Source organism: Spea bombifrons, chromosome 1, assembly GCF_027358695.1.
Source record: "Spea bombifrons isolate aSpeBom1 chromosome 1, aSpeBom1.2.pri, whole genome shotgun sequence".
NCBI classification, from domain to species: domain Eukaryota; kingdom Metazoa; phylum Chordata; class Amphibia; order Anura; family Pelobatidae; genus Spea; species Spea bombifrons.
In genome coordinates, this window is record NC_071087.1 from 48,153,149 (window position 1) to 48,441,506 (window position 288,358).

At 39.5% G+C, this 288,358-nt stretch overlaps 4 protein-coding genes across 4 annotated transcripts; 2 read left to right on the plus strand and 2 right to left on the minus strand.

Moving 5' to 3' along the window:
* The first annotated feature begins 3,513 nt into the window (after positions 1 to 3,513).
* On the plus strand, positions 3,514 to 28,500 carry SLC39A8 (solute carrier family 39 member 8). Its single transcript, XM_053461548.1, has 8 exons — positions 3,514 to 3,879; positions 18,347 to 18,515; positions 22,732 to 22,901; positions 23,009 to 23,131; positions 24,290 to 24,451; positions 25,776 to 25,983; positions 27,049 to 27,233; positions 27,771 to 28,500. Exons 1-8 carry the CDS (start codon positions 3,643 to 3,645, stop codon positions 27,918 to 27,920), a joined length of 1,404 nt encoding a protein of 467 aa, XP_053317523.1. The 5' UTR covers positions 3,514 to 3,642; the 3' UTR covers positions 27,921 to 28,500.
* A 19,840-nt stretch (positions 28,501 to 48,340) lies between these two features.
* On the plus strand, positions 48,341 to 65,388 carry LOC128486882 (NACHT, LRR and PYD domains-containing protein 3-like). Its single transcript, XM_053461561.1, has 7 exons — positions 48,341 to 48,512; positions 53,075 to 53,349; positions 54,288 to 55,983; positions 57,213 to 57,299; positions 63,389 to 63,472; positions 64,716 to 64,799; positions 64,915 to 65,388. Exons 1-7 carry the CDS (start codon positions 48,448 to 48,450, stop codon positions 65,270 to 65,272), a joined length of 2,649 nt encoding a protein of 882 aa, XP_053317536.1. The 5' UTR covers positions 48,341 to 48,447; the 3' UTR covers positions 65,273 to 65,388.
* A 7,426-nt stretch (positions 65,389 to 72,814) lies between these two features.
* On the minus strand, positions 72,815 to 106,670 carry LOC128486755 (B-cell scaffold protein with ankyrin repeats-like). The gene is made up of 9 exons (XM_053461555.1): positions 106,481 to 106,670; positions 92,483 to 92,722; positions 92,012 to 92,272; positions 91,143 to 91,394; positions 84,319 to 84,366; positions 80,125 to 80,300; positions 79,938 to 80,001; positions 75,571 to 75,600; positions 72,815 to 72,969 (listed from the first exon to the last, which is right to left on the minus strand). Exons 1-9 carry the CDS (start codon positions 106,668 to 106,670, stop codon positions 72,815 to 72,817), a joined length of 1,416 nt encoding a protein of 471 aa, XP_053317530.1.
* Positions 106,671 to 107,788: 1,118 nt separating this feature from the next.
* Positions 107,789 to 220,006, minus strand: LOC128486915 (B-cell scaffold protein with ankyrin repeats-like). The gene is made up of 10 exons (XM_053461566.1): positions 219,926 to 220,006; positions 194,645 to 195,040; positions 191,726 to 191,862; positions 191,247 to 191,391; positions 186,120 to 186,262; positions 176,350 to 176,461; positions 161,938 to 162,134; positions 117,630 to 117,717; positions 116,673 to 116,882; positions 107,789 to 107,847 (listed from the first exon to the last, which is right to left on the minus strand). Exons 1-10 carry the CDS (start codon positions 219,948 to 219,950, stop codon positions 107,789 to 107,791), a joined length of 1,512 nt encoding a protein of 503 aa, XP_053317541.1. The 5' UTR covers positions 219,951 to 220,006.
* Positions 220,007 to 288,358: the final 68,352 nt, after the last annotated feature.

Sequence of the window (288,358 nt, forward strand, 5' to 3'; positions counted from 1 at the left end):
GTATGCACTTCTTTTTTTAAAGTGATTTTTATTTTGCAATAATATTTTACGATTCAGTAGAGGAATACATTTGACCCTTATGATTGCTGGCTGTGCACTTTCACAGTATTACAATTTTTCTATATAAAATAGTAAATCTGTGTTTAGTAAATTTTGTAAAGACACGTATAAATATCTATATCTATCTATATCTCTCTATCTATCTGCATAACCTTTTGTGATATAACAACAGTAGTACTTTCATTAACAAGATAACTATTAATTATCAGTGGCATCGGACATCAAAAATCACCTCCTTTGCCTTTTAAAAGTATCATAAAACAAAACACATCGAAATAATCAAAGTTTACACAAACAGAGGATAAGATTCTAGTTAAAAATGTTTGTTCTTGCTCCGTCAATCCACTCTCTGAATTCATACAATAATTTCAAGGCACAAGCCCTCTCTTTGTATAATTCTGAGAATATACCTGTTATGAGTTATTTACCATAAAATCTTGCGTATAATACGCACACTTTATCCCTTTTTTCGAGAGTCCTGGAAAGGGTAGTGTATATATTATACCCGGTCACACAACAATGAAAAGAAAAGCCTTACTTTTAAACCATGGTTGCAATGCTGCAACGTCTCACTCTCGAGACTGGTTGATAGTTGCGAGCACAGACGGTGGCAAAGCCATCTCCATCGGCGTTCCCCAATCCCAGCACGCCTGAGCGCCAAGATATGACGTCATTTCCCAGCGGTCAGACGCAGTCAGAGTTTGAGGACCATGAATGAGTAGGAGACCAGACCTGTTACTAGCTGCTAGCCCTCAATGTATGAGTCTCCTCCTGAGCCTACAAAGGTAGGAAAACTGGGAGGGGGCCTTAAATGTAGATGAGTGTGTGATGCATGGAATGAGTTTGTATAAGTAAGTGTACATGTATATGTGGGTATATGTAAATGTGTGTCTGTTTATTATTTATTTATTATTCATGTTTTATTAGACGCGAGTACTTCATTTGTTCCTACACAATTATGTGTAAAGCTGTACCTGCGTATTACACACAGGGTTGGATTACACCCAAGATTTCATGGTATGTGTAAATATCTCTAATTATAGTAATTACAGCATGTGAAGAACTTTCCTTTTTTAACAAAGCTTTGCTCCATATTCTCTAACTAACATTCTATGCAAGCACAGATATTGTCCCTTATCCCTAGTTTCTTGGTTTTACAGAGAAGGGGAGAGATGACAAGAGAAGTAATTACCCCTTTGGGCTACTCTGATTTAACGATTTTGTGCCACTACCTACGTATTTTAATTGCAATTCCACGTATAGCCACCAGGGCATCTAGATTAACAATGGCTTTGAAAGCATTCACATATGCACTGGATCCTTTTTTTCTCCTCCTCCTTCCATGTGTCTCATTCTGTAAGTGTGTGTTGGATAGCACTAATAAAGCATTAAGTGTCTTGTCTACCAAATGTACTCTTAATTGTTTTGTACTTTATTATGCATTATTCAAAAAGCACTTACATGAGGTTGAAACTGTAACTACCCCCTATACCGTGGTCTAATGATTCTTGCCACTGATTGACTGCTTGAGGCAGCCAATTAGTGACAAGTAAACACTCCCAATGAAATTAATGGGAGAACTTTCCATACATGCACCTGAGGGTCTGAACAGTGTTTAAGCCAACTGGTAGTATGTATCTCACACACATATAGATGTGTACGGCCGAACACAATTCCTGCACAGAAAATAGATTCGGGTGGGAAAAATGGCAAATGCATATAGGGAATCCCCCATTCATTTACAATGGGAACACCATAAAAAAATTAAACCGGCTACAGAACTATGCATTAAAGTTCCATTTAACTGGCAATGTTGGAGTCAACATGGAAGGTACTTATTGGCAGCCTCCCCTTTCAAAACTACGCTCCTCTAGTTTATGCTTATGTCCTGCTTGTTTCAACCTTGTGAAGTGAAAATATACATAAGCCCAACTCATTGTTTTTTGAGTGTGGGGCACCAAAATGTTTGCTCCAACCGCTGTCTAATTTCACATTTGCCATCCAAGTACTCAAACTCAGCAACTGAACACAAGGACGGGAACTAAACAAAAACTTTGGAGAGGTTTTCCTTACTACCTGACTACGGGTTAACCCTTGTTCTGATTACCCAAAACAGTAAAATTGTGGTTACAATGTAACTCGAACAGGCAAGACTCGTCAAATTTTGCTAGTCTTAAGAATGTGCTGAGGACAGGAGAACTAGACAGGTTTTATATTTTCCTTGCCACTTGTTTCAGACAATGGTATAACACATACTGTAATCCCTACGTCAGCAATACTTTTCATTCCCAGTAATTTTTACGAGATCACTTTTGTAGGGTGTTCAATGAAAAGTAACAACCACGTGACTTACCCTATCTCTTTATCTAGCTGTGCAGAGTAACAGACGGGACAGCAGAGGCAAAGGAGGAGGTGAGACAAGATAACCATACATATGCACACTCACAGACACGCATTATTCGGTGTAGACAATTCTGTTTTTGGCTTGTCATCTTGGAATCACCAGTATATTCATTTACACGCACTCTCCCAATATCATACTTACCATACAAATGTCATTGTTATTATTTTAGATGTACATTTAATCAGACTTGGCTTCATGCCCATCATTTTGTTTATTATGTCTGTTGCCTAACAATACAAAATTTCCCTAAAAACTGTGTATTTATACTTGAGTTTACATTATAGACAAGAATATTATCCAGCTTTGGAACTGTATTTGGAGTCATGATAAATACAAAGTATGTTACATTATAAGACAACTTTAGGGTGGGAAATGGTGCATGATGATTTTCAGATGAAAATCAGATGATTTGAAATAATATGGAATCCTTAACATTATATTTCACACACTTCTAATCTTACAGATTCTTCACCCATACAGGTGCTGTACCATTATTAATCTGACTTGATGTCCATATTATTTGTATAGGAAAGTGAGGTTGGTAGAAGAGGGCAAGACTGACCCACAAGTGTTATTTACTAAGGTCGAAGTGTTAAACTAGAGAAAAGGAGCATCTTGTCCTGGTAGTGCTGGGTTTAGCAATGACCTGAAGACTGGTGATCCCTCTTGGAAATAGGGAGAGATAATAATATTGAGATATAAGAAATTACCATAATGCATTAATTACCATCAATTACAAAAATGGAGCAGCTATGGTTGTGGATTCTGTTATGGTTGCCTTTCCTAATCTTAGCCTTTTATTTACTTATCTTATCTGTAGCACTTGCATTGACCCTAAATACATGTCTAAGAAAACACATTTTAGGTGCAGATTAAATGCATGTTATCTCTCCCAGGCTCTGAGGAACACACAGCTCTGGCATCAGAAGAACTCTCAGAGCCACAGAGACCAACTGGGAGAGAAGAGATACCGACAGGCAGCGCATTGTCAGACGGGACAATCGGGCCAGGGGACTATCTAGGCTGCGCTACCAGTGAATTGACATTACATCACTAGATACTTCTGTGTAATTCCACGGACTTTCTGTGTGCTCAGTAACCAGTGTAACCAGCTCCGACCTCCCACCGGCTGTAGTTTAGCGTATCCCCGCTACACGTCTAGTACTGTCCCGTCCAACATGAGTCCTCCGGGGTACGCTGTTGCTCCCAGGCTGTGCTGTGCGCTGCTTGTGGCCGTGTGGTTCGTGTCTCCGGAGGCTGAGACCCGAGACACGGCAGAAGTGGAGCAGCGCTTCACCGAAGCCGTGCTGCGGCAATTCGGAGTGGATGGGAAGCTGAGTTTAAATAATGTCACCGAGATAATGGACGCCTGTGACACCCGCAACGAGATCCGGCAACATCTGGCTCTGAACGAGGTAAGGACCCCATATGCCAAAAATTACAGCCCCCCACCAAGTTGGGTGTTATGGTTAAAATATTTTTGTGAAATGTGATTGTTATTGCTTTTGTGGGAAAACATTATTAGTTGTTTTTTGGGGGAAAGGGAGGTGAATTTCTGATCAATTATAATCCACCGATTGGCTGAGGATAATGGGAGTTGTATACAAACAAAGTTTGATGTTTGGTATTAGTCTTAAAAGGAACTACATGTCCCATGATGCTTAGCTAACATATGCTTGTGGTTAACATTAAAGGGGTATTTTCATAAAAGCTGGAGAGCTCCCTGTTGGCAACCCCTTTATTAAGCCTGATGATGGCACAATTTCCATGTGGATCTGCATTATTTGGCAGTTTATTTTTATTCATCGACCCCAATGAAAACCACATAAACATATTTTTAAAATAATTAGCGGGCACGACAGGCTTGTTTTAGACATGATCCTACTCCTCTAATTGATTGAGTAGCAGATCAGAGTTTTCTGATCTGCCCAAAATTTGGCCCAAAATCAATGTTTCATCTGCTTCAGCACACAAACATCTGCATATTGAGAATAGTACCTTGGGGCCATGGGCGTAGGAACCCCTAAAAATCTGGGGGGGGACAGCATTTTCCCCCATCAGATCCCCACTTTCTCCCCATCTCTCACACTATCTACCCCCTCTCACACTTTCTTACTATCTACCCCCTCCCTTCTCACACTATCTACCCCCTCCCTACCCTCCCTTCTCACACTATCTACCCTCCCTTCTCACACTATCTACCCTCTCCCTACCCCCTTCTCACTAGCTACCCTCTCCCTACCCTCCCTTCTCACTAGCTACCCTCTCCCTATCGCCCCCTTCTCACTAGCTACCCCCTCCCTACCCGCCCTTCTCACACTATCTGCCCCCTCCCTTCTCACACTATCTACCCTCTCCCTACCCCCTTCTCACTAGCTACCCTCTCCCTACCCTCCCTTCTCACTAGCTACCCTCTCCCTATCGCCCCCTTCTCACTAGCTACCCTCTCACTACCCCCCTTCACACTAGCTACACTCTCCCTACCCCCCTTCTCACCAGCTACCCTCTCCCTACCCCCCCTTCTCACTAGCTACCCTCTCCCTACCCCCCTTCTCACTGTCTACCCCAGGGGTGTCCAAGTTTTTTCTGCAGTGGGCCACTTCATCAGAATTGTATATGTGCGAGGGCCGCACTAATTTTTCACTGTGAGAAAATATGGCCTTTAATAAAATATGCAGATTAAAGTAAAGTAAATGACACAAAACCTTTACTTTTCCTCTTACTGATTTCTGGGCCTAGAAAGTTTTGTGACTACAAATTCAGGACTCAGGATAATTAAAAATGAAATAGTTCTATTTATGCTAGGGATGCTCCACAATGAAAATTCTGGACCAAAACATTCACGGTTCACTAAGCCAAAACCGAAAATGACCCCCCACCTTTAAAAATAATAATAAAAACTCACATTTTTAATAAAAGTAGGTAACACACCACAATTGGACAAAAAAATAGCAATATGACTTGGCATGATAGTCATATTAGCATATTAGTCATGTTAGCAATCACACTCCTATCATACCCAGGCAGCCAGTACATGCTGGTACAGGGTGGCTGTAAGTGATGTGCAGACCCCATATTGCTGGCAGCATCAATATACAAGGGGGGCAGCTAGCTAGGTTTCAGCATGTACTGGCTGACTTGGCATGATAGGAGTGTAATTGCTAACAGCAATCACAGTCCCATCATGCCTAGGTTCCAGCACTTACACATCCAACCAGTAAATGCTGGAACCTAGGCATGATGGGACTGTGATTGCTGTCAACCATCATGCCTAGGTTCCAGCACTTACACATCCATGCTATCACACACACACTCATTCATTCATATACTCATTCATTCACAGATTCATTCCCTCAATCACGCATACTCAATCAAACACCCTCCCCACCCCCTTACCTGCACTGCAGCTCCTCGATGCCGCTCAACAGACTTCAGCAGGGGGAGCGGCCTCCCTCTGCGTTCTCTGGTACTGCACAGAGGAAGCAGGATGTGATGTCATGTGAACTGCTGGGTTCCGCTTCCTCTGTGCAGTACAGAAGACCCTCCCACAGGTAAGTAGCAGGGCTCGAGGTGCGGACAGCGTAAAATCGGTTGCCCTGGCTGCCGATCTTACACGGGCCGCACCTCGAGGTCTCGCGGGCCGCATTTGCGGCGTTTCTATTGGGGGGGGTTCCTACGGCCCTGGGGGGAATTTCTTCATTATCGGTCCCCCCCGCATGAGTTACAGCGGTTCCTACGCCCATGCTTGGGGCCATAAACTAAATGGGGTCCAAAGTAGCTGCCCCTTTTGCACTACATTAAAGAAGGCCGTTATATTCTATTCTTGTTGAATAGACATATTTTGTTGATATTTTGTGAGTTGGGGAATCTGACTTATTTTTGAATGGTGAGCAGGCCCAGAGTGGCCATCTGGCAGTTGCAGTGTGCAGCCACCAGCTGGATATTTCTGGTCACATGCTGAGAGAGCATAAAAGGTCCTACGGATCACAGAATCTTTTAAAAGCAGCCGGGGATTTATAAAATCATAGTTATTGTGTATTTATTTTAAGGCTATTGACCAAGAAAAGGTGATGGACCACAGTTTCTCAGGGCAGAATCTGGGGAATATATATCAGAATATATTTTTAGCTTCGTAGCATTCACTGCAGTAATACATCTTACATATTAATGCGACCTAGCGATATGTTATACAAAAAGTTAACTTTAGATCACCTTTCTTCTTAATTGAAACAGTGAGACTAACCGGATGTTTACACAGAATTTGACTCTGCAAGTCTGCCATTAGCAACTAAATTATACAGAATTAAAGATTGTCGCTATTGGAATGTCAGGGTAATACCTGTTTAATCCTATGTTGTGCTATGGGAACTAAGTTTAAGCTTTACATATTTTTCTTTATTTGATTATTTTTAAATCTTACCACCCCTTGCATTGTTCTTTCTCTTATTCTACCTTCAACTTCTCCCACCCTTACATCTCTCTACTGTCTCTAGCCAATTATATTTTTGTTAAAATGTAATTTATTTGACTCTGTCTGAAGATCTGAAGATCCTCATCTAAGCACACCTTATGAAAACAGGGACAAGCCAAGAGTTAGTGGCATCTGGGTGCAGTATTTCTTCAAGGGCTCCTATAACTAACAGCCACTCACATTACCACTGTACAGTTACACACACATTCTTTCTCCCTCCCAGGTGCCACTAACCCTAGGCTCACCCCTTACAGTCCAACACCATATGCTGACACACAAGCTCAAGATAACATCATCCTCTGACACCCACACACATATGCTAGCACCATACGCTTATACATCATACCGTAACCGATACACACATGCTAACATTATATGCTCATAAACATTAACACTTTACAGTAACACACACACGCACACATGCTAACACCATACACTCATGCTCAGACATGATAACACCAATATCAATATACATACTCTAACGCTACATGTGGATATACACACACTCAAGCTAATGTCATACAGTAACACTGACAACATTGTATGCAAACACATGCTGACACCACACTCTTATATACATGCACACACTACCCAACAACATACACTAACACACACCCAATGACTCTAACACTATAGATATATAGATAAACATAGTGTGTGTGTGTATATATATATGTGTGTGTGTATAGTATTAGAGTCAGTTTGTGTATTATGTATAAAAACAAACACACACTGCTGTCTCTGGACTCAAAGAATGCCAGGGGCCACTGCGAGACATAAGGTTGAGCAGGGCCGGCCCAAGACAAAATGCCGCCTGGGGCGAAGTTTAAAATGCCGTCCCTCCCCCTATTATCTACCCTTCCTCTCCCTGCCGCCCCCCCATTATCTACCCTTCCTCTCCCTGCCGCCCCCCCCATTATCTGCCCTTCCTCTCCCTGCCGCCCCCCCATTATCTACCCTTCCTCTCCCCCCCCGGACTTACCTTTCAGCAGTCCTGCGGTGAGTCTCCCTGCTCGGTCTCGGTGCCGGCTTGTAATGCTGAGCCCCGGAAATGACGTCATCTTCTGGCGCTCAACATTACAAGTCGGCACCGAGACTGAGCTAGAGGGCTCACAGAGGAGAGAGTGAGGGGCGCCGAGTGGGTACTGACAACTTGGTAAGCGAAAACCACTCGGCGTCCTCTCTCTTCTCGGCTTTAAAAATAAAAAATAAAAAGGGCTTGCGGCGGCAAAGTGCCGCCTGGAGCGGTTGCCCCACTCTGCTCCATTGTCGGGCCGGCCCTGAGGTTGGGACCCCCAAGCCCTTTCTACACACACACTAACATACTAACATACTTACACAGTAAAATATTTACACACATTAACATAGTTACACACACAGTATTAATCAAACATACTTACACATACTAACGCACATATGAACTAACAAACACACAGTAAAATACTGAAATACTTATACACACATACTAACATATACACACTAACATGCTTACACACACATACAGTAACATACCTACATATACAGTATCATACTTATTATACTTGCACACACGTACTAACACACACACACATGCAGTGTCTTATACAGACTAGCATTCTTACTTAACACAAACAACCTACCTTTGTTGTCTCAGAAGGTGGAAGGCCAGCTCCCTCAAGGTCCTCACATGGTATGTCTGAGTGCTGAAAATTGCATTATATTCCACTTTTTGACTCATGTCAGGCCTGAGGAAGCACAACCCGGTGCTTGAGGCCCTCAGGGCCCGGTACAATAGTACAGGTCATCCCTCCCTAATAGCAGCCCTTTTTAGGGTGTGTAAACACACTCTATATGCCTGCGCATGTACAGCTACAGGGAAAAGAAAAAATGTCGGTGCGCTAAGCTAGTCACAGGCTCAAATAATACAAATGTGTAATACGAGGCCTACCAAACAGGTGTAAGCATGCTGCAAGAAACAGTGTATTGGCTGCACAATGTATACAAGAAACAAAAACTGTCTGCGCTTCTTACCCTAATAAAGTTGGCAACGAATATATAAACATAATATAAATGAGAGGTTTTGGTTATATGAATTGGCCAAAGCATAATTAAGCTCACCCGCCACGTCAAGGCACACTCTCAATAGGGTGAGAACCTACTCTCACCTCCTACATAGTGGGCACACAAAGCAGTTTATACTGCTACCAAAACCTTATTGATGTGTTGGGGGAGGTGCAATTAAACCTCCTCCCTATTAACCCCTGGACAGCAAGCTGCAACCAGACTGATGAGGAGCCAACAACCTCAAATATGTGCAAACAGGGAAAAGAAAAAATGTCGGTGCGCTAAGCTAGTCACAGGCTCAAATAATACAAATGTGTAATACGAGGCCTACCAAACAGGTGTAAGCATGCTGCAAGAAACAGTGTATTGGCTGCACAATGTATACTGTGCCCACTATGTAGGAGGTGAGAGTAGGTTCTCACCCTATTGAGAGTGTGCCTTGACGTGGCGGGTGAGCTTAATTATGCTTTGGCCAATTCATATAACCAAAACCTCTCATTTATATTATGTTTATATATTCGTTGCTAACTTTATTAGGGTAAGAAGCGCAGACAGTTTTTGTTTCTTGTATACATTGTGCAGCCAATACACTGTTTCTTGCAGCATGCTTACACCTGTTTGGTAGGCCTCGTATTACACATTTGTATTATTTGAGCCTGTGACTAGCTTAGCGCACCGACATTTTTTCTTTTCCCTGTTTGCACATATTTGAGGTTGTTGGCTCCTCATCAGTCTGGTTGCAGCTTGCTGTCCAGGGGTTAATAGGGAGGAGGTTTAATTGCACCTCCCCCAACACATTAATAAGGTTTTGGTAGCAGTATAAACTGCTTTGTGTGCCCACTATGTAGGAGGTGAGAGTAGGTTCTCACCCTATTGAGAGTGTGCCTTGACGTGGCGGGTGAGCTTAATTATGCTTTGGCCAATTCATATAACCAAAACCTCTCATTTATATTATGTTTATATATTCGTTGCCAACTTTATTAGGGTAAGAAGCGCAGACAGTTTTTGTTTCTTGTATACATTGTGCAGCCAATACACTGTTTCTTGCAGCATGCTTACACCTGTTTGGTAGGCCTCGTATTACACATTTGTATTATTTGAGCCTGTGACTAGCTTAGCGCACCGACATTTTTTCTTTTCCCTGTTTGCACATATTTGAGGTTGTTGGCTCCTCATCAGTCTGGTTGCAGCTTGCTGTCCAGGGGTTAATAGGGAGGAGGTTTAATTGCACCTCCCCCAACACATTAATAAGGTTTTGGTAGCAGTATAAACTGCTTTGTGTGCCCACTATGTAGGAGGTGAGAGTAGGTTCTCACCCTATTGAGAGTGTGCCTTGACGTGGCGGGTGAGCTTAATTATGCTTTGGCCAATTCATATAACCAAAACCTCTCATTTATATTATGTTTATATATTCGTTGCCAACTTTATTAGGGTAAGAAGCGCAGACAGTTTTTGTTTCTTGTATGCATGTACAGCTACTGCAACATAATCGAGGAGTAAAATAATTAAATAACCAATTAAGACAATGAGAAATGTTTGCTGTTCCCTAACAGCAAACATTGGTTGCCAGACAATATTCTTCTTTTGAGTAGGCTATTCATACCCTAAATATTAAATGGAAAGTGTCTTTTGATATCAGAATTCTAAATTTTCATACTTCAGGACTCTGATCCTTCAGTCCATGTTTTCTCTCCTGACGTAACACATCTGGAGCAGCTCAGTGTATTTAGTGGGTTTGAGCCTTTTACGTTATGTTTAAGACTCTTAATCCTTTTGCTCCCCTGTGGACGTACCTGTACGTCCTCAAAATGTGTTCCAAGCTGCCAATTTGGATGTACAGGTACGTCCTTAAGAAAACACAGCTTCATAACCACAGTTCCAGGAATTGCTTTATTAGCTGCATGCCTCATCCATCCATTTTGATGTGGTGGAGAGAGACAATATGCCTGTTACATTGTGTTCCTTGTGGAACACTGTGAATGTTGTATCAGCATAGCTTCATACCCTCTGATATCCCTTAGTTGTATTTCCTTAACCTTATTTCTCCCCTTGATCCCTTTCCCTTCTCTACAAATTACATTTTCTTTTATCCCATTTATTTTATAGTCTTTGAACGGAATTAGGCTAGGTTAGTTAGAACGTTATGGTCCCAGACACCCGGAGCCTCCCCTTTGCGGTATGTGGACAGGAAGTCCCGTTGACATCAGTAAGCGGTCACTCTGACCTCCCCTGTCATGTACAATGCGTATGCACTGTGTAAAAAAACTGACACTGAGAACAGGCTTTCTTTCTTAGAATTTCCACTCCATGTGTTGAAAAATAGCTTCTTTCAGCAGTCCCAAAATCAACAAAATATGGAAGATGAAAATGTCATCTGTCTTAACTGACAGGTATTTTCCTTCCATAATCCCCCCAACTGTGTCAAACAAAGGTGTCACAGAAAAGGTGCAGAGTCTGCTTTAGAAAGGGGGTGATGAAAGACTCTAGGTACCACTGCCCTTCCTGTCCCTCTCTACCAAGGCTCTGCATCAACATTTGTTTAAAAAATTTAACCATTAGATTTTTTTAAAAATCTGTTCTTTTTTATCTGGTGGGGTCCAGCAGCAAAGCCATACGGTTAGAAAAAGAAGGGGAAATGTAAGGGTACTTTGAATTGACACACAACTTACACAAAAATCCTAAGCAACTGTCGAACTTGGTGCCCTGTAACTTCAACAAAACAAAAACCCTATGTATGTGGGATATTTCTGTAATCTGGAGATGCAGCTGAACACGCTTGGTCTGATTCCTCTGCAAGAGCACATAACCTGTGCAAAAAAATCCTAAATCCAAATGCTCCTAGTGAAATACCCTAGGGCGAATATTTTTGGCCTGTGTCCATTTTTTTTTTGCATAAAACCAACTTGCAGACCTCAAAGTGTCAATATTACATGTTGGTGCCTATCTCTGATGTACTGCGGTGTTGTGTTCACCTTCCAGTAGATAAAACAAAACACACACGCAAACATACACTGTACTCACACTTATATGCATACTCACACACGCACACATACATGCACTTACATACATCACACAGCTTGGAAGATACAGTTTATTTTGGCAAGACATATGCATAATATGCATTATGGTTAACCCTTCTTTCCCCATTTATTTAAGAAGAGCAGCAGCAAATGGGTTCTATCTGAGAAGCCACCAAACATCTTGCACCCATCCTGTTTATCCAACCTCATGTTACATGACCACGCTCTGTTCCTGCCTGGGGGCAATTCTGGGACCCCCTCCCCCAGTGAGTCGCACCCAGTGGCTTTCTCTTTACCTCTCCATTTTCTTAACATCTCTCATCATTCTCTCTATCTCTCTCCTTGTTCCCCATTTCTTACCTTGCTTAACTTCTGCCATGCTAGTACAAGGTAAAGCAGATAAACTTGTTTGTGAAAAAAGTAGAGCTGAAACAACGAATCGATAAAATCGATAATAATCGATAACGGAAATCATCGATAACGATTTCCGTTATCGATTAATCGAGTGATCAATTCGTTGTTGGAGCACTCGGCTCCTTTTACTTACCTCCGCGAGCGTTCCCCGCTTCTGCTACATGCTCTGCCGTCTCCGCCTTCTAGCTACGTGACGGATGTGACGCGTTCCGGAGGTAAGTATTCTGCACAGATCGCACAGAGCGAATCGCTCTGTGCGAATGGAGCCACTCGCACAGAGCGATTCGCACAGAGCGGTTCGCTCTGGGCGAGTGGCTCCATTCGCACAGAGCGATTCGCTCTGTGCGAGTGGCTCCATTCGCACAGAGCGGTTCGCTCTGTGCGAGTGGCTCCATTCGCACAGAGCGGTTCGCTCTGTGCGAGTGGCTCCATTCGCACAGAGCGGTTCGCTCTGTGCGAGTGGCTCCATTCGCACAGAGCGGTTCGCTCTGTGCGAGTGGCTCCATTCGCACAGAGCGGTTCGCTCTGTGCGAGTGGCTCCATTCGCACAGAGCGGTTCGCTCTGTGCGAGTGGCTCCATTCGCACAGAGCGGTTCGTGAGTGTGGGTGCAGGGCAGAGTGGGGGTGGGGGTGCAGGGCAGAGTGGGGGTGGGGGTGCAGGGCAGAGTGGGGGTGGGGGGTGCAGGGCAGGAGACTGGGTGCAGGGCAGAGTGGGGGTGGGGATGCAGGGTGTGAGTGTGGGTGCAGAGCAGAGTGGGAGACTGGGTGCAGGGCAGAGTGGGGGTGGGGATGCAGGGCAGGGTGTGAGTGTGGGTGCAGGGCAGAGTGGGTGCAGGGCAGAGTGTGAGTGTGGGGGCAGGGCAGAATGTGGGGGCAGGGCTGGGTGCAGGGCAGAGTTAGAGACTGGGTGCAGGGGCACAGTGCAAAGTGCTGGGTGCAAAGTGCCAGTGCTGGGTGCAAAGTGCCAGGGCTGGGTGCAAAGTGCAAAGTGCTGGTGCAAAGTGCTGAATGCTGGGTGCAAAGTGCTGGATGCAAAGTGCCAGGGCTGGGGCAAAGTGCTGGGTGCAAAGTGCTGGGTGCAAAGTGCCAGGGCTGGGTGCAAAGTGCTGGGTGCAAAGTGCTGGGTGCAAAGTGCAAAGTGCTGGGGCAAAGTTTCTTGAACAGTAATAGTCCACCTCTTTTCAGAATGTTTGGGGTTATTTTGTTTCATAAATATTGTGTTTGGGTTCTTGTACTTTGAAAATATTGTTTTTTATTACATCATAACAAAATAAGAATGTTAATGTAAATTTTAAGTTGTTTTTTAACATCCAGTTCATTAAATTCTTTTAAATAAACGAAAAATTTGCATATTGTTTTTTTTATCCGATTAATCGATTAATCGAAAAAATAATCGGCCGATTAATCGATTATTAAAATAATCGTTAGTTGCAGCCCTAGAAAAAAGTGCAGAAAATCATTGCTACGGCTAACTTTGGCAGTGATTGCTGACCTAATTGCTGCATGAAAAGTGTCCTCCTAGTAAAATACCCTGGGGTGTCTTATTAAAAAATAAATACTTTGGTTGGTGTTTTATGGGTTCGTGTTTTGATATTCCTGTTACAAACCCACCCAAAAAAGCTTTGAAACAGCAATGTACACCTCCTAATATTTGCCCTATACTTGTCAGAAATGTATGGAAATTCTTCACAAATTAGGTATTTTCAAAATCAAGACACTTGTATGTGGTAATAATGGCAAGAAAACCCCTTTAGGGTCTATATTGAAATTTTATGTGTGACTTTCTGATCTATTGATTATATGTTTATCTAACTAAGTAAAGGATTTATAAGAATAATACTGATTTATTTAAAACAATTGTTAAAACTCCTAAAACCTTAGGAGAGGCATCAGGGGAGGAAACAGGGAGAGAGGTTCCAAAAAAAATGACTGTCCTTTCCAAATCAGGACGTAGGTGCAGTGGCTCTAGGGCGAAAGTTCTACATTCTAGAATACATGTACAGCTAAGTGCTATAGACAGCAACATACATTATTTTATCTACTGAACAAAGTATTTAACATGGTGCAAACTTAGAAATAATGCATAACAGTATGTCAAGAATGGAGTGTGCAGTTCTCTGCATGTTGTCCACTTTGATATAGGACTTCTTATTAAAATTCATTGCAACTGTGTGGAATTGGAATTAAGTGGAAATGTATTTATGCTTTTTGTGACTCATTTGAGAGCTAAATACCATTTTCTGGATCTTTGGTAAATAACTCATGTTGATTAGTTAAAATAGCTTGGAATGCCATTTTCTTAAGAGACAAACAGTCTAAGGCATAACAAAGCATTTCTTTATACCCGACTACCTCTCATCTGAAGCTAGCATTTTTAAATTGCAAAAACAATTTTCTTGCACAAAGCAGACTTGTTCATCCCCTGTTTCAATAAGATCAAGGTCCTTTATTCAAAATAAACAGAGCTGAGTTTAAATACTGAAGTATGTGCCGCAATATTACATTTCACCCCCAATCAGTAAGTGGTAATATCATTTGAGACGTAAGGAGACACTCCACCCATCAAACACACTTTAACGTGCACGACAGCTGAGTGCCTTCTTTAAATGAATGTTTCACCTGTGAAAATGCATGGGAGAATTCATGAGAATCCTTGCTATGCATTTGATCACTTTCCCAGTTCCCCAACTATCTGCTTTGTAGGAGATGCGTTCAGCTGCCACTCAGATCCAGCACTGGCTTGCACAAGAGCTCCACAGGGCTAAACAGGACCCCCCACCCACGTGTGTATGTGTCGAAAGTGTTTGCAATGATTAAATGTTTTAGTGGTAAATAGGCGGGTCACTAGGCTGCCCCTTTAATGCACTGCCATATCTGCCAAATGTTAAAAAAACCAGGACTTTAACAGTAATGTAGGTTAGCACTGACTAGGTACACAAGACGTTAACTATTATAAGTGGAAATTCTATCATTAGAGGGATATGTTTACATTTTTTTCCTGGAAACACGAGAAGAGATGCCTATATCTACCTCCTTGTCCCTTTACACTGTGGACACCTAGCACAGTACACCCAGCCTAGGCCACCCAGTTCAGAGGGATGCCAGCAGATCACAATATTGGGTGATCATGTTTCCAAGTGGAGCGAGGCTCAATGTTCCTTCAGGTTGGACTATGGCATTGGTGGCTTTGGCTACTGCCCATATTTCACCAGTATCACTTTTTATACATAACTCCTACTGAGTCTTTAGAAGCATTGACCTTCACTTGACCATTTAATGTTGCTGCAGTGATGTTCTGCATATGAAAATTCGAATATTTCAAATTTAAGGTTTGACCGTATCACCCTGAGCAGAATACATGGGCATAGGGTATCTGAGACATTTTCAGGTCCTGGCACAATTAATAGAGTTGCATAATGATTAACTACCCACCCAAACATAAATAAAAGCACTGACCTTTTAAATGGATGAAAATTGGCCAAAGGATTTATTTAACATAACTTAACTTTACAAGTCTTGCGAAACACTATAAATATCTGCAGGCTGGATTAATTAACCCTTTAATTCACATAAATGTGTCGACAGAACATACTAAATAACTTTTAAATAACTTTAATTAAAACAATGGCTTTTTAATAACTCATCTACACCGACCACAACATTCATGAAACTTCTGATCACGTAGACTAGATGCTCTATTCTGATTTAGATCTGAGGATTAATAGTCTCTTTTCACCCCAAACCAATCTAGATTATTTCACATGTCCAACGAGGCACATCTTGTTTCAAGTGGTTATAGCTGTGACCAGGAAATGGGACTTTTATGTGATATTGTAACCTATTAATACCGATTTACATAACAGAGTAAGGCATTTAGAAGAGGAATAACGTGTTTTATTTGCACAATTGTATTGCTGTAAAATAAAAGGTATTCTCATTGGATTTTCCACTCACGGTTGCTCTTTGTGTTAGTGGTTAATGAAAACAAGACTGGTTAAAAAGAGATCATCTAATCATTGTGACTTTAGCTTTCTTCTCTATCTTTTAATACTGTTGACATTAAACGTATATCCCTGGGATTTTCTATGGCAGCCTTAAGCTACATTGCAAAGAACATTTTTTGGAATAGGTCATAATTATCAAATATAGTATTGTTTACTGAAGGTGACGAGGAACATAACTTACTAGAATCTGTTCTTAGATGTTCATGTTACTCTATCTTTCCTATGAATATATATAAAAAAATGTACAGTATGTTCCCATGAGTGGAAGGGAACATTTTCCTTGTCTATTAAGTAATTTTAACGTTCTTTCTGCTAAGTGAAACCTGCTATCTGTTAAATAGTTGCAGTCATCATTTGTTTGTTAGGAGTCATCCATTCCTATCTTTTGTGGGGCGGCACTTCGGAGAACTCTGTTATCTCATCCAACGCACAAGAACACTTTCAAAACACTTGTTTTCAGTCAATAGATAGGTTTGCTACATGGTAAAAAGGCAGCACTCCTTAAATATAGACAGTTTCTAGGCAGGTTCCTGTAATAGGCCAACATCTTTGCTTGGATTGGGCCTTTCATTTTGTTTAGTATAAAATACCATGATTTCCTGGTTTTGGCTTCAATATCATGATCCATGATCAATGTGTATACTAGAATAAACATGTGTGGTGGATCATGGATTGGAGTCATTGCTGATTATTCATGGTTAGGCAAAAGTTGCAGTATGCACCACCAACTACACATTAAGATGGTGGGATGGATTTTATTTTATTCTTCATCCTTGTGTTTCCCGTACAGGACCTTCCTGCCATTAATTAAAGCAAAAACAGTAATAAGTCAATCAAATCAGTGGAGAGCAGAGAAGGTTCAGGTCTAGAGTGAGGAACTCTTGCCAAGCACCCCAAGAGTCCAGTTAAAACCCAGAGACTCAATATGAAATAATTGAACTTTCCAGCCATGAATGACTTAAGAACCAGCTGAAGAATAGTTTGAAAAAGAAAAGTGCTGTCGTGAAAAGTAATATTAAAATAGGAACGATCACAACATTCATTCTATTATTGTTATCTGCTATGCTATATGTGAAAGCTGTAACAACATATGTATTGCATTACTTATTGTCTTATTATTTGTGATAATGGCTTTACAGATGTACTGTTTGGTTATAAGCAATGGACAGCAATGAAGAAACATGCTAAAACAATGCAGGGAATATTCCATTGCATTTTGCACAGGAAACACATGACACGATGTATAAAGGATGTCATTGTGACAAATACAGGCAAAACTATTTTATGATGTTATTTCTGCCTAAAGAATATTCACATCAGTGATCTGGTGCCAGGACCAGCCCACTCTTGTAGACGAGAATGCAGTAGGATCAAGTAACGCAAAGTTACATGACCTACGTTAAAAGTGAAGCTGTTCGCACAATGATAGAGTATGTTTCAGTGTAGGCGTGTGTTACAGTAAGTATGTACAGTATGCTTTAGTGTATGTTAATATGTGTGTATATGTCATAGTGAGTGTGTGTAAGTGTGTGTACTATTTTGTTACTGGGGGAAGCAAAGGGCCGTGGGGCCACTCGGTTATACGTACACGGAAAAGGTGCCAACCCTCCCCTGCCCGGTAAATTAAGTAAATTTACCTTTTTTTAGAGCTAGCTTTTATGCTTTAAGATTAGAACAATGTCTCACTCTGGGTCACTGCACACGATACTGTTTATTCATTGTATTCCTATGTGCTGTGTGAAACTTCAGGTCAATTCCACGTATAGGATGAAAAGTAACACGACTGATGCCATAATTTATGCAACTGAGGTTTTCTTTCTTCATGCCGATAATTGTTTACCATACATGCAAATGTATATTTGTTGGTTTTGTCTATATATATATGATCGATTTTGACGATAAATCATTTGTATATGGTTTCATTTCACAGTGCTTATCCGGTGAGGAGATCTTTTCTATGTATGGTCTTCAAAATGAAAGTCACATTACAAATGATAGCTTTCGGAGTATTTGTCCTGCCATGTTATACCAAATATTTACTCACCCGTGTATACCTGGCGAATCTGATCCCAGCAATAAAAGACCAAGTCCTGCCGAAGGTAAGGACCACTCTTATAAGAGTGTGATTACTATGTTGCATTAGAGATAATATTAACATTATTGTTGACAACGTGTAAAATGACCAATAACATGAACACGCATAAGACATATGGTACTGGTACAGATGAAGTGTTGTATGGAGTTTTATTGGAGTTGAGACAAAGTAACGTTTGGGGATAAAATCATATTCAATTGAGAATTAATAGGATATGCAGGGCCGGCCTTAGGGGTGTGCGACCTGTGTGGCCGCACAGGGCACCATGGCAACAGGGGCGACTGCCCGGGACTTAAATTAAAACATCGGGGGGTATTTTTGTTTGTTTTTTTAAAACTTTATTTAACATTCTCCATGGATGGTAAATAAAGTTAAAACAAAAAAACCCGTGGTTTTAATTTAAGTCCCGGGCAGGGGCACCAAGCGGTCGCTCGTGAAGTTTTCAGCAACCGCTCGGCGCCCCTCACTCTCCGTGACTCCGACGCACTGCCGGCTTTTCATGCTGAGCGTCGGAATTATTCTGGCGCTCAGCTGTGAAGCGTGCACCGCCGCAGAGTGGGAAGACGGACGCTCCCACCTCAGGACCCCGGCAACAAGGTAAGGATAGGGAGAGGGGGTAGATAGTGAGAAGGGGCAGGAGGGGGCAGTGAGAAGGGGCAGGGGGGTAGATAGTGAAAAGGGGCAGAGGGGGGAAGGCAGTGAGAAGGGGGGGGATTTTTTTCCTTTCTTTTTTGGGGGGATGGGGGGCGCCAGAGGAGTAGTCCGCACAGGGCGCCAGAACACTTATGCCGGCTCTGAGGATATGTATATGGATCAGCAAATAGAATCTGAATCCACAGATGTGAGGATGTGACTAGATCTGAGGCAAGTTATACCTATGTGAAACTTACTGATCTAGATACAGAGTAGGCTGTGTCCAGCCCCACTAGCCTTTCCTTTCTGGTACAAAATGCTTTTCACAGATGCAGTTTGTCACCAAACCGAGAGAAGCTCTTGGACAACTCAGTAGCCATATTTAGGGATTTTATTTTTATGGCAGCAGCATGTGCTGCTACAAGAGAAAGGGAGTGACGCTGTAATTTTTTGAAGCCGGGTGCCCTGTAAAGCTGATCATTGCTACAGTTGGAGAAACCAGGCAAGTCATCCAATTCAAGTGGAAAATGTTCTGTTGCCAAATGCTTTGAAAAGCATAAAATGAGTACGGTGATCAGTTGAGTCTCCTATTGACTAACTGAACCAGAGCCATGTTACTGTCTGCAGAATATAAAGATAGATCCAAACGAAAGGGAGAGAAAACATTCAGAGAAAGAGGAAGAGGAAGACAATGGAATAAATACTCTAGATAAGAGAGGGATTAAGGGTCAGGAGGAGAAGGGGTTTGGCTGGAACAGGAGGAAAAATGAGGATAAAATAGAAGAACCGGAGAGTAAAAAGAACTAATAAAAATAACGCGGAAATGATGAAAAATTGAGGTTTAATCTTCAGTGGGGTACTCCCAGTGTCTTTTTCTTGGTCAGTACTTGTCTTAAACTATGCCAAGGTCAGAAACCATGATAAAGAAAACAAAAGGTTTAATGCAGCAAAAAAAGTATTGCAGAGGTAAATGCCATGTTTGCATGTTATGTATGTTCAATATTTTTTATTTCTATTCATTGGTGTGTTTAGGGGTCACAAGCCTTTTGTTTTTTTAAGCCTGTGATTAAATCTTGACTGGATCATGGCATATGTGCAAAGAGTCGCGTACAAGCCAAGCGCTACTGTTTTTATTTTACAGTACTGTAACTTAAAGGCTGAATTGCTCCAATAAAAAGTATGTTTGCAGCTTGAGTTACAGTCAAGTTCTTGGCATCAACTACACTTTGTGAGTGAAATCTGTCATTAATGTAGAATCCTTGCTGATGGCAGCATAGTTTGGTTTTATTGTATGCATCATAACATGACAATTTCATGTTTACAGGCCAGTTAACAACCATTTGTACCGAACGCTTTGTGCATATTGGATCCCATATTAAACACTTTTAATCTAAGATAAGGCAAGCTAAAAAGGTTAAAACAAAAAATAATTGTCAAAAGAGCAGCTTATAATAAGGAAAGTAATAATTATAAAAAAAAGTGACATATTTTAACCTTTTTATTAAAAAATATCAAAGTAATGCCAACCACCCAGGTGAACATGGAATGTGACGAGGTTTGCATATAAGCACGTTTTTTTCTACTCATTAACAAGTTTAGAATAATTTAATGCACTGCTAGATAATTCAAGTTAGGCATATGTTGTCACCTAGTTGTTATTTTATATGTTTCTGGCAATTTTCCTGGCTCCTAAAAATCAGTCTGCCTCACATTTAAAGAAATACAGTTAAATACTAACTAAGATTGTATGTACGCTTATTAATGATAATTAGAATACATTTTTTAAAATCAGCTCTTTTTTGATATTTTCATTATTTTATGTTTTTATGACAAATGGTTCAATATGCTCAGAACCCGCCTTACTATGCAGATGACAACAGGTCACTATATATATATATATATATATATATATATATATATATATATATGAGCTGTTGTATAAGACATTTGTGGTACTTATTAATTTACTGTTAGTTAGTTAGTTTTGCTATTTCTTCCAGAGAAAATGAGCATTTCACAAGGGCAACTCGCACCATTTCTTAATGGGTTTTCACAAATATTGTACAGTTAAAAAAAAAAAAAAAAAACAGTTCTATTTTTTTTTTTTACCATATAATGCTTTTCGAAAGCTGCTTATTAGCCATTTGTATGTGTTCTAGCTTTCTTATTTTAGCCCAATCTGCTAGACAAACACCCTGACTTTATTAGCATTTTCATAAAGAATCAGCTCAATGTGGTGTTTGGAGTGTCCCCCAAAATATCTCATGACTGGCAGCATTGAAAGCCCCAGGTTGCACTCACAGGATAGAGGCAGTTTATAGGAACAAAAGGAGAAGAAACCTGGTTTTTCTGAATGCTACCCTAAATTACTGTATATAGTACTAAATTTAATGCACAAAGAAAATATAATATTTTTTCCTTAGAAATTAAGTGCTACTCTGCATTGTGTGCAGAGTAACTGATTCCTTTCTGTTACTTTATACATTACCATGTACTGGTTAGTAATATGCAAAAAATATATATATATTCTTGAAAACATGGCCCATGTGGTCATCACAGCCACAGGACACACACCATTTCTAACATTCAAATCTTGTCTCTGGCCTCTGCATGAAAACCAACAAGTTTAAAAAAAAATTATAAGTGAGTATAAATTTATAATAATAAACTCAGTAAGGTTTCCAGTGTATACAGGGCCTAAATTATTGGGGGGAAAAAAAGGAATTCCTTTAAGATATTCCATGTGAAGAACACATTTGTCACAGTATGCCTAAGGTAACCAAGCAAAGTGCAAACTCTGCAAAGCTGCAATGTCTTCCCTGTAAGCCACATAAAGTACGAGAGGAATACTGCCAAGTTGCAATTTCTCCTCATGTACGTTTCGTACATGAGGAGAAATTGCAACTTGGCAGTATTCCTCCGGAACTTTATATGGCTTACCAAGAACAAACTGCAGTTTTGCTGAGTCTTCGTTCCTCGTCCTTTTTCTGTAATAGTCTAACCATAAATTAACTGTTGTTACATGACAGTAAAATAAAACATATTTGCATGAAAAGAAATATAGGTTTTATGTTAACAATAATAAAATGTGCGATAATTCTAGTAAAAAAAATCTTTTGGCATTGATAGACAATAAAATGTATCCTTGACAGTCTCATGTTCTTTACAGTAAAGTGGACGTGACCTAAATATGGCACATTCAACTTATGATGACTCTTGTGTTCTATGACATGAACACGCTACATTTCTCCAATGTGTCAAAGGTCTTTGGATCAGTGATGTGAGCCTAAACAGGTGCTTGTTGATGGCTTTCCAAGACAAGATTTTTTTAATTTGAAAGTTTGTGTTCATGAATTAGGTGTATCGACTTTTCATTACCTGGACATAAATCACTCCACGGTAATGCTTAGTTATTTTTATTAAACCTGACACTCTTAATGTTATGTTGTCTGAGCTGTGATACTCCTTTACTTGCTTGGTCATTTCAAATATTGCATTTTGTTACACATGAAATAGTCTATGTAATTTCGATAACCTTTCTGAATAGTGTATAGTGTATAACTAAATGAATTTCTGTCTCTTTGCAGTGTGGGGGTACAGCTTCCTAACTGTAAGCATCATCAATTTGACCTCACTGCTTGGACTATTCATAACACCATTGATAAACAAGCCATATTTTCAAAAGATATTAACATATTTTGTTGGTTTGGCCATTGGAACATTGTTTTCAAATGCGATTTTTCAACTTATTCCTGAGGTAAGAGTTTGGTTGCTGTTTGATATTAGAATGGCAGTATAGTTTGTGTCTTTTAAACCATTCTTACTGTGTTGATTTCCAACTAACACTTGTGAGTTCCAATACAGGCATTTGGATTTGATCCAAAGGTGGACAACTATGTTCCCAAAGCAGTGGCCATTTTTGGAGGTTTCTATGTTTTGCTGTTTGTTGAGAGAGTGCTGAAAATGATTCTGAAGATCTATGGAGAGGTAAGATTTCAGATCAGGAATAATGAAAATGCATGAGCCAGACTCACATGAGTTAAGGCTGGATTAAAAACAATATTATCAATTACTACACTAGCCCGGGTGTATGATCATTTAGATCGAATTAAAAAACAGTGGATCTCATGCATTAAGTGTTGTGTGTTATGGACATAATGGGTGTCCAGCGAACAATTTATCCACATCAAGAGTGTTAAGAGTTTGCCATCTAGTAGATTAGGGACCATGTGGCATAAAACACATAAGGCTGGCAGACCATTTTGCTTTTACATGTGTGCTGAAGAGCAACTTTATTGAATGAAGTCTCAATAAAGGAATTTTTTTATAATTATATACCAAGTTTAGCTGGCTCTCTTCTTTTGGTTTGTTAAGTAAATGGGGTAACTTTCTTCATATTTACATATCTCTTTAGTTGAAAATTAAGGTTTATTCATTATATTTGTAAATGTACTCAGACAATATTTAAGATGATAAGATGTTGGCAGCCAATCTACTGGTGCTCATTGGTTCAGCTACAAAAGAGATCTCTGATCCCCCTTACTATCCTCTATAGTACTGTATCCAGTGCCATGCATCCAAAAGAAGTAGTAGATGATGTCATGCCACTGCCCTGTGTCAGGCCTATCACAGTAGTAACTGTTTGCTACCAAATACTATTAAAACATTAAGTTCATCAGATACTGAAGCCCCCTGTGACAAACCCAAAGATATAGAAGCGGAAGGCACAAAAGCTACGCAGTGCTTTATTTTAAGACTGGTCCTGTTAAACAGGTGTGACACTAGTGTGTGTTATTATTTAATAGTCTATAGCCAGTGAGAGATGGGTCTTTTTTGTTGAAGCAGCAAGCCCACTGATCCTCCCTATTTTTTCACAAACATCTCCAACTGTATGTTAAGTGTCTCCAGATAAATTGAAAGGGGGTCAATAAGGAACTTTATCTTGAGATAAACAGAACCTTGTGTAGAGATTAGGAGGTTAAATACAACAATGGAATTCTGTTAATTTGCAATCTCAAATCACTCTGGCCCTATTGTAGCAGGGTGGCATCCTTTGTAGGCTCTGTATAGGGAATATAAGTGATTTGAATCCAGGATTAAGGCGATATTTCAATTTAATAATACTTGTATTGGTTTTCATTTCAGGGTGTTCACAATCACTTAGAAATTGGTCCCCCTCATCATGAAGCCCACAAAGAACCTGAAACAAGTAAAATTGCGAACGGAACAACAGTATTGGTAAATTCAGCAGTAACAGAGGTTAATGGAGCTCAACACAATGATCAAATTAGTGTGGTTTCAATTAAGGTGCAGTATTCCATTTTCATTTAATTCATAATTACATACAAGTCTATGTTTTGACTAGAACCAGGTCACATGATTTAATCCACAGCTTAGGTGCCACTTTTGCTTGCTGATTTCTTTTTGTTCATTGTGGTCTGATGCATTCTTACGAGCACGCATACATTGATCAGCCATAACATAATGACCATAATGACCACTGACATGGCACCTGTCAGTGGGTGGAATGTATTACACAGCAAGTAAACAGTTCGTCCTCAAAAATGATGTGTTAGAAGCAGAAAAAAGGGGCAACCGTAGGAATCTGAGCGACTTTGACAAGGGCCAAATTGTGATGGCTAGACGACTGGGTCAGAGCATCTCCAAAACTGCAGCTCTTGTGAGGTGTGCACAGTCTGCAGTGGTCAGTACCTATCAAAAGTGGTCCAAGGAAGGAAAAGGAGTGAACCAGGGACAGGGTCATGGGTGACCAAGGCTCAGTGATGTAAGTGGGGGGCAAAGGCTGTCCCGTGTGGTCATATCCAACAGACGGGTTACTGTAGCTCAAATTGTTGAAAAAGCTGGTTCTGATAGAAAGGTGTCAGAATATACAGTGCATCTCATTTTGTTGCGTATGAGGCAGCGTAGCTGCAGACCAGTCAGGGCGCCCATGCTGACCCCTGTCCACTGCCGAAAAAGCCTACAATGGACACATGAATATAAGAACAGAGCAATAGAAGAAGGTGGCCTGCTCTGATGAATAGTGTTTTCTTTTACATCATGTGGATTGCCAAGTGCATGTGCATCGCTTACCTGAAGATCACATGGCACCAGGATGCACTATGGGAAGAAGGCAAGGCGGCAGAAGCAGTGTGATGATTTGGCAATGTTCTGCTGTGAAAATCTAATGACGCAATAAAAGTATCAATAATATCTGTGTATAAGGAAAGTCAGATATTAACTCACTATTTTTAGAGCAGCTTACTACTTGTTTGTGTTGCTCCTAGACCCTTTGGTCACTATTATTGCTAATAGTATGACCAATTAGATAAGAGATGAACCAGCAATTAAAATGTAGTATTTTTAATTCATTATAAAAAAGTTAAAATTCTTACATAATAGTTTGTATTTGCAGTCCCGCATAACTATCAATATTCTGGTCAAAAAAGTTAAATCGCATCCAAAGGGATAATTGTCGGAAAAAGACAATTTCATACTAGAAGTTATTCTCAGGCAACAATCCACATTGATTTGTATTTTCTAATAAAATTTGACTTAATAATATATATATATATATAACAAGTTCAGCTGTATAGCTGCTCACTCAATGAACCGTATTTTACTTGTACAGGAGTCAGATGAGTCATCTCGCTGCTGCAAGTCATGCAGGTGGACACCCCTGAAAAAGATCGGAACTTTGGCTTGGATGATTACATTGAGTGACGGCCTGCACAACTTCATTGATGGGCTTGCTATCGGGGCTTCATTTACCCTATCCCCTTTGCAAGGACTAAGTACATCAGTTGCAATCCTCTGTGAAGAATTTCCCCATGAGTTTGGTAAGTTGTAGTAACATAGCAAATCAGCACTTGTCTTCATCATTAATGTCCTTATCATTAATTACATTTTTTTTGCTATAAATTGGTATATTGTCTACATCATCTGTGTGAGGGGCACCAACATACTGTTAGTAATAGTGTAGATGTGATCTTGTGCCGCAGCTGCCCCTAAAAGAGCCTCCCTGTGCCGCAGCTACCCCTAAAACAGCCTGCCTGTGCCACCTCTTGCCCCTAAAACAGCCTGCCTGTGCCACCTCTTGCCCCTAAAACAGCCTGCCTGTGCCACCTTTGCCGCTAAAACAGCCTGGTTGCGCCCCCTCTGCCCCTCTAAACAGCCTGCCTCCCACATTTCCGCCCCTAAACACTTCAGTGGGGACAGGCAGGCTGTTTAGGGGGGGGGCAGAGTTGGCACTGGCAGGCTGTTTCAGGGACAGAGGTGGCAGAACCAGGCTGCTTTACCTCCTTTGCCTGAAGCAACCTGCCTCTGCCCCTCTAAACAGCCTGCATGTCCCATTTCTACCCCTAAACACTTACTCAATTCATTCACTCTGCCGCACCCCCTTACCTCTCTTGCTCTCTAACTGGTCCGGGAGCAGGCCGATCATCACCGGGCTGCTCAAACGGGTGGTGCAGCGATGGCCGCCTAACGCGGGCCTGCAGCTCACTGCAGCACTCACAGTTCGCGGGCGCCACAGCAGTGAGCTGCAGGCTCACGTTAGGCTGCCGTTGCGGCACCCCCCTGATGAGCGGCACCCGGGACAGAAGAGGCTCTGGCAACCAGTTTATAGATTTCTAGGATGACTTGTTACAGTGATAACTAGAGTAGGCCAGCTTCCCTATGCATGTCTCTACCGTTTTTAATGTAAGCCAGTAATTTAATGAAGAATAATAATTTATTATTCTTTTATTTTCTTATATTTTTATCACTCGTGCCAAGTCATTGTCCTCTTTAGAGCCACAGGTGTCACAGTCAAAAGGAGCCACTGTTGGGGGCCAGATGCATATTGTGAATTGTCAGATAAATGCACAATCCAAATATTGAATAACAATCTTCTTGTGTTTCAGGTGACTTTGCAATCTTGCTTAATGCTGGAATGAGTATTCCCCAAGCTTTGTTCTTCAATTTCACATCTGCATGCTCATGTTACATTGGCTTAATTTTTGGGATTCTAGTAGGCAACAACTTTGAGCCGGATATTATATTTGCTTTGGCCGGAGGCATGTTCCTATATATTGCATTGGCAGATATGGTAAGATCACCTTTAATTAGTACATAGCGTTGGTGAGGACACCCTTTTGTTGCAACTAGATGATATTAGTCAAGTTAAACCAATTTTGAGATATTTTGGAAATAATGTAATTCCCTTTTACTACTTCTAAAAATATGTGTAACATTTCATTAACAATACCTATACTATGATATAGACGCTGTAATCATTTTCAGTTTGCTGGAAATATTAAATATTCCACTAATAACATAATTTGCAAGATCAGAAATACTGATGCCAGCTACAGCAGATTTAAGTAGTCCCGCCAGCTGCATAAACCCAGAATATCATGCTGACCCAGGAATTCACTGGAATTTGCTAGGTTACTTGCCCCTACCTGATTAGGCAGAATAGCTGGGCTAAATGGCTCTTTCCTACAGACCAACTTGATCCCTCTGTTTTAGTTTGTTACCTAGATCTTTCCAGCTACCATCTTCAACAATTAACATTTTGTTTTTCTAAAAATGAAATACATAGCAGTATCAATGCAATAGCTAAAGAACAACTTTTCTCTTTCAGTTTCCAGAGATGAACGACATGCTGAAACACAAAATTAAAGGAAGGAAGTCAGACTTAATCTATTTCAGTATTCAGAACGCTGGCCTGCTCTCTGGATTTGTTATCATACTGATGATAACACTCTATGCTGGAGAAATCAAGATAAATTAAGAAGAGCTTCCAGGAAGAATTATCTACAATTATGAAACACATAGACTCCTTAAAGTTATATAGACTTTTCACTTTCTGTTTCTTAAATACTCAAGAATCAAATGATTTATTTTTTTATAAACACTTGAATTTAAAGACTTTGAGAATCGGATTCAAGGAGTGAACAAAGAACTGTTGCGATTAGAGAATTTTTTGGAACTATTTATATGTTTTTTATTGGGGGCACCAGGCATTACCTGTACAGTGTTATAGTGAGCCAACGGTGTTACAATATGTGATACATATACGAGCAGTTGTTGCCCACTGCATTCCTTGTGATTTTGGAACCGTCAAAGAATGAGCTCACATCCAGATCACACTGAAATTGATAAAGACTTCTGCATCTAGAGTGTGTCAATGAATGTTTAATTTTGTTTCATGTCTTTTTTACTATTTGTATTTCTTGATTGCACTTGAAAGTTAATTGAAATAATGGAATATATGGAATCAGGAAGCACTCTTTCTCTGTGTACAACTATGGAAGCATAAAACATTAAACAAGATACATGCTAGTGTTTCATGGCTTCTCAGATGGAACCCATTTGATGCTGCCACTGCTCTTTTCTTCCTTAAAATATGATAAAAGAAGGGTTAAACATAATGCAGATTATTGTTCAGATTGCTCCATTTATCCCCCAAGACATGTAAGCGTGTGTACGTGTGTGTGTACACATATACGTATATGTGTTAGTGTGTATGCATGGGTATATGCTTGTGTGTGTGTGTTATGTTTTCTGGGAAGGTGAAAATAGTGGCAGTAAAAATGCTGTGTTTGCACTTTGAGGTCTGTAACTTGGGTTCATGCAGAAAATAGGATCTGCAGATCTTGGACTGTCCTGTTAATCTGTTGGAATTATTTGCTGCGATTTTAACCTATTTTGCAGTACAAAATGCTAAAGCCTTAGAAAGTTAAAGTATTTATTACTCATTCATCTCATTAATTAAATACAATTTCACTTGGTTTATAGTAAAGAGAGATTAGATACGGGAATAGCCATCGTAGGCTACATTTACTGAGAGGTTTACAAAATGGATGAATATTTTAATCCTGCACTAGGGCAGTCCAGATAATGCCAGAATAAACCATGTCATCACCTTGATTGCCTGAAATCAACTACTAGGAAGATGAAAATGGGGATTGTTGAGAATGGATGTTAGTTTTATAAATCACAAGCCTGGAGCTACAGTTAGGTCTGAAAATATTTGGACACTGACACGGTTTCATAATTTTGGCTCTGTATGCCAGCACAATGGACTTGAAATGAAACCACCATGCAATTGAAGGGCAGACTTTCAGCTTTAATTCAAGAGGTTGAACAAAAATATTTTATGAAAAGTTTAGGAATTCCAACCATTTTCATACACAGTCCCCTTATTTCAGGGGCTCAGATGTAAATAACTGCAATAACTGCTTGAAGTCTGGAACACATTGGGCATCACAAAATGCTGGGTTTGCTCCTTTGTTATGCTTTCTCCAGTATTTTACTGCATCTGTCTTTAGTTGTTTGTAGGTCTTTCTGCTTTACGTTTTGTATTCAGCAAGTACATGCTTTGATCAGCAATTGGAGAATATTCAACTTCTTTCCCTTAAAAAACTCCTGGGTTGCGTTGGCAGTATGTTTTGGGTTATTGTCCATCTGTAAAGTAAAGCATTGTTCAATCGACTTTATAGCCCTAAACACTTTCTCTGGTGCTTCTGTCTTCTGTCACATCATCAATAAACAATAGCGACCCAGTGTCATTGGAAGCCATGCATGCCCATGCCATCACACCGTCTCCTCCATATTTTACAGATGATGAGCCGTTACAAGCCTTCTCCATCATTTTTTTATCCCATCCTTCTGGTAAAGGTTGATCTTAGTTTCATCTGTCCAAAGAATGCTCTCCCGGACTGGCCTAGCTTTTTAGATGTTTTTTGGCAAACTCTAATCTGGCCTTTCTATTCTTGAGGCACCATATGGTGAACCCTCTGTATTTGCTCTTGTGAAGTCTTCTCTTTATTACTTGGATAATGATATGCCTTACTCCTGGAGAGTGTTCTTCACTTAGCTGAATGTTTTTCTTTACCATAGAAAGGATGCTACGATCATTGGGTCTACTTTGTCCTGGAGAATAGGAAACCTATGCACTGCCCACTAGCTAGGTGACACTAGAGGTGGACTGAGCAGGGAGCGGGTAAACAGGCTGATGAAGGGACGCCAAGTGTCAGGATTCCACCCTGTCAGCCTGGACTCTCAATTTTGATTATTTTATTTGATAGGCGTCATATCCATTGCAGCCTCTTGAGGTAACCTGTCAGATCACAGCACTGTGTATACTAGGGGTGTTCAAGTTTTTTCTGCAGTGGGCCACTTCATCAGAAATGTATGTGTGCGTGGGCTTCATAATGCATATTAATGCAGGGTTCATTTGGCGATAATGAAAAAAGCAGTGGAAAAGTTTTTTTGATCAACTTTTATATGTCATTCTATAAATACTAAATTACTTAGACAGTAAAACAAAAACAGTCTACAAACCATTTAAAACAAGTTTAGCCAAATAAAACTGCACAAGGCTGGAGCACACTGTGGGTACAAGCTGGATTTAAACTGGTTGATGCACACTGGAGGGAGGGCCGGATTAAGAGAATCACGGGCCTGGGGATTTTGGCGCCCTTTTTCAGAAATAAATAAAATAGAATCTTATCTCCTCGGCATCGATGTGTGCTGGATAAAGATGACTTCAGTGCTCGGCAGAAAATTCAAGATAGAATCTTATGTGATGGGATTGGGAGTAATCAGTACATTAAAAAAGTCATCATATAGGGGATGCCTGATGCTACAATTTAGTGCCACTAATCCTTTTTAATAAAATATGCAGATTGAAATAGAGTAAATAACACAAAACCTTTACTTTTCCCCTCACTGATTTCTGGGCCAAGAAAGTTTTGTCCTCTGAAGTGACTACAAATTCAGGAGAGCAACAATTCTTTTTTTCAGATCCTCAGTGAGTTCTTTGCCATGAGGTGCCATGTTGAACTTCCAGTGACCAGTATGAGAGAGTGTGAGAGCGATAACACCAAGTTTAACACACCTGTTCCCCATTCATACCTGAGACCTTGTAACACTAATGAGTCACATGACACCGGGGAGGGGAAATGGCTAATTGGGTGTACTTACTTCTGTTGCCAAGGTTTAGACATTAACCCCTTAAGGACAATAGGGGTTATTACTAATAGTATATTGTGGGACAATGGCTATTTTAACATTTTTCAGTGTTGCTGTTTAGCTGTGATTTTCTTCTTTCTCATTTCATGCTCCCACACATATTATATATTGTTTTTTCTGGACAAACAGGGCTTTCTTTAGATACCATTAATTTTATCATATCATCTAATTTACTATAAAAAAAATGATAAAATATGGGGATTTTTTGTTAAAAATTACTTTTTCTCACTTTTTAAACAAAAAACTTTTACTCATCTGCATAAACAAATGAAAAAAACCTGCTAAATAGATTCTACTATTTGTCCTGAGTTTAGAAATACCCAATGTTTTTATGTTTTTTTTCTTTTTTCTGTATGTTATGGGGCAATAAGTACAGGTAGCGTTTTGCTATTTCAAAACCTTTTTTTCCAAATCTGGTAATTCTTCCCCCCATGTGCCATTTCGGGTATCTTTGAAGCCGGCCAATGCAATTTACCCCATCAAATCATATATTTTTTAAAACTACACACCCCAAGGTATTTGAAATGCTGGTATTTTAACCCTTTCCATGCACTAATCTTCATGTAACATCTTCTGAGCGCAGTGATACCGCCCATGCATGGGTTTGTAGGGTTATTTGGGAGATAAAAGGCCGCCTTTGTGAGGTGTGTATTTTTTTGCCATTTAGACATCTGATCCTACTGCCCCCATGTCCCATATTTGGGACATCTTTGAACCCGGCCAATTCAATTTACCCCATCCACTCATGCATTTTTTAATACGAGACACCCTATGGGCATTTGTAATGCCAATATTTTAACTCTTTCCATGCTGGAATTTTTGTAAAGATAAAGAATTTTAGGACTTGCTTATTATTTTTTTTTATTTTTTTTTGGTGACAGTGGGGATTTTTACATGTTACCATATTATTTTTATTTTTTTTATTTTTACTAATCACTCATTAGTGAGCTGGGCTCCATTGACCTTGCATGGTTGGATGCAGTACCTGCATTCAACCTGCAGGAGGAGCTCGAGAGTTCTCAAGAGGGTCTGGAACTCATATCTATTGTTGATGCCATCCTGTGAATGACGGCAACGTCATTTACAGGATGGCACTTGTGGTTGCTCCTCGGAGCAATCACAAGGCGATCGGGGCAGGGGGGTAGTGTTACTGACATGCCTCGATATCGAGGGATGTCAGCAACACCGTTTATGCTTTGGAAGCGATTCCGATCGGAATCGCTTAGGAAGCGATTCTTCCGGGGAGGGCTTTCCTCCCAGGATCCACGGTCAGCCTCACTTGTGGCGAAATAGCGGCGATGCAGCTATTTAACGGCAGCCCGTACATGTACGGGCATTGTCGTTATCTCGTTGCACGGCAACCCCGTACATGTACGTGGATTGTCGTTAAGGGGTTAATGGCTGTGTGTTGAGTTATATTTGAGGGGACAGCAAATTCATGAAAAGATATAATAAAATATTTACAAAAATGTGAGGGGTGTACTCACTTTTGTGAGATACTGTACATGGTCTAATGGCCAGGTCAGACCAAGTCATAATTTTTTGGACTGGTGGTCCAAGATTAAGAACGTTTTTCTTGTTGCTGGCAAGAGGAAGAAAAAAAGAGATTTTTAATACCCAGGAAAGCACTTGGAGGAAGGAGAGAAGTGCTCTTGCTTCTTTTTTAAACAAAAATCTAAAAAGAGAGACCTAATTTTAGTATTTTACATGTGCCTCTGGTTTTAAGCCGTGGACAGACGACGTTCGATTCCTAGCCGTTGACAGAAGGCTTTCCAGAAGCGAGACGTGAATTGGACCCCTCTATCAGAGATAATATAACAAGGTATTCCATGAAGGCAAAAAAACGAATTGATGAAGAGCTCAGCAGCTGTATAGAAGCAGTGGGTACTCCGGATGTGGGAACAAAGTGTGCCATCTTGGTGAGCCTATCAACCACCACCGTGATGGTGTTACATAGTGATGGATGAAGTCCACCGTAATATCAGCACAGCGCTGGTCGGGGATGGACAAGGGTTGTAGCAGTCCTAGCGGGTTTTGTGGAGGTCCCCTTAGAACAGGCGCAGGTATCGCAGGACTGTACATGCCGGCGTACAGCGTGTCACATGCCTGGTCACCAATAGGTTAGTTGAACCAAATCTGTGGTTTGTTGGACACCACTATTCCCTGCTAATGGATGGTCGTGTACAGAGTGGAGAACAGCAGTCCTGACTTTGGGGGGCACAAAAAGGAGATCATCCTTGTACAGGAGTTCACGTTCTGAACGCAAAAAAGGAAGGCCAGTCCCATAGAGCTGGGAGAGAGCATCTGTCTTTCCATTCTGAGCACCCGGACGGTAGGTAATGTGGAGTTGGAAACGTGTGAAGTACAGAGCCCATCTGGCCTGTCTGGGACACAACTGGTGCACTGTCCGTAGGTACTCTAGATTCCGGTGATCAGTGAACACAGTGATAGGGTGGATGGCTCCTTCCAGTAGATGTCACCATTCTTGTAACGCCAATAGGATCGCTAGCAGCTCCCGATCCCCAACGCTATAGTTCCGTTCAGCAGGGCTGAGGCATTTGGAGAAAAAGGAGACAGGGTGGATGAAGCTCTTTTCTCCATGTCGCTGTGAAAGGACGGCACCCACTGCTATTTTCAAAGTATCCACTTCCAGGAAGTAGGCTTTGAGTGGATCAGGAGGGACAAGAACGGGAGCTTCTGTGAATCTGTATTTCAGGTCATCAAAGGCCTGTTGAGCTTGTGGTGTCCATGCAAAGCGTGTGTCCTTCTTGGTCAAACAAGTGATGGATTGGACTATACGTGAAAAGCCTTTAATGAAGCGCCTGTAGAAGTTGGCAAATCCTAGGAAATGTTGGACTGTTTTGATGGAATTCAGTACAGGCCACTGTAATATAGTCGATATCTTTCTGGGATCCATCTCTATTTTTCCCGGTGTGATGACGTAACCCAAGAACTCAACCGGCGTGGTCTCGAATCTCCAACTTCGCGTATAGCTGGTGTTGTTGAAGACGGGTTAGCATTTGAACCATATGTTGACGGTGTTCTGCCAAAGAGGACGAATAGACCAGGATGTCATCCAAGTAGACAACCACGAACCTGTTTAGCATGTCACTGAACACGTCATTCAAAAAATGTTGAAAGGTGGCTGGAGAGTTCCATAACCTGAAAGGCATCACTCTATACTCAAAGTGGCCATAACGGGTCCAGAACTCCGTCTTCCACTAATCACCCTTGCGGATTCTTACGGGGTTGCAGGACCCGTGGGCAGATGTCGTGGGAGGCCGCGGTGGTGCGGCGTGTGGTGGACACCGCGGGAAGAACCAGAGGTCGAGGATGTGGCCCACTCCGTGACAGAGCGGCGGCACGCGGTGGATGCCGCAGGTAAAGATCGAGGGGAAGGATCGGGAGCCTGATACCTAAAAGCTGACAATGGAAGGGAGAATTTTAATCATCAAGACAATACTCTTACCAATTATGTTGTATTTAGGAGTGGTATTCCCCCCTTCTGACTTGTACACAAAGAAACTTATGCATGTTTGTTTTATGTTTTTTTGGAAACTAAAAAGAGAGAAAGCGTGCAAACACCTTTGCTTCTTTTTTATGCTTCACCGCTGGTCATATTTTTAGTCTCTTAACTCTGCTGCTTCACCAAAGCAGTCATTTTAAGGAAAGCAATACAATTTTCTCACCTCCAAGATTTTAGCCTGGATATTTTATCAAATCCAAAGAAGTTGAATGCTGCACAATACTCTCATAGAGTCCAGAAGAGAGATCTTGCATGGCAGGTAGTGCATGAATGTTTGCCAGAAGAGGTAAATTTTGCCCATATTTTATACTTTTATAGTAAATGATATGTTACAATCAAAATAATGACCTCTAAAGAAAGCCTTTCTTGTCCTGAAAAAAACAATATATAACTTGTGTGGGTTCAGTAAATAAGAAATTACGTCTAACCACAAGCACAGTGGAATAGGTCACCAGCATATATTTGAAAGGCATTAAGCATTTATATATGATTCACTGCAGGTATTGTTCAGTTCATTAACAAATAACTGCAGCTTAAAACTATTTTTTCTTTTTGCATTGCATAGTCATCAAACTTCAGTGTGATTTGTTTCTGGTTGCATGGATTACCATAATTTACCCAATAGCTCTGCCATACTGAAATTATAAACTGGTTTAGAGCACGAACTGATAATGCCCCTATTAGCATAGCTACTATTGCTAAGCGTAACTGCCTATACAACCCAGAATAATATTCAGATTTACAGTGTGATAGTATCTATCTTTCCATATGCCTTCCAATACACCTTTATTAACAGAATCATGATGTTATTTCATACATAATACTAAAATTTTAAAAAAATTGGGTAGTTGCTGCTTGGTTTGATTGTATTAAATACATTTTGTTGCTCATTGTAGTAGTAAAAAATGCACCTTAAACACAAAAGTATGTGACAAGTGCACACTCTAGTGGCCACCAGTGATATTACACTTAGTTAAAGCTAGACTTCAGTTTCATGTACCACTAAGCATCAGGGCCGCCATTAGGGAATACGACCCTTACTGGTGTACCAGGTGAGCCAAGCAGGCTCTACTCCCTCAAGAACAAGGTTACCCTGCTTGGCTGCAGAGACGCAATGAGGCTGGCCCTGAGAATGCAGAGTAAACAGGTGCCTAGTAACCAAGGTGCTTAGCAACAGGGCCGGCCCAAGACTTAATGCCGCCTGGGGCGAAGTTTAAAATGCCGCCCCCCCCCTGACGCCGGGGGGCAGCATTTTAAACTTCGCCGACACCATTATCTACCCTAACCCCCCCCCGGTACTTACCTTTAAACAGTCCTGCGGCGAGTCTCCTTGCTCTGCCACGGTGCCGGCTTGTAATGCTGAGCGCCGTAAATTGACGTCACCTACGGCGCTCAGCATTACAAGCCGGCACCGTGGCAGAGCACGGAGACTCGCCGCAGAGGAGAGAGAGAGGGGCGCCGAGCGGGTAAGCGAAAACCACTCGGCACCCCTCTCTCTCCTCCGCTTAAAAAAAAAGTGCTTGGGGCGGCAAAGTGCTGCCCCTTCAAAAGTGCCGCCTGGGGCAATTGCCCCAGTCGGCTCCATTGTAGGGCCGGCCCTGCTTAGCAAGGTCACATAACATGCATTATGTGACCCTGCAGTGGTAGAGAAGCAGCTACACTGCATTGCACATCATGAGTGCAAGCTGCAGTGGAGATAGGTCTCCGGGAGGTGAGAGTCGGAGGAGGAGTACTGTGTATACTGTACAGTGGTGTTAAAGTTTCCCATTGTACAGTGCTACGTAATTTGATGGCGCTATATAAAACAATACATAATAATAATAATAAGTGTATGTTTGTGTATGGTTTTAGTGTGAGGGTGTGTTAGTATTTGTGTTGGTGTCAGTGTATGGTGTTATCATCACTTTGTGTGTCAGCATATGGCATTGTCAATGTCAGAGGTGAGCCTAGTGTTAGTGAATAACTCAAATCCCTAAGCTCGTACTTACTCTAATAAAGTGTGCTTATGGAGGATCATAAGGCAGGGGGTGTTATGGAACAGGGGTTCAGCAATAGGCCAGACAATGGGATAGACATGGGTAGGCACAGTAGCGTACCTAAATGGGGGTCCGCCAGGCTGCCACCCATCAGGGGGGTGCCGCGAAGGCCACCTAACACGGGCCTGCAGCTCACTGCTGTGGCGCCCATGCATGAGGAAACTCTTTCTCTGCCCAAGGGGAGCAGGAACCCGGGGGGGGGGTCCTCATACAGTTCGCAGGCACCACAGAAGTGAGCTGCAGACCCACGTTAGGCGGCCGTCGGGTCACATAGATGTCTGCGCTGCCCCCGGTGATGCTCGGCCAGCCCCTGCACCAGTGAAATCTTCAAGAGAGGTAAGGGGGTTCAGGAGAGTGAATGGTTGAATGAATGAAGCAAGTAAGTGTTTAGGGGCAGAAATGGGACAGGCAGGTTGCTTCAGGGGCAAAAGTGGCACAGGCAGGCTGCTTCAGGGGGGCTGCGGTATGGGCAGTCTGCTTCAGGGGCAGCTATTATAGGTACACGAAACAAAGCAAGAACTCTGTAAAGCATACCCTGTAAATACAAGTATATGTCACACTATATAACAGTGTATTTCTTAGTACCCCAATTTTTCATGGCTATATTGTATTCTTGCTTTGTTTTGTGCAGTTATTGGGCATTATTATTCTAACTGCAATCCGGGAATCAGAATTGTTATGTCTGTTATGTATTTTATTTACCTTGTGTACTCCTCTATTTTTGTATATTTTTTGTGCTATTTGTTAAAGGTACAACCAGGGAATTTTGTTTGACATGCTTTTGTAAGAGCAATGCAGGAAGCTTACGAAACAATATTATTTAGATCATGTGGTATAAATTATAAACTTCTATATACACAGGAAGGACAGTTCCTCAATTTATTTGCCTTTGTTTTATGCCACATGCTGCAAATGTTGTTCTTTAGAATCAGGTTAGACACTCTGGCAATGCTGTCCAGTTTTTCTCATTTTCTAGAGAACTGAGTGAAAGCAATAAAACATGTCTGCTGCAATATTCCCGCTTGAAGACTTTGGGGCACTGCCAATGTATTTTTACTGTGTTTTATTTGTTATTCTTCCACATATAATGTAAAGTATGGTTTTATAAAACGTTCTTTACACTTGTCTCTAAACCTGAAACCTGTCAGCCCTGATTATGACACTGTATCTATTGAATAGAAGAAACTAGCAAGGGACTGCCTGAGAGGGAGCATCTTTAACCCCTACAATCCCAGGGGTTTTTGGTACCTCAAGTTCCAGAGCAATTTTGCCATTTTTGCGATTATTCTCCTTTCCTGTGAATAGTGTACCCATGTAAACTATATATATTGTTTTTTTCAAGGAGAGATAGAGCTTTCTTTTGATACCATAGTTGGATGATTAGCTGAAAATTTAGAAATGAGAAATTTAGTAAAAACTAGCGCCAATTAAAAAAAAAACCTAATATTTTTTACATTTTCCCTCTGAATCCTCACAAAATTAGGTAAAGTGATGGAAAATTCCCTCCAAGTTTATCAATTCAGGTGTCCTGATTTCAGAAATACCTAATTTATATAGATGTTCCATACTCTCCCAGCACCAGGGAGCATACTATAAGGTGTACATTTTTTGTATAATTTTTATGCCTATGGCTTAACGGGTTTGGGGGTTGTGAACGGGGGCAGGAGGGTTATACTGGCTAGATCTTATACTAGGGCAATGGGATGTACGTTTTTTAAAATTTTTTATGATTATTATCTTTTTTTTTTTTTTTTTACACAAAAATGGTTAGAGGTCCTCTTAGGGACCTCCTGAACATGCCAGTTAAATGGCTAACCGTTTTTTTTCTGCTTTTCTGTTTCAGGACGGGAGGGGGAGTGAGAGACATGGTTTCTCACTCCCCTCCCCGCGATCCCCCTGCACCGATCACACTGTGATCTCTATGCAGGTCCTCACAGACGTGCATAGAGTTCGCAGTCTCCCGGGGATATCCTGTCCTCCGATGAACTTCCGGGTTACATCAGCAGTGACGCAACCCGGAAGGGAATGCCTGATCGCGCGATCGCGCAGTTTGAAATGTTACATCAGATCGGACAGCCTGATCTCCCGTGCAGCGGCAGGGATGTGTCCCTGACACTGCAAGAAGGGCTGGATGTACCGGTACGTCCATAGGGGTTTCTTAAGAGGCGTTTTTTGGACGTCCCGGTACGTCCATAGGGGATTGAAGGGGTTAAGGTGCTTTTCCCCCATGTGCACCTAAAATGGAGTCCAGATGGCCTAGCATCTAATTTTCTCTATTGAGAAAAAAGGATGGTGGTCTGGGCCACCTGCAATGCCGGGAAAGTCTGGGCCAGGGACATAGGGGATTAGGTTTATTACTCACATTTCTGCTTTTTTACCCAGGCATCCTATCATGAGTGAGTTAGGAGCACCGGAGGGCGACTGGAACCAGAGAAGTCTCAAACTACACCAAATGCTCTTGTTAGTGGTAATGTGGCCCTCCCTCCTTCCAAGGTTGCCAGCAAACAGCCTCTATAGTTTGGCTTGGGCCAAAACTAGGCAATCACTTTGTGGTTCCGCCTGGCAATGGCTGAGTGCAAGCATCAGAGCCAGTCACACACAAACAATTACACATGGTCACACATACACACCCATTCTCTCTCTCACACACACACACACATACACTTTGATGGTCACACATACACATGTATATTTGCACACCTACACTTACACATACATACTCACACTATCATTTACACAGACATGCTCATACACACCTAAACATGCACATCCATGCTTACACATACGCATGTGTGCTCACACACCAACATTGACACATAAATGCTCACCCACCAACATTTACACATAAATACTCACACACTATCATTTACACATACATGCTCATACACACCTAAACATGTACATCCATGCTCACACACCAACATTTACACTTTTGCTCATACACACTTACCCACACTCACCATGATAACATAAAACACTTACACAAACACACATCCGTATTCACACAAACACGTACACATCTATGTTCAACCACACATTTTCATGCTCCCACACCCAAATATACATTCATGCTCACATACACGCATGCAGACCCACTCTCACACACACTTACACATCCATGAGTATAAGGACTATTACTGTTCTCTAATGAGGTCCCTGAAAGGTATGTTAGAATACAGCTGGTGTTGTTGTGTGTGTGGTGTTATAGAATGTTTAAAAGTACTTTTAAACGAGATACCCTATCTTATAGGAAAGCTGACCCTATTTTTTGTATTTATTTTTTGTATTTGTTTTAATAAATGTATCTATGTTTCTAAACCACTGTACACGGTTCTAATGATTGGATACTTTTAAACATTCTATAACACCACACACAACAACACCAGCTGTATTCTAACATACCATTCAGGGACCTCATTAGAGAACAGTAATAGTCCTTATACTCATTTGCTTTAGGTTGTAAAGGGTACACAACGTCATCTCAATACCAGTTCTCATTTGGTCCTACCCTCTATATTGTCGAGCTACCTATTCTGTTTACACATACACATCCATGATCACACACAAACACTTACACGTACATGGTCACACATACACATCCATGCTTACATACCAAGATTTACACATCCATACTCACACACACTTACATATTAATGGTCACACTCCAATACATCCATGCTCAAACATACACTTCCAAGCTCCCACATACACCTTCATACATACACATCCATGCTCACATACCAACATTTATACATCCATGCTCTCACATACATACACATCCATACATGCATACTCCTACAATATCTTATCAACTTATTTGCCTTATTTGATGCTCCAAATTGCAAATTTTTTTGGTAATATATATCACTTTAACTTACTTAAACTCTTTTCAATAACACATAAAAGAAGAGATGTGTTAATATAAAACAGCAAAAGCTAAATAAAAGGATACTCATGTAGGTACTGAAACAGCTTCGATAAACACATATTTTTAGCATTCTTTGAATATGTTTGACAATAATCAGTGAGAAGTGCTTCTCAGATTACACTTCCCTATTTATTCCTAAAAACAACCTTTACCCTGCTCTTATAGTGATATCCATCTACAGTGCTGTGAAAAGTATTTGAGGCTTTACGTTGCTGTGAGTTAATTTAGACTCACTCTTTGTTTTAATTCGGCCACATCTGAGGAACACGATCCATCTCAATAGGATTAAAGTCAGCACTTTGAGCATTCCACTCCAAAACCTTAATTTTGTTTTCTTTTGAGCAAATCAGAGGTGAACTTGCTTGCATGCTTTGGATTGTTGTCCTGCTGCATAACCCAACTGCGCTTGAGCGTTAGGTCATGAACTGATAGTCAGACATTCTCCTTCAGCACGAGACCATCACACTGCCACCAACGTGTTTAACTGTTGGAATGATGTTCTTATTGTGGAATGATGTGTTAGCTTTAGGCCAGATGTCTTCAAAACACATTATAAAGTCTTGTGGGTCTTTGTTTTGAAAGGGCCCTTACGACCTGGACCGTGCGGTTGCTGGCCAGAAAGGGCCCTTGTAAACAATTTTGAACCGGCACAGGGAGAGCTTAGGGAGGTTATGTTACGTCACAGCAGTGAAATTTGTTTAATTTTTCAAGTGGAAAATCAACTGGGAAGTATGTATTGGTATATTGTGTACATCTTCTGATTTGTGGCTTGCTTCTGATGAATAGTGTGGGTGTTCAAATAACTTTTTGAGCAGTGTGAATACCATTTAAGAAGCTGCCTTGGGCATCATGCATGTGAGTAACATGTGATGTGTTTACTAGCCAGTAGTGATTGTCTCTACTCATCTTTTATGGTGCTACTGGTTTGCAATTAATGATGTAATTTTACAGTAGCCATTGTAACATCAATGACTCATGCATCATCTTTAGAGAGAATGTATGGAAAGCATATGTAATGCACTCTATTAGAATCCCCAAGAAGCAGAAGTGACTGATGAGTGGGGGCAGATCTTGACTTTGCAAGTCATTATGAGCTTTGAGCAGCAGAAGCTGATAGAAATGATGTCAAAATGTGTATTAATCAGCTACATATATTGGAAAATAAACTTTTTAAGCCTTAGAAATGTGATATCTTTATTTAGGCCCATACTGCAATAATATAGTTGTCTGCAATATTCTGGCTTCTTGGAGTACTTGGAGCCAAAGGGTGGAGCCACGGTGCACACCACTTTGGAAAAACTCTCCCCCGTTGCTCCAATTGGGGGGAGAGGGTGTATGCGGCAGCTCCATCCTCATCCTTTTTAGGATGCGCTCTGGGAGGCCTGGATAACAGAGGTGATGCCGGGGAGAAGCAGACACAGAAAGACATAAGAAAAAGAAATGGCAAGACAAGAAGCGCAGCTGCAGGAAAAGAGACAGGGACACAGAAGGGGTTGGCAGAGAAGGTAGGGATACTTTGAGAGAGCAAGAGTGAGAGTGTAAATAAGAGTGAGAGAAAGTGAGGGGGCATGATTCAGAGTGAGTGAAAGCAAGAGTGAGAGTGTGAGAGTGTGTAAGTAAGAGTGAGTAAGCAAAAAAGCAACAAAATAAAAAAGAAAATGATGATGGAAGATGGGAGTTATACTGTACCACCATCTGTGTCTGGATCATTATATAATAATAGGAGGCATGCAGTATCATTGTGTGTGCCTGTATCATTATATAATGATAGGAGTCATAATGTACTACCATCTGTGTCTGGATTACTGTATAGTGATAGGGATTATTCTGTATCCCCATCACTATATAATTATGTGAGTTATGTTGTACCACCAACTATGTCTGACTCACTGTGTGATAATGGGAGTTGTGTTGTACCACTGTCAGGCTCAGTATATAATGATGGGAGTTATGCTGTACCATGCTCAATGTCTGGCTTGCTATATAATAATATCACTGCTGTACCACTATCGTCTGACAAGCTTCTTAGGGAAAAATATGGTACTAACAAGCTCCTTAGGGAAAAAGATGGACTAACAAGCTGTTTGGGGTTCAAAAGATGGCACAGACAAGCTGTTCAAAGATCACACTAGTAGGTTTTTTAGGAACACATATGGTAATGAAAATCTGTTTGGGGGCAAAGCTGGAACTGGGGGATGTGGGTGACATGTCGCGTGGCAAAGTTGGGGACTCCAAAGAGGTGGAGGGGTTGCTATAGTAAATGGGTGTAGTTATTGTTATATTTGTTAAGGTGGAGGAGTTGATCCCAAACCCACCTGGGACTGTCAGAAAATAAATTATTGTACCCAGGTATCAGTGACCCTAGGCTGTCAGATGGCCACCTGCCTTAAAGTGTTTAGGACGTCTGTCATTTCAAGTTTGACCCTGCCTTTATTGCACATATTTATACATAGGGTATTACAATATGTAAATTACATTTTCATACAGATAGGCAGATTATATATATATATATATATATTTATATATATATATATATATATATACAGTTGTGTGAAATAAAAAGTACACCCTCTTTATTATTTATTTTGGCTTTATTTTTGTTGATTAAATCATGACACGGTATAATATGTCATGCGTTGTTCATCTGAGGTTGTATTTACCTAATTTTAAGAGGGTGTATTTTCTTTTTCACACATATACCATATTTGCTCGATTATAAGACGAGGTTTTTTTCAGAGCAAATGCTCTGAAAAATACCCCTCGTCTTATAATCGGGGTTGTCTTATAATCAGACTTCAAAGTCTGACTATGAGACGACTAAGATCCAGATCCCCCACAGCTGCAGGGGATCTGGATCCTCCTGTCTCAACCCCCCCGCCCCACTTACCAGTACTTCAGAGTCCCCGGTGTGCAGCTGGGGCAGCGTGTAGATGTCTACGCTATTCGCGTAGACAACTTCCGCTGCAGCCGGAAGGAGGTGTGGCTAGCAGCAGGGGTTGTCTGCGTGCATCGCGCAAACCTTCCCCGGCTGTCAAAGATCAGAGTTCCCTGCACCGGTGCGGCGCCGGCGCGGGGAACTCTGATCTCTGACAGCCGGGGAATGCCTGCGCGATGCACGCAGACAACCCCCGCTGCTAGCCACGCCTCCTTCCGGCTGTAGCGTGAGTCTACACGCTGCCCAAGCTACATGACAGGAGACTCAGAAGTACCGGTAAGTGGGCCGGGGGGGAGTGTTAAATGGGGGGCATAAGGCATTTCTGGAGGCAGGGTACTCTGTGAAATGCCTTTTAACCCCCTTAATGCCACTCTGCCTCCAGAAATGCCTTTTTAACACCTTTATACGCCACTCTGCCTCCTGAAATGCCTTAAACCTCCCTATATGCCACTCTTCCCCATAATATGCCTTTTAACCCTCTAAGTGCCAGAGTGGCATATAGGGTTAAAAGGCATATCATGGGGCACAGTGGCATATAGGGTTAAAAGGCATATCATGGGACACAGTGGCATTTAGAGGGTTAAAAGGCATATCATGGGGCACAGTGGCATATAGGGGGTATAAGGCATTTCTGGGGCAGATGTGCATAACCGGGGGGCAGGTTGGAAAATAGAAAGAAATAAAACCAAAATATTTTTCTCAATCATAGCTTTTATTAAAAAAATAGTTTAAATGAATTAACATTTACTGGTAAAACTTTTTTCCTATAGGGTCATCTTATATTCAGGCTTTTTCTTTTTTTCCTAAATTAATATTAAGCTTTGGGGGGTTGTCTTATAATCAGGGTCGTCTTATAATCGAGCAAATACGGTATATATTGTGACGGACCCTGTAGAGACGGATGGTCTCTGTCGTCAATAGTTCCAGCAATCTCCTATGGTCCCCTCGGTATACTCCAGACTTCCAGTAACCAGGTAGTTACACTCCACGATGAAGTGTCCCTTGTCCCCAAATCACAGACACAGACACGGTCTTAGACTTGAACAAGTAAGAATCACAGTAAGAAACACCAAACACCAACTTTATACATGAGACCATGAGGTGAACAATACATAAATACATCACTTTAACTGGCACCAATCAGGAGAGGGCTAGAACAGGGAGCAACCAATCACAGTGCAGGGAGTGTGGTCAGGGGCGGCCCACGTCCCTTTAACTTAGGGACCAATCAAAAGGGGAGCTACCCTCCCTACCATATATGGATATCTGGGTGTGTGGCTGTAGTGACCAATAGGAAAGGTGCCTAACTAGCAGACCGCTACAACCTTGCCACAGATGCTCCTGTGACACATATATATATATATATATATATATATATACCGTATTTGCTCAATTATAAGACAAATGCTCTGAAAAATACCCCTCGTCTTATAATCGGTGTCGTCTTATAATCAGACCTCAAATAGGTCTGACTATGAGACGACTAAGATCCAGATCCCCCGCAGAGCTGCAGGGGACCTGGATCCTCCTGTCCCCCCCCCCGCCCCACTTACCGGTGCTTCTGAGTCCCCGGTGTGTAGCCGGGGTAGCGTGTAGATGTCTACACCATTCGCGTAGAGCTCTACACGCTGCCCCGGCTACATGACAGGGGACTCAGAAGCTCCGGTAAGTTTGGGGGGGGCAGGGGAAGGGAGTGTTAAATGGGGGGCATAAGGCATTTCTGTAGGCAGAGTGCTCTGTGAAATGCCTTTTAACCCCCTTAATGCCGCTCTGCCTCCAGAAATGCCTTTTTAACCCTCTATACGCCACTGAAATGCCTTAAACCTCCCTATATGCCACTCTACCCCATAATATGCCTTTTAACCCTCTAAATGCCAGAGTGGCATATAGGGGTATAAGGCATTTCTGGAGGCAGAGTGGCACATAGGGGGTCAAAAGGCATATCATGGGGCACAGTGGCATATAGGGTTAAAAGGCATATCATGGGGCACAGTGGCATATAGGGTTAAAAGGCATATCATGGGACACAGTGGCATTTAGAGGGTTAAAAGGCATATCATGGGGCACAGTGGCATATAGGGGGTATAAGGCATTTCTGGGGCAGATGTGCATAACTGGGGGGGGGGTAGGTTGGAAAATAGAAGGAAATAAAACCAAAATATTTTCTCAATCATAGCTTTTATTAACCCCTTAAGGACAATAGGGGTTTTTACTCGTAGTATATTGTGGGACAATGGCTATTTTAACATTTTTCAGTATTGCTGTTTAGCTGTGATTTTCTTCTTTCTCATTTCGTGCTCCCACACATATTATATATTGTTTTTTTCAGGACAAACAGGGCTTTCTTTAGATACCATTAATTTTATCATATCATCTAATTTACTATAAAAAAAATGATAAAATATGGGGATTTTTTGTTAAAAAATTACTTTTTCTCACTTTTTAAACCAAAAACTTTTACTCATCTGCAAAAACGAATGAAAAAACCTGCTAAATAGATTCTACTATTTGTCCTGAGTTTAGAAATACCCAATGTTTTTATGTTTTTTTGCTTTTTTCTGCACGTTATGGGGCAATAAGTACAGGTAGCGTTTTGCTATTTCAAAACCTTTTTTTCCAAATCTGGTAATTCTTCCCCCCATGTGCCATTTCGGGTATCTTTGAAGCCGGCCAATGCAATTTACCCCATCAAGTCATATATTTTTAAAAACTAGACACCCCAAGGTATTTCACATGCTGGTAATTTAACCCTTTCCATGCACTAATTTTACCACCAGCCTTTGTGAAACTTTATGGTAGTACATTTTTTTGTATTTTTTTCACACACGTTGTACTTCAGGTATAAATTTATCGCTCCTGGTATATGTCCCTGTCAAACAACACCCCAATATGTGTTCAGTAACATCTCCCGAGCGCAGTGATACCCCACATGCATGGGTTTGTTGGGTTATTTGGGAGGTAAAAGGCCGCCTTTGTGAGGTGTGTATTTTTTGGCCATTTAGACATCTGATCCTACTGCCCCCATGTCCCATATCTGGGACACCTTTGAACTCGGCCAATTCAATTTATCCCATCCACTCATGCATTTTTTAATACGAGACACCCTATGGGCATTTGTAATGCCAATATTTTAACTCTTTCCATGCTGGAATTTTTGTAAAGATAAAGAATTTTAGGACTTGCTTATTAATTTTTTTTTATTTTTTTTTTGGTGACAGTGGGGATTTTTATATGTTACCATATTATTTTTATTTTTTTTAAACATTTTTTTAATTTTTTTTTTTACATTTTTTTTTTAATTTTTTTTACTAATCACTCATTAGTGAGCTGGGCTCCATTGACCTTGCATGGTTGGATGCAGTACCTGCATTCAACCTGCAGGAGGAGCTCGAGAGTTCACAAGAGGGTCTGGATAGACCCTCTATGAACTCATATTTATTGTTGATGCCATCCTGTGAATGACGGCAACGTCATTTACAGGATGGCACTTGTGGTTGCTCTTCGGAGCAATCACAAGGTGATCGGGGTAGGGGGGTAGTGTTGCTGACATGCCTCGATATCGAGGCATGTCAGTAACACCATTTATGCTTAGGAAGCGATTCCGATCGCTTCCTAAGCTGTTTTAGCCGGGCGCCGCCGCGATCTTTGATGATCGGTGCGGCGGCGGCCATTTTTCTTCCGGGGAGGGCTGCAGAGGGCTGCCCTCCCCGGATCCACGGTCAGCCTCACTTGTGAGGCTTCCGTGGATGCTGCAAAGCCGCCGATCGCGGCGAAAACGCCGCGATCGCGGCGATGCAGCTATTTAACGGCAGCCCGTACATGTACGGGCATTGTCGTTAACCCGTTGCACGGCAACCCCGTACATGTACGGGGATTGTCGTTAAGGGGTTAAAAAAATAGTTTACATGAATTAACATTTACTGGTAAAACTTTTATTCAGGCTTTTTCTTTTTTTCATAAATTAATATTCAGATTTGGGGGTCATCTTATAATCAGGGTCGTCTTATAATCGAGGAAATACGATATATATATCGCGGTAGGGTCACTTGAAACACGGTCAGAAGCTTGTGATTTAGATGCAGTTTATTATGAACAGCAACAGAAAAACAAAGTCTCTTTGCACTTTAAGGGTATGCTTCCCAAAAACAAACAAATTATTTGGACACCAAATAATAGAAAACACACAAATAAATAGGCCTACTCCTTTCAGGAGGCTAACTCACAGTAGCTCCATTAGTACCAGTTACTGAACCAGCTACTCTGGGTACCAGTAATAATAAAGCCACATACGAATACTGTCCTTTTTGGAGTACAAGTGTCTTTCACCACTCCTTGGTTTGTAGAGGCAGACCATTAACTTGTAGGTCTCTAAACACTCTATGCCAGTGCAGTTCCCTCCATGCCCCCTCTCTGCTCTTTTAAAACATACAACACAGGTCTGAGCTAATTATCCAGGAGAAGGTGTGTTAGCAGAGGGTAAAAGCTTAACCATTTAATAGCCAGGATACAGGGCTGATATACACATGGCCCTGGATTCTGTCACTATATATATATATATATATACTGTTTGTACAATGATATTTTCTGAGTGGGTAGCTGTGAGCTGTCTAATGGAAATGCCACAATAGGGTGTGTCTGCTGGAAAGCGGCATGTGACAGATACGACATGAAAAGAGGATATAAAGTGACAAGAAAAAATAAAGTGCGGCACACATGGAAAGTAACACAACCAGTCTCTCTGCTGCGCTTAACCAGACAACAAGTTCCTGGAGAGACTGCAGGGGCAGCCGGTACAACTTCATAAAGCCAGTATCTAAGGAGGAAGAGAAGTATTGTTCAACGCTGAACTCACACCAAATGGGTGAGGAGCTGGTTGCTTGTGACGAGAAAGGCACAGCTCCACAGAACTGGCAACTTCCCAGGTAGCCTGGCGGCTTCATTTTGTATACTGCAATATTTGCTTTGTGGCGTCTGTCTTTCAATTGCCTTAGCTCTGGTGAAGATTTGTGTTAACCTTGCAAAAAGCAGTGTTTCTAAACTAACAATACTGAATATGATAAAATAACTGAGATTTGAATTAATCAGCGTACTGGTTTTTAATTTATTTTTAGGGGAAAGTAAGGGTTTTAGTTACATATTTAAGGCTTTCTTTCCTGGCAAATAATAATTTTAACCTTTTCAATATCAAAGTTGTTTAAGCATTAACTATAGAGCCAGTGTCATATGTGTTGTGTTAACAGTGTGTTAACACTTCAGTGATCTGTAAAAGAAGATCTGTATCTCTGCAAGAAGATATAAGCCTGGGTGTCTCTGCAGGATGTTTTCCAGGGTGGAAGGGGCAAATATCCTCCCAATGCTTCCTCTCGCCTACCCCCAATACCTCCTAACCTCATCCCCATTGTCTGCTTTTGTTGGCTCAGGAGAGAAGGTTTCATGGTGGGAGGAAAATGCAATAGCGTACCTAAACTGGGGCGGTCTGCACTGTGTGAGGAAACTTTTTCCCCGCCTAGGGGGAGCAGGAACCTAGGAGGGGAAAGAGTTTTCTCACACAGTGCGTCGGCGCCACAGCAGTGAGCTGCAGGCTTGCGTTAAGCGGCCTAGACGTCTGTGCGGCCCCAGTGATGATCAGCCGGCCCCTGGACCAGTGAAATCTGCAAAAGAGGTAAGGGGGTGGGGGAGACTGATTGAATGAAGTGAGTAGGTGTTTAGGGGCAAAAATGGGACAGGCAGGCTGTTTAGAGGGGCAGAGGTGCACGGGCAGGTTGATTAAGGGGCAAAGGAGGAAAAACAGCCTGGTTGTGCCACCTCTGCCCCCTAAACAGCCTGCCTGTTGCATTTCTGTCCCCTCCTGAAGCAGCCTGCTTGTCAGTAAGTGTTTAGGGGCAGAAATGGGACAGGCAGACTGTTTAGAGGGGCATAAGTGGCACAGGCAGGCTGCTTCAGGGGCAGAGGTGGCACACGGAGGCTGCTTCAGGTGCAGAGGTGGCACAGGCAGGCTGCTTCAGGGGCAGAGGTGGCACAGGCTGGCGGCTTTAGGGGCAGAGGTGGCACAAGCAAGCTGTTTTAGGGGCAGAGGTGGCACCGGGAGGCTGTTTTAGAGGCAGTGGTGGCAGGGGAGGCTGTTTTAGGGGGCAGCAGTGGCATGGGCAGGCTGATTCAGGGGCAGCAGTGGCACTGGCAGGCTGCTTCATTATCAGCGTTGGCACGGGCAGGCTGCTTCATTATCAGCGTTAGCACGGGCAGGCTGCTACATTATCAGCGTTGGCACGGGCAGGCTGCTACATTATCAGCGTTGGCACGGGCAGGCTGCTTCAGGTTCAGCGGTAACACAGGTAGGCTGTTTTAGGTGCATCTGTGGCATGGGGAAGCTGTTTTAGGGGAAGAGACCTACCACGTCAAAGTCTGGCTTACCCTATAGTGATAGGGGTTATGCTGCACAACCGTCAATGTCAGGCTTAGTTTATAGTGATATAGTTATAGCTATACAGTTTATAGTTATGCTGTACCATATCTGTTCAGGAAATGTTATTTATTTAAACTTTAACTTTATTAATAAGTTAATAATTCATTTTTACAGATTTCTATTTTTTTCCAGTTGACATAGAGTTTACAAATTTGTGGTACGGGCAGGCGGCTGCAGGGGCAGAGTTGGCACAGACAGGATGCTTCAGGGGCAGAGGTAGCGCAAGGAGGCTGCTTCAGGGGCAGAGGTGGCACAGGCAGGCTGCTTCAGGGGCAGAGGTGGCACAGGTAAGCTGTTTTAGTGGCAGAGGTGGCACGGGAAGGCTGTTTTAGTGGCAGAGGTGGCACGGGAAGGCTGTTTTAGGGGCAGAGGTGGCACGAGCAGGCTGCTTCAGAGGCAGCAGTAGCACAGGCAGGCTGCTTTAGGGGCAGCGGTGGCACAGGCAGGCTGCTTCAGGAGCAGTGATGGCACAGGCAGACTGCTTCATTGTCAGCGGTGGCACAGGCAGGTTGCTTTAGGGGCAGCGGTGGCACATACAGGCTGTTTTAGGGGCAGTGGTGGTACAGGCAGGCTGTTTTAGGGGCAGCGGTGGCACATGCAGGTTGTATTAGGGGCAGCTGTGGCATGGGGAAGCTGTTTTAAGGGCAGAGGCCTACCACGTCAAAGTCTGGCTTACCATATAGTGATAGGGGTTATGCTACACTACTGTCAATGTCTGTCTCAGTTTATAGTGTTATAGTTATAGCTATACAGTTTATAGTTATGCTGTACCATATCTGTTCAGTAAATGTTATTTATTTAAACTTTATTTATAAGTTAATAATTCATTTTTTCAGATTTCAATTTTTTTCCAGTTGACAGAGTTTACAAATTTGTGAAATAAATATTGTTGCCAACATTCCTTTTTTTGTGTGTGTGGGGGGCACAGACAAGATCTGCCCCGGCTGCTAAATACTCTAGGTTACGCCCCTGGGAAAATGTTAGTTACCCATTAGTAGAAAAAATTATATGATTATGGTAGCAGTAGTAGTACCTGCGCAACAGGAGAACTTTAGTTTACAATGGCTGGGGTGGTAAATATTAGTTACAACTACCCCAGTCTACAAAGTCAGTGGCTGACTGTATATCATGGGAGCTGAAGTCAACAACAAAAATGTTAGTGTGTAGAGTAGGCACTCAAACCTGGTCTATAACTACAATTCCCATGAAGGTAAGCAAGCAATGTGGGTCCTGAATATTATTGGAGATTCAGTAAACAAAAGTTAGTCTTTGCACTGTAAACTTAGTGCACCCCACAAAAGAATCAGCCAACCAAATGCAGCTGCAGTACCAGCCCAATTGTTAAGTACTCTCTTTCCAGGATATGCCCAGGTTGCATCTACAGGATTTACCCAGCACTCCGATTGCGCCCACAGTGGTCTCCTCTGAATCTCAGGTCTCCAGTTCCACACTCAGTCTGGCTCATGTGCACTTTATTCATTCTATACCCTTTAGACACGAAAGAGTAACAGTAATGGATAGACTGGCAAAATACACACATATACTCTACACTTACAAATTCCTGCCCATAAAGAAACATGTCTTTCCATACACACATCTGTATGCAAACATTCAAACTTGCCCTTGCACATAAACATCCTGGCTTACACACATCTCTCATTATCTCTCCTCATCATTTCTTCCCTTTCTGCCCATATCCCCCCTTTATCTCTCCCCGTTCTCTTTATTGCTTCCCCCATGTGTGATCCTCCCATTTTTCGCTCCCTTTTCTTTTTGTCTCCCTTTCTTTTTGATCGCCACCACTCATTATCTTTCCTCCTCTTTGTTTTGATCGCCTTTCTTTTTGATCACTCCTACTCTTTCTATTTACCTCACATTTTCCCTATTTCTCACCTTTCTGTATATCTCAAATACTCTTTCTTTTTAGCTCTCCCTTTTCTTCCTAAATCTCCCTTTTCTCTTTTATCTCCCCCACTTTTCTTTGATACCCCTTTTATTATCTTTTCTCTTTTCTTTAGCTCACATCTTCCATATCTCTGTATCTCCTCCTTTTCTCCCTATATCTTAGGGACATCTCAGGGATATCCCACATTTCATTATCTTTCCCCATCTCTCTTCTTTCCGCTCATCTCTTATCTCTCTTCTTTATCTTTATCTCTCCCCTTTGTCTCAATCTCTCCTCCTTCTCATTATTTTGCCCCAGCTCTTCTCCTATTCATTATCTCTCCAACTTTTCTCAATCTCTCATCTTTCTCATTCTCTCACCTTTTCTTGCAATCTAGTTTATGTCTCATTTTCTCTCTGCTTGATTCACCCGTTCTCTCTATCTCGCAATCTTCTATCTCTCCCCTTTCTCCCTACTGCTTGCTAGCTCTCCTCTTCCTTACTATCTATCTCTTCTGTTCACTTACGTTTCTTAAGTCCTGTAGTGCGAGAGCGAGGTCTGTTCATACAGACCTTTGTCTCGCTGCTCCGTCTCGGCACTGAAGCTTCATGCACTAAGTCATATGATGTCATATTCTTTTGATCAGCATTAATAGCCAGCGAACGAGGGAGTAGGGAGACAGAGGTCTATATAAACAAACCTTGGAGATCTCTCCAACCGCCCTGCTCCTCCAGCACCGCAGGCTCAAATAGCTATACTTATGCGCTAAGCTAATAACCATTAGTTAATTTGTAATTGTATTATTTCCTTTGGAAAATGTTCTATAGCAAAAGTTTATTCATCTCTGCCAACTGTGTCACATGATAGTTAAGTGTTCCCAGTAATTTTTTTAAATAAATATTTTTTTTCTGGCAAAGGTTTGGGGATACAGCAGTATATTAGGAATGCTATTTCCAATACTACATTTAGTTACAAAAGTGTTAAATTAGGCTGAGTAGGTGGGGCACCAGCATTGAACCTTGAGAGAAAAGGATAACATGTCAGATTTACTAAGGTTAACCTACTAAATAGTTCAATTTTTTGTGGAACAGGATCTTTTGGTTAAAAATAAAACCATGTTATTCTTTATTCTTTAGTGAATCTTTCTTACTATTCTTACAAAAACACCGTGTGCAACTGGTAGAAGATCTGGGAGACTGTATTGATTGCATTGCTGAAAGAGGACTGCAAGAAAACTTTTTATCCAAAGATGATTATGAAGAGATTGTGTATGAACGAGGTCCTAGAAATCAAGTGAGAAAATTGCTGGATATTATTTGCTGCCTTGGGGAAGAACATGCGAGGTTCTTTTGTACCATCTCCAAGCAAATTAAAAGCACAAACTCAAAAAAGCAAGTTACTAAAAATAATGGTAAGTATCTGCCTAAAAGAATTGAGATTAATTTAGTAACATAGTTATTTGAGATGAAAAAAGACGACTCATTTCCTTTTAACATTCAAAAATTCATAAATTTCAACCATGCTGGGGATCCAGAAGATGGCAAAAACCACACATTGAAACAATTTCAATTTTTTGTTCAAAGGTCAGTCAACAACTATAACTAATTGTTTACCTTATAACTTTTATATCCCTGTGTATTATTTTTACACATCCACATATGGTCTTCCAAGTTAGTTTTAGACACCACTATATTACTGGGCCACTTGCCTGAACCCCATCCACAAGTTACCAGACAACCCTGTAAATACATCAAAAGGGTCATGAGTGTATATAGTGTGAGATATTACTGTGCTGTGTCACAGATGTTAAGATACAATAAGAATAAGAAATTTAACCAGATCCTAATTTTAGGTACAACGCTAAAGTTTGAAAGCATTTGGAAATGAAAAATTGATTTGCAGAAATTTGCGTAATGATCTAATTATATGCCAGACTCTTGTAAAAAAGTAAAGCTTGGATTCATGCTTGTAACATTTAAACTGTCTTCAATCTTTCATTTGCTGAGAGCTGATTTTGTGTAATAAATGATTTGGAGAGCGCCTGCAAAATGTATTGGAAAAATGTCCTTTTGTCATTAAGAATGTGTAATCCATTTATTGTTTTATGCTTGACTTTTTAACTGCAAGTTATTCTGAAGGTTGTGCTAGAAAAGATACATACTTACTCTCCTTGTGCTAAACACGAAGGGTACTGGTCACTGATCATCTCAGCGGTAATTAGAGGCCATACAGTAGCTTAATTATTACGTATTGAGACTCCTGGAATATGGGAACAGTCATATGTAAAATTAAATGATTGTGATAGTGTTGATAATGGTCATATAGTAATCATTTATTTCCTCATTTCAGAATATCCAAAGCTGATACAGAAGCACAAAGATGTCCTCCTAAGACGAAATGAATACATTAAATATTATAATTCTAGACATGGGGAGAAATACTGCTTCTCAGATCACTTTGTTAATCTTCTGCTTGTCAATGGACATTATACTCTTGAAATTAAGAAAAATGAATTGCTGACATTTGGACAACAACGAATTCATCTCCAGAACAAAAAAGAAACAAAACTTGACTTAAGATCAGACCAACTCTTGCAAAAACTACATGAAAGATGTGCTCCAAAGAGAATCCTTGTTAGTGGCGTAGCAGGAATTGGAAAATCTGTCTTTGTTCAAAAAATCTTATATGATTTTGCTAACAAAAAGGCTTATAGTAAATTTGATTTTGCATTAAATCTCACTTTCAGGGACCTCAATTTAATTAACAAGCCAACTACCTTGCGTGAAATAATTTGCAAAAAACATGGACATTTATCTCAGATCTTAGATGAAATTTTCAATAATAGCGAAAAGCTCCTTATGATCTTTGATGGATTCGATGAATTCAGATTTTGCAGTCAAGTTGATTTAGACCAATATGTATTTGATCCAGATGAAAGAGCAGAGCTTCCACAAATATTCAGCAGCTTACTGAAGGGTGAACTTCTCCCTGAAGCATCCATTGTAGTCACCAGTAGGCCAACTGTCCTCAGCCACATCCCTGTGGACTGTATTGACCGCTTTGTTGTAATTACTGGCTTCTCTGGCTTAGAGATAGAAGATTACTTCCAAAAATTTTATAGAGACAATGTGAAGGGAACTGAAACATTTGGATATGTCAGCGAAAATCATTTTTTGTTTACCTTGTGTTACATACCAGCCTTCTGTTGGATAGTCTGCAGTGTACTGAACGAAAGTTCTGCGCTTCACATTGAACAGCCAAAAACAATGACCGACATATATTGCCACTACCTTGTGGTATTATTGAAATATCATACACGTCAAGTAGATAGCACTAAACATGAAGCCATGTTGAATGCAATTATTGGTTTGGGTCAGCTTGCTTACAACTCTCTTTTACAACATAAAACACTGTTTTATGGGCATGACTCCGAAATTATTAACGAACTGCCAAATGATATTGTAAATAGTTTTCTTGATAACACATTTGTCCAGGAGCTGGACTGTACAGAGAATGTGCTTTCATTCACACACCTTACCATCCAGGAATTCTTTGCTGCTTTTTATTATGCTTATGAAGTCAACCTCTCCTATGATATCATGGATACAAAAGTACAAGAGAAACTTAACATTGGTTCCGGTCACTTGGATTTATTTATTAGATTTCTTTCTGGGTTACTGTCTGTTCGAAACCAAAGTATATTTCAGAAACATCTAAGACTTAATGGGAGCGAGAAAGTGGAGAGTTATACCCTCTGGTTAATTGAATGTCTCAACAAGAGCTGCGAAAAGGGGTATTTTATTCTGAACCTTTTGCACTGTTTTTTTGAACAGCAAAGGAGTTGTTTGGTTCGTAGAATAAAACCTGCTGTGTTACGTCTTAATATGAGTGACAGTATATTCTCACCCATTGACCTGGATGTGCTGACCTATTTTTTGGGCCATGTTGATATGGATATTGAAGAACTTGACTTGACAGCCACGCATGTGAATGCACACTACTTGACGGAGCTTCTACCCTATCTAAATCGGTGTAAACAATTGTGGTTAGTAGTTGATTTCAAGGTTGCTAATATATTTTGTGTCTTGTTAAATTGTGCTACCTAAACAGGAGTGAGCCTGGGATCACTGGCGCCAGGGTGCAGGATTTCATGGTGCCCCTATTGGTAGGCGTGGCAATAAAAGTGATCCCGCCATTCTGTAATGTTCCACCCCTTCTCTTCCTACCCCTTCCTGTTAATGCCCCTCCTCTTCCCTACTATGCCCATCCCTTCCTATTAATGCTATATCCCATGATAATCTCTGTCAACAGCAAACGTGCCAAAGCATTAGAAGCTGTATACATTCAAGGGATACAGTAAAAATAAATTGATGCTTACAATTTAAATAAAATAAATCTAATAAAATGATTGAAAACATAAAATAGAAGGCCACAATATGTTTACTCTATTGAAGATTTCTGAGGCCTACTTGTCAAAATGTAAGGAGGCTATAATAGCAATATTTATTTGTCCGACATCCTTGCATTCTTCCATCGTGAGAGAGTAGTAGAGAAGTGGAACAGCCTCTCAGCAGAAGTGGTAGAGGCTAATACAGTGAGGGAATTTAAACATGCATGGCATAGGCTTATGGCTCCTTAAGACAAGATCAACGACTGATTTAGGTTTGAGTCTTTACAGCAGACTAGATGGCCGAATGGCTCTTATCTGCTAGCAGGTTCTAGGTTTCTGCTGTGTAAATGTTCTAAGCAGGTGTGAAAAAATGTAAGGCTGCTGTATCTTTCAGAAATGTGTCCTTTGATGAGTCAAACTTCACTATCTAAATGTATGATGGACAAATTTGGGTTTGGGGGATGCCGGAGAGTGCTACCTACTGGAATGCATTGTGCCTACTGTAGAGTTTGATGGGGGAGGGATAATCATTAGTGCTAGTGAAGGGTAATGTTAATGCTACAGCATACAAACACATTTTAGACAATTGTATGCTTCCAAATTTGTGACACCAGTTTGGAGGAGGCCCTTTCTTGTTTCAGCATGACTGTGTCCCAGTGTGCAAAGCAATATCCATAAAGACATGTTTTGACGATTTTGATGTGGAGGAACTCAAGTAGCCTACACATAACCCTGACCTTAATCCTGTTGAATAGCTTTGGGATGAATAGGAACATCAAAGTCATGGATAGTTTTTTGACAGGAAACAATAAGCTTCACTTTGACAGACAAAGTTGTAGGATTCAGTTTTACTATAAAAATGCCTATGCTATTTTGTCTTTTAGGGTTGGAGAGAATAATTTGGACTTAGAAGCAATAAAAGTCATCTGTAAAGTCCTGGCATCTCCTGATTGTAAGATGAAACAGCTGGGGTAAGATCTTATTTTTTTTACAGACAATTAACACCACCAGGTTTTGTGATCCTGTAAGTTAATGTAATGTTGCGTTGAAGTCTGTGTGGACCTCTTCTGGAAGAAGAGTTGAACTGGCCACACATAATGTATTGTTAACGTTTGAAGATTTCTTGAAGGTCACCTCACTGAATTCATTATCTGCTAAATAAAAAAGCCAGTGGACATAGTGGAGGGAATGATAATTCTCACATATTAAAAATCTCTTCTTAAACGACCGTTTGGGGTATAAATAGTTTTACTTGAGGGTACCAATCATCCCTGTTTGAGAGTATGAAGAATTTTCACCTTGACTGCCTTTACAGCTGTAACTCTAGAAAAACATACTGTCTATGACTACATACTGGACAGGAGAAATATATTCCAAATTTACTTAAAGTCTGACCATGACTTTTCTTTATGCTCGTTGCAAAACTTAAACGTAATTGCCTTTGTCTCAAAACAAGAGAAACTCACCATATGATGGTGCCAAATCGTCATGGTAACCTTGCTACTGTAAATGACAGTATCGCCGGCCACAGGTTCGATATCATTTAGATTACATGACATTTGCAGCAATGCATGATATGTACTGACAGCCATATGTTTTTTAGCCTAAAGGGCTAATCTCGGTATAATGCCAGTAAAATTGCCTCAAGGACGTAAGGACAAAATGGCAGTAAAATTGCTTCTAAGGTGTGACACTGGCTGTCAATCAATGCATTTTATTTTTAAGGTAAGTGGCCATTTTGCCATTAATTTATCTACTAAAGCTGTAATTAAGCTCTACAGTTTGAAACCAATGAGATTATGTATTGGATTAGTCACTTTATTACCGAAGTCTGTCTAATTATAGAGATTACGCCGTGCCACCTTAGCTCTTCTTGCAGGAGAAGCTCACCATGGCTGGCTATTCATAATTTGCACTGAAATAAGTGAGTTAAAGTGTTTCACCTACGGAAGTCCTGGTTTAGTAACTTAAGTAAACTTTTAAATTGGAAATAATTCACTCATAATTTGTACAAGGATCAGTAAAGCAACCCGAAGAAGCAGCAGGGTTTTTCTTTTAAAGAATTGGTTAACTATTATTTATATGGCAGAAAGCAAACATGGTCTTCATTTCCCTTTGGAATTCTTCTCTATATTTATATATACACTCAGGGGACTAACATGTCCCACAATGCTACCCTTTTCCCCCAAGCAATTGTGAGTGCCATCTTTGCCCCTAAAAGAGCTTATCAGTGCCATCATAGCTCCCAAACAGAATGTCTGTGCCATTGTTGCCCCAAACAATGTGTCTGTGCCATAATTGTCCCATACAACAAGTGTGTGCCCCTCAAACAGGTTTTCTGTGTCATCTTTGCCTTCATGTTCTTCAGTCAGAAAACCAGGTATGGTCTACTTACAAAAACTGCCACACTTTCTGCCTGTCTATTGTTATGTTAGTACTAGTAGTCAAGGTTTAATGGAGATAATTGCACCATTTTGAGTGTTAAGTGTTGAGCTTAACAGGGAGTCCACAAGCACTAGGAATATACCTTAGTGACTGATAATGCCTGTACTACACCCAGAACCAAAGGTCATCTAAGTTTTGTATTTGTTTCCTCGTTTTTGAAAGATTATATGATTCACACCTGAAGTCCCATGAAAAAGGAAAAGCATGTTTATTTAAACTTGAAATACTGTGATATGGAGTAATATTATTCTATAGGTGCCTATGATAACAGCTTGAAATGTTTCTCGTTGTATCATTCCATTGTTGATTTATTGTACCTATACGGTACATGAATGGTACACTTTATACTGTATGTTTTTACTGTGTTAGTATAGACAGTTTGGAAATTAATTGTAAATGAGTGAGGTTTTAAAACTATATCTGATCAGAGGCTCTGCATATAATAATATCTGTTATTAAAGACCTTCAGTATTTTAGAAGGTCTGTAATGTTTTTTTTTTCTGATAAGAAATATATACAGTATAAAGTTATGCACATACTCCACTGGGTGGCATATAGTGCCTTTATATTTAATTCAATCCCTTTTCCACTTACCAATATGTCGGTAGATAATTTAAATAATTTAAAATTATTTATGTATTTAATTTTATAACAGTGCAGAGGTTTTCTAACTGCCCCTCCAAAAAATATGAATTGTATGCTTTTATTGTTTAGATTGTTATTGATTTTATGCTTCCGAAATCCTATCATTCAACATAAGAGGGACAGCAATAGGTATAGGACAATATCCACTGAGCTATAGTATACACATGATTCATATGTAAAAGTTCTCTAGCTTTTCTTTTACTGCTTAGTTCTACTACTAAGTCAAACATTGATTGTATTCACTAGTATCTTCATGAAATAAATTGAACAGATTTGCCATTTTATTCTTTTGTGTTAAAAATTCAATAACAAAACTTTTATAAAGTAGAAACTGCATGTGGAGGAGACTGTGTGTGCTGATACCTGGTCTTTACCACACTTGTGGCTGGAAAACAGTGTGTTGATAACTGGACTGTAGCACACCAGTGGCTTCCAGACTATGTGTTTCTAAATGGACTTTTTCATCCCTGCGGCTGTTAATAGCTAGATTCCGATTATTCTTTATTTCGACAATATTGATTAGTCCAACCCAATTCCATGGGATAATGGCCAACTATGATACTAGGAGCAATGGGGGTTCTACATAAACCCTGTTGTGTGGCAGTTCTAAATGTAGTCTAATCACCATAGCAATCATGTTCTGTTTTTTGCTGATTGCTCCACCTTTACCACTTTCCACCTTTATATATAAAGCTCTATGTGCTTACAAATCTCTTATCTATAAATAATATATTGTTCAAATGTGCTTTAAAACACATGGTTTTTTTTTACATTGTATGAACAAGAAAATGTATGACGTTTTGCTATGGGGCTGGTATAATGACACAATGCTATGGGGCTAGTAAGCGATTATTTTCAGGGCTGTTTATTCCCAGTCCATCCCTGATCGTCAGTGGCCACTCTACAATATATAGGGGGAGCACATAAGATACCACAGTCAAAACTAGGGGGTGCAAGGAATATTCCAGGGAGGGCAGTTGCCCCCTGTAATGACGCCTATGCTGATCGTCCATAACAAATATGATGGAAATACCTGGTAGCCCTCCAGATTTGACCTTGAGTCTAAAGTTAGGCTCTGCTTCCTTGGATCTCCACTTCACTCTGCTCTATCTCTGGGGAAGGAGAACGTTCTTTATCCATGTCCGCTCTCCGCCAAATTTCCTCCAATGCTCAACCAATTTAATACAATCACGCAATTAACCACGCCCCTGGCATGGGTAGTCCATCCTCAATCGTGGCTAGCCTTGCCAGCTCACAGAGCCATGCTTGCCAGGCAGTCTGTCCCCTGAAATTCCCAGGTGTGGTTATGTAATCAACATTTGAGCGGTTCATCTGAACCAAAATTTCCTCAGAGCTTTCTGTTATTTTGATGTTGTATTGTATGTAAATCACCCTGCACTGCGTTGCAGTACTAACTAATGCAGGTAAATAGGTTTATCCTTTTTGGATTAATGCAATAATTTTAGGGCATTTGTATCTGAATTAAGTTGTTATGCAAGTGGTTTTTTGTTATATCTATTGCGGTCTATTGACTACAGAATTCTGACAGAAGACCTGTAAATTTAGCTATAAGGTTAATATGGTTTTTCACCTTTTGAAATGCACCACTGCTCTTAGTCTGACATTCTTTTTAAATGTCAACTAATTTAACAAGAGAATTGGTTTCTGAACTGTGAATAGCTAGACAGCCATTCTGCTTGTGTCATTTCAGAAATCCCAGAAATTGAATTAAAGGTAGAATGTGTTTTTCCTATTGGATGGTGTTCTGTAATTACATAATACATATGAAACAGGGAAGACGTATGACATAATAGTGTGGGCACTGGTTATTTAACATAAAATGCTCTAGTGTAGCACAGGAGAATTTAATAATGTTACTGTAATAATTGTGTACTTTTCATAGACAGAACAAAAAAGTACCCTAGAAAAAATGTTTGCATAGGCATTTGTACAGGGTCTGCATCACCATGGCAACACAGTTGGATAAGTGTTGAATACAAATATACAGAGGAACACATTTTATCACATTTTTATTTTTCCGTAATTATTCCTTAAATCCACACATTGTACTGCACTGTAAAATACAATAACTGTTGTGTGTGTATATATAATTATATATATATATATATATGTATATATGTATATTTATATTAAAAACATACATTGCAATGAAAGCCCTTCTGTATTACCGTGGTTCCAATCATCTAACAACCATCCAAGCTAATTTGTGGTTCTTTTGAACCAATGTGCATAAAGTAATTTGCAAGAATGAAAAACTCAATTTTTGTGTAGCCTTTTACTTAACGATTCTGACTGCATACAGGGGCGGGCTGGCTCAGGGGGCAAGAACCGTTCCAAAAGCACTTTTAACAGGCCACTCACTGGAGTCATGTAACATGATATTACATGACCCTGGTGTTAAAGCTCGGCCATAAGGAAGAGCTCTGGGCAAGGTACTATATTTTTAGCCATCCCATAAACTGAAAGCCATGTAAGACTGCAATACATATCCCTGACAAATGCTATTTTCCCGAAACCGATTTTAAGTGCTTTAACAATGGAACAAAGTCATGTCTGCCCAAAGGTACAAACTTTTACTGTAGTGGGTTGTGGCGGGATTAATACCTTTGCAGTTTCTATGCTTTACATTTTGGAGGTCAGTTTTCAAAGATATCAATGTGGAAACATCTTTGATTACTTATATATTTAATTTGCTAACCATTTTAACTGGAAGTGATTACCATATGTAAAACATCTTAGTTCTAGTTAAGTAATATGTATGGCCAATGGAGAAAACTAATGTTTAAAGTAAACATATTTACATTGAACCTAAAATGTTAGAATATGGGTAGTGGTCCATTCTACTTTAATCCATGCCTCCCAAAAGTTGCAGTTTTCATAGGGAAGTCCTAATTTTCAGACACTGTCTCACTGTTCCAGGTAGCCACTCTTATGTGGGTAATGGAGAACACTGGCTGGTTTGGGAGATCCTTTGGCCCTGCTCCTCACCACCTCTTACCACGCCTAGGGCCTTCCTAGACCAAGTGGCACCCCAGGCAAGAATATACTCTTGCCCCCCACATTATTTACATAGATAGCAGCTGATTCAGGTAGGCAGGGTACATCATACCCAGGCACAGGAAATAATTGCTCTGCCGCCTACTTCTGGCATGTCACTCTGTGCATCGCCTTCATATACTCTAACACTACATGCAACCACACATGCTCAGTCTAACACCAGACACTGACACTCAAACAATTTGCACTAACACACACAGTCTATAACACTGCATGTGGACACTAACACTACATACGGACATCTCCCCACACACACTCACTCTAACACTGTACACTGACACCCCCATACACACTCATTGTAACATTGTACACTTACACACCACGCGTTCCACCACTGTACACTCACACTCTCAGTCTAACACTGTACACTGGTACCACGTCACAACACAGACACCCTCTCTCTCCCCTTTCTAATTATCTATCCATTTTGTCATTATCTCGTCTCTTTTTCTTTATCTTGCTTCTCATCTTTTTCTCTCCCCACCTTTCTTCTTTCTTATCATCTCCTCTTTCTCATCACCTCTCTGCTTACTTTCTCTCCTCCTCCTCATCTCTCTTACATTACACTCTCTCATTTTCCTTCCTCTTTTCATTGGGATTTTGTGGTCTGTTCCTACAGAACTCTGTTTCAGATGTCATATCCAGGGTCTCAGCATCAATTGCCCACAGGTAGTAACTGACCTTGCACTCCCTTCACTTTGAGTAGGTTAGAAGGAGATCCAGGTAGCTGGCAAATGGTCTCTTGTGATGCCTCCTTAAACACATGCTTTTATTAGTAGACAAAATAAAGATAGTTTTAAATGTGATTACACTGATATTTGTAATTATTATTATTATTATTAATATTATTTTAATAATCTAATATAAACATATGTAATACTTCCCATTAAAGCCTTGGATGGACTGAACTAGAAGACAATGGATTTTTAATGATCTATAGAGCACTCAAGTACAACCAGAGCTTGGAAGGATTATGGTAAGTAAAGGAGACTCAACCACTTTGTTTGTTTTTTACTTTTGACTGTATTTCTTTTTTCCTTCCTGAAAATTTGCCTTTATGTAATGATTTTCAAATACGGGCTTGACCACCATCAAAGATGTTACCATGAATAAAACATGGGTAATGTTTAAATGTAATATATTCGTCTATTTAAAGAATAGAATTACATGTTACGCTTCTAAATATTCTCTTTGTACTTTTCAAACCTGCTTCTAATGTGATGCAGATTGCTCACATCTTACGAAAGCAATAACGCTATGAAAACATATACATGCATTATTGATGAAAGGAGACTTGAAACGTCTTTTTTTTTTTTTTGTACCAACAAAATCTCTTGAGTCTTCCCTGTATAAAACAATTTATAATCAAATCTATTTTGTGTGTGGGGTGCAAAGGAAAATGATGAATACATTTACCTGTTGTTTTGGTAAGAGTTCCATTGTGACAATGTCTTTGTCACATTTTAAGTCTGACACAATCAATATGTAAAGAGACACCAAACCGTGTACACAATCACTTATATGAAAAGCTCAATTGAAGAACTGTGCAATCAAAATAGGACCATATGAAGCTTTGGTCTTCAAACTGAATACAATTGATTTTACCTACCAATTAATCGGGCATTTAACTGTCTCTTAAATAAAGAACTATACTGAGCCAGCTGCAAGCTTTATGAATTCATTAACTTAAGTGGGGGGGGGGCAGGGAATATCTGTTAGGGCAACCTATAACCTTATAGTCTATGTACAGCACAACGGGAATCTGCTGGCACTATATAAATTAATGTAATGCATGCAAAGATTAGAATTCTTGCATTAGCATGCAGAAAATGTAATGTAAACAAGGAATACGGGATGCAAAAATAAGATTTTACTAAATCATTTAAATAAACTGAAGTCCCCACATTTTGCCTGTTCTGTTCCTCTGTGAAGCCCACTTACAAGTCTAATAAGACCTTTACATGGAGTGTTAATGTAGGCATCATCTAAATAAATAAGCAAGATTACTTATTAAGCGCTGCTTTTCATTCATAATTGGTTTTCTGCAAAGGCAATAATGTATTTTAATAATGATGCATTTTATTGTGTATTATAATTAGCTATGTTACCTTATGGAGTAGATGCAATATTTATGATAACATAAGCTTAGACCTGAGCTATTAAAATATAAAAGTATATCAGAGTCCACTGTTAAAAAATGATTTCAACTTCTTATCCAGGGTTGAAGGGAATTGCATCAGCTACACTGCTGTGGAGGAGTTTTCAGAAATACCCTCATTCAACTCAACTTTAAAGTATGCAGTGTAAGTATGAGTTAATGTCTTTGCTGCAGTGAATAAGATTAATATTTAAACAGAATTGGCCATGTTGACTATATAATGTATGGTTCAATTCAATTATTTATATTTTGTTTTGCAGGCTTCTAGGGAATGAGCTAAAACCAGATGATTTAACAGCACTTGCGACAAAACCTCACAGAAGAGTCATTGTTGCCCAGATCGATAATGACTTTGGCCAGGAGTTTTGGAAGGGGTGGTGGGATTGGATATTCCAAAGATGCAAAATGTGTAATGATGAAAAAATTGTTGCATTTCTCACAAAGGTGTACAGAGGACTTGGCCTTTGCCTAGGGAAAAACACTGGATGGATGGGTGAATGGTATATAGAATTAGATAATTTCCTGCAGGAAAGAATAATGAACTGCTCAATTAACAACATTAAGAAGAGGATAGAGACTCTTAAGCAGATGTTTTTAGAACAATCAACAAACCTGTAAAACAGATGATCCAGATGATCAGTAAAGAACCTAAATACAGACATTTTCAATGTTTATTATTTTTTTATTATTATCATCTTTTACTTATACAGCACCAAATATTTACACAGCATTTCTTATATACATTCAAAATGGCTGACAAAACTAGAAGTGACATGATAAGACAAGATAAATAGGACCATGCTAGCAAGCTTACACTGCAATGTTCATCTAACTAAAACTTGAGTTTCAATGAAAACCTATCAGACAGGTAATTGAAGGTGTTACGTTGCTAGGGGCCAGTGACATTCATCTTCAAAAGAGGCTCGGGTCAGATCTGGAAGCAACTCTGCAGAGTGAGATTATGATCAGATCAAGCCAAAATAATAATATGGTTAGGACATAATCCAAGATCTAGGCAAAAACAGCTGAATCAGGGTAATGTTACAATCCATTTTCAAGGTTGAAGGTGTTCTACAAGGGCAAATAGGCACATTGTCGATCTCAATATTAAATGGTTCTGCCTTTTATTTCACAATGAACTCTAAAGCTCTATAAACTCTTCCATGACCAATAATTGCCCTCCTACAGACTAAATGTGTTTCTTGTAATACATAAGTGATATTTAGGATGCTAATTGTAAGCAGTATAAAACATCAGTTGACGTCTCTATGGTAACAGAAACTAAAGTACATTATAAGGATCTCAGACCCATCTCTGATAATAACCTTGTTATCAACACTACTGGTTGACACATATCACCTACTATGTACTTTTGTAATTTTAATTTCTGTTGATATAGTTTAATGCTGATGTAACTTTAATGCTATTGTTTTATATTAGTCTGACCCATATGTTGATTTACATGGTAGTATGTACATTTTGTGTATTCTTTACTGTGTATTATAATGTTGTGTTAGAGGATCAGTATCTTTATGCATCAACTGTGTGTGATATTTACTATCTATCTATATACTGTAAATATATATATTTTACATGTATTATTTTTATTTGTAAATAAAGTATTTTAAAAAAAAATTGATATAGATGTAGCTTGAATTTTTTGTAGATCACTTACGATGTTTGTCTTGTTGCTAGGTGAGTCAACATTGGATCAAGGTATTCAAGCTGATGTAGAGCTAGCTAAAAAGCCCCCATCCTTTTAGTAGCTGGGGTGGCTACCATTATTCTTTAGACATGTTTGGCTTGTCTTAAACAGGGCTTGATATGCTATATCTGGGGTCCTGTCTCACCCCATAGTGGCTTATGTGACGCCAGGGAGACTCGCTCTATGCCCGCCTGTTGAGTGTAGTGGTCTATTAGAGTAGACATTAAGAATATTCCATTCATGTTCATGGCGTTTGCGTAATTTGAAATATAAGGTTGCTTTCATTAAATTTACTTAGGCTGTATACCTGAATTAAAGGTTCTAAGAGTTTGCAAACAGCATATGAATGATGTGTATCCTTGCTCAAAGAAAAGTAGTTTAATGTTAAATAATAAATAAATATTAAAATGTCTGTAATAAACCTGGTATATCAAAAAATAACAGCATGATTTAGCAATCAAGGACTGGAGTTGTGCAAACCTGTAATAGGGAGTAAAGAGGTTAATATCAGCCAAAATAGGAAGCTTTTTAGAACACATTACTGTATTTGATAGCTTTTAAAGCAGGCAATGCCAAATACAAGGAATATTTAGGGAGATGGGGCAAAAATATCTGGTCCCATGTACCTCAAGCAAACCTCATAATACATATACCAAATAAAGCTTTGTGATTGTGCTTATGCATTAAGCAATATATATTAATTAAAAACTATAGCATATAGTATTTATACCATGCTTAAAACTAGTGCTTTTCTTGTTAAGAAAAATAGGTGCTGGTATAGATGTTTCTTTTAAAAAAAAAAATTGTGAAAATCCCATCTCTTCCTGGCCAGTGCTCCACTTAATTTGTGATGACATCTTAATAAAGATAATAACCATAATTATGACCTTCTCAGTTATTTTACTTAATATAATCAGTTTAAGGAATAATATACTAGCTCCCCGGCAGTTCAGCCTCAGCGTAATTTGAAATATAAGACATTACTTTCATTACATTTACTATAAAGAATCACCTTCAATTTGTGCAGGTTATATGAGAGAAGTAATGCAAGTATGAGGAGCAAGAGGAGAGATGGTATGAATTATTTCCTAATCTAAATATATAGCAAAATATTTTTCAAAATTGTCTGATATTAACTTATTTTTTCTCTTTTATAAATAAACACAATTGTGGTTTTGTGGTTGTCTTTTATACCTGTGTTTTAGTGAAAAAAAAGTACCTATCTCTAAAATTAGAATTGAACAATACTTAGGCATGTGTGGAAGTTATATTTACATGGAAAAAGGGGCATATTCTGGTCTAATTCCTTGGATGCTATGCAGTTCTATTTTTCTGTAAGCACAAAGGATATTATGGTTGTGAAGCCACTGTTAAAATGCATATGTATTATGGGCTACAGTAAGAGCCATAGCTACAAAACAGACAAACAAAATCTCAAGACGAGAAAGGACCGGAGGTGGTCCGAAACGTTGGCCGTGCTGATTGAAATAAACTAGTGTTTAATGAACTTTGCTACAAAGACCCGTGAGTGCCCATTTTTCTTTGGTTACATGTATATATACCGTATTTGCTCGATTATAAGACGACCCCCCAAAATCTGAATATTAACTTAGGAAAAAAAGAAAAAGCCTGAATATAAGACGATATGTTAATTCATGTAAACTATTTTTTTAATAAAAGCTATGATTCAGAAAAATGTTTTTTTTTGTTTTAATTTCCTTGTATTTTCCAACCTGTCCCTCAGTTACGCACATCTGCCCCCAGGCTTGGCACACCAATATGGCACTGTGGCCCATGATATGCCTTTTAACCCTCTATATGCCACTGTGCCCCATGGTATGCCTTTTGACCCACTATGTGCCACTCTGCCTCCAGAAATGCCTTATACCCCTATATCCCATTCTGGCATTTAGGGGGTTAAAATGCATATTATGGGGCAGAGTGGCATATAGGGAGGTATAAGGCATTCCAGGAGGCAGAGTGGCATTAAGGGAGTTAAAAGGCATTGTATAGAGCACTCTGCCTCCAGAAATGCCTTATACCCCTATATGCCACTCTGGCATTTAGGGGGTTAAAAGGCATATTATGGGGCAGAGTGGCATATAGGGAGGTATAAGGCATTTCAGGAGGCAGAGTGCTCTATTAAATGCCCCCTTAACGCCACTCTGCCTCCTGAAATGCCTTATACCTCCCTATATGCCACTCTGCCCCATAATATGCCTTTTAACCCCCTAAGTGCCAGAGTGGCATATAGGGGTATAAGGCATTCCAGAAATGCCCTATGCCCCCATTTAACACACACACACACACACACACACTTACCGGTGCTTCCAATTTCCTGCTGTATTGCCGGGGCAGCAGGTTGACGTCTCCTTCCGCTGCAGCCGGGAGGAGGTGGCGTTGGCAGCGGGGGTTTGTCTGCGGCCGTCGCGAATACCTTCCCCGGCTATCAGAGTTCCCCGCACCGGTACGGCACCGGTGCGGGGAACTCTGACAGTCGGGGAAGGTATGCGCCGCGGACGCAGACAACCCCCGCTGCTAGCCACACCTCCTTCCGGCTGCAGCAGACGTTGTCTACGCGGACCGCGTAGACGTCAACCCGCTGCCCCGGTAATACAGCAGGAAGCACTGGTAAGTGTGTGTGTGGGGGGGGGGAAGGAGGATCCAGGTATCCTGCAGCGGTGCGGGGGATCTGGATCTTAGTCTCATAATCAGACCTCTATTTGAGGTCTGATTAGAAGACGACCCCGATTAGAAGACGAGGGGTATTTTTCAGAGCATTTGCTCTGAAAAAAACCTTGTCTTATAATCGAGCAAATACGGTATATCCACTCTACTATACCTAAATGGCAAAAAGATATAAAGGTACCACTGAGTTCTTTTACACCCCGTAAAGTTCTTCTTTTACAAGCTACATAAGAGTAAAAAAAGTCAGTTGTTGTATCTGTACTGTGAGATATAGATTTTCTCCTACTGCAAGTTTTTCTCTTTTTCGGTTCTGTTTAAAGCACAAGTAAAAAAAAAATGTTTACAAAAGTTAGAGCATTTTCATGCAAGCAAACCCCCAGGCTTGTACAATCTATAATCTAGACACAAAATAAGAAGCACAGTAAGATACAGTTTTATTGTAGTAATCACTCATATTACTATTTATTTGAGATGCCTCTAGCAAGCACCTTTGGTGGGCTTATACGTGCTGTTCTAAAAAATGTTCTAAATAATAAGAAATAAGGGATACAACCAGTACCTAGATGAACATAGAAGCATCCTAAGGGGTAAACTGGGAATAAACCCAGCATCAGATATAACATTAACATTATTGTGGAATCCTAACCCCTTAAATGTTGTTTTTTTGCCCCCCCTTAATAAATACCCCAGCACTGTACATGCCCCTCAACTGTCCCCATTTGGGCGGGACAGTCCCGATTTTGGGTCTCTGTCCCGCCTATCCCTACCTTTGACCGCTTTTGCAGGGGCAGAGGTAGGGTGAGACGAGAGCCGTTCTCACCTCAGGTGCAGCTGCGGGGGGGGGGGCACACAGCCGCCCGATGAGGAGCTGCAGCCTGCAGGACTAGTTGCGAGATCATGATTTCCCTCTAGTCGGCTCAACATTAGGGAGAGCGAGGTCTGTCACTTCAGACTGCTCAATACGCACCGGCAAATAATGCCGATATGACATCATTCCTGCGCTCTGCAGCAATAGCCTGTGCGTAGTAATGAGGGAGCAGTAAAGCGAGGTCTGAAGTGACAGGCCTCGTGCCCCCACCACAGGATGAAGGATGGAGGATGAAGAATGAAGGATGGTGGAAGAGGTAAGAAGAAAGGGGTGTAATGGCAGTGTATATGAATGTATGTGTTTGTAAGCTTGTGTGTGTGTATGGACAGGTGTGTGTAAGAGCAGTATAGGTATTTGTAAGCTGTGTGTAAGGGCAGTATATGTGTATATGTGTGTAAGCACAATGCACATGTATAAGTGTGTGTAAAGGCAGTTGTGTGTAAGGGCAGTGTATGTGTATATGTGTGTGTAAGGACAGTGTATGTGTATATGTGTGTTTATGAGCAGGTGTGTGTAAGGGCAGTGTATGTGTATATGTGTGTGTGTAAGGGCACTGTACGTATATATGTTTTTCTTGGAATTTTTCTTTAGTGGGGCTGCCAGGGAGAATAAACTGTCATTTTGTCATAATCATCACGTCTACTTTTAGCATTTCCCAATTGTTTCATTCCAGACCGATTCAATTTGCATATTTACAGTTTAATTACAGTTATTTGGTTTTAAACGTGAAAAGTAATAAGTTAAATTACTTATTCATAAGTAATCTTGTGCTGTTTAGATCAAATTATGTGAATAAGACCCCACTCAAATCCAATGTACAAGGGGTGTGAATTCAATTTTTGGCTTGATTTTGTTCACAAATTTAATTGGACAATATTTCTTATCTTTTCATCCATAATGTTTATTTCATGACTCCTTGTAATATACTCAATATAGATTAAGGATGTGTATAGAAAACCAAAAAATAAGATAACATTGAATACAATAATAAAAAATAACTGAAGAATTCTTAAGTAAGCAATCTGTGATGTTCCAGAATCCATTTCAGATTTATCTGTATTCCAAAAAGATTGAACTTTCCAAACACAACAGAATTGTGTAAACAGTTCACAATTTAGAACGGACATGAACAACAGAGATGAATAGTTATACCACAGAAATTTAAAAAGATTTGAAGAAATATGTCACTCAGTACATTTGTCTTCGTTTGTTCTGTGTACTTTGTTGAGCTTGTTCTGAAGGCTTGTTAGGCTGATTGTGCCATGTCACTCTGCAATCATTAATTTGACATTAATAAAATAGTTGAATGGTCGGTCAGATAGAACGATGCATATAGTCTTACAAAATGGGTTCGGGGGTTTCTAGCACTCTAGGGGAAATATGTCCCTTGGACCCACCTTGTATCTTCAGTTGCTTGTGGTTCAGATTAAACCAAATAGTGACCTGCAAAATTGTACCTTCAACTCCTGTAAATGTCTATACTTGTTTGGAACACTTGTGTTAGACTGCACTAAGAAAGGCCAAAAATCTCGATGTGTATTGTGAGGTAGGTCTGGGATCGCCCCTCGCTGAGGTCAAGGGACAAGCGCTGTCTTCATTCAAACCAGGCACACAGCAGTAAATTCATGCAATCTGACACAGGGTCAGGTTTATTAGAAAGTTTGCAGGGACAAAAGAAATATAACAGTAACAAAAGAAACACCTTGCCTGTCCGGCACTTACTATACATAGGATGTCCCTCACTACCAGCTGGAGAGCTTCTCTCTGTCAACTTAACATAACATAATATAATATAATATGTCCAGCAACCTTTACTCACAGGTCTCTTCCACAGACAGGCTTTCTGTGTCCTCAGTCAGAGAGAGCTACCTGCCCTCCTGGCTTCCCTTTTATATCCACCCTCTAATTCACTTAATTAATCACCTAGCAGGTGGAAGTCTCAGGTGTTACTCCACATAGGAAAGGAATCTAGGAGAAACATACCTCCCTTCCACCACCAATCCTACATGACTGTCACAGTATAGTTAGCAGAATTTAGTGTACAAAATTCAAGGTTGCTGTATGTAAGGAGTCAGCCGGTGAGAAAGCCCTGCTTCTGAGTAAAAGATTTTAAAGGGTTAAAAAAGCGTAAGCGATCTCCAGGGCCCATTAAAACATAAATAGGAGAAACAATAACATAACAGGAATCTTGTGTAAATTCAATTAGTATAATGGCAAAGAGAGAACATGCTGAACAGGTTTAGACCTAGTCAGGGATAGCGTTACGTTTGTTTTACCGCTATAGTCTGAATGTGTATGTTACATTTAAAAAAAATCTCAACACTTACCTTTGTAACTCAATTGCTAAAAGTTGGCATAGGCTACTTTCCATTTGGTGATTTTCCTTGTAGTCCACCATGTTTCTTTATCGGTTGATATAGGACTGGTGGAGACTGGAACAGAAGAAAAAAATGGATATGGTATGCTATATAGTTAATCTTAATGTAAGGATCAATGGCTCCTCCCAGTTTTTGGATGATTGGAAGACTGACAGGAAGGGGCTTAGCAGAGGGTTTTTATATAGAAACTGTGCAAGGAATCAGGAGGGGGGAGGAGAAGGGATTTTGTTCTAAAAAAAAAAAAAGAATAGAAAGAATAAAATGCTTCATTTTTTCTAAAAATAATAAATCAATAAATAGAATTAATTAGTAATAATAATGTAAAGGTTTCCATTTCTAAATATATTTTTTATTATACGGTGCAAATATATTAAATAGTCATGGGGTGAGTTAATTTACAAACCTCTCAGTCATGTCCAGAAGTAGGACTAACATACATTTGTAAAGTACAGCTCCCCAACAAGTGATCTCCAACAAGTGCTTCACAAAGCACATGTGATTTATGATGCTTGTAATTCCAATTACATACAACAGCTCCTAAAAGTACTTATAATACAGGACAACAATAGAACAATATAAAACAGACAGTAAATATTACTTGCCTCAGGTTTCAATGGTCTTTGGTATATACTATTGTCAAATGCTGCAAGGCGAGTCCTTTGTGGTGGTGGCCGCACTAAAACATAGTTCAAATATTATGTGTTGTTTAGTTATACAGCGATCTTTCAGTTAATTAAAATCATTAATTCTTATGATACAGAAAATATCACCTTATCACATATAGAAAAATAAGCACCACAGGCATGTTTTATATGAGTCTTAAAGTGAAACTCTATAAAAGAGCTCCAAGCACAACCCTCATTGTTTGGTTACACCAGCTGCCCTATGGTTGTGTCCTGCTGTCCTCCAGTCCCTTTTTCCTGTATCCTGTTCCTATAGCGCTTCGTTACTGTGTGACTCCTGGACCATCACTTTTAGTGTTTGCACTGCTACATCAAAACAGGCCAAATACAATGTCATTATGGTCATTAAATTATATTAAAACAAAGACACAGATATAGAGGCATGGAGAAAAAAAGGCCACAATTTCAACTGAATACAGCTACAATTTATTTTAAGATTAACAAACTGTAAACTACTTATCAAACTTGTTAGCTTGAATCTGCTAAATGACGAGATCTGGATGAATGGCTGAGGTCCCTGAGAGTACTGACATAGACGTAGCACTGGTGGGCATAATGCTTGCAGCTCGCTAGAGACAACTAAGATCTGCACTGATGCCAGCCCTCAGTGACCCCCAGACAACACAGATCATCTTGACCTGAAACAAAAGCAGATTCTTGTGGCAGATTTATCCATAGTGGTCTGAAGCCAGTGAAGCTCTACCTTTTATAACCTCTCATGGTTACTGCTCACAAGTCCCTCATCTTCCTATGTCCAATTCCTCCTTCCCAATCCACACAGCCCTGATGTCTGGGCACTGTGTATGTTAATTATATTCCATGTCCAGTCTAGTTGCCCCTTCATGAATGCTAAATCATGGCTTGCTATCCAACTCCAGAGCCCAAACACATCTACCCTATCTATGGCTCTGTATTTTAATGAACTTCCATAGACTAAGCAGACATGCTGATGCCAACTCTTGGGCTGTTATACAAAACATACAGCCAAGCTTTAACTACTTACATTTACCTGGAAATTTCTTAGGATAGATAACATCAGCCCTTTTTAATGCAAATTACTGGCCTGTTCTCAGCTCAAACGCCGATCCTACCTAACCTGAACCCTACACGGTCATTCCTAGGGTGCACCGGTGCAGACTTTTATTGAGGCATACCAAGTAAGCTATTCCGCAAGGTCTCAAGCCTTGTTACTAATAACTGGCTATATATATTTACATATATATATTAACTGGCCATTCATACAGCCATTACATCAATTCTTAATTCCAGGGATGTTCTTTAAATGTACCACATAATGTAATGCTCTGGTTAAAACTGTATTGATTTAACTACAACTCAGTAAATGCTTTTAAAATGGTACCATTAAGAAGTTCCAATTTACTGAGACATTGAAAAATCTGCAAATTTTATACATGGAAGGAATAACCCATCAAATAAGAACAGAATGATCTGCTGTTTTAAAGTATTTGGGCATTTCACTAAACCATTTCACGTCACTACCTATAATTCAATATGGATTACATGTTATTCCTGCAGAGCTATGTGTTTCTGTTCCATTAATAAGCATGCCAAAATGTCCAGCAGTAATCCCTTTGTGACTCTCCACCGGTTAAAAAAGAAATGTGTCTTAGATAAGCCTTAGCATTAAATGCTGTTAATTTTCAGCTCACTGATGGGATGGCCCTTATAACATCCATAAAAACAGTGACAGAAAATCTGTAGTTCAATATTTTTCACCATTGCACACCTTGACAGTCAAATTTGTATCCCATTAGAAACAGTAGCTTAACACCATCATGACAATGACCAAAGCTTTTTTTGAGATTTTCATTGTATATATAATTTTATATATAATATACGATTATATATATTTTAAGAACACATAAGACATTGTTTTAATCCCATTTATATGTATACTCCACAATGAATATCTAATTACGGTATATGAAATAAAAAAATAAAAAACATAAACAAGTGTTTGTAACGATTTATTCCGCATCTTAGATGTGGCTGCTCAGCCCCCTGTTTCCAAATGTATTTTCAGCTGCATCTCCCATGTACAGTTATAACTCATATATATAATCTTATTTTATAAGGTAAGGGTATATTTTTGTAACATTTCCTTTTTTTCATTTGTTAATGTTTTACTTGCAAAGTTATGGTTTTTTGACTGGGATCTTGGAACCCAGACAGTGCCCCAGATAATATAAAGGCAAAACCACAGGGGTCTGTATATTTATTTATTTTTTATTTGCTATTACACTTGTTCGGTCAGCACAGAGCCAGCAATCACGTCTTCTAACGGCCTGTTTTTTATTGGCAGGGAAATATTCCACCCAGTGCAAAACCCTATTTTGTCTTAATGATTGTGCGAGTCACTTCTTAACGGATGTCATAGTATATCCTAAGGTTGTTAAAGGGTTAAGCATACCATCAATATTGCATAATGTCTGTGCTTTTAGTAGAACAACATTAAAACGTGTTAAGAAATCTAAGCCGCGTGCTACATGTGTATTAAGATTTTACTAACTCTAGTTTACTTTATAGATAAGGCTTATTTCTTATGACTGCATTCATTTGTGTGATATACTCACCGTTTGGCTGATGAACAATAGTAATTTTGTCTAAAGATAAAAACAAAGTGTTAGATGGATTGGTTTGAGTTGGGTTGAATTTTTGTCTGTCAAGATACAAAATACCATACATCAATCTGTATCATGTATGCAACATACTATTGTTCTTTTCAAGGCATTATATACAACATAACTAGAACATAAAGCAAGTACTTCAGTTCAGTGGCTGAACTACCTCGATAAAATAATACCTTTATTAATTAATAACAGTACACAGTCATGAACCTCCGTTGCGTCCCACTATACATATATATATATATATATATATATATATATATATACCGTATATATATATACACAACCCATGGAGAATGGAAAAATATTCTTCTAAGCTTAAATGATAAGATGACCAGACTTCTTAAGCCAACGGGAAGGACAATTGTTTGTAATTATATAAATAAACATAACCATCAACATTCTGTCTTGGCCCCATTTTGCATAATTGTGTGCTATGCTGTGCCCACATAACTTAAACCAGACAGCTGGCAATTACATTTCAACTGAAACTCTGTTACTGACATATTTTTTAAGGCAAATCTGTCATACAATATAATAAAAATATGTCTGTTGCCCATAGTGTATCATAAAATAAAACATTTAACAAAAATATGTTCTCTATGGCACTCAAAGGCACCATCCAGACGGAGGTGCTTACAGCCACAGCTACTCACACTTTGCTAGGTGTTGTTCAGCCAACGGGCTTTGTGTATACAGAGCATAAACTGGGAAAGCTTTTGAACAGAAGCTGATTGACTACAATGCCATATGGTGCGACTTTTGGAACAATGCAAAAGGTAAAATAGTCCCGGCATTTCTCATTTTTGTGATTGTCTTTGCACATAAGTACATTTTAACATTTGTTATATATATTTTATGTATTTGTTGCATTTTCTTAAAACACAGCAGTTACATGTTAACATTGTGTGACAAACCCTGTAGCATGAGGGCCATAAATGTCACAGTTAGGGGTCTTAACCCCTTAAGGACAATAGGGGTTTTTACTCGTAGTATATTGTGGGACAATGGCTATTTTAACATTTTTCGGTGTTCCTGTTTAGCTGTGATTTTCTTCTTTCTCATTTCGTGCTCCCACACATATTATATATTGTTTTTTTCAGGACAAACAGGGCTTTCTTTAGATACCATTAATTTTATCATATCATCTAATTTACTATAAAAAAAATGATAAAATATGGGGATTTTTTGTTAAAAAATTACTTTTTCTCACTTTTTAAACAAAAAACTTTTACTCATCTGCAAAAACGAATGAAAAAACCTGCTAAATAGATTCTACTATTTGTCCTGAGTTTAGAAATACCCAATGTTTTTATGTTTTTTTGCTTTTTTCTGCACGTTATGGGGCAATAAGTACAGGTAGCGTTTTGCTATTTCAAAACCTTTTTTTCCAAATCTGGTAATTCTTCCCCCCATGTGCCATTTCGGGTATCTTTGAAGCCGGCCAATGCAATTTACCCCATCAAGTCATATATTTTTAAAAACTAGACACCCCAAGGTATTTCACATGCTGGTAATTTAACCCTTTCCATGCACTAATTTTACCACCAGCCTTTGTGAAACTTTATGGTAGTAAATTTTTTTGTATTTTTTTCCACACACGTTGTACTTCAGGTATAAATTTATCGCTCCTGGTATATGTCCGTGTCAAACAACACCCCAATATGTGTTCAGTAACATCTCCTGAGCGCAGTGATACCCCACATGCATGGGTTTGTTGGGTTATTTGGGAGGTAAAAGGCCGCCTTTGTGAGGTGTGTATTTTTTGGCCATTTAGACATCTGATCCTACTGCCCCCATGTCCCATATTTGGGACACCTTTGAACCCGGCCAATTCAATTTATCCCATCCACTCATGCATTTTTTAATACGAGACAGCCTATGGGCATTTGTAATGCCAATATTTTAACTCTTTCCATGCTGGAATTTTTGTAAAGATAAAGAATTTTAGGACTTGCTTATTAATTTTTTTTTTTTTTTTTTGGTGACAGTGGGGATTTTTATATGTTACCATATTATTTTTATTTTTTTAAACATTTTTTTTAAATTTTTTTAATTTTTTTTTTATTTTTTATTTTTTTACTAATCACTCATTAGTGAGCTGGGCTCCATTGACCTTGCATGGTTGGATGCAGTACCTGCATTCAACCTGCAGGGGGAGCTCGAGAGTTCACAAGAGGGTCTGGATAGACCCTCTGAACTCAGATCTATTGTTAATGCCATCCTGTGAATGACGGCAACGTCATTCACAGGATGGCACTTGTGGTTGCTCTTCGGAGCAATCACAAGGTGATCGGGGGTCGGGGGCTAGTGTTGCTGATATGCCTCGATATCGAGGCATATCAGTAACACCATTTATGCTTAGGAAGCGATTCAGATCGCTTCCTAAGCTGTTTTAGCCGGGCGCCGCCGCGATCTTTCATGATCGGTGCGGCGGCGGCCATTTTTCTTCCGGGGAGGGCTGCCCTCCCCGGATCCACGGTCAGCCTCACTTGGGAGGCTTCCGTGGATGCTGCAAAGCCGCCGATCGCGGCGAAAACGCCGCGATCGCGGCGATGCAGCTGTTTAACGGCAGCCCGTACATGTACGGGCATTGTCGTTAACCCGTTGCACGGCAACCCCGTACATGTACGTGGATTGTCGTTAAGGGGTTAAGCAAAGTCCTCTAGGACAATCAGAGTCAGGAGCACCAACTTGTAGCAAAAACAGTGCTTTATTATTAACTGCTCAAACCCCAAAACCAAATCATAAAAAGAAAAACCTAGCTCCCAATTGGAGCACTCTCTAATTAAACTATGCTGGCCCAGACTGACCAGCCTAATTACCCACTAACGCAACCTCCCAGCCAGACCCAGCTAAGCCAGTCTCTGGAAAACCTCCCCCAGACAACACACAAGAGGTCCAGGCAGGTATTGCCTCACTTGGCTCAGGGATGGTCTTGTTCAGGGCCTATCCTTGCCCTGGGAGCGCAGTGAACTTCCTCTTCCCCCAACCGTCTCTCTGATCATCAAGCTCCAGGGCTTTTAATGCCCAGCACCTGTGCCTGGTGCAGGTCCCATAGGAATCCCATACCAGATCCTGCAGACCTCTAACCTTTTGGAAAAGCCGGCATGGATTTTCCACTGAACGGTGGAACGGAGCATTGGCCCACCCTGCTCTCCAATTGCTCCGCCCCAGGGACCCATATGTATGATCTGCATAGCAGCTGTACCTAAATGCCATGCTAATCATCTCCCTGGGGTCAACAGCCTCACAATTGATACTGATTGTTAATGTATAGGGTTAGCCTAAAGGATCATTAATCAGTGGTCACCAAAAAAATGTTAAAAATTAAATATATTGTGAAATTATATTGTAAAATTAATCCCTTGTGACATTTTTATGCCAGTGACATTGATTGGTCAGACTAATCAACAATGACCTATAGTGTCACCAATAAGTGATGAGGTTGAAATAATTATGTATTAAATTATGTATACACACTTACTGCCACACAGATCCCCGCTCCTAACTACAGAGTACATCTTCCTGTAGCTGCGGGTTAATAGTTGGGGAAACTGAGACATTAACTTTGACCCTTGCCTTTTCCTTACAAGCCTTACCGATTGATCTCCTGAGGAAGCCAACATGGCGAAACGCGTCGAAGGATCAAATTGGACTTTATTATACCCTACCTTTCGGTGGTTTTTATATACACACGCCTGCATTTGCACTTTCGTGCATGAACCAACTGTGAGTGCATTTTTACCGGTAAATCCGATTTTTACCTTAAGATATTGCACCATTTCAGTTTGTTTTATAGATTCTACACGAAGATTATTAAAGAATTTATCATACTCCATTCTGATGGGTCTGAATCATCTATTTCTCTTGTGAGTGCAACACATCACTTTCATTTAATATTGATCAAACACTCTACACTATATTGTATTGTTTTTTTCCCTTCATATGTACCTGCGCCCCATATATTTTTGGTTTGTCTAAGCAGAGAGCCATACAGCTTCCACAAAAAAGCAGATGCCCGTAATTGAGTCTGGCTGTGTCTCTGCAAATACTCGTACTGCAGGAGAGGGGCCCCCACCTGACCTCCCTCATCGCCCACCACAAGTACTGTATACGGTGCATGCCAATACAGAAATTGCAGTATTGCATGCAAACCACAAGTGGAAATTGCCCCATTGTTATCGTCGATTGATTTTACATAAAAAAATCCATAAATGTTTTCCATGACTACAGTGAGTTAGGTACACCTTCTGGTTAGGCAAAATGCCAATTTATTTGTACAATCTATTTTGATTTTCACTTGATCTTACCATAAAGTTTTTCATCTTCAAGTTTATCACCAATAATACTGTCACGCAGCTGCTGTAGCTTCTTCTAAATTTCAGAAAAAAGTTGGGTTATGGAGTTGATCAAATATATTTTGCTTTAGGTCTGCTTGTGGAACCTAATTACAACTGAACATTTCTACATGAAATGCAAGCAATTTTAGCATTTTACCTGCTGAAGGAGGTCTAAGCCACTCTTTTCATTTTGCCATTGGTGAAACTTCTGAAGTGCTTCGTCCATGGTGATAATGCCCTGCTTTACCTTTTCTTGGAGCAATATGAGCTCATCTTGACCAGCAGGTACATACTGTTGAAGGGAACCTTGACTTTCATCACTGGCAATCGGCGCTGATTAAAAAACATATATTAATGAGGCTACTCCTGATACCTAAAGCGATATTCCTCAACTAAACACACCTCCCAACTTCTATACCAATCGGGACATCAGGGGCAGAGCTTGGAAGGTAAAATGTTAGTCTAACTGACGGTGCTTCTAAACATGTGCACAATTCTGTCCCAGACACCAGAGAATGAAATCAGTACTGTGGGATTGCAGTCTCTAATTCCGCTGTCAAGATCTACCTCTGTCCCGAAAAGCAGGGCAAAAGTAGAGCTCGGCTGCACAGCAGGATAGAGCGGCAAAATTGGGACAGTTAGGAGGCATGCATAAACAATGGAGGGTGCATTTCCTTACAAATAGCAAGTTGGCATGTTTCACTACCTTATAACGTTACTATAATGGGTCTGAATTTAAAAATATTAATAAATATTTTGAGCCAGATGAATATTTACAAAAAATCTGCCTTGATCAATAGAACCCTGTAGATCCAGAAAAGGTATCTAACCCCTATAATGGTTTAGTGAATTTTGTAGACTTGCATCTACAGTGTGTCAACAATTATTGTTGATATTTAATTTTGTTTTGTGCAGAAATCTTTTTGATGTACAGGTCATCTGTCTCTAGTAATAATGTCTGCTCATGTTACTCCACGGCCTCACAAGAGACTCTTTTGAAGAATAACCAATCTTACTGCCAGGAAACAAAAAAGGAAGAGAACACAGATTGTCCATCTAAAGAAAGACTGAAGTAAGTTAATGACCCATTGCCCCATGGAAATGGCGTCACAACGGTTCTGCTTTTCCATCTGTCATATTTATCTTTACAGGAATATTATGCTCCAGGTAATATATAATCTCATATCTTTCAGGGAAACGTGAGTGTAGAATGTCATAAGATTTGAGACTCCACTTGCTTCATTTAAAAACTGACACATTTTTTTTCTGCAGGATTTTTATCGAGTGTGCTTTATAAATCCTTACTAATAAAGAGATTTCTCAGAAAGAGTGCTACTCGCAAAAAAAAAAGCTTCAGACTGCTTATCCTGATTGCATTCTGTCTTTTCCCCGAAAATGCTATACAAAGAATTCTGCGACACAGTGAAGAGGATGTTGGATGCGCTTAACGCCAGCATAGAGGGGGAGAATCTATGATTTAAAAGAACATTTCACCCATACAATTCCTAGCCAATGGGCTAGATTAAAAGTTACCATTTATGGTTTTTAACAAGCCTTTGCTTATGAAGGCTGTATTGGGTTTGCAGTGTGCCCAATTGTGCTATATATTTTCTTCTCTTTTTGTTTTTCTCGGGATGCTGTAACAAATATTTAAAAAGGGACCTGTTGTCTTCACACCCTGTAGTGTAATTGAATAATTAAAACTACCTATAGGTTATAGATTTTAATAGTAATTGTTATGATTACATTTAGTTTAAAATGAAGGGGCTATTTACAGCAAGAGAGATCTGTGGCAGAATTAGAATACAAGTGTGTTGTGAATAAATGCTTGACCTGGAGATCTTTCCCTTCACCTTACCCAGTCTATCAGAACAAAATGGGTAAATGTTGAGGAACAATTATAGACATTCTGAAGACCATGGGAAAAAATACTGCTCCCAGCCGCATGCAATATGATGAGGTTTCAAAACATTTACAGTATATTTATTATTTAATTTAATTTTAGAATGTAGAGATTAGTATTTACATTTTTAGTGCCTAGTAAAAATAATATTAACTAACTGACACATTTTGTTAATGTGCTAATTATATTTTGTTAAATGATAAATAGTCTATCTGTATTTTTAAAACTCTGTTATTTAAAGATGCATAATGAATCTAAATTTAAACAATTAAAGTGAGCAAAGGTTAAGCAACAGCAAATGAAAAAATGCAAAATGAAACTCTCAGGAGCGAGGCTGTGAGCGTTAGACAGGAGTGTAGGGCCAAGAGGGCCAGATAGACCAAATGCAGTAAACCAGAGGGTACAGCACACACAGGGTCAAGCGGGGTCAGCTAGTGACCATGCAAGTGTATGGATGAATGATATCTTTACCAAGAAAGACACCGTAGCTTGGAACACACAGGCACTGAGGGGAGAGCAGGGGTTACAGAGGGTAAGAGGCTGAAGCTCCATCGCCACATGGCTAGTCACTTCATTTCTGTTAAAGGATCAGAGCTGAACCACCAATCACCAGAAGAAAAGACATGCCTCCCGCCAGCAGAAGACACGTGATGCTGCTGAATGCAGCATGCACAAGGCCGGGGAGGGGGGTTGCAGCCTACTCCACAAGTGCCCTGCCAACAGATCAGGCAACTGGAAGTACATGACGAGTAACAAAAACCGTGGTACAAGTCTAGGTCAGGTCACCAAAAATCAAAGTCAATGCCCGGTGCCAGGGATAAACACTGAAGGTCAGGAATCTGCACATCCTGGGTCAAAAGTGCAAGGCAAAATGAAAAACATTAATAGCCAAACCAATTAGCGATCACATGCAACGTGGAAGTGACCACATGGGTAATGTACAGCACCACAGGGCACACATGAGGATGATAATACTTGGGAGCGGAAGACCATGAGAGGTAATGTAGATTGGGCCAGAATAACTGTGCCAAGACCACTAAAGCAGACAAGCGTGACAAGTGAGTGCACAGAAAGCGCAAGCAGTTTATCATTTTTTTTTCAATAGCAAATCAAAATATCTGAACCTAGTGGTTTTTAAGGATCCCTGACAGAACTCCTGGCATTCTATATGGAATTAATGTTGCGCCGTATAAACAGCTTTTCAAAAGGAATTTAAAGAGAAATAAAGAAAAACTCCTGTTAAATATTTTATCCTAAAGTACGTCCCAATGCCAACTTAGTGTGTTCACTGTAGTGGTGTGAATATTTCTGCAAACCACTCTGCATGTCTATCAGTCCCATATTAATAATGCACCTACAGTACATGTCTTTCCACTTTAAGTGCCTTTCATTCTACTGACAGGATCTTTTAGCCAGAGTTAGAAAAACAGAACCATAGAATGTAACAGCAGATAAGAACCATCCAGCCCATCTAATCTGCCAGCGATTCTCCATTTCTGATAAAAGTGAAGATGTAGATTTATATCTGCAGCAATTTTAACTTTTCTGTTTCAGTAAGCAAAAATCATAATCATAATATACAGTGATTTATACATCTGGGCCCATGTCCTATTTGGGACCTATTTGAAGCCGGTCAATTTAATTTACCACATCAAACCATAACTTTTTACCCCACGGTATTTAAAGTGCTGATATTTTAACACTTTCTATGCCAGAATTTTTGGGAAGACACAGTGCCATTTTTTGGTTTATAAAACAAGCATTTAATTTTGTTTTATTTTTATTTATTTATTTAACATTGTTTGGACCTGTTTTTATAAATTGTCTTGGTGACATCACTGAAGCATTATTTTTAAATGTTACTATTTTTACATTTTAATTTTCTTTCATATTTTACATGCCATAATGACTAGAAAGCTGTGCTGTGTTAACTGTAGTACCTTACAGTTGGGGTCTCCGACCCCATGATGCCCCAGGCATGTCAATTGTCATTAAAAGGGATGCATACATTTATTTACTATGTAATTATCATTTGTTGTGCAGCCTGGTTATTGTCTAATACACTTATAATTTTGATGATCAGAGACCAGTATTTATTGTAAACCCATATGTATTTTGATGTTTATTTGGTGATTTATTCATAAAAAATGTATTTATAGCCATCAATTACCTTCACTTTTAATTTATTAATATTTTATTTGGTTACTACAGTCTTTTTCATTATATATAATATCCATGTGTCAGATGTGGATGTGAGGGCGCAAGATCATTTTTTCAATTCATATATTTTGAAAAAACAATGCATTGAAAATACATTACATATTGATTTTAAGGATGCAAGATATAACAACTATGTTGCTATGAGCAAACATCAAGAAAATAAAACAGTATAGCAGTAAACCACATGTTGTGAATAACATTTTTCTCTTTTAGCATTGCACCATTTACCTGAATGTTCTACTATGCCATACACCTTTCTCTCTTGTTGCTGGAACACTGAAAATTAAAATAAAAAAAAAAATTAAAAAAAAGAAAGAAAAAACCCTTTAAGTTATTGCAATATACAAACAGGGTAATCAGCATGTTTCCTCTGGGGTTATGGAGGCACAGGGTGGTAGATGAAATGACACCGCTGCTGGATACATGCAGTCACATAATTACACTTTTGCAGGATACCAAAGGAGGGGATCTAAGACTTGGGAGGCACCGTCACCAGTCCACTAAACATTTCACTGGTTTGTCCAATGTCCAGTTTGGAAAGGTTCCAAAGAAACACAACAGTATTAAGAACCACAAAGCACTTCCCATATCTAATAAATAATGAACATGGAATTCACCACCATCACCCTGGAACTTATCTTTCTGTAATGGCTGTGAGACAGCATATCGGGCCACTGTGTTTGGACCTGCTGTATATCCCACTGCACATTTGTTTCCTGTTACATGTTCCACTGCACATTAACCCACACTCCGCTAGTGTCTCCTCCTTATCCACTTTGGTGTCAGTCTCTACTTGTCTCCTTTCATCTTTACCCCCCATAACTACTTGAGCAAGGCCCCCCTTCTCCCATGCATCCTATTTTGGTTCACCCACCTCTCATCAAATCCTGACTCACAGTGGTGAGTGGCAATTACGTGGAAAGTATAAGTTAGGGATCTAATAACCATTATTTGTTCTACCTCGGTATAACGCAAATGGAGAAGGTGATCTTTGTATATTGGTTTACAAGGAAACAGTGCATGTATATGCGCACTAGATGTGTTATTTGAATTGGTGCATTGAGTTGAATTGTGAAATAATTTGATGGTGCCATCTTCATTTTCTGCAAAAGTCTACATTTTAGAAAGGTCGTTGAATAGAGTCCTGTGAATCTAAATGCTCCAAGAGTGCTCTTCTAATTTAGTATTCACCAAGCACCATTTTCCTTGCTGAGTTCCCATTATTTACAATACATAACATTTTTACAAATCTATAACTCACTGGGTCATCATGCCTGGCGTGATCATACTGAAAATAAGCACTGAACATCAATCCCATATAGCTTACTGAGCTGTTCCACAATGTACAAAATGGACTTAACATTTAAATAATTTCTATGCAGTGGATATTGAGAACAATTTAAATTCAATTTTTAACTGGAATTTTTTACAGATGCAATGCCATTTACTGATAAATGCAGAATAAATGAGTTCGTGGAATATGCTGCGATACCAATTCTCTGTACAGAGCAAGGGATTATGTTTCCTGACTGTGTTGGTGAGTTAGGAAAGCCTGGATATTGGACCAAATTTGCTTTAGTTTTATATGAATACAATTCCCTATTTGCCCAGTTATTTAGAAGCACTCTTGCAGTTGTGGCTTTATATCTCCTTGTGAGGAAAAGTACCCCTGAATTATACATTCTTGTTCTATACATAAGGGTACTAAAGTTAGTTATAAATAAAACATAGCTTCCGTTTTCATATTCTAAATGACTATTGTTTTCCCTCTAGCCTCAAAAACAAATGTTACTGTTCACATACTGCACATACCCAAAATAAGAACATTTTTAGTATATACTGTAATATGTGTGAAAAACAAAGTGTACCCTCTTTGAATTACATGTTTTTATGTGTCAGTATCTAATAACAATCATCTATTCCTTAGCAGGTCCAAAATATATACAACCTCAAATGAACACATGACATATTACAACATGAAAAGCCAAAATGGAGAAGCCATGTGTGAAAAACTGTGTGACCACCTCTATAAAAGCCGAAGTTTTAGCAGTTTGGTGGTCGGGCGCAAATTCACCCCATGGTCAGACAAAGAGATACATGTCAGAATTTACAGGCCTCCTTCAGCATGTTAAATGTTAAAGAACATGGCAGCACTTCTTAGGTTTGCAGAGTTACGTCTGAACAAACCACAAGACTTCTGGAACAATGGACACACGAGACCATAGTGGAGATATTTGTCCATAAAGCATAGTCCCATGTTTGGCAAAAACCAAACATATCATATCAACACAAACCCCTCATTCCAACTATCAAGCACAGGGTGGAGGGGTGATGATTTAGGCTCGACTTGCAGCCACAGGACTTGGGAACCTTGCAGTCATTGAGTCAACCATGAACTCCTGAAGCTTGGCTGAAACTGTGTCACGCAACAGGACAATGATCCCAAGAACATCAGCAAATCTACAGCAGAATAGCTGTAAAAGAAAATAATCAAGGTGATGCAACGGCCCAGTCAAAGTCCAGACATCAACCCGATTGACATGCTGTGTCGGGACCTTAAGAGGGCTGTGCATAAACAAAAAACAATTTAATTGAAGCAACGTTGGAAAGGAAAGTGGGCCACAATTCCTCCAAAAAGATGCGAGAGACTGATAAAGTCATAAAAAAATACATCAGTTATTGCTGCTAAAGGCGGTTCTACAAGTTATTGAATCATACGGTGTACTTCATACAGCTGAGGTTGTATTTGCCTAATTTTTAGACTTGCCTAATCAACAGGTATATATATATATATATATATATTGTGGCAAGGAAATGGAGTCTGTGTATATCAGTAGCAGGTTGGAACGCTCAATATTCCCAGCATGAGGGGGTTAATTGCAGGAGGTCAGCAGGTGGAACCAATTAACCTGCACCGAGGTGTTTAAAGGGCAGTCGTTAGAGGCATTAGTTGTCTGGTAACAGGGAGAGAGGCAGCCCAGCCAGAGGCCCTCAGACTTTATAAAAAAAGGTACAGTCCACACCAACTGTGTTGTGCTGCTACTACTTTGATGACTGGGACAGTGACTTATCTGGCAATATATTCAGAATACATATAGTGTACCTGCACTGAATCTACATGGTTACAAAAAATGCCTGATATCCTGTGAAGTTTAGAAATTTAGCTGACAATTACACAATTAAAAATGTGAGCCAATGAGTCTTGTACGCAATTGGTTGATGCCAGAGGAGGCCCATGCAGGCGACCAATAGAGTCGTTCTCACGGCCTTTTCACTCCTGACGGCGAACCTACGGATTTCCACTCCCGTTAACCCCTGTGATGCTACCTAGATAAGGTAGGCTAGATGAGGAAGGGACCAGGGAGATTAGTAAACGAAGACGAACACAAAGATTCTTAGTGTTGTGTGTCTTCGTATACGTTTTGCTGCTGCCATGTTCATACAATACAAATGAACAAGTCTACTAACTACCCCTGGTCTACATCTCTAACAACTTGTTACTTGTAGAAGAGAAGTATCTCCAATGATAGGAATCTCCCAAATCATAGACAATTCTGTGGATGGTAGTAGACTTTTCATATTGTTCACTGGAGCAGATACAAAAGTGGCACATCACCAGTTGGAGCCGCTCTTCATTCCCCAATTTTTCAAAATGTTGTTGAAAATTAATTGCCAGGTTTACTAAAGAACATATTTCCCTCTAAAACTTATGGATGTTTTCCTGTGACTTGCAGCATAGGTTTTACATCCAAAAGATCCTGTGAGATGTTATATTAGTCTCTTTTAAAAGCAACATGTAGTGTGAAAGATCTGTTGCTGAGACATCCATGTGTTCTGCTCCCGATCTATACTCTCTAATTAGCAGCTGAGATATTATGTACCCAGCTATGTGTCCTCAAGAGAACACACACAGATGGTTTTCTCTCGTAACAAGGCGAAACATCACTGAGAAAAAAAACACAACTGTGTTTCCTGCGCCTGCTGCTTTATCTCCAGTGGTCTTTCATCTTCACATGTCAGAAATTGTACTGTCGAATATCTGCATCTCTGACATACTTTTTGCTAAAAATCATAATCAACCCCTCCCTTTCTCATTTTGTAATCTGCAGTTTAATAAATAATATTAATTATTAAAATACATAATTATTGCTCCTAATTAATAGGATGACAACAGCAAACACAGATGGCATTGGGGAAATTGTACCAAGAAAACCTGGGCCACCATCAGAAATTTTCGGGCACAGTACATGCTTAATGCATGCGCCCCATGCCTCTCTTATCACGCTGCCTATGTCAATTCCCCTGTCCCACACATTGCTCCACCCATCATTCTTCCTTAAGATCCTCCCATAAGCACACAGGGGCAAGCCTAGGATCAGTTGCACCTGGGTGTAGTATTTCTTCAAGGCCCCCTATAACTAATACACATACATACTAACACAAAAACTCACTTTAACATCCACTCATTTTACCACTGTACACTTACATACACACATTCTTTCTCCGGTTCTACCTTTCCCTCTCCTAGGTGCCACTAATCCTAGGCTCACCCCTGACACTCCAACTCCATATGCTGATACCCAAACACACATGCTAACACCAAATACTAACATACACTTACAAACCATACTGTAACAGCACATACATACTAACATCAAATGCTCACCTTACACACACGTCCACTAACACCCAAAAACTCATGCACAGGCATGCTAGCCTCCTACACCAACACTGCATGCAGATATACACACTCACACTAATGACATACAGTAACCACACAATGTCAAGGGGTGGTATTGAAGGGGAAAAAAAGCTTTCCACTGCCAACTGTATCGCTGCATGGCTTTTTTTTTATCAAGTGCCCCACTATAAAAAAAAAGCACATGACCATGGACACATGACCATTACACCCATATGAGCTAGTTGGAAATTTCATTCCAAAATTAAGAGCATTAATATTTAGTTGGCCCTCCTTTGCAGCTGTAACAGCCTTCAGCATTTGTGAGGCACTGTGTTGGACAAGCAGGCATGGGTCACAAACGGCATTCCAATTACCCCAAAGGTGTTCAGTTGGGTTAAGTTAGGAATCTGTGCAGGCTACTTGAGTTCCTCCACACCAAACTCAACAACCCTTGTCTTTATGGGCCTTGCTTTGTGCAAAGGGGGACAGTTATGCCGAGAAAGGAAAGAGCCTTCCTCAAGCTGATACCACAAAGTTGGAAGTATACAGTTGGTGTCTAAAATGTCTTTGTATGCTGTAGCATTACCATTTCTCTTCACTGGAACTAAAAGAAGCCACGCTGTCACTCATTATATTTTGTAATGTATGTAAAGTGCCTACATAAAAGCTGATTAAAGGTATATCAGTAAAGGATGCTGTTACTCTTACTGGGTGTGAGCGATCCTCTTTGTGGAACTCATCATTTTATTCCTATAATGAAAGCCATTGATTTCTAAATGCATGCAATATCATTTCCGCATTTAATCTAATACAGTTCACTTGGCCAATAAAGGTGTTGTCTTCTGTTATTAACACTTTTTATGAATGTTTTTTTCTGATTGCAAACCAACACAACATTATACAATTAAATATCAATCCATAGGAGTATGCAATAACTGAAAATGTTAAATATTTCACTTTAAAAAAAATATACCGTATATTCCGGCGTATAAGACGACTTTTTAACCCCAGAAAATCTTCTTAAAAGTTGGGGGTCGTCTTATACGCCGGGTACTAACCGAGTACCGAATACTTACCCAGCCGGAGAGTCCCACGAAGCCACGAATCTCTAGGGGAGGGGCGAGTGGAGAAGCCGCCTCCCCTGGGCCGGTCTTCAGGGCCACGCCGAGGTAGGTGCAAGATCGTGATCCCCCCAACTAGCCCTGATCAGCGGGCGCCCTCTAACTAGCCCGACATTAGGGAGCTCGAGGTCTGGCACTTCAGACCTCGGATTCCCTGCTCCCTAATCACTACGTGCCGGCTATTGATGCCGAGCGCGGTGATAACGTCATGTCCCGGCGCTCGGTATCAATTGCCGGCGCGTAGTGATGAGGGAGCAGTAAACAGAGGTCTGACATGACAGACCTCGCGCTCCCACGACTGGATGGAAGAAAGAAGATAGAAGATGAGAAAGGTAAGAGATGGGGAGAAAGGGGTGTGAGTGCAGTGTATGTATGTTGGTGTGAGATGGTCAGTGTGTTTGTAAGCTGGTGTATATATATATATATATATATATATATACGGTATATATATGTGTGTGTGTGTGTGTATATATATATACACATGTGTGTGTGTATATATATATATATATATACATGTGTGTGTGTGTGTGTATATATATATATATATATATATATACATGTGTGTGCGTGTCTGTATATATATATATATATATGTATATACGTGTGTGTGTAAAGGCAGGGGTGTGTGGTGAGGGCAGTGTATAAATGTGTATGTATTGACAGGTGTATGTTAGTATGTGTAGATATATATATGTGTGTGTGTGTGTGTGTAAGGGCAGTGTATGTATGTATATGTCTGTATAACAACCAGCCAATCACCGGTAAGGTACATCGCTTGCCGTGATTGGCTGGTTGTTGTACGCTGGGTAGAGGGGTAGTCTTATACGGCGAGTATAGTCCAAACTCTATATTTGAACTGGAAAAGTTGGGGGTCGTCTTATACGCCCAGTCGTCTTATACGCCGGAATATACGGTATATATATTTTGCATCTTTTACCGAGAGGTTTGGTATGATATAAAAATCCAGACTTCTGGAAGCATAAAGCCCCTTGGGTTGTCCCATGAATAAGCACCATTGCATGAAGTGAATCTCCCCCCCAAAAAAGTTTTATTCTTACTATTCAAGATTTGGCAAGGAATATAGTCTTCTTTCTACCATGGTAGATATTAGCATTATCAATGCTTTGTTAAAACTTAAATATTGTGCTTTTTTGTCTTAAAGATTAACAAAGTCTACATATCTGCTTGATAAAGTGATATCCCTTCTTCTAATAACCAATAAGCTTCTAACAACTTAGATCTTGCTTTACCTTGAGAGATGTAGGAACCATGTTTTACTGTAGCTGATCCTCCTGGTCGAGGAGCAGGGGCTGGAGCTCGATGGACGATGAAGGAGTTTGTGCCTCTTTTGGTTTTTGGGTCGTCTGTTTCCAAAGGAAACTCCATGTACATACTGTCATCACTGTAAGCTAAGCTATAAGGGTCTTCTTCTCCACTGTAAGTACATTCATCAGTGCCGTCATCCCAATATATATTTTCATAATTGGCATCTTCCCCTGCAGCTGGAATATATTATAGACTTTGTTTTTAAATATTTAGTTTGTAGCTAAATTATTTATTGCTTTCTGTTAATGGTTCAGAACACTTTGCCGCCCCAGCGCCTTTTTTTTTCTTTAAGTGGAGGAGAGAGAGGGGCGCCGAGTGGTTTTCGCTTATCAAGTTGTCAGTACCCGCTCGGCGCCCCTCTCTCTCCTCTGCGAGCCCTCTAGCTTGGTCTCGGTGCCGGCTTGTAATGCTGAGCGCCGGAATATGACGTAATTGAAGGAGAAATGGAGGGGCAAGTCGGGACTTGACTAAGTGGTGCTTCTCCTGTAATTCTCTATAGGCTATATTACAGTATACAATACCAGTTCAAGGGAACATATTTAGTCCTCCCAGTTAACCAGGAACAGTTGCTGGTTATGATATAATTATTTTGAGTTGAGCTTTCTTTGATTCTTAAAATGAGACTTTCACTGCTACATCAAATGATTTGTTAACAAGTTGATATGACTCCAAATTATGTTTTTCAGACATCCCTATTACAGTAAGCAACACAGGCTTTCCATTGTTTTTTTGAGTAAGAAATATTGTATTCAGCCAGAATTAGGGATATATATTCTCTAATCGTTATATTTACCTTGGCCAATGTCAGAGATTGTTCTTCCTAGTTCAAAATTGTATGATGGTGATGGTTCTGGTTCTGGGGAGTAATAAGCAGGACAAGGAGGTTGTTGTACTGGTATATGTTTACTTTGAAACTCTATATACATATCATCATGGGTCACAGCAAGTAAAGGTGGATCATCATAATTTTCATTTTCTTCCTTTGGACACTTTGCCTGTTCATCCCATGATATGTTTTCGTTATCGCTTTCTGGGTTATCAGTTTCTTGGTTACCTTTGAATAAAGGTTACAAATATATTATTGTTAGCACATGTTCGTTATGCACACAAGAACAAAGAATTCATGTATTGGAAATATAATCATGCACTTTCATTTCGTTCTTAATTTGGAATTTAGATCATCACTGCTTCATGCAAATTTGGTATCAAGGTGGAAATCCACAAAGCTCGGGACACTCTTTATTTTTTAAAATCATTTTATTACCTGGATCAAAATAGGATGCAGTACTTTGATGTCCAGAGGTTAAAGATGGTTCTGGAACTTTAGGATGATGTGCAGTAGAAGCTCTATGTTTAATGGAAGTGTGAAATACTATGTACACATCATCTTCAGTAGAAGCAACTATAACAGGCTCTTCATAATCTTCATTTTTATGCCCTTCCTCTTGATGCGGGGAATCTTGGTTCCATATTAGGTTTTCAGGATCACACTCTTCTTGGTTATCTGTTATAAAAAAATACTGAAATTACATGACAACTTTAAGAGTTTTGTTTCTTTAAACTTACCTTCAGAAACCATAAAACGTTGCTGAATAGTTCATTCTAACTAAACTGGACGCTTCTGCAAGTGTCAGGATCACAGCTTTCTCAAAATTCACGAATAATGCCAGAAAAGGACAATTGTCAAAAACTCAAAACTTTATTCACTTTAAAAATGTAAATGTCAAAGATAAATACATTCCTTGTTTTTCCGCAAGATATGCTTTAATTTGGTGAAAAAAATTCACTTATAGACAATAATTTGGTATAAATTGGCAATATTCTGAATATGGATTTTGGAAATACTGTTTTGTACATTGATTAACCCCTAAATGACAGTTTACTTGTAGTACACTTTGGGATAAAGGCTGTTTTAAAATGTTAGCAGTGTTGCTGTTTAGCTGTAATTTAGTGCAACCTCACACATTATATATTGGTTTTTTTTCTGAGATATCGTTTTTTCTAGATAGTTATTTTTATCATATTATCTAATTTACTATTAAAATATAAAATATTGTGAATTTGTGTTTAAAAAATGACTTTTTTCTGACTTTTATTAGAAAAATCTTTTAACTCATCTGCTAATGAAAAAACCTGCTAAATAAATTGTTTTTAAGGTTTTTGTTTGCAAATTATAGGGTAATAAGTACAAGTAGCATATTTCTATTTTTTTAAAAAAAACTTCAAATATGGTCATATCGCTCCATGTCCTATTTGGGACATCTTTGAAGCCGACTGGTATGAATATACAGCTCAGGGTATGTGTTACTGTCAAACAACAGCCCAATATGTGTTCATCAACATCTCCTGCGTACAGTAATACCCACAATTTATGGGTTTGTCAGGTTATTTGGGAGGTAAAGCAGATTTCAACATCTGGACAGTCTGTTCCCATTTTTTTAGGACATCTTTGAGCCTGGTCGATTCTATTTTTTTTTCTAAAATAAGACACCCTATGGGTATTCAAAATGTCAGTATTTTAACTCTTTCCATGCAGCAATTTTTGTGAAGATATAGCATTAATTTTAGGACTCGCTCATATATAGATAGATAGATAGATAGATAGATAGATAGATAGATAGATAGATAGCTATAGATATATTTTTTTACTTTTTTGAAAAGGGTGTTTGAACTGGATAGTTCACATGATGGTAATATCAGTGGGGAATTTTTTTTACGTTACCACATTTTTAAAACTATTTTTTTAAACACCTTAAGGACAATGGGTGGTCCCTAAACCCATTGAAAACAATGCATTTTGAGCCCGTACATGTACGGGCTTTGTCATTAAGGGGTTAAGTGAGATGGGCTCCCTTAATTTGCATGGTTAAATGCAGTATGCATGACAGACTCTGTGAACTTGTTAGCTTTTCAGTTGGTGCAGTCATCTTGTGGCGCTTGTGGTTGCTCTTAGGAGCAATCACAAGGCGATCGGATTAGGGGGATATTCAGGCATGTCGGTAACACCGATGACGCTTAGGAAGTGTTGATTGTTTCGGCTGTAGAGGTCTGACTGGTTGGCACCAGAGCAGTTTTTGTGTTTTTGCTTTGCAACCCCACAAATTATATTTTTTCAGGACCAGTAAGGCTTTATTTTGAAAGATAATATATATATATATATATATATATATATATATATATATATATATATATATATATATAACAAATATCTAAAAATCTAAAAATGTGGAAAAGTTTTGGAAAAAAACAAAAAATTTTCACCTATAAAAACTACACATAGCCAGTGGAAATAAAAAAAAACCCACAATGTATTTAAGTGTTTGTCCTGATTTTGGAAAGACCTCATATGTCTGGTATTTTCATTTATTTTGGCAGTAACATGGTTAGGTATGAATGACGTGCATTACTGTTTCTACAAAACCAAGATTTAAAAAAAAAATGTGATGGGAGTTGGGCTGCAAAAGCGGTCAGAAAAAAGAAAAAACTACTGTGTATAATATAAAGTGTATATTTTTGAAAGTTGACACCCAAAGTATTTTACTAGTCACATTTAAACTCTTTTATTTAACCATTTTAGCACCAATCTTTTGTGGGTTAATGAAACAACTTGTGATTATATTGGCATGCCCAATGCAGCTAATTCCACACCAGTTGGTGTAACAACAAGCTGACAAGTGATCAAGTAATAATTGTGTATTATTCTTTTATTATTTTGTATTAATAATTTGTGTGGGGCTGACCCTGCATGATCAATCAAAGCCTCCTGGGGGCTCATTGTTGCTGTTCTGCTCACAGATCCGGCATTAAAGGGGTTAATGTTGCACTATCCCTCTCATTGAGCGATCGGGTAGCAGGTGAGTGTTGGGGGGGGGATTCTAAGTATGGGGACCCAAGAAACAGACAGCCCCCTTCCCTGAAGCTGCCCATGTCAGCTGGGAATGTGAACGCAGATAAAATAGCGATTGCGAATTGAGCCTGTATGAGCGCTTCTGTAGGTGGAGCATACAGTACCGCAGCAGCAGTGCCCCAGCAATTGCCACAATTGTACCATGTACGTGACAGGTCCTATAAGGACACTTTAGCATGACGTACCTGGTAGTCTGGTCGTCGTGTAGTGGTTAAGGGGAGGGGTTAGTGATATGGCCACACCCAGCTGGGGTCCTCAACATTTTTTTTGCACCCAGGCATAAGTGACTCTAGGCATGACCCTAGAGAAAGGCATGTTGTGTGCAGAAAGAAGAGAGTAGTTAGGTAAGTATATAATGTTAAGAACAAATTTAGGGGAGCAGTGTTAAGAGGATTTGAAATTTAGTTCTGGGGTGACATAGAGCCACTGGAGGTACTGGCAACGCGGGGAAGAAGATGAGGAACAATGCAATAAGTCTTATTAGTATTAAATAAACAGGGGAAGGCTCAGCACTTAAAGTTTGTGAGGTGTTTTAATGTCCACATGCAAACACTGTTTGTGTGTGAACATTAAAACACCTCACAACTTGAAGTGCTGATCCTTTCCCTGTTTATTTGTTATTAAGGGTCCTGGTGGAGCCCGGCTCGTGTACCTCTATTATTGCCATAAGAAATTAGTATGGCAGAGGTGTTCAGAATAGATTGGAGTAATGAAAAAACAACTAGTAGTGATTTGATAACACAAAGAAATAAATTAGTATTTTAGAAAAGGATGAACCTGAGAGCTCTTGCAGGTGAAGGGAACTGGATTTGACGAATGACTGGATAGAGGAATAACCACAATCTGTCTTGGGAAAGCTGAAACGTTGTGTGAATATATAATCTATTTTTAAAAACAATAAGCCTAACATATTCAGCTCATTATGTGGATACATTAACTGCTTGGAAAAAAATCCTTTTAAAATACTTGAAAGTGTGGTTTTTTGAGGTCCAAACCACTATGAATTGCACACCCCCTTCAAACCTCAGAGATGACAAATGTTATGCAAAAAAGAAAAGAAACATTGTTTTTTTGCATTTAAGAAAACACATTATTTACTCAATCTATTCCATTCCTAAACCCTCTACTGCCCTTTTGGCAGAATCAAACACTATTTTCTTCTCTCAACAACAGAAGTGCTACCAGTAATAGCTGTCAATCCAACAGTCCAGGTTTAAGAATTACCCAATTGTACCCCAGTTTGGATACAGATAAAGGTACAAGAAAAAATAACACCCTCACGTGTCTGAAGTGGAAAATAATAATATATAAATATACTCCCCACAGGTTCTGCAGCTCCCAAAACAACACTCCTCACAAGTGTATCACAACAATATATCGAACAAGGGGCGCAAGGACATGTGGAGAAAAAAAAAATAACAATACAATAGTGTAGCAAGTTCAAACAATATATCTGTGTGGTGTATATATAATGCACTCACAAGAGTAACTGGTAATAGAGGCTCATCAGGTAGCAACTGATCTTGGCAGATCCTGAAATGTAGATGAAAAACCGCCAATAGTGCAGTATAGTAAAAGATATATTTAATAAGAAAAAAACTGGATAAACTCACAAGTCAGTTGGCACAACAGAAATGTTATGCTAAAAGCGCAATATAGAAACAAGCATCCAGCAGAATACAGGATATCCGTATGGAAAAAGATCTCTACGCGTTTCACCAAACTAGTTGGCTTCTTCAGGAGAAAAATACGAATAATATATAATACAAATGCATTAAAAAGCATAAAAATAAAGCAAAGCTGCAGTCTATATGTCCTAGTCCGTTGGTTCCGTTTTTAAATGTTCCCGGCAACGTTCTGGCCCACTCGCGTCTTCAAACGATTACGTCATCACGTCCACGTATCGGCGTGATCACGTAGCTCCCATCGTCTTTTCCCAGCATCGTCTGCGGCGACATTTCGCCGCGATCGCGTCTTCACACGTACTATACCGTTCCCTCACCATTCTGTCCTTCCGAAAAGTGTTTAATAAAGATGATTCAAACAACAAAGTAAAAAAAGTTTTCATTTATCTTTCGGACTTTTTCTTTGAGGGATTCCGGTCATCTCGGGCACAGGTATCAACACATAACATCCCGGACAAGGACAGAGATAAAAAATGAATGAAATGAATAAATGAATGGACATGTTGAAACGAAACAAAATAAACATATTGAGACAAAACAAAATAAATGTATTAAGGCCAATATATAAGGACCCAGAGAATGGTAAGTGTAAAGGTATATGCATAACATAAAAGAAGAATAAAATAAGAGAAAAAAATGAAGATAAAAAAGGTAGGAACAATCGAAGGTATAGAGAGAGAGGATGCATTAAATGGTGAATTGGATAAAGATATAATAAAAATGTGAATAATGATATATTAAAATATGTAAAAGATGTATTAGTAAATATAAGACTATATACAAATAGTATGTAAATGAATGGTATACTAAAAAATATAAAATGAATAAAATATGAAATAAAAATGTGTTAATAAATATAAAACCACAAATAAAAATAAAAATAAATATAAAATAAAATAAAAATTAAATTAAATAAAAATGAAAATAAAAATAAATATGAGAAATAAATAAATATAAATAGAAATAATAATATATCAAAAAACCTAACCTAGCCCTACTATTAACCCTAACTCTAAAACTATCCTAAACCCTAATCCTAACCCTAATTCTAACCCTAACACTAACAAGAATAGCTAACCCTAACCCTAACACTAACCCTAACGTTAACCCTAACACTAACCCTAATCTCAACCCTAACCCTAACCCTAGCACTAAATAAAAAAAAAAAAAAAAAAAAAAAAAAAAAAAAAAAAAAAAATAAAAAAAAAAAAAATATAATATATAATATTAATATAAATATAGAGGTAATGTAATGTAAAATATGTATAAAGATGTAAAAATATATATATAAAAAAATATATATACAATAATTTAAATGAATGTTAATATATCCAATTCAACATTTAAACCTTCCTTCTTATAAGTTTGAAATTTATATATCCACTCAGTCTCTCTTTTACTTAACATTTCTTTAATATCTCCACCTCTCCAATGGGGAGATACCATGTCTATTCCTACCATCTTAAAATCAGGTAGGGAGAACTTATCACAATTAACACAGTGTTTGGGAACACTGTGTTTAAGATTTTTATTTCTTATTCCCCCCAAATGTTCCAAACCCCTTATTTTTAATTCTCTTGAAGTGCGGCCTATATATTGAATGCCGCACTTGCATTCTAAAAGGTAAATTACATTTTTTGTTGTACAATGAATAAAGTGTCTAATTTCATATTCTTTTTTTGTAATGGTACATTTAAAAGTGGTAATCTTTTTATTTTGTAGATTACATGTTTTACAGAATTTACATACCCCACATCGGTGGAAACCTAAAGGCTTTTGTGCTAAAAAATGCTCTTCCGTTTGGATTCTCGGAAGAGCACTAGGTGCCACTATATTTTTCAGATTATTCAATTTTTTATATATAATTCTTGGTTCTTCCGGTAAGTGGTTTTGTAAAATGTTATCTCCCTGTAATATGGGCCAACATTTTTTGATGGCTCTCTTAATCTGTGCCGCTCTATCATTGTATTGAGTAAAAAAAGCAAAATTAAAATCCATATTTCCTTGTGATTTTTCTTTATTTAGTAACAAATCTCCTCTCTTTGTATTTTTAACTTGTATAAAGCTGTCTGTTAACAATTTTTCAGGAAAATTTCTTTCTTCGAATTTCTTAATTAAATGTTGGCTTTGTAACATAAAATCTTTATCTTGTGTACAATTCCTGCGAATCCTCGCCAATTGACCTTTCGGAATGTTTTTAAGCCATTGCGGATGATGACGGCTAGAAAAGTCAATGAAGCCGTTTCCGTCAGTTGGTTTGAAGAAAGTTTTAATATCTATTTTTTCATTTATTACACCCATTAAAGTGAGATCCAAGAAATCTATTTGATTTTTATTTATATTAGAAGTAAATTTTAAATTATAATCATTTTTATTAATATGTACTAGAAACTTATCCAAATCTTCCATTGGTCCATTCCAGATGATTAAGACATCATCAATGTAGCGTTTCCAGAGGACCAGATTTGCACCAAACGGGTTATTAGTCCAGATGTTGTTGGACTCCCAATCTGCCACATATAGATTGGCATAGCTTGGTGCAAATCTGGTCCCCATGGCCGTTCCACATTTTTGCAAATAAAATTGTTTGTCAAATAAAAAATAATTATGAGTGAGAATAAAACGAATGCACTCCAAAATAAATTGACTTTGTTTATGGTCCATTTTTTCATCTGTGTCAAAGACCCTTTCAATTGCTTTTATCCCTTGTTCATGTGGGATTACAGTATACAAAGAGGCTACATCCACCGTAGCCCAGATGTATTCATCTGACCAGATAATATTTTCCACGATGTTTAGTATGTGTATAGTGTCCTTCACATACGAAGGAACAGATGTTACAAATTTCTGTAAAAAATAATCTACATATTGTGACACATTATTAGTCAGGGAATCAATCCCACTAATTATTGGACGACCAGGAGGATTTTTAGGGTCTTTATGGACTTTCGGTAAAAAATAAAATATAGCAATTTTTGGAAACTTAATGTTTAGAAAATCAAACTCCTTCTTATTTAAAATATTATTATTCTTGCCTTCCAATAATAATTTATATAATTCATTTTGAAAAACTTTTGTAGGGTTGTCTTTCAATTTTTCATATGTACTCTCATCGTTCAATAATCTATGTGATTCATTCATATAATAGGTTCGATCTAATATAACTGTAGCCCCCCCTTTATCGGCAGCTTTGATGACAATTTGTTTATTTTCTTTTAAAGTCTTTAGACTTTCTTGTTCCTTCCTTGTAAGGTTATGTCGTCTCTTATTGTCATTCTCAAATTTGCTGAACTCTTTAAGGAGCATATCAGAAAAAACTTCCAAATGCTCACCTTTACTGTGTTGGGGAAAAAAAGTAGATTTAGGTTTAAACCCAGTATGAATAAAAGGATCTATCCTATCGTTACAATCAATGCAATCATTGTCTTTCTTCAGAAAAAACTTTTTTATAGTTAATTTTCTGACATATTTTTGAACATCTATAAACAGGTTAAAATTGTTTGGACCCCTATTTGGGGCAAACTTTAAACCTTTATTTAACAAAGACAATTCTGCTGGGTTTAAATGATGTACTGATAAGTTCATTATTTCATTTTTAGGGGTACTCTCAGGTCTTAATAATTTTCCCTTTCCTCTATGTCCTCTTGGTATCTTAGAGTTTTTCTTTTCTTTACTGGGGAGCAAGTTGTCGTTGGAAATTTCAATTCGTGGTCTACGTGTGAATGGTGTGTTTGATCCCTCAATATAGGCCTTCTTTTTTGGAATGGCTCCCTGGATAAAAAATCCTTATTAAATTCGTTGGGAGCCTGAGACCTATTTCTTGTCATAATAGGTGATCGGATAGGCGAGGAATCTGATTTTCTCTTTGGGGTTTTAATATTTTCTCTTGGTTCTCTAGTATGTTGACTTGGCTCTTTTGGTTCTCTCGTGTATTGACTATATGGTCTGTAATTTCTATATTGTCGTTCTGTGTGATTCCCCCCAGAAATTCTAAATGTAGAATTCTGGGAATATTGCCCATTGTTTCTATTCTGATAATATGGGCGTTGTTTATGTGTATAATTTGTTTCGTTTCTATTATGATAGTTAGCATGTCTTTGTATTCCTCTTAAAGAGTCATTTTTATCTCTATATAATTTATTACTTTTTGTTTTTATTATGGTTTCTTCCATTTTCTGTATTTTAGTTGTTAGGTTCTTGTTTCTGGCTTCTATTTCTGAGGGTTCAAATCGTTGTTCTATGAGTTCCTCTGTTTGTTTAATTTCTTCCTCTATGGAACTTAAATTCTCTTTTTGATATAAAACCAAGGCTCTCATTAATTCCGTAGAACATTGGTCTAAAATACTGTTCCACTTTTTCATGAACATTTCATTATCTGTTCCGAATGCAGGACTTTTTTGCAATCTCAAGCCTCTAGGTATTAGGTTGTTTCCTATGTAGTGCTCTAAAAAGGTGACCTCCCACCATTTTTTAAGTTCTTTTTCCGCTAATTTTTCTAATTTATTAAATAAATTAGGTGATGTGTAATTTTCATTATTTTGAGTAAATAGAAGATTCATTTTTTGAAATCTGGAATCTCTAATCTTAGTGTAAAAACTATTAGCCGAAGCCATATCAAAACGTGAAAAAGGTGAAAAAAGTGAGGAAATAAAGTGATAATGGTACAAGAAAAAATAACACCCTCACGTGTCTGAAGTGGAAAATAATAATATATAAATATACTCCCCACAGGTTCTGCAGCTCCCAAAACAACACTCCTCACAAGTGTATCACAACAATATATCGAACAAGGGGCGCAAGGACATGTGGAGAAAAAAAAAAATAACAATACAATAGTGTAGCAAGTTCAAACAATATATCTGTGTGGTGTATATATAATGCACTCACAAGAGTAACTGGTAATAGAGGCTCATCAGGTAGCAACTGATCTTGGCAGATCCTGAAATGTAGATGAAAAACCGCCAATAGTGCAGTATAGTAAAAGATATATTTAATAAGAAAAAAACTGGATAAACTCACAAGTCAGTTGGCACAACAGAAATGTTATGCTAAAAGCGCAATATAGAAACAAGCATCCAGCAGAATACAGGATATCCGTATGGAAAAAGATCTCTACGCGTTTCACCAAACTAGTTGGCTTCTTCAGGAGAAAAATACGAATAATATATAATACAAATGCATTAAAAAGCATAAAAATAAAGCAAAGCTGCAGTCTATATGTCCTAGTCCGTTGGTTCCGTTTTTAAATGTTCCCGGCAACGTTCTGGCCCACTCGCGTCTTCAAACGATTACGTCATCACGTCCACGTATCGGCGTGATCACGTAGCTCCCATCGTCTTTTCCCAGCATCGTCTGCGGCGACATTTCGCCGCGATCGCGTCTTCACACGTACTATACCGTTCCCTCACCATTCTGTCCTTCCGAAAAGTGTTTAATAAAGATGATTCAAACAACAAAGTAAAAAAAGTTTTCATTTATCTTTCGGACTTTTTCTTTGAGGGATTCCGGTCATCTCGGGCACAGGTATCAACACATAACATCCCGGACAAGGACAGAGATAAAAAATGAATGAAATGAATAAATGAATGGACATGTTGAAACGAAACAAAATAAACATATTGAGACAAAACAAAATAAATGTATTAAGGCCAATATATAAGGACCCAGAGAATGGTAAGTGTAAAGGTATATGCATAACATAAAAGAAGAATAAAATAAGAGAAAAAAATGAAGATAAAAAAGGTAGGAACAATCGAAGGTATAGAGAGAGAGGATGCATTAAATGGTGAATTGGATAAAGATATAATAAAAATGTGAATAATGATATATTAAAATATGTAAAAGATGTATTAGTAAATATAAGACTATATACAAATAGTATGTAAATGAATGGTATACTAAAAAATATAAAATGAATAAAATATGAAATAAAAATGTGTTAATAAATATAAAACCACAAATAAAAATAAAAATAAATATAAAATAAAATAAAAATTAAATTAAATAAAAATGAAAATAAAAATAAATATGAGAAATAAATAAATATAAATAGAAATAATAATATATCAAAAAACCTAACCTAGCCCTACTATTAACCCTAACTCTAAAACTATCCTAAACCCTAATCCTAACCCTAATTCTAACCCTAACACTAACAAGAATAGCTAACCCTAACCCTAACACTAACCCTAACGTTAACCCTAACACTAACCCTAATCTCAACCCTAACCCTAACCCTAGCACTAAATAAAAAAAAAAAAAAAAAAAAAAAAAAAAAAAAAAAAATATAATATATAATATTAATATAAATATAGAGGTAATGTAATGTAAAATATGTATAAAGATGTAAAAATATATATATAAAAAAATATATATACAATAATTTAAATGAATGAACGCTACATTGATGATGTCTTAATCATCTGGAATGGACCAATGGAAGATTTGGATAAGTTTCTAGTACATATTAATAAAAATGATTATAATTTAAAATTTACTTCTAATATAAATAAAAATCAAATAGATTTCTTGGATCTCACTTTAATGGGTGTAATAAATGAAAAAATAGATATTAAAACTTTCTTCAAACCAACTGACGGAAACGGCTTCATTGACTTTTCTAGCCGTCATCATCCGCAATGGCTTAAAAACATTCCGAAAGGTCAATTGGCGAGGATTCGCAGGAATTGTACACAAGATAAAGATTTTATGTTACAAAGCCAACATTTAATTAAGAAATTCGAAGAAAGAAATTTTCCTGAAAAATTGTTAACAGACAGCTTTATACAAGTTAAAAATACAAAGAGAGGAGATTTGTTACTAAATAAAGAAAAATCACAAGGAAATATGGATTTTAATTTTGCTTTTTTTACTCAATACAATGATAGAGCGGCACAGATTAAGAGAGCCATCAAAAAATGTTGGCCCATATTACAGGGAGATAACATTTTACAAAACCACTTACCGGAAGAACCAAGAATTATATATAAAAAATTGAATAATCTGAAAAATATAGTGGCACCTAGTGCTCTTCCGAGAATCCAAACGGAAGAGCATTTTTTAGCACAAAAGCCTTTAGGTTTCCACCGATGTGGGGTATGTAAATTCTGTAAAACATGTAATCTACAAAATAAAAAGATTACCACTTTTAAATGTACCATTACAAAAAAAGAATATGAAATTAGACACTTTATTCATTGTACAACAAAAAATGTAATTTACCTTTTAGAATGCAAGTGCGGCATTCAATATATAGGCCGCACTTCAAGAGAATTAAAAATAAGGGGTTTGGAACATTTGGGGGGAATAAGAAATAAAAATCTTAAACACAGTGTTCCCAAACACTGTGTTAATTGTGATAAGTTCTCCCTACCTGATTTTAAGATGGTAGGAATAGACATGGTATCTCCCCATTGGAGAGGTGGAGATATTAAAGAAATGTTAAGTAAAAGAGAGACTGAGTGGATATATAAATTTCAAACTTATAAGAAGGAAGGTTTAAATGTTGAATTGGATATATTAACATTCATTTAAATTATTGTATATATATTTTTTTATATATATATTTTTACATCTTTATACATATTTTACATTACATTACCTCTATATTTATATTAATATTATATATTATATTTTTTTTTTTTTTTTTTTTTTTTTTTTTTTTTTTTTTTTTTTTTTTTTTATTTAGTGCTAGGGTTAGGGTTAGGGTTGAGATTAGGGTTAGTGTTAGGGTTAACGTTAGGGTTAGTGTTAGGGTTAGGGTTAGCTATTCTTGTTAGTGTTAGGGTTAGAATTAGGGTTAGGATTAGGGTTTAGGATAGTTTTAGAGTTAGGGTTAATAGTAGGGCTAGGTTAGGTTTTTTGATATATTATTATTTCTATTTATATTTATTTATTTCTCATATTTATTTTTATTTTCATTTTTATTTAATTTAATTTTTATTTTATTTTATATTTATTTTTATTTTTATTTGTGGTTTTATATTTATTAACACATTTTTATTTCATATTTTATTCATTTTATATTTTTTAGTATACCATTCATTTACATACTATTTGTATATAGTCTTATATTTACTAATACATCTTTTACATATTTTAATATATCATTATTCACATTTTTATTATATCTTTATCCAATTCACCATTTAATGCATCCTCTCTCTCTATACCTTCGATTGTTCCTACCTTTTTTATCTTCATTTTTTTCTCTTATTTTATTCTTCTTTTATGTTATGCATATACCTTTACACTTACCATTCTCTGGGTCCTTATATATTGGCCTTAATACATTTATTTTGTTTTGTCTCAATATGTTTATTTTGTTTCGTTTCAACATGTCCATTCATTTATTCATTTCATTCATTTTTTATCTCTGTCCTTGTCCGGGATGTTATGTGTTGATACCTGTGCCCGAGATGACCGGAATCCCTCAAAGAAAAAGTCCGAAAGATAAATGAAAACTTTTTTTACTTTGTTGTTTGAATCATCTTTATTAAACACTTTTCGGAAGGACAGAATGGTGAGGGAACGGTATAGTACGTGTGAAGACGCGATCGCGGCGAAATGTCGCCGCAGACGATGCTGGGAAAAGACGATGGGAGCTACGTGATCACGCCGATACGTGGACGTGATGACGTAATCGTTTGAAGACGCGAGTGGGCCAGAACGTTGCCGGGAACATTTAAAAACGGAACCAACGGACTAGGACATATAGACTGCAGCTTTGCTTTATTTTTATGCTTTTTAATGCATTTGTATTATATATTATTCGTATTTTTCTCCTGAAGAAGCCAACTAGTTTGGTGAAACGCGTAGAGATCTTTTTCCATACGGATATCCTGTATTCTGCTGGATGCTTGTTTCTATATTGCGCTTTTAGCATAACATTTCTGTTGTGCCAACTGACTTGTGAGTTTATCCAGTTTTTTTCTTATTAAATATATCTTTTACTATACTGCACTATTGGCGGTTTTTCATCTACATTTCAGGATCTGCCAAGATCAGTTGCTACCTGATGAGCCTCTATTACCAGTTACTCTTGTGAGTGCATTATATATACACCACACAGATATATTGTTTGAACTTGCTACACTATTGTATTGTTATTTTTTTTTTTCTCCACATGTCCTTGCGCCCCTTGTTCGATATATTGGATACAGATAAAACCAGAAACTTTAGTGGTCCTAGAACTGTTTTGTAACCTATGGGCTAGAGTTTAAGGGAGCATCCAAACATGACATACATATTGCACCCAACCAACCAATAAATTAAAATCCATTAGTGGCCTTTGCCCCCACATACCTACATCAATGACAGACAAGTTCACTGTCTTGACACACCTTTCCCATGTCTCTGCTCCTCTACCTTCCTGCCCATCATGCAATCTAACAAGAAACTCATACCATTTTACCATCCATCATTTAGCTGCTTTCTCCTAGCCCTGTCATGTAGCCCGGCACTTCTACTTCATTTTGTGCTGCCTTGACCTTGTCCCCAATGTCTTTAATCAACTATTTTAAGACATGACAAGGTACTCATAACATTTAATCTTAGGGTCATCAACCATGTATATAAAGCCCAAGCTTTGCCTTGCTGTAATACCAAATCATAAATGGGGCATGAGTTTGTATCCACATTCAACAAATTTCAACTAATGTAAAATTTATACCTTGTGCACAGTTTATCATTGTTCTATCCTCCATCCCATCAACGTACTTTAGTGGCAAATCATCAGTTAAAGTGTTGTACTTGTTCTGATTTTCTTCTTCATCATTGTCAATCAAGAGTGGTATAACTGTATTCTCTTGGACATACTTAGAACTGTGAACATATTCATTTTCCATACTTGCCCATTCCATCTTTATTGGACTTGTCAATAAGGCTGCAACTAACGATTATTTTCATAATCAATTAGTTGGCAGATTATTTTTTCGATTAATCGCATAAAAAATGTAAATTGTTCATTTATTTAAAATAATTTAATAAAGTAACGTAGGACGTAAAAAACAAACAGCAGAATAAAAAAAACTTTGATAAAAATGCATTTCTTGTATTTAGTTCCCAACCTGCCCCCCCCAGTTATGCACATTTGAGCCCAGGCTTGCCACACTGCCTGCCAGATATGCCACATACCCCCCAGACATGCCACACTGCCTCCCAGACATGCCACGCTGCCCTCCGCACATATGCCTTATATACCCTATATGCGATATATACCCCATATGCCTTATACCCCCAGATATGTCACTCTGTCCTCCCAAGGTATGCCGTATACCCCCCTGATATGACATAGTGCCCTCATAGATTTGCAGACTCGTTCACAGACACAATACTTTTATAAATAAATACAGGGTTAATCTTCACTGCCACCAGGATTTAGATTCCCCTCAGTTTGCCCCCTTTACCTCTAACTGCACCTTAAATTAACCTTATTAAATTAATTAAATTAACCCTCAGTCCTCAGCATTAAATAAACCCTGAAGAGAAGACCCCATTAACCATAACTGCCCCTAAATTAACCCTAAACACCCCATTAACTATAAACGCCCCTAAATTAACCCTGAAGACCCCATCAACCACAACTGCCCCTAAATTAACCCTAAACACCCCATCAACCACAATTAACCCTAAACACCCCACTAACTATAACTGCCCCTAAATTCACTCTAAACTTTCAGCAGCCCAAATATACATTTTATATGCACTTTGGCCCCCCCTTTCTTTCTGCCTGTCCCTCCCTGCAGGAAGTGAGTGGGCCAATCGGCAGTGACTGCAGGGAGGAACTGTAAGTAGGAGCTGCAGCTGTGAGTCAGACTAAACTGATTATAAAACGAGCGATACTTTTCAGAGCATTTGCTCTGAAAAAACCCTTATTTTATAATCGATAAAAATCGATTCAACTAATCGATAATGAAATTCATTGGCAACGATTTTCATTATCGATTATTATCAATTTTATCGATTAGTTGTTGCAGCCCTACTTGTCAATATTAACCCAAAGCGGATCAGCATCTGTGTCTGTGATGTACTTCTCACCTTTGAGAGGAAGAAAACAATGTGGATAAGAATTTGCAAGTACAACTACCAAGATACATACAGTAAAATCTATAGCTTAGAACGCATTTCATGGTTTTGTTTAAAAAGAAGATTTACATAGACAGGCAATACATTTGCCCAATGAGTCATCAAAAGGATACGGCTGAGAAGAAACAGGTTTCATATTCATATCAGGATATCTTATTTTTCAGAAGTGTTAAGATGAACTAGTTTTAAAGAAAAGAACACTTAGAAATCTGATATTTATATTGTCCTAAAGGGTATTTTACATGGATTTCCTGCAGTTTCCTATATTATCTTCACAGCAAACGAAAAGGAAATGGTCAGAGGCATGTCTCAGAGGAATGACGTTACCAGCACTGATTAGGAGACCTATTGATAGCTATTTACATAATTGTTTAAGCCATTGAATTGTAAAGACATGTGTGGCTATTTTTATACACATTATTGGGTTTTTTATGGAAGGTAGAACACTTTTTGTTCACTCATATCCAGCAAACATTCCAGTCTCCTAGAAAGAAAATGTTATCAGGAAGAAAGGGCAGAGGGACCTGAGTCTCAGAGAAGCAGGCACAACTGCTGGCCATCAGTTCCAAAATTTACCTCACATGCTGCTCCAGTGGCCGAAAACCAGCTGCTGGCCATGCTTCATTGCTCTCTTGCTATACTGCCAGCATGTAATGTTGATCAGCACGATATGACATATCCCGACGCTCAGCAGTGAGGTCTGAGGCACCGCCAGTTACAGAGAGAGATCAATGAACTCCCCAATAGGCCCTGTTCTTCCAGCAGGGGGCAGATCAGCCTGCAATGGAGGCAACTCCAAGCTATCACCCCCTAGGCTGGCACCTACATTGCCTATAGGTAACCTTGTCATCAGGTGGCTGCTGTCCTTAAAGTCAAAAGGCCGTCTTCTCATCGCCAGCCGGCCCTACAAAGATATGTTGTCCCTGCTAAGGAAGGACATTTGGGAGGTATGTTTTAGTTTTCTCTTACTAATTGTGAAGTTTAATTTTCCACTTAAAAAAAAGAGAAGAAACAAGAATTATAGAAGTGTCTCTTTACAAAATTCAACAGCCAACATGCTAAAGTGACCTTTATTTAATTAAATACATCACGATATTATTATTATTATTATTTATTTATATAGCACCAACAGTTTACACAGCGCTTAATACATTACATATATTCAAGGGGTATGAAAAGACAAGAATTGACAGACTAAGACAAACCGATACATTAGGTGGAGAGATAATTGAGAACTTTTAATGATCTGATGAGTTCATGTCAACCTCAAAAGTTAAAATTAAAATGAAGTTAAAATGAATATTTTGCAAAACTTTCTACTTATTGAAGTAGAGCGATATTTCATTCTTATGTAATTTTTGTAAATATTTCATCAGTTGCCGGTCTTTTATCCATTATTACAAATGTTTTAAAAATTCTTAGTAGAAGAATAGCTAGAGAAATTGATCCATTGTTCCATTAAAAGGAATCCCTGCTTGCAAGGTAATTGATTTCTTCTTGTTCCAATACACTGCTATGCCAAGGGAACAGAGTGAGGGATTTACACAATAATTACTATATGCAATTAATTAGAGATGAAATTTAGATGTTTACATTCACATGTTAATAAAACAATATGTTTTACTTCCTGAATACAGAGCACAAAAATAGAAATCTATTAAATCATCACCATGATGTTAAATGGGAATGTGGCTGTAAAAGGGTTAAAGAAAAGAAAAATAGCCGTCAGGTTTATTCGCTCCTCTCCTCACAGGGCCCAGAGCGACTATACCTTAAACCCAAACCAGTCTACCCTGTGACCCCAAAACTTTATTTGCTGCCACCGCCACATTCTGCTTAAGGTTTAAAACATACCTAAGAAGGCTTTGGTTACCCCATGACCTACTCAAACTCTATAAAAAACAAATCTGGTCAAAAAACGGGAAGGCTTTCAAAGTAGAATAACAGTAACATTATAACTCTCCGAACGCTATGAGACAGAACAAATTAATTTATGTTTAATCTAAGCATAAAAGGTCACAGTGCTAGGTGTTAGAAATCGATCGTCAAAATATGTTCAATAATGGAAACTGAAGTTGTTTCCCTCAAGTTTCCATTCTTATAGGAATTCTCCTTTCTTAGCCTCTAGAAGACAGGCAGGGGAGTCTGTAGCCCAGACACTTATGACAATCCTAACGAGCTGGGTCATAAACCCTGGCAGTAAACTCCTGTCTGACATTTAAATGTCATATTTTGTTGTTGTGGTACCTTGATGATCACGTCCCCCATGTTATTATAAATGTACAGGTGCCAAACACACCCTATCCCTGTCAGCTAGGTCACCCACAGCCATTTCTTTGGTCCCATCAAATCATACGTTTAAAGATGCTAGGTGCTGCGTCTCCTGAGTGATCCCAGTGTCTGGTATCCTGTAAGACTTCATGGCACCCAAGACAGGACATGTGGCATCCTTTAAAGATGCCCTGCTTAGATGATCTTCTTGTTCCACTAACTTTATGGTGGATTCTGGCCAAGATTCCAGATAGCATTTATGGCAGGATGTGACCCAAGAAGAAACTACATTTTTTTTTCTTCATGCAAGATGCCTTAAAGATAGACATTTTGTATGACAAATATTATTATTATTATTATTATGACATTAAATACAAATAATTTAAGGAAGATTAGGTAAGCAACCTGGACTCCTATTGATTTTAACCACAGGATAAAATAACACCTTAGTCAATCTTACTAATGAAAATAAGAGCGTGTAAAATTAAAAAGAAATATAAAAATAGTAAGACCACAACATAAATCAAGGTGGTGTACATCTTTAAAAACTGGAAATTAAAAATAGGTAAAAAGGTTTATTTGAAAACACTGCAGAGATCCAGTGAGTAAACATCTTTTGTGATTGTATATTCTCGCTAATTCTGTGTCCTTAGGGGGCACTGTGATGCCATCAACAATTAAAATGATTTCTAGCAAAAGAGTGAATTAAAATTCTGAAATACATACAGTTTTACAAACCCCTAATCAATATCTGAAGAAGTGGCTGGTTGGCAGTATCGTGAAATGACTCATTATATTTTTTTTCCTCTAAGGCTAGGTTTCCATTTGGTTTTTTTTTGCTAAAAACGCCCATAAAAACGCCAATAGCGCCACCTGGCGTTTTTTTAGTGGAAAAACGCAGCAGCCAGATGTTAGCTGTTCTTCAATAGGAAATCGCAAAATGCCATTTCCACTTGGCGTTTTTCTGTCTGGCGTTTTTTCAGTCCTCTTTGGCGTTTTTCTGCTTTTTTGGGCTCTGTGGCAGTTTTTCAAAATCGCAGCATGTTCACACTCTGGCGTTTTTTGCAAGGAAATCATGGCGTTTTTCTCCAATAGAAGTCTATGGGAGAGAAAAAACGCCATGAAAAAGCCATGTGGGTTTATTGTCTTGGCGTTTTTTATGGCGTTTTTTCCACAGTTACAATGCAGAGGATGGACCCAGTATCTGTGTGTCCTACGAGAAATAGGCTGAAAACAAACAGTTTCACACAAAACAAAGTCCTGGACTGGTTCATATTGAATTTTACACCATTTGGAACAAACATGCCATTACAAACAAACATACCCGACGCATCAACTGGATCCTGCGTGCCAAAAGCAACAGCAAACAATTTGCACCATCATTTTGGGGCCAATCTTCCCAGAGGAGCAGACATTCGAAATAATAATTTGTAATGCCTTACAAACCACAGAAAAGAGACAAAAGGGTCTACCAAGTAAATGACATCAGGAGAGGGCAGATACTTGCCATTTATCCTAATCCCTTTTAGCTGGGTGAAACTTCTAACTTGTAAAGGCTGGAAAAACTGCCTAAGGTCAAAAAAAGCAATTTCCACAGAAAGGCTAAAACGCCAGAAAAAACTGCAGAAAAAACGCCAAAACGCAGGTAAATGCAGTGGCAGTTTTCTTGGCAGTTTTCCTGGCGTTTTTCATCAAGAAAAAAACGCCGGACAAAAACCCAAGTGGAAACCTAGCCTAAAGAAAAAATTGGCTTTTCAGACTAAACGAAGATCTCCTTGATTCTTTTAATCTGTAGAGATCCATATGGAATGCACAGTCATTTTCATATATGTTTTTTATGTTTTGGTCTACAGAAATCCACTCTACTTGATAAAGGCAAAACTCTGTATTAAGTTCCAGCTGGAGTATGACTAAAATGGAGTTAGTCATAAATGTAGCCCTGAGACAAAATAACTGACGTAGGCGCATTTATATACTCTTGTGCATCAGAGGCCTCAGTGGATCGAGGATCTAATGCACCCAAAGGGTATTTTCACCTGGTGTGAGGGAAATCATAGCACAGGGTAAGTGACTCCCATAAAATAACACTTATATATTTTTATATACTTATTTCTAAGGGGGACCTAGGTGGACTCTATGACCAACCCCTTTTAGGTTTTAAAAAAATGCATTTATTTTTTAATGTTATTAATCTGGTTTTGGTCTGTGTTAAGAGGAGTGTGGAGTCACATGTTATATGTAATATACGTAATATAAGTAAATATGTTCCTGCCTGTGCCCACATGGTAAAGTCACCACTAGTGCTCGGTGTGAGTTCTGGAAGAGGGTCTAATGGGGCCTCCCTGTGGGCATGTGCATATTGCTTTTTTAATTATTTATTTAAAAGATAATGCAATTAACAGAAAATGTTCTGTAATATCTGGCAATCCTACAAACCAAAAGGAGAGCTGAAGTATATGTAAACATAATAATAAATAACATATAAACTTTTTGTTTACCCAGTTGTTGCTGCCTGCATAATGTCCGTCCTAAGATAATTTTGAGTCCATCGTATATGTCAGGTCAGGGGCTGTCCGAGTCTGGATGTTTCAGTTCTTGATTTTCAAGAAGAGTCAGATGGGCGTGGAAGGTGGAGACACTGATGTTCGGTAGGTCGGTAGGACTCCTACCACTGAGTGGCTGATTTAGACAATCAGCCAATCAGTGATGTTGATTAATTATCTAAAGGTAACCACTTTCATTGTTATTACATGTTTAATGAGTGCATATTATTTACAAGGCATTTTAATATGCACTATTTTTTATGAGGATTTTGGGTCAGTAAGGAAAAACAAACTACTGTCACGTCACTCAGTGTAATTCTCATGAAGAATTAGAATACTGTTACATTTATGTCAAGGCATATAAATACCTATATCATTGATGTTATCAAAGGAATCTATGGTAGTTGCTGGTAGTAGGAATATATTACTCTCCAGATACATATGTAAACGGTATCAGGTACTAAGGAAAAAAGAAGAAGTCTTAATAAAGACAGCAAGAGAAGTTGGATTAAAGAAATCTCTTGTTGTGTTCCAAATGGGTCAGATTTTGTTCAGGTGGTTTTATTTTGGTGTCCGCCAGTAGCCAATGTGAGATTGTCCGGTGTTGGCATATTCAATATTGCACCCAACCCTGGTGTAGCCAGAGGTGCATGAATAGGCTGTGAGGTAAAAGGGGGTGGGACCTGGGTCCGGAGTAACTTGGTTGAAGCATCCAAAATCTTCCATTTTATTTCTTTCTTCCCCTCTTTCCCTTTTTACTATGGTCTTTCTAGATTCACCAGCAGACCCGTGGCTGAGCAGGTCAGAGCTGGTGGTCTTCCGAGTAACCCCCAGGAGTTCAAGAGAAAGGTAGTGGATTGACTTTCTGCACGTAGAGCTACATATGGTTTGCCTGCTTGTGAGGATTCTCCCGCTAAACGGGTGTACTCCAAGTGTGGAAATACACATAGGAACCACAGTTCCCATATTTTTGTGTGGGTGCTCGTGCAGTTCAGAATGTTGTGAGTTATATTTTCCATTCCTTCTACCAATATGAGTTCCTCCTTGAGATGAAGGAGTATAGGGGGTCTGGTAATTTCCCAATGCCTAGATCTCGTGGTCTGATTTGGAGTGGCCACTGCATTTCAAGACTCCCAAAAAGTTAATGGTAGCTTTCCCCCATTCCTGTTCTAAATATTCGACAGTTTTAGGAAGAGATATATTAATTTACAAAAAAAAATCTTGGCTGCCGCTATGTGGTGTAACCAAGATATTTAAAATTTAGTCCAAGTTTGAATCTCTTGGTTAATGAAAAAACAAGTTTTGATAATGTTGACTTTCAACACTTGAAATAAACACTTAATAAAATGATTTGTTAGAAGTAGATCTGTCAATTCTACTTTTAATAAATTTGTAGATGTTAGCCCATGGGAAATATTCTAAAAATATGAACTTTAGAACTACCAGGTTATATTGGATACACAATATCCAATGTACCACAGCAAGATTAAAAACGAATCATTTGTTTAGACATATCTCTTTTAATAAAAAAGCCTTGGTTATACAAAGTCTCTGGGCTATGAAGGTCGTTATTTCGAGGAAATGGCACTAACAGGACACAATAAATATAGAGAATGTTTAAAATCAAATAAAATATCAATGCCTAATGGAGAGCTCATACATTTTATGATAAGAGGGTTTTTACCCTGTTGAGAAAACAGGAGAAAAATATAGTTAAAATGATACCATTTATTGACTAACTGAGAGTTTAATTGCAAGCTTTCAAGACCAAGTTGTTAGGTCCCTTCCTCAGGCATTAATCAATTTATAAAATTGTACTTTCCAGGATCCCACACCTTCACAACCCATTTGGGTATTGCATAAACAATATATGCACAAAATACTGCTGCATTCAATATTTATCCTATATTGCTTGTTTGTTTATTTTGCAAAAAAATGTGTATTGGCATCAACTAAAAATTGGGATTGTCAATTATTCAGAGAATTTTACATTGCATGTGTAACAACAGAAATAATGGGTTATTTATGGGTTATAATACATTTCCCTACAAACGGAATGTGTTTATTAAGGAAGCAAATCTAAGCACAGAATACTGTGGAGTTCCAAGAAAAGTTAACATTCCGGTGGTGAATCACATTGATCGAGTATTATCTTATCAAGAGAAGGCATTCAAACAAAACCAAAACAAAAAATAACAAATTGGTTTTTCAAGACCAGTTAATTAAGTTTTAAGCATTTGTCAGGAAAAAAAATCAAAGCATTTCACAGTTTGAATGCTCCAGGCACCACATCTTCCAGATTTCAAAATCCATCCATAAATAGATTTTAAAGACAATAAATTTACTTTGCAATGAATTGGTTTTTTTAATGGGAAACCCAATGAGAACAAAAGTTTTTGAACATTGAATACTATCTGCAGGGTATTCATGTAGTACATAAATAACACTTATTTACTTTAAGGAGTTTAGGCAATTGCTTAGGGAATGCTTATTATTATTAACAAGACCCCATGAAAGGGTGGAAGAGAGAGATATAAGCCAGTGAGAAATAGATTTGTAATGATGTTATAATTATCATAATATTAGTTAATAATCTATAGGACATATATATTGTGCTCATTGGGTAACACATTCAACTGTTCTAAGGAAAGGCTACTAAAATCCTAAAGCCATCCAAGTAAAGTATTAACAGATGTGTTTGGCTTTTCAATGATAATTTGCTGAGTTCTTTTATGCTTCATTAATAGTTTCCATTTTTGACTAAGCATTCTACTATTTACTTGGGCATAGCAACATAAAACCTTGTTGTGTTTGTTAGGCAGAATAGAAAATGTTAAGAACATTTAGAATGTAGAAACATATCTGTGATCTTCTCGTGGCTGTTCCCATGAAGGTGGAGCCATATGTCCCCCTTCCTTCCCAGAGAGATTGGAGGTTGCCCTAGAGGGAGTGGAGGTCCAGTAATCAGCCTTGATTCCTAGAGCCTCTGAGCCAATCCAGGAATGTTTATAGATAATGCAACACAGAAACAGAACCAAATCCACTATAACCGACTCCCCGGTATGTGTTGTCCGGGCAGCGGGGACGTCTACGCGATTCACATAGGCAACTTCCGCTGCAGCCAGAAGGAGGTGCGGTTAGCAGCGTGGGTTGTCTGCGTCCCTCGTGTATACACCCTCCGACTGTCAGAGAGAATTCCCCGCAGCAGTGCGGGGAACTCTCCTCTCTGATAGACGGGGAAGGTCTGCGTGATGGACGCAGACAACCCCTGCTGCTAACCGCACCTTATTTCCGGCTGCAGCGGAAGTTGCCAACACGAATCGCATAGACGTCTACCCGCTGCCCGGACAACACACCGGGGAGTCAGAAGCACCGGTAAGTTGGGGGGGAGTTACCAGACAGGAGGATCCAGGTCCCCAGCAATGGGGGATCTGGATCTTAGTCTCATAGTCAGACCTCTATTTGAGGTCTGATTATAAGACGAGGGGTATTTTTCAGAGCATTTGCTCTGAAAAAAACCTTGTCTTATAATCGAGCAAATACGATAATTTATATAGATTTTCCATACTTTCCCAGCACTTATAGGGAACATACTATAAAGGTGTACATTATTTGTAGAATTTTTATGCTTATGGCTTAACAGGTTTGGGGTTATGAACAGGGGCATGAGGGTTATACTGGGTAGATGTTGTGTTAGGGCAATGGGATGTAAGGTTTTTTTTATTATCTTTTTTTATATTTTTCTTATTTTATTTTTTGTATTTTTTTATATATATATATATTTATTTTTTTAAAAAAAGGTTAGAGGTCCTCTTAGGGACCTCTTGAACATGTTATTAATGCCAGTGATGTCACAATTACATCAGTTAGCTCACTTAATTGTTTTTTTAATTACTTATTGTATTATTTTAGTTATTATTAAAGTTATTAAACATAGTCTAGATACTGCCTTAAAAATCTTACCTTGCACAACATCAGGCAGATCCTCATTTTTCAAGAAAAATACTGGGTTTCCAACATACTTAGAAATTTGTTCTAGGTGTTCATCGGAACCATTATGATGTAAGTGTTGTAGCTCATGTTTATCTTTTATGTCTCCAACAGGATTTCCTTGTGAAACGTCTTTACTTCCATTAATGAGGTTTTCCTGGGGTCTGTCTTCACAAAACCCCTCTAGATATTATGAAGAAGAAGATTACTATACATAATTTGAAGCTGGTTAAAGATACATTATATCAATAAATCTCACCGGCAATACCTTTAAAAACAAATCTGCAGCCCCTAATAATGCAAGTAAGACTGAGCGGCCTGGTGCCAGCTAAAGCTTAAGCCTTGCTGATGCAGCTCAAACCAAGATTTGAAATTGTCCAGAAGTGAAGAAGATGGCAATCCTGGACAAACACATTTAAGTGTGAATTTTCCTTGATACATCAATCCTAAAAGAAATATCAGGGAAAATCATGTGTAACTATTTACAATATGTGAAATTATCCAGACTATGGTAGCAAATAAAAATACACAGAATATGGCATGGTGGTACCTCTTATGCAGCTAAAAGTGAAAATTCACTTAACGAAAGCACCATCTGCTACTTGGATAGTATTTTTTATTTTCAAAGTAGAGACTAACTATCTTGAAGTTGACTACTAGCTTACATCTTAAAATACCTACTCTAACTCTGATGTTAAATCTATCTCATATGTTATTGTACCTCTTTTGACCAACATGTAAACATGATTCAGATTGTGATATAATACACTAACCAGGGCTCTAGTTACTATTTTAAGGTACATTGAAAGAACATGTAAATGCATGATATGTAGATAGATAGATAGATAGATAGATAGATAGATAGATAGATAGATAGATAGATAGATAGATAGATAGATAATGCATAGGATACAAAGTATAATTTAGTACCAACACATGGTCCCATGCCCACATAAACATCTTGAGGTTGTTCTTCCAAGTTTTCCACCTGTATATCATCCTCAGTGCCTTTTAATCTCTGTTAAAATAAAGACAAATATTATATCGTCTGACAGTATACAACATCTGTCATCCTTATGTTGTAATTAAAAACATAATTATTCATAGTAACTAACATAGTAAATATACATTGATTTTGTATGGTAATATACAATAAAAAAAATATTAAAATTGTATACAAAGATATTAAGAATACAATATTAATGAAGTTATGGTGAATTTATGAAATTAAATAAAAAACACATAATATAGTAATACCGTTATAATAATAAGTGTTATTGTTTTTTGTTTTTTTTTTCCTGCAGACCTTTCAAGCACCATTGATAATACTGACATATTTAAACGACCAGTAATCACAAAGGTCTAAACTAATTTAAACTGTTCTCTACAAGACCTCCCTAGTCATTCATACAGCTGGAGTACATGTGAGATAACCTGGCCTATGGGGCTAAGGCTCATAAAGTTTCCTCTAGTCAAAAGGATTAGTAAAATCTCAGATTCTATCTTCAAAACAAAGTTGGCAGCTGCTTTGGACAGTTATATCCTATAAATCTTCATCTTAGTTGAAGGCACAGCAATTGGTTGGTAAACTTTTGCAGAAAACTTTAGAGGAGCATGCGATGAATTTATAGTATGCAAAGAGTTTGGAACATTTTATTGTTAAGGCGCCGTTGTACATCTTTCTGCTATTCAAAGTGCTTTCTGTGTTTATAATAATTGTTTTTAACTTTAACAATCTGTGTCCATTCCCGACTCCTTGTCAGACTGCATTATTTAGAACATCCATTTTTCGTTTGTAATATTTGGATAAATCATTGCTTTTTTCACAGAAGAATGTCATGTTATAACTCCTCAATCATTGTTCCATGTTATTGCATTTTAGTAATTTTTTTTAATATTAAAATTAGGAGGTAAAATATTTTCTGGATTTTAACTTTTAGAAAAAGAAGTAGACTTCAATTCCACTGAAAAAGTCTGGCAGAGAAGATTACTCTAAACTGAATGTCGCAAGCCAAATGGCGCCAAAGAGAATGGCTAAGGCAGACAGCCGCCTGCAGCTGGACTACAGCAACATCCCAACTCCCAAGGCTGATCCTGCCCCTGCACATGGACTCCCACCTGACCCTGCACCCAGTGTTTCCGTACTCTTGGTACAAATCAGACTTTTTTGGATGTTCAAACTTTTGCATTACCTAATACTCTAGAAAAGAGGTCTCCAAAAGGTAGCTTTTGGTGTGGCTAGACCTACCAATACGGTATAAGAAGGGACATCCCATTCTCCAGATCCCTAAAGATTTTAGCAATGGTAGACATGTAGTTGTGTCAAAAGACATTATTTCCACAACTTGTAACATATATGTAACTTCAGTTACATGCCCTTGATGTTTGGTTAGTCAATTTAGACCATAACTGAACCGACCACTCTACTTCTTAGTATATAGACCAAATCATACATTTAAAAATAACAGTACCATAAGATGTGGAGTCCCCTTAGGTAAATCTGACTCTAACTCAAACTAATGAATTACATAGCATTCTTTTTTTTTAAACAACTTGAATAATACATATATTTGCTTCTACTTAAAATAAAAAAAGGGTCTGGAAATGCTTTTCACAGTGTCTCTATCCTACTTTAACAAAATAGTGTTGCAACTAATGGGATAAATATCCACTATTTCCATGACCAATTAAGCAAGTGCTCAATAATGCTGTGTGATTAGCTACATGAACATGAGTAAGTGCATTTGCTAATAACGTGTTAATTGTAAAGCCGTAAAACGTTATTGCTATGGAATTGTGTTGCCACTGTGCTTCATTCATGTGGCTAGTTACTCCAAAACCTCTATAAATGAATCTCTTAGAGGCATACTATGCTCTCTAATTTAATAAAATTGTACAGTGTTAAACCATTTGAGGGCAATTTGCAGGTGCTACCTTTGCCGCCAGCGAATATTCTGCAGCTGTCTTTGCTCAGCTATGGAGATATGCGGGATTTCATTGTAACAGCAGACACATAGAGCTATATAGAGCATATTGTATTATGCAGCTCAGGCTATTGCGTGCGATCAACATTATTTTTCCTGCATAAGGAATTGGGAGCCACGTTATTATTTGCTGCTTATTTTTGCTTTAATTTGCCTTTTCTTACAGTTAAACTAAGCACCAAAGGCACAAAATATGGAAAAATAAACATGTATTATCATAATTTGCTGTACTGTTTTGTAATAACCTTGATTATAGTTCTCTGCTCAAAAAAAGGGAAATGGCTATGATCGCTGTTGAAGAATAGCTTGTCAGATAACAAGTGCAAGTTCCTCAAAACAATCTAGTGAGTGCAACTATCGGACTGTATAGCCATCTATCAATTCATCAATGAAAGGATTATTTACCGAAAGCAGCAAAAGCTCCGAAGATAATGGGGGCACGACAGATGCATATGTGATTTCTAGTTGTGGGTTTGTCGCTTTCCTAAATGTTTTAATTAACAGTCCAGTATACATAATAAAATTCAATAATGAGGCTTGCAAAAATATGTAAAGAAAAACAATACAGTAAAGGCAACTCGGTAAGGACCCACTACACAACACTGCTCAACATTTATGCAACCAGAAGTATTGTATTTAATACCCATAAGGAGAGTAAAAAGATCTCCAAATCTATTATTCTAAGGGTCTATTAACTAAAAAATGTAGATGCAAGTTGACAGCTGAGTTGTGTGAGTTATATCTAAAAAAAGTCCATCTCTCATAATTTGGAATGCCAACTCCACCCCCAGCTCAACAGATACCAAACCCAAGTCAAGCTGTATTGGGAAATATTGTAACTCTAGTATAAAGGTCTCAACCACGAACTCATTTAACAAACTTAACCGACAACTAACTGTGCAGCACAGCAACTTGACAGAATTTCATGTGAGACTTCATAATAGTTTACTCAAGTTGTCTCAGCTCTACCTCATGAACAGACAAGTTGTTATTCAACTTGACTTAGTCATGAGCTGTCAAATGTGATGAGGGGTCTATTCACAAGGTCCAGCTGTAGATTAAGTTAAATGGTCAACTTGACCTTGCTACAACTCGACAAGCAACTTGAGTTGTTTTGTGTACACTGGTGGAAAGTCCAGTTAAACTTGAATTCTATAGCAGTTGTTGATTTTTTATCTTGCAGCAGTCAAGTGTGAAGTTGATTTAGCAATTGTGAACAAACAGACTGACACCCAAAAATTCAATACGACTACTGACGCATGTGCACTGGTTAGTAAACGGACACAATGACCTTTGGTGGATAGACCCCTGACCTAAAAACTAAACGTGTAAACAAAGGGTATGAACTTAATAATGCTAAAAGTTGTATAAAGTATCAGCAACTAATTTGTGCTACTAAGTTATTTTAAAAACTGTGGGGTCACATTTGTGTCAAAATTTAAATGCATTTCATGTACCATGTGACGAACCCTGTCTGATCTTCACTGTTATTATTATTATTATATTTATGTGTACCCGGTTTGAATGTGGCTGCAGCTCCAGCCTTCAAAGAGACAATCCTATAATCTGGCTGGAGCTCTTAATCAGCCAACACAGCCCTGTCTGCCCAGACGGCACCCGCACTACAGGGGGGATAACACAGGTGGGGGAACCCATTGTATCCCTTAATCCCCTCACCTGATACATCCCCTGTATACCGATGGGATTTGTGAGGGGATGTGGCTGATGGGATTTGTGATGGGATGTGGCTGATAGGATTGGGGGTTGGGTTCGGTGCACAGTGAATGGAGATTGTATATAAGTTCTGTGTGTTTGTAATAAAGAGAGTTCTGTTTTAACCTCAAAGCATGAAGTTCTGTCTCATGATTGAGGGGAGTGCTGGTCTGTGACTGCTTTCTTCGGACAGCCACAGCGTGTTCGCTTACTGGGAGAGGGAAGGAGCTGACGGGCGGATGTGTCCAGTCTGGGGCACAGGACGATCCGTCACATTTAATGTCACGGAGCTGGCTAGTCCGACCGACTACCTCCGCTGTCTTGTGCTCCCTTAGCCTGGGACAACACACTTTCCCCGGTTCCCCAGTCACTAGCCGAGACTCAGTGTAGGGTAAAACCAAACGAAGACTGATTTATTTCTCACACACAGAGCTGGATATATCCAGCAAAACACATATTTACATAAAACAAGATATTGGGACACAAACAACCCCCTTAATCTGCCTCCCAGAGACAACAGGGGCAGTAAAGGGATTAACAATACAATAGGTGGGGGAGACTGATTTATACATTAGACTAAAACAATGGTGGTCACTCCCTGGTGGCAGATCCTGGCTGTCTGCTGGAGATAATCCCCTCAGCCAGTGATGAGATGATACTGCTGGGGGTAGCCACAGAAGTCTTTAGAAACCCAGGGCCCATAGTCAATAGGGAGGAGGCTGGCAGTCAGGCTTCTCCAGTGGCCCCAGTGATGGAGGCTTCCGTCACATACCACATATACATTAAGCACCTACTTTTCTTCATGCAACCTCCAGAATGTGGTTTTTCATAGAACTTTTTTTTTCATATCATATCATGTATGATAACATACAGGGATACATTATACACAATGTCCATAGTAAAATGTAATGGCTCATGAATGCCAGACTCATCGGTTTCTCTGTTGTTTAGCTCAGATTTCCATGTCAATTTGTTTGCTTATTATAGTCTACGTATAGCTGACTTATTATCATCCATGCACCCTATCCCTGTACAGAAGATGTTGTAGTTATGTTACTGAGTTCTATTTTTTGACCGTACATCTATTACAGTTGGTCTGTTACTTTAGTGAGTCTTCATTGAGCTGACTTACTGTCCCAAAAAATTTTGTCTACAGAAATTATTTGCTATGTGAACTGGGTTAAATGCACATAGGTTCATTTCAGAGAGATAAATACACTGGGATGTAGATAAAGTACACTATTGTTAGTGTTACATAATTATATAAGCTCCAAGGTCGTCGTTAGCAAACCAGAATAATCAAATAATCGAATATTTGTACTGCGTGACCATGTGATGGGTTATGGTACCCTACATTATAAAGAAATGAGAGGCTGTAAAACTGACCAGCTATAGCACAGAATGAAAAAGTAATCATTTTGTTGTTATCGTTTAGTTTCGAAAAGTGAAAAACGACAGAATTTCACTGGAAAAAATGAATCTGAATGATATCTACAATGAGCCAGAATAGCTTCAAAAATGTTATATTTAGCCCCGTGCTGTGCAACTCTTAGTAAAACATAAGATGGTGCCAGAGAGCTTAATTAAAAACATCACTTTTCAGTAAGATACTACTACAATATTATTAAATCATGTAGAATCTATCATTCTAATAAGAGAAAGGGAATATTCCTCACAACATTATCATACATGTGACTCCTTCCATACTTCATATCATAAATTCAATTATAGCCATGAAGAGGAAACCACCCATTTTAACTTGATAGTGTTTGTAAAGTTCTGCAGGAAACTGCAGGATGTAATTATAAGTAGAATGTTTTATAAACAGACAATAATCCAAAATATCCTTTATCAAGCTCTCAGGTGGAACTTAAATGGAATAGGTTATTCCACAGTACATTAAAGCGTTTCTATGGGAAGTGTTAAGGTATGCCAAGTTTACTATAAACTGCATTTTCAGACAAATCAATCCACAAAAGTTTGATTACATGATGGATCTTAAGTTTATTCTGCAGTCTAAATAATTCAGTGGCACCCCTGGCTGTACATGCATAAAACGTGAAGTCTTATTACCATAACAACTAATCAAATGGTCATTTAATTTGGACCATCAAATTGGTTATTTTGATCATCAAATCTCATCTAAACCTCCAAATAGACAAATAAATACATATCTAGTACCTAGATATGTGTAACTGTGAACCAGGGCGTACCATGTCTTTCTCCAGGGACACTGGAGTTGTAGAACCACTTGATTCCACTCTTAGTCACAACCTCTGAGGGACCAGTGGTATGGAAGTGGATGAAGAGATCAAAAGAAACATAGATAGATAGATAGATAGATAGATAGATAGATAGATAGCAGGGGCGGGCTGGGCCGGGGGGCAGGGGGACTGGCCGTCGTGCCGGTGCATCCCTACTATGTACTATGCCAGTCACTAAAGTGGTAAGCCTACACCACATCAATGTTTGGCTTAGTATATAGTGATTGGGGTTGTCAGTGTCTGGCTCAATGTATAGACACACATTGACGGTGGTGCTGCGTAATCCCTAAGTATATAATGATAACAATTATGCTGTACCCCTGTCAATGTTTGCCTAATCATAGAAACTATGCAGTTTTAAAGTGTGTGTGGGGGGGTGCCACGTACAGGATCTGCCACAGGTGCCAAATACTCTAGGTATGCCCCTGTGTCGTGCGGCAGTCGGGCCCAATGGCCATGCCTCAGCTCTTCGTCCCACGTCTTAAAAGGGGTGGGATGAAGAGCTGAGGCACGGCCATTGGGCGGCGTGGTGCGTGCACGCCGGCCGTTTTCATTTCATTATGCGCCGGTGGAGTGACTGCCACACGACGGCCGCTTTCAATGTCGCTCGCAGTCGCTTTGGTGGCGCAATGGGCCACTTTACTAGACTTGCCCCCCAGGCCTTAGGCTGCCAGCCCTCCCCTGATACATAGACACAATTTTATATAGGATATACACAGACACATATGTATTTAAATCACTCAGCAAGAGTTACTCAAAATGTTTAATCACAGAATTTCTATATTTCTATAAATTTCAGACAAAATCTGTTGCATTCAAACATTAGCTTTATATAAAACAATACATTTACATATTATGTTTTGTTCTTCTGCTAAATGATTCAGTAAAAGGGCAGCGTCTTGTCTGCTAATGGTTATTGAACAGTCTCAGACTGATTCATTCCTCCTCCTTGTCTTGGATGCTGATGCTTGATTTCATTCCTGCAGATGACTAAGCTTATTCTAGAGGTTTTTTTTTTCTGCAGTACGTCGGAAAGATTGGAAATGAGGAGAAAAAATAAATATATAAAGAATAAGGCCCATAAGTAAATTAAAGAGATCTTTGAAAAACGTAAACTCCTTTTTCATCAAAATGGTTTTATAAAAGACATCCGGAAATTTTTGTTTAATGTGAACATCTGCCACCTAAGAGGATTTTGGGAATCGCATCCAGATAAAAAAAAAATAGTGTATGCAATCCAAATTATCAATATGACATGAAAAATCTGTATAATTTGCATATTTAAATTACATAAAGTTGTATATGATGCATATCTAGGAAACTTTTACTTTTTGAAACTGAAAAAACATAATAATGCTAAAATACATGTCGTTGGTAATGATAAATATCTACTAATTCAGATTTCAATCGTAACAAACTAATCATTATGCCACATCATTATCATTCCACTACATAAGAAATAGCACTCAACTGGTTCTACAAAATCGTGAAAAATCAATTTGTATTCCTAGTTTTGTGCCTGACTACAGGAAACCCTAGAAATGGTATTAGCTGAAAAATGATTAAAAGCCTATGGATTCAAATACAATTATTATTATTATTAATATTATTATTATTATTATTATTATTTTACCCAGAGCATCTTACAATACATTTATTCAAGGGGCATCACAAAACAAGAATTGACAAACTTATACATTAGGTAAATGGGTCATGTTATTAAATATGTAAGACAAGGTAAATATAACAGAATAAAAATAGTCTGTTGACCACTTAATAGGTGTGTGGGGTGGGATTGTATGTCCTCATATTAATACACATTTAACAGCCTTAGGGTGTATTATTATCAGAACCTAAGATGCCACCCCCCACAACCCACAGGCTGATCACCAGCACTGAGATCAGCAATGCAGGTCTATACAGCCCAGCTTGCAAATAACTGAGAACCAAATTGAAAAGAGGGAGAACTAAAAATAAAAAAAATCCTAAAATAGAAATAAAACTAAAATTAAACATCATGACTACATATGGAGTATAATCTGGTTAAAAGAGAGCTCCCTGAGATATATAAAGTGGTTTTCTCTATGTCAGACATTTATATTTTTCTTGCAAAATATAATGAATATTTTCTAATAATTTCTGCCTTACGCACTTCATGATGTGAATATACATCATAAGTTTAAGTATGCTCTGTGAAATGTTCATTTTAGTGATCAGAAGGTAATATTTGCGTTTTTGGAAGCAGAAGCCCCCAAAACAGATGATATTATTTACACATCCTGCATGAGAGTAGTGAAAACAATACCTTAAAATGTAAATTGATTGAGATGCTTGTATACTTTTTTTTTTTTTTTTTACACTGGAAGTTGTCATAGAAACAACCAATACTGTGGGAGGTAGGTCTCTGAGACAGCCAAGAATTCTCTTAAGACACTGTTAGGAAAAAAGCAATGGTAAAATGATTTTGTTCGTTCAATTTCATAGTACAGCTCAGGGTAAGAAAGGGTTTGTTTTAAAGAGAAACAGTTACCTTCACAGCTTTTAATTGTAAAATTAATTTGCTAAGGCTATCTATTGCTTGTGCGATAATATTGAGGTATTTGCTTCGAACGTTAAAAACTATTTAACCTTAAAACTAAATATCTGTGTCAAAAGATGGAGCAGATGTCAATTTTGAAGTATAATGCTTATGGGTTTATAAATATATTTATTCTTCAATTAATAATTATTTTGGGACTATTTTGGGACTGTTCAGCTCTGACCAGTGGTGTCCTGGGGGGGGTCTGCCCCCAATGCCACTCATCAGGGAGTGCTACACTGGCACAGACTTCAGGCCAGGGGTGTAACAGTCATGGTCATGTTACCACTCTGGCCCTCTAAAGCCACCAGGTGCGGTTAATATCTTCAGCTAGAGGAATTGAGAGTGTAGAGGTCATCTGACCGGAGGATGATCTCTCACACCCTCTCCCTGCATGCTGTATCTGACTAATCCAGTGGGCAGGAATTGACATCACATTCATTACTTCAATGCTGAATCAGTCTGCACACAGTACAGGGAAAAAAGATATATCATTCATGCAGGTAAGCGGTGTAACCAGGGGCATAGAAAAGCTGTTTGGGGCAAAGATTGCACATGTAGACTGTTTGGGATCAATGGCAAGCTATTTGGGGGCAAAGGTTGCACATAGAAGCTGTTTGGGAGCACTGACAATCTGTTTGGTGTCAAAGGTGGCACAGGCAAGCTGTGTAGGTGCAAAGATGGAACAGACAAGCTGTTTGGGGTACCAACAAGCTATTTGGGGAAAATATGGCACACATAAGATGTTTGGGTACACAGATGGTACTGATAAGCTGTTTGGGGCCAAAGCAGTGTTGCTTAGGGAAGGTGGGGGGCTCTGGGCAAATTTGGCAGCAGGTGGTTTCTAGTTACACCGGTGCCTCCAGCCTTAAAACACTCTTTGCAGACTTGCAGGTCTGTGTGTATTCAATGCAGAGCACTGAGCTGCTTCTTTATGGATACTCTGAGCTGACCCTATGGAGTGGTGAGTGCTGGCACAGTGTGTCCTTCAAGTGCACATTACATTTTTGTGGTCGTTTTTATATTTTAAAGTGGAGGGGTGCCAAATACTCTAGCAGCTCTGGTGCTGACAACTCTCATAAGCAGGGACACTTAAATCATTTGTATATATTCAGTAAAAGCGGATCTGTCACATTTCCCATATCCTACATGTTGTTTACAATCTTGTTTACAGATTAAAACAAGCAATTTGTATTTAATTCCACATAACGCCATCTTTAGCTTCCTGCTCTGGTGACCTACATGATTATCCCCCGTTAAGTTATTGCTCTTTAGTTAAGCTGCTTGTTGTTCTTCAAACAGCTTTTCTAAGTTTAAAAGAAGATTTCCTCCCTTACTCTTTATGCCAAAACCCACGCCTTGCAGTATGAATCCTAAATAAAAATGTGTTTTCAAGGCCGGGTACACTATTGTGCAGATAGTGTGTTTGTATAAAGTTGCATACATTTTTATTTATTCTCTAATCTTATTCTCTTGTTTTTAGAGTACGTATTTACTTTTTACATCTGGAAACATGTCCTTAAGTCGTATAGAGTTCTTTGTGGCATATACTTATATCGATTTAGAGCTGTCCATTTTTGTTGACAAAAATTAGATCTTACCATGTGGTGTATATTTTATATTTTAAAAATCATAGTAACAATTTAGTGTTGCTTTAATTATGAATTTTCATTTGAACATTTTTACAAGGTTCATCGTGGAAGTGCAGATCAACAGTTTTTCTGCATTACTAATGTTAAAACATTTGCCTAAAGTCCTAGAGAAGAGATTTATGTAAGAAATCGGCCCTTCAAACTGTTCTAATTAAGGTTTTTCTACCTCATTTAGTAGCTAGGAGGAACTTTAGCAGTGCTCGTTGGGTACTGGAAAATATTCTTACAGAAAGAAATCTCATTAAGTGCAAATCTTTCAGTAAAGAAACTAACTGATCAAAAGCTTCTGTTCACTTTTCTTATGGTGCTGTCTGATTCATGGGCAATAGGTTATATCACTGTGAAAATAAAAAAAGCAATTATTAGCAAAAATGTAGCAAAGAACACATTTTGATCTTTAAAAAAAGAATCCATTAAACTATTTTATGTTATGACATAACATAATAAGTGTGAATTTACAAATCATTGTAAAGAATTGAAGCGGATCGTCATACCCGACCCCAAATAGCTCTTTATGGAGGCAGGAGGGTGGTGTATTAGTGTTAAAGGGGCAGGATAAGCCTCATGTAGGAGTGGGGCTAGCCTTCAAAACAAAAGGGGAGTGGGTGTGAAAGATCAGGTAGGGAGCATATAGGGTCATATACCATTCCTCTGCCAAAGATTAAATTACACTGACCAGTAGGGCAACAAATAAGCTCTTCTTTACAAAACCTATGGACAAAAAGCAGAAAATTCCTAGATTAAGAGTCACAAATCTCCAAAACATTGTAGTTGAATAATGTTTTAGTTATTTTTAACCACAGATACATTGAATTTTAACCACACTAATCTGTTTGGTGGTTATTTTGTCTGAAACCAAAAAAAGGCTCTTCCACTGTGAAGATCCTGGCGGCTGTTTCACATGCTTTGCGGTTATGGCAAGTTTGTTACATCTTTACACTGCTGATGGTTGAATATCCATGCATTGGTATCATATATACATATATATTGCCTCCTGGGACTGTTTACTTGTTTAGTCAAGTGACTGTTGTGGTATATTATATCAGTAGTTTAACCCCATGTGGAGTCCATTCTTTACATGTTACATTTTCAGAATCATTAGTACTAAGCAGTGGGGTGCTCAGTGGAAAAGTTATATTATACATTGAATTGTAAGACTCCTGAAAGCATTTTTTTTACCTAATGTATTCTAGACCTCCCTGTTTAGGAGGAATAGTCCCTCTTTAAAAGTGCCTCTTTCAAAGCGCTATGTCTGTCTTTGCTTATACAATGCCTATTTATTTTCCTGAAGCTCAAAACTTTTTATGGTTATGAGTGTTCTAAGAATACATATACATATAATCAAATATGTAGCTATTAATATGTTCTATACACACCACCTGAAATAAAGGTGCTTCTCTTTTACTATTTGAAATGTTGAGAGATGTGGTATTCCATTATTGTAGATTTGCCCTCCTTTCAGCCAAACAAGTGGTACTTCATTGTCATGTGTTAACTGACCACTGTTGGCCAATTCCTGGCATGTGGCACTGTTAGGCCCACTATGTGTGTTTACCTTTTTACGGTAATGGATTTCCAAAGTAGACACAGCTATGTTTTCTCGTAAACTATTGAACAATCACGACTGATTGTAATCACCAAAAATTTGCTTGATATTTTGAATGTTTTCTATTCTGTTTTGATCTACTGTGTGACAAGATGGCTGACCTCTAATGCATGAGAGAAAATGAAACCAACACCACCACATTGGTGGCTGTATCCTTTATTATCATGTAGGTCAAAGAATGTATCCTTTTGACAGCTAGTTGAAACTTTAAAATAGAGTCTGAGATCATGCGGCCAGAAGGGGAAGGAACCATGAAACAGTATAAACAATGGTAAACAGCCTTTTAAAACACTAAGGGAAATACATAGAACTCATAAAAAAAGAAATAAAAAACACAAGAGAAACGGATAAACATGAAATAACATGAAATAAAACCATAAAACACATTTTAATTTGGTTGAAACCTTAGTAATACCAAACAAGGAAGAGCTTCTGTTTTGTTGACTAATATGTTTGCTGAACATTGATTTAAAGCTTCCCTATCAAAATCTAAATGTTGTTATGTTAACCATTAAGTCATATTTTAATTCTTGTAAAGAAGTATTTCTTCTATGTCTCAATCAATATCAGAAGCAATATATTGAAAATAAATAGCAAATGATAATCCTGGGCAATCTGTATTATTTGAACTGCCTACATTTTGGAACTGAAGAAGTAGACCTTCATTAGGGCCTATGGGCCGTATTAATGTAAAAAAAAACTTAAGCTAGTCTATACTAAAAATTAAAAGCATTGATAGTTACGGCAATATCACACAGTTATATGACAGTGATACATCTCCATGTTCAAGAATGTTGTGCATGACCATTCATGGGTATACATTAACTGGGTAGACAGTAAGGGCATTCTGGACATATAAATATCTTTTTATGTTATGTCACAACACTGACTCATAAAATAACTTCAACAATGAAATAATACCCATTAGGCAGTAACAAAAAAAACATTATTGGCCTTCCAGCCCACCAAATTTAAAGACTAGGTCAGCAATATTGGAATGGGATGAAACCATTTTAATGAAGAATCGTGTTGATTTGTGTGGAACTATTATTTATAAACTGAATACGAAGACTTTTTTTGATATGGATACTAGAATATAGCACTAATGAAACTGATTGGTCAGTAATTTGGATTTCAGAAAATATCTCTCTGTTTATTATTGTGTTCTATACTGTATTTTGGCTTTCATTAGTTACAATTAGAATTAGTCAGTCTTAAGCATCTGTACACTTAATGTTTCCAACTTGAAGCTGACACGCAACATATGTAGTATTAATACTAACGGAGAAACATACTATAAAATTATGTACAATAAAAATTCAAGTGCGCTAAAGAAAAATATAACACAACAGGAATTTAGAAACTGAGATCTTATTCTTAATCAGCTCAATGCATTGTTATAAATTGAGACATAAGTCTTTGTCCTTTCGTAGTGTAGTCTTACGTCTAATTAGTCAAATCACTGTAGTTTCTTTATTGATCTAAAACCGAATGTCAATTAGTTGTCTGCAATTGCTAGATACATATCTCACTAAGCTGGACTGCTAACAATTTTATTGATTTCATTAAGATATATATCACGTTAAAATGTTATTTTGAAACTGTAGTCTCAATTCACATCAATAAGATTAAATTAGATCAGCGAAAGGGATATATTAAAATGTTTTATTACCATAAATCGTAGCCCTAAATAAAAAAAAATCACAGGAATTAATTCAAGATTAAATCAGTATATAAAGTATTATAAAAACTCAAAAGACAGCAACGAGGTGCATTCAATCTATGTATAGTTGATTGTAGCAAAAGCAATGGGAAAAGTTATTATAGCCAAAATAAACCCAAGAGAAAACTCTTTAGTCCAAGTTCATACTTTTTATTGTGCTAACATACAAAAAGATGTAAAATTGGATGGAATAGGAATGCAGACTCCAAATCCCTAAATTATATCAGACCTAAAGAAGAACAGGGGCAAACCTCCAATCCCTTTCCAAAAATCTCACATTCAGAATATGTGACATAAAAAGTCTAAAGAATACTATTATATTAATGCTTTTTCAATGTATGGGTTCATAATAATGAACCTTAAAGTCTGGAGAATCACCCCTAAACAAGTATTTGCTTGTAACTAGTGTTATTGCCACTTACATTTTCAGAATTCTGCGGTAATAAACAGTTCATACTTGTTTATTTGCATCATTTCCTTTTTTATATGGAAAAGAAGCACTGAAACTTGATAATACATACATTAAAGAAGAATTATTCTATGTAGCATTAATTGTAATTCTCAGAGTATTAATAAGAAAGAAAATGTGTTTGCTGTAAATGGAAAGGAAAAGATGCAAATCCATATTACAGAAAATAGGGAATTTAGAACTGAGTTATATATACTCTATTCCCTAGAAAGATCTAGCAACAAAAATCTTCACGCTTCAAAATGTAAGTATTCAAACGAATTTAATTGATTAGATCAATTTATTAAATTTACCTACACAGATATATTTTTTGATTGGGTAAATGATACTATTTGTTTTACACTACCAATGTCTGTGCCTAGCGGAATTGGAGATGCGCAATATTGGTGTCAGGAACCACTTTTTTGCTGCCTGAACCATGGCTTTTTCATACCTGTGCAGTTTACATCTGCTACCACTAGTGGCCACCATCCGCCCTCTGGAGCACTCAGAACTCAGGTGTGCCTTGTTACCTGGGTTGAGCTCTAGTGAATACATCCAGCTGGGCCTTGTTACCTGGATTGCCCTGCCTTTATGAACCTGCCCTGCCCTTCAGTCAGGGCCTTTGTATTGAAGTCTATGGACCTTCCTGCTGTGGCTCTGCACCTGTACTGTTCCTGGTTCCCTGCTATTGTGTCCTTCCAAGTGGACTCCCTGCTATTGTGTCCTTCCAAGTGGACTCCCTGCTATTGTGTCCTTCCAAGTGGACTCCCTGCTATTGTGTCCTTCCAAGTGGACTCCCTGCTATTGTGTCCTTCCAAGTGGACTCCCTGCTATTGTGTCCTTCCAAGTGGACTCCCTGCTATTGTGTCCTTCCAAGTGGACTCCCTGCTATTGTGTCCTTCCAAGTGGACTCCCTGCTATTGTGTCCTTCCAAGTGGACTCCCTGCTATTGTGTCCTTCCAAGTGGACTCCCTGCTATTGTGTCCTTCCAAGTGGACTCCCTGCTTTTGTGTCCTTCCAAGTGGACTCCCTGCTATTGTGTCCTTCCAAGTGGACTCCCTGCTTTTGTGTCCTTCCAAGTGGACTCCCTGCTATAGTGTCCTTCCAAGTGGACTCCCTGCTATTGTGTCCTTCCAAGCGGGCTGTGTGCCTTTCGTACCCTTCCAAGCGGGCTGTGTGCCTTACGTACCCTTCCAAGCGGGCTGTGTGCCTTTCGTACCCTTCCAAGCGGGCTGTGTGCCTTTCGTACCCTTCCAAGCGGGCTGTGTGCCTTTCGTACCCTTCCAAGCGGGCTGTGTGCCTTTCGTACCCTTCCAAGCGGGCTGTGTGCCTTTCGTACCCTTCCAAGCGGGCTGTGTGCCTTTTGTGCCCTTCCAAGCGGGCTCTCTGTCTGTCGTGCCCTTCCAAGCGGGCTCCCTGCCAAAAGACTTATTACCTGTATTTTATTTTGCCATACGTCCGGTTACTTGCTTAGACTATATTACCCTTATTTGCTGGTTCTGTTATATACATAAAATACACTGCATTACCTGGATTTCTGTTGGTGCTGTCTTTGTTTGCATAATCATGCACCCTGGGTTACATACTGAACCCCAAGTAACCCCTGCGCATGGGCTCCTACCCGACCTGATCACCCGAGTCCTGACAGAATACAAAGGCCATTACAAGGAGTCAGCGGGGTTACTTTCAGTAATCAAAGTGATAGGAGAATGCTTGCTTGAACTGTGCAAATCATTAATGCATATCTGGGACTCCAACTCCAATCACTCTCATGAAGACCATTCACCTACACCTGCTACAGCACCTGAGAAATCCAAGAAGCCTGTTACCAGAATGAAAAAGGAATCTCCTAGGAAATCTAGGAAACGTGAACCCCTTACCGCAACCGAATTGCAACAAAGGCGTGATGATGAGGCTTGCTTTTACTGTGGCAAAAAGGGACACTGGATCACCCAATGTCCTCTGAAACCTCCTAAACCCTCTGTACCAATTGAACAGTCTTTGTCACAATTACAGAGCTCTCCTAAAAGGGGAAGTAGCTTTATTCCCCAGGATAGTGAACCCATGGAGTATATACCAACCCCTGTGATTCCTAATGCTTATCAAACTCCAGTGGATGTCCAGCTGAAGCCTGATGATGATTGTTCTGTGATGGAATGCAGCGGCTGTGATCCTACAGTCTGTGGCAGTGTGGGTTGCTCCCATATAGATGAACTTCCTATTGCTTTCTGTTCAGCTGTGATTGCAACTCCTATCACTACTACCTCAGCAAAGTTTGATACACCAGAGACTACCATAGCCCCTAATATCTCCTCTGGACTGATGGCAAAGATACATGACCCTATTCCATCTCTGAGGAAGAAGGGGCCTTCCATCAGTGCTTCCCATACCACGTCTGCCACTCCAGTTTTGAACCAGTGCAGTTCTGGTACTACCCCCCGGCCCCCAGAGGTGCCTTGGGTACAGGGCAGCTTCGTGACCCCTGGTGCATGGACAGCCAAGAAAGAGGGAGTACGGAACAGTGCCATCATGTCTATGTATCCAGCATCCAATACCACTATGTCTTACAACTGCACTGCAGATGACCTTTCCTCAGACTGTGTCATTGCCTCTAACGGAACTGTAGTAAGAAAGGAAGACCTGGAGATCATTGAACAAGCTTTACCGAAAAAGACAAAGAAGAAGAAGAAATCACATTAAGTACACCCTTCTGCTCAGTTTATTAAAGTTGTACAGATTTTGTTCAGACTGTTCGCGTTCAGTGACCGCTCCTTGGGGAGGGGGTACTGTCAGGAACCACTTTTTTGCTGCCTGAACCATGGCTTTTTCATACCTGTGCAGTTTACATCTGCTACCACTAGTGGCCACCATCCGCCCTCTGGAGCACTCAGAACTCAGGTGTGCCTTGTTACCTGGGTTGAGCTCTAGTGAATACATCCAGCTGGGCCTTGTTACCTGGATTGCCCTGCCTTTATGAACCTGCCCTGCCCTTCAGTCAGGGCCTTTGTATTGAAGTCTATGGACCTTCCTGCTGTGGCTCTGCACCTGTACTGTTCCTGGTTCCCTGCTATTGTGTCCTTCCAAGTGGACTCCCTGCTATTGTGTCCTTCCAAGTGGACTCCCTGCTATTGTGTCCTTCCAAGTGGACTCCCTGCTATTGTGTCCTTCCAAGTGGACTCCCTGCTATTGTGTCCTTCCAAGTGGACTCCCTGCTATTGTGTCCTTCCAAGTGGACTCCCTGCTATTGTGTCCTTCCAAGTGGACTCCCTGCTATTGTGTCCTTCCAAGTGGACTCCCTGCTATTGTGTCCTTCCAAGTGGACTCCCTGCTATTGTGTCCTTCCAAGTGGACTCCCTGCTATTGTGTCCTTCCAAGTGGACTCCCTGCTTTTGTGTCCTTCCAAGTGGACTCCCTGCTATTGTGTCCTTCCAAGTGGACTCCCTGCTTTTGTGTCCTTCCAAGTGGACTCCCTGCTATAGTGTCCTTCCAAGTGGACTCCCTGCTATTGTGTCCTTCCAAGCGGGCTGTGTGCCTTTCGTACCCTTCCAAGCGGGCTGTGTGCCTTACGTACCCTTCCAAGCGGGCTGTGTGCCTTTCGTACCCTTCCAAGCGGGCTGTGTGCCTTTCGTACCCTTCCAAGCGGGCTGTGTGCCTTTCGTACCCTTCCAAGCGGGCTGTGTGCCTTTCGTACCCTTCCAAGCGGGCTGTGTGCCTTTCGTACCCTTCCAAGCGGGCTGTGTGCCTTTTGTGCCCTTCCAAGCGGGCTCTCTGTCTGTCGTGCCCTTCCAAGCGGGCTCCCTGCCAAAAGACTTATTACCTGTATTTTATTTTGCCATACGTCCGGTTACTTGCTTAGACTATATTACCCTTATTTGCTGGTTCTGTTATATACATAAAATACACTGCATTACCTGGATTTCTGTTGGTGCTGTCTTTGTTTGCATAATCATGCACCCTGGGTTACATACTGAACCCCAAGTAACCCCTGCGCATGGGCTCCTACCCGACCTGATCACCCGAGTCCTGACAATTGGATACCTGTGGACTTACTATTTTACCTTAACGGCGGTGGATCATTTGCTTTATATGTGAGGTATTATATTTATTAAAATGTTTCGTATACATATTTGGCATACATCCATTAATCCCTGTGATATGACTACAATCATTGGTGAATATGCAAGTGCATAATAACTAGGGCACTCGTGAAATCTTTGAGCTGAGATAATATTACACGTTTGTATTTTCTGTTTTTCATTTCATATTGCTGAATACCAATTAACAAGAGGCCTCTTTCATCTCAAGAAGTATTTAAGGTAAAACAATTTTGTTTTTAGATTTCGCACTGAAGCACACTTTAGTACATTTTGTCTTTATTCTGGTTTATCATTATTGTGTGTATTGAGGGAAGACACACATTCTAATTGTTGCTGCTAGGTGTATAGTGAGGCGCTGAGATATAATAATATTTTTCCTTACTACTCTGGGTCAGGCCTGAAGCATCTCTCAACCTAAAAAAACATTGCTGGGTGCACCACTAACAAGGAATAATGAAGCAAATACTGAGAACAGGTATTATGCATGGCTGCTCAAAAGGAATACATACACGCGCGTTTCTGATAAACAATAAAATGTAGGATTTGACAAAATCGACAGATACTCATTAATTAGATTGAGTCTTACACAGGCAGTCATGAACAGATCAATAGAGGAAAATATTACCAGTTAGCCAATAACGTATGTACAATGGACACATTGTGGGTCATATAAAAAAGTGATTCTTGTACAAAATTTGAAATGTGGTCTCATCAGCATAGTCACCAATGAAATGATGCTGATGACCCATTCCACTGGTTGCTATAGTGAACATTTTTCAAATTTTGAAACATAATCATTGAACAGTTCTGGATTTGCAGCAGAGAAAGGTCTTGTGTTATCTTTAACCCCTTAATGACAAAGCCCGTACATGTACGGGCTCAGAATGCATTGTTTTCAATGGGTTTAGGGACCGCCCATTGGCCTTAAGGGGTTAAAAATGTATAGAGAAAACAACAACTAACAGTTTTGTTGTTTTGATCTGCTTCATTCTATTTAACATCCTTGACAATTTTATGTTTCAGATAGCTGAAACCAAATCTTCTCAAAATTATAGATCTTAACCAATGTTTCCAATATGCAATTAACTAACCACACAATTATAGATGTTTTCAACACCTAAATATAATTACTTTAAAGATTTTTTCGGCTCAGTTATTTTTCTTTAACACAAAATGTCAAAAAAAAACACCTTTGCATACTGACATTGCTCCTCTCTCTAGATTTCTTGATTAATAATACAGAACAAATTTTGCTAATTTCCAATGTAATTGTTCATTTTTAATCCTGATCACTTTTTGTAAGATGAAAAGAAATGCATGAATCTAGATCAGATTCCGCATGCAATTATCACAAGACTCACTTAGCATTCTGGCAGCCACGTCACTGTCTGTGTGCACTGGACTTTAATTACTCTTTTAAAGCTATTACATTATTTAAGTTAATTGAAAAACTACTTTCAACATAAATGAAATACATTTTGTATAAACAGACTGTGCAGCCTTGATAATGACATTTGCATTTTAACACAGTTTATGGAGTAATTGATAAAAAAAAAATTGTCAAGTATTTGCAGCTGTGTTGAAATAGGGAGAAAATGATGTCAGATATGGGACAATGATAGTTACTGAATAAAGAAGTTGCTATTGTTTTGGAGCTTTCCTTAAACCAGCTACTACTGCACTTTATTATAGAAAGTTAGATTGCGTTTAATTATGGTGACAGCCTGCAAATTCTTTATCTGGTCCTTATCAATACAAAACCAAATAGTAAGTCTCAGTATTTGTATTTATACAATGCATAATGTAAAATCTTGGCTCTAATGCTTCCTATATAGAATACACATACTTAATTAATTTGCCATTAAACCCTTCACAACTATATCTATGCACATGCCAAAAAGATAGGGTGTTCTGTTGATGAAATAACTCATGATTTCATGACTTCATCCATGTTATGCTGCCCATATATTGTGGGTAAGATGCGCATTACATTAATGAAATGTAACGTTTCCATTGCCCACATTACGAACGCATTACAAAAGGATCCAAATAATAGAAATATTCTTAAAACAAAGCAAATACATGGCATATCATAATACATTGCATTACTTTCATAGGTATAATCATCAAAAACACAGTTGACAGTAGTGGCGTACAACATTAGTGCATTCAATGCCAGTGAGTTCATATCTTTCGGCAGTAAAATTATTTATTTCATAAAATCCTAAAGCTACAACACTATTCCAAGATTTACATTAACAGTTGCTCTTGTAAAATCTGCTATCTGAAATGAATTACCATGAAACACACTTTAAAGTCAGTTCCAGCTAAATATGCTGATGCTTCATCTTTTTTTGAAAAATGAACTTCAGTGTCTTAGATAATTTGGAATATTTCCATAAGTAGTTGCGACAAGATCCACAGCTAGAAAGCTAGATATATATATATATATATATATATATATATATATATATATACATATATACTTTGTTGAAGCACCTTTTGATTTTATTACAGCAATCAGTCTTTTTGGGTAGGAGTCTATTAGCATGGCACATCTTGACATGGCAATATTTGCCCAGTCTTCTTTGCAAAAGCGCTCCAAATCTGTCAGATTGCGAGGACATCTCCTGTGCATAGGAGATCACCCCACAGATGTTCAATTGGATTCAGGTCTGAGCTCTGGCTGGGACATTCCAAAACGCTAATTTCTTCTGGTGAAGCCATGCTTTTGTGGATTTGGATGTGTGCTTTTGGTCGTTGTTGCCATGCTGAAAGGTGAACTTCATCTTCATCTTCAGCTTCCTAAAATTGCCTGGAATTGGAACAGTTTATAATTCCCTCCACCCTGACTAAGGCCCCAGCTAAAGAAAAACAGTCCCAAAGCATTATGCTGCCGCCATCATGCTTCACTGTGGGTATGGTGTTCTTTGGGTGATGTGCAGTGTTGTTTCTGCGCCAAACAAACCTTTTGGAATTATGGCCAAAAAGTTCTACCTTAGTTTCATCAGACCATAACACATTTTCCCACGTGCTTTTGGGGGACTTGATGTTTGTTTTTGCAAACTTCAGCCGGGCTTGGATGTTTTTCTTTGTGAGAAAAGGATTCCATCTTGCCACCCTACCCCATAGCCCATTTAGATGAAGAATACCGGAGATTGTTGTCACCAATTCCTGTGGTTCCTTTAATCTTGCATTAGGCCTCTTGTAAGCCTCAGTGTCCGGTTTTCTTCTCGTCTTTTCAGCAATTTTGGAGGGACGTCCAGTTCTTGGTAATGTCTCTGTTGTGCCATATTTTCTCCACTTGATGATGACTGTCTTCACTGTGTTCCATGGTGTATCTAATGCTTTGGAAATTCTTTTGTACCCTTCTCCTGACTGATATCTTTCAACAATGAGATCGCTCTGATGCTTTGGAAGCTCTCTGCAGACCATAGCTTTTGCTCTGAGATGCAACTAAGAAAATATCAGGTAAATCCTACTAGAACTGCTGAACTTACTCAGAGTCACCTTAAATGATGAGGTTAATTCTGAACAGAACCATAGCCCCAGTTATAAGAGGGTGTGCACACTTATGCAACCAGGTTATTGTGAGTTTTTTTTTTAATTTCCCCCCTCAAAGATGTCAGTTTGTTTTGCAATTGAATTGTTCAAGTTATAGGTCCCATTAAAGGTGGAAAAAGTTCTGACACGATTTATCTTAGTCTCATTCTTTAACATCACAAGAACCTGACATTTTAACAGGTGTGTGTAGCAGCATATTTACCTTGGGTGCTGCTTTAAGCCTGACCCAGGGCAACTCCCCCATCCATCCCCTCTCCTGCCACCTTCCTCACCATCTTAGTAGTGTATCCCATTGAGACAGTGCACTTGGCACTGCTCTCCATAATACAAATGAACCTGTTAGAAAGATAAGAAAATCATTATGATTCTTAAATGTTTGCTTTTTGGCACTATTGCAAACTGTTTTGCCATTATTTGATGAGGTAAAGTGGGACGGGACTGTGTATAGGAGGGTACATGTAGCCAAAGATCAGGGGGTGATCTCATTGATGGTTATGGCTGTGATTAATGGGCCCAACAACCTGTGAGGTGTTTCACATTCTGGCCAATCAGCCTTTAAAAAGGGACATGCATAAGATATATGTGTGCTGGTGCCATTTTAACTTGTGAGTAGCAGTTACAGACTGATGAGAGTTGGAGTTTGAAACACTCCATGACAGTGTTGAGGATGAGATTGATACTCATCTATCATGCAAGTTGTGTCGTAAAGAAATGAAGTGTTAGGACTTCTTGCCAATTCTAGTATGAACCAACACATACACCCCAGTGAAGCTTTGCTTCAGGAGGAACTGGCTGCATTGGTGCCAACAGAAACCTACAATAGTCATCACTACCAGCAGCTAAAGCAAAGGGTGTGCTGAGGCCTCAGCCTTCTATCAGAGTGTGACTGGTTCCCAGAGACAGGTGAGGCAGGGACACCCACTGCACCAGACCACTCTAGAACACTTTTGATCTTTCCATTCAAGGCATGTCAAAGCAGCAGTCAAACAAACTGAGATGGCTGCTTGGTCAGCCTATTCCTGTCAGAGGTGCCCTTCAGGGAAGAGAGAGGTTGGTGGTTGGCTATATACTGTATATTTATAAATGGGTGTGCATGTTTGTATATTTGTTTGTAAATTATAAAGCTCAGAAACAAAGTTAAAATAGTATTCTCTGTAAATGTTTCTGGAGTGGTTTCATTTCGTGTACACACTATATTCACACTATATTCTTATCATGTATGAGCTGTTGAGTAAGAACAGCTAAGGTTGATCTGACAGCTAAATGTGAATGCCTGTGTTTTGAACCTTAATATTTCTTCAACTGTTTTTACTGATCCAAATTGTATTTGACATTTCCTGTCAAACTTTGTAGGTCTCTTTACTGGGTTCTGATTGTTTCTCTATCTGAAGTGATGTTTAGTGTTTCACATGTCAAATATGAGTGTCCCTAAGTCACTTTAACAATAATCTGGTGATATAAATATATATTTTAAACATACACTATTTTAACTTTCTGGAAAATAATTCTAATTATGGAAATACTTTCTGTCTGCTACTACAATTGTTTAGCATTTTTGTTTAAATACATTCTGTTGAAAATTGTAGTGGGCAAGCAATAGTAATGAGCCCATAATTTGTGTAAACCTCCAGTTACCATGGATGCAGACTTCCAGATCATACATTACACACTGCAAGACTGGCCTTCCCAGAATTTACTCTATTACTGACATTACTTTCAGCCAATAGCTAGTGAATGGTCTTTCTCAGTCTGCTTTGTAGGGTTTTGTAGGGATAAGTAAGAGCTGAGTGAGAAGTGTGGCTACAGGTGGAAGTAACAGTGGGTATAAGTTGTATCTGCCTAAAGACAAGCTCTTCATCTTCCCTGTATACCAGCTGCTGAAGATTCAACAAGATCCACAGGAGCTGATACGAGAACCAGACTGGTGGTGGTTTAGAAACTAAACTATTTTGAACCGGCACGGGGAGACAGGAGCATATCGGGGTCACTTGACCCTGCGGGGAAACCGAGGCTGCCCACACAGTGTCTGAGCAGCCGGAGAGGAAGCTGCGGGGGTGAGTGGTAGGTGGGATATGAATGTGCACATGTAAATTTCTATACATGTATGTATGTGAGCATGGAAGTGTACTTTTGATCTCAAGAATAGTCCCAGTCCAAGCCAAAGGTCGGGAACCAGAATCTCATGATCAGTGGGGTACCAATGGACTAACACTAGAACAAGGTCAAAGTCCAAAGCCAAAGGTCAAACGCAGAACATGGATCATATGGAGCAAGTCACAAGCACAGTATAAGGCCAGGAACACAATGTTCTAGCACTGAGGCTTGGAGCATTCCCAGTTTATATAGGCCCTTGATGACTAGAATGAGGGACAGATGTGTGAGTACAGTGAAAGTAAGCCACGTTGGTAACTAAAATGTTTAAAAAAAAATTGAGCTTGTCAATAGTACTCTTGCCTTGTGTGCTATGCGGTATAGGACCGGCCCTTTGTACAGATGTGCCCCTCTAACCACAAACCCTAATATAAAAGTGTCTTTGTCCATCAGAAATGTTGGGTGGTTTGTGGTCGGGATATCTCACATGTTTCAGTCCTACAGTAAATACAGTAAATATAAAGGGGAAACTTCCAGGTTAGTAAATACAACCAACAGGCACAACTAGGAAAAACTGTGTTTGCCTACGCTACCAAATGATGAGAAGTGGAAGCTGGAGTGAAGCCAGCTAAAATAATACCCCTGCTTAAGAGAAACCCCCCACAAATATATTAATAATAATTGTAACCCTTAGGGTAGAAGGAATTATTTTAAGTTCACAAATTGAAAAGTACTCCTAGATTATTTTGACTCAACTCCCTAAACAATAAAATGTCAATACAGAATTACAGAAAACTGTACTTACTTCACCGATACAGTATACTTTAGGAACATACAAACTACTCCATTATTATGATCTTACTAATTTTCTATGCCATGTTCTGATTTTGCAATAATGATGTTTATTCAATAATATCTGAGGATAGTTTATACTGTAGTTTAACACAGGAAAAATTAAAGTTACAGAGGCAGCAAAATCTTTGTGGCATAGAAAGAGGGGGAAAACAAAACAAGATGTCTGAGTAAGAGAGGTTAAGATTTGAGAAGAGGACAGGCCAAGGTCTGCATATGAGGGCATATATCAGGTGTATCTGGCAATGACGGGTGAGAGGACTGCTATGAAGAGCTTTGTAGGTGGGAGTTAGTATGTAAAACTGAATCATAAAGTGTACAGGCCGCCAGTGAAAATATTAAACAGAGAGGTGTTAGTAAAGCAATAAATAATGAAAATATACCTGGTATGGAAGTTTGACTTAGATATATAGATTACATATAAAGCAGATTGGAGGAGAGAGAAATGTGGAGAAATATGTCAAAATGTTTAAATATAGGTGGCCCCTTTATTTAACAGTGACACCTGTCGTGTGGGAGAAATCCTTAGCAACATTGCAAAGGGTATCCAAAAAATGCAGTTTTATTTTTGCCACATAATTTAGAAGAGGTTAATAAAAATATGATTATATGAAATGTACATTTAGATAATTGGGTCAGTCTGGTGTGGAAGAACTTGACTGGCCCGCACAGAGTCCTGATCTCAACCCCATCGAACTGGAATGGAGATTGCGAGCTGGGCCTTCTCATCCAACATCAGTACCTGACCTCACAAATGCTCTACTGGATGAATGGGCAAAAATTCCCACAGAAACACACATCCCCATGTGGAAAACCTTCCCAGAAGAGTGAACGCTGTTATAGTTTCAAAGGGGGATCAACTTCATATGAATGTCTATGTATTTAGAATGCAATGTCATAAAACTTCCTGTTGGTGTAATGGTTAGGTGTCCCAGTACTTTTGTCCATACAGTGTACATGTGTATGGTTTTCAAAAGGTGTATAACAGCTGCAGTTGTTATGTGGGTACAATAAATGAGAAAACAGGAAATTATGGTTGAAAAAGACATTGTAAAAACACTGAAACTGCATGCATCATAAGTGTAAAATAGCCTGGACATCTAAGAGGTTATAAATCATCCAAAATAGATTTTTAATACTTGCTAATATCGTGAGTAAGTTCTTCAATTTGCTATCTGCGTTTGATATATCAGTGAAAATCCAAAGGCAGTTTTATATATTTTTTTTTGTTATGTGAGTCCCATCTGGTTAAAAACTACATAATGAAACCTGTGAGTGTACCAAAAAATAGCTGCTCAGTTGCCTCGGGTTACTTCATAATGTTCTCATTGATTCATTTACGCTGAGCATGTAGTCATTCTTATTTGCATATTTCAAAAGAACATTGTATGAATTCCAGCCTTTGCTAACCTTATTTTCCTTACTAGCTCCCAGAATTCACATATTTCATAGAATCTATTCCATGTAAACGATAGAGACATACAGCATATTTTAAACAAACTTTCACATCAGGTAGATGTTATATACCTAGATTTTACAAAGGTTTTTAATACCGAGACAATCAATAGGTTACTGAATGAACACAGGCATATTGGATTGGGGAAAAAAATCATTTGTACTTGGATAGGGAGCTGGTTGAAAGACATGATACAGAGGGTGGTTGTAAATGGCACATTCTCCAGTTAGACAAATACCTTAAGTGGAGTGCCATAGAGTTCAGTCCTTGGGCTGATTCTTTTTAGTTTATTTATCAATGACTTGGATGAAGGTACTGGAAGCAATGTCTTAATTTTTGAAGATAATACAATTTGCTTTAATATCGGTAAATATAGAATTAAGCACTTGAGTAAGATAATTAATAATGCTAATAATGTTTGTATGTTTGGTAAATCCTCTATAAAAAGGATTTGAGTGTTCTTGTTAACAATAGACTGTGCAGCTGTGCACAATCTCAGGCTGCTGTTGCTAAGGCAAGCAAGATGCTAGCATGTATTAAAAGGGAATAACTTTAAGAGATCAGAACATAATATTGGCTCTTTATAGGGCATTGGTAGGACTACATTTAGAATATGTAGTGCTTTTTGGGCACCAGTGTAAAAAATCACATATTGGAAATAGAAAAGGTTCATTGAAGGGCTACAAAAAAGATTAAAGGAATGGAAAATATCAGCTGTCCAAATTGGGTTTTCTCTGGAGAAATATGGGGATATGATAAGCCTTTACAAGTAAGTTCAGAGTCAATGCAAAGATCTTTTTGAAGATCAGCTTTTAAATCATAGCTTTCCTTGTGGGACGCGGCCGTGAAGTCGGTGGGAGTTTTCCCCCATTTCAAGGAAAAATGGGCGGGGAGCAGGGCGTGTCATGACCCCGCTCCCGCAACCCGGAGGATTTGGGTCTTGACCCAGAGAATCAGAGAAGCGGTGCTCACCCCGCATGTGCCATTACTTCAACCCTTCAAAATGGGGTAGTTTGCGCTACAGTACCAGAGCATTTTTTCTATGTCTTTATTTGACTGTGATTTCCCACAAACTCATTTAGTTTACCTCCACAAATTATTTTCTTATAAACTTCTTTTGAAATAATAATATGTATAAACTATCATTTAGTATGAAATTTTTTTAAAATAAGAGAAACACCCCATATACCTGGTATTTTTATCTATTTTGGTAGTTAGTAGGCTAAATATGAAGTCCATTTTTTATGTGATATGCTGGGAGTTGGGCAAAAGCAAAACTGCTGACCAAAAGTATATATTTTTTGAAGGTTTACAACCCAAAGTATTTCAATAGGGGCAGTTGAACACTTTTTAACCATTTCAGCTCCAATGTGTGCCAAACCTTACAGTAAATTATATTAGCACATACATTATATACAGTATCAACTGTGTATTTCAGTAATTTTTTCCCCCATGGTACACAAACTTACAGAAACAACTTTTAATTTGTATTCAGCAACACTCGCCTGAGTACAGCAATACCTCACATGCATGATTTATGGCATGTTTCTCAGATGTTGTGGGGTCAAAAACAGTCATCTGTTCCTTAGCAGTTCAAACATTAGGTAAATACAACCTCAGATGAACAACAGGATTTATTCAACAAAAAGAAAGCCAGTGTTTTCCACTTATGAATAATCTTTCTCACTGTAGAATGATTGACTTTAAATTGTTTGCAAATGGCCTTATAACCCTTCCCAGATTGATGGGCAGCAACAATTGCTTCTCTCCTTGGCATTGTGTTAACACACACCTTAATGCTCCAGACCAGCAAGCTACCGCACCTTGAATATGCTGTGCAATTTTGGGCACCTATTCTAAAGAAGGATATCATAGCACTAGAAAGGGTGCAGAGGCCGGCTACAAAATTAATAAAAGGAATGGAGCACTATAGTTATGAAGAAAGGTTAACTAATTTAAATCTGCTTAGTTTAGAAAAACGTCGCCTCAGAGGGGATATAATAACATTATATAAATATATTCAGGGCCAATACAAACCATTGTGTGGAAATCTGTTCATAAACAGGACTATGCATAGGACACGTGGACATGTGTTCAGACTGGAAGAAAGGAGATTTAGTCTAAAGCAGAGGAAAGGGTTTTTTACAGTAAGGACAATAAGGATGTGGAATTCTCTGCCTGCAGAGGTAGTTTTATCAGAGTCTGTACAGACGTTTAAACAGCAACTGGATGGATACTTGGAACACATAATATTTGGGGATATAATCTTTAATTATGAGGAAACAGCTTATTGATCCAAGGAGAAATCTGACTGCCATTTTGGGGTCAAGAAGGAATTTTTTCCCTTGTTAGTGCAAAATTGGAAAGAGCCAAACTGGGGTTTTTGCCTTCTTTTGGATCAACAGCAACAAATTAACAGATATAGGAAAGGCTGAACTTGATGGACGCATGTCTTTTTTCAGCCTATATAACTATGTAACTATGCCAATACGTTATCAATATAATGTTACCTCCCTTTAAAAGGTTGTAAGATTTTTTGTTTGTCATCATAAAACTGTTTTCATATTTGCATCAACATTAGCCCTGTCTAATTCCTTCCTGACTGTGCTTGGAAACACATATAATTAATCTGTTGCTTAGTAACAATATTCACTACTAAACATTTCATTTTTGCCATTTTTCCATGTTACACTGCTTCCATCTTTCTTTAAAAAAAAAGAAAGAAAAATTATCTTGCATCTTCTTATTCATTTTGGTCAGTAAACCAATGTTTTTGTATTGTAGTCTTCTTCTTTTATGATACTGTATTTCCATAAAAAATGGTACTTCAGTACTCATTACTGATTACAAGACGACCCCCCAAAATCTGAATATTAATTTAGGAAAAAAAGAAAAAGTCTGAATGTAAGACCATTATGAGGAGTCGGTGATCTATGTCCCCAGTAATCCGTTTTTTCAGTGGATTTCTGGGTGGCATAGATTCATTGATGATGTGATATTTTTTCTGGAGTGTCCCCCAGGACCAGCTCCTATTATTCCATCAATACATCAATGAGAATTTTGAAGGTTTAAAATTCACCCTCCACTATCATTCTATGGAGGCTGAATTTTTAGATATGGTCATTTGTAGATCTGGCACTTCTTTAGCCACAAAATTGTTTCGCAAGCCATTGGCAGTTAATTCGCTTTTGCACTTTAACTCCTGCCACCCCCCTTTTCTCTTGGCTAATATTCCTAAGAGCCAAATTCAGAGGGTGAGAAATCTATGTACAGACCCCTCTATTAAGAAACAGAAACTCAATCCCTACTATTTAGATTTAAAGGTACAGGTTATCCTGAAGATATCCTTAATAAAGCTTTATTGCAGATCCAGTCCAGAGACACAGAGTAGCAAAACTTCTAAGAAAGTACCTAAACACCCTATTTGCAGATATACAACAGCCTTTTCACCATTATCAGGCCAACTTCGGAATATTCCTTTTCGCCATTGGCATATTCTTAAACAAGAGTCCAAATTGAAAGATATTGCTCATCACCCCAGCCTTGCCTATAAAAGAATCTTAGAAATCTTTTAATTCACAGTGATTTAAAACCCATTAACCAAAAGGGTATGTGGCTAAATCAGCCTATTAACGGTAATTACAAATGTGGCAGTTGTGCCCAGTGTAACAACACGAATAATACCAAATGGTTTAATCAACCACCCTACACAGGTGAAAAGGGTTATATTAACTCTTTCATTAACTGTGCCACTGCTTTTGTGGTATATGTTCTTTTTTGTCCATGTTCCAAAATGTATGTAGGATCTACCCAAAGACCTTTCAAGGAACGTATATCTGAGCATAAATCTGCTATTCGTAATGCCATTAAAATGATTGACAGAGAGAAACACAATGCCATGGCTGTCCATTACCATCTGGCAGGCCATGCATCTCCGGCATCCTTGATATTTTATGGTTTAGAGATGTTTCCTGTCTAACCTATAGGCATGGATAGGGTGAGGGCTTTATTACGCCGTGAATCCTTTTGGATTTCAGAATTAGGCAGGCCTTAATAGGGAGATAAATTGGTCTCTGTTTTTATAAACAGCAGTTCTTTAAGTATTAACCCTTTCTTTATATGTTTATCGTATTTATTTATTTTTTTCAGTAACATGTACATATTTACACATCTTTACTATTCTATGGTGTATAAATAATGGGAATGGATTATTGATAGATTTTTGTAAATGTTTTTGTATTTGCAGATTTGATAGCATCTTAAATGGCATCTCTGCATCTTATTTTCACAGTCCTCTGAAAAGTTTAAGAATGGAAGCACAGAGTTCTTTGACTACTAAGCAAACCTTATTAAGTCCAACAAAAGAGTTAACTTTTAGAGTCGCCAGCTGACAATAAAAAGATCTTGATGAGGGCTGCTTTGTTCTTTTGTTATTTGCTGAAGTGCATGTAAAAATACATTCCACATCCAACAATACATTCCACATTCACAAAGCATCTGTAGAACAGGAGATATGCAATCATAATAATCATTGGTAAAATAGCAGAACAGTGACTATCCATTTAATTGATGTTGTAAGGCAACATATAGTAAGTGAATCAATCAGAATTCTATCTAAGCCAAGAGGTGAAGCTCAGAAAATTACATTTTTTTCATAAGTGGTAAATTTCTGTTGAAATCAGTAGCTAACAAATATACATAATTACTAGAAAAGTTACTATAGTAACTACAAAAGTCATTCAAAAAGCTGAGCGATGTATTAAAGCCATATATTAACATTAAATCAACATTTTGTTCAGGTGCATGCAATTATTTAAAGGTCTCAAGGTTTGCTGATAAAGAGCATTGTATTATCCTGAAACTTGTTTTTGCTCCATGAGTGTATTCATTCATTCTCAGTTTTATTTTCCATCAGCTATTGTTGTTTAAAATGGCACAAATCATAATAATACTAGCTAAATCTAAGTTTAGGATTGACACAATTAATATATATATATATATATATATATATATATATATACACACACAGGCACACACACATAGAAAATCAGAAAAAGAGGATGATATGATGTCATATCCCAGTTGTCTGCTTCTCACAGGTCTGGAGATACCACGTTTGAGGGGGGAATGGGAGCCTGCATATTCATCCTTACCCAGACCTAAAAATCCTGTACTGGTCTCCACATACACTTCATGACCAAAAGTATGTGGACACCTGACGATCACACCTATATGAGCTTGTTGGAAATCCCATTCCAAACATATAGACACTAATATGAAGTTGCCCCCCACTTTGCAGCTATAACAGCCTCCACTCTTATGAAATCTTTCCACAAGATTTTGGGGTGTGTCTGATGAGAAGGTCTGGCTTGCAATCAGCACTCCAACTCATTCCAAAGGTATTCAATGAGGTTAATGCCAGGGATCTCCGGAAGTTCCACCACAACAAACTCGTCAAGCCATATCTTCATGGGCCTTGCTTTGTGCGCAAAGTCACAGTCATGCTGCAACAGGAAAGGGCTTTTCACAAACTGGTGCCACAAAGCTGGAAGCATACACCTGTCTATAATGGCTTTGTATGCTGTAGTATTGACGTTAACCTTCACTGCAACTAAGGGAGGTAAGCCTAAAATAGCCCCAGACCTTTACCCTTCCTCTACTAAACTTTCTCCTAGCATTTGCCAAACCCAGGCTCATCCATCAGACTTTGAGATACTACACAGGACAGTCGATTTGTACATGTTACATGCTTCAGCGCTCAGGAGCTCCACCCTGTGAGCGTGTATAGTCTACTGCTTTGGAAATTTTACCAACTGGCTTGTCGCAATGGTGGCATCCTAAGACAGTGTCATGTTTAGGTTGACTGAGCTCTCCAGTGCAACCCATTCTACATTGCGCACTGTTGTCAAGTCAGTTGTCAACCGTTATTCCTAAATCCTTCTCATTTGTAGTTTCCCCCAAGGATATTCCATTTAAAGAATAGGTTGCATTTTTATTATTTTTACCATAATGCATAACTTTGTTTTTCTTTATATTGAACCTCATCTGCCACTTGCACGCCCAGTCCCCAACTCTGTCTAAATCTTCCTGCAAAGAAGAAACATCAGGATTTATCTGAATTACCCGGCCTAATTTTGTGTCATCAGCAAAAACTGTGACATGGCTCTCAATGCAGCTTGGGAGATCATTTATAAATAAATTAAAAAGAAGAGGACCGAGGACAGACCCCTGAGGCACTCCACTTAATACCTGCGCACAGGCTGAGAAACATCCATTCACAACAACCCTCTGCATTCTTTTAGCCAATTTCCGATCCACATACAGACATTTGTCCCTAAGCCTATTTCTGTTAATTTGTAGAGTAGCCTTTTATGTGGAACCGTATCAAATGCCTTAGCAAAGTCCAGATAAATCACATCTACAGTCATACCCAGGCCTATATTTTTACTAACTTCTTCATAGAATGCTAATAGGTTGGTTTGACAAGACCGATCTTTCAAAAATCCATGTTGACTTCTACTAATTGGATTATGGATCAAGATATGATCTTGAATTTATACCTTTAGCAACCCTTCAAATAATTTCCCCACTACCGATGTTAAGCTTACTGGCCTGTAATTTCTCGGTTGAGATTTGGATCCCTTATTAAATATGGGCACAACATCTGCCTTGCGCCAATCTAATGGAACTATGCCTGAGCTGAAAGAATCACTAAAGATTAGTAATAATTTTTGGGCCAGATTTAGGCTTAGCTCCTTCAGTACCTTTGGGTGTATACCATCCGGTCCAGGGGCCTTGTCTACTAGTTCTCCAAGATGTTTGGAACAACCGACCTGCCAAGCTCCTTAAAAAATTGTGTGCAAGTGTACCTAGAAGAATTGATACTGTTTTGTTCACTCACTTTGCACTTTGTTAAATGATAAAAAAGAAACTATCAACATGTCTATTTAGAAAGCATTTTTACTTCACAGCATTTTTTTACACGTGCCTAAAACTGTTGCACAATACTGTATAATATACAGTATCTCACAAAAGTGAGTACACCCCTCACATTTTTGTAAATATTTTATTATATCTTTTCATGTGACAACACTGAAGAAATGACACTCTGCTACAATGTAAAGTATTGAGCGTACAGCCTGTATAAAAGTGTAAATTAGCTGTCCCCTCAAATAACTCAACACACAGTCGTTAATGTCTAAACCTTGGCAACAAAAGTGAGTACACCCCTAAGTGGAAATGTCCAAATTGGGCACAAAGTGTCAATATTTTGTGTGGCCACCATTATTTTCCACTTCCACTTCTCCATGACGACATCACGGAGCTGGTGGATGTTAGAGACCTTGCGCTTCCACTTGAGGATGCCCCACAGATGCTCAATAGGGTTTAGGTCTGGAGAAGTGCTTGACCAGTCCATCACCTTTACCTTCAGCTTCTTTAGCAAGGCAGCGGTCGTCTTGGAGGTGTGTTTGGGGTCGTTATCATGTTGGAATACTGCCCCGAGGCCCAGTCTCCAAAGGGAGGGGATCATGCTCTGCTTCCGTATGTCACAGTCATGCTGGCATTCAGTGTTGTCACATGAAAAGATATAATAAAATATTTATAAAAATGTGAGGGGTGTACTCACTTTTGTGAGATACTGTATATTCCTCTCAGGGTTCTTAAATGTATTTGTAACTCCCATGTGTCTTTGGTCCATGCCTCCTTCTGGTGGCACAAAAAGAGGTTTTCTCTTAACAGTATTCCCTAACTGACGGCATTGGTACATAAAGCTATATTCTAGAGTTTTCAGTCTGTATAATTCTCTCGGGCAGAGAGAAAGTGTCCCTTTGTGGTATCGCTGAATTATGAAATAAAAAAAAAGCAATGTAAAGTAAAATTTTTCATTTTTCAGGGTATGAAATAATTTTTGTATTTAGCAGACATTCCTTATGATGCTCACGTTAAGACTGCATATAAATCCTAGTATTGGAAAAGGTAGAACCTAACCTCTTTTAGCAGAGAACTACCAAGTTGACCCTTCATACTGTAGTTAATTAGGTGGAAGTTTTTATTTTTCCACACCTTACATTTACTAAATTCATTTTTGTAAGCATTTGCTCCAAACATAGAACTAAAAACATATAGAAACATAGAATTTGATGGCAGATACGAACTATAGTCCATTTAGTCTGCCAATGTTTCCTGATGTAAAGACTCAATCCTTAATCAGCTCTCTGCCTCCCTGTAGATTCAGGATAGCCGTATGCCTATCCTATTCAACTTTAAATGTTCTCAATGTATTAACCTCTAACACTTCTGCTGGGAGGCCATTCCACTTTTCTACCACCCTCTTTGTAAAGTAAAACGTCCTTACATTACAGCTATGCCGCTGACACTATAATTTGGAATTGTTACTTCTTGTTCTAGCATTTCTCCTCCTTCGTAATAAGGTTGACTCCTGTGCTGTGTAGTTTAAGGGCACAAAATGAATAAACATAATCAAGGGTGATTTTTATTCCTCGGTAAACTAATGTACCATTTTCCAGTTGTAAGGGAGATGGAGTGAGTATAGATTCCTAGAGCTAAGGAGATCCCCTAAAGGATGGGTGGCTGATGTGTTCAGTGTGTTGTACGTACCGATATAGATTAACATCATCAATCTGAACGAAAATGAGGCAGCCTATTGATTTCCACTAGACCAGCTGGATTTTGCAAATTCATGAGAGTATCCATTGACCTTATGTCATGAATAAAATGCGATGCACAAATACATCTTTGCTTGCACATATGTTTGGTCTATTAATTTATTTAAAAGCCCCTTGCTATTCTCTCTATAGGTAGCCTGAATGGCTTTCAGTTATAAGGTGAGGTGCTGATCAGCAAATACCTTAATTTATTATGCCTGTGATATCTCCTCGCTAAATTCTGTACAGATAATTCAAGGGGAAATATAGCTTTCATTGTGTTTCACTTGCATGTTGTTTCTCTGATTGTACATCATTTCTGTTTAGGTTGGTGCCTTTGAAACATGTTGATAACAGCATTGTAACACAGATAAATAGAGAAACTAAAGAAAAACAACAGGATTAATATAAACTCATAAGGTTTGTGTGTGTGTATGTATAAAGAGATACTGTAGATGACTAAGGGTTTATGGGAACAGGAAAAAATAATGATTGGGGGCCCCAGCTACACACAATCATTGGTCTGCACTGAATTGAGTACATCCCTTACTTCAAAGAGTTAAAACTTCGTGTATCAGATTTTTAAGTAATGCCAGTAAGCTCATTAAACTCATTGTCTGTTGAACAAGGTGCTCTATGACATTTGCTTAATGGGAAAAAAAAGAACTGAATACATAAATGTCAATTTTTACAAATTTGGCTTAAATTGTCCTTTATTGGACAGAGGTTTTCAGCTTGTATAGACTTAGCAATGGGTAAAAATACATTGTTGCAAACCCCACCAATCCATATAGTGGAGCCAGTTTAGTGAGCCAAACTAGCTATGCTAGAGACACATGTAGGGTTTCCACCTTTTTCTGGGCCGTTTCTTTGAGAGGTTGCATTTGGAAGGTGTTTTCAGAGATTCCAAAGAGGAGAATTGAGGAGAGGCAAGAAACAACAGAAAGAAATGAGAAGAAGAAAGGGAAAGAAAGGAGAGGAGGAGAACATGGAAGAGACTAGAAAGAAAGGATAGGCGATACAAAACAGAAAAAAACTTGTGACCTCTTCGATTGCCAACAAGGGTTTTGCAACCAAGTATTAAGTCATCACAGGGGGGTAGTGGTTGTGCTTCACACGCATAGTAGGTATAAAAAAAGAAAAGCACAATGATGTAGTATGTCTTATCAAGCAGATGAAATGAAAAGCCAAATGATGGTACTCACAATTTATGGGGGCTTAATGATTAGCCCCAAAGTATGCGCTTGGGCGATATGATCCTCGCCTAGGGATATTCTTGCGTCTTACTCTTACGGTTCTTTTGATGATTTTTTGGTAAGCAATGTTGGAATTGCTCACTCCTTTGCGCTTAAGTGGTAGGATCCCCACCAAGGATATAATGGTAGTAGATGGTTTTTCCGGATAAAAAATATATAAAAGAGTAAAAACAGGTCCCGGAGCAAGAATAACTTTTTTTTTTTTTTTTTTTAAATATTTATTCAAGCTGGTAATAAAACCTAGTAAAAGACAATAAAAAATAGCACACAATGCATTTCGCCTACCAGCAGGCTTCCTCAGGATGTGAAAAAACTTGGTGGGGGATCATGCCACCTAAGCGCAAAGGAGTGAGCAATTCCAACATTGCTTACCAAAAATCATCAAAAGAACCGTAAGAGTAAGACGCAAGAATATGTCTAGGGCGAGGATCATATCTCCCAACCACATACTTTGGGGCTAATCATTAAGCCCCCATAAATTGTGAGTACCATCATTTGGCTTTTTATTTCATCTGCTTGATAAGACATACTACACCATTATGCTTTTCTTTCTTTTTTATTACTACTCTGTGTGTGAAGCGCAACCACTACCCCCCTGTGACTACTGATCTACTATCCAGCCAAGAAGAGGGATCCTTGGCAAGTGGTCTGCGGCTGTACATTTACAAAACCTTTTACAATAGAAAGACTATTCAAACCAAGATTCAAAGACTTATTTTACCGCCTAATTGTTTTATTTTTCTAGCACTTTTACCCTTTCATGTTTTGCAAAGGAATAAAATACTTAATTCACTGAGTAAAATGCAAATTAATTTATAACTTATTCGAAATGTGTTATTCTGGATTTTTTTGTTATTCTGCCTCTCACTGTTTAACCCCTTCGCGACCTTTGCCGGTTCAGGACCGTCATAACAAGAAGGTCACTAAATGACCTTTGACGGTCCTGAACCGTCAAAAAATTAAATAAGCTTAGAAAGTGATCAAGGATCACTTTCTTCGCTTAAACGGCCTTGCTGCAATGCCTCGATGTCGAGGCTTTCAGCAAGGCCGAGATCGGCATCGGGGGCCATGTCTGGCCCCTCCCCGGGGCGTCAACAGCCGCCATACATTGTATGGCGGCGGACGCCCGTTTTAAACTTAAATGGTGTCACTGGAATGCCTCGATCAGGAGGCATCCAGCGACACCAAACACTTACCTCTGGGTGGGCTGTGACCGCTCCGGAGTGCGGTCACAGCCGCAGCTGCCGGTGATCTTCGCCATCCGCAAGATGGCGGCGGCCCGGGAAATAAAACAATAAAGAAGAAAGAGTTCGCTAGACGGTCTCCAGACCCTCTAGAGAACTGGCTCCACTTGCTGGTTGAATACAGGTACTGCATTCAACCATGCAAGTCAATGGAGCCCAGCTTTCTAATCACTATGTGATTAGTAAAATATTCAAAAAAAAATAATAAATGGAAAAAAAAAATTTAAAAAAATGTGCTAACATTTAAAAATAATTATGCAGTGATGTCACTAGATGAACCATCCAGTACCAGCAAAATGTGTAAAAAAAATATAAAAAAAGTATTAAAAAAATAAAATTAAATTAAAAAATAAAGTTTATTATTTTGAGCAAGTGCTAAAATTTCTCAAAAATCTCAACAAAGAGTTAAAATAAAAGCACTTCAAATACCCAAGGGGTGTCTAATATATAAAAAAAATGGCTGATGGGGTAAATTGGAGTGGCCTAGCTCAAAGATAGGGCATAGGTACAGACTGATCAAAATGGAGAAAAAAGCGCACTTCCCAAATGTGGCATTTTAAATCTCAAACAACCCGACAAACCCATGCATGTCGGGTATCACTGCACTCAGGAGATGTTCCTGAACACATATTGGGGGGTTGTTTGACAGTGGCATATACCAGGACCTGTATATCTATAACTAAAATACAATTTGTGTGAAAAAAAAATAAAAAAAATTACTATTACAAAGTTTGACAAAGTGTAGTTCTATAATTGGTGCATGGAAAGGGTTAAAATAACAGCATTTGGAATACCCTGGGGTGTCTAGTTTTCAAAAATATATGGTTTGAATGGGTTAAATTGAGTTAACCGGCTTCAAAGAGATTCCAAAGAGGAGATGGAGGCACAATGACCAAATGACCACCTGAATTACGCATGCCCCAAAAGTAGCCTTTTACCAGCCAAACAATCTGACAAACCCATGCATGTGGGGTATCGCTGTACTCAGGAGATGTTGCTGAACACATATTGGGGTGTTGTTTGATAGTGACATATACCAGAACCTGTATATCTATAACTAAATTACAATTTGTGTGGAAAAAAAATAAAAACAATTACTATTACAAAGTTTGACAAAGTGTAGTTGTATAATTGGTGCATGGAAAGGGTTAAAATAACAGCATTTGGAATACCCTGGGGTGTCTAGTTTTCAAAAATATATGGTTTGAATGGGTTAAATTGAGTTAACCGGCTTCAAAGATGTTCCAAAGAGGAGATGGAGGCAGACTGACCAGATTTGTTAAAAAAGATTTGGAAATCATAAAACGCTGCTTGTACTTATTGCCCTATAACTTACAAAAAACAGCAAAAAAACATAAAAACATTGGGTATTTCTAAACTCAGGACAAGTAGTAGAATCTATTTAGCTAGTTTTTTTACTTGCTTTTTTAGGTGAGTAAAAGATTTTTCAAATAAAAGTCATAAAATGTGTTTTTTTCAATTTTTCACCATTTTTTTTTATAGTAAATAAGATGATACGATCAAAATAACAATATATAACTTATGTGGGTTCACTAAATGGGTGAGGAGAAAATGACAGCTGAACACAAGCACCACAAAAGTGTCAAAACAGCCTCGGTCCCACAGGGTACAAAACGAAAAATGAGCCCGGTCCTTAAGGGGTTAAATAAACCATTAAAATGATAGACTGATCATCTCTTTGTCAGTGAGCAAACGTACAAAATCAGCAGGGGATCAAATCATTTTTTCCTTGACTGTACTATGCAATATACATTGACAATATATACTATACACATGCATGCCAAACAATTATTTGATGAACAGATATGGGGCAAATATGGCTCCCACCTATGCAGACCTTTTCATGTTTGATTTTGAGGGGAAATTTGTTTTGAATAATAACCATTTTAAACATCACATTAAATGATGGCTATATAGACACTAGTTTTGTTATTTGGGAAGACAGCGCAGGTACTAGTTTCAGGAATTTCTAAATAATTGTCATGCAATACAGAGGAATACAATAAGCAGAAGGTTTACTTATCAGATGTAAAGAGAATAATAGCATACATACTGATGTGTATATAAAACCAATGTATGCAAATAGGCTACTACATGCTAGGAGTTTTCACACGCCAATATGTTTGAAACAAAAGGGTTTTAGTATTATAACACTGGAAAAAAAGCTACAGATTGTGTTATAGATCGTAACCGTGAGAGCTTACTGGTTTAAAATCCCTCAAGAACGAGGGAGATCATACCGTTTTTCCAAAGAATATGTAAAATTGTACTTCAAAATTGGCACATTTTGCAACCTGATCCAAATTTTGCACTTTTAAGGACATACAGGTAGTAGCTTATAAAAGTTCAATGAATATAAAAGATTTTTTTGGTCAAGGCAGAGCCTAAGGTTAGTCACAAACAAAGCTTTTTATCCACTCTTAATGGGAGTTCACCCTGTCAGTCGTTTAATCATTGTACTGGTATAATTGGAGGTGAATACGTTATTCATCCTAGGACAGGTAAACCATTCCAGATTAGAGGTTTTATTATTGGTGGTATAATTTTTTAAGTACCCCTTTTACGTAAAAAAACACAAATAAATCCTTTAAGGATTAGGAAAAAAGGTGGCACATCTGTTGGTAAACATTTTCGTGAGGTCGGCCACAATGTATCATGTAACATGTTCCCCAGTTGTCAAGAGGAGGGGATAGGGAGAGAGTGCTATTACAAAAAGAGGCTAAATAGACCTACGTGTTTGAAGCGGTGACCCCTAATGGATTGAATTAAAAAAATGAGTGACGCTGGGTCCCTATCAGTAAGTGAGTTTTGTTTTTTATGCCATATTTTCTTATCTATGCTGCTCCCTTAATGTATTTTAAAAATTGGGTATATATATATATATATATATATATATATATATATACGCAAGGAACCATTAAAGCAGATTAATTGCAACAGAATTTAATTTATGAATGTTTCAAAAGATTATCCCTTGTGGGATTCAGATATACCTTATTCTTGTTTACAAATCTAATTCATTGAATATGTAGCTTTGTTCTATATGTAGCTGGGCTGTATGCTGGGTTACCACGGTAACCCGGTGACCCCTTTTTTTTTTCTATTAACCTCAGGCAGCTTCCGTCACTTCTGTTTGGGCGTCACTATGCTACATCTGATAGAAACTGTAATTTTCAAATATGGGTGAGTGATTTTAGAGGGTATATAAGTAATAGGGTTGAAGCACACTATTTGAAGGTGCATGCATTAATAAAGGGGAAATAGCCTCAAAATGTTTCATTCAAGTGGTAAACTGGTTGAGGCTCCAAGTTGAGGAGAGCAAGGCACAGTCAGCCAAAATACAAAAATAAACAAATTTATAACAAATTTATAATAAGACAATATTATTCGAAATTAAAATAATTCCAATCATTAAACATGGATGAGATGTGTGGGCGTTGTGTGGTGTGATGATAGAGTGGGTGTGAATGCATGTTAGTGTGAATGTGTTTGTGTATAAAAGTTACTATGTTAAAGTGAATGTCTGGTAGTGTGAGTGTGTGTTATAGTGAGCAACTGAGTATGTGTGAGTGTGTTACAGAGTGTATGTGCATTTGTTAGTGCATGTATTAGTCACTGGGAGGTAGATAAGGGTTTCCTTTGCCTGCTATCCCCTGCATACTATTTCTATTTATAAATCCTTATGATATGATTATCGTCTACCAAGGTGTATTTTACATATATATCTATATCGCTATATATGTATATATAATGAGTATTTCTTGTTATTGCTATAGTCAATCAGGATGACTATTTAAATGATGGTTCTATGAATTCACACTGTCATTTGCATTTATGTGATTTCATAAAAATAGTTATTATATCCGGGAGGTCTGGATTTATAAGATGTCTGATCATTTGTTACAGTAAACTCAAGCCATCAGATGTAGCTTGTGTCAGACAAATTACCCATCCTTAATATGATATGAAAGCAATAAATGTTATCATTTTACTATTATGACACATGATTGTTAAAATGAAATTATTAAGAGGAACATGGACATATATAGAATAACTGCATTTTTATTACTGGACACAATGGATCACCTATATCAGTTTCATTTGAAAAAGTGAAAAAGAAGATATTAAAAATACATTATTAACAACAGCATACTTATGCAACAAGTATGATATGATGTTGTATGTTACATGTACTGTCATTAATGATGTCATCAATGTCCTTAACAATTATATCATAAAATAGGTCGGGGATGAACAAGAAACAATAGTATGGGTATACCTCTATCAGACCAATTTCCTTGGGCTGGCACTAGGTGTTAAGATTTGTGGACACCCAGTTTGTAACGCAAGTCATAAAAATAAAAAGTATACATAAACTAAACAAAACAAAGTACTCATGATGACAAGCTTGTTTTAAAAAGTGATATACTATACAGATATAATATTTATATGTTACCCTATGCACATCATTTGGGGGTGCCTTAAATCATTGGGGGCCCTAAGCAGCTGCCTTATTTCTTTATATGGTAGTACCACCTCCGTCCTTGATTTAACTACTGTCTTGGCTAAATACAAATTTTCTCAATGAATGTCGTGCATTTTTTCATAAAACTTTCTGTAGCTTAAAGAAACTCACGGCTCATAATACAAACCTTCATTTAAAACCTTTCCATCTGTGCTTGACCAGGGGCCACTGTACATTCCAAATGCCCTTAGGCATAACACTCCAGACCCTACCCCATAAGAAGTAGAAAAGTCAAAGATTTCATATAGTTCAATAAGGAAAAATATATTCCTAAACTGTATTAATTGACATTAATTGAGAAAATATGTTTCATTCACACAAATTGAAAAACTAAAATATATCACTCAAAATATAGGTCGTCAGAATTCATCATTTAATAGAAAGTTTTTGTTTGGGAACTTTGAAAAAATATTAATAATTTTTCCACATTGTGTCTTACACAAAGCTTGCTCATTTTTCACGTTTTCCTCCAGGCAAAGAAATGTTGCAGGAATTTAATATGTAACAAGGCGTAGAACATAATTATTTTTATTTATGTTTCACACGAAAGCAATATTTCCTTTTGTCAGTTACAACAATTCTTTATGCTTTATATATCACATTGTTATGTTTTATTACCAAGCGCAGAGGAAGAAAATCTTATAAATATTAAGTGTGAATATGACACACCAGACAGATTTGCACTCAAAATATTGATCATTTATGTTTTTTCCTTTGCTTTCTACATAACCATTGAATCAATTAACAAAAAAAGAAAACACACAAATTCTGTTTATGCAGTTTGTTTCTTGAGAATTTGAAATGAAAGGATAATCCAAAAAAAACATTTTGGGGAACATATATTACATAACATATTATCACCTGGATAGTGTTTTATCACTTCTATCTTCTTGTTTTGGAGTATTGTGTTAGTCAGTAAGAACTATAGACACTTGCTAATACATTGGTAATACATACCTCCTCAATGACATCTAAAATGGGCTAAATACCGTATTGGCTCAAATATAGGCCGCACATTTTTTCCCCCACTTTAAGTCTTTAAAGTGGGAGTGCGGCCTATATTCGGGGTCTAGCGCCCGACGCCCAGGACATGCAGTCCCGGGCACCGGGCAGGCAGCAGGGTTAGGATACAGATCCCCCGCAGTGGTGCAGGGGACCTGCATCCTACTCCCCGATACGCTCAGACAGCCTCCCTTGCCAGCACTTCCCACGAGGGGGGTGCCGGCACGGGAGGACCGTCCGCACGATGCGCTTTACCTCTGCCCCCCCCCCTACATCTACGCAATACGCGTATACAACTTCCGGTGCCGGCACATCCAGTGCCGGCACCGGAAGTTGTATTGCGTAGATGTCCCCCGCCGGCCCCGCAAGACACCCGGGAGTCTGCTCCGGTAAGCCGGGGGGGGCTGGGGGCAGAGGAGGACAGTGGCAGCATATCTCGGGGAGGGAGGACAGTGGTAGCGTATCTCGGGGAGGGAGGACAGTGGCAGCGTATCTCGGGGAGGGAGGACAGTGGCAGCGTATCTCGGGGGGGGGGGGGACAGTGGTAGCGTATCTCGGGGAGGGAGGACAGTGGTAGCATATCTCGGGGAGGGAGGACAGTGGCAGCATATCTCGGGGGGGAGGAGGACAGTGGCAGCATATCTCGGGGGGGAGGAGGACAGTGGCAGCATATCTCGGGGAGGGAGGACAGTGGTAGCGTATCTCGGGGAGGGAGGACAGTGGCAGCGTATCTCGGGGAGGGAGGACAGTGGCAGCGTATCTCGGGGAGGGAGGACAGTGGTAGCGTATCTCGGGGAGGGAGGACAGTGGTAGCATATCTCGGGGAGGGAGGACAGTGGCAGCATATCTCGGGGGGGAGGAGGACAGTGGCAGCATATCTCGGGGGGGACAGTGGCAGCATATCTCGGGGGAGGGACAGAGTGGCAGCATGTTTTTTTTGGTGCTTTTTTAAAGAAAAAAACTTTTTCTTTAAAAAAGCACCAAACTTTTAGGGTGCGGCTTATATACGGGGGCGGCCTATATCCGAGCCAATACGGTATGTTTCCTGGTTGAATCGTACTTTTCTGCCCTAATATTGGACCATATCTACGATAATCCTATAATGTAACTGTTACAACATAGGACAAGTCTGTGTACCTCTTTACTTGTTAATGAGTTAGCTTATGCTGTTGTGTGTGTGTATAAAAATCAATGAAAACCCCAATAACCCTTTGGAAGACATATCCTGACTCCCTTTATGGGGAATCACAACCTAACTACTATCATCCTGCATCTCAAGGCTATTCTAAAGCAGCCATACTGGTAGGTCTGCCCTACAAAGGCTAACTGTTTTCCTCAACTGTTGCGAGCATGCAGGTTTACATCAGAAGGCTTATCTCAGGCCCTGGAATCTGAAGCACCTTCATACTTGATTTATTTGGGACTTTGTTTTGTCATAGTAACAAATGCAGCGCTTAAGACATTTAAAACATTTAATAATGTGAAAAACTTACTGAAAATTGCTGGATAATTTTCTGAATATGTGTGTGACCGTGTTTCTCAGCTATTGCAGCTGGATCATCTCCGTACTTATTGGTTATTCTGGAAATTAGATCGGCTCCTTGGCATTGCATTAATAGAAGTGTGACCTCTTTGAGTCCGTATTTTGCTGCACAGTGAAGAAGTGTTGGAACTTCTTCACAACTTCCGTCTGAAAATGTGGAATTAAGGTTATCAGCAATTGTAAATAGACATGTACCAAATTCCCCCCCTAACGTGGCCGTTAAGCCACATAAGAAAATATCCAATCTGTTTCATGGCAGAATACAGAAATAACTCTAAGCATGTGGATCAATAACAAAGATCCGCAGAGCCTGAAACTGCATTTGGAAAAAAGGTGGCAATTTTGGAATGCTTTCATTGATTTCACTGATTTCAGCTGGTGTCTCCCTTTAATATATCAGAAATTCACTATCCTGGTTTTTTCAACCCTTCAACCCCTTAATACCCATTAAACAGGAGGCAGCGGACATTTTATCGGAAATTACATTTGCATTACAAAATATATTAAATCCAGTTTGATGCTTTGAAATGTTACTCAAACTATTTACAGATTTATAATTTTACCATACGCAGTTGAGCATCTTTTAAAACATTGCAGATCTGTTTTCCTTGATCCAGGTTACATAATAAATAGAGGCTTTTTGAATATATTGACATTTTCAGAAGTGCATGTAATTGTGCTATGCTCTGGGGTGACAACAAACTGTCAGAGATTGGGATTAAGCTGCCTCTAACTGGGCTGGCATTTCAGAGTTTAAAATATTCATGCCCCTTTACACAAATCCATACACAGCAACAGCAATGTCAACACGGATAAACATATTACAAAGATATGGTGGAGAGTCAAAATAAATCAAAAGTTCCATAAACCTCCTAGTAGAAAGTCTCTGCAGGAACAGTCTTAAAATGTCATGCAAACAAACAAATGCTTCATTGTGCCCTCTAGTTGTCTTCCTTTCTCTGCAATATCCAAACTGATGTTAGCGGGAATGCAGGGGATTATGACCAATGACCAAGGTGGAATGAAAATGAAGCCCATATAGATACAGGAAGGCCTTAGGACATATATTACTGTATTTGCTCGATTACAAGATGACCCTGATTATAAGATGACCCCCCCAAATCGGAATATTAATTAAGGAAAAAAAGAAAAAAGCCTGAATATAAGACGACCCTATAGGAAAAAAGTTTTACCAGTAAATGTTAATTCATGTAAACTATTTTTTTTAAAATAAAAGCTTTGATTGAGAAAAATATTTTGTTTTTATTTCCTTTTATTTTCCAGCCTGTCCCCCCAGTTATGCACATCTGCCCCCAGGCTTGCCACTCTGCCCCAGAAATGCCTTATACCCCCTATATGCCACTGTGCCCCATGATATGCCTTTTAACCCTCTAAATACCACTGTGCCTCCAGAAATGCCTTATACCCCTATATGCCACTCTGGCATTTAAGGGGTTAAAAGGCATATATAAGGAGGTATAAGGCGTTTCAGGAGGCAGAGTGGCGTATAGAGGGTTAAAAGGCATATTTGGAGGCAGAGTGGCATTAAGGGGGTTAAAAGGCATTTCATAGTGCATTCTGCATACAAAAATGCCTTATGCCCTCCATTTAACACCTGCCCCCCCAAATTTACTGGTGCTTCTGATTCCCCGATGTGTAGTCAGGGCAGTGTGTAGACATCTACGCGATTCGCGTAGACAACTTCCGCTGCAGCCGGGGGTTGTCTGCGTCCATTGCGCAGGCCTCTGCAACCCCCGCTGCTAACCGCACCTCCTTCCAGCTGCAACGGAAGTTGTCTACGCGAATTGCGTAGATGTCTACACGCTGCCCTGACTACACACCGGGGACTCAAAAGCACTCTTCGTGTTCGCTTTCATGTTTGCCTGAAGACGAATGAACAAGTCTATCAATTATTATACATCCCAGGAGGTAGCATTCTCCTGGCATCTGTCAAACCCAGATTCTATCATCAGACTTCCAGATATTAAAGCATAATTCATCACTCCAGAGAACACATTTCCATTGCTTGAGAGTGTTTTACACCACTCCGACCAACGCTTGTCACTGTGCATGGTGATCTACAGCTCGGTTACTGCTGCTCAGCAATACAAACCTACTTCATGAAGCTTCTGAAGCAAAGTGCTTTTACTAATTCCTTAGGCAGTTGCTTCCATAGGCAGTGAAGAGTGGGACAGAGGGATTTTTGTACCAAAGAGGTACTGCACTTCTACAGGGGAGGTATATCTTTTTTCCCAGTGGGGTATGAGTAAAAGAACAGTGGCTGGAAGTTTAAAAAATGTGAAAAGAAGGATTAAAAAAGGTATGCCAAAAAAGTGCAAGACAAGATTGCAGAGTAAAGGTTTCAAGTACAGTTCCCATGGCAAAAAAAAATCAATAGTAATGTATGTGATAACTTATATAGTTTCCTTTAGTATTTTCTTATAGTCTAATTTTTCTATGGCACAGGACCAAAGCAAAAGGATCAATATACTTATTACACTAAAAGGAAATGCTTGCAAAAGCACAGGCAAACGGAAAAAACTGACATCAGCATAATCTCATGCAGATAAAATGTTGGAAAGTAATATTTTATATATGGAGAGTTTGTTTCTAGATTTAATTTTAAATTAACAAAAGATGATGTGAAGATGGCTTGTACAATACAAATTTAGCAATCTTCAGACCAATAAAGCTATAAACCCTCTTAATGCTTTGCCAAGATTCTTTCCATTTTCCGTCAGGTGATGTATAGGATGTTTTCTTTTTCATTTCTGCAAAAGTTTTAAAATTTTGCTTTATAGTGGAAAGTCCCAAAACATTTAAAATAAATATTATATATTTTATTGGTTCCAAAAGACGAGAGTAAAGTGAATATTTTTAAAATAGATGATACATATAATAAAGCAATATGGGGGGTGACTCTAAATACACAACGCAGAAAAAATGCACTGCTCAATCTATGTGAACTATGCTTTTTTCCAGGTAATATCTCCATAAGTGATCAATATCAGAGAAAGTTAATTAAACAGAAGCAATCAGTGGCGAGGCACTTAAAGGTCCTACACTAATCACAGCTTGACAGATTAAGAATTGGTAAATTTTAGCAGTGGGTTTTTTATTTCTTGGAACAATCAATAACAGCTTAGATTGCTGTAATGTGAATTTCAACTCTGTATTCTGACTTTTATTTAGATTTTGTATTCACTATGACTCTAGAACTAGAAAAACAATTGCTTTAATTCATCAAGGTAGAGTCATGACTTTGGTGGCAGATAAATGTGAACTTTTACGTAAAAAAATGACGTAAGAATTTTTAAATATTAACCCTTTAATATTTTGTCACAAATATTTTTTTTGTAGTGATTCGATAATGATGGCTAATGGTCCTTATAATAGATCTAATGAAAACATTGCATAACATATATAAGGAAAACATATATTTTTAGCTGGCACCTGTGTTCCAGCAAGGATTTCAACTGTGTTATACCAATACTCAGGGGGAGTGCTGCTACCTTTTGGCTCTAACAGACACTTGTTCACTTACCTTGCATGGAGCCTGCATTTGCAGCTACCCCCTGCTAAACAATACTTAGATGTAATTAAAGTAAAATATAAAGGACTTAGCTGCAGAGTCTATGACACTGACAACCTGTTCATCCACACTGATACTGTGTGATTTGGTTAAAAACTCTGAGAGTTTCCAGCTGGTGAAGTGAGGGTACATACTGGTTTCAAGACAGATGCTGTAGGTTCTAGAGCACAGATTCATGACTCCTGATTCATGAATCCTGACAAAGCATTATGTCACATATTTTTGAGTTCACTATATACTATTTCCTAAATTTCATAAAACTTACATAAATTACAATTTCATCAAAATACACTAAACTCATATTCAATGCTTTGTTTTTTTAAAACCCTACAGGAACCAATCTAATGTCTATTTAACCAGCGGATGCTTACTGAATAATAGACACTGCAGTTCCGCAATACATCATTGTTCAGTGATTAGTGATTTAATGATTTGTCTAAACTCAAGTTTGCAGTTGTTAAATTAAGACTGCGAGTGATAAAAAAGACTAAATATAATTCAAATGAAACAACCTCCCATGTTCCATTCAATATCTTTCATGAGACATTTTTCCAAAATTACATAAAATTTACCTTTTTGGCACGGCAAAGCAAAGGTGTAAAGAAGACAGAGCAGTCAGTGGGATATCCAATTAAAGGGATTTTGCAGTCAAGAATGTTTCATTGGAATAGACCTTTCAAGCATCCAATGGAATACCAATTGAACCATTGCCTGTTTTTTAAGAAACCACAAGTATGCCAAAAGACTTAAAATGCCCAGTAAGCATTTGTTAAAAGTAAAAAAATATTTTCAATTTCAAAAGCAATAGTCTTCAGATTCCTAAACGTTAGAATAACTGATTTTTTTCTAAATGCATGAAGCTCAGCTTATGCTCCCCTAATGGCAAGATAATAAACAGAAACTTATAATGGGAAAACAGACCATAGGCTCTAGGTACTATCAGTGACGCTGCTTTTCTTCCTTTATTCATTATTACAACTTATTGAAAAATGTTTCCCCAGTCTTTATTTTTAATTCATTTTAATTTATTTGTATTTATATTTTCTATTTATTGTTCCATCTTTATTTGGTGCCACCCATTAACCCCTTCATGACAAAGCATATACATACCCATATAGGCTGCTTTAAAACAGCTGCAAGCAGCATTTTCCACATTCAGCAGCTTTGCAGCATCCGCAGAAGCGGAATGCAATATCGAGGCATTCAGCAGCAGAACCCACCACTCCAAATCGCCCTGTGATTGCTCCAAAGAGCAACCACAAGCGCCATCAGTCATGACATTGCTGCCATTCACAAGATGGCGGCACCAACTAAATATCTAACAAGTTCACAGAGGGTCTGTCCAGGTACTGCATTTAACTATACAAGTCAATGGAGCCCAGCTTAAAAAATAAATTAATTTCGTAACATGTACAAATAATTCCCCACTGATGTCACCAGGGGAACCATCCAGTTCCAACAAAATGTACAAAAAAAATCTATATATAAGTTTTTTGAGCAAGTCTTAAAATTAGCAATATATCTTCAAAAAAAGTTAAAATACTGGCATTTTAAGTGACTATGGTATCTAGTCTTAAAAATGATTTGATGTGGTAAATCGAATTGGCTGGGTTCAAAGACGTCCCAAAAACAGGACATGGGAACAGACTGACCAGATGTCAAAAATGAAAAAAAATCACACCTCTCAAATGTGGCCTTTTACCTCCAAAATAACCCAATAAACCCATGCACTGTACTCAGGAGATAATGCTAAACACATATTGGGGTGTTGTTTGACAGTAACATATACCATGAGCAGTAAATGAATACCTAAAGTAGAATGCGTGTTGAAAAAAAGCACAAAAAATACTACTGCAAACTTTGACAATGGCTAGTAGTAAAGTGTGTGCATTGAAAGAGTTAAAATACCAGCATTTGAAATACCCTGGGGTGTGTATTTTTCAAAAATATATGATTTCATGGGGTAAATTCAATTGGTTGGCTTCAACGATCTCCCAAATAGGACATGGGGGCAGACTTTGCAACATGTAAAAATTTCTATTTAAAAAATGCACACCACTCAAATGGCCTTTTAGTCCCTAAACAACTCAACAACCCCACACATGGGTGGTATCACTGTACTCAGGAGATGTTGCTGTATACATATCGGGGTGTTGTTTGGAAGTGACATACACAAGGAGGTGTAAAGTCACACTTAAAATACAAGGTGTGTTGGGGGGAAACACACACAAAGAAATTACTACTACAAATTTTCACAAAGAATGGTGGTAGAATTAGTGTATGGAAACAGTTAAAATACTAGGATTTGAAAAAGCCTTTGTAAAGGTGAAATGCGTGGTGCGCTATTTTAGACTTTTTATTCTGTAAAGTAATTAAATAACCATTTTACAATGCCTCTTGGACCATTTTCTTTTTTTTTTATCAAGAAGGACACCTGCTGTTCCAATATACTTGGTGGGGATCATACCACCTATGCCTGTAGGAAAAACCAACACCTGAGTACCACACCATTGCTGCTACTTCATCCTTAGACGAGGATTGTATCACCCATACGTGCATTTTGATAGCTCCAAAAAATTGTGAGTACCACATTTTTATCTATTTTTATATCTGGAGTACAAACATACTACCCCATTGTGCTGCTTTTCTTTTTTCTATTTTTTATTGTTGAAGCGCAACCACTGCATTTGAAATACCCTGGGGTGTCTAGTCTCCAAAAATATATGGTTTAATCAGGGTAAATTGATCTGGCTAACTTCAAAGATGACCTAAATAGGAACATGGATGCAGAATTACCAGATGTCAAAATTCCAAGTTGAAAAGCATAAATACGTATGTACCCAATGTGGCCTATTACCCCCTAAACAACCCTACAAACCCATGCATGAGTAGTATCACTGTACTCAGAAGATTTTGCTAAACACAAATGAGTTGTTGTTTGGAAGAGACACATAGCAGCAGCTGTAAATATATACCTCAGTACAATGTGTGTGAAAAAAAACAACACAAAATAAAAATACCACAAGGCTGGTGGCAGAATTAGTGTATGAAATACAGTTTCTAAAAAGATATGGTCTGACGGGGGTACATTTTCTTCGGCTCACTTCAAATATGTCACAAATAGGACATGGGCCCAGGATGACCAGATTTCAAAAACATGTCTTTAAAATAGAATTATGCTAATTGTACTTATTGCACTATAACCTGTAAACAAAAAATGCAATGTGTGTGCGTGCACTAAATGAGAAAGAAGAAAATAACAGCTAAACGCCAACACTGCAAAAATGTCTTGTCATTAGGGGGTTAATATCTGTTTATTCTCTATAATAGTGTTTGCATCATTCACATTCTTTATTTTGAAATGGAAGGGAAGCATTGCCTACGAAACAAAAATATCCTAAGGATGAATACTTGGCAATTCTATTGTTTCCCCAACATTAACCTTATCTACAGTTTCTATGCAGCTGCAATGTATTTTTTTTTATAAAAACTTCTTAATTATATCACACCATTTTTTAGACCATAAGGACTTGTACAATCCAGATTGCGGATCTAGTCTCCATCCTAGGCTTTCTGATAAACTGGAAAATATCTCTAATGGTTCTGAATCAGAACACATTTTTCTGATTCTGGTTAAGAGTTTAAAAGGTAGTCTTATCACCATAGCAGAAAAAATGCCTGCATGAGCAGATAGTTTGCAGTGCACAACAGAACGTAATGGTAGAGATCTATCCACACGAGCCATAAATACAAAGAAAAGAGTCCTCATCTTACGCGTTTCGCCCTCTGGGCTTAATCATAGATTATGAACTCTCAAGGAGACAAATATTTAAAATACAACCAATCAGACTAGAGAAAAATAAATAAGATTAGCTGAGTTATAAAAACCTGAGTACCCCACCAACACTTAAAGGAGAAATGGTAAAAACAATGCATTGCCCCGAAATTGAAATGCCGGCCTTTTTTTTCTGACGCTAAGGAGAGAGGGGAGCCAAGCAGTAGCTCATGATGTTTTTTGCGGGAAAGGGGGTAGATAGTGAGAAGAGAGGGATAGATAGTGAGAAGGGGGGAGAGGGGGAGATAATGAGAAGGGGTAGATAATGAGAAGGGAGGGAGAGGGGGTAGATATCGAAAAGGGGGAGAGGGGGGTAGATAGTGATAAATGAGGTGGTAAGAATATTGAAATAAAGAGTGAGAATGAGTGATAGAATGAATAAATGTGTGAATGCATTGTGTGAATGAGTGAGAAAAGTACACGTCCAACACACACACATATATATATATATATATATATATATATATATATATATATATATATATGTCTGTAATCTCATGCGCATAGTGTGTCCCTGATAGAAATAAAATGTGGTCACCCTAATCAGAACCATTTTTATAAATAACCCAAATCTACCTTTGTATCTGAGTGTGTGAGAAACATTGTTCTTTAGGACTGCACTGACTTTGATGGGAGACAAGAGGATTTAGGGATATCTCCAGGAAACTGAATTTCCTGGAGATGAAGTAATTTGCCCATTTCCAGTAAGACTTGTTGATCATCCCATGTGCCCAAGATTACATGGATTATTTAAGCATATTGAGCGCAGACCACAACAATCTATTTTCATTAAACCATGTAAAAAACCTTGCACTTAAATTTGAGTCTCTGAAGCATTCACCGGGAAAGATAATAAAATGACCTATGCATCCTGGACTTGCCAATGCGCAGAAGGGCCACAGAAGTCTCCCCATTAATATAAGTTCATGTGTATTCATGTTTCAAATATACCAAGGAATCATGTTGATTATGGTATTTCAAATAATAAACTCGTTTTGTGGTTTTATAGTGCACACATTTTTACAGAAGTCTGTCATTTTTAATTTTACACTGAACTATCCCTAAATAAAACATATACTTTTCCCATTACACAGTATGCACAATTCCCTTCTGTTTTCCCTTAATGAATGGACATTATTTACATTTGCTTCCCAGATTCTAACACTATGATTACATATAATTACTACTGTTGACCTTGTAAACTTATGTCTTTTGATTAAGCAGAGAAAAACGAACATATGTTCAGTAGCTATTTTCAGCATGCTGTTCAAGGCTGCGATTTCCCAGACATTTAATTCTACTAACTTTTCATCCAATTCATTACACTACACATTTTTTATAAAACCACTTCCTGCCTAGAGCTACATTTTTACTGTCTTCTATAAAACCATTACTTGGATGTTATCATCACAGAGCAATCTGACCTCATTTCAATTTCTTAAACTTTCTGTTCATCACACATGAATAACTTTTAAAATCTATTTTGTATGTGTGTAACCATCTATACATATTTATTTACTTTATTTTTGGCTACATTAATTTTAATTATAGGTGAGTAAAATGTAATATTTCTTTTGTAAGTTTACAATTCTAGAGTTAATGAGAGCCAAAAAAACAAAATCAGCATTTATAAACATCTAAATTTGCTTGAATTGATTTTTCACTTCAGTGTTAAAATATAAAACACAAAGATTATGGCTATAGAATAGAAATTTTACACATATAGCTACTGCATTCACATATCTTATGGGATCATTAAAGTATTTTCTTCCCTCCCATGTAATGTCAATTATTAGGACCAAACTATAAACTATGCGGTCACTTGCTCTTCAACTCACACAGTGTGTGGCCACTGTGGCAATGAAGTTAGGTCGCAACCACATTGAAAGGACCATATCTACCATTCAAGTGTCAGAAATATTAAGTGATCTTCACCATCTGGCAGTGGCCCACTGGACATTTTTGCTGTTCTCCAGATGCAAAAGTAGGCCTGTAAATTACCATCTACATCTTTGCCATACCTCATAGTTTTATTTTTGACTTTCTCTTCCAATGTTCCCATCAACCATATCACCAAACCTTGCCAAGGTCCTAAGGCTAAAATTATTCCCATGGTTCACCTATACAATGGTTATTCTCACCAATAATGATCTGCTTTATGAATAATGTCTCCTCCATGACCAAACTATAAACTATGCGGTCACTTGCTCTTCAACTCACACAGTGTGTGTGGCCACTGTGGCAATGAAGATAGGTCGCAACCACATTGAAAGGACCTTATCTACCATGCAAGTGTCAGAAATATTAAGTGATCTTCACCATCTGGCAGTGGCCCACTGGACATTTTTGCTGTTCTCCAGATGCAAAAGTAGGCCTGTAAATTACCATCTACATCAGGCATGTCCAAAGTCCGGCCCGCGGGCCAATTGCGGCCCGCGTTCCGGACTGATGCGGCCCCCAAGTGAGCCACGGGACTTGGCGTCATCAGCAGGCGCAGGGAGAAGGAAAGCGCGAGATCTGGGCTTTCCTTCTCCCTGCGCCGGCACACACAGCCACACAGCGGTGGGCGCGGCTTCAGTGTTGTGCGCCGGGATCTGACAACAAACCCCGGCGCACAACAGCTGTTGCCGCGCGGATCGCAAGGGAGCGGTATCGGAGGTATTTACCGGACATCCGGCTTAAAATCACTCAAGGGAGCCGGATGTCCGGTAAAGACCTCCGATACTGCTCCCTTGCGATCCACGCGGCAACAGCTGTTGTGCGCCGGGGTTTGTTGTCAGATCCCGGCGCACAACACTGAAGCCGCGCCCACCGCTGTCCGTGCCCTCTGAACCCCGTGCCCTCGGAAGAAGACAGAAGAACTGAAGAAGAAGAGGAGCGAAGAGCAGGAAAAGGAGCTGTAAGGAGAAAAGAGGAAAGGTAGGAAAGCATACAGTGAGAGTGGATTGGTGTATGTGTGTGGATTGGTATGTGTGTGTGGATTGGTATGTGTGTGTGGATTGGTATGTGTGTGTGGATTGGTGTATATGTGTGGATTAGTGTATATGTGTGGATTGGTATGTGTGTGGATTGGTATGTGTGTGGATTGGTATGTGTGTGGATTGGTATATATGTGTGGATTGGTATATATGTGTGGATTGGTATATATGTGTGGATTGGTATATATGTGTGGATTAGTGTATATGTGTGGATTGGTATGTGTGTGGATTGGTGTGTGTGGATTGGTATGTGTGTGGATTGGTATGTGTTTGTGGATTGGTGTATGTGTGTGGATTGGTGTATGTGTGTGAATTGGTATGTGTGGATTGGTATGTGTGGATTGGTGTATGTGTGTGGATTAGTGTGTGTGTGGATTGGTATGCGTGTGGATTGGTATATGTGTGGATTGGTATGTGTGTGGATTGGTATGTGTGTGTGGATTGGTGTATGTGTGTGGATTGGTGTATGTGTGTGGATTGGTGTATGTGTGTGGATTGGTGTATGTGTGTGGATTGGTGTATGTGTGTGGATTGGTGTGTGTGTGTGGATTGGTGTGTGTGTGGATTGGTGTGTGTGTGGATTGGTGTGTGTGTGGATTGGTGTATGTGTGGATTGGTGTATGTGTGTGGATTGGTATGTGTGTGGATTGGTGTATGTGTGTGGATTGGTGTATGTGTGTGGATTGGTGTATGTGTGTGGATTGGTGTATGTGTGTGGATTGGTATGTGTGTGTGGATTGGTATGTGTGTGTGGATTGGTGTATGTGTGTGGATTGGTGTATGTGTGTGGATTGGTGTGTGTGTGGATTGGTGTGTGTGTGGATTGGTATATGTGTGGATTGGTGTATGTGTGTGGATTGGTGTGTGTGTGGATTGGTATGCGTGTGGATTGGTATGCGTGTGGATTGGTATGCGTGTGGATTGGTATGCGTGTGGATTGGTATATGTGTGGATTGGTGTATGTGTGTGGATTGGTATGTGTGTGGATTGGTGTATGTGTGTGGATTGGTGTATGTGTGTGGATTGGTGTGTGTGTGTGGATTGGTATGTGTGTGTGGATTGGTGTATGTGTGTGGATTGGTGTATGTGTGTGGATTGGTGTATGTGTGGATTGGTATGCGTGTGGATTGGTAAATGTGTGAGAGTGATGGGTGTTATGCTGTACCATTTCCAATGTATTTTTCATTATATAATTATGCTCTAAAGTACATCATAACTCCCATCACTCTATACTGTTCCATACAGTGGCAGAGCTGGGAGACAGAGGCCTTGCACCACCACCGCAGGACTCCTGAAAGGTAAGTGAACTTCAAAGAGGGAGAGGGTAGATAGTTAGGAGGGGTAGATAGGGAGAAGGGAGTGAGAAGGGGTAGATAGGGCAGAAGGGAGCGAGAAGGGGTAGATCATACTCCTATCATGCCAAGTCTGCGAGTGCCTCCTGGAATCTGGGTATGCCTGGGCATGATAGGAATGTGATTGCTGTTAACAATTATATATATATATATATATTGTTATTTAATTGTTTTGTCCTATTTTGGTGTGTTACTTACTTTAAATAAAAGTGTTAGATTTTTTTTATGGTGTGTGTGGGGGGTCATATTCAGTTTCGGCCAGGTAGTTTTAAAGTGTGTGTGGGGGGGTGCCACATACAGGATCCGCCCCGGGTGCCAAATACTCTAGGTACGCCCCTGCCCTCCCCTACACAATTTCTTCATCAGATGCCCTTGTGGCTGTGTGTGCCGGCGCAGGGAGAAGGAAAGCCCAAATCTTGTGATCTCGGACGTCGCTAGATTTGGGCTTTCCTTCTCCCTCCGCCGGCACACACAGCCACAAGGGCATCTGATGAAGAAATTGTAGGCAGTGGCGGAACTACCGGGGTCGCGACTGCGACCGGGCCCTGGAGTTCTGCCAGTCAGTGGGGCCCAAGGGGTGCCGAGCGGTTGCTGAAAAAGGAGAGTGAGAAAGGGATAGATGTGGTATGCCGTTTTCAATAAACTTTGCATAAAATAGTTAATTTGCATTTCATTTTAATGGTTCAGAAAATGTCAGGCAAAATGGTCGGCCCTCGCACATGTTCACTTCATCAAATCTGGCACTCTTCGAAAAAAGTTTGGACATGCCTGATCTACATCTTTGCCATACCTCATAGTTTTATTTTTGACTTTCTCTTCCAATGTTCCCACCAACCATATCACCAAACCTTGCCAAGGTCCTAAGGCTAAAATTATTCCCATGGTTCACCTATACAATGGTTATTCTCACCAATAATGATCTGCTTTATGAATAATGTCTCCTCCATGACCAAACTATAAACTATGCGGTCACTTGCTCTTCAACTCACACAGTGTGTGTGGCCACTGTGGCAATGAAGATAGGTCGCAACCACATTGAAAGGACCTTATCTACCATGCAAGTGTCAGAAATATTAAGTGATCTTCACCATCTGGCAGTGGCCCACTGGGCATTTTTGCTGTTCTCCAGATGCAAAAGTAGGCCTGTAAATTACCATCTACATCTTTGCCATACCTCATTGTTTTATTTTTGACTTTCTCTTCCAATGTTCCCACCAACTATATCACCAAACCTTGCCAAGGTCCTAAGGCTAAAATTATTCCCATGGTTCACCTATACAATGGTTATTCTCACCAATAATGATCTGCTTTATGAATAATGTCTTCTCCATGTCTGTAGCCTTGTAAACCTTTTTTCCCTACGTCGTCATAGCATTTGAGCTTTTCTCTAGGTTACAACTTGCTACATCATTGTTATCCAGCTTCTTAGGATCCTTTTGTATTTTCCCTTTCCTTTTTTATTTATATTATATTTTTTTATATTTATTATTTATATTATATAAATACTGTGTATACATATATATTTATATATAATTCTATAATTTTTTTCTGTACTCTTATTTATCACATTTAAATGTTTCAGTTCATGCAGCTAATTTTAATGTAAGGCAAAGACAATGTGACTACACAAAATGCAGCTTTTAAATGATAATTGTATTTGTTGAAGGTAAAGAATTAATCAAAACCTATATCACTTATGTGAAAAAGTAATTGCCCCCCTAAACCTGATAACTGGTTGTACCTCCCCTGGTGGCAACAACTGCAATCAAACATTTGCAATAACTGGTAATGAGTCTTTTACATTGTTGTGGAGGAATTTTTTTTAATCCAGTCATATTGCTGGGTTTTCAAGCATGAACTCTTTTTTTAAGGTAGCTTCCAAAACCTTATTTTTGATTTTTTGAACCATTCAGATGTAGACTTGCTTGTGTGTTTTGGATCATTATCCTGCTGCATTACCCAACTGAGCTTAAGCTTTAGTATTTTCTGGTAGAAAACTGAATTCATGGTGCCATCAATTATAGTAATTAGAAAAGCAGCCCCAGACTATCACATTACAACCATTGTGTTTAACTGTTGTTATAATGTTCTTATTGTGGAATGCTGTGTTATCTTTGCACCAGGTGGAACGGGACCCATGAATTTAAAAAAATTCCACTTTTGACTCACCAGTCCACAGAATACTATACCGAAAGTCTTTTTTTTTTTGGTAGATGCGAGATATAGGCCTTTGAGTTCTTTTTGGTCCACTGTTACACTGATGCCATTTTGCACAAGCTCTTTCTTATTATGGAATCATGAACACTGACCTTAACCAACGAAAGTGAGGTCTGCAGTTTTTTACATGTTAGTCTGGGTTAGTCGTCTATGCGGTCTTGGAGGAATTTTGGTTGGCCGACCTCTATACACTATCTGAAAACACTGACTGACTAAAAGCACAAACCATAGGTGGTTTTCATACATAATGATACATCATTTATTAAAATAATAATAATTTTGATATGCTAAAAGCTGTTATGGGGACAGTTCCACTTTAACACTGAATAAGAAGAGCCATTACAAATGTATGCAAACTGAATTTAAAGATCAAAGGAGAAATGCTTACTGTTTGTATGTTGGCTAATTTCATAAAGGTTAAATTCACGAGAAAACATCTTTCTCTGCAATGACTTCGTCAAAACCATATCAAGTTCTTCTATGGAATATACATCAAATGCCTGGAAATAAAACATGGCATAGGAAAAATATTACTGTATACCACATCAATATGCTATAGTGTTATTCAATGAATGGTTTTAAAAATGGATGTAGATATACTAACACCTATGCAGACTAGATGGGCCAATGTGTCATCAAATTCTATGATTCTATGTGCTCCTCTTGTAATATTCTTTAGGGATTTATTTGATTATATTGCCATGATTGAGCCCAGGCTTTGCCCGACTGACAGGATTCTAACTGACCTATTACATTACTAATAGCCCTCTTGGTAAAAACTAGACTTGTGCATTCGTATTCGGACAAACATGAAAACGAACATGTAGAGTCCCTTTTCGTTGTTCAGCCCAAATACCAAACATATGGACATGGCGGTGGAAAAACGTAGACAAAGACGAAGACACACTAATCTCCTTGGTCCCTTCCTCATCTAGCCTACCTTATCTACGCAGCATCGCAGGAGTTAACGGGAGCGAAAATCTGTAGGTTCACCGTCAGGAATTAAGGCGCCATGCAAGTGAGTCTATTGGTCGCCTGCAGGGGCCTCCTTTGGCATCAAACAATTGTCTGGGGGTGCATTGGTAAGTATGGGGGGGTGGCATATCAAAGGAGCAGAGTGGCATATCAGGGGGGCATAAAGCATATCTGGGGGACATAAAGCATATTTGAGGACAGAGTGGCATTTCGCCCTTAGGAAAAATTACTGCAGTTTTTCTGAAGTAATACTGCTATTTTTTGGACATGAAAAAACTGCAATACTGCACTTTTACTGCAGTATTACTGCACATTTACTGCAGTTTTACTGCATTTGTACTTCACTGTACTGCAGTTTTACTGCACATTTACCGCACTTTTTTTTTTTATATTGCAAACCTACAGTTGTACTTCAATGTACTGTAGCTTTATTGCATTTGTACTTCCGTACAAAAATAACTGCAGTACAACTGCAGTACAGTGAAGTACAAATGCAGTAAAACTGCAGTAAATGTGCAGTAATACTGCAGTAAAAGTGCAGTATTGCAGTTTTTTCATGTTCAAAAAATAGCAGTATTACTTCAGAAAAACTGCAGTCATTTTTTGTAAGGGAGGGGGCAAAGTGGCATATCAGGGGGGCAGAGGGGCATATCTTTAAGTAAGGTGCGTTATGAATTAAGGGGGGACCTTATAATCCTTAACTGTAAACATGAGCTTTTCCCCTCTGAAAACACCCTGTCTGGCAGACCGACTACACTACATGTAATGTTTTTTCCAACATCACTTTGGGGGAGGGTCCAGGGTCCACCTTGTACGTGATTGACACAGAGAGTTAAATCCTAAACCTATGGGATATAATCAGGGCTAGACTTGGGGATAAGGGACTGCTGATCAAATGAATGATTCATATCCAATGTGATAAATCTGTGGTTTGGTGATGAGAAAATAAATAATATGTGTCAGAATATTGTGAGCTAAATTACAAATGTTACAAAGAGATATTACTACAATTAAATGAAGACATAACAAATAAAGTTATTTAAAGCTGCCTTGTGTAGATAAACGTAATTATTGCACCTTGCTCCCCAGTAATTTCCCCACTAATGCACACAGAAACAGACATGAAAATGACAACATATTAAGAAGCATGTGACTGTGGTCAGTAAGTATTGAATTTCAATACATCTTAATTGCATTGGTATTTTTGCTTAGATTTAATTATATAACTGTTCTGGCCTTTGAACATCATTGCTCTTCTGAAATGACTTCCGTCAGTGAATAGTTGTAAACTCTAGTACTAAGGGCCATAATACCATTGGGTGTATCTAATTAACATCCATTTAATATGGGCTACTCACATAACACATTTCAACAGAAGCCAGGTTGGTTCTAGCTGGAGGGTCCACACACATTTCTCTCTCCCCAAACTTTACATTTTATAACTGTTCTGTGAATATGATCTAATTGCTCCCAGAGCACAGAACATCCTCGAAGGCAGGATCGCTGTTTTTCTAATGCATATTAAAGAAAATAAAAGCATAGAAGCTGGGGGCAAGGAAAGAGACAAATGTATAGGAGACCCCCCCTATGCATTTAAAAGGAGGAACCATACAGAAATTTAAAGGGGACATTTGGGTATCATATCCGTTAAAGTGCATATGATGGCTGTAGTGTCCCTTCAACTCTTCAAAGAAACCAATAGTCAGCCATCCTTTTCTTTTAACCATCAATCAACACTTAAGCATGCTGCTGTTAGCATCCATGCCTTTACATTTTTCTCCCTGGCATCTCAAATCTCATCAGTTATAGAATTCCAAGTTTCATGTAAGTTTACATGCTTAAGTTTTGCACTTTAAACCCATGCTTTTTTTTGCAAAATCAAGTTTTATTGAAGTTTTGAGAATACGGTAGAAGGGAGGGGTGACGGGGTATGGGATACAGAATGAAAAAAGGGAAGGGGGAAGGGAGGGGTGGGTAAGTCCATACACGTCCCGAGCAGAGTAAGGGACAAAACATACAAAAACCCACGCAGGGGTCACAGCAGAAAAACAGCACCGACAGCGTTCGAAGAGGACATATCAGGCATGAAGGCACCGAACGAAAAAAGCATCAAAAGCACAACGCCAATGATGACCCCAGAACGAAGGAAGTGCCCAAGAGAAAAAATCTAAGTCACAAATCAAGTGGGGAAACATACGAAAGCCAATGAAACCAAGTGGCTGTGTACCTCTCTCTTTGCTTGACAGAAACTGCGGAAAGATCCTCAATCCTCCTAAGGTCCTCGACCCTCAACATCCAGTCCCCAACCGGCGGAGCACGTTGTTGCTTCCAGTAGAGGGGAATGAGGCCCTTAGCCGCATCCAATAAATGTCGCACAATCGAGCGCTTATACTGGGAGAGGGAGAGGTGCGTGTGGTGTAAAAGCATAGGCAGTGCTTGAAAAGGGGGAGGGGCATCAGATAGCTCAGAGATCACACGGTGGACCTCCGTCCAGAACTGTCGGATCAGGGGACATTCCCACCATATATGCAGCATCGTGCCCTCAGCCCCGCCACATCGCCAGCATCTATCGGAGGAGTCCGGAAACATACGGTGAAGCCTCTGAGGCGTACGGTACCAGTGTGTCAAAATCTTATAGTTTGTTTCCTGTACCTTAGTGGCCCTGGAACTCTTGTGCGTAAGGATAAATATCTTATCCCAGTCCCCGTCCGCAAGGTCCGCCACGCCGAGGGAGTCCCAGCGGGAACAGAAAGAGGGCCGCTCAGCATGCACAGAGGACAGAACGAGAGAGTAAAGTAGGGAAACGCCCCCCCTCGGAGGACCCGCCCCCGCGCACCAGGACTCAAAACACGTCAGCTCTCTGGACAAACACTGGCGATTGGGGAGGGTGTCAAGGTAGTGCGTAACCTGGAGATGGGCGAAACGGTCAGACCAGGAAAAATTCGCGTCCGGACACAAAGTGTCCAGCGTCATAACCACACCCCCGGACAATAACCCGCGGGCGCGGACGGGAAGGGGGAGTCCCATGTACCCCTCAGGCCCCCAACGGCGACTCGGGGCAAAGTCCGGATTGCCCCAAAGAGGCAACAAAGGCGACGGCGACGTAGAGAGCCCGGCCTTACATCCTACCGCCCTCCACACCGACAGAGTCGCCGACACGAAGGGGTGCGACCCCACTCGAGCCCCCACCCCAGGACCCCAAAGGGCGTGCAGAACCCTACCCCGCAAATCACCAAGCTCCAGCGCAACCCAGGGCTTCCGCCCCGGACCCACCACGTTCCACTCTGCCACGCGAAGCAAGTGGGCAGCTTGATAGTACCGGCGAAAATCTGGCAGGGCGAGCCCGCCCGCCGATTTCGGTCGAGTAAGCTGCGAGAGCCGCTGTCGCGGGCTCTTGTTTCCCCAAATAAATTTAATCACCGCTGACCGAAGCGAAGCGAAGAATGCCCGGGGGAGCCGAACCGGCAGAGTTTGAAACAAGTACAAGACCCGCGGGAGCAGGTTCATCTTCACTACATTGACCCGGCCGATCCAGGACAGATACAGGGGCATCCACCGCTGGAGGTCCGATGCCAAAGCAGATAACAAGGGGGCGAAATTCTCAGCGTATAACGAGGCCACGTCAGTCGTCAGCCAAACCCCCAAGTATTTCATCTTCCCAGGACACCAGCGAAACGAAAAACTGGAGGCGAGAGCAGGAACCTGCTGCGGGGGCACGGAGAGATTCAAAATTTCCGATTTGGAGAAATTTATTCTAAGGTTGGACAGTGCCCCGTAGGACCGAAACTCCGCAAGGATGCGAGGCAAAGTGATCTCAGGGCGATCCACCACAAAGAGCAGATCGTCCGCATAGGCGGCGACCTTGTGGTGTTCCCCACCATCAGGAAACCCCAGAATATCGGGACACGAACGAACGGCCTCCAAAAAGGGCTCCAACGACAGCACGAACAAAAGAGGGGACAGAGGGCAACCCTGCCGAGTGCCATTGCCAATCGACACTGGCGACGACAAGGCGCCATTAATTCGTATCCGGGCCGTGGGCGCGGTATAGAGGGCAGCAATCCACCGTAGCATGGAGGGGCCCAGACCCATGTGTTCCAGGGCAGCGCGCATAAACGTCCAGTCCACCCTATCAAAAGCCTTTTCGGCATCGGTGGAGAGGAACAAAAGGCGATGAGCCCCCGCCCCCGCCCGGTGGGCAATGTTAAGGAGACGAATAGTGTTGTCGCGGGCCTCACGGCGAGGGATAAACCCCGCCTGATCGGGGTGTACCAGCTGAGGGAGCAATCTAGCAAGTCGCAGCGCCAGGGCCTTAGCGTAAAGTTTTAAGTCGGTATTTAACAGGGAAATGGGTCTGTAGCTCTGACACAGACAAGGGTCCTTACCCTCTTTATGAATAACGGTGATCGTGGCCGCTAGGGTCTGGGGGGGCAAGCTGTGGCCCTCCAAGAGGGAGTTCAGAGCTGTGCACAGGTGGGGAAGCAGGTTGTCAGAAAATGTCTTGTAATAACCCAGGGGCAACCCATCAGGGCCCGGGCATTTACCCGTCTGTGTAGCCCTCAGGGCCAGAGCAAGTTCCTCCACCGAGAGTGGGTGGTCAATCTCCGCGGCCTGCGCGCTCGTAAGCTTGCGCCGGACATGCCGCTCGAGGTAGCGGCGTATGAGCGTGCGCCTGTCAGACTCCGTCCCCCGAGGGACCCCCTGGGGCAAGTTATAGAGAGCCGTATAGTAAGAGTGAAAGGCCTCCACAATCCGGGAAGGAAAGGAGGATACCGTACCCGCCGCCGTCCGAATCTTATGGATATGGGTAGTCTTTTTATGGGGAGCAAGCATCGTCGCTAAGAGCTTGCCGCTCTTATTGCCGTGTTCGTGAAAGAACCGGCGACTATACAAGGAGGCCCGCCGAAAACGGGAGTTCAGGATGTCAGAGAGTTGACCCCGAAGGGACAACAGCTCCCTATGAACGTCGTCCGTCAGAGCCCTTTTATGTACGGATTCCAAATGCGCAATGCGAGCGGTAAGCCTATCCACCTCCTGCGCGCGCAACTTCTTTCGCCGTGCGCCCTCCCTGATGAAGAAACCCCTGAAGACACTCTTATGGGCCTCCCATACCACCGGGGTAGGCACCCCTGGCGTAACATTTTCCCGGAAATACTGGTCCAACTCCAACCGCACGCGAGCCACAAGGGCTTCGTCTAACAAGAAGGAGTCATTGAGCCTCCACGTCCACTCCCTCGCTTTATGCAAGGGGGACGAGAGGGTCAGAAGCACGGGGGAGTGATCCGACCACGTCATCGGCAGGATGGAGCACGTCAACAAGAGGTCAAGGTGGGACTGGGAGAGGAAGAAGTAATCAAGGCGAGAGTAGCAGTTGTGAGGCGAGGAGTAGAACGTGAAGTCACGATCCAGGGAGTGCAAGGACCGCCAGCAGTCTATCAAGCATGCATCAGTAAACGATTTGCGGACGGACCTCAATTGACCTGCGGGGACACAACAGGAGCCACTGGAAGTATCCAGCGAAGGGCACAAGGGAACATTCATGTCGCCACCCAAAACCAGAATCCCCTCCGCAAAAGAGGAGAGGGATGCTAGGATGGAGCGCAAGGCAGTGTGTTGACCTCGGTTAGGGAGATAGATGCTGGCAAATGTGTACAGAACCTCGGCAATAGTGCCCTTCAGGAAAGTGTAACGACCGGACGCGTCAGACAGAGAGTCTTTAACCATGAACGGGGTAGATTTAGCGATCAGAATGGCAGTCCCCTTAGTCTTGGCGTCGGGATTATTGCTAAAGTAGCCAACGGGATAATGGGAGTCGCGAAGACTGGGAGCCTGCCCCGCCCGAAAATGCGTTTCCTGGAGAAAAACGACCGAAGCCTTGTGGAGGCGAAAGTCCCTAAGTGCCCGAGAGCGTTTTTCAGGGATGTTAAGACCCTTGGCATTCACAGAGAAGAACGTCAGGGGGGCCGGCTGGAAAGCCATCGGGGACAGCGATGGACCCGACACCCAGGAAAGGAGGGAGGGACCTGGGAAGTAGAGGAGGGGAAGGTGGAGGAGGGGAGCTAGGACAGAAGGGGGGAAGGGAGCCTAGGGGCAAACGTGTCGTCTACCGGTGGAAAACCCGAACCTCGGCCGAGGGACAAGGACCACCAATAGAACACTACCAGGACACTGATACCCCGCGCGGGGCAGAAAAGTTAGGAGTCAAGGAAGGCAACAATAGAAATGCAACAGTAAAAACCGTTTATAGCACTAAAATATCAATGAACAGAACAGAGCATCCCACCACCCAGCCTTGTAGAGCGGTAATACAGCACCACATCGAAACAGTCGCCTGTGAGAAGGCAGGAAATGGAAAAGAAAGCAGAGGCGGCAACCGACCCAGCTTGGAAGGAACAAGAACAATAAAATAAAGAAAACAAATAATAATAATAATAATAATAAAAAAAAAAAAAAAAAAAAAAAAAAAAAAAAAAATATATATATATATATATTTCCATATAGGTGTGCATATGGAAATAGTGATATATGGATAAATATAGAGGTAGTAGTAGGAGACATCAGAAACCGGAAGCGCATGAGCGCGATGCCACCGTCGAGAGGGAACAAAAACCGGGATGGAGCCGGGCACGACGGAGGCGAGACACGGTGCACGGGGCAGCACAGGGAACGAGCGGTTCGCCCCCATAGGACGGCACGGAGCCGAGAACGTGTATATGTGGGTGCAGAAAGCGTGTATATGTGTAGTGCATGAACCTCGAGAAAAAAAAAAAAAAAAAAAAAAACCAAAACCCCCCCCCCCACGTACAGGAACGGCCGACTCGGAGCGTACATCAGCCCACGCCCTAACAGCCAGGGCGGGCTAGCCAAGGAGGCCAGATCTAATACAGAGCCGAAACCGCCTAGCGCAGTAACGGGGCGAAAGATAAAAATGAAAAATAAAATAAGCCACGGCGGCTCAGTAATGGCGTCAGCGGCGCAATATCAGGCATAGGGCAGCACACGCAACTACAGGACGCGAGCGAAAACATAAAAATAAAGAAAAGAAAAACAGGGCAGGGGGTCAGTAAAACACTTCAGAAACGCGCCGCAGTAACAGCCAGCAACCAGGGGCAATACGGGGCAGTCACAGAAACACCGGGAACAAGAAAAAAAAAAAAAAAAATAAAAAGTCAAACAATAAAGCGACCCGCAGGGCGGGAGCAACAAAGTACCCATGCGGCCCACAGATGTGGGGCTCCAGAGAGTCGAGGCGTAGGCGCACAAACCGCCGTCGTCGGGCCAGGAATCATGGTGTGCGGCTGTCAAGCCTCCTGCGGCAAGTTGCGGTCGTGCTCCGCCGCGTCACGGTGAGCCGGTCGCGGTCGACGGTTCCCACGTAGGGGCAAACCCGAGCACGGGTCCCCGGTGAGCCAGTCCTCCACATCAGCAGATGGTAGATCCAGCGCGCGTAGGAAGGGGATAACATCAGCGGGAGCCCGGATCGTAGCAGAAGTAGTACCTCGGCGCGCCGTCAAAGCAAACGGGAATCCCCATCTATAGGCGAGCTGGTGATCCTGCAGGAGCATCGTTACCGGCCGAAGCGCCCGTCTAGCCTGTAGCGTAAGCCTGGAGAGGTCCTGGAAAAGGGAGACCTTGTGTCCCTCGAAGGACCAGGACCGATGGGCTCGAGCCGCCCGCATGATTTCCTCCTTGAGGGCGAAGCTGTGCAGACAGCAGATGACGTCTCGAGGAGGGTCACCCGGTCCACCACCGGAGCGCAGGGCTCTGTGAGCCCGATCAAACTTGATGGGTTTGCGCCCAGCGTCAGCAGGCCAGCCCAGGATCGAAGCAAACAGGCGGTCTAGTATGCCCTTGAGGTCTTCGGGGCGCTCGCCCTCGGGTAGGCCCCGCACGCGTATGTTAGAGCGGCGGCCCCTGTTGTCCAAGTCCTCCAAGTGGTAGTACAACGTGGCTAACCGGGAAGAACAGGAGCGTTGATGTGCGGAAAGCTGGCGGTCTACCTCGCGCACTCTAGTCTCGGTAGTGGAGACCCTTGCGTCCAGACGCGAGAGATCCGCGCGCAGCGCCGTAACCTCGGTCCGGACGGTTTCCTTCACCTCGGTCACAAGGAGGCTAAAGTCATCCTTGGTGGGGAGCGAAGAGAAGATGCGCCGCCAGTCCCGATCAGAAGGCTCCGGGGGACTCCCAGGGCGCTGGTGAGTTAAACCCTCGTCCGAGGCCTGTGAGCACGTGGCGGCAGGCGCCATGTCAGGCTCCTCCGGCTGCGAATGAAGCAGGGCCGGGGTATGAAAATATTCACGGAGGGAAGCCGCAGGAGGCCGGCTGCTGGTCCCGGGGGTACCAGGGTCCGAGGGAGCCTTTTTGTTCCTGCCCATAGCGGACGTAATAGGTGCAAAGTGCGGGTTAAAGAGCGGGCGGCGAGGAGCTCTCAAATTAAGCAGCCATCTTCCTCGGCAAGCTAACCACGCCCCCTTAAACCCATGCTTTATCCAACACAGCGTGTGCTGTCTATTGACCATTGCCACTTAAACGCTCTCTGCAATTCATGCTAATTTGTCCTGGAGAGACGGCTAGATCATAATATGTACGAGGTTACATGTTTCCAGTCCCTTGTTTCTATGCTTACCATTTTTCCACAGGCAAGCAAATTATGTGTTTGTCAGGTTTATGTCAGGTTTGTCGGGTTTTAAATGAGAAATAATCAAGGACATTCGCGAAAATTTTGCTTTGAAATGACAAAAAAATAACTCTTAAACACAACACCATAATCACTCCTTAACTAATCACACTGGATGCAACACCAAACATACGGATCGGCACAAAAAACAATGCAATAAAATCCAAGGAACCAAAACTCCTTTCACACAGATGTGCCTGGAGAGATGCAATCAATGTTAGTATAATTTAAAAAAAAACCTGAAAAAAATTGTGATCTAGGAATTAGTCAAAAAAAAGGAAAGAAGCAGGTAACACATTATGTGTATATACAAATATACAAACAATGAAAAACATCAACACACATACATATGGACACCTAGATATTTTACCAAGTGGGGAAAAGTCAAAATCAAACTGTCAAAATACTCATGTACTTTTTTTGCACCCTTCTTCTAAAAAACAGCTTTATCCTGGATACAGGTAAATTTACATTAAGTCAATAAATATTGTTTGTTGCAAGCTCACCTGGCAAATAAATGCTATCGGATCCATCACTTTCATGAGCAGATGTTTAATTTCTCTAGTGGCTGTATAGTACTCAATCTCCATAGAGGCTTTATTAGTATTCCCATACCATATATTGATAGTTACTGGTCCAGCAGGGAAGTCTAAAATAAAACACAAATTATATATATATATATATATATATATATACACACACTCTATAAACAGAGAGAGAATACAATTATATTGTCTTAATATTACGCATGTGGGTGGGCAAAGGGGCAAATGCATATGGTGGATCCTGAAAAACCCACCCACATTTGCAAAAGAGACACAATGAAAAAAAAGAGCCTCTCAGCTATCAAATGCATTAAAGTGCATAAGACAGCTGGAGTGATCGTTTAAAGTCGCTGGTCCATTTAGATAAATCCTTGATTGCACAACTTTAATGCTGCATTTTAAACCAGCTGAGTTAGAGGGAACAACACTTTCAAAATAAAACCTTGATGTTAAGTGTTTTTTTTTAACAAGAGCCATAATAGCTTAGCTTCCTGGAGCTACGTAATTTGTCATTACAACAATATGAACTTAGACAAGACTAAAAACATCAACACAGTGCTTTTCTATTTCTTCTATTTTTGCTTATTTGTCACACTTAAATGTTTCAGATCATCCAACTAATTTTAACATAAGACAAAGACAACGTGATTAAACACAAAATGCAGCTTTTAAATGATCATGCCATTTAATAAAGTTATCAAAATCTATATCACCCATATGAAAAAGTAGTTGCCTCTCTAAACCTAATAACTTTTGTGATAACTAGAAACTTTTGTGATAACTGGCAATGCCTTTTGCATTGCTGTGGAGAAATTTTGGCCCATTCTTCTTGGCCATGTTGTTTTAATTCAGCCAAATTGAAGGGGTTTCAAGCATAAACTGTGTTTTTAAAGTCATGCTACAGTATCTCAGTCTGATTCATGTTAGGACTTTGACTAGGCCACTCATATACATTCATTTTGCTTCTTGTGAGCTATTCAGAGGTGGACTTGCTTGTGTGCTTCAGACTATTGTCCTGCTGCATAACCCAACTTGAGCTTTAGATCACGAACTGATGACAAGGCATTCTGCTTCAGTTTTTTTTTTTTTGGTAGAGAGCAGAATTCATAGTTCCGTTAACAATGGCAAGTCACCCAGGTCCTGACGCAGCAAAACAGCCCCAGACCATCAAAATACAATGTTGGTATGATGTTCTTATTGCTTATTATTGTTCCAAAAAGTTACATTTTTGACTCACCAGTCAACAGAATAATATACCAAAAGTCTTGGGTTCATCAAGATATTTTTTGGAAAATGTGAGACAAGACTTTGTGTTTTTTAGTTACTCAGCAGTTGCCTTTGCTTTGAAACTTTTTCTTGTTGTGGAATAGTGAACACTGACCTCCAAGAATCAATGGATTCTTGGAGGAATTTTCATAGGCTGGACCAGGAGGGTCCAGCCTACGAAAATTCCTCCAAGAATCCATTGCCTCATCCAGGAGGTCACAAAAGAACTCAGTCTAACATGTAAAAAAACAGGGGCTTCCCCACTGTTCCACGTTTTCCCCCATTTAAAGATAATAGCTCTCATTGTAGTTCGCTGGAGTCACAGAGCCTTAGAAATGGCTTTTAAATGCTTTCCAGACTCATAGATGTCAATGAAGTAACAGCAGCATGAAGCCCTACATCAGTATAGCAATGTGAAAACTGACAACGGAGGAAGTCAGCCCAGTGGTGTAACTAGGGAGGACTGGGGGTGATTGCCACTCATCAGGGGTGCCGTGTTATAGGGAAAAAAGAAAAGAAAACAAACAATAGTGTAGCCTGTATAACTGGATGTGATATGTCAACAAATGGTAAGTATTGCACTCACAGCAACTCTGTGATATTCAGGCTCTTTGAAATATCTTTGATTCTGAATGTGACAATAAAAAAAATGGAAAAAACAGATTGCTCCGTAAGTGCACTTAGATGAGCACACCATCCAGAGTGTGCCAATGAGCCGTGAATAAAATAATCTCCAAATACTTGAGTGGCGCTTGTTGTGACAGTCATCCTAAAGTGGTGTTCTTAGAATATGATAATATTTCTTTGTTGATCCAAAAATTGCAAGTGCTATATTTCATAAAAGAGGAATCCAGGGAAATCCACATAGAATATTTTATTGGGGAAGTATCCCCTAGCAATATAAAAAAAAATTAGATATTGAAATATATTTAAATAAATATATATTTAAATGAAATATAATAAATATGACGATTAAAAAAGCCCCAAAACGTAGTCTCCAAATATTTTATCCTCATCGCCAAGAAAAATCTGGCTTCTTCAGGAGGAATCTATAAACGGTAAGTCGCTTCTTTTGTTCTTGCTGTTTATCTGGTATTCGTGTAGTACTTCCGTATACGTTTAGGGTGAATTTAGGGGCAGTTATGGTTAATGGGGTGTTTAGGGTTAATTTAGGGGCTGTTATGGTTGATGGGGTGTTTAGGGTTAATTTAGGGGCAGTTGTGGTTGATGGGGTGTTTAGGGTTAATTTAACGCTGAGGACTGAGGGTTAATTTAATTAATTCATAAAGTTAATTTAAGGTGCAGTTAGAGGTAAAAGGGGGGCTAAAGGGAATCTAAATCCTGGGGGCAGTGAAGATTAATCCTGTATTTTAATCCAACTCCTCCAACGCCCCTATACGATCGGGATGGCGACATACACATGAAGACCGTGTCAGAACTGAGTTTGGAGATACATTCATTTGCCGTTATACCTCCAACGCCTCTATAAGATCGAGATGGCGATATACATATGAAGACCATTTCAGAGCTGAGTTTGGAGATGGATTCCTTTGGCATGATAGATCCAACGCCTCTATATGATCGAGATGGCGACATACATATGCTGACCCTGTCAGAGCTGAGCCTGGATATGAGCTTACATGCCGAAGAGCCTCCAGCCAAAGTGACACCAAAGGAGAAACTAGCCAATTTCTTCAGGAGACTGTTCAAGTCACGGAGATGCTAGGCAAATCTCAAATGCATTTGCGTTTGTGAAGTGGAGTAAATTTCCTTTGAAGAACTGGGTTGAACCTTGTAGATTCTTTCCTGCACCCCCCCCCCATTATCCTGTCCCCAAACCAAATAATTCTATTAATAAAAAAAAAAAAAATAGCAAAAATGTATTTATTTTAATGTATTACATTTTTCTTTTACTGTCTATCATTAAAATAGTTTGTTCTATTATCTTTTAAACCATTGAGTTCAGCAGCGCTAGGCTGAAGTCTAAATATAAATGGGTGACTTCTTACTTTACTTAAATGGATAATTTTGCCCTCCCTGAAATCATTAGCAGTCAATGTCAGTTGGTGCATCAAAGGGTTCACTTGTATGCTAAGAATCCTTGGGGCCCTACAAGACATGGGGGCTTCATCACAGGGTTAGAGGGGTCATTCTTTACTCCTCCGTAATGACTATATGGGACGTTTCTCTATTTGTGTGAGCAGTGTACAGACCATAGACCATAGTGTGCATAACTATACCACCTCATTCCATAACTGGGTATTTATTACCTTCCCTCTATTTCCCACTAAATAACACACATGCTCGTGATCACACATGGAACTATACAAACATCCTTATGACCCAGTACTATTAATAGCCTCTGTACACATCACGCAGCTTTTAATATAAATAAATTCACAACACTCTATATACTGTTCACCCATAATCTTAATTTTATTATATTGACAACATGTAATAAAAATGGTGTCACAACTCTTCACCATTTGGTAAAAGCATTACACAACTTCATAGTTTCTGGATAGAGAGATGAAGAATGTAATCCATAAGCACTCAAGAGAAGACCCCCGCCACAGGGTGCCATGGCTTAAAGAACTGCCACCCTTCCTCCAAGAGGTTTATATATAAACCAGAAACACACAGATGCCTATAAGGTTGATCACAACATATATTGTTTACAAAGATCGTGTTCCTTTCATCGATCACACCCTTGTAGGCTCCCATTCCAAAAATGCGCATGCAGACAAGAACATGATGTTCTTGAAAACTATGACTACAAGTATGCAAACTCCCCTCCTAATTATTGAGTTTAGGTGTTTCAGCCACACTTGTTGCTAGGTGTATAAGCAGCCATCTCTGTAGACAAACATTGGCAGTAGTTTGTAGTTGAAGAAGTTGACTAGCCGCACAGAGCCCTGACCTCAAACCCATCAAACACCTTTGGGATGAACTGGTACAGAGATTGGGAGCCAGGCTTTCTCGTCTAACGTCAGTGCCTGACCTCACAAATGCTCTACTCGAGGAATAAGCAAAAATTCCTACAGAAACTACAAAATCTAGTGGAATGCCTTCCCAGAAGAGTGGAAGATGTTATAGCTACAAAGAGAGGGTATTCTATGTTATGTAATGGTATCTTCAACAAACTCATATAGGTGTCTTGGTCGGATACCCACGTACTTTTTGGTAATATGGTGTATGTGCAGGTTTTATACTTGTTTTCAGGTTTCTCCACCATCTTTCTTGCAGTGATTTCTACTCTTGAGGTTATTCTCTTGATCTTTAAAGTCTAGGTCGGCTCTTGTATCTGTTATTAGTGGTTACCTATGTGACATCTTATCATGATCTCTGTATGCTGTCCGTGCTGACGTTGTGCTTGCTAATATGAAAAAGGAAGGCCTAACGCATTGAGTGTTTAGATTCGGCAGGTCACTCAATTATCAATTCAATTTGGTTAATAGGTTGATTTAGTAACTGAGGGGGCAATTACTTTTCCACGTAAGGCCAGTAGAGTTGGATATACATGAAATCACCAATTAAAAATCTGCATTTTTGTGTTTAGGTTATCTTTGTCTAATATTAAAATAAGTTTAAGGATCTGAATCATTGTGTGACAAATATGCAATAGTAGAAGAAATTGGGAAGGGGACAAATACTTATTCACAGCCCTGTATCTGGGAGGTAAGTATTTTTATTTTAGTATTATTTTAATTCTAGACCACATTCTAAGCAATAAAAAATGCCAGTTTATACATCCCACTAGGGATTACATGACATTTTCAAATGCTTTGAAAACAGTTTTTTTTGGTGATCTTCAATTCTTACCTGGAGCCTTTACACTTAAAACCTTTTCATTCCTCTGTGTAGCGTACCTTCTGGTAACATGCCGATGTTCTGTACAGAATTCAATCTCTATAGCTGAATTCTTTGGTATTTCATCCGCTAGAATGATACATATTTCTCCAGGATTCTGCATAATTTATAGAAGAAATATTATAGACACTATTATACATTTTTGTATTATGGCTAAAGATTTTAAACAGCAAGACTTTTCAAGCCAACTGCTTATTATGTTAACGTGCCTTCTTTAACTTATCTTATGTGTATGTTATAAATGGGGATTTGTCCCTATTTTCACAAAACTGTATATATTTAATAAAATTATATATATTTGACTAATTGGTGAGATTTCTGCCTGTGGGGTTGCCCAGTGTGGCTTGAAGGTTAAGTAGGACAGAAAGGTAACATTGACAGGCAATTGTTTACACCATTAGCTTCTGTACACATACGCGTTTCGTGCTTACCTCACACAGTATCCTTTGGGGTAAAACTAAAGGAAATGGCATTAGTATTTTTGGTATTTGTACAAATTCCCTGTTTTCCAGACCAGTATCTTCACTTGAAGTGCTTTCATGACTATAGTCACTTGTGTCGTAACAACCTAAGAGTTAAAGATAGATTATTGTTACTGAATTACTAAAAACTGTATTATCTGACAATATTAGACCATATTAGACCATGACAATATATATATATATATATATATATATATATATATATATATAAATTATTTATTGTTTTATATAGCGCTATCAAATTCCGTAGCGCTGTACAATGGGTGGACAGGACAGTAGTATGTAACATGACAATTTGACTTACAGAGAAAACAGGTGAGGAGGGCCCTGTAACGAGCTTACAATATATATATAAAAAAACATAATTTAAAGAACAAAGTGGAGCTAAGGGAGATTTACACCTGCCTTAAACAGTACTAATAAGCAAAGTTGAGCCGCAATAAGCTTAACCTGTGTAGATCCTGGTCTGGATTGTTGGAACACTAGCCCACTCTACCCTCTGCATACACTGCGTTACTTCAAGTGGAGAACAAAACAATGCACCGGAATACATAAGAGATGAAACTTACAATTAAGCACTAATTAGTGTTAAACATGTTACAAGGAGTTGGAGTATGTTTTTCCCCAGCCTTTAACTTTTTGAATGCTGCTTGGTCAGCAAAGTGTTTTCCTTGAAGATCTGCATCATTGAGCAAGTGACAGTGTACATCTAGCTTGTTTCTAAAAGGAAATCCCTAATGAATTACCTAAATCCAATTACAAGAACTAGAAAACGCACTATATATATATATGTAAGTATTTACTGTACATGTAGTATTTTTTACATATATATTACTCAAGAATGTTTTGTCTAGTCAAGGACAAGTCAGTTGAAGCCTCTACAAGTTGGGTTTTTTTATTCCATGGTAAACATAGTCATAGGTTGAACTTGGAATCCATCCTATCTCTTTGATGATATTGCATTTTAATTGCATGTTTCTTTCATCCCTTGTAGTGGCAGTGATTAGCGCTTGTCTTCGTATAATATAAGTAAAGCAGACTTCCAAAGCGAATGAGTAAACTAATTAAGCCAAAACAGATCTATTTAGATATAATAATTAATTAGATCAGATAATTAGATTAATTAGATGACAGTTGATATGGACCTTGTTTTTATATTGTATATCTTGAAAACTATTGTACATCCCACATAAAAGCAGCCTTTGTCATCTCTTTATAATCGAAATAAATAAAGTGAAAGGTATCAAATGTAAACTTTTTTTACTCAACCGTTACTTAAAATGTTAGGTCTGACCGCTTTTCCATGATCCTGCTTAATGTTTTAGACTTCTACAGAAATGATGGCCTATTGAAAAAATCTACTAGGAAATATGAATAAGGAAGTTGCTAATATTAGATTGATTGAAGTTAACGTTTACAATAAAATGCTTTAAACAGAAAAGCATGTGATACGCTGAATGAAAATGCCTAGGGCTGAATTATGGGGAGTGTTCATAAACTCTGGACAGAGGTTTACTTTGCTGGCGAGTAATTGAACTGCAAGAATAACATTATTTTGGTTGCTTTATTATCCTGTGGATATCACTTTCTTAATATAAATGATGTTATAGTGGTATCAGTTAGCCTACTCCTTAATTGATCAAAATGAATGCTAAAATTATTGATGCACTATGTTTTTAATCACTGCTAACATATTTTATCTAATTAAGATTATCAAAAGTATTATCTGTATATTTGGAATGTGCTATTATTTTGCCGAACTGATTAATTTTTTAATATAAGGCTTATTTGTTACAGTAGTTAACAGTGTTTTAAGGTCGACATAGGATTTCATGGTTATCTTAATCTACAATAAATAAAGGCACTACTGAGATGTGAATATTTTGACAGCTGTCACTTCCTTGCTTCCAATGAGAAAGAAACTGAAGAAAAGAGCAAGAACAGAAAATATAGTGGAAGAGGTACTTAACCAAAGACATAACTAGAAACCACGGGGCCCTGGTGCGTAAATTACACCGGGCACTCCAACTTCAACAGCTAATCTGTGCCATCAGTGCCCCCACAAAACTGGTCTGTGCTTCTTTGCCCCTTGCCCCCTCTTCCAACATACAACACACTTACACAAATTACACACACTTACTCATGCTCACTAAAACACACTCCATCGCATCCCACTTACACATCCATGCTCACACACAATTACATATCCATGCTCACACACACAATTACACACCCATGCTGACATACAAATACACATGTATGCACACACACAAAATTACACATCCAATTACCTTTTTATACAGGAGCATAGAGTGTTACATAAATTTCTCTAATAAATAAATTGCGTATGTATTAAAATGATGTCTTGTTTCTATACTCAGATTCTCCCTAATCTAATATCAGGTTTTTTTGGAGAGCTAATAGCTAGACAATTTTTTTTGGTTCAGCTTTTGGTCCATGTGTTTTCACAGAACAAATGGAGAGACAAGGAGACAGGGACGCAAAAGGGATCACCGGAGAAGGTAGGGAGACATTTAGAATGAATAAGAGTGAATAACATAGAGAATGAATAAGAGTGTGAGAGAACATGAATAAGAGTATAAGAGAGAGAGTGAGTGAAAAAAAATCAAACTTCAAATGAAAATTCGGAGTTTTTGATTCATTTTCATTTGTTTTCTTGTGGGGTCCCTCCTTGTTGTCAGAGATTCGTACTAATTGATGAAATTGACAGATTTTGTTACAATGAGACAAATGGCACATATATTGGCACAATAGTATCTATAGCATAGTCAAAAACGGGTCAAATTCATAGGAACATAAATCGGAAGGAAGTTTTTTTTTCTCTAATAATTCCCAATAAGACTTTACCTTTATCCATAATACTGGACAAAACAGATATATAATCTTGATCCTGATCAGTAAAAATCACATGGGAGTCTTTATCTAGAGGAACAGATTCATAGAAGCCTTCCAAGCTGTGAACCCCACAAAGCAGAATGACTGTGCTACATGAGGGATGAAGAAGTTGAAATAAAACTCTGCTTTTCTCTTCATTCAAGGACTCCAGAAGATAATTTGTGAGCACCAGCAGTTTGCATCTGTATCTGGAAAATGTAAGATGTTCAAGTATGTCTTCTTCTTCAAAGTCCATATTATAAAGAAGTATTCTGTCAGATTGTAAATGTGATGTAAGAATATCTTTCATATAAGTGGCCCACTCTTTTCCATTTTCTTCATAAATCACCATAAGATCTTTTGCATCATCTGAAAAAAAATAATGTTAGCTCTTTTGTTTAAAGGTTGTATTTTGTATTAAAATAGACAAAGTTTACATAAGCAGTACATTATAGGTAATGTCGCTTGTAGAATATTCCATTTCCAATTTCAGTTGCAAGAGAAAATATATAAAAGCAATTTTCATATATATGTTTTTAGTTGGGTAATATAATTTCTCAGCTCCATACCACTAAAGCATTCTGATTTGAAAATTAGAGCAGAGAATATCCAACCTTATATATCAAGTGGCTACCATGCTTGGTCATTAGATGGGCTCATCCTGTTATAGCAACACCACTATGCCTTAATTTATAGCAAAAAAATGATTAACTTTTATCCATGCTCTGTGTATCACCTGGACCTCCATGTTACTTTCAATGAATCTCACTGAATGCCTTAATACACTTACTATCAGGGAAAAAGAGGCTGATAACATGTTAACACACTAAGCCACCACCATGCTGTTATAGAGGAAACAATCCAACAATTCTGTAAACTATTGCCCAAAACCTTCAAGGCATCCATAATTTGCAATATCTTTGGGATGACCATGGTGCTAGTCAGGCTAACCTTATGCCACTCGGGCTATCTACACTAGTGCTTCGAAAATATGCCCTAAAAGTATGCTTTGTTGACTCTAGCTACCAGAGCCCCAATGCCAAATTTGCTTACACAATAGAGTGCCTTGTTAAATAAAGTGTAGGAAACCCAACACAATTACCAATGAACCTTTTGGAAAAAGAAAGAGTAAAAGATCAACCAGGCCAAAGTAGAGTAACTCTCCAACTGTCCAAGTGTAACAGTGAATGGATCTACCATAAAGCCGTCTAATTTATATGTACTTAGAATGCAATGCCATCAGAGTCCCTCATGTGGTAATGGTCATAGATTACACTTCAGTGAGTCTTGTATGCATAAACTATGCTGGTTTCATGCACCCCTGGGTCTCTTGGACTCTAGTCCTAGTTGAATGATTGCTTGCATATTTGTGTATATAGCCGCAACTAAGGATTATTTTCATAATCGATTAGTTGGGCGATTATTTTTCTGATTAAAAAAAAATAATGTAAATTTTTTGTTTATTTAAAATAATTTCATGAACAAACTGGATGTTAAAAGCAAACAGCAGAATAAAAAAACTTTGAGAACAATCAATTTCTTGCTTTTATTTCCCAACCTGGCCCCCCCAGTTATACACATCTGAGCCCAGGCTTGCCGCACTGCCTCCCAGATATGCCTTATACCCCTGATATGCCACCCCGCCCTCCCCAGATATGCTTTATATCCCCGATATGCCTTATACCCCTGATATGCCACTGTACCCTCTGATATGCCTTATACCCCCTGATATGCCACTGTACCCTCTGATATGCCTTATACACCCTGATATGCCACTGTACCCTCTGATATGCCTTATACCCCCTGATATGCCACTGTACCCTCTGATATGCCTTATACACCCTGATATGCCTCATACCCCCTGATATGCCACTCTGCCACCCCAGATATACCTCTAGATAAACTGAACTGTTTTAATTAAGTAAATGTGTACCTTTGTACTTCATCTCCATATAAGGGGGTGAAGGGAGACAAAAGAAGGTGGGGCTAGAGGCATAGAAGGCATGTCTAGCCAAGAATATGAATGAAAATGGGGAGAGAGGGCAAAACCATTTGAGAAGTGGGCAGAATTAAAGAAAATATATATATATATTTTCCCAATCAGAGACCAAATGGACTGTTTTGGAGGCTTAGCAGCCAACGGACATATCCAGAACTCCAAGGGCTAACTTATTTATGAGCATTATCAAAAAAAAATACAGTTAAGACTTAAGTCTTTGCATTATTAGCCGTTCATTAAAAGGAATTTGAAGACAGGAAGAACTACATTTCCATTTTAAAAATAGTTTTTTTGCTTTTGTTTTCTTCTTCCAACTGTGCGGTTTTATAAAAGTGAATATCAGTTGGCAAAAGCTATGCCTTTTGTCATAATAAATGACAACTTTAACAACAAATATCATGTGGAGGAATTTTCACTTAACTATATTCCCAGTGTGGTGGTTAGAAATAGTTTGGACAGGTTTAAAAGCTTCCTACCGAGACTGCACTTGCTACGTGACTTATTTATAAAGCACTTAAGTAACATTTTCCTTCTAAGAGAAGATTGCTGTTTATTGTACAGTAGAATACATTGTGCTCTTACATTTTAACTTTGCAGTAAGAAATTCATGGAATCATTTGTGAAAATGCTATCGATAGGAAGAGGATCAATGGGTTAAAGTTGGTTAAAATTCTGTTATAGCCCACTGGTTTGGTCAAAGTTAATGTGTTTAAACTATTGCCTGTGAACCAAATTGGACATCCATGGAATGCATTACAAGGCACTGAGGGCCTTGTAATCCCAGCGTTCGGCAGTAAAGATGAAGGCTATAGAGAGGGCAGCTGGGGTCCCTGCCAGCAAGAAGAGCTAAGCTTGCTCTGTATAATGCATAATTCAATGAGTGACCCTTTAAAGAAATGTACCTGATTTAACTAATTAACATTGCATCTTCTTGCCAGGCACTGCCACATTACATTTAAAAGATACAGTATTGTGCAAATTTTTTTCGTAGGTAAAAAATTAAGACATAAAGAAGAAACCCAATTAAATCCAAAGTAGAACCTTTAAATCTCAAATATCTGTATAATAAAATGTAAAATGTCTTCCCTGTATGTGTGAGACTTTTAATCTTTCCTCTAACCTTATTGGGTGTCCTTGAATGAAGTCTAGATTTCAATATATGAAGGGGTCTTTGTGTATTTCCATTTGTGAATGTTTTCAAACTTTTTATTTGTGTCAACCATAAAACAGCAGGTAAGATTCAGTTGTTCATATTTTCTCCTCTAAGCCCTCCTTTGATGTCTCATATAAAGTTTGTACCCCTGTGTTGGAAAATCCCCAAAAATGTCTTATTTTTTGTCATAAAAAAATACAAAACCAACATTTCTCTTTTCTCTGTTTCCAGTTTTATAGTTTATATTAGAAATAAATAACAGAAGCAGTGGACTGACGAACACTGGGGAATCCAGAAGTTATATTTAAAACCACATTTCACAACACTTCTATATGATATTAAGAAAGACAAGTGTCCGTGTTCTAGTTTTAAAATCATAGGGTAACTTAAAGACTAATCTAAGTAATATGAATCACATTTCAACAACGTTTACATTTAAAATTCAATTATCATAACTAATTTGTTCACTAGGCAAATAGATCACAAACATGAGCTTTGTAATACATTTTAATGAGCTGGTGCCATTTAGAAGAACTTGTGAACCTTTTTTTATCAGTATATGCCACAACAAAAGGTGAGTCAATGGGTATTTCTGTTAAAAGAACAATTATGTGCAAGTAATGAGTGGTTGTCACCATAGCAACCAATGGAATATTCCTGCTAACTGTTCCACTTTTATTACCTTGCTTTAGAATTGTTCTTTATGTAGCCCCCCACTGCATTTAAAGGTGCAGTGATCTATGATCATGGAGGCATTCAATTGGCTAAAACAGAGGTATATGCCAATCATGGTATGTAATTTATTTAAAAAAAGAATATAAGCAACATGAATGCCTAACATTTCTTCACCAAGTATCACCAAGTATCGGTACTTGTAATCGTTGAGCTTCTATTATATCAAATCATATATTGAACAATGTGCATTACCTTATAAAGGCTTATATGTGGTGATTATAGACAATTATTTAAAATAAATAGTATGCAATATAAGAGATATTGCTTCAAACATTACATGATAAACATTTGAAAATAAACTATCAATATTTTGTTTTTAGACAATCTACTTAAATCTACTAGTTCTTGGCATTTCTCCCAGACTAATTTACAGATTACTTTTTACAATATTGTGATTATTTTATTTTCTATTTTTACTGCAAATGTGAAGTCTAGTAGCTATGTAGCAGATAAAAAGATAAAAAGAAATGTATCTTAGAAAGCAAGCTCTTCTTATTTAAAGGCGTATCCTCCTGCATATAGATGTCTTGTTAAAGGGGTGAGTCCCTGGACATTTTTTAAAAAAATTATACTCAGTATGTATCCTTTCTGTGCCTTAGCCTTAGCCCTCTTGCTCATAACTGCCCCATACATAAAACAAGGAGCAAAAAGCAGGGCAGAACGAGGGGTGGGACAAGACAAATAAATAGAAGAAAGAAGGTAAGAGAACAACAGAATAGAGAAAATTGTGAGATGAAAAGAGTAAAGTAAGGCACACACTAACCCTAACATACAGACACTAACACACACACACATATATATCAATCATCCATAACATTATGACAATTGACAGGTGAAGTGAAGAACACTGATAATCTTGTTATCATGGCACTTGTCGGGGGTGGGGTATGGTAGGCAGCAAGTGAACATTTCATCCTCAACGTTGATGTGTTAGAAGCAGGAAAAATAGGCAAGAGTAAAGATCTGAGGAACTTTGACACAGGCCAGTTTGTGATGGCTAGAAAACTGGGTCAGTACATCTCCAAAATTGCAGCTCTTGTAGGGTGTTCCTGGTCTGCAGAGGTCAGTACCAAAAGTGGTCCAAGGAAGGAAAAGCGGTCAACCGGTGACAGGGTCATGTGCGGCCAAGGCTCATTGATGCACATAGGGAGTGAAGGCTGACCCATGTTGTCACATCCAACGCACTCAAATTGCACAAAACGTTAATACTGGTTCTGATAGGAAGGTGTTAAAACACACAGTGCATCACAGTGTTGCTTATGGGAATGCGTATGGGCAGAGCAGTCAGGGTGCCCATGCTGACCCCTGTCCACTGCCAACAGTGCCTACAAAAGGACAATGGAGCAATGGAAGAAAGTGGCTCGGTCTGATGAATCCCATTTTCTTTTGCATCATGTAGGTGGCTGGGTGCATATGCGTAGCTTAACTGGTGAACACATGGCACCAGGATGGATCCATAGAGGCCCCACCTCAGGTTTTATAGGATCTGCTGCCATCTTGGTGCCAGATACCACAGCACATCTTCCAGGAGTCCATGCCTTGACAGGTCAGGGTTGTTTTGGCAGCACAAGGGGGACCTACACAATATAAGGCAGGTAGTCATAATGTTATGGCTGATCGGTGCGTGTATATATATATATATATATATATATATATATATATACACACACACACACATACACTATCACAACAAGACACACATCATACCCAGACACTCACACTAACACACACGCACTCATACTAACCTACCTACCTCATGCAACTCACTTACTCTGCGTAAAGCCTCAGCCTATCTTTAATGCTTCAACCATAGGATGTGACATTATGTGACCCCGAAAAACTCAAATTAAATCCTTTGTCTACCTCAAGGTAGTCAACCAGACTATACTGTGGACATTGTGAATGTAAGTTTATAAAATGTTAACATCACAAAGAAAATGGATATTTATTAAACCATTTGCAAATAACAAATGAAACAATGTAATTTTAAAACATAAGGTTTAGCTCTGTAAAGTTGGAACAGCATACCAGAATACTTCTACATTTTCAGTCTTATTCTACTGTATTTTTAAACTTCTTCCTGTTTTATCTTCAAGGTGAGTCAACAGTTTGCAACTTGCTTCTGCAATTGCAAAACTGCGCCTACAAAAAACATACCACTAATACCAATCACTAATAACAACCATAACATGTTGACGCCACATCTCTCAATGACAAAAGATGACATTTATAGCTGTAAATAAAATTATATCTAAAACAAGATGGAGTAGGGGGCATGTGGATATAAGGGATTTAGTCAGTTGTCAATAAACAAAGCCTGTTGCCAATTAAATGCACTCAATAAATGTAAAAAAATGCACGACTGGTAGAGAAATGAAATTTTTAGAAATACAAAATATTGCGCATGATTTGCAGGAAGAGGTGGCTGAAAGAAACACATACTATACAAAATCACCAAAATACAATGTAAATAATGCCAAAATGTTGTGAGATACCATTACTGCTTTTACCACACTCACCTTGGTGAGTCTTTAACTACAAAAAAATAATGAATTACATTAGCATGCTAGTTATTTGAATCCCATTCTCTATAACTGCATAGATGCACTCTGTAGTGTTGTGCTTGCTGCCTGCTTGGATGGATGACACTGGCTTCCTTACAAGCATGATGTCATCAACTGGGCGGAGCTGGCAGGTACATAAAAAGATAGTTGACTTTTGTTTTTCTTTGTAACTGTTAGCAGACAGTATAATAAAAGCATCAGTTTCATATTGAAATGGTCATTGCATTATTACGTTATTAAGGATATACCAAACTTCAAGCACAAACACACATTGTTATCCAAACACAAGCAGTTTTTAACACACAAAGCCAAGCAGTTTGGTCAAAGCAAGGGTTGCTAGTTGCTATGCAGTTGGTAGTCAGGGAGAGCTTACGGTAAAAGTAAAATTCTCTCACCTGCTCTTATCCATCTAAGCTGAACATTCTGTTACATTTCATTAAAGGGACACTCCAGTGAAGAAGAATGCATATTAAAGTACGTTGTAAGTAACTTTAATATACATTCTTCTCAGTGCCGTCGCTGGAACATATTTAGGGGCACATGGGGGAAAGACACGATAAAAGAGATCCAGTTATAATATATATATATATATATATATATATATATACACACACACACAAATATTTGCAAGACATTTTTAACCCCTTAAGGACCGGGCTCATTTTTCGTTTTCTACCCTGTGGGACCGAGGCTGTTTTGACACTTTTGTGGTGCTTGTGTTCAGGTGTAATTTTCTCCTCACCCATTTAGTGTACCCACATAAGTTATATATTGTTTTTTTCAGGACAAGATGGGCTTTCTTCAGATACCATTATTTTGATCGTATCATCTTATTTACTTTAAAAAAAATAAAAAAAACATGGTGAAAAATTGAAAAAAAAGACATTTTATGACTTTTATTTGAAAAATATTTTACTCACCTAAAAAAGCAAGTAAAAAAACTAGCTAAATAGATTCTACTACTTGTCCTGAGTTTAGAGATACCCAATGTTTTTATGTTTTTTTGCTGTTTTTTGTACGTTATAGGGCAATAAGTACAAGCAGCGTTTTATGATTTCCAAATCTTTTTTAACAAATCTGGTCAGTCTGCCTCCATCTCCTCTTTGGAACATCTTTGAAGCTGGTTAACTCAATTTAACCCATTCAAACCATATATTTTTGAAAACTAGACACCCCAGGGTATTCCAAATGCTGTAATTTTAACCCTTTCCATGCACCAATTATACAACTACACTTTGTCAAACTTTGTAATAGTAATTTTTTTTATTTTTTTTTCCACACAAATTGTACTTTAGTTATAGATATACAGGTTCTGGTATATGCCACTGTCTAACAACACCCCAATGTGTGTTCAGGAACATCTCCTGAGTACAGCGATACCCCACATGCATGGGTTTGTCAGATTGTTTGGCTGGTAAAAGGCTACTTTTGGGGCATGCGTAATTCAGGTGGTCATTTGGTCATTCTGCCTCCATCTCCTCTTTGGAATATCTTTGAAGCCGGTTAACTAAATTTAACCCATTCAAACCATATATTTTAGAAAACTAGACACCCCAGGGTATTCCGAATGCTGTTATTTTAACCCTTTCCATGCACCAATTATAGAACTACACTTTGTCAAACTTTGTAATAGTAATTTTTTTCACACAAATTGTACTTTAGTTATAGATATACAGGTTCTGGTATATGTCACTGTCAAACAACACCCCAATATGTGTTCAGGAACATCTCCTGAGTGCAGTGATACCCGACATGCATGGGTTTGTCGGGTTGTTTCAGATTTAAAATGCCACATTTGGGAAGTGCGCTTTTTTTCTCCATTTTGGTCAGTCTGTACCTATGCCCTATCTGTGAGCTAGGCCACTCCAATTTACCCCATCAGCCATTTTTTTTATATATTAGACACCCCTTGGGTATTTGAAGTGTTTTTATTTTAACTCTTTGAGATTTTTGAGAAATTTTAGCACTTGCTCAAAATAATAAACTTTATTTTTTTATTTTTTTTTATTTTTTTAATACTTTTTTTATATTTTTTTTTACACATTTTGCTGGTACTGGATGGTTCATCTAGTGACATCACTGCATAATTATTTTTAATAACACTGCACATTTTTTTTTTTTTTTTCCCATTTTTTTTTTTTGAATATTTTACTAATTACATAGTGATTAGAAAGCTGGGCTCCATTGACTTGCATGGTTGAATGCAGTACCTGTATTCAACCAGCAAGTGGAGCCAGTTCTCTAGAGGGTCTGGAGACCCTCTAGCGAACTTTTTCGTCTCTCTTGTTTTATTTCCCGGGCCGCCGCCATCTTACTTGATGGCGAAGATCACCGGCAGCTGCGGCTGTGACCGCTCTCCGGAGCGGTCACAGCCCACCTAAAGGTAAGTGTTTGGTGTCGCTGGATGCCTCCTGATCGAGGCATTCCAGCGACACCATTTAAGTTTAGGAGGCGATCGTTGATCGCCTCCTAAACGCTTTTAAAACGGGCGTCCGCCGCCATACAATGTATGGCGGCTGTTGACGCCCCGGGGAGGGGCCAGACATGGCCCCCGATGCCGATCTCGGCCTTGCTGAATGCCTCGACATCGAGGCATTGCAGCAAGGCCGTTTAAGCGAAGAAAGTGATCCTTGATCACTTTCTAAGCTTATTTAACTTTTTGACGGTTCAGGACCGTCAAAGGTCATTTAGTGACCTTCTTGTCATGACGGTCCTGAACCGGCAAAGGTCGCGAAGGGGTTAAATTAACAACCTTTGTGAAATATGCAACCAAGTAATCCAATTTTTACTATATAATAAAGTACCTATGGACTTGCCTCAGCACCTAGATTGCACCCACAGCATTTGCCCAAGAACTCAGATTGCAGCAGCATTATTTGCCCCAAAACCCAAATTACATACAGACACAGGATTTACCAAGCACTCATACTGAACCCACAGGATTTGCTCCAGCAAAAAAATGGTTAGGTAAAAAGAAAGAGGAACAGAGATAAAGAGAAAAGGGAGAAAATAGAGATATTATGTTGTAGGTAGTAAATCTTTCACATATAAAGAGAAAGGGGAGAAAATAGAGATATTATGTTGTCGGTAGTAAATCTTTCACATATACAATTAAAATTTAATGAGATGCAAAGAATTTTATTAATCTTAAAGTCCAAATATATGTTTTTGCTGTATGGCATTCATAAAATAAACCATTCAATAAATCTGAATGTTTTGCAATGAAGGTCATTGCTATACGAGATGCATAAAATGCTTTTTGAATGCTATAGTGCTCTCTGACATTTCTACATCTTTCATGTTTGTAAACAAAAAATAATATATATATATATATATATATATATATATATATATATATATATATATATATTGGAAAAAAATGTAAAAAGCTAAAAAAAACATTTAAACCAATGATATAGTAATTATGTAGTGATGTCACCATCAGAGGAACCATCCAGTTCCAGCAAAATGTAAAAAAAAAGTCCAAAAAGAATAAAATAACTACAATAAAAAATAAAGTTTATTATTATGAGAAATAATAATAATGAGAAGTGCTAAAATGAGCGCTGTATTTTCCCATTTTCCCAAAAATGAATGGTCTGATGGGGTAAATTGGAGTGGCGGGGTTCAAAAATAGGGCATAGGCACAGACTTACCAAAATGGAAAAAAATGTGGCCTTTTAGCCCCCAAACATCAGACCCACCCATGCATGAGTGGTATCACATCAAAAGATGTTGCTTAATACATATTGGGGTGTTGTGTGACAGTGACATATACCAGGAGCTGTAAATTCATACCTGAAGTGCAAGTTGTGTGCTAAAAAATAAAACAAATTTTGACAAAGGCTGGTGGTAAAATTAGTGCATGGAAAGGGTTAAAATACCACCATTTAAAATACCCTGTGGTGTCTAGTTTTCAAAAATATATGGTTTGATGGGTTAAATTGAATTAGCAAGCTTCAAAGATGCCCCACTTAGGACATGAGGGCAGTTGAACCAGATGTTAAAGTTCCAAGTTGAAAAGGTTCCCAAATGTGGCATTTGAAATCCCAAACAACCCAACAATGCATAGGGGGTATCACTGTACTCGGGAGATGTTGCTGAACACATATTGGGGTTTGTTTGACATACACCAGGAGCTGTTAATCCATACCTGAAGTGCAATTTTTGCACACAAAAAACACAAAATAAATTATCGTATTTGCTTGATTATAAGGATTTTTCAGAGCTCAAATAGAGGTCTCACTATAAGATCCAGATCGTCCGCAGCGCTGCAGGGGACCTGGATCCTCCTCCCTGGCAGCCGGTGAACATGTGTGCAATGTGCGCAGACCACCTCTCCGCTGCTGCTGGCACTTCGTGTCACGCCGGTGCTCCGTCATAGAAGCCCTGGCCGAACTAACAGGCAGCAGAGGTTGTCTATGTGCATTGCGCAGACGTCCACTGGCTGTCCCCACTAGACACACCAGGGAGACTGAGGCACAGGGGACAAGTCTAGGGATGCACTGGTAAGTCGGAGGGGGGCAGAGTGGCATATGGGGGGGTATAAGGCATATCAGGGGGCAGAGTGGCATATAGGGAGGTAAAATGCATTTCTGAGGGGCATAGTGACATATTAGGGGGTATAAGGCATTTCTGGGGGGCAAAGTGGCATATAGGGGGAAAAAAAGCCATATCTGGGGACAGTGGCATATAAGGGGTTTAAGGCATTTCTGGGGCTGAGTGGCATTTAAGGGGGTATAAGGCATATTGGGCAGATGTGCATAACTGGGGCAGATGTGCATAACTGGGGGTCAGGTTGGCAAATAAAGGGGAATAAAATCAAGAATTTATTTTTTCCCCAGTCATTGTTTTTATTAAACATGAAAAAATAGTTTACATTAATTAATATTTACTAGTAAAACTTTTTTTCCTATAGGGTAGTCTTATATTCAGGCTTTCTTTTTTTTCCTAAATTGATATTGGGGGGGTCGTCTTAATCAAGCAAATATAGTTTGACAAAGGGTTGTAGTAGAATTAGTGCATGGAAATGGTTAAAATACCAGCATCTGAAATACTTTGAGGTGTCTAGTATTCAAAAAATGTATGGTTTGATGGGGTAAACTGCATTGGCCGGCTTTAAAGATACCCGAAATAGCACATGGGGCAGAATGTCCAGATTTGGAAAAAAAACTTGGTTTGGAAATAACTAAACACTACTTATTGTCCAATAACTTGCAGAAAAAAGCAAAAAAAAAAGTGGGTATTTCTAAACTCAGGACAATAGTAAAATCTATTTAGCAGGTTTTTTTCATTAGCTTTTTTGGATGAGTAAACGATTTTTCATATAAAAGTGAGAAAATTTTTTTTTTAATTTTTCATCATATTTTATTAATTTTTTTTATAGAAAAATTAGATATGATAAAAAAAATGGTGTCTGAAGAAAGCCCTTCTTCAGATACCATATATATAACTTGTGTTTTTATTACACTAAATAGTTGAGGAGAAAATGACATCTAAACACGAGCACCGCAAAAGTGTTAAAACTGCCTTGGTCCCAAAGGGTACAAAAAATGAAAAAATTGGGACAAAAAAAATTGGGGAAAAAATTGTCCTTAAGGGGTTGAAGCACAAGGAGTTAGTCAGAGATCTTTCAGAACCACTTGTCTTCTAGTGTAAAATAAAAGCCAATTCCAGATCCAGCTTAAATTAAAAAATACAATATAAACAAAATAAGTCCTTGCTCTGCTCAACACTAACTAACTAACTAAACACAGGGGTTTTTCTCCCCTCTCTAGGTAGGGCTTCCTCACCTCCCAACAAAACACTCTAACCAAACAAATAGATCCAGCAAGGTTTTTGTTCAGCAGCTTTCATGGCTGGAATAAGAAAAGAGAGTGAATTGCACCAAGCTGGTCTTTATCAAGACCAGGTGAGCTGTAGTTAGTCACCTGTAAATCCTGGTCTGGAGCACCAGCTCACCCTGCTCTTCTGGATACTCCACCCCAATAGTTATTGATTGAGCTTATCTTTCCCTGGGGCTTATCTTACATCCCATTGCCCTAGCTCTACATGCAAAAAGTATAACACCCCCCACACACTGTTATTTACTACCCACAAACCCAGTAAGCCAACACTATTCAAATAGGGTAATATGTAAGAGATGGATCTGGCCCTCTAGAACATAACAAAAATGTGTATGTGGGGTATGTCTGTAATCAGGGGATGTTGCCGAACATAAATTCGGTCATTGTTCAGCAGAAATTCTAAGAATAAGAATTCTTGCATACTAGCACTCAGGGGCGTACCTAGAGTATTTGGCACCTGGGGCGGATCCTGTATGTGGCACCCCCCCACACACACAAACACTTCAAAACTGCATAGCTTCTATCGTTATATACTGGCGCAGACATTGACGGTGGTACAGCATTACACCTATCACTATATACTGAGGCAGACATTGATGGGGGTACAGCATAACACCTATCACTATATACTGAGGCAGACATTGACGGTGGTACAGCGTAATCCCTATCACTATACATTGAGCCAGACACTGATAATAGTGCAGCATAACCCATATCACTATATACTAACCCAAACATCGATGTGGTGTAGGCCTACCACTTCATTGTCTGGCTTAGGGATGCACCGAAACGAAAATTCTGGACTGAAACCGAAAATCCAGCATTTACCTGTCCGAAACCAAACATGACCCCCCACCATAAAAAAAATAGTAACACAGCAAAATAGGACAAAAAAATTAAATAACAATATTAATATATTATATATATATTTTTATATATGATTGTTAACAGCAATCACACTCCTATCATGCCCAGACATACCCAGATTCCAGCATGTACTAGCTGACTTGGCATGATAGGAGTGTGATTGCTGTTAGCTCAGCACTGGAGCTATACAATAATAATGTATGGAAACATAGCAAGAGATAAAACTACAGGCATAGATGATAGGTTGCACAACCCAAAGCCAGCTCTGTTGTCCATCCTGCCCACATAGAACTTGACCAGCACCCAGATAAAACACATAGGATTTACCATCTTTGTCCCCAAACAGCCCAGCATGAGTCAACTTTGTGCCATAAACACCCTCCCTGTGTCATCTTGGTCCCCAAGGCTCAAACATCCTGCCCTACATCAATTATACATCTATCATACACACAAACACTTTAACAGTCACTCACTAATTCACACTTTCATTCACATAATTAATTCACACAATCATTTATTCTGTCTCATTCTCATAATTCACACAATAATTTATTCTTCTCACTATCTACTCCCCTCTCCCTCCCTCCTCACTATCTACCCCCTCTCCCTCCCCGAATCTCCGGCAGCCTCGTCACTTTTTTTTTTTTTTTTACACGGAGGAAAGAGACGCCTCGATGTAAAAAAAAAAAAAAGTTACGAGGCTGCCGGAGATCCGGGACATGTGGTCACCCTAGCCCGTGACACCCCTCTGACGAGCGGCACCCGGGGCGGACCACCCCCCGCTAGGTACAATACTGCTAGCACTAACTATAAATTATTATTTTTTGCATGTTTCTATGTTTTCAGATGTAAGCTAGAGGCATTATCAGCCACACAAAAGACAGAAAACAAAAACTACCTATGATTTAGAAAAGATAGGTATACATCGTAAGTTTGTATTGTCTCTTAAAGTGTTTTATGATGGATGCTCAAATGAAATTTTAATAAATGGTTTTAAGACAGAACCAGTAATTTTAAAATCTAGAGTGAAATAAGGGTGCCCTTTATCCCCACTGCTTTTTATATGTGTCTCCTAGCCTCTAAAGTGAATAAGATGAGACATGAAGTACCTCTTCCAGGAGGGAGAGGTATAGAGGCCAAAGTAGTGGGGTATATGGATGATATTGCCATTTTCTATAAGGAGAAGATTTCACTTCAAAGGACAGTTAACCCCTTCAGTCCCAGGGGTTTTGGTACCTCAAAGACCGGAGCAATTTTGCCATTTTTGCGGTATGTCAGTTCAGCGATTATTCTCCATTCCTGCGAATAATGTACCCATGTAAACTATTTATTGTTCTTTCAAGGAGAGATGGAGCTTTCTTTTGATACCATAGTTAGATGATTAACTGAAAATTTAGGATGAGAAATTTAGTAAAAACTAGCGAAGATTTGAAAAAAAAACTAATTTTTTGTATATATTTTCCCTCTGAATCTTCCCAAAATTAGTTAAAGTGATGGAAAATCCCCTCCAAGTTTATCAATTCAGGTGTCGTGATTTCAGAAATACCTAATTTATATAGAATGTCCATACTTTCCCAGCACTTATAGGGAACATACTATAAGGTGTACATTATTCGTAGAATGTTTACATTTGGAATGATGGGACTGCAACTCTAATTTTAAACAAATAAACCAAAATTACCCACGAAAGTATATATTTCTGTAAAGCAGACAACCTAGACTATCATATCAGGGGTATTTGGGCACTCTTCATGTAGCTATTTAGCCACCAATCACTGTCAAAGGTGGCCCCAGAAATAATTTACCCACATCTCCTGATTACGAAGTTACCCCACATGCTTAGTTTTTTTCTTTCTAGAGGGCCGTAGTATTTTTTTTATACTTATGGCTTAACGGGTTTGGGGGTTGTAAACAGGGGTTGTGAACAGGGGCAGGAGGGCTATACTTTTTAAATGTTGTGTTAGAGCAATGGGATGTAAGGGGATATCCTGTCCTCCGATGACCTTCCGGGTGACGTCAGCATGATCGGGCATTTAAAAATGTAACGGTTTTCTGCCGTTCGCGCCGGACGCTGTTACATGAGATCGGGTAGCTGACAGGGGGGAGTCCAGGCTATCAAACGAAGGTCAGGATGTGCCGGTACGTCCATAGGGGTTTCTTTAGATGCGTTTTATGGACGTACTGGTATGTCTATAAGGGACTGAAGGGGTTAAGCACACAGAATATGTTTGCTTTGTTTTTGGGTTTAAGATTAATTTGAATAAGCACACAATTCTACCTATTGGGCAAATAGAGAAACAAGATCAGTTAATCCCAGTCTCTAAAACCTGAGGTTTTTTTTTTTTTTCAAACAAAAACAAACAAAAAAAACCAAGAACATGTTTTACTTTCTTTTCGACCTCCTATATGGAAAGACTTCCCAGATCTTAATCTGTTTTTATATATGAAATATTTTGTTTTATGGGTCAAAAACCTTTTTTAACCTTTTTAAGATAACTAATGGTCTTCTTTTCTGCAAGGGTTTTTTAATGAGGCGGTATGGATGGTTCTTAGATACTCGCTATGCTATTAGCCTGTGTGAGGATTATAAGATTTTAGAAAATATAGTTGTTTTATATGCTTTGCAAGAGAAAAACAGAAACAGCTGTCCATGTGTGGTGGTCTGGCTTCTGCACCTCTCTCCCACGCTTTGTTTAAAAGCTGGCTAGCACAACAGACGAGCTCTAAGGGATCAATGTATGAAGCGGATTTAGAAGCAAAAAGAGATGTCCTTTGTTAAATTGATTTGCATATACCCCATCAGAATCTTGAACCCTTGCACTATACAATTTCTGTGGGAAAAATAAGCATTTAGGCTTGCCTGGTAGATTTAAGATAGTGTTTGGTTATGCTCCCTTATTTCTCTCTCTATATATATAGTAAGTATAATAATAGTTATATAACTGCAATAATGGTTACGTTATTATGGTTATAGCCATTATGGTTAATGAAGATAAATTAAGAAGAAAGTGATTAAGAAACATGCTTCTGCTTTCTGTCTTATATATGCATAAAAAAACCTCATTGTATCATCCTCATGACCACTTTGAAGTTTTCAAGGAAACATTGATGCTCACATTTTGCTTATCACTGACGTACAGTGAACATAGTAAGGAGTCAGTCATACTGGAAATGTTCCTCCATGTTGCGGTTGCATTTTATTTTACGTTTGCCCAGTGACCATGTGTTGAGCTGCTAATAAAAATACTTAGGAACTAACAAATTGTAAAGTTGTTCCTGGGCCAAGATGTTGCCGGGCTTTACAAACTGAGGCGTTTATTTCACTTATTATGTAGTCTTATTAGTCTTATATTCAGGCTTTTTCTTTTTTTTTTAAATGAATATTCTAATTTTGGGGGGGTCATCTTATAATCAGGGTAGTCTTATAATTGAGCAAATATAGTAATTTATTAAAAAATTTTAAAAAAAGTGTCACATTTCCACAATGATAGTATAAGGCTGTGATAAACATGATGACCAAATGACCAAAAATATTTTACAGCACAAATGGGGAAGACTATGGCTTAATGCATGCATGTCAATAGATTCTAGCTAAACTTGCTCTTCCCACAACACATGGATCAATTTTCATTACTTGAAGCTTAATTATTGATTTGAATGTGTACACTGCAGAGGTACATTAGCTCATTACTTGTCCACCTCCAACATGGAGCAGAGTAAATTGATAACAACATGATGTTTGTAGCTGTCTCTTTGAAATGGGATACATGGGAAAAAGTTGAACATAAAGCATTAAAAAAAAACTTTTGAAGGATCTTCAGAGACCTTCCAAATGTTAGTGAAGTAATGGGATGGGTATGTAACTCTTGTCATGTCCCCTTTCCCAGAATCAAAAGATTAGAAGACATCAATACAGACAGTTAATATTCTGAAGGGCTAGGACACTTTCTTTTGTGATGGCTGTTTCTACTTCACACACATTTACATCATTTTTAAACTAGCAGCTATGCTGAGGTTGGGTCTTAAAGTATTATCTGACTGCTGAAGAATGACCAATAAACTAAATACCGAGTAAACAATGGAGTAAAAATGGAGGGGATAGGTTATTCCACAGATTTAGTAAGAATATAGATTTGAAGACTAATGTCAAGTTTAAGAGAAAGCTCACTTTTCTGCCTTCTTCCACAGTAAAGTATGTGGGAACATTGATGCTAAATGTTGAATCAGTCATGATGTCATAAACATGTCATGTAAGGTATACATCACAAACCTCAACAGTGTAAACATGATTGGAGAGGGAAAATGTTTTCCCCACCTCTGCCAACCATTTACTCATAATCATGGTTAGTTGGTTAACATCAAGAGGTTTCTTTGATAGTAACAATAGAACTGGGCAACCAGCCATTCATGCAGTTGTGTAGTGTTTTAAGAGAAAATGAAATTAAAGTGACAGAACAATTAAAGAAAACATTTTAATTTACGTATAACTTAGTTGGACAGCTAATGGGCATAGCCTAGAAACAATAGGGCATGGCCAAGTATTCTGGAAGGTGCCGCACATGGCACATGCCAGTATGCTGACTAGCATACCAGCTAATGTGTGGCCCTAATATGTTCCTGTCTCCCTATGCCATTAGTTTAAAAAGGGCCCTTTTGACCTGCACAGGACCCATCCAGGTCAGAAGGACCTTTTCTGAAAATTTTTGAACCGGTGCGAGGAGAAAGGAACAAGTAGCCCCCTGGAGAAACAGACCCCATCACAGTTCTGACCACTGCGGCCCCTGTAGTTACACCACTGGTTTTACCTCAATTAATGCTTAAAGAGAGAAAAAGCTCCCAAATAAAAAGCGTTAAATGTCTGCTGCAGTCTCACCCTATACCAGTAAATTGTCTGCATTTAATAAATTATTGGTAAACTTACAGTGTGGTAGATAAGCAATGTCAATCAATCTCAGCCTCAGCTAAGCTCGCACTGCCTCACACTCCAATTCACATAAGTCTGTAACTGCTACTACTGACAAGTTAAAATTGCTTCAGCAAACTTATATATCTACTGCGTGTCCCTTCCTCTTAAAAATGCTGATTGGCCACAGTGAAAAAAAGTAATAAAAAACCCCACAGGTTGTTAGACCCATCAATCACTGCCATTACAACCAATGAGACCACCCCCTGTTTTTTGGCTACTTCTACCTGTCAGTCAATGATATGTACCCTGCTACGCATAGTCCATTCCTACTTTGCCTCTTCAACATACCTGGGAACTTCTGGGCTCCGGCTTCCCTTGCGCGATGCGGCCAGGACTGCACACTGACGTCAGCGGGCGGTCCTGTGACATTGGTGGGAGGTTGCGCTGACGTTGGGGGTGTTCCCGCTGACGGCAGTGGGAAGCTCCCCATGTAAAGGAAAAATGGGCAGGGAGCGGGGCTCCTGCGACCCGGAGGATTCGAGTCTTGACCCGGAGAAGCAGTGCTCACCAGGCAATCTCCGGGTCAAACGTGGAGAGTTCACAGGTATGCTCATCAAGGACTTGTAATGGCGCCAAAATGGCTTGCAATGGCAGCTGCTACATGTTGCAAACAAATTACGAATCCTACTGGCATTTTAGCACTTTTGCAATTTGTTTTTGCAAGGTTCCTTAGTGACCCACATCATTATAGGAGATTCGTATGAAAGCACTAAACAGGCAATTCTTGTTAAAAAAAAAATTGTACGAATCCGAATGCACAAGTCTATAAAGCAGATGTGGAAGCCACATTTAGGCTGTTACTGAGACATTCCAATTGTGCCTTCTCATGGGTGTGCATTATCAAGTTGTTATTTTGATAATGATTTGCTTTTTATGAGCTGTTATACATAGAAGAAGAGCTGTTTATTGCTATAATATTCAAGCAGCCACTCGGGAGGATCAGAGACGCCATATAAAGAACATCTACACAGCACCCCTGAGAAGATGTCCTGCTACTGCACTTTAACACTTAATTTATCACTTTATTGCTTTCAGGCTGCTTGTGTTATACCTGCACACTTCTCAAAGATACAAATATTTACAAGTAACCCAGCTCACAGGATAACTAACTTTTATTAAATCCTACATTTTACAATTTAAGATTGTTGGGCATCAGGGAACCTTGTTCCCTACCGGAGGCTGGCCCATATTATTCGTATCCTATCAAATAATATTTTATTAAAAATACACATTCCCCCCATTATTTTCAAATAAATTCCAAACCAAACAGTAAAAACAACTGTATACTTTATTGAATGTTCCCCATCCCCTTGGTGATAGTAGATGTATCCAATAGATATTTTACACCTAGACTGCACAAGCAGCCCAGGAAGATCACAGTAATGTAGGGTAGACACATATAGGTAATTAAGCTAAAAACACAAACTCTGTGTAGACAAAACAACCTGTAAAGTAGCAAGGATCAGGCTTTTTAATGGAATACCGGCCAGCAGATGTCACCATATATCAGCTGGCAGCATGCTGTAAGGTTTATTGCACCCCCGAAACACAGTATCTAGTAAGATGGTAGCAAGCAGGTACATAAGGCTGCCTGTTCCATTAGCTGATCTACACCTAAAGCTAGCAGTCAGACTTTAATTGTACTTTCCTTCTTATTAATAAAGAAGCTGCAAATTTACTTATGACCAATCTGCAGCTTTCTCCCCTCATCAGAGGGAGTCTGTGAAAAGAAGCATCTTTTCCTGTTTAACAATAGTCTTGTAAATATTGTTAATTTCAAAACACTTGTTGACAAAAAAGCATGAGCCTTTGACGTAGTAATAATTAGACTTGTGCATTTCGTATTCAGGTGAACATGAAAACAAACATCAAGCAATTGGTTGATGCCAGAGGAGGCCCCTGCAGGCGACCAATAGGCTCACTAGCACGGCCTTTTAAACTCCTGACGGCGAACTTACGGATTTCCGCTCCCGTTAACCGCTGCGATGCTGCGTAGATAACGGGAGCGGAAATCTGAGCGGAAATCTGTAGGTTCGCCATCAGGAGTTAAACTTGGGGAGACAGACCAAGTTCCCCGTCAAGAGTTAAAGGGCCGTGCAAGTGACTCTATTGGTCGCCTGCAGGGGCCTCCTCTGGCATCAACGAATTGGTTGATTCTAGAGGAGGCCCCTGCAGGCGACCAATAGGCTCACTCGCACGACCCTTTAACTCCTAACGGTGCAACTTGGCCTGGGGATTTCTGAGCTAAGTCAGAAAGGGGACTGGGTTGTCAAGAAAGGCACTTGATATTGAAGCTAGTTGAAGGTGGGTGTAATAGGAACCAGGTTGTTTGTCTGTCTGAGTTTGTGTGTGTATGTCTCGATTTGTGTGTGTGTAGATGTCTAGGTTTTTTATGTGTCTGGGATTGGGCGTAGTTTTAGTGGGTGTGGTTTTGGTGTTGAGGAGCAGCATTTCATCCTTGGACCCAGGCAGCACAATGTCTTGGTCCAGCCCTCTGCTGCCACCTTCTTTGTAGCAAAAGCCGGCTACAACATCAGTAGCCGCTCTGGTTCTCGGGGCTCCGACCCCAGTGGCTTTACATTCAAGATGGTTCAGGACCTCTGTGCAAAAAGATGAGTTATTTCTCTATTTCATGGTAGTACTGGAGATGCTGGGCATCCATCCTGACTCTATCGTGTCCCAGGTGGTGTTTTGGACCGTCTATGAGGAGTATCAGATGTCATGCTGCCACCAATGAACGAGGGGATCTAGGGGGGTGTCTCTGGCTGTCACTGCTGCCTTCCTCATAGCGAAAGGTGGCTACAAAATGGGTAGCTTCTTCGGTCCTCAGAGAATGCGCACAGAAAGGGTCTCCCAAAGAATACACAAAGAATTGATCCAAAACACAATGGTAAGGGATTATGCAGACAAGACAACATTGGCACCAGACTCCCCACAAATTCAGCTATGGCGAACACAGGGAAGGAACACCTAAACATAGACTAAATGGTGAGTAATAGAAATAGAAATGGAAACAAGAGGGCGGATGTACAAAATATTACAACATAACCCCTGAAAGTCAATGTAAAATCGCAGTTCCAATAATTTTCATAAAACGGTGGTCCAGCATGTGTTGCAGTAGGCTTTTACGGCTTTGTAAGAATGTGTGATGGATGATGGTATGTGAAAAAAGAAGTACCAGTAGTAGGCGTCTGGGACAGAATATAGTGACTCACAGTAGGAGTTGCGTTAGTATACATCAATATAACAACAGTGATGAATTAGCAGATCTTTAGACAAAACAAACAAAAATCCATTTGTAATTTGCAGAAAGAAGAGATGAGAAAAACAAGCAGTCTTTCACTACTCAATGAAACACATGATAGAAAAAAACTCAAATACAAAATTGAAATATTTTGAGAAAAAGTACAGAAGAAAAAAAATACTAAAACTGTACATGCACATATAGTATATAAAAAAAACAAACAATAAAAAGGACATTCTAAAAGTATATATAAAATGTGAAGTATCAGCACCTTTTCCAGAACACATACAACTGAAACATTGCTTATCTTTGAATATATTTCAGCGTCATATAGCTTATTAATTTGATCTTATATATTTTTTTCTGGAATTTAAACCTTGTAATCTTTTCTTCATTGTTATAGGCTTAATTTTACTAATTCATCTTTTTTCTTTGGCAGCAAGTGAATGTTATAACACCTAGCATATTATTTAATTAATTAATGTCTTCATGATTAAATATTCGATTATGTATTATTATTTTCAAACATTACATTTTTGTAGTACTTTGGCATTTCAAAGTAATCTAAGCATAAGTATGTAATACATTCTATTCTTTTTTTTTATTAAGTACATTATTGTTTTTATTATTTTATAATACTTAATAATTATTGTATCACAACCTGATGTTATGGAAATGGCGATTTTCATTTGGTCATCTGTGGCTCTTTAGGTGCTAAGGTTCCTTATATGCTTATGAATACCCGGGTTCGATGCTTACTAATGTGAAAGATAAGGCCTGGGGGAGAGAAATTGACAGAAGGCCATCCATGATTGAGGTAAAAAGGCCATGAACTTAGTTTCACCCCAGTTTTCACGGGTTACGGTTTGATTGTTTTTTCTAAGGTTAGTCATAGGGGACGAAATAGTAAAAACAGAATGGAATAGAAGGTGTTTATAAAATGAAGAAGAATACACTCCTGCCCTCCCAAATTTTGACAGGGGTATTTGGGTTAATTGACTCATGCACCAGGTGATATATTTTATGGTATTTTTATAGTTTTATATTTTTGGCTGGTACGGTGCATGAGCAAACCATCTTGTGATATGGTGGCTTGTAGTATGCAAGCCAGGGGGCTGAAGTTCAAAATACTCCATGGGGTTAGGCCTTTGATGACCCCATTGTTTGATTGGCCACTGGGCATGGAACGCCAGGGCCCCAGAGATTGAGGGTCCTTTACGCCTCTGGCAGACTAGTGGTTATATATATTGTGTTTTTGGTAAAATATGTTGATCCTTGGTGTTTTCATTATTAGCAAAATTCAAGAAATTATTTGAGTTTGTTTAAATAAAGGTTAATGTTTGTGTGATGAAGAATTTGTTATGTGTAATTCAAATAAATAAAATATCAGTGTCACAGTCCACAGGATATGCAAGTGCACTGTGGCCATATTAATTTTCCTAGCAGAATAAAATATATATTAAATTAATTAATGGTGCGGCATTTCTTATTTTTATCTCTAACCAGGTGGCAGGGAATGATGGCCTTCAGTTCTAACCTTTCGCATTCTGTCCGTTAAATGAACCACTCTGTGTACCTATGTGATTCTGCACGAATTTAGCACAGTTGAATCTGATCCTAAAGAGCTAAATACTTCCTTTTAACTGTTTCCTCCTTAGACGGTTGTTCCAGTGTTATTTTAATTCACTGGATTTAATGTATACAATTGACTCTCCTGACCGTCTGTCTTGCATCTTTTACTTGATTCTGCCACTCGCAAGATGGCGGTGGCCTTTAAAAAAAACAAAAAAATTGAAAAGAATCCTCAGGAGAGTCTCTCCAGACCCTCATGAGAATCTGGCTCCACTTGCAGGTTTAATACTGCATTCAACCATGCAAGTCAATGGAGCCCAGATTTCAATGTGATTAGTAAAATATTCAAAAAGTAATAAATAAAATATGGAAAAAAATTGCTAAAAAAAAAAAGAACATTTCAAAATTTTTATGCAGTGATGTCACCAGAGGAACCATCCAGTTCCAGCAAAATGTAAAAAAAAACCAAAAAAGTCCAAAAAAGAATAAAATAACTAAAATAAAAAAATAAAGTTTATTATTTTGAGCAAGTGCTAAAATTAGAACTTTATCTGCTCAAAAATGTCAACATAGAAAGAGTTAAAATCAAAGCATTTCAAATACCCAAGGGGTGTCTAAGTTAATAAAAAATGAATGGTTTGATGGGGTAAATTAGAGTGGCCGGGCTCAGAGATAGGGCATAGGCACAGACTGACCAAAATTGAGAAAAAAAGCGCACTTCCCAAATGTGGCATTTTAAATCCCAAACAACCCGACAAACCCATGCATGTGAGGTATCACTGCACTTGGGAGATGTTGCTGAACAGATATTGGGGTGTTGTTTAATAGTGACGCATACCAGGAGCTATGAATTCATTCCCGAAGTACAATTTGTGTGAAAAAAAAAAATACTACCACAAACTTTGGCAAAGGCTGGTGGTAAAATATCTTGCATGTATGATTTAATGGGGTAAATTGAAGTAGACGGCTTCAAAGCAAACCTGAATTACGCATGTCCCAAAAGTAGCCTTTTACCAGCCAATCTGACAAACCCATGCATGTGGGATATTACCATTCTCCGGAGATGTTGCTGAACACATATTGAGGTGTTGTTTGACAGTGACATATACCAGGAGTTGTAAATTTATAACTAAATTACAATTTGTGAGAACATTTAAAAAAAAATTACTATTACAAAGTTTGACAAGGTGTGGTTGTATAATTAGTGCATGGAAAGGGTTAAAATACCAGCATTTGAAATACCCTGGGGTGTCTAGTTTAAAAAAATTTATGGTTTGATGGGGATATATTGAGTTAACCGGCTTTAAAGATGTTCCAAAGAGGAGATGGAGGCAGAATGAGCAGATTTGGGAAAAAAGGTTTAGAAAACGCTACTTGTACTTATTGCCCTATAACTTACAAAAAACAGAAAAAAAAACATAAAAACATTGGGTATTTCTTAACTCAGGACAAATAGTAGAATCTATTTAACTAGTTTTTTACTTTCCTTTTGTAGGTGAGTAAAAAAAATTTCAAATAAAAGTCGTAAAAGGTGTTTTTTTTCCAAAATTTCACCATGTTTTATTTTTTTAAGTAAATAAGACGATATGATAAAAATAATGGTATCTGAAGAAAGCCCATCTTGTCCTGAAAAAAACAATATATAACTTGTATGGGTAGAGGAGAAATTTACAGCTGAACACAAGCACTGCAAAAGTGTTAAAACAGCCTCGGTCCCAAAGGGTACAAAAGAAAAAATAAGCCCGGTCCTTAAGAGGTTAAAAAAGCTGACCTTTCTAAAATGAGAATATGTGTAAAGGAGTCAGACTGAGGCCATTTACACGGAGTCCAGGAGAAATGTAATTATTTAAAAGTTGAATTATTGAAGGTAACATAAAATTGTATTAGGCTGGTGAGTAAGAGCTCAGAAATGAAGAAACCAATGTGGTACTCTGCAGAAGTGGACAGAATAGTAAAAAAAAACAAGAAGTTAGCACTTAAACTTAAAATGAGAAATATACTACAACAAATATACTAATTATCAGTAAAACTTTTTCCCATCCTCGTTTCAAGGTTTGTGTGTAAAACATATGGACATATACATTGTGAATATTGTCCTACACACTATATTCATTAGAATTCATTAAAGTTAGTGTGTTCACTTTAGTGCAATCCTATACTGTAGCATATGTACTGTGATATGACTCATTTTGATGTGATATACATCTCTTGGATCTAATTGGATTAATGCAGTGCATTGTATTTCTACCCAAACATAATAAAAACATTAGAACATTATGTGCATTCCATATGAGCCACAATAACCAACCTTTAAGTTCCATTGTGCCATCCATCACTGTATATTCACTGCGGCTTTAAAAACATGCCATGGACAGACTAGTTACTTCCACAATGTGTATCTGATATGATATGCAGGAAACATACTCATGCTGCCTTTCTTGGTATTATTAACAAGCGTCACACATCCTTCCTGGAGCTGAGCACTGGAGCAAACAATTTTTTTTTATTTTGCATACAGTTTTGGTCAACATGTTTAAGCATCTATCAACTAGAGAAACACAGGAAACCCAGAGCAGAAATCTAGTTCTACACAGATAGAGAAATTCATCTTGGTCACTGTTTTATGATTCCAGTGGGAAAAGAAAGATGTATACTATTTGTAGATAATACATAAGATGTACCCTTGATGCACATTTTTCCTAAATCTCCAGGAGGTTAGTGTAGAAACAAGATCTAACAAGCGGCCAGGCCCGGACTGGCCATCGGGAACACCGGGCATTTTCCCCAGGCCCAGGTTGACGTAGGGGCTGATTGAGCTGCAGCTCCAGGCCCCTACCTTAAAATAGGCTCAGTCAGGACCGGACTGACTGGGCCTATGCGGCCACATTAACGCAGGGCATAAGGGGCACCTGCCCCTTAAGCCCGCAGCAACTGCGACCGGGTCCGCCACTCTAGGGGGCCGGGCAGCCCCCACCAGGGCCAGCCTTAGGGGTGCGCGGCCGCACAGGGCTTTAATGAAAACATCGGGGGGGGGAGTTTACTTTATTTAACATCCTTCATGTTAAATAAAGTTTGTTTAACTTTATTTAACATGGCGGATGTTAAATAAAGTTAAAAAAAACAACAAAAAAACCCCGATGTTTTAATTTAAGCCCTGTGTGGCCCCGCACCCCTAAGGCCGGCCCTGGTGGGAGCTGCCCAGCCCTCTAGAGTGGCAGACCCGGTCGCAGTTGCTGCTTACTCCGGCAACAAGGTAAGTAGGGTAAGGGAGGGGGTGCAGTGAGAGGGGGCTGAGGGGGGAGAGGGGTTAGATAGAAAGGGGTAGAGGGGATAGATAGTGAGAGGGGGTACATATTGAGAAATGGGGGAGAGGGGGTAGTGTTAATGCGTACGAGAATGAATGAATAAATGTGTGGATGAATTGTGTGAATGCGTATGAGAAATAATGAATTCATGTGTGGATGAATTGCTTGAATGATTTGTGAGACTGCATTAATGAATATGTGTTAATGATTTGTGTGAATGAGTGAGTTAGTGTTTGTGTCTATCATGAATGTTTAAGTGATTTGGGGAAATGCAAAGATGGTACATGAAGGGTGGGCGTCAACAATAAATAAATAAATAAATAAAAATGGGCTGCTCAGTCTTAAATGGCCAGGCCTATTTTTTGTCCCAGTCCGGGCCTGCAAGCGGCCCTTGAACACACAACCATATTCTATGTTCTTACACTCTTGTAGTGCAACCACATAACATTTGGAAGGGAGAGAAAGAAATCCTTGTGACAAATTCATCCAAAGAGGTCTACATTAAGCTCACCTGCCCCTCCCCCAGTCAAATTTCTTCTGGCCCTATGCACGCTGACTTGAATCCTGGGCACGATTTATGCATATGCTATCCCATGCCTTATAAAGCAGCCCCTATTGATGTTCAGTCATGGGCTGTGATCTGTACTCTAGAGCCCAGATACTCCGTTATGCTGAACCTCTGAACTTCCATTGAATCCCTATTCACTCATTCAGCACTGTTAATGCTCTTGGCCTGTTAAACATAACACTCAGCAAGCCCCAACTACCCTGAAACATTAAACTTCCCTGATTTTCTTAAGATATGGGGAGGCAGCCTTTTCAATGGTCTGTCATAAGCTAACAAACCCAAAATTACCTGACTGCACCCTATGCTGTCTACTTTTCTGTGAACTCATATACTTTTATTGAAGCCTGATCAGTAAGCTATACGTATTGCACTAAAACTTGCTACCTCTATTCAATCAGCATTACATGAAATGCCATGTAGCCCCTGAAACAAGTCTTAATTCCGGGGCTGTTCTTTCTTTTTCTTTAGCTCTCTCTCTCTCTCTCTCTCTCTCTCTCTCTCTCTCATCTTTCTACCCCCTTTTCATCTCTGCCCCTCCCTTTTTCTTCGTTTCATTCCTTCTCTCTTTTTTCTCTCACAATTTCCCTTTCTCCCCTTCTTGCTTTCACTCTCTGTTTCCTCTTTCTCTAGCACCCTGTATTCCTCCCTTTGCCTTCTTTCTCTGTTTCTTTGTTCTGCTTGCCACTCTTTCACCATCCCCTATACATCTTTTTCACCATTGGGGTCTTTTATGACCCTAGGGATCTTGATTGGTACAAGGTAATCCCTGTGATGTCACTGGTGACATGACCAGTAGAGCTTCCCTGTACAGTAGTCAGAGGGGGGGTCCCCCAGTACAACAATCATAGGAATCTCAGGGGAGCTCTCTGATTGCTGTTTGCAGCCCCATGACAATGCTGTACAATCTGTCATCAAATTATTTTTGTTGGAGCAGCAGTGATCATAGGGTTAGTGGTGCTAGTGTGCAGTGTTTTTAGATTCCCCACCCCCGTAACTAACACTTAAATTTGCTCTAACATCCACTCACCCTAACACCATACAATAACACACAAGCTATACATGTATATATACACACACATATACCAATCGACCTCTGAGTAAGCGCTGAGATCAGTGCGAAACCCGTTAGGGGGCTTTCTTCATGTCCCCAATGTGAGAAGTTTACCTCTGCTGTTATACACCATTGGGGAACTACAATTGTGAAATAAGAAGTTGTTTCCTACATCAAGGAGTTTAACTTTTATTTGATGTCTCTCGCTGGGATCTCCAACTTCCTGTTTCTTGCGTTACATTTGGTTTCAGTGAAAGTCTGTAGAAATGTCAGAGAAATGGTTACAGCCTGAGTACCATGATCTCTATAAGTGGATGAAAATATATGTCTAGTTTGTGCATGATGTATGAAATAACAACACTCTGCGTAATATTATTAAAAATTAGATGATTATCAGTATCACCATAATTGTTATATATACAAACAAGAATCCAACATAAAAATACCTACACTTATACAAAACATATGAAAGAAAAAGTATATGAATGCACATTAGTCTAGAATTATGCTGGAAATGTGAGAATGACTACATTAGCAATGTTATTTTATAATTAGAAGTATACTCTGCCACTTAGCACCATGCAGCATATGATAATTTAATATCACCTTAGGCAAGGAGAAAATAAAATAGCATATTGTTACGTCAGCAGCTGGCATAAAAGTGAATTAAGGTAATATTGAACAATTTACAACAAATTGCAATAAAACAACCATAAGTCGACAACTAATTTGAGCTATTAGTCGAAGGCCAACTGACGTGATTTTACTTCAGTCTCAAGCCTTCGTCATAGTGGGCAGACTAGGTATGCCAAATGATTCTTTTCTGGTGACACATTCTTTGTTTCTATATACCACCGGCAAGGCAACAGCTTTGGAGACCAAGCCAGGAATTAGCTAGGGGAGGAAGAACATCCTTGACTAGGAAACAGGAGATCTGGACCCAAATAACTAAGGTTGCAAACGTTGTGTTGAAAAACTGTAAGGTCTGTAAGTTTCAATAAAAAAAAAAACGGAATTTTACATGTAATTGTGCACGTGTTTAAATGCGTGTACGTACAGTATATATGCTTACAAAAGTGACTGTGAGTAATTAAAGTTTGCAAAAGTGGAAGTGGATTTTTCATATAATTGCACATGTGCGGATGTGTTTGTCATATAATGGCTTAAGAGCACTTGTGGTTTGTGGTTTTTATCATGAAAAGTATTCAGTAATAGTAAAATAATTAACCAATTAGGTCTATTCATTAAGATGCGGTGTGGCTTTCACATGATAACAATCACTCCCATGCAAACACAACAATAACAATCAACACAAACAAAAATCAAATTAATACACATCCTGTTCATGTAGCCATGAACACGTGAACACCGTTTTTCCAAACTCTCTAGACAGTCCAGACTTCCCAATCTCTTGAATGTCGCTGAACCAGACTGGTAAGGATAGTTAACTGCAGCTGTGACAACGAAAGAAGAGAAAAAACAACATCAAAAAACCAACAAACGAAACACTAAACAAAATAGGAGAGAGGGTGACAGTCAGGTCCAGACAACCTTCCCGCAGAGACAAAGTTAAAATTCAAAACTTAAACTTAGGTAGCTAACAGATGGAAATGGTGTATGAATTAACCACCTACAAAGTCCACCTCAGTGGACCAGCTGAAATAACATATAATAAACTCACACTTTACATACCAACACCTACCTGTCAACTAAGCATTAACCGCCTCTTGTGCCTCGTACTGCTAAATTCCCCGCCAGTCATGTGCCTTGTACTACTAACTTGTAACAACGTGATGCATTATCTGTTGCATGGGTTTATAAAGAAAATACAGTCAATTACAAATGCCTAAAACACTTAACGTTCTAAAGTACTTCACAAGATTGAGAGGATAACATAAGATTTATAAAAATCACAATACAATTCATTTCCTGCTACTGTAGAATTGCATGATAAGATGCTGGGTAGCCAGGTAGCTGATACTTCCCTGTTATACCAGGCTCCGTGCCAATTTTTTTCTCTGATAAGAATGTCAATGTTTAATTTCCTCCAAAGATACAGCCAGTCAAGCAGTCAAAATAGATACAATGAAAAAGTAAGACATTGATACTACCCAAAGTTGCGAGCAGATCTTTTTCAATTGGGTCATGCTTACTTTACATGGCTAGGTAGGATAAGGATTATCAAAACAAATTTTCTTTCCAGAATATATCTATTATGAACTCTATCCATCTACATTCTCTGTACTTTTTCAGATGTATTACGACATTTATATGGAGCGCAAGGGCTCCCGGATTTGCATATTCTCGTCTAACCAAAAATAGAACAGACGGTGGACTAGGTCTACTGGATATTGAGAGATACAACTGAGCAGTACAGGCTAGAATGGTAGAATGGTTTATACCCTCAAAGAAGCCCTGGGTTTCAGCTTCCATCTGCAATCATAGCTTGGCTATCTGGTCACTTACTACTTCCTTACTACGATGCCACAACACCCTACCACATTACCAACATTGGCGGTGTGGATTGGGTGGCATCATCTAGTACACCAACAGTATATCCAAGCATTCTTCTACAAACTGTCACATAACTGTGATTGCTCCCCAGGTCGCCAACAAGCCCTTGAGAAGGTTACACCTCTAGGCACTTCTTTCTTGAGACTTGGTCATATATATACTAATAAAACATTTGTAGGATTGGAGGACCTGTCTCAGTTTCATCCACCACCTTTCTGCTTACACTTTCTTTACCACCAGCTGAAACGTTATGTTAAGTCTGTGAAACCGCCACAGGGGTTTCCCCAGAAGCTCACACAATTTGAGGAGCTATGCACATTATGAGACCCCAATTGCTTTCTCATTTATACTCAAACAGAAATATTCCATCTCTCCTAACATACAGGATACATCAAACAAGAGATGCTATAGAACTCCGACTGATCCTCATAGGTTCTACATCCTTGTCTCAGACAAACTGGAGGTGCCGGATTTCACGTGGAGATCTCTTTCACAAATGGTGGAGTTTCCCTCTGTTCACCCAATTTTGGGGCAAAGTTTTGAAGATTGCCCGACAAGAAGTCACTTCTCTCTATGAGTTTCACCAGCCAACGCAATCTACTAAACTAATACTCCCCTCCCATTCTTTCTCCGTCTGTGCCCTTCTCACTTTGTTTTCTTGCTCCCTTTATTTCTTGAAATAACCATTGTTATTTGTACAGTTTGTAACATCATATGTGAAAGGTATGCTAATGTGTGTGAAAATAAAAAAAACATATATATATATATATATATATATATACACTGATCAACATTATGACCACTGACAGGTGAAGTGAAAAATGTTGATAATCTAGTCATTATGGCACCTGTCAGTGGGTGGGATTTATTAGGCAGCAAGTGAACATTCGTCCTAAAAGTTGATGTGCCTACAATGGGCACGTGGGCATAAGAACTGGACCATGGAGCAATGGAAGAAGGTGGCCTGGTCTGATGAATCACATTTTTTTTTCGCTTTCCTGGCACCAGGATGTGCTATGGGAACACGGCAAGCTGGCAGAGACTGCTTTGGCCATTGTTCTGCTGAGAAACCTTGGGTCCTGCCATTCATGTGGATGTTACTTTGACACGTACCACCTACCTAAGCATTGTTGCAGACCGTGTACACCCTTTCATGGACACGGTTTTCCCTGATGGAATTGGCCTCTTTCAGCAGGATAATGTGCCCTGCCAGAAAGCAAAAATGTTTCAGAAATCCAAATCGAGCATCTGTGGGATGTGCTGAACAAACAAGTCCAATCCATGGAGGCCCCACCTCGAAACGTACAGGACTTAAAGGATATGCTGCTAACGTCTTGGTGCCAGATACAACAGCACACCTTAAGAGGTCTAGAGGAGTCCATGCCTCGACTGGTCAGGGCTGTTTTGGCGGCAAAGCCTACTCAATATTAGGCAGCTGGTAATAATGTTTTAGCTAATTAGTGTATACAGTATATATACATAACATATTTAGAGAAATTTTAACTGTGACCCCGTATTGATCATTAAGTAGGTATTATATTTTAAGACAGGTTATAATATTTTCTTTTCTTATTATATTTATTATATTAGTATTGAGTATGATCTAGTATAGTATATCTAGATATATTTTTTTATCTTATATATAAAATATGTTTTATTATATTTGATGTACCATATTTACCATTGTCACTGCTTTACATACAATGTTAGGTACACTTATAACTTACTTTGTTTGTTAGGTATTTTTATATCCATTTATAATTCTAAGATATCACTTATTATTTTCAAGGCTAGTTAGTTCATTGTAATGGTCAAATATGTCCAACCATTTTGATTGTTGATATTCTAGAGCCAGAATGTCTGCACCAATTCTATCAAAAACCTTGATTTGACATTATCTTTGATAGCTGGTACTAAACTTGTATGACCATTGAGATACATTTCCTCACACTTTTCAGTAAAAGGTTTTATTATTGGTCAATAACTAAAATTACTTCTTACACGTGAGCCCCTCTTAGTGGTGAATTTTAGAAAATTTGTAAGGCTCTACTACATCACACGAGTAAGATCCTAATTATAATCAGTAACACCCATTAAGCTTTGGGAAGTTTTAACCCACAAGAGTGACCCATAAGACAAAGACAAGATCACTATCATATGATTACCATTAATCGCTCTCTGAATTGATAATCAAACACTCATTCTTGTATCGCATTCCAGCCATTTGGCAAACAAACTGTCTTCTGCTACCGCCAAATTTTGACTTATTAGTCCACAGCACCTGCTGCCATTTTTAAGCACCCTGGTTTTTCATGTGTAGTTCAGTTGCTTGGCCTTGTTTCCACATCAGAGGTATGGCCTTTTGGCTGCAAGTCTTCCATGAAGAACATTTTTGACCAGATTTCGGGTGATAGGACTGCTGTGCTTCTTCAAAATAGATTGCCTCAAATAGACTTTCCTGATGTAGTATAACTATGTTGTGTCTTGTTGCTGTGATCAGTCTTGCCATGGTGTATGACTTCTTATTAAACTGACTTCAGCAATCTCAACTTGTTAGTGAGTTTGGCCATTCCTCACCAAGTTGTTTCTGTTTCTTTATTGTGTTTGTTAATAATTATGTTTCAACCTACATATTAAATTGATGACAATAAAACTATTTTCCACAAGGACAAGTACTTGTATTTAAAGTATATGTGCCTTGTTAGCAAATCCTACATTTTATTGTTCTATGCATTAAATTAACCCACACCATTGTGTTTGTAGATTAAATAACAATATATATGAATTAGACATGTACAAATGGCCTAAAACCTACTTGCTGCCCGTAATTGGCTCATTTATTTTTGGAAAACGAATCTCGTTTCCATACCATTCATTCCTAACGTAAATCTGGGAGCTTCATGAATTCTAAAAAGAAATTTGTTGTCTTACACCCACATTCAATCTCACACTCTCACTCATTCTCTCACACACAATTTCTCCCTGCCTTCTCCACTTTCCGCTTCCGTGTCTATCAGCTCCAAGCGAGTTCTCATTGATGTTGCATGCCCTTGCATATTAGTGACTATGAAAGTAATTTTACTTTATGACAACATTTATTCTGTTTCATTTATTATACATTAAACTGTAAATTAAACATGTGCACAATAAGTACAAATATAAATATATTTTGTTACTATATGCTATGTTACTATATTAGATTATGTGGGTTTGTCATTTAAGTTCAAAGCTAGGTTGGTTATAAAAGTGTGTATCATTCTGGTTTCCACCATTTTTCTTATTGTAAGTCCTTGTCAGGGTCCATCCAGGCTGCGGAGCTGCATATCTCTAGTTTTCCCTGCCTTGCCTCAGTTCCCATGTTTTGCTGTAATCCGTTCCTGCATTTCCATATGCTTTGTCCTGAACCTCTGATTCCTGGATTCTAGTTCCGCTCTTTGCTTCAGCTCCTGTTGCCTTTTTAAGGTTTGCCCCACCCGTTTGTGATGTTTGTCTCAGTCTTCAGTCTAAAGGTATGTCCTTGGTTTTGTGTTTAGATTCAATGTTTGGTTTCAGCTTATTAGTGATTCAGTAGGCAGGGTTTAGAGTTAGGACCCACCGAATATTGGAGTACTTTGGTGTAGTGGTGGGCTAAGCATACTATGGCCATATGATTTGACGGAATCTCCAATTGTTATCACATAGTCCTAGGCTAGTTCCTGTATTCATGTTTGTCTGTCTCTTATGTTCCTTTGCCCTCTATTCCCTGAATCATCTGAGGATTTTGGTTCCTCTCTCTCCTCTCCCTATGTCCCAGTTAAGATGTCCTATCCTTACTTAAAGGAGAAGCGTCCGAGGATTCTAGCTCCTCACTTCATCCCTGTGTTCCTTGCCTTGTTCCGTGTCCTTAGTTGTGTTCTGGACCAGGTATGTCCTTTCTTCCTATGTTCCTTGCTCGGTCTACTGGCCCTGTTCTACTCCGCTACTGTGCAATAACTCCTGAACACAATGTTTGGGCGCTCTGGGTCATTACAGTCATCTGCATGGACCCAGCCCCTGACAGTCCTCTCACTGTAGAGGCGGTCAAAACAGAATTTGTAACCACCCAAGGTTCAAAAAGTACCAACATTCTAACCAGTATCTGTAAAAATGTTCCTATGTGAGTGCAAGGGATAATGTGGGATTTATATCAAAGGTTCCACCAGACCCAGTAACCAATGGAATTGGCAAGTCAATCCTTCAACAAATATAGGGGTGTTGAAAAAGGGGCATTTAAAGAACCTTTTGAATTAAAAAAAAGATCAAGTAATTCCTCGCTATCTAACCTGTGGACACACATTGTTTATTCATTGTGTTACACAACCAATGTGTTCCAGATGATTGAGCCACTTTTGAAACATAGAACAAGAGGTATTGCTGTTTAGACATAATCACTTAAGTGTTTTCTGGATTTGGGTAGTATTTCTTGTTTCCAAATATAATGTAGAGGAGATTGAATATTCAAGCTGTAATTGCCCCCTTAGAAAAAGCTTTTCATCTCTTGTTGAACCTACTCCTTTACAGGTCATAATTTAATCATATATGCAGCTAAACAGAGTAATCAAAGGATGCCATTTTCTTTTACAACGAACAATCTACAAAACTCATGTTACTCTTTAGTTGCTGCTTTGAACGTGGCTAAGTGCACTAGAAATCAATAGATAAGAAAACCTCTTCATGACAATTTCTTGATCAAATAGAAGCTCTATCCTGATGGCTACTTATACAATGGTAATATATTCTCAGAATTTTTCTAATAAGCCTACACATAAAGTCTCAATCCCTTTGTTTATGGAAATAGCCTAAAGTGTAAAGCAGCATATGGTAATTCACTCTAACTGAATGAGAGCATGTTTTGGATGTTGGTTTCCCAGGCTTTCTCAGTACTTTATAACCAAGGTGTACACGTTATTAAATTCTTGGATTAATTAAATTCACCATAAATGTGTGGCGGAAGAAGGAGCAACAGAGTCAGTCGGCCTCACGGCCCATCTGTCTCAAAGTTTCTTCTATTTTTAGTTCTAATGTAAAATATGTCTAGTTAAAACTCTATTAAACACTGTTTTCATAGTATTGAGTTTATGAAATTTTTTTACTGCAATTATGTTTATGTCAGATGATGCATCAAATATCAAATTAAAGATATAATGACCTTAACTAGAAAAATGTGCTTGCCAAAATGTGCTTGACCGCCACAAGTTTATAGTAAAACTCCTGAAATATGGCCTTTGATGATTTTGCTCAGCAACTTCACAAGCTATATTATAAGCCATTTTAAAAAGATGTAAACTATTCTGATATCACATGACATGAAAAGATGCAGCTGCATTTATAACAGGAGCTTTTAACCCTAAAGAACTGAGATTATCTCCAGACGGAGAATGCAAATGGCCAAATTAATGTAATGCTGTTTATCATCTGTGTATTGTTTATTATCCTGGACCTTTTGTTATTGTAACGTTGTCCTGGAGCTTTTGTAATTGTAATGTACATGTGATACCATGGTTTCAAATGGACTAAATTACCATAATGTACTTTGTGTTTTAAATGATGGAGTAATGATCATACCTGAGAACTTTCTAAATGAGCTGACCCTGAGATCCTGGAAATATTAACCCTTTAATAGCCCGTCATGACAATTCTGTCTATGGACTTGCCAGATGTGTTACCCAAATGGCTCTAATAATGGTCTTTATAAAAACCTTCACTTGTCATTATTTAAAGATACACTTAATTGAGTCACCTGCATTCAAGTAAGGATATCAATCACAACACACTGGAAGCAAAAGAGACAATTGAGACTCTTACATGTGAACCCAGCAGTGTAAAACAGGATGAAGCAAGGGGTAACTTGAAACCACAGGGCCCTGGTACAGAAAATGGCCCCAGGCCCCCCAACTTCACAACTTATATGCGCCTTCTTTGCATGCCCTTCCAACATACACACCGGCACACATATGTAAACACAATTACTCAAATTGCACACGCTTACTCAGACTCACTAACACACACGTACATTCTAACACATACTCCATGTCACCCACATCCAAGCTCACACACACATCTACACATCCACGCTCACACACAGACAATTACACATCCATTCTCACACACACAGAATAACACATCCATGCTGGCACACACACAATAACACATCCATGCTGGCACACACAATTACACATCCATGCTCACACACACACACAGTTACACAGCCTCTTACCGCTCCAACAGCTTTATCTCCGGCTGCTCACACACTTTACGGGCGGCCTCTGTCTCACCTTGCCGGTTTAAAATAATTTAGAAAGGGCCCTTCCGACCTGGAGTGGTGCGGAGACAGGAACAAGGGGGATGGCAGTGGGATGAACTCAGCTTTAGACCGTGTTACCCTCAGATTTTGTCCTTTCACCCAATAAGATGTGCATTGAGGATGGGTGTGTGTAGTGGAATGTCACTATTTTCTGTCCATTATGACCCTACTGTAGATGGTTACAAGAAAACCAAGATTTAAAAGAAATGCAAAGGGCAGGAGCATCATGTAAATTTGATATCTATATACTCATTTACTGTAACATGAATGCTTGTTCCAGGCTTGGCACCAACAGCTGAATACCATTCTTCCTGAGCCTTTGATTTCCGAGTGGAGTCAAATTCAAGTAGTTGGAAAGTGAGTGCAACATTCCAGTGTCATGCCATGCCCACTCTGCTTGCTGTGTTTGATACTTTTCAGACCAAGACCACACACAGGAATGTCAGAAACTTTGTTATAGTAAAATTAACCTTTTTTTATTAAGCTGATCAGACACATAGACAGTTTTGTCCCAAAATGCAAGGTAAATGTCCTTGATGAGACACCAGAAAAAAAAACATTTATTTTGCAGGTGAGCAGCCCCTCCTCAAACGCAGGTGGCTCATTAATGGTGTCCAGAGAAGGCTTTATGCTAGGGCAGATTATTAGCCCTTATCCTAACACACAGAATACGGTAAGAGGGCACTTGCCAGACTTTTCCTGCGTACCACCATTTTTCAATGTATTTATTTGCACTTTTTTTAATTATGCTCAAGAGAAGATTTTGTGTGTCATACAAGCTGGAAGGCTGCAGAAAAGCAGCAAAAAGGCAGTAAAAAAACCACAAGGAATCACATTAATCTATCATATCAGCAGCCTATTCATAAGGAAGAGCTGCATCGTGGTAGATGCCAATGTGTTACCAAGAGTAATGCTGAAGCACTGTTCTCCCTGGTATGGTTTTAATTGCCATGGTAACACAGAGTGGTTGCCTTAGTGACAGCATTGCATAAACCTTGATGGCCTGTCCCATCAAGCTCTTGTATGGTTTAACATAGGGATTTTCCTCACTGTTATGCAATGAATGGCTATTGTTACTGTTAACACTGCATTTCCTGATAAATTAAATTTAAAAAGCTATAATAAGCAAAAAGGATTAAGAAACATTACTAATTAAAATAGTGCATTCATGTGGGATCTAGTGTTAATTGTTGGCAAATGAAAAGCAATGTTATAGTTAATGCAAATGTTTTATCCATATATTTTTATCTGAGCCATTATAAGAAACAAATAAGCCATAGCTCCACTGAAATACATTACAATTAACAAAAATCAGAGATGCAACCAAACAAAATTGTAAAATTGTCCAATGAAACAACTTTCCCACTTCTATTTTACAAGAGACAGTATTGGGACATTTGAAATAACATGTAATGGTGCTTGCATAGATGGGTAAGTCTATTAACTTAAGATCTGTGTTTATTCTCTAAAGGGAAAGATGACAGGAGAGTCGTGGTCAAGACCCAACTGCTGATGACTAAGCGACCCTGGGACTTTTAAGCCACTGTGGACAGTGGCTTTTTTTTATTCTAATGCAGTGTCCAGCCGTTTATATACAGCCGGTGGCCACAAGCCACAGCCTTCAATCTGATGCTCCAGCAGCAGTGTGGTTTTAACTCCCTCACATCACTATTCATTATAAAGAGCCAACATAAGGCATAATTAAATGTTGAAAAGACTTTGAAGAAATCCCATTTAAGTATGCATTATCCAGGGTAAGAAAAGATTTTGCAACAAAGGATCAATTGGGTTGGCTCATCACTAGTGAAGTGAACAGGGGCAGGCTGAGGGTTGATTAAGAGGCCCTGATACTTTAAGGCCCACAGCTGCTAAATAACATATGTGCAGCTGTTGGCTGGTTATATACAGCCATATTTTATGCTTTGATACCCATGCAGCATTCTGCTGCCTATTTCTAGCCCACAACCGCACACTGCAGAGCCTTATCTGCCGCTGAAGCAGCAGTAAGGGTATACAGGGCTATCAGCCTAAATTATTCTGTATGTGCACATGTGTTATAATCCTTTAGATTTTGACTAAATCACTAACTCAGATATTCACTTGTGTTAACTTGATGCAGCTTGACTCTTTCACAGATCAGTGGCGTAAGTTGAGAAAATACACCATCATTTTGCCTGTTTTTGCCTGCATTCACTTCCAATATGTGAGATGTGAGGGAGTATTTTTCAACTTACATGCTAGCAGGAACTTGACTGCTCTTACATAATTAGCGAATATTGGAGCTGATATTCAGGTTATTGAATCTGAGTACAAGTGGGTTATTATATCTTTGCCGAATTATACATATGCATACTTTTATAACTGCCGCCGAAGGATTATGCGTTCTAACGAAGAAGGAACAACTACGAGATACAGTGACATTTGACTCAAGATTGATTAAACCAGAAACATTTGTATACAACAGGTTCTATTTGATTTTTATTACATTTAACACTTTATGACATTTTTTGGAATTTTACAAGTGAGTTATGTTGAGCTATACCATTCAAGCTAACCTTTTAATTGCATGAAATACTTGAAGCAGTGAATAGTCTTAAGGAATCGATTCTCTGCTGTCTTGTTCCATGCTTAAATAACCAAGTACGTTATTGCAATATGGTTTATACATTGGAACGTGTAAAGCTGGCCCCAGAGCCTCTATGTCTCTTTACTGTAGAACATGACAGCTAACAATTGATAGGACACCCAGTAATTTAACAGTGTGACCAAATACCTATGAATTATGCAAAGAAATGACTGGCCTCACCACATACAGTACAATAATTAGTTTCGGAGTCTGCTAATGTTGGTGCCACCACTAGGTTATTAGAGACATTATCTAAGGCACTAGAGCCCTGAATGCAGGCCTAAGTATGACCATTACTTGGACAAAACATGGTACACATCAAGCTAATCAGTGGCTAGACTGATGTTTTTCTTTGTGGCACTTAGAACCTTTAAGAACATTCTCTACCAGCTCTGCGCCTCTGTATCCTAAAAACCTCTGTGCCAATCTAGTCTGACCATTTTTTTAAAGCAGTGACTCAGACCTAGGTCTTGGTTTATATTCAGGATACTTTTATGCTTCCATATTCCCTCACTGTATTAGCCTTTACCCCTTCTGATGGGAGGCTGTTTACTACTCGGTAAGCTACATCTAAACCTATGACCCTCCATTTTTAGACGATGGGCTCTTGTTCCCTGGGCTCTCTTGTGCCCTGGGAAATGTCCCAAGTGCAATATGCTACATTTATCAACATTAAAATGCAGCTTCCACACTGACAACCATTCTTCTGATTCACTTAAATCACTTGCTATTAGGCTTGTTTCACCAGGAATTTCTACCCTGTTGCAGACCTTGGTATTATCTGCAAAAAAATATACACCATTAACTGTAACCTTCTGTCTCCTGCTTCTCAGTCATTTTCATCCTATGCTCCAATACAAAGTTGATTTATGAATTTGCAAAGATAATTTGTATATGATCGTCATCAATAATAAAATGTTGCCCACCTGCTTCCAGCCATTCTTACTGTGTGAATACTATAGGAATTGTCTCCATGGAAACCTTAACTATATGTCAAAGCTACCAACTTCCTCACCTACTCATTTTATGATCTTATGTTCCATAAGGTCTTGAAAAAATCATTATGACAAAACAACAAATATGTGATGCAGTGACGTCTAATTAATAAAAGCAAGTGCTCTATATACGTTTATTACAGTATTTTATACACCCATCAGCCATAACATTATGACCACTGACAGGTGAAGTGAATAACACTGATAATCTTGCTATCCTGGCACCTGTCAATGGGTAAGAATCTAAGCGACTTTGACAAGGACCAAATTGTGATGGCTAGACGACTGGGTAAGAGAATCTCCAGAACTGCAGCTCTTGTGAGGTGTTTCCGGTCTGCAGTGCTCAGTACCTATCAAAAGTGGTCCAAGGAAGGAGAAGCGGTGAACCGGCGTCAGGGTCATGGGTATTTCAGAAACTGCTGATCTACTGGGATTTTCATGCACAACCATCAGAGAATGGTCCAAAAAAGAAAATATCCAGTGAGCGGCAGTTGTGTGGATGAAAATGCCTTGTTGATGTCAGAGGTCAGAGGAGAATGGGCAGAGTGGTGCCAGATGACAGAAAGGCAACAGTAACTCAAATAACCACTCATTACAACCAACGTATGCAGAATACCATATATGAATGCACAGCACATCAAACCTTAAAGCAGATGGGCTTAAGAAGCAGAAGACCACACTAGGACCACTCCTGTTAGCTAAGAACATGAAACTGAGGTACACTTTGCACAGGCTTACCAAAATTGGACAATGGAAGACTGGAAGAACGTTGCCTGGTCTGTTGAGTCTCGATTCCAGCTGAGACATTCAGATGGCAGGGTCAGACTTTGGCGTAACCAACATGTAATCATGGATCCATCCTTCCTTGTATCAACGGTTTAGGCCGGTGGTGGTGGTGTAATGGTGTGGGTGACATTTTCTTGGAACACTTTGGGCTCCTAAGTACCAAATGAGCATTGTTTAAATGTGACAACCTACCTGAGTATTGTTGCTTCTGATGGCTACTTCCAGCAGGATTATGCACCATGTCACAAAGCTCACATTATCTCAAACTGTTTTCTTGAACATGACAGTGAGTTCACTGCACTCAAATGGCCTCCACAGTTACCAGATCTCAATCCAATAGAGCACCTTTGGGATGTGGTGGAACAGGAGATTTGCATCATGGATGTGCAGCCGACAAATCTGCAGCAACTGCGTCATGCCATCATGTCCAAATGCATTTAAAAAAATATAAAATAAAATAAACCCTAACTTACCCCCCACCTCTAAGTCCCATTGTAGGGGTGGCAATGTACAGCCAGGAACCTTCCAGCGATGATCCACCCCATTTTTTGAAAAAAGAGAACATACCTCCTCCCCCCAAAAATACATCTTTGCTCAATAGCACCATCTTCTGAAATAGCTGATGGGTGGGTGTGTTCTTATATACTATGGCCCCTTTATTTTACATCCCCTTGATGGGCATCTGTATATAAGATCCCATCTACCCAGCCTCTATTTTAGAAAATAGAGCCATTGTGGGAAGGTGGATTATTTTTTTGTGTTGTGTTATTTTTTGTAGATTGGCTGCATTCCAAGTGCTGAAAATTGAGGATCAAGTACAGGATGTGCCCCTCCAAAGGGCACTGTATTTATTTAACCCCCTCATTCCAATGGACAGGGGTGAGTGGGGCGCAAGACATAGAGGTCACCAAGGTTCATTTTTAAATTTAACTTTTTGTCCCACTGGGAATGGGATATGAGCGAGAAGAATTTAAGGTGATTAAAATATATTTTGGATATAAAGACACATACAGTATACCCTCAAGAAAGTTGGAACAAAGGCAATTTGCAATGTGCCTGCTTGTTTAAACTCACGTCTGCGTGTTTCAACTGCATACATACACTCACATCTCTTACATGCAAGTGCATGCATTTTTTGTGAGCGCTAGTACGAGTTGGCATAAGTAATGCTGAAAACACACATTTTTTTGCCAACTTGCAAGCAATCACAGTGACTGATGTGAAGTGCTGACTATCACACATATAACGGCTGCTGTATCACTGCGTATTCCAAGACCTTAAGAGCCTACGTAGCATGCTTACTTTGGCACTGTGGTTATTAAACTGAAAACTTCATTTACGTAAATGTGTTTCTTGGAGCATTTTCTCATTAGTTAAATCATGAATTATTTGACAAAGAAAAATGCATGCTTCACTAAATTCCCCTGGCTTGTCAAACCAAAGGAATCTGATTACAAGACAGATACTGAAAGCTGCTTCTTAACAAGCTTCAGGTGGAAGTCTTCAGAGAATTGGTCTAAAATTTACAGTCTGGTATGCATAACAAAACTCTGAGGTCTTCCTAATCCTTTTCCACAGGAAAGAAAAAATACTTAATTAAATGGTACAGCATTTGATTTTAAATAATAAGAATGCAGAAGTAATAGCATATTTGGTAATATGTATTTCTCTTAACAAATTTAATGCAACTTTGCAGCCAGCACAGATAATCTCCATACCAAGGAACCCTCCCAGAAAGGACTAGGCCAGAGTAAGGGCATGCCAGTAGCAGGGCCATTGTTGCAGGGGTAAAGGAAGGCTGATGGCTTTTTCCTGCTTGGTCCTCTCTGGACAGGTGTTTTGTTGCAGTACCCAGACAGGCTCTTGGAGACAGACCAGCGAGTGGCTGGTGGATCGTGGTAAGAGCCCCTTGCAAGGCTTACTCTTGCAGCTGGGGGGTCATTTAAGTTTAGTCGTGATGAAATATGTTAATGTTTACATTAATATTTATTTGATGCGTTATTTGATGGTGTTCGGGGAGGGGTTGGTGGTTTAGGCTCTCAGTCTAAGTAGTCATTCAACAAAAACTCTTGAAATGAGATTTGATTCCCAGTCCTCTGGGCAGCCATCGCCAGATGAAGACCCTCCAAGGCCCTAGTTAAATTGATTTTCTGCTCTCCAAATAAAAAATACAAACTCTCCCATCACCACGTAGGGGCTGCTGCACTAATAGAGTGGGGTCAAAAGATCTTGTGTCATGTGATCCTCCTGAGTGACTTCTGACCGCACCTCTGGAAAATAATTAGGCTCTTGTTGTAGTATTTGGACTCCAGATGGGGCAAGTGTCATTTGGTTATTCCTACTGTTATAAAGTACAATGTGCATAGTCTGGAAAAGAGAGGATTATAGATGCGCTCACAACCATTATGGTGTCCTGGGAGTCCAAGTTTGTGTAAATACAACATTTCATATGATAGATAACACATAATCCTTAATAAGATGAACTGGTTTTCTCATTATAGAAAGTATCTTCATTGCTGGCCTGCACTGAATATGGAAAGTTCCCCAAATTGTTAAAATTATTTATTAGAAGTCATAACTTTTTCATAGCAATAAATCCAGTATGATCTATGGTCAATTGTAAATCCATTATCACACAGTCAGAGAACGTACCCAGCAATTAAACATCCTTTCTCTGTTTATCATATTTGTTCTGTCACAGCGTTGTATGTTCTTCCTGTTTACAAATACCCGACGAGGCATCTAAAAAACAAAAAAGTGATCTGACTATGAGTACATTATTACACAAGTCTGCCTAACAACCAACTAATACAGTCAGTGAAACATTTTGCTCCTTTGTAATCAAAGTAATAATAATCAATTAAACACAGTGGGTGGGTAGAAAAAGAACGGTGCAATTTTTAAAAGTATGATAACCTTAGTGTTATTTTGCCTTTACGTCTATATGGTGAGTATAAAACTGTAATCCCGTTGCAATGTATTATTCCCTCTTCAACATTTTTATTCTCCTTATTTGAATATTGCCTACTGTATAGATCAGGGGCGTCCAACATGCGGCCCGCGGGCCAAATGCGGCCCGCGAGACCTCGAGGTGCGGCCCGCGTAAGATCAGCAACCAGGGCAACCGATCTTATGCGAGCCGCACCTCAAGCCCTGCTACTTACTTGTGGGAGGGTCTTCTCGACTGCACACAGAGGAAGCGGAGTTCACGTGACATCCTACTTCCTCTGTGCTTTAGCAGAGAAGGCAGAGGGAGGCCGCGCCCCCTGCTGAAGTTTGTAAGCGGCATCGAGGAGTTGCAGTGCAGGTAAGGGGGTGGGGAGGGTGTTTGAATGAGTGTGTGTGATTGAGGGAATGAATCTGTGAATGAATGATTATATGAATAAATGAGTGTGTGTGTGTGTGATAGCATGGATGTGTAAGTGCTGGAACCTAGGCATGATGGGACTGTGATTGCTGTTAGCAATCACACTCCTATCATGCCAAGTCAGCCAGTACATGCTGAAACCTGGCCAGCTGCCCCCCTTGTGTATTGATGCTGCCAGCAGTATGGGGTCTGCACTTACAGCCACCCTGTACCAGCATGTACTGGCTGACTTGGCATGATAGGAGTGTGATTGCTAACAGCAATCACAGTCCCATAATGCCTAGGTTCCAGTATTTACTGGATGGATGTGTAAGTGCTGGAACCTAGGCATGATGGGACTGTGATTGCTGTTAGCAATCACACTCCTATCATGCCAAGTCAACCAGTACATGCTGAAACCTGGCTAGCTGCCCCCCTTGTGTATTGATGCTGCCAGCAGTATGGGGTCTGCACATCACTTACAGCCACCCTGTACCAGCGTGTATTGGCTGACTTGGCATGATAGGAGTGTAATTGCCTACAGCAATCACAGTCCCATCATGCCTACGTTCCAGCATTTACTGGATGGATGTGTAAGTGCTGGAACCTAGGCATGATGGGACTGTGACTACTGTTAGCAATCACACTCCTATCATGCCAAGTCAGCCAGTACATGCTGAAACCTAGCTAGCTGCCCCCCTTGTGTAGTGATGCTGCCAGCAGTATGGGGTCTGCACATCACTTACAGCCACCCTGTAGCAGCATGTACTGGCTGACTTGGCATGATAGGAGTGTGATTGCTAACAGCAATCACAGCGAGCACAGTCCCATCATGCCTAGGTACCAGCATTTACTGGTTGCCTGGGTTGCCAGCATTTACTGGTTGCCAAGTCATATTGCTAATTTTGTCCAGTTGTGTGTTACCTACTTTTATTAAAAATGTGAGTTTTTATTATTATTTTTAAAGGTGGGTGTCATTTTCGGTTTTGGCTAAGGGAACCCTGAATGTTTTGGTCCAGAATTTTCATTTTAGTTCATCCCTAGAATAAATCTAGGGAATCCTGAATTTGTAGTCGCAAAACTTTCTAGGCCCAGAAATCAGTGAGAGGAAGAGTAAAGGTTTTGTGTCATTTTACTTTATTTTAATCTGCATATTTTATTAAAGGCCATATTTTTTGTCACAGTGAAAAATGAGTGCGGCCCGCGCACGTATACAATTCTGATGAAGTGGCCCACTGCAGAAAAAACTTGGACACCCCTGGTATAGATAATGCCAGTGTTATATTCAAGAACAGTTGAGTATACGAAAAATGGGCTAAAGGATTTTTATATAATGTATACAATATGACAATGTGATTTTTTTATAATATATTCAATTTGTTTTGATATGCAAATGTTATTGAAAGTAGGAATAGCACATCTGTTGTCAAGTGCCAAAGAGCCATGCTGATAATGTTAGGTTCCAAAGGGAAATATATATATATATATATATAGTTAATAAAGCTATTTAATATATTTAAGAAATAGAGAAGAAAATAGTACAATAGTGGTGTCTGCTTTTATTTATCCTATATTTGCATGCATCTCTCTACTTGTTCAATTGTGATCCTATGTACCACCATACAGGAAGGTGAGATATGATGTCATGCAAGACGAGGATGCATAAAGCTTTTATCTGGGTCCTAAATGTGCCATTCTACTCTTCTGAATTTGTAAAATGTCCATATGCTTCCAGAACTAAATTGTTAGTCAAGTAAACATATGCCTTATTCACAATTTTTGCCTTGAGAAATTATGTGAAGCAAAAGCTGTCACTGATTGGTTGTTCCCATGGAAACTTATTAAGTGTTTCTTGCTGTTTTTTATGTGATTAAAACTCCAAATAAAAGAATAAAGCTACACTTATACACGTAACAAACTAACAAGTGTAATTAATGTTTTGTCTAAAGAGAACATTACCTTTTATATACTATTTCAGATCTAAACCTTTAAAGAGATTTAGATTGTGGCTATTCTATACAGAACTTTCCTGGTTATTGTGGTTATAATAGCCGGCTACCTGGACTTACTGGTTTTGAATTAATGGACATATGAAACATTATGAAAGTTACACTGATGTTTGGAATTGCTAATCAGAAGGTAATAGGTAGTGCCGGCCTTAGGTGTTCAGGCGCCCTGTGCGGACTACTTCTCTGGCACCCCCTCGAAAAAAAATGAAATTAGAGATTATTTGTGTGCAAGTGCAAACAAGTACAATAATATATAACTGGAAACACTGGTAACAATAATGTACCTTAAATACATTAAATATAGGGAAAAAAACAATCTTTGTAACAAAAACATTTTTCCTTTAAATATTGAAAAAAGTGGACCCTAGGCAATTATTTCCTTTGCACTCCCTCCACGCACCCTAGCATGCAATCACTCCCTCTGCTCCCACACCACAAAAAAAAAATATTTGCCACACTGACTGCAGATTAGGGGTTAGACTGTGACAGTCACATGTAAAGAACACTTGCGTGTATAGCATTGCAGGTATAGTCCAAGAGAATAACACACAAAACCAGCTTTGCACTGAAGGTATATATCAAATAAACAATCCATGGAAACAGCACTGCAGTTATAGATCAACTAAATAAGATAAAAAACCCAGGTGCACATAACTAATGTATGGAAATATAGCATAGCAGATATAGATCAACAGAATAACACACAAATCCGGCTTTGCAGGTATAGATCAACTGGAAATCCCATATAAACTCAGCATTAAAGGTATAGATAGAGAAAAATAAATTACAGGCATAGATCGCAGGTTACACACCCCAGACCTGATGTCCACATAGAACTTGACTAGCACCCAGATTACACACATAAATCACAGCCCATTTTTGTCCCCAAACAGCCAAGGATAAGACATCTTTGTCCCCAAATAGCCCACCCTGTGCCATCTTTGTCCCATAAATACCCTGCCTGTGCCATCTTTGACCCATAAATACCCTGCCTGTGCCATCTTTGTTCCATAAACACCCTGCCCATGCCATCTTGGTCCCCAAAGCTCAAACACTCTGCTTGTACCATCTTTGCCTTTCCCCAAATCACTTATACATCTATGATAAACACAAAACACTTATACAGTCACTCACTCATTCACTTTGTCATTCACACAATTCCTTCACACAATTATTGATTCTCTCACTCATTCACACAATTTACACATATTCATTAATGCATTCTCACAATTCATTCACACAATTTATCCACACATTTATTAATTATCACCCACATTCACAAAATTCACAGACATTTATTCATTTATCTCACCCATTCACACAATTCATCCACACATTAATTCATTTATTCTCTCACGCATTCACATAATTCATCCATACACCAATTTATTCATTCTCTCACTCATTCACATAATTCATCCTTACATTAATTCATTCATTCTCTCACCCATTCACACAATTCATCCACACATTACTTCATTCATTACCTTACTCATTCTCATGCTTTCTTTCAAGATTCTTACTACCCCCCTTTCTCACAATCTCCTCCCCTTCTCGCTATCTACTTCTCTCCCCCTTCTTACTATCTACCCCCTCTCTTCCCCTAATCACTATCTACTCCCCACTTCTTACTATCTACACCCGCCCCCTTCTTACTATCTACCCCCCTTTGCAGTTCACTTACCCTCAGTCTCGCTGTCCTGCGCAGCTTCACCGCTGATGTCATATTCCGGCGCTCATCATGAAGCGTCACACCGTGACCAAGGCCTCAAGCTCCCACCACTGCAGTCAGGGCAGGGGTAAGGATCAGAGGAGACGAAGGGGGCTGAGCGGTTGTTAAAAACGTTTTCAAGTGCGACCACTCGGCGCCCCTGTCTCTCCTCCTCTCCCTGCCGCCTCGGCGCGGCCCTGGCCTTGGTGATCGGACAGCCGCATGGCGCACCTGCTGCCATGTCGCTCTGTGCGGCCGGCCCTGGTAATAGGACATTGCTCCCTGTTAACATACTTTGGCACAACTGCGGCTGTTAGATATCATCGCTTACCGTTCCACCACCAAGCACGGAGATACAAAATGGATGAGTTGAGAGACGGAGGACACCAAAACATTTAGCAAATAAAGTCCCAGAAATTTGTGAACAATGTTTGTACAAATATTGTTGAAGGCTCAGTGTTCATATTGTCATAATCCTTTACTGCTCCATTCAGTATAGATAAATAACTCATAATTTTATCTTGCTATTTCGGTATCTTACATCACTGATGCAAAGTTAATGATTATATTGTGAATACTGTGCACCTCACCACAGGTTACTAACAGTTGATGAACTAATGAAATTGTAATAGGAGAAATCAATGTGTCTTATTTAGCTGGGATTGAGGTTGTATTCCTTACTTTCCCTCCTGCTGACATGTATTCATAGACTCAGTACAGAGTAACAGAAAAAACATTTTTGATCTTGATTCCAACTGCAGAAAACATCAAACCCTTTAACTCATTAACACAAAATAACAAGTATATTCATGATAAAAAGCTAGCGCTAATAATAATGAGTATACCTTTTATTTGGGAAAGTTAATGCCGTCAGATGTGATAAAAATGTGTAGTGTGCAAAGGATCATTTTGGACCTTTATTCCCTTCTAAAACATTAAAAACCTATGCATGTGGGATACTACTGTTCTCAATGGATATGGCTGAATATAAATTTGGGTGATGCCTGAGGAGGCCCCTGCAGGCGACCGATAGACTCGGTCGCAGAACTTGGCCTGTGGAGACCATGGTCTCCTCGCTCCAAAAGTTAAAGGTCCGTACGAGCTGCTCTATTGGTGGTTCGTACGGACCTTTAACTCTTGGAGTGGGGAGACCAGTGGTCTCCCCCAGCCAAGTTGCGGCACCAGAATTTTAAAAGTCTGTATGAGCGACTCTATTGGTCTCCAGCAGGGGCCTCGTCTACCATCAACCAATTAAGTACCGGCCACCAATAGAGTTGCTCGTACGGACATTTAAATTCCTGGTGCCAAAGCTACTGCGTAGTGCATACCGCGTTAACCCCTTATTAACCCCTTCCACAAAAACCGTTAAAAAACGAAGAAAAAGAACGAACACGAAGAATAAACACAGGAACGGGCGAATATTCTTGGAATACGAAGATTTTTTCCCCCACGAACACGAAGGCGAACACAAAGAGTTGGCCGGCGCCCAAGTCCACTTGTAAGCAAGGTGATGGGGAAAGGGTGGTGGGGAAATTTATATATAATATAGAATATAGAATATATTCATTTTTGAGGCAGTTTTGGAGAGCATGGTTACTAATAACCTGTAGTTCCTTTGTTGCAAATTTGGTAAAAATTACAGCTACATAATGTGATGTGTTCCTTCTAATGTTGGGCTGTAAATGCTATGAATAGATGAAAATGCAAGGCGTACGAGGTGCTTTCAAACTCAAGGTAAGTAAATAAATATTTTTTTCTCTTTCATTAGCCGTGTACAATTTATAATGGATAAAACTGTGAAATATGTTTTTTTATTTTTAAAGAAAGAAGAAAGGTACTAGAGAAAGACATAATAAAACTGCAGAAAACACACTCTTCATGTAAAAAAAAAGTTTTAATCCCCAAAGGGAATCCCCCAGAAAGTTAGTAGAACACTAGGACTATTCCAGTTGTAGTACCAGAAAATTCATGAAGACAAGGCAGGCAGTTAAATAAGGGGGTGATTGAGTGCCAGCAGACAGAAGGTTGTAGTTAATGGTGTATATTTAGAGGAAGGTCTTGTTACTAGTGGAGTACCACAAGAATCAGAAATATCTATACTTAATATTTTTATTTTTTAACCCCTTCGTGACAAGGGCTGATTTTGTCTTTTGTATCCTTCGTGACAATGGTTTTAACATTTCTGAGGTGCTCATGTTTAGCTGTACACTAACTTACTGTATCCACACAAGTTATATGTTTTATTTCATGACAAGAAGGGCTTTCTTTAGATACCATTATTTTGATTGTAACATATAATTTTGTATAAAGTATAAAATATGGTGAAAAAATTAGAAAAATGACCTTTTCTGACCCAATGTTTTTATGTTTTTTTTGTGCTTTATCTGACAATAAGTAGAAGTAGAATATTGTTATTCCGAAATAATGTTTTTTTAATTAAAACATTTTTTATGCTGCCCCCAGGTCCTATTTGGGAAATCTTTGAAGCTGGCGACTTCAATTTACCCCATCATACGATATATGTTTAAAAACTAGACACACCAGGGTATTTCAAATGCTATTATCACCAGCATTAGTCAAACTAGAAGTTATTAATACAGTAATTTTTCATTTTTTGACACACATTTACTTAAGGTATGAATTTACAGCTCCTGGTATTTGTTACTGTCAAGCAACAGCCCAATATGTGTTCAGCAACATCTCCTGAGTACAGTGATACCACCCATGCATGGGTTTGTCGGGTTGTTCTGGGGTTAATAAGCCTCATTTGGGAAATGCGCAATTCAGCTTTTCAACTTGGAATTTTGACATGTTGAAAACTTTGCCCCATGTTTAATTTTACCCCATCAAACCATATATGTTGCAAAACTAGACACACCAAGGTATTTCAAATGCTGATATTTTAACCTTTTCCATGCAAACATTTTACCACCAGCCTTTGTTGAATATGCAGTAGTATTTTTTGTGTTTTTTTTTTCCATAATTTACATACATAAGCAGTCACAGTGTCTCCTGGGGTGGGTTTTCTGTGTTGCTGAATGCCTCACTATTCAGGTACCCGTTTAAAGTAATGACGTGCGAGGCACATCCTCTGTCTTTCTGCTTTTTCGAAATGATCCAATGGTGGAAGCTACTCATTCATAATGAACTCATGCGTAACTCATGCAGAGACGTATTTATGGTAGCTTCTGCCCTAGACCTTTTCCAGGGTAGCACCCCAGTCCCCCTCTCAATTACCATCCTCCTTACTGCTTAAGGATGGACAGCACCAAGTACAGCTTGGTGTGGAGAATGGACCAGCTAGGCACGGTCCTCTATAGTGTAAATGAACTGGTTCTGGAGATCATAGATCAGCATTGTAACTGACCCACAGCGGCAAACCAGAGAGCTTCATCATCATATTCGGAAACTCTCTGGCTCCAGCTAATAATATGTCTCTGGCCCTGTTCAGTATGCTATTCATGATAAATTGTTATTATCATTCTGTATTTATGAAGATCCAACATATTTTGTAGCACTGCACAATTTAAATATGGGACAGTATTCAGGAGGGGTAGTCAACCCTTACTTTTATATGAAGTATTGTTATGTTTCTCCGCAAGCAAAATGGCTACCAAGGGTCACAAGGGCTGTAGTGCAATAATACCACCAGAGCTTTTGGCTACATTTCACTTTTAACTGGGTTAATAAAATAAAATGCACAACATAGTTTCCTGTTCTGACATGTAATCATGAACCATTCACTGACTAAAATGATGTGTACAAGATAATGACAGTGCAAAGGGTTCTTTCTATAGAATATCAAGTACAATGTATTTTCCTGAAACCCACACATAGGAGTTTCCCTGTGATTCATTAAGTTTTTGCTAGAGATTCATTTTTTACCTTAAATCTTAAACAGTAGGATAATAAAATATAACTTTTTTTTCTTCTGACTATCTAATTTTAGATATTTAAGTAACCCGCTTAAACACACGGATTGTGAAAGGAGTTAAATGTTGTAACTGCTAAATATACTGGTTGTTTTGAGATAAGAACTGCTATAACTATTTCTACCAACATCACTGCCCTAGAGGACATCACTTTGAATTCTGTTTCCACGACAACAGCTAGTGTTAACATACATATAGTGTTAAAAGTACATATATATGTGTATCATATAACTATACACAGTGCTGTGAAAAAGTATTTGCCCGATTTCTTCATTTTTGCTTATTTGTCAAATTTAAATGTTTCAGATCATCCAACTAATTTTAATATAAGACAAAGGCAATGTGACTAAATACAAAATGCAGCTTTTACTTAATTTATTGATGGTAAAGAGTTAATCAAGACCTATATCACCCATGTGAAAACGTTATTGCCCCTTCTAAACCTAATAACTTATTTTTCCACCTTTTGTGGCAACAACTGTAAAAAAGTCTTGGGGGTCATCAAGATGTTTTGGGGAAATTTGAGACAAGTCAGCAATGGTTTTCGCTTTGCAATTTTCCCATAGATGCCATTTAGCATGTCTGTGTTACTTACCTGCCCCTGGCTCCCACGTTGCCGCCACGGAGGAGAGGGAGACCCCCCTCCAACGCACGGACACCGGAGCCGCCACGCAGGAGAGGGAGACCCCCCTCCAACGCACAGACACCGGAGCCGCCACGGAGGAGAGGGAGACCCCCCTCCAACGCACGACCACCGGAGCCGCCACGCAGGCGAGGGAGACCCCCCTCCAACGCACGGACACCGGAGCCGCCACGCAGGAGAGGGAGACCCCCCTCCAACGCACGGACACCGGAGCCGCCACGGAGGAGAGGGAGGCCGCCCTCCAACGCGGTGCCGCTTCCTTCAACGTCTGCTGGACTGCCGCGCAGGAGGGGCAGACCTCCTGGAACACGGCGTCCGGCTTCGGCGCTCGCGCGCCCTCTGGTGGCGAACTCCCAAACTGCAGGTATATATGAAGGGAGATTACGCCACAACCAGGATGGCGGTGATTCCCGGACATTGGAAGTGACGTCATAGGTTTGGCGGGAGATTTGAACTTCCTCTGCGGTTCCTATTTAAACCTGCTCAGTTCTGTCTGACTTTGCCTTCTGTTGGTTGTCTATGCCTAGTGCTAGTACCCAGATAGCGTTTGATCCTGTATTCTCGTGTATGACCCTGGCTTGTCTGACTTCGTTGTTTTCCTGAATCCTGACCTCGGCTACGTTATTTGACTATCCTGCTCTCCGGAATCCTGACCTCGGCTACGTTATTTGACTATCCTGCTCTCCGGAATCCTGACCTCGGCTTGTTTGACCTGTTCTGTCCTGGAGTCCTACCTGACCACGGTGTCTCCTAAACTACTTGTACGTGACAGAAACAGAAGGCCATCATGAGACCCGCTTCGGTAGGATCTCAGGGTTCCTGTGAGGCTCGTCTGGATGAGATGGACCACCGTCTGGACCAGTTTGCCCAAGCTCTCCAGACCCTTCTACAACGCACAGATCCCGGTCTACAAGTGCATGCCTCTCCAGCTGTAGCTCCACCGCCGGTACCAGCTCCAGTTCCGATGCCGGTGGCTCATGCTCCTATGAATCTTCCTCCACCCCAGCGATATGGAGGAGATCCTGCGACCTGCCGTGGATTTCTCAACCAGTGCGAGATTCATTTTGAACTTAACCCTTATGCCTTTGTTTCTGATCGAGCTAAGATTGGTTACATAATCTCGCTTCTCACGGACAGGGCCCTGGCATGGGCATCTCCTCTGTGGGAGAGGAGTACCCAAGCGGTTCGCTCCTATTCCGAATTTGTGGCCGCACTACGTGCTGTGTTCGATGTTCCAGGCAGGAGTTCCACTGCTTCATCCTCTCTCTTCAACATCCGTCAAGGAGAGCGTACCCTCATGGACTATGCTATTGAATGTCGTACGCTAATGGCTGAGGTAAATTGGACCAGCGAGGCCCTTATTGCTGCTTTTCTGAACGGACTATCAGAGACTTTGAAAGACGAGATCGCTGCTCGTGATCTTCCTTCTGACCTAGATTCCGTAATCTCCTATGTGACCCAGATCGACCTTCGTCTTCGAGAACGGCAGGTGCAACGAGACAACCTGAGAGCACGGGAGAGAGGTGTACGTTCCCTTCCGCGTCTTGCTCCTCAGTTCATACCACCACCCACATCTCCTGTCTCCTTCGAGGAGCACTGCGACACACCCATTCGACTGGCCATGGTGTCTACTGGCCCGGAGAAGGTCGCTATGGTTCTTCCAAGTCAGTATCAGGAGTTTGCGGACGTATTTGACAAGAGGGAGGCAGAGAAGTTACCTCCACATAGAACCTACGATTGTCCCATTGACCTCCTTCCGGGTACCATGCCACCCCGAGGGCGGGTCTACCCCTTGTCAGTTCCCGAGACCAGGGCCATGGAATCCTACATTGAGGACAATCTCAGGCGGGGTTTCATCCGTCGGTCTACTTCTCCGGCTGGAGCGGGATTTTTCTTCGTCAAGAAAAAGAACGGAGAACTAAGACCCTGCATCGATTACAGAGGTCTGAATAGGATTACAAGGCGGAACTCCTATCCTATTCCCCTCATCTCGGAACTTTTTGACAGATTACGTGGGGCTCAAGTCTTCACCAAGTTGGATCTACGTGGGGCTTATAACCTGGTCCGTATTCGTGCCGGCCACGAATGGAGAACAGCTTTCAACACCCGCTCGGGACATTATGAGTACCTGGTCATGCCGTTCGGTCTGTGCAACGCCCCGGCGGTGTTCCAGGAATTTATTAACGACTGTTTACGGGACTTTCTCCAGCAATTCGTGGTCGTATACCTGGATGATATCCTGATTTACTCGGCAAACTTATCTGTCCATCGCGACCAGGTCCGTCAAGTTCTGAGCCGTCTCCGACAGCATGGGCTATATGCCAAATTGGATAAATGTGTTTTTGAGACCCGCAAGGTGACCTTCTTGGGGTACGTGATTACTCCTGAGGGTTTTGATATGGACCCATCGAAGGTTCTGGCGATCAAAGATTGGCCACGGCCTACGGGTCTTAAGGCTCTGCAACGTTTCCTCGGGTTTTCCAACTACTACAGACGCTTCATCCGGAATTACTCGAGGATTGTCGCCCCTCTTACGGACTTAACAAAGAAAGGGGCCAATGTGTCTGAGTGGTCCTCCGAAGCAGTGTCCGCGTTCACTCTTCTCAAAGAGAAGTTCACGACGGCCCCAGTATTACGGCATCCCAATCCACTTCTACCATTTGTCCTGGAGGTGGATGCCTCTGAATCTGGAGTGGGAGCGATACTCTCCCAACGAGCTTCGTACAGCGGACCACTACACCCTTGCGGCTACTTCTCCAGACACTTCTCTACAGCCGAGAGGAATTACGATATAGGGAATAAAGAACTGTTGGCAGTTATCCTGGCCTTGGAGGAGTGGCGTCACCTGTTGGAGGGGGCCTCGGTACCGACCCTGATTCTGACCGATCACAAGAATCTCCAATACATAGAGTCGGCGAAGTGCCTCAACCCTCGCCAGGCAAGGTGGGCTCTCTTCCTCTCCCGTTTTCCGTTTGTGCTAACGTACCGTCCGGGTTCTAAGAACATTAAAGCGGATGCACTATCCCGCATGCATACGCAACCTGAGGAGGAGAGTAGAGAGCCGGAACCCATCATTCCTTCTGCCAAGGTCGTGGCAGCCATTCGGTTACGGGGTTATGCCCCTTTGCTGGACCGCGTCACTCGCTCCCAAGGTCAAGCTCCGGATTCCTTGCCTCCGGGGAAACTGTACGTTCCTCCCAGTCTGCGAGTACCTGTTCTACGCACACTACATGGTGCCAGGACCTCGGGACATGCAGGAGTGGCGCGCACCAGAGAGCTACTGTCACGGACTTTTTGGTGGCCTCATTGGGGCAGGGACGTTACAGCATTCGTTCAGTCATGTGCAAGATGCGCGGCCAACAAGTCCTCTCGTTCTCGTCCGGCTGGCCTTCTTCGACCTCTCCCTTGTCCTTCGGTTCCCTGGACTCATGTGGCCATGGACTTTATTGTGGAATTACCGCCGTCCAGGGGACATACAGTGATCCTCGTAGTGGTCGACCGTTTCTCTAAAATGGCCCACTTCATCCCACTACGGAAGCTACCCAGCGCTACTACCCTGGCGGACATTTTCATCCGGGAGATTGTGCGGCTCCACGGAGTACCGTCTGAGATCGTGTCGGACAGAGGTACCCAGTTCGTGGCAAGATTCTGGCGTGAATTTGCGAAATCCTTGGGCATCACATTGGCCTTCTCTTCAGCATATCACCCGCAGACGAACGGTCTGGTGGAGAGAGCAAACCAACATCTGGAACAGTATTTACGTCTCTTCATCAATGATCATCAGGATGATTGGGTCGATCTGTTGTCGTTTGCGGAGTTTGCTAGGAACAACACGCTCCAAGAGTCTACCAGGATTTCGCCTTTCTTCTGCCTGTATGGTCTCCATCCACAGTCACTCCCAGAGACAGTACCGGTTTCAGCCATTCCAGATCTGGAGGAGAGACTTACTGCCATTCGTACCACCTGGGCTTCGGTACATTCGGCATTAGAACGCGCAGCTTCGCTCCAGCAACATCAGGCCAACAAGAGACGCTCTGCCAACCCCTCATACCGGCCTGGCGATAGAGTGTGGCTGTCTACTAGATTCCTGAGACTCCGAGTTCCGTCCATGAAATTGGCCCCACGGTTTATTGGGCCCTTTCCAGTTCTACGGCAGATCAATCCGGTGGCGTACGAACTTGCATTGCCCAGAACGCTCCGCATCCCTCGAGTGTTTCACGCCTCATTGCTGAAGCCCCTAGTCTGCAACCGGTTTACCCGAGGCGGGAATTCTAATATCGAGACTGCCAGGAGGGCTTCGGAGAGAAGGACTCCTCGGGTAATTCTTGATTCCCGGCGCCAACAGGGCAGTTTGCAGTATCTGGTACAATGGAGGGGTCTCGGTCCTGAGGAACGATCCTGGATACCTGCGGCACGACTTTCCGTACCACGACTGATACGTGCGTTTCACGCCAGGCGTCCTTCTCGCCCTGGTGGTCGCCCTGAGGGCGTCCTTTCAAGGGGGGGTACTGTTACTTACCTGCCCCTGGCTCCCACGTTGCCGCCACGGAGGAGAGGGAGACCCCCCTCCAACGCACGGACACCGGAGCCGCCACGCAGGAGAGGGAGACCCCCCTCCAACGCACAGACACCGGAGCCGCCACGGAGGAGAGGGAGACCCCCCTCCAACGCACGACCACCGGAGCCGCCACGCAGGCGAGGGAGACCCCCCTCCAACGCACGGACACCGGAGCCGCCACGCAGGAGAGGGAGACCCCCCTCCAACGCACGGACACCGGAGCCGCCACGGAGGAGAGGGAGGCCGCCCTCCAACGCGGTGCCGCTTCCTTCAACGTCTGCTGGACTGCCGCGCAGGAGGGGCAGACCTCCTGGAACACGGCGTCCGGCTTCGGCGCTCGCGCGCCCTCTGGTGGCGAACTCCCAAACTGCAGGTATATATGAAGGGAGATTACGCCACAACCAGGATGGCGGTGATTCCCGGACATTGGAAGTGACGTCATAGGTTTGGCGGGAGATTTGAACTTCCTCTGCGGTTCCTATTTAAACCTGCTCAGTTCTGTCTGACTTTGCCTTCTGTTGGTTGTCTATGCCTAGTGCTAGTACCCAGATAGCGTTTGATCCTGTATTCTCGTGTATGACCCTGGCTTGTCTGACTTCGTTGTTTTCCTGAATCCTGACCTCGGCTACGTTATTTGACTATCCTGCTCTCCGGAATCCTGACCTCGGCTACGTTATTTGACTATCCTGCTCTCCGGAATCCTGACCTCGGCTTGTTTGACCTGTTCTGTCCTGGAGTCCTACCTGACCACGGTGTCTCCTAAACTACTTGTACGTGACAGTCTGTTGTTATTGTGGAATTGTGAATGCTGGCCTTAACTGAGGCAAGGGAGCACTACAGTTCTTTACATGTTAGTCTGGGGTACTGGATGAGCTGTCGATGCATTCTTGGAGCAATTTCGGTGGGCTGGGCAGTCCTGGGAATGTTCACCACTGTTATATTTTGTAGATAATGGCTCTCATCATGATTCATGCTTTATAAGACCTTTTAGCCAACTTCCGTTTGCAAGACAGGTTCTATTTAATGCGTGTTTAAATTGAACAGGGCTGGCAGTAATCATGCTTGGGTGTGTCTTGGGAAATTGAACCCAATTAACAGTTCAATTTGATTAATTGGTTAATTTAGTAACTAAGGGGGCAATTACTTTTTTACATAGGGCCAGGCAAGGTTGGATTGCTTTTCTTCCTTCTATACATACAAACTGCATTTTTTGTCTACTCAGATTATCTTTGTCTAATATTAAAATTAGTTTAGTTTTTTAATCATTTAAGTGTGAGAAGTATGCAAAAATAGAAGCAATCACAAAGGGTCAACATACTTTTTCACAACACTGTACATAAAAAGCTTTCAAAACAAAAAAATGATAGTAATTAGTTATCAATTAGGCAAAACATTGGTTTTAACATTTTTAACAGCTGGGTGGGAAAAAAAAATTATGTTTCAAGTAGACCTAGAAAATTAGATACTGATACTATGCAGAAACCCTTGCCATGACAAAAACTACAGGAGATCACTTTGTTGTTCATGTACCAAAGAGCAATACGTTACCATAGTCACTGATAACACAGAGGTATTCCTAAAGGAACTAAAAACAGTTACCCCTAGTCAGTCTCAGAAAAACTTGCATAACATAAATCTGCTTCTGAAATAATAAAATCTAACAACCTGCCAAACTTCCTTTGCTTTTGTCTTGCACAGTATGCGAAAAGCCCAAAACTGACATTTTGCCTTGATTTTTCAGCCTGAAAGAATTTTGTAGTTAGCATTTTGTAGAGTGCACAAAATCTACATGTAAATGTCTTCCTATGTTTTTTTAAAACATAGAATTTTACTGTTTGACATGTTTTTATTATTTAGTTTGATTGCAGAAAAAAAACACATTATTGTAACAGAAGGTCATACTCATACTCGGTTAGAGTTAGTTATTTAAGACCAGTGCCCTGTTGACACTAAGAGAAATGTTGTCTGAAGATAAGTGAACCATGGCATGGTGACACCCTGGTATGACTCCACACTCTGGAACCTTTGTTTGACAGTTTGGTAGTCGCAATCAATAAGATGTAAACTTTTCCTGAGGCCCTGGGCACTTCAGTCATGAAACATGGAAACATGTGAGCTGGTGTCCACTGCTGGAATCATGGGTTGTGTAAAAAAGGTGAGGTTAGGAGTGCATTGCCTTAGCTAGCCTTGCCAACTTCCAGCTAAGTAGTCGTGAATGTAAATTAACCAGTCTAGGGCATATTTCAACAAGGCGTCCCTATTGTATAATTTGATATGCGCCATGTCCAGGCCAGGTCGGTTGGCCTTAACTGCAACTTAGTGAGACTGTTTCTCAGTCTTTATATTATTCAAAATAAATGAGTAAACTGCCTATTTAGCCTTTGAATGACCCCCGGATTCAGAAGTAAGGGCAGCTGTTGGAGGGGGTAGAGTGATTTCGGGAAGCTGATTGTCTTAATGAGATGAGGTCTACCAGTAAAGGAGAGATGCATAGGTTTCCAATGTTTTAGTCCCTCAACTACCTCCCTTATAGTCTTATATGTTCAGGCTATAAACCAAGGCAAGGTGTTGGTTCATATGCTTTACGTTATCGTCTGTACAGTTGGCCCACGAAGTAGTCAGAACCCTTCTAAAATTGTCCTTTACATATAGGTATGTGGGAAACCTCCAGTGTCTATGTGTAAAACATAGAATTTTAAGTTGCTTATGCAGGCCCACATTTTAGCTATTTTCAATTGCTAGTTACATATTGTTTGTACCATTGTTTTTCTCTAGTGATATTATTATCATATTCAAAGAATTATACATACTGGAAAAAATAAACACAGGTGAAATGAAAAGCTATAGAATGCCCAGCTGGTGTTGGCTTAATCCAATCTTAAACCCAACAGCTGGGTTAGTCAGGCTCTTGAGCGGTAAAGCCAAGCAGACTCAAACACTACCTCTAGTTCACTTGTTTGGTCCTTTTGAGTGTCCAGACAGACTTTCCTTAAAAGAATTGAGCACATCAGTGGCACAATGAAGTCTTACAGTTATGATTGAGATTTACCGGGAAAAACTTTTATTTCAAGAAAAGTGGTCCGTGACCTACCATGTTATATATTTGAGATATAAATTGAATGATCTTAATTAACCCCTATATATATCGACACTAAAATTCTCTCATGGAAAGAGTTAAAATACTGGCATGTTAAATGCCCATGGGGTGTCTAGTTTTAAAAAATATATATTTTGATGGGGTAAATCGAATAGGCCGAGTTCAAAGATGTCCCAAAAATGGGTACAGACTGACCAGATGTCCAAATACCTTCAAGGTGGCCTTTCACCTCCTTAATAACCTGACAAATCCATGCATGGGTGGTTGTTGAACACATATTGGGTAAGTGTATGGAAAGTGTTAAAATATCAGCTTTTGACTAGTTAACAAAAATGGAACATGGGACATCTTTGAATTTTAAAGCAGCCCATACATGTATGGGCATTGTCACAAATGCATTGCATTGTGAGCCTGTACATGTATATAATGTATATTTGCTATGTAAGTGTTTTGCCCCAATTGTACACCACTGCAGAATTTGTTGGCGCTTAATAAATAAACAGCAATAATAATACATTCCTGGACACTATAAAATAATCCCTAACAGGGGAAGATTATTCAAACTAAGGATGGCGAGTGAGTGTTACAAACCTGCTCTTGTCTGGAACGCTGAACTGAGACATTCCTCCTGACATAATTTCCTACCTGTACAGTCTAACTGTTGTGAATCCTATGATGTCTGTTTTTTCTGTGGATTGTTATATGGGCATGTAAGCATAAGGTGAATGGCCTAACTACAGGTTGTTTGGATCCCTGCTTACGCTGCTATTGTGCTTATAGCCTCAGGGCTTTCTATAATGTGATTAGAGAGCTCTCATTTCCAACCACATACTCACGATGCTCCAATACTGCTACTTTAATCTATATTCTGCAAAACGTCCATTAGCTGGAACAGCTTTGATTTAGTATAAGATGGAATGACAATGACAAACCATGCTATTTTATTATTATCTTCAAACCTCCTTTATGGTGTTTCATAGTGAGGTTTGTAAAGCTAACAAAGTTTAATGAATATCATTAACAGTACTTTAGCTTAATGTTTGCAGTGCTCCCAAGATATTTGATAAATAGGTTAGAATCGCATCCTAAAATCCCTTCAGGCTCCAGTGCTAGCCCTAGATAGATTTTTAAACATTAACTCATTTCATGTTTTCATTACTACTTATAATGTCCTTCACTGCATAAGTTCTTAATTCAGAACACAGGATTAAACTATCTGATAAAATTGCTTTCATTACCTTGTTTCTGGCAGCCGCTTGGCCTTGTCCTTCATTCTAACGTGGACGAACAAAATAAGAGAAATATTGCTTAAGGAATGAATGCTTTTATTGCTTAGGCCTATGTCATCCTTAAGTACTATTTATTTTTTGTGGTGCAATCATTATATGACTATTCAAAATGAATCCATGCTAATATTGGATGTCTGTGCCTAAGAGAGGGCAGAGTCAACCAAATATTATGGTATCCTCAGACAAGGCAGATTTGACTTTATGTCTTCATAAATTGTCTTTATAAAAGTAATTTACTTTGGGAAATATAGGTGTAGCCTTCCTCATCTCCAGCTTGATAAATGTATTATGCTCATTTAAAATGCATTGGGGTGATTTCTAAAAGTGTTACAGGGACAGTAAGGGACAGTAAAATTGTAGGTTGATTGTGGTGAGATAAAATATCATCTCACTTTTCTTCTTTGTGATGAGTGCAGTATTGCAGTTTTTTCATGTCAAAAAAACTGCAGTATCACTTCAGAAAAAACTGCAGTAATTTTTGTAAGGGTAGTCTCAACCCTGACACCATTCGCGGACACACACTCACACTTAACTCCATTTACTAACACTTTAACCGTGCACACTCACACACCACGCAATTATACATACATAAATGCTCTCTTTCACCATTTCCTCCTCTTCCTAATCCTCTCTCACCCTCTCACTCTACCACTCCTGCTCTCTACTCTTTCTCCCTCACCTCTACTTATCTTCCCCTCTCATCCCCCCACCTGTACTTCTCTTCCTCTCTCTCATCTACAGTGCAGCTCAAACATATCCCCCACTAAGCTTGCATACAGAACCATTCATCTATAATAGTGTCATATAATGGCACATAACTGTTATTGGGGTGCCCCTGGCCTGGACCCTCAGTGAAAGAAGAAATGATTGCCTCTTCACAAATTACATTGTCTTTTACACAAAGGCTGACCCCATGTGTACTCTGTAGCACCCCGACTGGAAACTAAAGATGAATAAGGTGAGATACCTAAGGAAAAGACCGTTCTAGAAACAAATGTACCTAGGAGTGCATAAGAACTGGCAAATCCAATATGAGGCACAAAGAAGCATGCATGGCCAAAGAGATGCTGTACTGTATACATGCAAAGTCCATTTATTAAGCAGAAGATGGGAGAAAGCATTAGTAGATCCTAGCAACAAAAGTAGAAATTTTATGTACTTGTTTTGAGGTCTTTTCCTCTAAAAAAAAAAGTGCTAGAAGACAGAGAAAAAGAAACTTGTTCTTTAACATGTCCGCAGTCTGACCTGCGATCCAAGCTGTTCTGTAACTCCCATAAATTGCATATGGTCTCTATAATCATCCACAATTAAGGTAATTATCCAAACACACTCCCACATTTACACTAATGCACTGTGCAGCTGTACAGCTCAAAATACCTGCAGACTAATCACATATAAGCAGCCTGTTACAATCCTAGCTAAAACATTACTTCTGTATCTTCAACCATTCCACAGATAATTTTCAAATAAACACAGATTCCAATAAATGCTGCTGTATATTTGTCGTTTTCAGAGAAACATGTATACAACATATGTAATGGTCAGACTCAGAGACATCAAGAGAAAAGATGCATAAAAAGTATTATGTAACATACAATATATCTGATAAATAAAACTGGCTGAGCTAAGTACGGTATATCATGGACCTTATAATGACCAGTTCTGGTGCTCGAACCTGTGACCTCACTGTATTCTAATAACATCCAGTAGAGGGTACACTATGCTATGTGTAATGACTCGTATGTTGAATCAAGTTCAGATGCAAGTATTGGCAAACAGTTCAATTTTCTTTTTTAACGCATTTTAAAAATATTCAGATATCATGGCCCCAAATGATTATTATTTGTAATATTAGTATTACTACTTTATCAATATATCATTAAAAACATTTTAATGTGTCAAGTAATACCATTTTATGTATTCTAGGTTTTTTAGGTTACGGATTCAATAAGTTTATGGTGACAAAAGCCACCCCCACCCCAGAGCAGTATAAAATACTATTATGTCAATACTGGTTTGACATAATAATCCTACTCAAGCTTACAGTTCTCTTTAAGGATTCAAAGACTAGTTACAGATCCAATTAAATAAGGACACAATATATGCACGGTAGGGCTAGCACCTTCTAACCTTGGTTAAATGTACAACTACAGGTAAGTGGCCCTCCTGCCTCCCCATCTAACATACATATTAGCGCACACTCTTACACTCACTCACTATAACACATACACACATAGGGATTTATTTGCACAGACATACTCATTCTTACCCAGATTTACACATACAAACCCTCTCTCACATATACACACTTATTATAACACACTTTCCCTTTCACACACAAACAGTAAAACATACTCAAGGGTAGGCAAGACATGCTTACAGTTTTAATGCAAAATAAAATATATACGGTATATATAAATACAATAAATATAAAATACAAATATAATTCAAATGAAGTCCACAGAAAAGTATTCACCTCAAATATATATATGCTCATTGCAGATGACCTGCAATGCTCGTTTCCTTTTTCCATCCATTACATTTACCACTGACACACGTCTATATACAGTTTTACTAAAACATACTCTTCTTTATGGCTGTGCACACTGTGCAAGTGGCTGCACTTTTACCTTAAGGTCAAGTAGCACCATGGTGCAATCCCAGCTTTGGGTAGAACCAGCCTTGTTGTATTTTGGGCCAGCTGCCTTGTAGGTAGGCCATTTCTTTATTCCTTGTTCTGTTATATGGGATTCCTAATTTGTATTTGCCTGCAACTTTATACATAGCTATGAGGTGTAGGTAGGACATTTATTTGGCCTAAGGCATATGGTACAGTTTCAAAGTTATTATTATTAATGGTTGTCTATGTCCATGCATTCTCCTACGAAACAAGTATTCAGCCAATATAGATGTGCTAGTACACTTAAGTTTTTAAGCCCTGTATTAAAAGTGACAGAATTACAATAATGTTGATCAGACACTTTAATTCACTGTGAACAAAAGTCTTTTCTAAAATTTATAGACCTTTTTTTCACTCATAATAATCTCTACATTGTTTAGCTATACTGTATCCAGAGAATTGCTTATCTACCTTTTATTATTCAAGCAATTAATGTGTAAATATATCTCAGTATTTTGTTTACAGGGTAATCCTTCCATTTAAACTGTTGCACGTAGTGATTGATCATAACAAAAAAGCAAATAAACCTCTCCATACTGAATTATACAGAATGGCTTGTCCATCATCTCACTAAATTAGAAATAAAATGAACTGGAAACACCCTTAAATGAGTTTATTTTGTTCTAGATGTATTCTAGTACTTAAACTGGTGTAACTTTTATTATAGTTTCAACTAGTGCTTTTAAAGTTAGTGAAACTTTTCTTAGTGATATTTCTAATACCTACAATTATTGATGTGCATAGCCAATGTTTTTGAATGTGTTAGAATGAACAATATACAAAACACTTATATTTACCTCATATACCTAGCACCTTTCCAGTAGTAGTAGACATGAAAGGAAATGCAGGTTCTAAAATTTGGTGTGTGGACAGGAAGAGCTCTAGGTTTTAAAGTACCCTAAGCAAATATATTTCAGGAGCACTTTGTAACCACTTAGACACTCTATGTCCATCCTGGATAGGCGAACCACCATTGGACATTTCTTGGACACACTATATCAGACCTCACTTAACTTTAAAGCCCTTCAATTAAAATAAATCAGCATCTTCAACTTCAAGAAAGATTGATTAACCCAAGATTGAGGTTTTATGTCACACTATGAACTTTTGTAAGTACATTTTACTCATATCCTTTATCTATTTGCATTTTTACTGCACATCTTCCTGCAGTTTGTTTTTGGGTCCATACATCCTATGCATTATGTCTTTTTGTTAATCCTGAACACCACTGGCATTTTCTGTTCATGTTTTGTGTATTTGAGACTCCCCACTCCAAGTCTGCCATTCCATCTGAAGTAGAGACATCCAAGGCAGGGGTGTCGCTGGGGAGGGGGCTATTGTGGGGCTGAAGCCACAAATCTTAACTTCATATTTTGGAATTTAGACTCTGGGGTTAAACCATACTTTAGCCCCAGAGTCTCCATTAGGAGGAACAGATTTTCTTGCCTGTTTGATACGTATGTGTGTAGCCTTACAGCTAGCCATGGGGGTCAGGTGACCTTGCGTTATGTAATCCTATGGTTAAACGTGAGGCTGCTCAAACTAAATGTGTGCAGCTAAGAAAATCTGGTGGTGAGCGAAGGGGGTTCGTAAGGGAAAAAGGGAGAGTGGTATGGGGGAAAGAGGGAAAGTGTATGTGTTTGCGAGCGAGCATGCATGTATGTATGTGTTTGAGCATGCATGTGTGTGTGAGTATATTTGTGGAAGTATGTGAGCATGGATGTGTAGGTGTGTGTGAGCACGGATGTGCATGTGTCAGTGTTAGCGTAGATGTGTATGTCTGGATTTGTATGTGTGTCAGCATGGATATGTATGTGTGTGCAAGTATGGATGTGTATGTGGGTATAAGGATGGATGTGTATGTGTGAGCACAGATGTGTATGTGTGAAAATAGATGTGTGTGTGCATGGATAAGTATATAGAAACATAGAAACATAGAAAGTGACGGCAGATAAGAGCCAGAAGGCCCATCCAGTCTGCCCAACCTCTGAGTACTCTCCTTTAGTACTTGCCCTTATCCTATATCTAGCTTGGCATTATGCCTATCCCATGCTTGCTTAAATGACTTTACTGTATTAACATCTACCACTTCCACTGGGAGGCTATTCCATGCGTCCACCACCCTTTCCGTAAAGTAATATTTTCTGATGTTACCATTAAACCTTTGCCCCTCTAGTTTATGCTTGTGTCCTCTTGTTGTGGTTTTATTTCTTCTTTTAAATAAACTTTCTTCCTTTACTTTGTTGATTCCCTTTAAGTATTTAAATGTTTCTATCATATCCCCCCTGTCCCGTCTTTTTTCCAGGCTATATAGGTTAAGATCCTTTAACCTGTGCGGGTAAGGTTTATTTTGTAATTCATAAACCATTTTAGTAGCCCTTCTCTGCACTTTCTCCAACATATCTATATCCTTCTGGAGATATGGTCTCCAGTACTGTACACAATACTCCAAGTGAGGTCTCACCAGTGATCTGTACAGCGGCATGAGCACTTCCCTCTTTCTACTGCTAATACCTCTCGCTATACAACCAAGCATTCTGCTAGCATTACCTGCTGCTCTACTGCATTGTCTACCTACCTTTAAATCCTCAGAAATAATTACCCCTAAATCCCTTTCCTCACACGTTGAGGTTAGGACAGTACCAAATAGTCTATACTCTGCCCTTGGGTTTTTATGCCCCAGGTGCATTACTTTGCATTTATCCACGTTAAATGCCAATTGCCACAGCTCTGACCATTTTTCCAGCTTACCTAGATCGTTTGCCATTTGGCTTCTTCCTCCAGGAACATCAACCCTGTTGCAAATTTTTGTGTCGTCGGCAAATAAACATACCTTTCCATCCATATATGTTTGTGTGTGTGTAAGTATGTGAGCATGGATGTGTATATGTATGTGTGTGAGCATGCATCTGTATGCATATGCGTGTGTGTGTGAGCATGAATTTGTATGTGTGAGCATGGATGTGCATGCATGTGTGTGAGCATGGGTGTGTAAATTTGTGTGTGTGAACATGAGTGTGTACGTGTAAGGGTGTGTGAGCATGGATGTGTAAGTGTGTGAGCATGGATGTCTATGTGTTAGTGAGTATGTATACATGTGTGTTGGTGCGCGTGTGTAAGTCTGTGTACATGTAAGAGTCTGTAAAATGCATGCCAGTGCATATGTGAGTTACTGGGGGAGAGGCAAAGGAAAGATGGGGGTGTTAAATATAATATTGAATAGGAGAGATAGGGATAATGGAGAGATATCACGAGATGGAGAAAAGATGGGTACAAAAAGAGATAAAGTGAGAAAAAATGGAGGAGGTAGATAATAAGAGATGAGGAGAAAGCGTTATACGTATATTGTCTGTGTACTACTGATACAAAACTTCAGTTTATACTCCCACTTACTGTCTCTTCCTCCAGAGTGTTAGGTTTTCTAACCTGCTAGTTTAATAACAAACCTTTAAATAAGTCAGCAAAAAATCAACTAAAGGCTCATTACATCATTGGCAGGTCAATGAAAATCATGGCTTTTATTAAGCTAGCTGCTATTAACAGAAAACATCTTCACTCAGCACAAACAGATATGAAATATTTATACTAGCTCAGTGATTATTGCAACAAGTTAGAAATAAAAGCCTGGGTAGCTTCCCTCTGGGGAGAAATTAAAACAGAATGCCTCATGTCCTGTAATGGCACCGGAGCTTGGTTTCAGGCAAAATGAAACATGATCTCTATCTCGCTCTTATGGCTCCCGCAGCAAGTCTTATAACACAGAGGGGTTAACAAACTTGCCCTGCAAATTATTATTTATATCATTTATTTACGAAAGGCCAACCTACTATGAACCACTGTTTTTTTAAAATATCTCATTAGCTAAGGTTCTTCCAGAATTCTTTTCTGTATTTTTATTGTCCCAGAAATTCCAAAGCAGGTCATGAACTATTGTTTGGGATGACTGTGTGTCCTAGATGGCCTGGGACAGTCCTGTATGTGTCCAGCATGTAATGTTCTAAAGGCATATTCACTAATGAGGGTTACAAAAAGAACAAGAATCTCTCCATCTTTTTCATGTTCCTGCTCTTTCTGGGTAATGAGGACCTGATCCTTGATATAGGAGCCAGGCTTGAAGCCCAGAGCTGTATGTACCCTCAATGTAGAAGAACCTTTGTGTTTTATTTACTAATTGTACAGTTGGCAATACTACCACACTATAATCAGGGGACCTGTACAGCATCCTGGAAAGGTAGCAACATACTCTTCCAGAATGAAAGCATCTGCACAGATTTGAGTGTGACTTCAGTATCACTCAGTAAGGTTTCTTGCACAAGCATCCATGTTACATTATGACCTGAACCAGAATGTACGGAAAGTGACACTGAGCAGGAAGGAATGCTGATTCATACTCTCTTGACAAGTTTATGCCAGAAGAAGACTGAGGTGTGTTTTGCTGCTCTTTCTAAAATGACTACCTAGGGAGCATCTTTCACCTTTCTCTGTCCCCTAAGACAGGTACCTATGTGTCTTCTAAATTATTGCTTGGACTCAACTCAAAGGTTCAAGCCACAAAAATGTATCCCCTAATATGCTTTCTCACCAAAAACAGGCACATGAGTCCCTTCTTTATCATCATATAGTTCTAATGTTATTTATCCATCACAAGTCTTTATAGAGGGAAAAAAGACACTTGCCATGTTTGGACTTAAACACAAATCTTTTATATTGGCATTAATAATCTACTTACTGAAAACATAATTTTTGACTGCAGTATAAACACTGGTAAAGAGTTTTTTTAATACCAATGTCTCTTCTTGTATGTATGTGAAATATTTATTTTATAATACATATTCATTTTTATTATGTTCACAGGTGTCTTTAGTGAACCTAAGTCCTTCTGTCCCTCCCTTAAAGTGTCCCTCTTTTCTAGGAGCTGGTTTACAAATTACCTGTGCCCATGAAATGACGTGTCTCCCTCTCCCATTCAGTATCCCCCTTCTCTCTCCCCATCCTTTCTCTGTTTCCCTTTTCTCTCTTTTCCCTCTTGTTCTTTCTCCCCATTCACTTTCTGCCCCTCACCTCCTTCTATCTCTCCTTCCTCTCCACAACTCACTGATAATCCCCCTATCTATATTATTTTAATTCCTCTTCTTAGTATATTCAGTTGGAACCTGTCCCATATATGCAACAAGATCAACATTATTTTGTTACATTTTATTAAATGTCATTGAATAGTCAATTTATTATTTTTACATGTTATGCTAGTCATATACACAGCTGCCCCAACACATCTTAACGATAAATGCACATAATATATAAATTATAATAATTTATTATTTACTCCCCCTCTATCTCTCTTTACTCTTTCTTTCCTCTCTCCCTCTTTATTATGTTTCTTCCTCTCTTCTTTCCTCTCTCTATCCCTCTTTCTTCTCTCTCTTTCCCTCTTTTTTCTCTGCCTCTCATTTTCTTTTACTCTTTTTCCTTCTCCCTCTTTTTCTCCCTTTCTCTCTTGAGCGGAAGGGGTGAAGCTGCAAGGAGCGGTGTGGAGCAGAGGGACAGGGAGGGCAACAGAAGAAACTTGTCCTTGTGGGAATTCACACTTGCACAGGATAGGGACAGCTTGTGGACTCTAATTAGGCCTTACTTTAAGCCCCACTCAGCATGACTGACAATTCCCAAGGTGACAAACTTACTGGATATATCAGCTAAGTAACACTTATCATTATGTTGTGTAACAAAATTTGCAGATTTTGTCAAGTCGCACGAATCTCAAAAAACAAGGCCAGATCCCCCTAGAAAAGGACAAAATTATGCAAAAAGCTACGTTTTTCCCCAAAATCCACAGGCTCTTTCACTCCCACTTTCCCAAACTCCCTGAATGTCTCTCGACCTTCTTTAACAATCACGTTTCTCCCAGCTCCACTTCCATGTCTCACAGCTCTGTTTCCACATCTTGCATCTTCTTGTTTTTCTATTTTCCCTCTTCTTTCTTTGTTCTTCTTTCTTCGTCTCTGCGGACATAACTTCCCAGTGAACTTTCTCCAAAATTGTGGAGCTTCCAGTGAAGTCCTGTCCCCTGATTAGAGGGTCGGGGTAGAGGACGACACCAGAAGCTCCAACATTTTTGCCCTAGGATAACCCTGTGTAAACTTCCGTCAAAATGGCGGAGCTTCCCATGACATCCTATGTGTTTTTGCACATGTCTCCTGGAGACTAATTGGCAGAAAAAATCTGATGGCTTTGGCAAGGGGTAATTATGTTGTTAACTGACCATCCAAGTTGTGTTCACATTCAAGTGCACAGAGCTGCTGATGATTTTCTGGTTTCATTGCATTCAGTACTATTATGAATGGCCTCACCCCCACTGAAACCAAACCCATGTCCTTGAATCACAATTAGAACTCATCATCGCTCTAGTGTTTATGTGTGCAAGTTGAGATAAAGAGAGTTGAGTTGGAGCCTTCCATTGTGTAAGTATAATATGAATTAAAATAAAAACATTCTGAAAGATAGTTGCTGAATTATATTATGGTCTTATGCAAGACATTTAAATTAAACATTTAATTTTTGAGTTGTATTTTCACTCAAGATTGTGTTTTTAAAATGAGCACCTCCAGAAACCAGTGAGAAATTACCATTTTGCATTTTAAAACACAATATGTCCAACTTTTACAAGCAATTACATATGTCTGTGCCCCTTGGCACGTTGGGTAAACATTTTCTAAAAATTTTACAACCTTAATTTTAAATTCAAATGAAAAAGGGAAATATATAGCAGTAGGAATTCTGCATAAATGTGTCTAATACCTTGGGCAATTTCATTTATTTATGAACTTATAAAAATTTCTGGTCTCCTCTTGTCATACAAATGGCAAAATTGGCTCCTACTAATAAAATTCAACATGGGACAGCTCATTTTTATGCAGTGGCAGAAATGTACTGGACATAACTACATTTACATTGCACATAAATATTGTCCTATTTCTCTGTGGTTCCAATGGAGGCCAATTAAAAGTAAGACCGTTTTCCCAGCCAAGAAATACAAGAATTCTCAGAATAGTATTAAAAAATGAATTTATGCTTCCAGTGAGCAACTAGCAAAGACTACAAATGAACGCAGATTATCTATAAACTGACACAAAACTGAACACAATTAGAGGTTGTGGATACCACAAACAGCGGAGATCACACCGAATTTTCTGTTACTTCAACAAACGCTTTTCAGCTTGAGGAAACTGGGCATTTCAATTCATTTGTCTCACAGAAGACATCATCTACAATTTGAATTTAAGTATATGTTTTTTTTTGTTTTTTTATACACTTTATTCACAGTTACATTGAAACAACAGATATATTAATTTTATCGAAGATTGCACAGCACTTCATTTTACTTTTATGATACATTTGTTATAAATTATTGAGTGCTGCACTTTATCTACTTAATGTTCCTAATTTATATTTGGGGGGGGGTTTGTAACGTGAAAACTCTTCTTTTGGATATTTTCCTTATTTCCAAAAAAGTAAAAGAAAACACTTCTTTGGCAACATTTGTGCACTAATTAGTATTATTATTTTCATTACTATACATTGATGAACTATCAGGATCAATATATTGTAGGTATTGTAAGTTCCTGCAGGAACAGGGCCCTTAATTCTCTTGTATCTCTATGTCAATTGCTGTATTGCACTTTGTACAGCGCTGCGGAATCTGTTTGCTCTTTATAAATAAAGTATAATAATAATAATAATAATATAGTATTACACATAATGGATTCTTAAAGTAGTATTGTCACCAAGGCAACCAACCAATTAGCAGAATTATCCTCTTGGTTGTTAAGGAAATATGACAGCTTATTATATTTGGTAATTTATGTGACTGCTTAAATGTATACACACAGTCACCATTCTACGCATTGAGTACATACAATGAACACATATAGTACATGCAAGCTTACTCACTTAAACACATATATGTATATTGATATTTACTAACTGTGACATATACTGACTATATTGATATATCCTGACCTCTAGGTAAAAGCAGCCAGAGAGAACCATGTGGTTGAGGTAAGGGGGTCAGGGGGAAGTGAGTGAAGTAAGTTGTGCGTGAGCATGAATGGGTATGTGTAAGTGTGTGTGAGCATAAATTTGCATGTGTAAGAGAAGGAGTGTGTGTTTGTGTAGAGAGTTAGTGAATACAGTATGTGTAAGTGTTTGTTGGTAGTATATATGTGTAAGCATGAGTGTTTGAGAGTGTGTGTACCAGCGTTTATGTGAGTTACCTTTACCTGTCCCCCAGCACAGAAGGTGCCAGTCCTCCCCTTAAAGATTCAGATCCCAGTCCTTGGTTTTGTCTTAGATTCAGGATAGCTTTATGCCTACCACATTCATATTTAAATTGGCTCTCTGTATTAGGATATACAGATGATTGGGGCGCAGGTACATATAGGGAAGAAAACAAATATATATAGTGTAAATCGTATAAACACTAAAAAGTGTGTGAAAATATGAATGCACTCACAAACGAACAGAATGCTTCAGGCCTCTCAAGAGTTGAAGCATTCTGTTCGTTTGTGAGTGCATTCATATTTTCACACACTTTTTAGTGTTTATACGATTTACACTATATATATTTGTTTTCTTCCCTATATGTACCTGCGCCCCAATCATCTGTATATCTTCATATCCGCACCCTAAGGAAGAGTGCTTTTTTGGGTTGCTGCGGTCATTTGGGAAGTATATTACTATTATTATTTTTCACTTTTTTCACCATTCTTATTTTTATTCACGCACACGTGATATAGCATATTATCTTTCTTCTATATTATTATCCTCTCTGTATTAGGCTCTGTTTCTTATGCTGGGAACTGTTATATCAGCTGGTAAATCTAAGGGTTCAGAAAATTATGAATAATTTATCCTGAGGTTTGCACAGGTAAAGAGGAAGATGAGGTTGTTACCTAAATATTACTGTAGCAATAAATATGAAATAGGGGTGTGAGTTATTAATTTACCAGGGAGGGGTGTTATTACTGAACAGTAGTTTTTCAGCAGTTGCAGTAATCCTGTCCAAGACAATACATTTTTTTCCACATATTTTAAAAGAGATTGGTGGGGAAAAAGCAGCATGAAAATTAGTAGAATTGTTGAACTAGCCTAGGGTGTTTGCTTTTCTGAAATATTTTATTTTGTGTGGGGTGTTTTTAGGATATGTAAGAGCTATTAAGGCTACAATCCCTGCATATCACATATGACAAAAACACGGTATGCATATTTAGCAGGTGGTAGTATATCGCAGCTCCAGCCACTGATCTACAGGGCATTTGCTTGGTGTGCCAGATGGCCAGTCCTGAGGGCAGTTATGTGGGATAGTGGGGCAATTACTGTCCTGTAAAAACGGGGAGTCTTGGAATAATATGTTATAATCAGTAGTTCTACAATAAGTATATAATTTGATGCTTTAAGATATAATGTATGTGCTACTATATTGGTTTAAAAAGAGTCATGTTGTTTACGTGCAGTCAACTGTCTAATAAATTTTAGAACAATCCTCCAAAGAATGGAGTTATTAAATAGAATTGCTGTAGTTTAGTGTTAAATAGGTCACTGTACACTACAGTAACCTCGTTATGGTTTGTGAGAAAGCAAGCAGGGATTTGTATTAAGGTAATACATCAGCAGTGATCTACTTAGGGCTCTGCAACATCTTTTGAAACAGAGCCACTTAGGAAGGTACCTGTGCTAAATAAGGGAAATTGGTTCAGGTAAAATATTGAGTAAAACAACTAAAGGCTGCATAATTTGGAAATGTTTAATAGCATTGTGAGTTTTGACCTGAAAACTTAATCACAGGCCACTGTATGATAAAATGATATCCAATTGGTCTACTGAGTAATCAGAATTAAGTAACTTTACTGATGGAATATTTTATATCACTGTCAGTAAAGTGGCTGGTTGTTGGGGTTCCATGGTATAGTTTTTATCTTTATGGGGGGCGAGTGGTGCTTAGTTCCATTTGATTCCACTAAGTTCCCCACCCACAATACCCCTTTTCTCCAAAGTATGGCTAGTCATGCCCTCTTAAGTTTGGATAGTCATATCTTCCCTGTTTGACTGTGACTTTCCCTGGTTATGAAGATGGAAGGGGAGACTTCTCATCAATAATATCTGGAGCTTGGGGATGTCCTATCAGTGACTGTACCAAGTCACTAAAAGACTGTGTACACCACAGGGATAAATAATAGAAGTCTGTACCGTGGGGTAATAACTGCCACACACCTGGTACAAGTCCCCTGGGCTCCTCAATCATGAATTCACTCTACGTGAGTCCTCTCCATTCTACACACTAGAATTTCTCCAATTTAAAGGTTCAAATTCGGATCTATTTTCTTTCAGCAATAAAACTATCAGTGCTCTAACCCACATCTGCATTTTACAGTTGACTGCTGATATGATCAGCATTCAATAAGAAAAGCAAGAGCAGCTGACATGATAAAGTACACAAAACCCTGAGAAAATCAAGATAGTTATTTTCACAGGAAATGGATAAAGGGGCAGTTTATATAAGATTACCTAAACATGCTCTTAATGCATGTTTAAATACATGGGCGATAAGGAGAGAAGCATGACCCAAGTCCTCTTTTTTGTAAGGAAATAAGCCACTTGTAAGGTCTTGTCTTCTATTTGTTTCTTTTGTTAGTTACATTTGACTTTACTTTGAAAAAGGTTGTCAGGTTAAGACTGATGTAATCAATTTGTTACATTTTTGTATTTTTATTTTCAAAAAACATTATTTATGAGGTTGCTTACTTTATTTTAAGCGCCGTATGTAGCCCAGAGCATAAAATATGTTAATATCAATCCTTATCCTTACACATACAAGTTGGCTTTGCAGAACACATACAACGGACTTGTTTTAGCTGTAAAGCATCGCTGAACATGCAGCTACTTTGCAATATTAAAGTAAAAATAACACGGGTTCTTCAACAAAGGTTTCCTGTAAGCATTAAAGCTAGGGTTATTGCTTAGGGATGGTCCTAGGGTTTCTAGGTCTCCAGCTGAAATATCCACTGACACCCTTCCTCCTACAAGCACTTGTTTCCTAACATGAAAGAGAGCCTTGGGGTGGTGCCCCTACATCTTGGCACCACAGGCTGTCTACTTTGCCTGTATGGTTGGGCCAACCTTGTTATGCCTTCATATCTGTTTGTCTGTCAATATGCAGTTTACATGAAAAAAGGGCTAGGATAGTCTTTTATTGGGATTAGAGGTTTGATATTAGAGACAAAAAACATGATTGTTCTCATGAAAAATGTTTCTACATTGTACTTACATCACCAAGGTGATTATTGTGTGGAGCATATGAACTGGATGGCAGTCACCTTCACTTTAGTGCACAGTGTCACATACATGAAATGGCATCATGACAAACATCTGTAATGATGTCTATTATCACAAGACCTTATATGGACATCTACTGTAGTTCCAGTGGTCACATTCATTATAAAATTAACCAACATGTTGATACTTCTGTAGTGAAATCGCATCCAATGAACATCAATTTCTGCTCTTCCACCAAAGGCTGAGTAGAATCCCTTTAGCATCATTATCCCAATCATCTCATTCTATAACCCTTGAACATTATTCAAGTTTCTTCTCTATTTTCCAGGGACTGATGGTCATCTTGGAAAGCAGGATTGTATGAAGGAATATAGTCAAAAATATATTAATAATAATAGTTATATAAAAACCTTAACAAATCAATAGAGTTAAATATCCATACTGTAAATCTGCATAGTTCCATAAGTTTCATTGGACCTGTTTAGATTTATATATAATTTTAAAGCTCTCTCACTAACTTTTTTTATGTAAATTTATGAACTAAGCCTAGTTATTCCTTATTCCTTTGCACAGACATCTAGACAGTTAAATGAGGTTCAGAATAGCAAAATGCAAGGTTATTCACTAACGATGAAAATAAATAAATAAATATGTATTAAATCCACCTACCCTGCTGAATTCAGAACTTGTATTGAAAAAGAGCACTTAGAGATATGTGTAAGCATTTATTATTGGTTGTTTCTACTTTATTAATTCAGATTTTGTGTCTATTTTATTGAAATGTCCATGGTACTTACCTGGCATAAAAGGGCTAGAATACCAACTACATACCACATACAAATTGGATCCACTCTCAAACACTTGGCTGGCATGTTGGAGAAAAAGCCTGATCCCTACTACCATACCTGTTCCATCCAATAAAAGAATACAAAAAAAATATAATATAGAATGAAAACACAAGCACACTTTTTAGTTTATTAAAATACATTAATGTTTAATATTTTAAAACAAAAAAAAATAGCCTAGGAGTTTTGGTTGGTGCTAGAATTCCATCACAGTAAATAAGTCAAGGCCCTCACAAATAGGATTTATGTTATTGTTTGTTAATTACCAAATTTACTAGTGATTGCCGAATAGGAACCCAAACTCAGTAATTCTCAGATTCATTTTTTAATAAATTACTTCTTAGATCTGCAGGATCTTATAACTAAAAAATAAGTATCATAAGACTGTTGGTTGTACTTAAGTGGAACAGTCTTCCAGCAAAAGTGGTAGAGATTAACACAGTAAGGGGTGTATGGGATAGGCATATGGCTATCCTAAATCTAAGACTAGACAGGCAGACTAGATGGGCCGAATGTCTCTTATCTGCCATCAACATTATCTTTCTATGTTTCTAAGGAATAGGAAGAAAACATGTGTAATGTTACGTTAATCGATCTTCATTACATTTTAATCTCACTGCTTTAGAAAACAGCATTTGTGTTTACAGTTGCAAATTATTGATTGTACTAAGTGTCTTGGCTGGAGTTTTCTCCTTTTGAATGGTATGTCAGAATCACAAAAGGTTATTTCTCTGCATGCAGGGTCACATGAAGACTGTCATTCACAAGCCATGTACAGACCACATTGCAAAACCCCATCCTGTGTGTGGTTTCATAATATAATGCAATCTGTTCATCAAGTGGCACTCTTAGTAGGAATTGCTATTATTTAGGTATTTGATACAGGGTAATAAGGAATATATATGTGTCATAAAATAGGGTCTCCCACATTCAAAAAATGCAGTCTCAAAATTACATTACATTTATTTTCAGTAAAATAGTGAGGGGCCAATGAAACAGTAGGAGGGGACTGCATGAACAGGGATGAGTTGATTGAGTCAGGATGACCTGTAGATGTTGTTGGTTGTTCAGATGGCTTGACTAGGATGCTGGTTGAGTGTTATGAGGAAAGGTTGTACACATCTCAAAAAAGGTGGGTTTTCAGAGAGAACGGGGTAGCGAAATCCAGAGAAGAGGTACAGCTTGTGTGAAATCCTCAATGCAGGAGTGGGAAGAGGTAATGACGGTAAAAAAACAAAGAGGGTTGTAGAGTTGTTATGGACTCTGTAGGTCAGGGTTTGAATTTGATTCTGGGGGGTATGGGGAGACATTGGAGTGATTGGCATAGTAGAGCAGCAGCTGCAGCAGAGGCGTAACTAGAAACCACAGAACCCTGGTGTGAAAATTGCCCCGCTCCCCTCCAACTTTAATGCAGTACAAAAAGACTTGTATGCATGAACAGGAGGGGCACAGACCTCAGATGGGGACACGTACCACAGACAGGAACCACGGTTTGAAAAGTCTATAGACAGAATGACTGGATTGCCCACTAACAGGGCACACTGCAGGAAGCCCTGAGGCAGGGCACATGGCAGGAAGCCATCAGGCAGGGCACACGGCTTGATGTCCTAAAGCAGATCATGAGAAGATGAGGCAGAAGCATACAGCACAATGCATAGGCATAGACTGGAAGGCATAGCAGATAATTAAGGGCAGGGCTACACCCAGGTAATCAGGTTGCTACTTAGTAGCAAGGGATATAATACCTGATATAATACAGATAGAGTCTTTGCATGTATTGCAAAGCTGCTAACCTTCATCTCTGTATCTGTTCACTTGGGGAAAACACAATAATGGCCAAGATGTTGTGGCTTCTCTAGGGTAGTTACAGAAGACAAATAAAGAATACAGATGCTTGATATGACATCATTGGAAAGATGGACTGGAGAGCCAATAGTATAATTTAAACCATAAATAATTACACCCAGAAGACTCTCCTATGTACTGAAGTTCCCAAAGTAAAAACTAGGCATCCCTGTTGATTCTGTCAACCTTAGAAAAGTATATATAACTCCCTAAGATTAAATTCACATATATATATATACCGTATTTGCCCGAATATAGGCCGCACTCCCCCCCCCACTTTAAGTCTTTAAAGTGGGGGTGCGGCCTATATTCGGGGTCTAGCGCAAGAATGCGCAATTCATACCACCCGACGCCCGGGACATGCAGTTCCGGGCGCCGGGCAGGCAGCAGGGTTAGGATACAGATCTCCCGCAGCGCTGCAGGGGACCTGCATCCTACTCTCCGATACGCTGAGACAGCTTCCCCTGCTAGCACTTCCCACGGGGGGAGTGCCTGTATGGGAGATTGTCTAAGCACATCGTGCAGACGTTCACTGGCTGCTGTGATGCGCGTAAACAACTCCCGCTGCCGGCACGTCTGCTCGATGTGCTTTAACAATCTCCCTTGCCGGGACTTCTCACAGGGGTGGTGCCGGCAAGGGACATTGTTAAAGCACATCGTGAAGACGTGCCGGCAGCGGAGGTCGTTTACGCTCGCATCGCCGCAGCTGGTGAACGTCTGCACGATGTGCTTTAACAATCTCCCTTGTCGGCACTTCCTACGGCGGAAGTGCCGACACCGTAAATTGTCTACGCGTATTGCGCAGCTGTCCCCCGCCGGCCCCGCAAGACACCCGGGAGTCTGCATTGGTAAGTCTAGGAGGGGAGGCACATCTTGGGGTCAGAGTGGCAGCATATCTCGGGGGGGGCAGAGTGGCAGCATGTCTCGGGAGAGGGCAGAGTGGCAGCATATCTGGGGTGGTCAGAGTGGCAGCATATCTGCGGTGGGCAGAGTGGCAGCATATCTATTCCACTAAGTGGTTTTTTTTTACAAAGAAAATTTTTTCTTTAAAAAAGCACCTAACTTTAAGGGTGCAGCCTATATTCGGGTGCGACTTATAATCATGCCAATACGGTATATAATTTGCAAATCCTGCCCTAGGTGCCAACTACTTGGCATCACTCTCACAGCCTTTCCTATATTCAATCAAATGATATAGATACGACTCCTAAAATAGACCTTCCCGAAGTCTAATCAGAGTGATGTGTAGTTGTATGTTCTGTTGCAGTAAAATAACAGATCAGATAGGAATATCATCTGTATTTTTGGCAACCATTAGCATATTACCTATTCACATGTTATATTTAATATTATAACTGATAAATTCAGAGGAAAAGAAGAACCCTAGTGAAACTCTGGCCTTTATGTATAAAAGTGGAAAAAATCCTTGCTTACTCCAAATACAACGATCTGAATCCCCCTGGATCAACCAGCTCCATGTTGCTGTAAACATTTATTGTAAGAAATCTGGTCTCTGCCCACAGATCTTACAATTACTCAATTTATTATGCTCTGCAAAGTTTATATTCTAATTGGAAATCTCTGCCCTGTAGAGCTTACAATTTAAAATAAGGTATACAATTCAAATAAAGGGGGTCCAAAAAGCTCAAATTTACCTGCTCTGTTTATAATATGTAATGAAGGATAAAGTACAGATTATGGAAATCCATTCTCTGAGGATCTTACAGTCTATTAGGAAGAACAGAATTAAGAGAATGATGGTCCCTCACCTGTAGAACTTGCACTTGCCTGCTCCGTTGACCTTACATAGTAGATATCGGATACACAGTGTATACAGAGCCTATACTGTTGTTCCCTTTACTGATATGTCCTAAAGGGTTCCATATTTCTGAGGTTAGCCATTAGCAAAACAGTGAATTGTTGTACAGCATCAGACCAGACCAACAGCTAGTTCTTTTTAAGATTAGCTTGACAATGCAAGAAGTTAAAGTGAATTTCCGTCCATCACTGTGTATGGTGTCTGAAAGTACAACCTTGCCAGAAATGGTTCACCATTCTGCACCTTAATGCAGATAAAAAGAGGTGAACAAAGGCCACCAGAAATAGAAAGAGGTGAACCACTTAATGTAATGTCATTGTTCAGTGGAAACTAAATTCCTTACCTTAATAAGTGAGTCCAGATAGCTTACTCCTTAATATTGTGGAGTGAGTAAGCCATCTGCACTCACTTCCAAAAACTTGGAAACTACCTCATGCTCGGTTGTCAGTAGGAATAGTCATGGTAGACAAGTTTTCTTCACCCTAAATCTAATCCACAAATTCTATTTTTCCAAAATTCACCACAGACATAAACCCAGAAAATAACAACCTCAATCACATAATGTGATTCAGAACTGGATAACATCCAGCCACAAACTCTAACCCTAACATCAAACACAAATGGGATCTGCCTTGATTAGGTAATAAGCTTGTACACTGCCATAAGCATCTTGGTCAGAGTGCAGGAGTGAGCTTTCAGGTGCAGACAGTAAAGAACCCCACTGTGTGAGAGAAGTATCCTCTGTATTCAATGCTGAAACCCAAAATGAATTTGGTGCTGGTTTCCATGGGTTAGAATTCTGTTATTATGCTGTTATTCACTTCTGCACCCAGGGCCGGCCCAAGACAAAATTCCGCCTGGGGCGAAGTTTAAAGTGCCGCCCCCTCCATTATCTACCCTTCCTCTCCCTGCCACGCCCCATTATCTACCCTTCCTCTCCCTGCTGCCCCCCCATTATCTACCCTTCCTCTCCCCCCCATTATCTACCCTCCCCCCCATTATCTACCCTTCCTCTCCTTGCCGCCCCCCCCATTATCTACCCTTCCTCTTTCCCCCCCCGTACTTACCTTTCAGCAGTCCTGCACTGAGTCTCCCTGCTCGGTCTCGGTGCCGGCTTGTAATGCTGAGCACCGGAAATGACGTTATCTTCCGGCGCTCAACATTACAAGCCAGCACCGAGACCGAGCTAGAGGGCTCGGAGAGGAGAGAGTGAGGGGCGCCGAGCGGGTACTGACAACTTGGTAAGATAAAACCACTTGGCGCCCCTCTCTCTCTCTCTTCTCTGCTTTTTTTTTAAAAAAAGGGGCTTGGGGTGGCAAAGTGCCGCCCCTTCAAAAGTGCCGCCTGGAGCGGTTGCCCCCCTCGGCTCCATTGTTGGGCCGGCCCTGTCTGCACCTCTGATCAAATGTCACAATGACATCTCACTTGTATGTATAAGTCTTGGTACATCCTGATTCTGTATTCTGATTTTGCTGTTGAGGAGTAGCTGAATCCTTTTCTGCACCTCTTATTTGTAATAATATTAGTAATCACTGGGTCTTTTTCTTAACTTTGGTTCAACAGCACTGTTAAACTTGATGGATTTATGTCTTTTTCAATCTACTTTATTATGTAAAGTTCTGTGCGAGGATTAGAGGCTTTAAGACTTTATGTATTACAGTATATATTAGTTTTGTACTGTCACTGTTCCAGGAATTAGGAATGACTGATCCTTTATCAAAAGACTATTCTTTTTGTTTTATCAACTTGTTCCTGGTGCGGAATACTTGAAGAAAGGCTTGACTAATCAAGCTTATCAGTTGCGGATTGAGATCCAAGGTTAAAGGAGATGCTGAAAACCATCCGCTTTAGTTTCATAAAAACTTGGAACATTTACAGCAGATCTTGGAATAGCTTTCTATTGTTTACTGAAGAACGTAAAAACGTGTATCTTATCTGGAAGCAGTTATTAATTACCTATTAATGAAAGCAAGCTGTTATGTATTAGCATTTTTTTCAACTAGACTGGCAAAGATATCTTTTTCAAAACATTGCTGCATTCTATCGTCATTTTCTAGAAGAATATAAAAACTGCAGCCATACAAAAGACAAATCTGCTAGAACTCTGCTAGAACCACTGTGAGAGCTAAATATACAATATATAAATATATATATATATATATATATATATATATTTTAATGGATGAATTTCATCGAAATACGAGACTTACAAATTTTGTTGAATATGAAAAAAGGTTTCCCCTAAAAACGAACACGAACTTTCCGCTTGCGCCCAAGCCTAGTAATTAAAAATTAAAAAGTTAAAATGTGGTAACATGGTAATATTTTTCCAGTAATGTCACCATCAGGGGATCCAACCAGTCCTTAAATTAGTACTGTATCTTCCCAAAGCTCCTAGCATGGAAAGAGTTAAAATACTACTATTTGAAATACCCATGGGGTGTCTAGTTTTAAAATAAAATATGGTTTGATAGGGTAAATTGAATTGGTCAGGCTCAAAGATGTCCCAAACAGAACATGGGCACAGACTGAACAAATGTCAAAAAATGTGCACCTTCCAAATGTGGCCTTTTAGTCACATTTCAACAACTTGACAAACCTATGCATGGGTGGTATCACTGTACTGGCATGCCCCCGCAACTATCCCGATTTAGGCTGGACAGTCCCGATTTTGGGTCTCTGTCCCGCCTATCCCTTCCACTGTCCCGCTTTGCAGGGGCAGAGGAAGGGTGAGGCGAGATCCGTACTCACCTAAGTTGCTGCTGGGGGGCTCACAGTCGCCTGATCAGCAGCTGCAGCCTGCAGGCTAGCTAGGAGTTGCAATCTCCCTCTAGTCGGCTCAACATTAGGGAGCGCGAGGTCTGTCACTGCAGACCTCGCTTTATTGCTCCCTCATCACTACCTGCCAGCAGATAATGCAGAGCGCGGGGATATGACGTCATCCCTGCGCTCTGCAGCAATAGCCGGCGCGTAGTGATGAGGGAGCAGTAAAGCGAGGTCTGAAGTGACAGGCCTCGTGCTCCCACCGCAGGATGCAGGATGGAGGCAGAAGGATGGTGGAAGAGGTAAGAGAAAGGAGAAAGAGGAGAAAGGGGTGTAAGTGCAGTGTATGTATGTGTTTGTAAGCTTGTGTGTGTATTTATGGGCCGGTGTGTAAGAGCAGTGTATGTGTATATATGTGTGTGTGTAAGGGCAGTGTATATGTGTGTGTATAAGGGCAGTGAACGTGTATATGTGTGTGTAAGGGCAGTGTATGTGTATATGTGTTTATGGGCAGGTGTGTCCAAGGGCAGTGTATATGTGTATGTAAAGGCAGTATATGTACAGGAGCTAAACACAAACACCGCAGCCTTGGTCATGAAGGGTGCAAAAACTGAAAAAGAACCTGGTCCTTATGGGGTTAAAACACACAAATCACTTTCACAATAGATGATAAACAGGCACACAAACTTGTAGCTCTCCTAAAAGAAACTGCTAAAAATGTGTAAAATGACTTGCTAAACAGTCTGCAAAACAATGCAAATTATTCTTTAGAGGTAAAAGTGTGCAAAATAATAATTAACTTTAAAAAAAAGTCCTAATATCTCGTTAATGTTCATAATACTTTTATAAGCTCTATTGTAGCAGTCCAAAAATATTTATGGGTCAAAATATGCAAATATTTTTGGCATGTCATAAAGTAAGACTGCCTCTTAAGCAAATAGATCAGCTGAATATCACACACAAACCCTGCATTGTGTGTATGGATCAAATGAGAACCACATGGAAACAGAGATGAACTGAGTAACACATGCAAACTCTTCATTGCAGATATTTATCAAATGAGAAACATAAAGGTTAACATAAATGCCTATAACATTTTTTAATAAACTAACAAGATCTAAACTTTTAATAATAAAAAATGTATGTGTAAGTCTATAGTGCTTAGAGATGATGTGTATGTGTGCATGTAATTATGTAATAGAGTTGGAATAGCAGTGTGTCTATGTATATATAAATGTATGGTGTTAGAATATGTGTTTGTACAGTATGCAGAGGATGGTGGTGAATAACAGGTTTATTAAGCAACAGGACAAAAAGCCACTAGATGATAAGGCTACAGCAGATCAGAAGTCCAGATGTACACCATTTAGTTACCCAGGCCTTCAGAAGAACAGGAACGCCAGGTAGAATAAGGAGCGCCGTGTAGTAGACAGGCCCACTAAGGTACATGTACGCCAGGTAGGGGTGCAGGATACAATAGTAGCAGGACTGCAATGGAGGTAATCTGCTCACAGCAGTGAGCTCAGCATACAAGATAACCGAGCACTGAATATAAGTCAGTGCTCGGTTTTAAACCTCTCGCTTTCCCTCGCCCTTCCCCAGTTAGTGACGTCACGCACTGTGCATCCTTTCGTCGCCATGGAGGCAGGGGATAAGAGGGTGGCATGGTGAGCGCGCCTGTCTTCTGTTCCCCTCCCGGCGAACGAAGAGGACTCACATAAGAGGAGGAGCCTTTGCCAGCACCCACTACACCCGGGTGTTCCGGAGAACGGGGCAGCGGACAGGAGGCGGACAAGGTAAATGCCGAGTACCCAGCAGGTGCGGGTATTCGGGCGAGAAACTACGCCGCAGGATGTGACAGTACAGCTCAACTCCCATTACTATATAATGAGCCAGAAATTGATGGTGGTACACCATAACTCCCATCACTATATACTAAGTCAGATGTTGATGATGGTACACCATAACTCCCATCACTATATACCGAGCCAGACTTTGACAGTGGTACACCATAACTTTTATCTCTCATCATCAAATTTGTTTGCACTTTGTTGCATTTTCACTCTCACTCACTTATTCACGCTAACTTGTGCTCTCGCTCACACTCTCATTCATGCTCACATTCACACTCTCTTACAGTCTTGCTCGCTCTCTCTCTTACACGCTCTCTTTCAATGTCTCCCTACCCTCTCTGTGAACTGCTTCCATGTCCCAGTGTCCTTTTCTGCAGTTCCACTTCTTCTCTTGCCTTTTCTTCTTCTGTCTTCTTTCTTCTGTCCTCTTTTCCCTGGTACCAGCACCCCTGACCAAGGCCTCACAGAGCACTTTCTTAAAAGGGTGCAAGAGGGTGTGCTACAGCTTCACTAAGCTGCTGACATTCTGTAAAGTTTGTCGGAGGGCCGCTGCCACCACTGATCTCTTTAGAAGCCATGGCCCTAAAACCTGCTTTACTGAATCACCGCGGCTCAGTAAAGAGAGGCGAGAGACACATAAGCCAAAGGCAAAATCAGGCTTGTTGGCAAGTATGATATATATACTTGTGACCAACACACCTGCAGGATGCCTTTCTGAGGCCAACAATACAGTTTTCTGGGATATTAAATTCATAGAAACTGGAATCTTGTGAAAAGTCTACAATTTTTTTTCCATGCAGCACAGTTGTTTTTTTATTATAAAGGTTGGGAATTAAAAAAAGCAAAACAAAATTAACTAAGCACAAATAAAACTGACTAACCAACAGAGAAATGAACTAACAAAATAATGTTCTAAATTAACCACCCTCTGCAATTTTGCTCTGCTCTCAGCGAGTCCAAAGCACAATCTGATTTTGCACTACCTCTGGCTGGGCTTTAAGGCACATGTGAGAAGTTAAAGGCTATGTTAGAGTAGGGAAGGTAGGGTAGAGAATCTTGGGTCCTAAATGCCTCCCTTCCACCTCTGTGCCATAGACCCTGTCACCACATACTGTGTTTATGTATATATATATATACTGTATGTGCCCGATTTCCCCCCCAATTAAAGTCTTTCAAGTGGGGGTGCAATTTGTATCGCCCGACGCCCAGGACAATTTCAGGCGACGGGCAGGTGTTTTTTTTTCTTTTCTTTTTCATTTAGCAAGCAACAGGGTTGGGATCCAGATCCCCTGTAACGTAGCCCTGTAGGCGTGACATGACCTTCCGGCGCTCCGTCATAGAAGTCCCGGGGGAAGTGGGGGGCAGCAGCAGAGGTTGTCTACGTGCATCATGCATATAACATATCCTGTCAAAAGCAGGACTAACTGCATAATGGATTCCAAAAATGTTAAAATACATGTATTCCTGTTAATTAGATAAAATGCTGTTTTACCATTCCACTAATGTGTATTTGTTCTTTAAAAATAAAATTTTCTTTAAAATAGCACCAAACTATAGGTGTTTGGTGCTATAATCAGGTGCGGCCTATAATCGGGCCAATACGGTATATACTTCAAAGTCCAGATAAAATTCAAAACCTTGAAAAGTAAAGGTATAATTTGAAGTATTTTCAAAGGTCATAATAGGGAACTCAGCTTCAAAGTTAACCATACTTTTCCAGATGTTCGCATTGGAGTGTCTATATAAATGACCTTTCATATTGACGTATAGCTGATCTTTCTACACTATTCAACTAAAATGACTGTAGAACTGACTCACTTGATTATGCATTATTCACAGTAATCGACTACAGTTACATGATATTTGGAATATGGATTTGTGTTGAAGCCAGCTGTATGCCAACAGGCCTTTTGAATAACCAGTATGTGTAAGTACAGTTATAATGCTACATTAGCTGACAGGAGAATAGCTGTAATACAATAATTTCTAATATTAGCTGGTTCTATTCTCTAATGTGCTTGAAAGGCTGGCTTAAACATTTTCCAAGAAGGAGGAACTCACTGGGATCCTCTTTACCCACAGTTAGTTACCTGCTGTAATTAATGCTGTAATTACTAAATCCTGAACTTGATGACTGGGTTGGAGACTACTACAACAATTGGCCTTTTTTACGGTTTTTAACTATTTTAATTGGAATTGAATTTTTTGGATGAAATCCCCCAAGTTCTGCATTATTATTAATATTAATTCAGTATCATCATCTTAAATGATATGCTGACAATGACAAGGCCCTCTTTCTGTACCAATATGCCTTAGAGGTGCTTTTGTTATTGTTAATTTTGTATATTGTAAATTTTAATGTTGTTGTTAATTTTGTTTTCCCTAATCAATGTTATAGTGCTAAGGAATCTGCTGATGCTCTATAAATAAAATGTAAAAAATAATACACTTGTCTTGAAGTATGTCAACGCTAGATGCCGCTTTAAAGGCAGCATATGGATCTTGACTTCGACAAGACCAGTAAAGTGAGGAGAATTGTAACATACTCTATGGAAGTCACATAAAATGTATACAGTATTTGCAATCTATGGATTATAGAATCACTGTTCCCTATGTATTATATTTTAGGACATGTATCTTTTGACAACTCAACTACTGCCTCTGAGTCATGTTCAGTATAGTTGTCATTAATAAACTGGACAATTTTGTACATTTTTATTAAATGCTATGCTTCGTACAGAATAAGGTACAGACATCTCACGCCTGTACATTTATATATACAGCCAAGGTGCTGATCGACATATGCATTACAACAACGCAACACAACATGAAATTGATTCAGACGGAAAAGCTGTAGTAAACAGGCATACCCTTTAATGCCTAAGGCTTATGAAAAATGTATACCCTAGAAAATCAGGCTTTCCTGTGATACCTTGCGCAATTGTTTTTAATTAATGTTAAGCATTAAAAGGCCATTCTGGTTACTTTAGTGTGCTGACTTGCCATATGTACCATCATGCCTTCCATTTGTACCATCACATTAGTGCCCAACTGCAATGTCAGAGAGCTTTTAGAGAACCCTACAACCCCATTCGCATATCAGTCCGGATAAATAACTGCTTGGCATTGAGTCAAACAACTCATTAATATGTATTCCAATATGTGTGAGTGATGTCAATGTCTTGGAACACTTATAGGGCAGTGATTCCACAATTATCATATCTGGGTTATATTGTAAATTCATAGGAGAATTACAAGTAATTGTCATTTCATAATACTCGCAAGTTGTTTCAGTAAAGAAAATGTGAGAAAAATGGGAGATTAATTATACAGTGATGTATTTACTGCATTAATCACAATATTTAACCATAATTTCCTTTTTGTGGTTTTTGTGCCCACACACATTTTATGTTTTTGTTTTTTTTTTGCAAAGACAGCTAGGGCCTTCTTTTAATACCATTTTCATACATATGGTCAATCATTTAGAATTAGGTAAAAACACTTTAGATTACGTTTCACTGCTGAAAAAAAGCCTTAATTTATGTGCAGCAACATCCCCTGACTACAGTAACACCATATGTAGGTTTTAATGTTTTGAAGGCCAACGGTGCTCTCTTATAAATATTTATAACTATTTCTTTTGAAGAGGGGGGGCTTCTTACTCTTCTTAATTGGATCGCTACTTGCAGCTGATCACAGAGCTCTTTAGCCTTGTATTGCTGTTCCATGTTAGTGTGATCAGCCAATAGATGGTTATCAGAGATCCCAGCGGGGGGTCTGGACAGACCTTCTGGGGATTATTTTATTGTCTTCAGTGTTTCCAGCAATCATAGTGTTGACACTGCCAGCAGACCACTGGTTACTTGTCACCCATCAGCCATTGGTATGAATAGGAAAATATTGGCTAAGGATGGTAGAACATCCCCTTTTCCGTTTTAAATCACTTAAGTGTATCTTCAGCTATGTGTTTAAAAGGTTCCGGAGGAAATCGTCACAGAAACTAGAAAGGTGATGGTTGGAACTATTCAAAAAACTGAATTATTCAGCAGAACATGTACAACATAAATGGATACCCACAGGCTATAAATTTGTTTCAGCTAAAAACCATAAATGATAAACTAAGATGTAAATACAGTACAGATAATACAAAAAACAAAAACTGTCTGCGCTTCTCACCCTAATAAAGTTGGCAACAAATATATAAACATAATATAAATGAGAGGTTTTGGTTATATGAATTGGCCAAAGCATAATTAAGCTCACCCGCCACGTCAAGGCACACTCTCAATAGGGTGAGAACCTACTCTCACCTCCTACATAGTGGTGAGCTTAATTATGCTTTGGCCAATTCATATAACCAAAACCTCTCATTTATATTATGTTTATATATTTGTTGCCAACTTTATTAGGGTAAGAAGCGCAGACAGTTTTTGTTTTTTGTATACATTGTACAGCCAATACACTGTTTTTGCAGCATGCTTACACCTGTTGGTAGGTCTCGTATTATACATTTGTATTATTTGAGCCTGTGACTAGCTTAGCGCACCGACTTTTTTTCTTTTCCCTGTTTGCACTGTACAGATAATGTGCATTCATATTGCTTGTACTACAACCGATAACCCATTACATCTGCATGTTTACTAAATTGCGATCGACCTGGACTGTTTTACGCCTGCCCAGACCAGGGATATGTTAAATGTGAACACTTTTGCCATTTTCAAAAACAAATATGATAAGGTAGGCTACCTTTTAATGTTCATTAGACCATCCAACCCCTCCCCACTCACTGGCATACAATCACACCATCCACTACAACACCAAAAGTACTTGCCACACTGACTCATATATTAGGTGGAGACCATTAGTCAGTGCAGCCTCCCTCTTTCTTGCCCTAATCTGATTTTATTTCAAGACACGGAGGCTCATATTGTGCATTAACCCTTTCTTTACTCCAAACAGCAGCAAAGAAAAATGACATTGGTGACAGAAAAAAACAATAAATAGAAGAGCACATGCCCCTCCCACATAATAACCATAATAACAACAATATAAAAGGTCCAGTACAGCCTCCAAACTTCCTCTTTCTTTGCTGCTCCAGACAGCAGATAAGTACATTCACATTTCGATATATATTACCGATTATATTTGTCTTTTTGTGATATTTATTTGCATGCTTCTTCCCCTTCGGGGGTAGGATGTGTTGATTTGCATACGTTTATTTTCTTATTTTCCTATATTGTTTTTCCTTCTCTTACTTCCCCGTCTCCTTTCGGCGTTACCGCCGCTAACCCGGCTCCCGCTTACGCACCTTCTTCCCTTTACCGCCGCTAACCCGGCTTCCGCTCCCGCTCCCACTCGTTCGCGGAGCTTTATCTTCTCCGGGCGTTTTTTTCTTGCCGCTACTTACCTCCGTTTCTCCGGGTGCGTTTCGTCCCCGAGTTACACGTTTTTCTTTCTTGATTTTCTGTCATCGCGGCTCTCTCCTGGTTAGCCGCCGGCTCTGCTCTCGCGCCTTTCTGCTCCTTGGCTCCTCCCACTCGCGTGGCTGGGCGCCATTCCGTCTCTGCTACGCGGGAGGAGTGGACCCTTGGGAGCGGACAGGTGCCCTTTTTTGGTGTCTTTTGGCCATTATTTCTTCTCTGAAACCTCTGATTTTTGTTCTTCTATTATTATTTTGGGTTTGCAAGTACAGGGGCATTTCCCTTACTTTGCTCCACTTTTGGTGTGCACTTATAGGGTACATTCCTTACATTGCTATAGTTCCTTGCTATGTCTGAGCAAAACTCTCCCCCTATGGATCTCTCAGACCAGGAACCCTCTGTTAGTGGGGATAAGACCTCAGATTATCATGGCTTTGACCCTATTAAGGAATTGAATAACTCAGTTTCTCAGGCTATAGCCTCAGCCATGGACTCCATGACATCTGCTCTATCTGTGTCTCTAGCCCAGGCCATACAAAAATCTATCCCTAATGCCAGGCCTGTTCAAACCACCCCTTCCGGCTCTGTCCCTAAGGCAGCCGTAGGAAGGAAAGCGACATGTAAATCGCGCCATGTGCGCTCAATTGCCTCCAGAACCACTATGACTGATGGTAAAAATCCCATCCATGATAGCGTTGCTAGCAAACGCAAAAGAGCCCTAACTCGCCGGGCAGAACGGGCGAGGAAGTGGAAATCTGCTAAGACGCAATCTTCTAGTGCGTCTGACTCTGATGTGGGGTCCCCAGAGGAGGCTTGGGATTCATCTTACTCTGATTCCCATTTAGGAGAGCAGTCCGCTGACGAATCGGCTCACCCCCCTGAGACTTCGGCACAGGCGGAAGGTTCTCGGGATACTCCTAATTCTAAGACCTCAGAATCTTTGGTCCTTGACCAATTTGGGGAGCCGTTTTTTGATCCGGAGGGATTACATCACCCTCGGTCGGCTGAGTGGCTGCCCTCAGAGCATGTGGCCAGGTATTTACAGGCTAGAGTCCGCAAACCACTTAGTAAAAGCTCTCGCAGTAAACTGCGCGCAGAATGTCCCCGGCCCATTATCCCAGGTAAAGTCTGCGAGACTCCCACTGTTGATCCCAAAGTGATCCAGTTCCTTTCTAAGTCGGGTTGGAATCCCCGCAAAGGTCTGGAGTCCGCCCTGAAAGCAACTCAGGACAAACATCTAGACATTTTTGGTCCTTTAACCAAATTATTCCAGTTAATAGAGGATTGGGTGGAATCTGGTTCACCTCCAGATCCTACGATTCTTCGAGGGTGGATACAGAGAGCAATCTGTTTAGCTGGGAATACCAATACGTCCCTCTCCATCGAACGCCGCAAGGCGATTCTCTTTAAGATAGAACCTAAACTGGCCAATCTGGCCTTGACTGAAATGGGTAGTGAAGCCCAAGGCCTTTTATTTGGTGACTCCTTTATTAAGGATTTAAGTCGGTATGTTGGTGCTTTTACCGCACTTGATAAAGCGCAGACCTCCATGCGCAAGGTTTTCCACCAACGGGTCTCTCCCAGGGCCGGCAGATTCAGGGGTCGTCTGTCCGGCCGTCCCTCCCAAGGCTCCTCCCGCACAGGTCGAGGTTCGCTCTCCTATTACTCCTACCAGCGACCATCTTATCAGGACTCCTTTGCCGCAAGATCTCCGTTCTTCCCGCAACGCGGTCGTCCTTGGAGGGCTAGAGGCCAACGTGGTTCCCAATTCACACGTCGACCTACAGGTAAGACATCTTTCTGTTCACCATTCTTTCCCATGTTCTGTAGGGGGCAGATTCACCCATTTTTTGCAGGTCTGGCAGTCCGAAACCTCCCACGGTTGGATTCTTCAGACAGTCCAGGGTTACGTCATCGAGTTAGTTGGGCGGCCCCCTCTCAATTCCCCTCCTCAACCGTTCAGGTTCTCTCTCCAGGATGCCAAGTTGGTAGATCGCGAACTAACCGCTTTGATGGGCAAACGGGCTATAGAGCGTGTTCCCCCGCACACTCCGGGTTTCACCAGCAATATTTTCCTGGTGCACAAAAAGGGAGGTGGTCTACGCCCCGTTATCAATCTCCGTCTTCTCAACTATCATGTGCAATATCGCCACTTCAAGATGGAGGGCATCCATCTACTCAGAGATCTCCTCCTGCTGAACGATTGGTTGATCAAGATAGACCTCAGTGATGCATATCTCACGGTTCCGGTAGCGGAGGAATCCAGAAATCTTCTCCACTTCCATTGGCGCGGTGTGCCCTGGCGCTTTACTTGTCTGCCTTTCGGTCTTTCTTCAGCTCCCTGGTGCTTCACCAAGCTTCTCAAGCCGGTCGTTGCCCTCTTGCGCTCCCGCGGGGTCCGTCTGATTATCTATCTGGACGACATGCTCGTCATAGCGCAGGACCGGGAGCTGCTGCGTCTCCACGCTCGATGGACGCTGGATCTTCTTCAGAACCTCGGATTCTTAATCAACATGGAAAAGTCCCACCTCATCCCGTCCAGACGGTTGGAGTTTCTGGGATTCGTTATAGATTCCACGGAGGGTATGCTCAGCCTACCATCATCCAAGATCCACTCCATCAAGAAAGAAATTCGCAGGGTTCTTCGTTTACGTACGATATCCATCCGGCACCTTGCCAGGATTATTGGTCTGCTGGCGGCCTCCATCCAGGCGATTTTCCCAGCCCCGCTTCACTACCGGGCATTACAACGGCTCAAAATCAGTCACCTCCGCAGGGGAGCGTCCTACGCGGATTTCATCACTCTGGATTCTCAGACTCTAGACGAACTGCGATGGTGGCTGGCCAACATGGATGCTTGGAATGGCAAGGCTATCTTTGGTCTTCAACCCGAACTGTCCATCGAGTCGGATGCCAGCCTTCACGGTTGGGGCGCACGGTGCGGGGAGACGTCCACGGGGGGTCCTTGGTCTCGGACCGAAGCACGGCTCCATATCAATTGCCTAGAGCTTCTGGCGGGATCGTTCGCCATCAAAAGTTTTTCCGAGACATGCATCAATTCCTGCATCAGATTACGTATGGACAATGTATCTGCGGTCAGATACATCAATTGCCTGGGGGGTACCCAATCGGCGGCGTTGGCGGACCTGGCCAAGGACCTTTGGTCTTTTTGTCTGGATCGCAACATCATGGTCCAAGCGGAATACATACCTGGTCTCTCCAACACGGTTGCGGATTGGAACTCTCGTTACCTGTCGGACTCCAGCGACTGGACTCTAGCGACCTCGGTTTTTTCATCTATTATGGATCTTTGGGGTCCGCTCCACATAGATTTGTTCGCCTCTCGGCTCAATTCCCGTCTTCCGGTCTTTTACAGTTGGAGACCGGACCCAGAAGCCCTCGCCGTGGACGCCTTCCTGCAAGACTGGTCCGTCGGTCG

Excerpts from the sequence above, each read along its gene's own strand:
- SLC39A8 (XM_053461548.1), top strand. The coding sequence starts at position 3,643 with ATGAGTCCTCCGGGGTACGCTGTTGCTCCCAGGCTGTGCTGTGCGCTG. Across the intron at positions 22,902-23,008 it reads TTTTTCAACTTATTCCTGAG|GCATTTGGATTTGATCCAAA; the intron begins GTAAGAGTTTGG and ends GTTCCAATACAG. Across the intron at positions 24,452-25,775 it reads TTAGTGTGGTTTCAATTAAG|GAGTCAGATGAGTCATCTCG; the intron begins GTGCAGTATTCC and ends TTACTTGTACAG.
- LOC128486882 (XM_053461561.1), top strand. The coding sequence starts at position 48,448 with ATGGGTGAGGAGCTGGTTGCTTGTGACGAGAAAGGCACAGCTCCACAG. Across the intron at positions 55,984-57,212 it reads AATCGGTGTAAACAATTGTG|GGTTGGAGAGAATAATTTGG; the intron begins GTTAGTAGTTGA and ends TTTGTCTTTTAG. Across the intron at positions 63,473-64,715 it reads CAGAGCTTGGAAGGATTATG|GGTTGAAGGGAATTGCATCA; the intron begins GTAAGTAAAGGA and ends CTTCTTATCCAG.
- LOC128486755 (XM_053461555.1), bottom strand. The coding sequence starts at position 106,670 with ATGGAATGGGCAAGTATGGAAAATGAATATGTTCACAGTTCTAAGTAT. Across the intron at positions 80,301-84,318 it reads TGGCATAGTAGAACATTCAG|CGCCGATTGCCAGTGATGAA; the intron begins GTAAATGGTGCA and ends TTTTTTAATCAG. Across the intron at positions 75,601-79,937 it reads TGAAGATGAAAAACTTTATG|ACAAAATTACTATTGTTCAT; the intron begins GTAAGATCAAGT and ends TTTTATCTTTAG.
- LOC128486915 (XM_053461566.1), bottom strand. The coding sequence starts at position 219,950 with ATGGATGGCACAATGGAACTTAAAG. Across the intron at positions 191,392-191,725 it reads CCCAAAGGATACTGTGTGAG|AATCCTGGAGAAATATGTAT; the intron begins GTAAGCACGAAA and ends TAAATTATGCAG. Across the intron at positions 117,718-161,937 it reads AAATTATCCAGCAATTTTCA|AGATTAAAAGGCACTGAGGA; the intron begins GTAAGTTTTTCA and ends TTATTTTAACAG.